The sequence below is a fragment of the Mobula birostris genome, chromosome 7 (genome assembly GCF_030028105.1).
Source record: "Mobula birostris isolate sMobBir1 chromosome 7, sMobBir1.hap1, whole genome shotgun sequence".
Lineage (NCBI taxonomy): Eukaryota > Metazoa > Chordata > Chondrichthyes > Myliobatiformes > Myliobatidae > Mobula > Mobula birostris.
In genome coordinates, this window is record NC_092376.1 from 86,833,304 (window position 1) to 87,121,661 (window position 288,358).

A 288,358-nucleotide genomic window follows, 5' to 3' on the forward strand; every position below is an offset into this window, starting at 1 on the left:
ACCCGATAGCTCATCAGCAATGTGCGTTACAGAGATTGTTACACAGGCTGAAGTGTAAATTAATGTTATAGCACACGCACATGCCATCTAGAACTGTCACAGCTCTCCTATTGCCGTGCCAGAGGATGCAGGCAGCAGCAAAGGCAGTTTATTTTAACATTAACAAATATGAGTAGCAGCAAATCTCCCCCTTGCATGCTGTAAGGTTCTGTAGAGTACCTGGTGAAATGCCTGATATCAGCAGGACTAGAGTAATAAAACAAGTTGCTGAACGTTTCCTTAGGGCAAAGCCGGACCAATGGCTGCTGGGAAATTCAGTTGTGTCTGAGACAAGATCTGTAAGTCTTCCTGAATCAACACAAGGCCACGACCTAGTACAAGTCTAGGAGTAGGTTAGGTACTTTTAGGTAGAGGAAGTATTGGAAGTTGTGGCAGTGAGGGCTGGTTGCTAGCAGTCAGTCAGAGATACTGGAGGTGGAATGGTCGGGGGAAGATGGTACCTGCAATGCCTGCATAGGCCTGGGAAGTGCATATGTAGCTATCCCATTATCCACCTGACCTGACCTGGGAAGTGTATATGTAGCTATCCCAGGTATCCACCTGGCCTGACCTGGGAAGTGTATATGTAGTTATCCCAGGTATCCACCTGGCCTGACCTGGGAAGTGTATATGTAGTTATCCCAGGTATCCACCTGGCCTGACCTGGGAAGTGCATATGTAGTTATCCCAGGTATCCACCTGGCCTGACCTGGGAAGTGTATATGTAGCTATTCCAGGTATCCACCTGCCCTGACCTGGGAAGTGCATATGTAGTTATCCCAGGTATCCACCTGGCCTGACCTGGGAAGTGCATATGTAGCTATCCCAGGTATCCACCTGGCCTGACCTGGGAAGTGCATATGTAGTTATCCCAGGTATCCACCTGGCCTGACCTGGGAAGTGCATATGTAGTTATCCCAGGTACCCACCTGGCCTGACCTGGGAAGTGCATATGTAGTTATCCCAGGTACCCACCTGGCCTGATCTGGGAAGTGCATATGTAGCTATCCCAGGTACCCACCTGGCCTGATCTGGGAAGTGCATATGTAGCTATCCCAGGTACTCACCTGGCCTGATCTGGGAAGTGCATATGTAGCTATCCCAGGTACCCACCTGGCCTGACCTGGGAAGTGCATATGTAGCTATCCCAGGTACCCACCTGGCCTGACCTGGGAAGTGCATATGTAGCTATCCCAGGTATCCACATGACCTAACCTGGTAAGATTCAATCGTTAGTCAGTGTGGTGGGAGAGTAGTCAACTGATGAAGGATTAGGTCAGACGAGGCCAGTACTCTTGGAGAAGGGTGGGCCTCCGAAAGAAATTTGCTAAGAAGATAATATACTATCCCACCTGATTGTAGTAGCAGCTCACAGAGAGCTTTGAAAGCCTCCTTCTATAAGTGGTCTGAAAAAAATATAAACTACTCTTACGTGACAAAAAATCCCATCTGCACCTAGAAATGTTTTGCATGTGTGGGGCAGCACTGTATATTCCCAGAGTTCTTTGTGCTTAAGACCATAGAATATATAGGAGCAGAATTAGGCTATTTGGCCCATTGAGTCTGCTCTGACTTGATGCTTTAAAAGCACAGAAGAACCTGAAGCAAAAATTGGATACTTTGCGCATCCCTAATTTTCATTAATTTTTTATTGTTCTTGGAAATTGCAATGTAATGTGTGAGCTTACACAGTTTAAATTCTAGGCATTTATTTGCTACGATCTATTTAGTTACCAAATAGGCTCTCTGCAGGTATATAGAAACATATAAAACCTACAGCACAATACAGGCCCTTCAGCCCACAAAGTTGTGCCAAACATGTCCCTACCTTAGAGATTACCTAGGGTTACACATAGCCCTCTATTTTTCTGAGATCCATATAGTGTACCTGTCCATGAGTCTCTTAAAAGACCCTATCGTATCAGCCTCCACCACTGTCCCTGGCAGCCTATTCCACGCACTCACCACTCTCTGCATATAAAACTTACCCCTGACATCTCCTCTGTACCTACTTCCAAGCACCTTAAAATTATACCCTCTCATATTAGCCATTTCAGCCCTGGGAAAAAGCCTCTGACTGTCCACATGATGAATGCCTCGATCAATAGGTTGCAAATTTAAACTAAACCCTCAAAATTGAAAAAAGATAGTTTGAAATTTTACAAAAATGTGACTGTTTACCTGTGGACTATGAAGTATTTTAGTTGATTTCTATCACCTTTTGCTGGAAAACAAAAACTATGAAGGAAACTAAGGCATAAACAAGGCCAAGATAGTAAATATTTTGTAGGTGGAAAAAATATCCTTCTGTGAGTATATCTGGAGCATTGACTGAAGTTGTGATACCACCCAAAGCCTAACTATAAGAACTTGCACTCCAGGAAAGCCTGCCATAGTTACTCTGGCCTCTGCTTGAGGCTGAAGTGGGCTGTTCACAGTCTTAGTCAACTATTTGACTCTGTTTCCTTTCCGTTCCCTTTATATGGTCGCTTGCTCTTGCCTGCAGCTCTTCCTCTGGCTTAGCTCACCTTCTGAAACTTCTGTCCACAATTTTTATATCTCTGGATATGTCTATTCTAATACATGCCTGGCTGGAACCCTCACTGCATCCTGAATCCAAGTCCTATTTGTCTGTTACCACTGGGGTTACTGGCTGACATTGGCTTGCAATTCACTTCCTATCTCAGTGTAGAAATTCAAAGGTGACTCCTTTGTTTGCATCTTCAGAAACAGTATTTCTATTTTTACTACCTCTTTTTTCTCCCTTTCAAGGTTCTTTTGAAGACCCTGACCTAGAGTTACATGCTGACCGGTTCTTTGCGGGAATGGGACCCGCTCTCAGGCCCTCACGACCGGCCACTTTTTGATATGCCAAGGACGCGGCCTTCAGGGTGCCAGATTTTCATGGCTCTTGAGGTGGGCTGATTCGAGGCCAGTGCTGCTGCCTGATGTGACGTGGGAGAACACGGAAGATCAAAAGCAGCAAGCTGGCTGTGTGCCCAGAGACCTGAGCTTTTAGGGCACAGAGCTCAGACAAATCAACGCAACAGACTTCAAACACCATAAGCTAGCGAGTTGTTTTGTTAAGACTCCCTTCTCGCTGTGAAACGGGGACACCGCTTTTTCCCTTATTAGGAAGAGAGAGAGCCTGTGGTAATGTTGAACTATTGGGTGAATGAGTAGTCTTTGGGGTACAGCAAGTCTGTGTCGTTCCTTGCTACTGTTTGTTCATGAGGGGGGGAGAGTTGAAGAGGGGACTTTGGGATTCTAACATTTAACTGTCATTCATTCTTTGGGGCAATCCTCTGTTCACAGATGTTTGTGAAGAAAAAGAATTTCAGGATGTATATTGTATACATTTCTCTGACATTAAGTGTACCTATTGAAATCTGTCTGTTGACTTTCTCTTCCCTTTCCTTGTGAGCTCATCTAGCTCTGCAAAGGAGTCTTTTTTAATCCAGTCCCTTGTTTCCTTCACTCCTCTGCAGTGCCTATATATTCAGCTCTCTAGGTCCTAACTTGAGTATAAACTTATGACTGTGTTCTCCTCATAAAGGAAGATCTTTTCATGTCACCTTTTCTAATACTTTGGAGGCTTAGTGCCAAGTTTAAACTAATAACTTTCCAATGAAGCAACCGCCTCATTTTGCCAAGGATAAATAGAAAACAGAACATTGAGCAGTACAGCTCTATGACTTTGATCCATGATGCTGTGCTAACCTTTTGTCCTACTCAAAGATCAAGCTGACCCATCCCATCTACATAGATGGACCTCTATGGCACTGGGCTGTGCTGATGGACTCATTACCTGTTCAATTCCCTACCACCTGGCTGGAGATACAGGGACATCTCTGCATGGACATCCAGACTGAAAAATAGTTTCCCCCCCTCCCGCCAGAGCTGTTGTGCAACTGAACAATGCCCCATTTTAGAGCAGTTTGTTTTTAATTCAATTGTGTCTTCGATGTCTCTCTAAATACTGTAACTCAGGCATCATTTTAATTGTAGTCATTGTGTTTTCAGTAATTGAATCACCAGTCTGCTGTTTTGCGCTAAATGGAGCAGCACTGAATTCTCATTGACAATAAAGCTCTAACTAATGAGCTAGCCCTCCATTCTTCTTTCATCCATGTGCCTATTTAAGAGTCTCTTAAATGTCTCCAATGTATCTGACTTTTCCACCATCTGGCAGTGCATTTCAAGCACTCACGACCTTGTGTAAAACAAAAACCTACCTCTGGCACCCACTATTCTTTCCTGCTATCACCTTAAAATTATGTCCTCTCATATTAACCGTTTCCATCCTGGAAAAAAGGCACTGGCTGTCCACTATATTTATGACCCTAATGTTGTGTACACCTCTATCAAATCACTTCTCATCCTCCAAAGAGAAAAGCCCTCGTTCACTCAGCCGATCCTCATAAGATCTGCTCTCTAATCCAGGCAGCATCCTGGTAAATCCCCTCTACATCCTCTCTAAAGCTTCTGCATCCTTCCAATAATGGAGCACCCAGAACTGAACACAACACCAAGTGTAGTCTAACTGAAGTTTTATAAGGTTGCAATGTTACTTCACAGCTCTTGAACTCGATCTCCTGTCGAATGAGGTCCGAGACAACATGCATCTGCTTAGCCACAAGGAATTCTGCAGATGTTGGAAACCCAAAGCAACACACACAAAACACTGGAGGAACTCAGCAGGTCAGGCAGCATCCATGGAAATGAACAAACAGTTGCTGTTCCGGGCCTAGACCCTTCTTCAGTTTTTCACTACCGTATCAACTTGCACGGCAAATTTGAGAGATCTTTGGATGTGGACCCCAACATCACTTTGCTCTTCCATACCGCTAGGATTCCTGCCATTAACCCTGTACTCTAAAGTGTGTCATTTCACACTTTTCCGGATTGAACTCCATCTGTCACTTCTTAGCACAGTTCTGCATCTGCGCAATGTCCTTCTGAAACCTACGACAACCTCTTAAACTATCCACAACACCACCAACCTTTGTGTCAACAGAAAATTAGTAGCCCACCCTTCCACTTCATTATCCAAGTCATTAATAAAAATCACAAAGAGAAAAGGTCCCAGAACGATCCCTGCAGATCACCAGTGGTCACCAGACTCAAGGTAGAATACGTTCATGAACTACCACTCTCTGCCACCTAAGGGCAAGCCAATTCTGAATCCACGCAGCCAAGCTTCCTTGGATCCCATGCTTCCTGGGTTTCTGTATGAACCTTGTCAAATGATTTACTAAAATCCACATACACCACACCACTGCTCTATCATGAGGAATTCAATCAGGCTCGTGAGGCATGGCCTGCCCCTCACAAAGCCACCTTGACTAACACTAATCAGCCACGGATGCTGCTTGACCTGCTGAGTAGCTCCAGCATTTTATGTGTGTTGTCCTGGATGTTGAGGTCACAGCTACCTCCATCTAAGGAGACCAATAAGACTGAATCTCCTTATGCACATTGTTACTAACTTCACAGGGGCTCTACCATGGCACACTGGCAGATTAAGAAATAGAGCTGGCACATTAGGAAGAGATTGGAAATAGGAAAGTTGCTCAAATGCAGGGTTTAAAATAAATGATATAATAGATAATGTAAGTTGTCACATTATCATTGGAGGAGAGAACTATTTGTGTACTGAAAGATCCATTGTAAATGAGGTTGGAATAAGCAGACTTGATGAAGTTCCAAATGCCAATACCAAACCAAACTAGTGCCAAATCCATTGCATATCAAACTCTTCATTATGTCTTGGGTATGAGGAGAGATGGCCAAAATCTTCTGCATCTCAAAGAATTCAAAGTGATCCCAGCAATAATAAAACATTCAATTACATCTTTCAGATTACGGATCTTTTGGTGAGTAAGCAGCTCAGAGACAGTGACCACAACTCCTTGACCATTACAATATCATTGGACGTGAATAGAAACAGACATTATGGAGAAGTATTTAAATCAGGGAGGCCAATTTATGATGCTCCCAAGTATCTACAAACGTTTGTACCTGTAGCATAAATTTGGAACAGATATACTCGGAAATGTACAAGGGATATGTGGAAGCTGTCTAGGAAGAATTTGCATTGGGTTCTGGATAGGTTTATCCCATTGAGGCAGGAAGGGATTGTAGAATGAAGGAACCATGGTGATAAGAGATGTAGAACATCTAGTCAAGAGGAAGAAAAAAGCATTCTTAAGGCTTAAGAAGCAAGGATCAGTCAGGGGTCTGGAGTGTTTTAAGATAGCCAGGAAGGAGCTTAAGAAGGGACTTAGGAGAGCTAGAAGGGGACATGAGGTGGCCTCAGAATCAGATTTAGATTAGATTATGATGACACGTAGCCCTCTTTTATTGTCATTTAGTAATGCATGCATTAAGAAATGATACAATATTTCCTCTGGTGTGATATCACAAAACACAGGACAGACCAAGACTGAAAAAACTAACAAAGCCACATAATTATAACATATAGTGACAACAATGCAACAATACCATAACTTGATGAAGAAGTCCATGAGCACAGTGAAAGTTCAAAGTCTCTCAAATGTCCCACATGTCACGCAGACGGGAGAACGAAGAAAAACTCTCCCTGCCATGACGATCACAGTCCGATTCTGAGTCATCCGAAAACTTCGAGCTCTGATCAGCTCTCCGACACCGAGTACTGAGCGCCAGCTCTGTCCGAACGATTCGACCTCAACCTCGGTCGCCATCAGCAGGCAAAGCCGGGGATTTTGAGGCCTACCCTCCAAAAGATTCCTGACCATGCAGTAATGACAGCAGCGAACCAGCGTTCCAGATTTATCATCACCGGCATGTCATGAAATTTGTTAAATTAGCAGCAACAGTTCAATAGAAGAAATAAATAAATAAATTGCCGTATATATTGAATAGATTAAAAATTGTGCAAAAAAACAAATGATATATGTTAAAAAAGTGAGATAGTGTTCACTGGTTCAAAGTCCATTTATGAATCAGATGGCAGAGGGGAAGAAGCTGTTCCTGAGTCACTGAGTGTGTGCCTTCAGGCTTCTGTACTTCCTACATCAGTGAGCAGGATTAAGGAAAAGTCCTACATGCATGTGAAGAACAAGAGGATGACCAGAATGTGTGCAGGACTGATCAGCAATAAAAGAGGAAGTCAGAAGAGGTACAAACAACAGGAATTCTGCAGATGCTAGAAATTCAAGCAACAGACATCAAAGCTGCTGGTGAACGCAGCAGGCCAGGCAGCATCTCTAGGAAGAGGTGCTGCCTGGCCTGCTGCGTTCACCAGCAACTTTGATGTGAGTCAGAAGAGGTAGGTGAGGTCCTTGATGAATAGTTTGCTTCAGTATTCACCAGTAAGAGAGACCTGGACAGATATCAGGTCAGCTTAGAACAGGTTAGTTTGTTGGAGCATGTCAACATTGAGAAAGAGGATGTGTTGGTACATTTGAATAACATTAGGATTCATATCAACTTTTCCAACATAGTCAATTCTGAGCTAGAAATGTGTTAATGCAACTTCCCTTTCAAATATTTTGTTAATCCCATGAATATGGTTGGTGTACATATTGAATACAAAACTATTCATTTGCAAGGGTACTGTATATTTAAACAATTGCAACCAGGTTGTCCACCCTTTATTGTACAAGTAACATAAACAATAAAATAACCTCTGCTCAGATGCAGTGAACCGTATAAATGATATCCTTAGCTGGAAAATGGAGTTCTTTCATATTAAGTACTACACAGCAGAAAAGCCATTGTAAAGCTCAGAATTCAACAGCTGTAGGTCATGGGTGGTTTCTGTTGCTTTCAACCTTGTGTGTCAACAGCTGTGAGCACAGTTTGTCCACACCATGCTCTGATCCCAGCAAAACACAGACGAAAAGAAAAACAGTGAAGAAAAAACACATTGCCCCTTCCTTACATGGGCACATTTTCACGAGAATGTGATCCTTAGACATTTTTGTGCAAGAGGCAGGCTGCCATTACATGGTCTGAGTTGATCAAATTAACCAAGGCATAAAAAATATCTCACACAAAAGAAAAGTTTACAAGAACCTTGTAGTTTCTACAGAATTTTCCTGTAAAATGTTTGTATAACCTAGAGCTTCTTTCCCAATATTCACACATTTGTCCAGGCCCCTGACTGCAGGAAGCACTTATTGTTTAAACTGGATATAGTCATGTGATGACAAAGTGACATTTCTCATTTACAGGAATGGAGTATTTCCTGCACAGGGGTTTCACATGTGAGTTTCCTTTTCTTACTGAATAGATCTGAGTAAGAAAGTGTACACCATTATTTAGTAAGTCAAACAATGCTGCCTTCCCCTTCTCCAAACTACATATTGTTTGAACTCAAACAGTAAATTAACTTGACCTGCACTCAGCGTTTGTTCCCCAGTTAACCCTTTCACTGCCAAATGGAACAATTCTGAAAGTGCAACAGTTTCTAGATGTACTTTAATGAAAAGAAATATACAGTCTGAATGCTCTGAAGAGAAAAAGCAAGTTTTGAAATGCTCATCGTGTAACTAAAAGAAGCTTAATGAAAATTAAAAATATATGAAAACTTGAAAGATAATATGCCATCTCTATCCTTTCTGATTAAGACAGCCAATTGCACTACCCAATCGTGGAAGTTACTTTATTTTCCTGTAATGTCTCTAGAGGGCAGTCTATAAATTCTAGTCTTTTTAGGATAATAACTGTCGGCCACCAAATGCTATGTTCCCTGGCCAATTGATGGGACACAGGGGAAGAAGGAATCATAGGGACGCAGGACAGGCACAGAAGGTGGGATGAGGGATTTTGTACACTTTTGTGTGGGGTGGTAAGGTGACACTGTTAAGTGGTGACTTTGCATGCAGTTCTGATGGGAATCATCAAGTATTCCCGTTTAGGACTATATAGCTGAAATCCACAGTCATAACCGTGGGTACTTCAGTAACAGCATTGTTTTAAGATATTTAAAAAGAAATCCATCGATACTTAAAAACAATGAACCTCGGATAGCAGATGTGGGTCACAAGTTCCCCTTTAAGAAAATGGAAGTGAGGACTCTGCACTGGTCTACCAGTACAATTGAAACACAGCAGCCTTAGACTTCCACTCTCAACTGTCCTGCAGTCTCGAAAAATAGAATTGAAGACCTCAGAGGACAATTGTTGTACTAGAGGGACATCAGGGACTACTGCGTATTCTGCTTTACAGAAACATGGCTCACACCTGCCTAGTGGTGAGAACCAAGAAGGTATGGTCAAGGGACGTGGAAGAGCACTTACAGGACTTAATATTCAGGGATTAATCTTCAAGTCTGAATGAATACACCATAGTTGTCACAAAGTTCATGAATATCTGTGTGGATGAGTGTGTGCCTTTGAGAGCATACCAGACATACCCAAATCAAAACCTATGAATGAACCGGGAGATTCATAGTCTGCTGAGGGGTTGATCAGTGGCATTCAAAACTGCTGATCCAAGACTATACAAGAAATCCAGGTACGACCTATCTTAAGAGCGAAGAAACAATTCCAGTTAAGGCTAGACACAGAATCATGAGCATGAAAGCACTGGCAGGGTTTGCAGGCCATCACTTCCTACAAAGAGAAATCCAACATCATGAATGGCTGTGATGCTTCACTCCCAGATTGGCTTAATAATGCTTTTTGTGCACACATTGAAAGGGAAAATAAAACTACACCTATGCAAATCTCTGCAGTAACTGGAGGCTCTGTGTTTTCTGTCTCAGGGGCTAGTGTCAGAACATCTTTCAAGAGGGTGAACTCTCACAAGGCACCAGGCCCTGATGATTACCTGGCAGGGCTCTGAAAACCTGTGCCAATCTGTCGTAGCAACACGGAATGGCCAGGAGAGATGGTAAGGAGATGTATACAAAAATTTAAATTCTATTTTCAGATGATGTTGTTGAACGGCAGAGGACAGATGAGAAACAGGGCAGATATAAAAGATGTTGGCATGGGAAAAACAAGCCATAAAGGATATTCTTGTGACCATAACTGGATAGGTTAGAGTTGAACCAGGTGAACGTGTTCCCATCTAACTTCATCACCATGAAGTAACGTTCAAGGGTGATAGTGTTTCAGCTATGTGAAAGGTGACAGACGTGTCAAGTGGAGATTGACTACGTTCATTATCATTGTAAAGAACACTTCTTTTTGCCTTGCATCAAATCTGTTACTGTATTAGGACAATATAGAACCTCAATAAGAAGGATGGAACTGAAGATTAAAACAAACATGAATTGTGACGTTTACGTGTTCAACAACTTCAGAGAGGAAATGGAGTTCGGAGCTCAGGCAGCAGATTTTAAGGATGGAAGGACAAAGGGTTTTTGGGTAAGGGGTGAGGAGGACACATTTGAAGGAGGTGGCAATACCTGAGGGAGAGACAGCTGTTAATATTGGCCAACATGGGCTCCAGAATCAGAAACAGGATGATCAATATTTACGTGGAAATAGAGATCTAAAAGGAGGAACAGGATTTGGAACTGGGATGAAGGAGTTGGGATGAATATGCAGTTGGGTGGGGAATATTAGAAGTGATAGGAATGGGAATGGGAATGTGGTAGAAGTAACCAGCCAGATGTTCTAGGAATTTTTTAGGTTTGCAATATCACTGATAATACCAAAGCAGCCCAAAAACATCCGGATGCACTCCCTACACCACCAGAAGCCTTTACTTCCTCCATTTTATGCCATCTATATTTCTTACTGAGAACCACTCAACTTGTACCTCTCACATGTGGAATATACAAGGATACAAATTAGGAAGAAGACAAGCCCACTCAGCCGCCCAAACCTGTTTCATGTTTTCTGTTATCTGGCAGTAACTCTCCACTCTGCCTTTACACTTACTCATGGTAGCCTTTTACATTGCTCTGTGAAGTATTACGGCACTTTGAGAGTGTGGTCAACAGCCCACCCCAGCGTTGCTAGCTGCCAGCGCTGCTTACTGTTCTTGTTATAAATGCATTTGTGGAATTATGGTGAGAAGTTCATTTATTGTGACATTTCAGCTTGGGTTACACAGTTGTGAGTTTGTGGGTCACCCTGACTGTAACCAGGGTGTGTAATAATCAGTTCCCCGTCTGTATGTGACTGGGTTGGTTCTTACTGAGCGATGGCACTCTGTCTGTTATTGTGCTTGTCACAATAAAACCGGCAGTTGAGATAAGCGAGCTCTTCTCATCTCTCATCATGCTTAGCTAGCATTAGGTTAAGAAGGGCCTTTAGGGCATTCCCCCCCCCTCATCCCCCCACCCCCAGTTCCATGAGAAGTTTCACTGCCACCTCCGATCCAGCGAGGCTGAAGAAAGGAAGTGACACTCTGAGTGCCCTTTCTCTGACCTCACCAAACAGTGCCCCCCTTGGGGGGGGGCATCTACGGACACGCCTCTGCCACCCAGGCGGCAGCGTCGACCACCAACGGGACTTTTGGACTGTGTTATGGATTCGGGGGTTGGTGGGGATGGCTGACCCCTCAGGTGGGGGCAGTGTGGCACTATGGGGGTGTGGTCAACAGCTCGGCCCAGCATACTTAGTGGCCAGTGCTACTTATTATTCTTGCTTTTAAATGCTTTTTGGGAATTATGGTGATAAGCTCAAGTTCATTTACTGTTACTTTTTAGCTCAGTTGTTCACTTGTCAGTTTGTGGGTCACCCTGACTGTAACCAGGGTGTGTAATGATCACCTTCCCCATCTGTATGTGACTGGGTTGGTTCTCACCGAGCGATGGCACTCTATCTGTTATTGTGCTTGTCACAATAAAACCAGCAGTTGAGATAAACGAGCTCTTTTCGTCTGTCATGGACCAAATGCTCGCTACAATATCTACCTAGTCAGACTATTTTTCAAATATCACTAAAGAAGGAGAACTTAAAATAAAATACTATCTTCTCAGAGAAAATATTTTGCCTCTTCTCTATTTTAAATCGACAATCCATTATTCTTCAAGAGCAGCTCTGTAGTTCTAAGTTCTCCCACAAGAGGAAACATACATTCCACATGCAAGCTGCAAAGACTATTCCGGACCTTGGATTTTACCGGAGATAATGGCCTATTTGAACATATTATATTATTTTGAGATCTATTCGTTGAAGGATGATGATCAATATATTAAATCATAACATACAGTATGCTATGAAGCATATGGTGTGAAGGAATGAAATAAGTGTATTCACACTTACAACATAGGAAATAAATTAATCTTAAATCAGAAGAAGCATCCACAGCTGATGTTGTAAAACCTGTCCCGTTTATAACTTCTTACATTAAGGGAAACATTTGTATCACAAAGCAGACTTGGAGTGCCTTAAACAATGTAACAAGGAAGTAAAGGGAAGTGGTGCAAGGAAACTGCTTTGAGTGCTGAAATAAAAAAGTTCTATGATTTATCAGCAAGACTACAATGGAAGAATACTGAGATTAACTTTAAAAAGGATTAAAACACAATGGCACTGCTTCAAGTGCAGCATGTGTTTTGACCTTGCTACCTCATAATGTAATTATAATGATTTTCAAATTGATTAGTAATGATTTCCTATAAAAGTCAAACTGATAGTGAGGTCAGTAACAAAACTGGCGTACGTGGTCAATCTTCTAGATGGACCTCCACTCAGCCTGTTCAACGCTTTACGGGAGCAAAGATATCCCACAGCCCAGTCATTCCGACATTTCATGGCAGAGTTAAGGAGGGTTTTTGATCTTCCAGTACGGGGTCAGGAGGCTGCTCACCGACTCTTGGACCTGCGCCAAGGCGGAGGAATGGTGAGGGCCTATGCAGTTAAATTCCGTACCCTTGCAGTAGAGATGGAATGGAATGAAAGATCCCTCATCACTGCTTTCCAGCATGGACTGAACGCAAAGGTCTGGCGTGAGATCGCTGTCTGGGAGGAGCAGGATAGTCTGGATGACCTGATTAATCTGGCTATTCGAGTTGACAACCGGGTAACTGAGTGGCGCAGGGAAAGAATGTTTCAAGCTTCCTACGCACTGTCTGATCACCGACTTTCCTCGCCCTCTCCCCCTCCCTCACCACCCAGCACCCAGTACACGGAGGAGCCTATGCAAGTGGGGCGCTTGCACCTGTCTCAGGAGGAATGAGAGCAGCACCAGAGAACAGGTTCCTGCCTCTACTGTGGTGATCCAGGAGACTTCCGGGCAGCATGTCCTAAGCATCGAATAAAAGAGAATACCCATCAGCAGGGAGGGGAATCCTGACAGGTCGGTTCTCTCTTCAGTCAGCTTCCCCTAATTCTGTAATGCTCACAGCTTCCTTGTCATGGAGGTCTCAGACCTGTGAACTTCAGGCGTTTGTTGACTCCAGTGCAACCAGGAACCTCATGGACATCTCTCTCACTCAAAGATGGGGAGTTCCAACTCAGGAAGAAATAGAAAAGATCAACGTCAAGGCGCTAGACGGTCGACCTCTGGGAACCGGCCAGATCCACCTTTCCACTCAACCCCTCCAACTGATGCTCAAAGGCAACCGTCATGAAGAAATATCTTTCTATCAGGTTAATTCATCTGAACTGCCACTGGTACTTGATCTCTCCTGGTTATCCCGACATAACCCAAGGATTGATTGTCTCGGTCCAGCTCAAGCTCCATTCCATGAATCCCCTCCTGTGTTGGCTAAGGATGTGGACCTTTCTTGGATTCTCACTGTGGATCTTACTGAGGTCCCCCGTAAAAGGAAGGCCACCACCTTGCCCCCACACCGGCCACATGGTCCTTACCTGAACAACATCACTATGAAGAACCGCTATCCTCTTCCCTTGCTGGCGTCTGCATTTGAACATCGCCAGGGAGCAACCATATTTTCCAAAATTGATCTGCGCAATGGTTCATTTAACAAAAGGAGATGGGTGGAAAACAGCTTTCAACACCTCTAATGGCCACTATTGAACTAAATTGTATTGAATTGAAATAACCTTATTACTTTTAGCCTTCATATAGTGGAGGAGTTAAAACCTTTACACTACATTTCTGTTTAAATGTGCAATGTGCAATTATAGTAATTTATAATAAATATTATTTACAACAGGATAGTCAATATAACATAGAAATACAGTTGCGTCAGCATGAATTAATCAGTCTGATGGCCTGGTGGAAGAAGCTGTCCAGGAGCCTGTTGGTCCTGGCTTTTATGCTGCGGTACTGTTTCCCAGATGGCAGCAGCTGGAACAGTTTGCGGTTGGGGTGACTCAGGTTCCCAAAGATCCTTTGGGCCCTTTTCACACATTTGTCTTTATAATTATCCTGAATAGTAGGAAGTTCACATCTACAGATGCGCTGGGCTGTCCACACCATTCTCTGCAGAGTCCTGTGATTGAGGGAGGTACAGTTCCCATACCAGGCACTGATGCAGTCAGTCAGAATGCTCCCAATTGTGCCCCTGTAGAAAGTCCTTAGAATTTGGGGGGCCATACCAAACTTCTTCAACTGTTTGAGGTGAAAGAGGCTGTTGTGCCTTTTTCACCACACGGCCGGTGTGTACAGACCACGTGAGATCTTCGGTGATATGTATGCCAAGGAACTTAAAGCTGTTCACCCTCTTAACCCCAGATCCATTGATATCAATAGGGGTTAGCCTGTCTCCATTCCTCCTGTAGTCTACAACCAGCTCCTTTGTTTTTGCAACATTGAGGGAGAGGTTGTTTTCTTGACACCACTGTGTCAGCGTGATGATTTCCCCTCTGTAGGCTGCCTCATTATTATTTGAGATTAGGACAATCAGCGTAGCATCGTCAACAAATTTAATTAGCAGGTTGGAGCTGTGGGCGGCGACAGTCATGGGTATACAGAGAGTAAAGGAGGGTACTTAGTACACAGCCCTGAGGGGCTCCTGTGTTGAGGGTCAGAGGAGCAGAGGTGAGGGAGCCCACTCTTCCACTTGCCGGTGACCTGACAGGAAGTCCAGTATGACTACCTGATGATGCCTTTTGGTCTGGCCAATGCACTTGCTGTATTCCAGGACTTGGTTAACTATGTGTTCAAGTACATGTTGAAGCAGTTTGTGTTTGTGTATTTAGATGACATCGTTATCTATTCCCATTCTCATCAGGAACACGTCCAGCACATCCAGAGAGTACTCAGATGCCTTCTTGAAAATAACCTGTATGTCAAGCCCAAAAAATGTGAATTCCATAAACACTAGCTGTCGTTTTTGGGCTATATACTTACCCCATCCAGTGTTCAAATGGACCCTGGTAAAGTTCAAGCAGTTGCAGAGTGGCCCAAACCGTCTGCAGTCAAACAGGAATGGCGCTTCATGGGGTTTGCGAACTTTTATCGCTGCTTCATCCGGAATTTCAGCTCTATCGCGGTTCCAATTAATGTACTTGCCAAGAAGACCGCAGCAGGATTCCTTTCGACAGACAGTGCCAACCAAGCATTTCAGAGCTAAAGCAACGTTTCACCACGGCCCTGCTGCTGCAACACCCAGACCCATCACAGCCGTTCATTGCCGAGGTGGGTGCATCCGATTTCGACATTGGAGCTGTCCTCTCTCAGCGCTCGTCTGCAGACAGCCGGCTGCACCTTGTGCCTTTCCTTACTGTCACTTGATTCCAGCTGAGAGGAATTACGATGTTGGATACCAGGAACTTCTGGCTGTCAAGGAGACCCTGGAGGAACGGTGACACTGGCCGGAGGGGACGGAGCATCTATTCTTGGTCTGGACAGATCACAAGAACCTCTTCTATATTCAGGATGCAAAGAGACTCAACTCTCGTCAAGCCCAGTGGACTCCCAGCTTCACGCGGTTCAATTTCATCCTCACCTATCATCCTGGCAGCAAGAATACCAAGTCTGACCTCCCTCGCGGCAGTTGGACGGATCTGAGGACAAGCCGATCCAGAGCCCATTCTCCCTCACTTGTGTATTGCTGCTCCGGTGATCTGGGGAATAGAGGCAGAGGTGAGGGTCACCCAACAATCAGATCCAGGCCCGGATGAGGGACCTCCCAACCGGCTGTTTGTTCCTGCTGTGGTGCGTTCCAAAGTGTTGGAATAGGGTCACTCCTCCCCTCTGGCTGGACACTGGGGAATTCAACTGGCCCAGCAGTTTATAAAGAGACAGTTTTGCTGGCTATCTATGTCCCAGGATGTCCATGAATTTGTATCTGCCTGTCCCACCTGCGCTCGGAACGAGACATCATGCCAGCGTCCTGTGGGTCTGTTATGTCCACTACCTGTGCCCCACCACCCCTGGTCCCACCTCTCAGTAGATTTCATCAATGTGCTGCCCCCATCCAATGGAAACACCACCATTTCGGTTGTTGTGGATCGATTTTCCAAGGCTGCCTACTTCATTGCTCTCCCCAAGCTCCCATCCATGCCCAGAGACTGCCACACTCATGGTTCAACACATGGTCAGGTTTCACGGATGTCCTCAAGACAGTATCTGATCATGAACCACAGCTCACTTACCGCTTTTGGAAGGCTTTCAGCTCTCTTGTAGGAGCCTCTCATCTGATTTCCATCCCCAATCCAATGGCCAGACTGAGAGAGTGAACCAGGAGTTGGAGACAACCTGCACTGCCTTGCCTCTTCCAACCCCACGTCCTGGAGCTCCCAATTGGTTTGGGCAGAGATCGCCCACAGTATCCTCCATTCGTCCTCTACCTGTATGTCTCCCTTTGATTGCCAGAAAGGATTCCAGCCCCTGCTCTTCCCTGATCAGGAGATCAATGTAGGAGTTCCTGCTGCTGAACAGCTGATCCAGTGCCAGAAGCGCACCCGGAGACGAGCCAGGGCTCCTCTGCTGCGTGCCCAGAAACAGCATTCCCGGCAGGCTGATCAGCTCCGTCAACAGGTAAGGCCATTCAAGCCAGGAGAGGAGGTCTGGTTGGCATCAACGGATCTTCCCCTGAAAGTCGAGAACTGGAAATTGGCACCGCGCTATGTGGGACCATTTTTAATGAAAAAGGCTGCCAGCAAGGTGCCATATAGATTGCGTCTGCCAGCATCACTGAAGATCCACCCAGTATTCCATGTTTCCCAGCTCAAGCCAGTTACTGCCTCTCCCCTGGCCCCAGTCATCCCACCTCCCCCTCCTCCCCGCCTGGTACAACGGCTGGTGTAATGCCTCCTGGCAACCCACCAGGTACGTGGTAAGGTCCAGTACCTTGTGGACTGGGAAGGGTCTGGTCCAGAAGAACGTTTTTGGATCCCAGTGAAGGACATCTTGGACAAGTCGCTCATCTGGAACCACCAACGGACACAGGTCTGTGGCGCCTCAGGGGCTACGCCTAGAGAGGGGGGCCCTGTCACAACCACAGATTTGGCAGTGCAGCAGATTCAGCAATTGCACTCGTGAATATGCATATGTCAACTAATTATTATTTTATTGTGATGGTATTTAACTCCATTCCTTCTGTTGTAGTGCTTGACGAGACTTGAACCCAGCACAGCAACACTTCGTTGCCTACTTGCATTTGGCCTTGCCTGAGAAATTGGACTGTCGAATCAACTGACTCTGAAGACTAGCGGTATTCATTTTATATTTAGTTATTCCTTTCAGCTGCAGTGTAGGCTTCGTCTTCCATTTGAGAGTTTTAGTTAACGACCCTGTTTGGCCTTGCGTTTATTGTTTTCTTTACCCTTTGACACATTAAAGTCTGTGAACTATCGACCCGCTTCAGTGTCTCTCATTCCGCACTTTGGTCATATCTGAACCCAGTGACAAAAGCAAAACACAATAGCATGAATGGCAGCGATGCTTCACTACCAGATAAACTCAATGCCTCCTATGCCTCCTTTGAAATGGAGAATATAACTACAGCTGTGAAGATCCCTGCTGCACAAGTGACCCTGTGATCTCTGTCTCAGAGGCCAATGTTAGGCTGTCTTTAAATCCTGATTGAGAAGTTGCAGAACCTGGGCCTCTGTACCTCCCTCTGCAACTGGATCCTTGACTTCCTAATCAGAAGACCACAATCTGTGCGGACTGATGATAACATATCCTCCTCGCAGATGATCAATGCTTGTGCACCTCAGGCGTGTGTGCTTAGCCCACTGCTCTACTCTCTATATACACATGACTGTGTGGCTAGGCATAGCTCAAATACCATCTGTAAATTTCCTGAGGCTCGAGCTTGGAGACAGGCTGGGGTCTTGAGGCTCGAGCTTGGAGACAGGCTGGGGTCTTGAGGCTCGAGCTTGGAGACAGGCTAGGGTCTTGAGGCTCGAGCTTGGAGACAGGCTGGGGTCTTGAGGCTCGAGCTTGGAGACAGGCTGGGGTCTTGAGGCTCGAGCTTGGAGACAGGCTGGGGTCTTGAGGCTCGAGCTTGGAGACAGGCTGGGGTCTTGAGGCTCGAGCTTGGAGACAGGCTAGGGTCTTGAGGCTCGAGCTTGGAGACAGGCTAGGGTCTTGAGGCTCGAGCTTGGAGACAGGCTGGGGTCTTGAGGCTCGAGCTTGGAGACAGGCTGAGGTCTTTATTCTCTATTAATTATATAGTTCCAATAATATCTATAAACTGTAAATCATTTAATCGTATCTGGTGTATTGTCTGTTATTTGGGCGGGTTGGGGTACATCACAAACGAATTACCCAGTTTGGCGGGGCTGAGGGCTGTTTCCCTAGACGACAGCGAGCCGAGCGGCCCTGAGGTTGGCCGGGGAGGGGGGCTACACCTCCATTTGTAGACAGTTGGTCTTCCTATGGACTGGTGAACGCTCAGGTCTTTAGAAATGCTTTTGTAGCCTTTTCCAAATTCATGCATCTCTACGATTCTTCTAAAGTCCTCTGAAAGTTGTTTTGATTGAGCCATGATGCACATAAACAGACCTTTGTTGAGAAGAGCAGGCTCTGTCAGTAACCTGACTTTTGTGTCTTTTTTTATAGGGCAGGGCATCTCTACATCCCACACCTCCAAACTCATCTCATTGATTGGAACTCCCGACTCCAAATAGCTTTTGTCGAAGGCATTACCCCAGAGGTTCATATACTTTTTCCAACAAATGCATGTAATATTGGATCATTTTTCTCAGTAAATAAATGAGCAAGTATAATGATTCTGTGCTATTTATTTATTTGGATTCTCTTTATCTAGTTTTAGGACTTGCGTGAAGATCTGATTACATTTTAGGTAATATTATGCAGAAATAGAGAAAATTCTACAGCGTTCACAAACTTTCTCGCACCACGTAGCTGGGAGCTTAATGTCCAAGGATACACATTGTATAGAAAGGAGAGGCAGGAAGACAGAGTGGATGGTTTTGAACTATTGGAAAAAAAAAGAAATCAATCATTAGAAAGAGGTGACATACTCTGCAAGTGTTAAAAAACCCTGATGGAAGTTATATACAGCCCCCCATACAGTAGTAAGGATGTGGTCTACAAGTTGCAAAGGAGATAGAAATGCATGACAAAAGAGCAATGTTACAATAGTCAATATGCAGATAGATTTGGAAAATCTGGTTGGTGCTGGATTCCAAGAGGGGAAGTTTCTAGATTGCCCATGAGATGGCTTTTTTGAGCAGTTCGTGGTTGAGCCAACTCAAGGGATCAACTATTCTGGATTGGGTGTTGAGCAATGAACCAGAATTAATTAGAAAGCTTAAGGTAAAATAACTCTTAGAGGAAAGTGATCAGAATGTGATCAAATTCACCCTGAAATTTGAGAAGGAGAAGCTAAAGTCAAATGTGTCATTATTACAGTGGAGCAAAGGGAATTACAGAGACATGAGAGAGGAGTTGGTCAGAATTGATTGAAAAAGAACCCTGGCAGGGATGATGGCAGAGCAGCAATGGCTGGAATTTCTGGAAGCAACTTGGAAGGCACAGGATATATACATCTCAAAGAGGATGAAGTATTCTAAAGGCAAGATGCCACAACCATGGCTAACAAGAGAAGTCAAAGACAACGTAAAAGCTAAAGAGAGGGCATATAATAGAGCAAAAACTAGTGGGAAGTTAAAGGATTGGGAAACTTTTAAGCACCATCAGAAGGCAACTAAAAAAGTCATTAAGAAGGTAAAGATGGAATACAAAAGTAAGCTAGCCAATAACATTAAAGAGAATACCAAAAGTTTCTTCAGATACATAAAGTGTAAAAAGAGAGACGAGAGTCGATGTTGGACTGCTGGAAAACAATGCTGGAGAGGTAGTAATGGGAGACAATGAAATGGCGGATGAACTGAATAAGTGTTTTGGATCAGTCTGCACTGTTGAAGACACTAGAAGTGTGGTGGAAGTTCCAGGTGTCAGGGGGCATGAAGTGTGTGGAGTTATCATTACTAGGGAAAAGATTTTGGGAAACTGAAAGGTCTGAAGTAGTTCGAGCTCATAGAACTAGATGTTTCAATCCCTTTGATAAGCAGATCCTAACTCAGGTCATAGCATAGACATCTTGAGGTGGGGTTTGGTGGGTGGCAGATGCTTCCAAGGGGTCTTTAGGTCAGCACCCGATTCCTTAGCTGTTTCATCAATTTAAGCCCATTACATCTCCAACTGAGTGCAACCCAACATCCCAGGTGCCCCATTCCACACCTGGCCACCCAAGGATTATTTTGGGGCCCAGCTACTGACACTCCTCTTCATCCATAACCAGTGGCTGCTCCACCCGGCTGCCTTCGAGAGTTCTTTCATAGCTTACCATTGGCCCTGGCCTCGGACTCCCAATTCCTTCAGCAATCTGACCATGAAAGTAGCCACAAACCCTCTGCAGCCAACCTCTACTGGGAAAATCTTCACCTTCCATCCATGTAGCTTAGCAACTGTAGCCAACTCAGCTTATCTTACATGTTTCTGTTCATGCGCCTCACAGACTGCATCTTCTGAGGGCACCGGGAGCTCTGAAATTACTACAATGTGCATTATTTTGGCCAGCATGAAAAATGGATTGATTTTTAGTGAGAAAACGACCTCATCCAGAGGAATCAGTGGTGCCTCAACCCGAGCCTGTCTTAATTGAAAGTGACATGCAGAAAGAAGTAAGCGGGGATGAAGACGACAGCAGTTCATCGAAAGAGTGTGAGGGTGAACAAGAAATGGAGCGGGATTAGGAAGAGAACGTGGATGAAGCTGATCTTAGTGCTAGTGGGAATACTGTTAGTGATGTTAGCCAGCAGCCTGAGGAAGGACCCCGTCGGCCAGCATTGAAAAAGTACCCTTCGCTGCTCACAACAGTTTGACAATCAGCAAAGGAGTTTTATTCATGGCTGGTTTGACTGACTAGAATATTCGATCATGAAAGATACTATGTTCTGCTTTGCATACAGGCATTTCCTGTGTGGAGGACATGGGTTCCATTCTGAGTTTACCTTCACTGTCTCCGGATACTGCAACTGGTGGAAAGCTACAACAGCTTTCAAAACCTACCATGTAAGTGCAGCTCATAAGTTTGCTATGGAGGCATGGGCCGAATTCAGATTGAGAAAGCAAGACGGTTCAAGATTGGGAAATATGCTTGACAAAGGACATGCAAAGATTGTCCAAGAAAATCGTGAGTATATGAGAGCAGTAGTCAAGTCTCTAGCAAGGACAGACAGTGAATGACACAGTGGAATTTCTAGCTCTAATGAGACCCTACCGCGATGCATTTATAGATTTATACAAACTAATCTGCATATCATTGACTCTACCTGTGACATCTGCTTCATGCAAACGGAGTTTCTCTTGCCTCAGACATCTCAAAAACTACCTAAGGAATAACAGCGGCAATGCTCAGAACAGCAACTTGGCCCTGTTAGCTATAAACAGCCAGAGGACCAAAGCACTTGATATCCAGAAAATCATTGATGCTTTCGCCACCGATCACAACAACAGACGGATTGTGCTTCTCCGAAAACATCCATGGTGAGCGCAGTTGATTTTTTAAAAATTTGGGCCAAGACTAATGCTGATTATTATTATTTTGTGGTGGATACCCCATAGTCCTTATGTTTCCTGCAAATCTTAAACTATTACATTTACTGCTATTAAGCCCACTGGTTTTACTTAGACTTCCAAGCGGTGATTCTGTTGATTTTTGTTTTAAATTCAGTAGCCGAATTAATTGAGGTACAGGTGTCCCCTGCTTTTCAAACGTTCGCTTTACGAAACCTCACTGCTACGAAAGACCTACATAAGTTCCCTGTTTTCACTAACAGAAGGTGTTTTCACTGTTACGAAAAAAATCAGCACGCTCTCCGAGCAGCCGCTCTTCCCCGGATTTGGAACTGCATTCTTGTTGGCATTACTTAAACACGTGCCTGTGAGCAGCTGTTAGCAAGATGAGTTCTAAGGTGTCGGAAAAGCCTGAAATAGCTCGTAAGGGTGTTACACGTAGCATAAAACTAGACATAATTAAGCGTTTTGATTGTGGTGAACAAAGTAAGGACAACGTGAGTTTGGCTTGTGGAAGCTGACAAATATGATGTTGAAGAGGTTTTGGCATCCCATGACCAAGAGCTGATGCAATTGGAAGAGGAAAGGATAACAATTGAAACTGAATGCAGTAGTGAACTGAACGTGAAGCAACTGCATGAGATTTTCGCTGCAATGATAAAGTATGACTTTAATTTTGAAAGGGTACGTAGGTTTAGGGGATATTGCAGGATGGTTTGAGTGCTTACAAAGAACTGTATGATAGAAAAATGCGCGAGGCTCAGCAGTCAAGCAAGCCTTCCACAGCAGCCACAGCAGACGACGGACCTCGACCTTCGAGATTGAGGCGGGCAGTCATAGGAGAAGATGAGCTGCCTGCCCTAATGGAAACAGACGACAATGAGATGACACCCCAGTGTCCCACCACCCCAACCCACAGGCCGCGGACAGATACCGATTTGCGGAGAATGCAGCGGTAGCCGGGAGGCACACAGCACATCCTTAAGAAAAAAGCCGAAATAAACATGCTAATTAATTACGTGTTGGGCGGCACCTAATTAATTAGCATGTTTATTTTGGTGTTTTTCTTAAAGATGTGCTGTGTGCCTCCCGGCTACCGTTGTACCCCTGCGTGCTTTACGGATCAGTATCGGTTCGCGGCCAGGAGGGTGGGGGCCACTGCATCACTCAAACTCCGACGACTCAGTCTAACACACCACCACCAGTGTGTTCACTGTCTTCCCGATTCCTGTAAGTGATACTATACTGTACATACACTATTTCTACTTTCTGTAGGCTGTGTATTTTTATGTGTTATTTGGTATGATTTGGCAGCTTCATAGCTTAAAGGTTACTGGACAGTGTGTTTTTGCCAACAGCGCTTGCGTGAGATTTCCTGCCAAGAGCGCTTGCGTGAGATTTTCGCTTTGGAGAACAGTGCAGGCAATGATTGTGGAAAAGTATTTCTACTTTATACAGGCTGTGTATTTATCATATCATTCCTGCTTTTACTATATGTTACTGTTATTTTATCATTCCTGCTTTTACTATATGTTACTGTTATTTTAGGCTTTATGTGTTATTTGGCATGATTTGGTAGATTATTTTTGGGTCTGCGAATGCTCACTAAATTTTCCCATATAAATAAATGGAAATTGCTTCTTCGCTTTATGATATTCCGGCTTACGAACCATTACACAGGAACGCTCTACCTTCGGATGGCGGGGGAAACCTGTATTGCATGGTCGGAGTATGATTTGTCCAACTACTGGTAAAGCCTTGCATCTGTTGTTTGCCTTATTTGACTTTAATAACGGTGTATCTTGCGGCATTTTCCGTCTATGTAATGTGAATAGCAGTGGACATCGTGGGTTAGTGTTGTGTTTTTCAGTTGAAAAGCAGGCATTTGACACTGATTGTGGGATTGGTGCGTGATTCTCGTTGTGCACTGTGGTTCGGACGCTCTGTTGGTTTGTTTGTTTATGCTGTGTGCCCCGAGTTGTCTCCAATGCTGTTGACACTGTCACAGTTCACTTCCATATTATAAGACCATAAAAACCATAAGACCATAAGACAAAGGAGCAGAAGTCGGCCATTCGGCCCGTCGAGTCTGCTCCGCCATTTTATCATGAGCTGATCCATTCTCTCATTTAGTCCCACTCCCCCACCTTCTCTCCATAACCTTTGATGCCCTGGCTACTCAGATACCTATCAATCTCTGCCTTAAATACACCCAATGACTTGGCCTCCATTGCCACCTGTGGCAAAAAATTCCATAGATTCACCACCCTCTGACTAAAAAAATTTCTTGGCATTTATGTTCTGAATGGGCACCCTTCAATCCTTAAGTCATGCCCTCTCGTACTAGACTCCTCCATCATGGGAAACAACTTTGCCACATCCACTCTGTCCATGCCTTTCAACATTTGAAATGTTTCTATGAGGTCTCCCCTCATTCTTCTAAACTCCAAGGAATACAGTCCAAGAGCGGACAAATGTTCCTCATATGTTAACCCTCTCATTCCAGGAATCATTCTAGTGAATCTCCCTGTACCCTCTCCAACGTCAGCACATCCTTTCTTAAATAAGGAGACCAAAACTGCCCACAGTACTCCAAGTGAGGTCTCACCAGCACCTTATAGAGCCTCAACATCACATCCCTGCTCCTATACTCTATTCCTCTAGAAATGAATGCCATTGCATTCGCCTTCTTCACCACCGACTCAGCCTGGAGGTTAACCTTAAGGGTATCCTGTACAAGGACTCCCAAGTCCCGTTGCATATCAGAACTTTGAATTCTTTCCCCATTTATATAATAGTCTGCCCATTTATTTCTTCTGCCAAAGTGCATAACCATACACTTTCCAACATTGTACTTCATTTGCCACTTCTTTGCCCATGCTTCCAATCTATCCAAGTCTCTCTGCAGGCTCTCCATTTCCTCAGCACTACTGGCCCTTCCACCTATCTTCATATCGTCAGCAAACTTAGCCACAAAGCCATCTATTCCATAATCCAAATCGTTGATGTGCAATGTAAAAAGAAGCGGACCCAATACGGACCTCTGTGGAACACCACTGGTAACCGGCAGCCAACCAGAATAGGATCCCTTTGTTCCCAGTCTGTTTCCTGCCAATCAGCCAACACTCTATCCACGTATGTAACTTTCCCATAATTCCATGGGCTCTTATCTTGTTAAGTAGCCTCATGTGTGGCACCTTGTCAAAGGCCTTCTGAAAATCCAAATATACAACATCCACTGCATGTCCCTTGTCTAACCTACTGGTAATTTCCTCAAAAAATTGTAATAGGTTTGTCAGGCAGGATTTTCCTTTAAGGAATCCATACTTAGTTCTGCCTATCTTATCATGTTATGATCACTGCCTCCTAAGGGTTCCTTCACCTCAATCTCTCTAATCACCTCCAGTTCATTACACAATACCCCATCCAGTACAGCCGATCCCCTAGTGTGCTCAACAACAAGCTGTTCTAAAAAGCCATCTCACAGACATTCTACAAATTCTCTCTTGAGATCCAGTGCCGACCTAATTTTCCCAATCCACTCACATGTTAAATTCCCCACAATTATCATAACACTGCCCTTCTGACAAGCCTTTTCTATTTCCTGTTGTAATTTGTAGTCCACATCCCTGCAGCTGTTTGGAGGCCTATAAATAACTGCCATCAGGGTCCTTTTACCCCCGTGATTACTTAGCTCAACCCATAAAGATTCCGCACATTCCGATCGTATATCACCTTTTTCTAATGATTTAATATCATTTCTTACCAATAAAGCCACGCCTCCCCATCTGCCTACCTTCCTATCCTTCCGATACACCGTGTATCCTTGGATGTTCAGCTCCCAGAGACATGCATCCTTTAGCCACGTCTTAGTGATGGCCACAATATCATACCTGCCAATCTGTAGCTGTAAGAAAAGATCATCCACCTTATTCCTTATGCTGCGTGCATTTAAGTACAACACCTTAAGACCAGTATTTGGTACTTTTCGCTTTGATTCCACTGCAATTTTATTGCACTGCAACTCATCCCAATGGCTACAAATTTGCCCCATCACCTGCCTGTCTTTCCTGACATCTTCAATGCTCACTATCTTAGATTTATTTCTGTTTTCCCCTTCCTCTGCTCTATCATTCTGATTCCCATCCCCCTGCCAAATTAGTTTAAACCCTCCCTAACAGCTCTATTAAACTTTCCCGCCAGGATATTGGTCCCCTTCGGGTTCAGGTGTAACCTGTCCTTTTTGAACAGGACATACTTCCCCCAGAAGAGATCCCAATTACCCAAGAATCTGAAGCCCTGCCCCCTGCACCAGTCTCTCAGCCACACATTCATCTGCCTGATCCTACTATTCTTGCCCTCGCTAGCACGTGGCACAGGTAGCAATCCCGAGATTGCCACCCCGGAGGTCTTGCTTCTCAGTTTCCTTCTTAACTCCTGGAAATCTCTCTTCATGACCTCCTGCTTTGTCCTATCTATGTCATTGGTACCAACATGTACCAAGACTACTGGCTGCTCACCCTCCCCCTTCAGAATATTCAGGATCCAATCCGAGACATCTCGTACCCTGGCACCTGGGAGGCAGCACACCATGCGGGTATCTCTATCAGGCTCACAGAATCTCCTGTCCGTTCCCCTGACTATGGAATCCCCTATGACTACCACATTCCTCTTCTCCCTCCTTCTCTCCTGCACAACAGCAGCAGGCTCAGTGCCAGGGACCCAGTCACCGTGGGCGTTCCCTGTCAGGTCATCCCCCTCAACAGCATCCAGAACAAGATATTTGTTGCTGAGGGGGACAGCCACAGGTGTGCTCTCCACTATCCGGGCATTTTCCTTCCCTCTCTTGACAGTGAACCAGTTTTCTGACCCCTGTAGCCTAGAGATGACTACCTCCCTGTAGCTCCTGTCTATCACCTCTTCACTTTCCCTGATGAGCAGTAGGTCATCAAGCTGCAGCTCCAGATCCCGAACACGGTCTCTGAGGAGCTGCATCTCGGTGCACCTGGCGCAGATGTGGCCATCAGGGAGGCTGGAGGTCTCCCAGGATTCCCACATCTGACACCCTGAACAAAGTACTAACCCTGCAGGCATGCTATCTAATTCTACAGGAATGAAACAGGAAAATAAGTCTACTCACCCACTTACCTCGCCAAACAGACAAACTTTTTAAACCATTAGCTCGTACCATTAGCTGTGAGAGCCCTGCTGTTCCTGTCTGTCCGGGCCGATTCGCAAAGTTGGGGGGAGAAAAAAAAAAGAGTTGGTGTTTGCTCTCACCTCTTCCCGTTTACCACCAAAGCCCGTTGAAGCCAAAGCCCTACACTCTGCTACCGCTCAATCTGCTGTCGGGTGGTCTCCTTTATATATTATATTTATCAATTGCTGTTGCTTGTGGCACATAATGCTTGAAACTGACTTTTGAACACCACACGTCTGTCCTCGTGAATACATATTACCATAGGGTCCATCCCTCAGCACCATCACTGAATAATTCAGCCCCACTGTAGCACCAGCAAGAAAAAATTTCTGGCGCCACCACTGTGTATCCAGCCCACCATATCTGCGAACCTGAGTGCTGCTTTTTCCTGTTTTACTGACTCTGCTGGTCACAACTTCCTCCCTGTTAACGTCCTGGATGCAGTATCCTGGTCAACACTGTCACTATATGCCAAGAGAGTCATCGCAAGCCTCACCTTGGCACATTTAAATTCTTCAGTCAGCCCTGTGACAGGCAACTCCAGAGCTCCTTTGCCATTCAGTTAGATGTTACTTAGCGATCTTGGTAGGCCCATCCACTCCTTAATGAAGGAACAAACTGTCCTCTCTAGCATTTCAACATGAGTGATGGGAACTTCATACAGAGTCAGTGGCCACAACACCCAAAGGAGCAATCCAAACTGAAGGCACCAGAGCCTGAGGTTTCCTGGCAGCAAGGTCTTATCCACAGCTTTAAGCACTTTGACAATTTCTTCTCTCAACAGGTTCACTTGATTTGTATTACTAAGGTTTACATCACACTAACGCCCTAAGCTTTTGACTGGTATTTCTGTCTCAGTGGGAATTACTTTCCCATCCACATGGAACTTGTAGTCAACCAGCCTTCCCTTGACTATAGAAGTGCTCCTGCACTTCTTGATTTTAATTGTCATTCGGGCCCATTTGATGTTTGATGTCCATTCAAAAATCAAATCAAATAGACCTTCTCAAACAACCATTTGGTACATGGGATGATAGTTGACAGGATGATTAAATCATCCATAAGTGACCAGATTGGCAGTAGGCGTAGTCCTGACTTCAGTCGCTCTCATCCTACTACCCATTTAGAAGCCTAATGATTACTTGCATTGCCATAGTAAAGGCCAGCAGAGAGATGGTGCACACTGCCCTTATGCCCATCTCCACAAGCTGCCAGGCTGTGTTGTACTCTGCGGCTATCAATGAGAACTGGAAATCTCGAAAGTAGGCTTTGACCAGGGTGTCATAAGGTGGGGTGGCTGGGAATGGACCCAAGTGCAAGACACAGACACTGAAGTACTCGGGACAGGACGAGGATACAGGGCGATGGCAAGGACATGGACAGGAAAACCAGGAACCTGGAACAGGACTGAACATGAGAGCTAGAAGCCCAGGCTCGGACTCCGAGCCAGAGACTGGACAAGGACCCAGTACTTGGGTCTTGCCTCTGGCTCAGACCCCAGAACTAGGCAAGGACGATGCTTGGCAGGCAGGCAGGACGAGGCTGGAGTACTCAGGCTAGAAGCTAGAGGCTAGAGACTTGAGGTGAGGCTACTGGCTGGAGACAGGAGACTTGAGGTGAAGCTTGGCAGGTTCCTCCTGGGCAGGGCGCGGATCACCACCCGACAGAAGCAAGGGATAGGAAGGGACAGAACCAACCCCAGGTAACAGCAAGACGGCCTGCCTTACCTGGGCAGAGGCAAGGGACAGGAAAGAAGCTAGGTACAGGGTGGCTCCAGGACCAGACAGCAAGACAAGGCAAGACTATTGGCAAAGCAAGGCAAGACGAGAACTTCAGGTGAGGCGAGAGTTACTAGCAACACAAGGCAGGGCTTCAGGCAAAGCAAGGCAAGACAGAACTTCAGGCGAGGTGAGAGTTACTGGCAAGACAAGGCAGGGCTTCAGGCGAGGAAACAGAAGGCAGGGGAAGGGATCCAAGGAGTAAGGACAAGAACAATCCAGCAACCATGCCCTGGTCTCTGAAGGTATTTATGCAGCCATTCCCAACTAGCATCAGCTGCCTCAATTAGCTCAACAAAGACAGAAACAGGGTAGATAGGAAAACCTGGAGCAAGGGTCGATGGACCGGACCGTGAACCGGAATATGGACTTCACGGACCGGACTATGGCACAGGGTTGTAACACATTCTGGTACACGGAAGGGTTCAAATGAAGATCACAGGAGGTTCTGTGAGACTGACCCAAAGGCATTCGCTAGGTCTAAGAACTAGACATGGAGCCCTCTTCCTTCCCTTTCAGCAGTTTATATTTGATGCCAAATTATACCTGAGTGTTTCAAGCAGCCAGAGAAACCCGGCCTTCTGCACATGTGTGTCGATAAAGTTGCTTTTCTACAAGAAAGTAGACAACCTATGTGCTATGACGCAGAAAGTTATTTTCCCTTCAACAACTGCAGCAGATGGTGTACACCCCAGGGTTCTGAAGGAGGCGGCTGAAGAGATCGTAATACACATAAAAATTGCTGGTGAACGCAGCAGGCCAGGCAGCATCTATAGGAAGAGGTACAGTCGACGTTTCGGGCTGAGACCATTCGTCAGAACTAACTGAAAGAAGAGATAGTAAGAGATTTGGAAGTGGGAGAGGAGATCCGAAATGATAGGAGAAGATAGGAAGGGGAGGGATGGAGTTAAGAGCTGGAAAGTTGATCGTGTAAGCTTTAGTAATGATCTTTCAAGAATCACTAGATTCTGGAATGGTTCCTGAAGACTGCAAATTTGCAAATGCCACTCCACTCTTCAAGAAGGGAGAGAGGCAGAGGAAAGGAAATTATAGGCCAGTTAGTCTGACCTCAGTGGTTGGGAGATGTTAGAGTCAATTGTTAAGATTGTCGTTTTGGGGTACTTGGAGGCACATGATAAAATAGGCCATAGTCATCACAAATTCCTCAAGGGAAATTCTTGCCTGACAAACATGTTAGAAATCTTTGAAGAAAAAACAAGTAGGATAGACAAAGGAGAATTGGTTGATGTTGTGTACTTGGATTTTCGGAAGGTGCCTCACATGAGGATGCTTAACAAGCTACATATTACAGGAAAAACTCTAGCATGGATAAAGCAGCGGCTGACTGGCAGGAGGCAGAGTGGGAATAAAGGGATCCTTTTCTGGCTGGCTGCTGGTGACTAGTGGTGTTCCATACAGGTCTGTGCTGGGAACGATTCTTTTTATGTTAAATGTCAATGATTTGGATAATGGAATTCATGGCTTTGTTGCAAAGTTTGCAGATAATATGAAGACAAGTGGTGGGGCAGTTGTTTTGAGGAAGTAGAGAGGCTACAGAAGGACTTAGACAGATAAGGAGAATGGGCAAAGAAATGACAAATACAATACAATGTGCGGAAGTGTATGGTCATGCGCCTCGATAGAAGAAATGAAAGGGTTAACTATTTTCTAATTGGAGAGAAAATACACAAAACTGAGATGCAAAGGGATTGGAAGTCCTTATGCATTCCCCGAAGTTAACTTACAGCTTGAATCTGTGGAGAGGAAGGCAAATGTGATGTTAGCATTCGTTTCAAGAGGACTAGAATATAAAAGCAAGGATATAATGTTGAAACTTTATAAAGCACTGGTGAGGCCTCACTTGGAGTATTGTGAGCAGGTTTGGATCCCTAATCTTAGAAAGGATGTGCTGAAACTGGAGAGGGTTTAGAGAAGGTTCACAAAAATGATTCCAGGATTGAACAGCTTGTAATATGAAGAGCGTTTGATGGCTCTGGGCCTCTATTCACTGGAATTCAAAAGAGTGAGAGGTGACCTAATTGAAACCTATCAAACAGTGAAAGGCCTTGACAGAGTGGATGTAGAGAGGATGTTTCCTATGGCGGGAGAGTCTAAGATCAGAGGACACAGCCTCAGAATAGAGGAGTGTCCTTTTAGTTTTGAGATGAGGAAGAATTTCTTTAGCCAGAGAGTGGTGAATCTGTGGAATTCCTTGCCACAGGCAGCTGTGGAGGCCAAGTCATTATGTATATTTAAGACAGAGGTCAATAGATTCTTGATTGATCGGGGTATGAAGGGATACGGGGAGTGGGGGAAGGTAGGAGATTGGGGCTGAGAGGAAAAATGGAGCAGCCATGATGAAATGATGGAGCAGATTCGATAGTCCAAATGGCCTAATTTTGCTCCTATGGCTTATGGTCTTATGGTATAAGGTCATGCAATGCTGCAAGCATGGATAGCCAGCTGTTCCAAAAGGAGTTCAGCATCTATGGAAAACAGTAGAGTCGACGTTTCAGGTTGAGACCCTTCAGGACTGGAGAGAAAAAGATGAGGAGTAGATTTAAAAGTAGGGGGAGGGGGAGAGAGAAACACAAAGTGATAGGTGAAACCTAGAGGGAGAGGGATGAAGTAAAGAGCTGGGAAGTTGATTGGCGAAAGAAATACAGGGCTGGACAAGGGAGAATCTAATAGGCGAGGACAGAAGGCCATGGAAGAAAGAAAAGGGGGAGTAGCACCAGAGGGAGGCAATGGACAGGCAAGGAGATAGGGTGAGAGGGGGAAAGGGGATGGGGAATGGTGAAGGAGGGAGAACATTACTGGAAGTTTGAGAAATCGATGTTCATGCCATCAGGTTGGAGGCTACCCAAATGGAATATAGGGTGTTGTTCCTCCAGTCTGAGAGTCGTCTCATCACCACAGTGGAGGAGGCCATGAATGGACATATTGGTACGGGAATGGGAAGTGGAATTAAAATGGGTGGCCACTGGGTGATCCCACTTGTTCTAGCAAGCGGAACATAGGTACCCAGTGAAACGGTCTCTCAATCTATGTCAGGTCTCACCGACATACGGGGGACCACACCGGGAGAACTGGATACAACATATGACCCCAACAGACTCATAGGTGAAGTGTCACCTCGCCTGGAAGGACTGTTTGGAGCCTTGAATGGTAGTGAGGGAGGAGGTGTAGGGGCAGGTGTAGCACTTGTTCTGCTTGCAAGGGTAAGTGTCAGGAGGGAGATCAGGGGGAAAGGACAAATGGACAAGGGGGTCAAGGAGGGAGTGATCACTGTGGAATACATAAAGTGGGGGGGGTGGGAAAGATGAGCTTGGTGGTGGGATCCTGCTGGAGATGGCGAAAGCTACGGAGGATTATGTGCTGGAGTCAGAGGCTGGTGGGTGGTAGGTGAGGACAAGAGAAACCCTGTCTCTGGTTGGGTGGTGGGAGGATGGCGTGGGGGCAGATGAGGACAAAAGGAAGAGATGATAGCATTGATGGTGGAGGAAGGGAAGCCCCTTTCTTTGAAGAAGGAGGACATCTCCTTTGTTCTGGAAAGCAGATTTGTTCTGAGAGCAGATGCAGCGGAGACAGAGGAATTGAGAGATGAGGATGGCGTTTTTACAAGTAGTAGTGTGGGACGAAGTATAGTCCAGGTAGCTATGAGAGTCAGTGGCTTTGTAATAGACATTGGTGGATAAGCTGACTCCAGTGATAGAGACAGAGAGATTGAGAAAGGGGAGGGAGGTGTCTGAAATAGACCAGGTAAATTTGAGGGAAGGGTGGAAGCTGGAGGTAAAGTTGATGAAGTTGATGAGCTCCACATGGGTGCAGGAGGCAGCAGCAATGCAGTCGTCAATGTAGCGCAGGAGAAGTGGGGGACAGACACCAGTGTAGGCTTGAACGTAAATGGTTCGATGTAGCCGACAAAGAAGCGGGCACAGCTAGGACCCATGCAATTTCCCATGGCAACACCTTTACTGAGAGTGAGCACAAGTTCTGCTAGATGGAGGAGAGTGATGGTGGAGGGGAACTGGTTGGGTCTGGTGTCCAGAAAGAAATGGAGAACTTTGATGCCTTCCTGGTGGGGGGTGGGGGTGTATAGGGACTGGACATCCATAGTTAAAATAAGATGCTCAGGGCCAGGGAACTTGAAAGCATTGAAAAGATCCAGAATGTATGAAGTGTCATGGAGGTAGGTAGGAAGGGGCTGAACCAAGGGGGATAAAACTGAGTCGAGGTATGCAGATGTGAGTTCAGTGGGGCAGGAACAAGCTGAAACAATGGGTCTGGCAGGTTTGTTGGTCTTGGGTAGGAGGCAGAAACGGGAGGTGTGGGGTGAGGGAACTAAGAGGCTGGTGACGGTGGATGGGAGACCCTCAGAGCTAATAAGGTTGGTGATGGTGTGGGAGACAATGGCCTGGTGGTCCTTAGTGGGATCCTGTTTGAGGGGTAAATAAGAGGAGGTATCTGACTTTGCACTTCTCCAGCCCTGTATCTCTTTCACCAATCAACTTCCCAGCTCTTTACTTCACCCTTCCTCCTCCCAGTTTCACATATCACCTTGTGTTTCTTACTCCCTTTTTCCCTCCAGTCCTGATGAAGGGTCTTGGCCTGAAACGTCAACAGTTTATTCTTTTCCATAGATGCTGCCTGGCCTGCTGAGTTTCTCCAGCATTGTGTGTATGTCATTCACCTTTCTTAATGTTTTGCTCTAAAGGGCTCCTGACCTGCCATTATTGCTTCTATACACACCAAAATCTTCAGTCACATCCACCAAGGACAACAAGGCATCAAAAAATGCCGCCTCAGAGCAAGGCAATCTGTGTGGTGACCTGGCCTGAGCACAAAGCTGAGAGATTATGTAAAGCAATGTGAGGCATACAGAAAACTGTACAAAAATCATGCTGAACCTCCCTGTCCCACAGAATTCCCAGACTTGTAGGCACAGATTTTCAAGCTGAAAAGAGACAAATATCTTCTCACCGTGGATTACTACTCACGGAATGTTGAGATGTCCAATCTGCTCTCTACATCCTCAGCAGCAGTCACACAGCACCTGAAAGCTGTATTCACTCTCCATGGAATATCAGAGACACTTGTGTCAGACAACGGTCCACAATTCAGCTGCTCAAAATTCAAAGGCTTTGCTAGCGACTGTGAGTTCAAACACCACACAAGAATTCCACAGTACCCACAGGCAAATGGAGAAGCAGAAAGAGCTGTGCAAACTGTCAAGAGTCTCCTACTGAATACAAAAGACCCTTACAAAGCACTGCTAGTTTATCGCTCCACACCTCTTGCGAATGGTTACAGTCTATCAGAGCTGATCCTGATGACAGCACATCCTGATGACCTCACATCATTTTGGGGGATTTTAACCAGCTTGATAAAGTCACTAAATAATTATTATCAACACATTACCTGCAGTACCAGAGGAAATAACACACTAGACCACTGTTACACTAAGTTCAAGAATGCCTACCATGCTATCCTATGCCCACACTTTGGTAAGTCTGATCACCAGGCTGTACTTCTACTCCCTGAGTATAGGCGGAGACTGAAGATTGCAGCACCAATAGTGAGGACCAAGAAGGTATAGACAAGGGAAGCACAGGAGAACTTACAGGACTGTTTTGAATCGGTGGACTGGACTGTGTTCAGGGATTCATCTTCAAGCCTGGATGAATGTGCCACAGTTGTCACCAACTTCATTAAAACCTGTGAGGATGAGTGTGTACCTACGAAAATTTACTGTACATTCCCAAACCAAAAGCCATGGATAAACCAGGAGGTTCGTAGTCTGCTGAAGGCTAGATCTGTGGCACTTAAGTCTGACAATCCAGGTCTGTACAAATGAACCAGGTGTGACTTGCAGAGGTCTATTTCAAGAGCCAAGGAACAATTCTAGGAGAGGCTGGAGATGACATTGGATGCACGTCAACTCTGGCAGGGTTTGCAGGCCATTATTTCATACAAAGCAAAACATCATGAATGGTGGTGATGCTCCACTACCAGACAAGCACAATGCCTTTTAAGCTGGCTTTGAAAGGGAGAATAAAACACAGCTATGAGGATCCCTGCAGCATCTGATGATCCTGCGACCTCTGTCTCGGAGGCTGACACTAGGCAGTCTTTCAAGGGGGTGAGCCCTGTTACGTACCCCGTAACTGGGTTGCCAAACCAGCAGAAATGGAATGCTCGTTGGAGTCTGGATTACTAGGAACTAATAAAGTTTTATTAAAGACTTAAGTAATACAGTACTCTAATCGTAAGTGTAACAGGTTAGCAATGATAATACACACATATACACAGAACTAAGGTAATAGGAATCAACCAAGCTCTATCGCAGTCTAGGGGTAAAATGATCAGTTTTAAGTGAAGCAGAGTTCAGTTCAGTTTAGTGCAGTTCGCAGTAATCGCTGTTGTTGTACTGTTGGAGAGAGAGAGAGAGAGAGAGAGAGCGAGAGATGCAATTTGGTTCAGGCAGACCTTTGATGTCTTCGCAGTTGGTTTCGGGCAGACCCTTTTATGTCTTCTAATCCCCGCTGTGGTCACCGACTGTGACCCCTCCGTTCTGGATACGATCGTTCTTCCGTGGTGAACCCGGCACCCAGGCAAGGGCGGACACACACCCCAGGTTCCCACTGATCATACCTTTACACACTGTGAGCCTCTGGTTGGTTCCCACGAACTGGACCTCCAAACTCCCACCACTTGTGGGGGTACACTGCTCTTTCCAGGGTCTTGTGGTCTCATGGTGTGTCACGTGCCTTAGCAAACCTGCTCTTTTTATCCCCCTGCTGGGGTATGACCTGTCCATTAAACTTCAAACAGTTCAGTTTCAAAGCAACCGGTCTGCCAATATTCTGAATTGTGTTTCTTTTCCATTAATCCCTCTCTTCTCTCTTATTACCATTTTGAATGTTTTGCCATTGTCTTTCTTATCTCTCTCATTAGCATCAATCGTCCGATTGCTTTGCTTGGCGTCACATCCCTCACAATGTGGCAGGGCCTGATGGATTACCTGGTAAGACTCTGAAAACCTGTGCCAACCAACTGGTGGGAGTATTCACAGACATTTTAAATCTCTCACTGCTACCGTCAGAAGTTCCTACCTGCTTCAAAAGGGCAACAATTATACCAGTGCCCAAGAAGAGCAGCATGAGCTGCCTCAACGACTATAGGACAGAATCACTCAGACATATGGTGATGAAATGCTTTGAGAGGCTGGTATTGCTAGAATCAAAACCTGTCTCAGGAAGGACCTGGACCCACTAAATTTGACTGTCACCACAATAAGTCCACAGCAGACTCGATCTCAATGGCTCTCCACACAGCCTTAGATCACCTGGACAACGCAAATACCTACAATATGTCAGGATGTGGGTTATTGACTATAGCTCAGCATTTAACAGTATCATCCTTACAGTTTTGGTCAAAAAGCTACAGAATCTGGTCCTCTGTACCTCCCTCTGCAACTGGATCCTCAACTTCCTAACTGGAAGCCCAGTCTGTGTGGATTGGGAATAATATTTCCACCTCGCTGGCAACACGGGTGCACCTCAAGGGTGTGTGCTTAGCCCACTGCTCTACTCACTCTATACCCATGAGTGTGTGAATAGGCACAGCTCAAATGCCATCTATAAATTTGCAGATGATACAACCACTGTTGGCAAAATCTAAATGGTGACAAGATGGTGTACAGGAGCGAGATATACCAACTATTTGAGTGGTGTCGCTGCAACAACCTTGCACTCAATGTAAACAAGATCAAAGAGCTGATTGTGGACTTCAGGAAGGGTAAGACGAATACATACCAATCCTCATAGAGAGATCAGATGTGGAGAGAGTGAGCAGTTTCAAGTTCCTAGGTGTCAATATCTAAGGACCTAACCCGGATGCAACTTATTGATGTGGCTATAAAAGAGGCAAGGTAGCAGCTACATTTCAATAGGAGTTTGAGGAGATTTGGTTTGTCAACTAAAACACTCCAAGTCTTCTACAAATGTAGCATGGAGAGACTAAAGTGTATATAATACCTTGGCTTTGTAAGGTATCACACTGACCAGACTTGGAATATGGTGGGTAGATTTGAGCCTCTTATTTAAGAAAGGCAGTGCTGTCATTGGAGATGGTCTGGAGGAGGTTCACAAGAATGAACCTGGAATGAAAGGATTTGAGGCGTGTTTGATGGCTTTGGGTCTGTCATCATTGATGTTTAGAAGAACGTAGGGAGATTGCATTGAAACCTATCAAATACTGAATGGCCTAGAAAGAGTGGACGTGCTTAGAATGTTTCCTATAGTGGGGGAGTCTAGGACCAGACAGCACAGCTTCAGAATAGAAAGACATTCCTTTTGAACAGAGATTAGGAGGAATGTCTTTCTGCAGAGGATGATGAATTTGTGGAATTCATTGCCATGAATGGCTGTGGAGGCCAAGTCATTGGCTATTGTTTAAAGCAGAGGTTGATGGATTGTAGGGTGTCAAAGATTACAGGGAGAAGGCAAGATAATGAGTTGAAAGAGATAATAAATTAGCCATGATGGAATGGCAGAGCAGGCTGAATGGGCTAAATGGCCTAATTCTGCTCCTATATCTTATAGACTAATTTCTAGTCATTTCCTTTTAAATACATAATCCATTGTGTCAGTTGTGGCTTAATTGATAGACCTCTCATCTCTAAGGAACAGGTTTGTATGTTTAAATTTCATTTCAATGAATCAGAATCAGAATCAGGTTTATTATCATTGGCATGTGATGTGAAATTTGTTAACTTAGCAGCAGCAGTTCAATGCAATACATAATATAGAAGAAAAAAATAAATAACATACTGTATGCCCTCTCATCACCACCTGAGATTCGACCAACGATGGTTGTGTCGTCAGCAAATTTACAGATGGTACTTGAGCGATGCCTATCCACACAGTCATGTGTATACTGTATACAGGGTAGAGCAGAGGGCTAAGCACACACCCCTGAGGTACACCAGTGTTGATCGTCAGCAAGTAGGATATGTTATCACCAATCCACAGAGATCGTGGTCTTCCGGTTAGGAAGTCGAGGATCCAGTTGCAGAGGGAGATACAGGGGCCCAAGTTCTTCAACTTCTCAGTCAGGATTGTGTGAATGATGGTGGTAAATGCAGAGCTATAGTCAATGAACAGCATCCTGACATAGGTGTTTGTGGTGTCCAGGTGGTCTATGGCTGTGTGGAGAGCTATTGAGATTGCATCTGCCATTGACCTATTGTGGCAATAGGCAAATTGCAATGAGGCAGAAGTTCAGTCTAGTCATGACCAACCTCTCAAAGCATTTCATCACTGTTGATGCGAGTGCCACCGGGCGATAGTCATTAAGGCAGTCCACATTATTCTTCTTAGGCACTGGTACAATTGTTGGCTTTTTGAAGCAAGTGGGAACTTCTGTCTGTAGCAGTGAGAGGTTGAAAGTGTCCTTGAATACTCTTGCTAGTTGGTTGGCACAGGTTTTCAAAGCCTTACCAGGATCTTTTGCCTTGCGAAGGTTCACTCTCTTGAAAGACAGCCTAACATCAGCCTCTGAGACAGAGATCACAGAGTCATCAGGTGTAGCAGGGATCTTCACAGCTGTAGTTGTGTTCCATATCAATAAGATATGGTCACAACATAAGCTAACACTTCCTATGTGAGTGACAACAAGGGAAAGTGCAATCTCTTGGATGAACTTTAAATTCTACAAATCACCATGAAATCAAGCCAGTGGCCCATTTATAAATTATTTCTCAAAAAAAAATCTAAAACAACCTTATCACCATTGCCTTGTTTTTTATCGGATCTTCGGTGCCCAAATTGTTTTTCCACATTTCCCAGATTATTACATCAGACAGTGCACTTCAAATGCAGCACAACTGCAAGTCAGTTTTTTCTTTAGGTAAGGAAGAAAGAAAGATTAGCATTATTTATCACATCCACACCAAAACATACAGTGAACTGTGACACGAGGAAATGTGCAGATGCTGGAATTTCAAGCAACACACATCAAAGTTGCTGGTGAACGCAGCAGGCCAGGCAGCATCTCTAGGAAGAGGTACAGTCGACATTTCGGGCCGAGACCCTTCGTCAGGACTAACTGAAAGAAGAGCCAGTAAGAGATTTGAAAGTGGGAGGGGGAGGGATGGAGCCAAGAGCTGGACAGTTGATTGGCAAAAGGGATATGAGGGGATCATGAGACAGGAGGCCTAGGGAGAAAGAAAAGGGGGAGGGGGGAAAAACAGAGGATGGGCATGGGGTATAGTGAGGGGGACAGAGGGAAAAAAAGAATGTGTGTATAAATAAATAAATAATGGATTGGGCACGAGGGGGAGGTGGGGCATTAGCGGAAGTTTGATAAGTCAATATTCATGCCATCAGGTTGGAGGCTACCTAGACGGAATATAAGGTGTTGTTCCTCCAACCTGAGTGTGGCTTCATCTTTACAGTAGAGGAGGCCGTGGACAGACATATCAGAATGGGAATGGGATATGGAATTAAAATGTGTGGCCACTGGAAGATCCTGCTTTCTCTGGCCGACAGAGCATAGGTGTTCAGCGAAATGATCTCCCAGTCTGCGTCGGGTCTCGCCAGTATATAGAAGGAAACATCGGGAGCACCTGACGCAGTATGTCATCCCAGCTGACTCACAGGTGAAGTGTCGCCTCACCTGGAAGGACTGTCTGGGGCCTTGAATGGTAGTGAGGGAGGAAGTGTAAGGGCATGTGTAGCACTTGTTCCACTTACGAGGATAAGTGCCAGGAGGGAGATCGGTGGGGAAGGATGGGGGGGACAAATGGACAAGGGAGTCACGTAGGGAGCGATCCCTGCGGAAAGCCGGGGGGGGGGGCGGGAAAGATTTGCTTAGTGGTGGGATCCCGATGGAGTTGGCGGAAGTTACAGAGAGTTATATGTTGGACCTGGAGGCTGGTGGGGTGGTAGGTGAGGACCAGGGGAACCCTATTCCTAGTGGGGTGGCGGGAGGATGGAGTGAGTGCAGATGTATGTGAAATGGGGGAGATGCATTTGAGAGCAGAGTTGATGGTGGAGGAAGGGAAGCCCCTTTCTTTAAAAAAGGAGGACATCTCCTTCGTCCTGGAATGAAAAGCCTCATCCTGAGAGCAGATGCGGCAGAGACGGAGGAATTGTGAGAAGGGGATGGCATTTTTGCGAGAAACCTGTGACGTTTGCATCAAAAACTAACGCAGTCCAAGGATGCAGGTGTCACCATAATTGGAATGCCAACGTAGCATGCCCACAATTTACTAACCCAGATGTCTTTGGAATGTGCGGGGAAACCAGAGCACCTGGAGTAAACCCACAGTCACGGGGAGAATGTACAAACTCCCTATAGACAGCAGCAGGAACTGAAAAACGCAAACACGAGGAAATCTGCTGATACTGGAATTTCAATCAACACACATCAAATTTGCTGGTGAATGCAGCAGGCCAGGCAGCATCTCTAGGAAGAGGTACAGCTGACGTTTCAGGCCGAGACCCTTCGTCAGGATTAACTGAAAGAAGAGCTGGTAAGAGATGTGACTGTACCTCTTCCTAGAGATGCTGCCTGGCCTGCTGCATTCACTAGCAACTTTTATGTGTGTAGCGGGAATTGAACATTGATTGCTGGGCTGCAAAGCATCATGTTAACTACTACCCCACCATGCCGCCTGGTAGGTTGAACATGAGCCAGCAGCCGCACCACTTCATCTGACCAATCAACAAATCTCTAGTTCTCTCTCCCTCATGTTTATCTAATTTATAGTTAAATTAAATTGTGATAAATCAGCCCAGATTGAGGCTATAGAAACAAGGGTGAGGTCATAAAAGGGAAACTTCGATCCCTAACACCAGGAAGTGCTTCACCCATGGAATGGATTACAGTGACGAGGCCAGGGAAATTTCAGTCAGGTGCTGCAATTGAAAAAGGAGTGTATGCTTCCAAAAATGAATTTGCCACTCTCTCTTTTCTAATGCCCTGTCAGTATTTAGGATTTTAGAATGCTTAAACATGCCGTGAGGTGCTACCAACTATTTCATTCAATCCTGGTTAACCTTGCTGCAATTATATAGGGCAACTGAAGTATCATGTACTCTGTTAACCTCTCTCTTATAAAAAGGGATAGTCCAGTTACTTTAGCAAACGATGACCGGACTGGTTCCACAGAAGGTGGGATTGCCAAATGAGGAGAGATTTGGTACTAGGTATATAGTAACCAGAGTACTGAAAAATGAGATTTCATTGTAACTTCAAGTTTCTAACAAAATATGAAAATCATATATAAAATAGACACTGTTGCTGGAACTATGAAATAGATTCAGAAAATTGGTTGTAATTTAATCAGGATTGTTGTAATTTAAGGTATTTTTATGCGTTACACCGTACTGTACAAAACAAATTTCACAACACATCAGTGATAATAAACCTGGTTCTGATTCAATCCTGCACCAGTGTACTATGTTTATTTTGTTACTTGTATTTGTACACATGTAAGTTATGTATTACTGTACTTATGTTAACTTTAGGTTAACTTTATGTTTGTCACGTACTGTGCTGCTGCTGCAAAAAGCCAATTCTCATGGCATTATGTATGTCTACTTTTGACAATAAATGTGAATTTGAATCTGGCACAATCTATGAAATAAATGCAGTGTAAAAGCAATGTATTTGCAAAATGCAAAGCTGTAATCCTTCCTTTTATCTGTAAATTTCTGTCCTCTCTGTAGCATAACTTGTTTCACTCCAGCCTTTGGCATCAAACATTAACGGCTTCATATTCCACATATTCCCTACTGAATATATCCAGTGTCGTTCACTTTGTTTTGCAGGATTCGAAAAGGTGGAAGCAAGGAGGCTATTTCCTCTGGCTGAGGAGTTACTGTCACAGTTATTGGGTAGGCCATTGGGACTGAGATGAGAAGAAACGCCTTCACTCATTTTATGAACATTTGAAAGTTTGCACCCTTCAGGTTTAATCGCTGTCTTCATTCCATATGGGGCTCCCTAACTTTTTCAAAATGCCGGGGATTGCGGGATATTAGTATAGCACAGGGAAATAGACGGTACAAACAGCGCTACGCAGGATCCTCATTGCAATCTTGCTACCCTTCTCTCGCTTGGCTACGCGTTGGCGTCACTCGCCAATCTCCGGAAAATATCGGTAATCTCCGCAAGCAATCGGTAATCTCCGGAAGATATCGGCAATCTCCGGCACCTGCAGTGGGAGGGAGCGCGGTGCATTGTGGCGCAGGAGCCGGTGATTCTCCATATTTACAGCAGCCGCCATTTTGTGTGTGTTTCTGCAGCGTCTCCGGGTCTTCGGGGGAGAGTAAGTGTGAAACTGCCGGAGGAGTTCCAGGAGAGGGCGGGTGGTCGCCTGTCGGTAGACGAGGTGAAGCCGTCCAGTACACGGTTGCTTCCCTTCTCCATAGCGTAGCCCGGGAGTGAGTTCAGGCCGCGGCGGCGGCCATGGGGAGGTCTCGAAGCCGCAGCTCGTCGCGCTCCAAACACGCCAAGAGCAGCAAGCACGGCAAGCGGCGGACGCGCTCGCACTCGCGGGACAAGGAGAGGCCGCGAAAGCGCTCCAAGTCCCGGGAGAAGAAGAGCCGGCGGCACGCGACCAACCGCGAGTCGCGCTCCCGCTCCCGCTGCCGCAACACTCCCGAGCGCATCGACATCTTCGGCCGCAACCTAAGCAAACGCAGCAGCCTGGACGAGAAGCAGAAGCGCGAGGAGGAGGAGAAAAAGGCCGAGCTGGAGAGGCAGCGTAAGATGTGAGTGCACGGGGCGGGAGGGCGTCGAGACACAGACTCCAACTAATCCGCCCCCCTCAACTCCCACGGCCTATCATCCAGGCCTCGGCATTGAGTACTGAATGATGTGGGGCCTGAAGGGAGGGACTTGTGAGGATTCCATTCGGGGGTGGTTCAGAGCAGTGCTGAGATGTCACCGTGCGTGGATAGAGAACGGAACCTTTGGCTCAGGTGGCCCTTGTAAAATGGTAGTTTGAGGGCTGTTCCCCTTAATGAGCGAAAATCAGATTAGAGGCTTCACCAGGTTTTGGCTGAAGGTCATATTTGTGAGTTAATATGACCACGAAAAACAATTGACGGTACTGTGTACAGCTTATTTTTCAAATTTTTATTCTTGCAGAATGGCCGATTAATAGTGCCAACTAAAATATGCATAAAGGAATAGAAACCAGGTTAACGCAATACATTTCGAGCACTCGAAAACCACAAATTCTGTGGCATCCATTGAATCCAACTGTCGTGTTATTGAAATCCTTTCTAATATCTTAGGCAGATCTTTTTTTCAATTGCAGTCTGCTTCTCTGCTGTCCAATCTGTGATCATTACGAAAATAGCTTCTTGGGTATTGCGAGTAGTTAATACCAAAATGAGTGTCAGTATTGGTATTTGATAGAGAAACGATGACTGATTGTCACCCCAGGTAAATGTCAGAATAATTGACTCTGACCCTTGATGAGAAGAAAAATTATCTTTTAATTTGAAGTGTGAATGTAAAAGTTTTCTTTGCCTGAATAACATTAGCATTTAGTATGTTCAAAACAGAGATATAGTTTAAGGGAATCAAATATGAGGAATAATATAGTCTGAAATTGAGGAAGCAGATCATCCCTAATAATAAGTTGGCAGGATATTCACTGTGGACCAAATGGATTACTTTGCAAGAGTATGTGGAGCTGCTGTCAATCTGTCTCCTGTTTAAACTATAAACCATGAAGCATAGCAGAATCAGGCTATTTGGCCCAGTGTATCTGCTCCGCCATTCAATCATGGCTGATCACCAGTCTCTGGCCTTTTCCCATAACCTTTGACGCCCTTACTAATCGAGAGCTTATCAACCTCTACTTTAAATATGTTCCGTGACTTGGCCTCAACATTATCTGTAACAAAGAATTCCACAGATCCACCACCCTCTGGTTAAAGAAGTTCTTCCTCATTTTTTCTGTTGTAAAGTGAAGTCCTTCTATTCTGAAAAAGGGCATTTAAGTATCAACACAAGTTACTCTGCAATCTGCTGTATTCTAATAAAATCAGCTTCAGTTATATTTCAGCCATCTGTTATATTTGAATTATCTCATTTCCTAATGCTGAGTAAATCTGCACTTCACTCTGTCACTGGTAACCTTGCAACCTGAAATTGCATTATATTCCTACTTTTGTACCAAAAGTTTTTATGTATTTATTATATTCAGTGGAATTTGTCATACAATGTAGAGTACTTTTTTGACCCATCAGTCTCCTTTTACAGAATGTTACAGAATCTAAGAGAAGCTGCCACCTTCCCAGTGAATTCTACTGTGTTTCCTTCCTCTTTCAAAATCTTTCAAAAGAAAATGAAAGTCCAGCGAGATGGAAATCTGTGAAAAGAAAAAAAAAACGTTATCTGGGAACTTCATTGCAACCAAGCAAGAGAAGTGTTAGCCTAGATCAGCCTTTCTCAACCCTTTTGCCCCGGAGGAACCCTTGAAATAATTTTCAGATCTCAGGGAACCCCTGCATTAAAAGAATATCTACAGCTCACAGTTCGTTGGCGTGATTAGTAAGTTGTCGATATAATAATCCAAAAATAATTGTCAATGCTCTTTTGAGTAGAGAGTGAATTTTTAGCCAGTCTTTCTTGAAGAAAAAACAGGTAGTTAAGCTTAGCTTGCCTTTCTTGAAATTAATCTTTCTTTCGCTTTCATAAATTTTAAAAACTCATAAGGCAAACATAATAAATTTCTGTTAAATAACTGGCTAAAGTCAAAAAGGGGTTTGTTTTTTCTAAAGATGGGCTAGGTAGATTTAAATAAAGTTTGTAAATTGATTTTAATGCTATTTACAACATGAAAATTTATTGACAGTGCTGAATAATAAAGTTACTAAAAAACATAAGCCAAAGTAATATGAATAAAAATATAGCCTAAGATACAGTTTTATGCAAGAATTTGAAAAAGAACATGATCAGGCTCAAATATAGGTCTAAAATGTGAAACCTTTGCAAATACTGCACGAATACTCAATTCTGGGTCAAACTTAAGATAAGTGCACACGGATTTCACCTTCAACTAAAATGAGACTATTTCTATCCTTGCTCTTGATGCTTGTTAAACAGCAAAAAGCTTGCTCACATGTGTTAGAAGTTGAAAACTGCTGAAGAACGTTCATTGCTTTCCTATGAAAGGCAGGATACTCTTCTTTCACAGAAATCTAGAACTTGTCCGGAGCAGGTCAATAAATCTCATCTTGATTGCACGATCAGGCTGCAGCTCAGGAAGCTTTTCCTCTTCTCTCAAAGTCAGGTTGTCAGGCTGAGCAGAAAATTCAACGAAAGAGTCCCTCACCCAGTCATACATTTGTGTTGAAAGGGAGGAAGATATTGTTCAATTTTGTTCTGCAATTCTTCTAGGTGGTTTTCAATAAGAATCGAGACTGATATCCTTCCTCACTCTCAATCCCAAACAGCTGTGGAAGCACTTCAAGATTTCCTTTTGCAACATGATTTTTTCAAAGATTCAGTTTCCTTTTAATCCAAGAGTCTTATCACTTGAAGTCAAAACATTTTCTTCAGGGCCTTGTTCAACTGATTCATTTGATGAAAAATATCTGCTAAGTAGGCTAGTTTCTGCAGCCATTCTTCATCTTCAAAGCACTCAGCAGAATCTGGCCTACTATTTTCTTGAAAGTACTCCTGCTATTCACCTTTCGGCTCAAACACCCTGTTGAGAACACTACTTCTGCTAAGCCACTGGATTTCTGTATGTAGCAGGAGATTGGTGTGCTCTTTGTCCAGGTTTTCACACAGATTTTTAAACTTTCTCGAGTGAACTGGTCTTTGTTTAATAAAGTTAACCATCTTTGTAGCATCATCCAAACAATTTTCATTTCATCTCCGACAATTTTTGACATCAGCACCTCTCTGAAGAAGGCAGTGTGTAATGACAGCGTCAGGATTTTCTTTTTTTTTAACAAGAAAAACAAAATCTCCCATGGAGCCAACCATTGATAGTGCACCATCAGTACAGATGCCCACACAGACCTTGTGCTTCCAGATATGAAGGCAAAATATTAAATATGTCTTGGTATTTGCTTGTTTCAGGTAGTTCTTTGCAACAAAGAATTTTCTTGAATTTCACCATCATTTACAAATCTTACAAATGCTACAACATGACTTTTATTGGTGAAATCAGTTGACTCATTAACCTGGATAGAGAAACTGTTGTTTTTCAGTTTATCACAAAATCTCTTCAGCATCATATGACATGTCATCAGTGCATCGAATTATCATACTGTTTGAGAGTGAGACCTTCTCATTTTCTCGTACTGCATCTTGTCCCAGCACTTTACCCACTATAATTTTATATGCTGGCATTATTAGGTTCTCACCAACTGTGTGACTTTTCATCTTCTGGGTAATAATTTCTACTAAATAACTTCCTGAATCTTTTTGCTGACTGTGCTTTTAACAAAAGTTTTACTCTGTTTTGAGATTCCATAACCATTTAAAATAATCTGCATTTTTGGCTGCCATATTGCTGTGATTTATAGTTAAATGTCTTTTCAATTTTGCTGGAGCCATTGCTGCATTTATGATTTGTTTACTACAAACTAGGCACAATGGAGTAGGATAACTTGGATCACTAGTCCATGTAAACCCATTGCCAAATATCAGACATGTTTATAAAACACAGCTGTTAATAAAATATAAAAAAGAACGGCATAATAAATAACTAAACGAGAAAAATGCAAAAAATATGAAAACTTCACAATACAATTCACTTCTAACCTACACAATCCACCTTTTGCAACGTTTATAACAGCAACACGACAGGCCAGCAGCTGAGTCGCAGCACGTAAAAATTCTGTCTTTAGAATGAAAATATAGCACTCACCAAATTATCCCGTCTCATGTCAAAAACTGAGAATGGACTTAATCAAATAACCATGGTCCTACTGGGCTGAGAGCCCTCTAATGAGATTGTTAATGGGGCTGCTTGGCCACTGCCCAGCACTGCGAGCACTAGCACCATGTGTTGCGCAAAGTTTAAAAAGTGATTTTTAAATCTCGATCTCTCGTGGAACCCCTAGTGACCTCTCGGTTCCCCGGAACCGCAGTTGAGAAACCCTGGCGTAGTAGGAGAGATAAATGGGAATTTTTCTGACAGGTGATACCAGATAAAGGGCAGTTAAACACCTTTATCTGCAAAATGTGTTGCCAAAGCACCAAACACCAACTCTTAATGTACCCTTAATTTCTGTACCATGATCTGCATCAAACAGAGCAATACGGCTAATGCAGTCACCATACCTCATTTAATCAGATTTTCCCTCCATTGCTTCCAGTTTTTCCTTCCAGCCTCTCTCAAATCAGAATTCACTGTATAGATCAATTGTTTCAGCTAGTTCTTGTCACTTTGGAGTTGGATCTTACTATATTTGTTCTCCCTTGATCTGTTTTCTTCCCACATGCATCTATAATACTTCAGGTGTCCTCTGCTACTTTGGATAACGATTCCATGATGTGCAGTCCCTCTGCACCTCCATCTGATGGTTATGTGCTTCTTTCTGTAAAAGACTTAACCGTTTCCTGCTTTAAACATACTAATTTGCCTGGCTGAACGCATCTTCACATTGAACAACTTTTTCAATATCACTCATGGTCTCCAGATCAAAGGTGTAGATACAGCTAGTTGAATGGGCTCAAGCCGTGCCATTTGGTGAACTTAATGGTCAGTTCTCAGACCACTCCCAACTTTTTCTCCATTACATTGATGCTGCTTCCTGCTTGTGCAGTACTCTAATTTCATCACTTTTGCATCCAATTTCCACCTTTTTCTCACCATCACAGTCAGATATCTGACTCTTTCTGGAGCTCACCATCTTGGGCTAGGCTAGCCACCTATGTCCGCTACTTCCTTCTTTCTTAGTCATATCTCTCCTCTATCTTACCGTAAATGATACTTGACTCTGTGTTCATTGAATGATCCTTTGCCATTTCAGCTAGCTCCCAATGGGAGTTCACTATCACATACATTCCCCGTCCCTTTCAGCATTTTGAAGGGGGTCATTTCCTTTGTGACACAGTAGTCTACATGTATCTAATGTTTTCCGTGTCATGGCACTTACTCTATTCTCCCTCCTTATACCTCTTCATTTCCCACATTAATACGATGGGTTGTTAAGAGATGAAGTATGCATGCTGAAGAACCACTCTGCATGTTCATTTATTTTTTTCCGAAACGGCATTGTTGGTAAGGCCAGCATGTATAGTCCATTGCTGAAAGTCCTTGAGGTCGCCTTGTACCACCTTTTCGAACTGCTGCAGTGCTTCTAAAGAAGGTATTCTCAGATTGCTCTTGGGTAGGTGTTTGCAAGATAGATATCTTGTGAAGGACCAGCAAATGAAATTGGAAACAACTTTGATAAGGACCACTGATGTAAGGGCTTTTGGATTTTCCTATGTAAGATTTCCTCTGATGCCCAAATTCTGTAAACATGCTAAGGTCCTTGGTTGGTGTCGACCATGGATGTTGCATTCTAGCTGTCTGCATCAAAGTCGATACGCAAGACAAGGCAGTACAATATGGAGAGCAAGTTGCTGCCTATGCAGCAGGCTTGCTCCCTCCATGGAGTTGATGAATCTGAAGGAATGGCAGAGACCAATACAATTTGGCACCAACGCCGTCACAGGAGATGCCAGTTAGCTTTGAATTCAATGTAGGGTAAACTAAAACAAAATACATCTTAAAATTTTAAGAGAAAAGCTTTTGCCCAAAGTCGTACCATTGTGAAACTTGTTATCCCATGAAAATGTTAAGGCCTTTAAGGGCAGCTGGATAATTTATAGGAAGGAAGTACTATTCTGTTTTATTTGTAGCGAGAAATGTACTTTTCAAGTGATACCCTTGTGGTGCAGAAAATGAGATATAAAGAATTAGTGTGATGTGCTGATAGAAATGGGTGAAGTAACAAGGAAGTGGCAATTCCTGCGACACTGTTGGTGCCAGGCTGTATCGGTCTCTGCTGTTCCTTTGGGTTCATCAGATGTTCGGAGAGGGGGAGCTTGCTGTCCATATCGTACTGCCGAGGCTTGAGTATATAGACAGCTAGGGTGCAATAACCATGGTCAACACTGATTGATGGAGGCCTCAAATAGAACAAGGAAGGACAATCATGCAGGGAAAAGCAATTCAAAGCAGATCAGCTAAATTGCCTTTTTTTATCCCCAAAAATTGAGGATCATGATTTTGAAGGAGTAGCTTGAAATATTTTGAGAGATACAATTGGTTATCATATACCAAATTTTAGGAGGGCATAATAAGATTGTGGCTATATAGTTAGATCATGGGGAAGAGGTTCACATTGATCAGTTTTTTCCCTCACAAGGTACGTGAGATTGATGCCTTTACATTATTATACTTGGTTCTGAATTGCTTACCAAACCCTAAGTCATAGAGCTTTGAAAATGGCCCTTGAGCCCAGCTCAATTGTGCAACCAATTTTTCTGATGGAGTTAGTCCCACTTGCCTGCATTTGGCCCAAATCCCTTTAAATCTACCTTTGTCTATACTTATTGCTGCCTCAATAAAGTTGCCAACATAATAAAAGATGCTGCCCACCCTAGACATTCCCTTGTACTTTGATGTCCCTAGTGGTACTTCTAGAGTAACTCGGTTGTTCACTTTTTAGATCAGTTACTGTGTACTAGTGATGAAAAAGTAGATAATAAGGCTCCTGGTCAAGTGGGCCATTTCAGCTGGGATTCTGTGTTTAACCATACTTTTGACTTGTGAGTGTTAGAGGTGTTTTTTAGTGAGTCGTGGAGTCTGTCACTCATTGCAATACTTGTTTGTTTGTTCTACTTGCATTTTAGTCAATAGTGAGAAACTTAACCATGGTATTGCTTACTGAATGTTCATGCAAAGCTATTTATTTGTTGAATTTGATCACCATCTAGTCTGGGATGATTAGTGTGATCTGCAACATTTCAAAAAGATGTCAATAGACTGCAGTTGATACTGACTGTAGCATACAGAAGAATAGTGGGCATATCAGTCTTTCTGATGACAGAGTTCATGCACTAGTTTTGGTCGTTTTATGTAATGGAGATTTTCTTAGGTTTTGTTTTGTGTATTTTGTCTATGTGCCTGCTTCCCTGGGAGAATTCTTTCATGATGTTAGAAGAAAGGACTGCTTTTTACTGTTAGGATTGGTTTTAACTAATTGATAGGCCAAATTTTTTTTACGGTACACTAGTACATATTTTCACAAGATACTCCAGGATCCATTTGGAAAAAGTTGCACATACATGATTCGCGAAGTTTTTTTTGAAGTTGGTATGGCAGAATATTTTCACAATTTAAGTTTTTAGTATAGTTTGATACATTAGAACATAGAACACTATAGCAGCGGACAAGCCATTCAGCCCACAGTGTTGTGCCAATTTTTATTCCATTTTATACTAAATGTCCTCCTATGAATCATCCATATCTTCCCAAATTTCCTTCTTGTTCATGTGTAGTGTCTAAAAGCCTCTTAAATTCTAACAGCTGCCTGTTTCCCTGGTAACCTATTCTAGGCAGCCACCACTCTCTGCTTAAAGAAAAACACAAAAGAAAATTTGTCCCTCACATCACCTTTAAACTTCTGCCTTCTAACCATAGAAGTACATTATCTGGTTTTTGACATTTCTGCTCTGGGAAAAGAATCTGGCTGACTACTCTGTCCACAGAATTCTTAAAAAAAAACGCCTCACCCTGTGATGCTCCAGTGAGAACAACGCAGGTTTGTTCAACTTTATAATTCATAGCTTGTAATCCTAGTGTCCTAGTAAATCTGTTCTGCACGTTGTTCCTATCCTTCCTTGGTGTGATCTAACCAATGTTTTACATAGATGGAATATTACTTCTTTACTCTTATACCAAACATCTCTACTAATGAAGGCGAGCATGTCATACATCTTCTTTACCAACTCATCCACTTGCATAGCCACTCCTCGGCACTATTAAGGAGTTCACTGACCATGATTTTTCCATTGCAACACACACAAAATGCCGAAGAAACTCAGCAAGCCAGGCAGCATCTAGAAACATAGAAACCTACAGCGCATTGCAGGCCCTTCGGCCCACAAAGTTGTACCGAACATGTCCCAACCTTAGAAATTACCAGGCTTACCTATAGCCCTCTATTTTACTCCATGTACCTATCCAATCCGCCTCCACCACCGTTGCCAGCAGCCCATTCCACGCACTCACCACTCTCTGAGTAAAAAAACTTACCCCTGACATCTCCTCTGTACCTACTCCCCAGCATATTAAACCTGCATCCTCTTGTGGCAACCATTTCAGCCCTGGGGAAAACGCCTCTGACTATCCACACAATCAATGCCTCTCATCATCTTATACACCTCTATCAGGTCACCTCTTATCCTCCGTCGCTCCAAGGAGAGAAGGCCGAGGTCACCCAACCTTTTTTTTCATAGACCATGCTCCCCAATCCAGGCAACATCCTTGTAATTCTCCTCTGCACCCTTTCTATGGTTTCCATATCCTTCCTGTAGTGAGGCAACCAGAAATGAGCACAGTACTCCCAACTGGGGTCTGACCAGGGTCCTATATAGCTGCAACGTTACCTCTCGGCTCCTAAATTCAATTCCACGATTGATGAAGGCCAATACACCGTATGCTGCCTTAACCACAGAGTCAACCTGTGCAGCTGCTTTGAGCGTCCTATGGACTCGGACCCCAAGATCCCTCTGATCCTCCACACTGCCAAGAGTCTTACCATTAATACTATATTCTGCCATCATATTTGACCTACCAAATGAACCACTTCACACTTATCTGGGTTGAACTCCATCTGCCACTTCCCAGCCCAGTTTTGCATCCTGTTAATGTCCCACTGTAACCTCTGACAGCCCTCCACACTATCCACAACACCTCCAACCTTTGTGTCGTCGGCAAACTTACTGACCCATCCCTCTACTTCCTCATCCAGGTCACTTATAAAAATCTCGAAGAGTAAGGGTCCCAGAACAGATCCCTGACACACTCCACTAGTGACTGACTTCCATGCAGAATATAACCCGTCTATAACCACTCTTTGCCTTCTGTGAGCAAGCCAGTTCTGGATCCACAAAGCAATGCCCCCTTGGATCCCATGCCTCCTTACTTTCTCAATAAGCCTTGCATGGGGTATCATCAAATGCCTTGCTGAAATCCATATACACTACATATTACTCTTCCTTAATCAATGTGTTTAGTCACATCCTCAAAAAATTCAATCAGGCTAGTAAGGCACGACCTGCCCTTGACAAAGCCATACTGACTATTCCTAATCATATTCTACCTCTCCAAATATTCATAAATCCTTCCTCTCAGGATCTTCTCCATCAACTTACCAACCACTGAGGTAAGACTCACTGGTCTATAATTTCCTGGGCTATCTCTACTCCCTTTCTTGAATAAAGGAACAGCATCTGCATCCCTCCAATCCTCCGGACCCTCTCCCGTCCCCATTGCCAAAGGCTCAGCAATCTCCTCCCTCACCTCCCAGGGTAGCCTGGGGTACATCTCATCCGTCCTCGGCAATTTATCCAACTTGATGCTTTCCCAAAGCTCCAGCACATCCTCTTTCTTAATATCTACATGCTGAAGCTTTTCAGTCTGCTGCAGGTCATCACTACCATCACCGAGATCCTTTTCCACAGTGAATACTGAAGTAAAGTATTCATTAAGTACCTCTGCTATTTCCTCCGGTTCCATACACACTTTCCCACTGTCACACTTGATAGGTCATATTCTTTCCTGTTTTATCCTCTTGCTCTTCACATACTTGTAGAATGCCTTGGGGTTTTCTTTAATCCTGCCCGCCAAGGCCTTCTCATGGCCCCTTCTGGCTCTCCAATTTCCTCCTTAAGCTCCTTCCTATTGGCCTTCTCTCTGGGGGGTGGGATGGGGAAGTACAGTTGACGTTTTAGGCCAAAAACCTTCGGCAGGATCTTGGTGATCCACCCATTGCATTTTCATTCAAATTACAAGCAGCAGGTCCTTCCCAAGGATCTTGGCCCGAAACATTGACTGTACTCTTTTCTGTGAATGCTATTTGGCCTGCTGAGTTCCTCTAGCATTTTGTGTGTTGCACCAGTATCCAGCATCTGCAGATTTTCTCTTGTGATGATTTCTCCTTTAATTTGACTTCCCAAAGTGCAGCATTTCACACTTTCTCAGGTTAAACTTCATTTGCCACTTCTTTGCCCTGCTTTGATTTATGTCCTGCTTTTTTATATATAGTCCTTCACACAGTCCACATCTCCACCAATTTTGCTGTCATCTGCAAACTTGGTAATCCACCCATCTGCATTTTCAATTAAATTATAAGCAGCGGAGGTCCCAGCACTGATCCTTGCTGAACAACACTGATCACAGACCTTCAGTCAGAATAACAACCTTCCACCCCTACTCTGTCTTCTATGAGCAAGCCAGTTCCAAATCCAAACTTGCAATTCACTCTGGATCCTGCAAATCTTTATCTTTGAATCAGCCTATGATGAAGGACCTCATCAGATGCTTTACTAAAGTCCATGTAGATAACATTCACTACCTTACCCTTATCAAGGTTCTTTTGGAACTTAAAAAAAAGCTTGATCAAATTTGTTAGGCTTGCCCTGCACGAAGCCATGCTGACTGTCACGAAGCAGGCCATGCCTTTCCAAATACATAAAATCTTACGCTTAGTATCCTCTCCAATAGCTTCCCTACCACTGAAGTGAGGTGTACTGGCCTGCATTATCCCTATTTCCTTTCTCAGGGAGTTATCCATCTTAATGCTTTTCAGAAGACTCAGCAGTACCTCCTCTCAATTTCAGAATTTCCCAGTATATTAGCATGCCCTACACTGCTTTCACTACCTTCCTCAGTAAATACTGACCACTCCCTCTTGAGTCCAAGAACAAATTCCCTTCTTTATCCTTGAGCAGGCTTACCCTCTCCTTAGTTATCCAATAGAAGTAAAGCATTTATTAGGATTCTCTGTATTTTGTTCACCAAGGGCATTTCACGCCCTCTTTTGGCTTTCCTAATCACCTGCTTGATCACTTCGATGCTATCTTTATATTCTACAAGGGCCCAGTCTGATTTTAGCTTCCTAAACTTTAGATATGCTTCCTTTTCCTTCCTGACTAAATTTAGACTTCTCAGGTCATCCAAGGTTCCCTTACCCTTACCATCTTTGTTGGAACATGCCAATTATGAACTCTTAATCAGCTCCCTCTTGTCAGACATGGATTTGTCTGACAGTAGCAGCTGTCAGTCAATACACCCCCTTAGCTCCTGTCTTGTTATATTGTAATTTGCCTTTCCCTAATTTAGTACCTTCTCAAAATCCACAGTTATCAACATAGTGAGTTGTGATCACTAGTCCCACAGTGTTCATCCACTTTCAGGTCTGTCACCTGGTCTGGCTCATTTTTCAAAACCAGGTCCAGTATGCTTTCTCCTGTAATTGGACTCTGCACAAACTGTTCTAAGAAACTCTCTTGGGTACACTGAAGAGATCCTGTCCAATCTAAGCCTCCTGAAATAAGGAAATTCTAATCAATGCTGGGGATGTTAAAAGTCCCCTACTATGACAACCCTGTTGTTTCTGCACCTTTCCATTATCTGCATGTTTTTTCCTCCACCCCTCAGTGGCTATTAACCGGTGTGGGGAGGGGTTACTTATACCATAATATTTGATGTGATTCCCATCAGCTTATATACACTTTTCTTATTTAAGAGCTCCACTCAAATTTCCACTGTGGATGAGTCCTCCTGTGTCCTCAGTACTGCCATTGCACTCTCCCTTTATTGGTAGTGCAACTCCCCCATCTCTGAAATAACCACCTCATTGTCACTTCTAAGAGAATGAAACCCAGCAGCTTTGAGCTGCCTGTCCTGTCCCTCACACTGCCAGATCTCTTTAGTGGGAACAATATCATAATTCCAAGTTCTTCCTCCTCATTCCTAGTGTTGAAATGAATGCCTCACAGGTCCACAGTGTTTGTTAGCCTGTCCCTTGCTGTCCTTCCTTTCAGTTTTGTATACCATTTTTCTTTGCTTCAATCCTACTATCTGTTGCCCTACTGCTGTGGTCTCATCCCTCTGCCACTCTAGTTTAGATCTCCTTAATCTCCCATTGAGGAGATTAGCTCCCTCTAATTCAGATGGAAGCCATCTTGTTTGTATAGGTGCCTGCTGAAATTGGTACCTTAGCCACATATTGAATTGCACTCTGCATCTATTTCTTAAATACTAGCATGTGACATGGGTTGTTACTGCTCCTTTTTGTTCCTTGTGGCTTTGGGCGGCATCTTCTGCAGTTTCCTTAGCATTTGTCTGTTTTTATGAGGCCGGATTGCTAGTCCAACACTCAACCCAGCGTGGGTGGAAAGTGTGTAAGGGGCTGGCCAGATTTGAGACAATTCACCTCGAAGTCTGGTGCTGATACCACTATATCACCAGCTGGCATATGTGACATGGGTAGTAGTCTTGAAATTACAACATTAATCATAGTTTTACTGGAAATACTGCTTTCCATGGAACATTCAATATTTCTTTAATACTATTTTCAGTGAGTTTGAGCTCCAGCATTTATTCCTGAAGACTTAACAGCAGTAATCTGGATCTTGCCAACATTTCTCAAGATTTATGCCTTTGGATCCCGCATTGTGTGCATCCTGAAGCAGAGTCTACCTGTTGTGTGATTTCATTAAGAGCCGTAGACTTAAGTAAAGGATTACTTACTTAAGCCCATCATCTCTACTAAAGGCTGATTTATACTTGTGCATCAAATGGATGCCGTAGGTACAGCGTAGCCGCAAAGCCTATGCGGATCCCTACGCCATAGTCTGACGTGCACCTCTCCCAAAATGTAACTACGTGTCACAGTAACGCAGACCGCAACAACTGTGATTGGTCTGCTTGGTAGCATCACATTTCCTCCTATGCTGCAATAGCTTCCCATTGGGCGACTGAAGGGCAGGGAAGGAACCCTGGCTGCAATGCTTTCCGTACAACTTTACAGACCTCCGAAATTAGGAGGACACATTTCGCTTTTATGAAAAAAGACACTTGCTTTAAATTTGTTTACCCAGAGAAAGACTACCATGACCATGAAGCCTTGCACGGGCAGGTGTGTGCGCATGCGTGACGTGCACATGCGTGTACGTGCCCAAATAGCAGAGCGACGCAGACACACCAACGCACAAGTATAAATGCTCACAGCGGTGTAGCCCACTTGCGTAGGCTATGGCGTTAGCTGGTACACATAGGTATAAATCAGCCTTAAGACATAGGCTGCCAACAACAGCTCACCAGAGTCCTCTGTCCTAAGACAATTTTTCAGGTTGTCCTCAGGTGTTGTTCATCTTCTTAGTGTATCCTTCCTTTCCCAGAGATGATATCTTTGGAGCTTCTGTTGATGTTTCTGTGGTTTTTATGGGCTGGGGTTAACAATCCCATGCCCAACCCTCCTTTCATGGCCGGGCTTGGGATTGCTTAGGATGGAGTTCAGAAAAGGATAAAAAGGATGAAGAGAATTTTCTATTTTTATGCTGTTGCGGTTTTTTGTAGCATTTTTAATATTTTCAGTTACTACTAGAAGAAAGGGTCAAACCACTTCTGTAGGATTTGCTAAAAACTATCAGTCATAGGTAATGATTGCCCATGTCATACGACACGGTGCGTACTGATGATGTTAATATATGTATAGTGTGTTTATGTACGTGTATGTCTGCACACACAATATATACAATTCTGTTTCTAAAAGTGAGTGTTAACATTTCTAAACCTTAAAGCCATGTTTTCTGTCAAATCCTTCGAGGTTGCTCTTTGCCATTATGTAAATTAGGGCTATGCTGCTTAGGGCCTTATCAATAGACTTCAGGTGCTTCAGGTCCACAATATAGTTTGCAGCTGGGTTGGGTAGGTTTGTGGGAACACTGTTTGCAGTTGTGAACAGATCTACTTGCTGAAAGAACTTTTCTGATATGGAAAACTGTTGTGTTTTGTTTAAGTTAGTTACAAACTTCATTTACAATATCATTGTTTAACTTTAAAGATTGCTCAAGTTAGACAGAATCCATGGTGAGGGAAAATTAATGGTTTAGGTCAATGATCTTTCATCATGTGAAATATGATTAGTTTCACACATTAACTGTTTCTCTTTATGCTCTAGTGAGCAGTTACAGCATTTAGTTTATTTCAGATTGCATCATCTATCTCCAGTACTTTACACTGGGTTCACCAACATTAATTTAACACCATCACTTCCATCATCTCCAATGAGATATTACCACCTTTCCCCCACCTCCCCTTCTCTGCTTTCAGTATGGATTGCTCTACATGACTTCCCTGTCCACTTCACTCTCCTCATTGATTTCCCTCCTGGCACGTAGCACTGCAAGCATGACATGCTACACATGCCCCTGCACCTCCTCTGTCACCACCATTCAGGGCCCAAACAGTCCTTCCATGTGTTGGCGATACTTCACCTGTGGGTCTGTTGGGGTCATCTGTTGTATCTGGTGCTTCGAGTGCAGCCCCTTCTGCAGTGGTGAGACCCATTGCAGATTGGGGACTGGTCTGTCAAGCACCTTTGCTCTATCCACCACAATCTCCTGGTGGCTACCAATTTCACTTCAATTTCCCATTTCCATTCTGGCATATCTGACCATGGCCTCATCTACCACCGTGATAAAGCCAAACTCAGGTTGGAGAAGCAACACCTCATATTCCATGTGGGTAGTCTCCAACCTGACAGCATTAACATCGATATCTCTGATTTGCGGTAATTTCTTCTTATTCTTACTATATTTCTCCCTCCCCTCCTTGCTGTTTCCCCTCACCCTACTTTCTTATTTTGGACTTTGCTCCCAGTACTGATGAAGGGTCTCAGCTTGAATCATCATGTTTATTCCCATCCATCAATGCTGCCTGACGAGCTGAGTTCCTCTAGCATTTTGTGTGTTGCTATAGATTTTCTGCAACTGCATACTCTTGTGTTTATGACTGTAACTTCATTGTGTTCCTGCCTATACCCAGTAACCTTTCACTCATCTACTTAACAAGAATCCATCTATTGCCTTAAAATTATTCAAAAGATCTGCTTTCATATAATCTGTGGAAGAGTTCAAAAAAAGGCACATGAACCTTGGAGAAATAATCCATATCCACCCTGAGAAGACTCCCCAGGATCTTGTATATTTCAATTAAGTCACCTTTTACTCTTCTAACCTGGAATAGGTGCAAGCATAGTCCAACCTTTCCTCATAAAAACCAAAATCACTTTAGTAATCCTTTTCTGAAAAGTTTCCAACATGTCAGCACCCTAAATAAAGAAACCTAAACCCAGATGAGGTCTCACCAAAGCCTTACATAACAGGCACATATCTTAATGGAAATTCATTTCCTGACTCTGGGGACTTCCTGGCAGGGGACTCATGGAGTGAGCTGCTTTTGGGCGTTGCTCCGTACTCTTTACTTTTTTACATGTAACCACTCTTACTTACCTATACCTACACTAAACGATCTATATTATTGAACTACGACTTTTACTTATTGAAAATGAATACCAGAGCACGAGAAGCTAAAGAAGGGAAAGGTTCCGCCAGGAATGGAAAAAAAAATGGTGATCCTGGAACTTCGAAGGAAACTCCGATAACTATGGAACTAATGAAGAAACTTTTAGAAGATACGGTTAATCAAAGACTCACCGCAATTGAAAAAGCGTTGAATTTGAGGAAAGAAGAATCAAGAACATTCAGACGCGAAATCGACCAACATCAAGTCAGGATTTCGGAGTTAGATGAAGATGGCCATAAAAGAGAAAAAAGAATTGAAGTGCTTGAAAAAAGTTTAACTTCGGTAACTCAGCAATTGGAACACTATCAAGCCAAGACTATCGATCTTGAAAATCGTTCCAGATGACAGAATTTGCGCTTAATTGGTTTCCCTGAGGATGTGGAGAAGGGAGATCCTACTAAGTATTTTTCTAAATTGCTAATGGATGTGTTTGGCTCTGATATATTGGAAGAACCACCGATATTAGATCGTGCTCATCGCTCATTCCGTTTTAATCTGGAGAAATCGGCTAAACTGAGACCGATCATTGTTCGGTTTCACTATGGCCACGAGAAGGAACGAGTTATCCGAGCGGCTCGGAAGAAAGGTATGATCGAACTTCAAGATTTCAAATTCAGAATTGTTGAAGACTACAGCCAAGACGTACTGAAAAAAACGGATGGCTTTTAAACCTCAGATGGCAGAACTTTATTGTCGGGGCTATAAAATAGCGCTACTGTTTCCAGCCCGTCTGAGAGTGGTTATGCTGGATAACTCGCGCAGTCTGTTTAAAAATCCGATGGAAGTTCCAAGTTTTCTTGATGATCTGCCTCCCTTTACGGAGGATTAATCAATGTATCGTTTGGTTTTTTCTCTCGTCTCTGATTGTTTAGTCCGAGGTTTTTTCTCGATCTGGCAGTGTAGGTTCGTTTTATATAGTTAAAGGATATTAGGCTTTTCTGTTAGTGATCCTGTATATCTTACTCTTAATACCTTTGGGTAGTTATTTAGTTATAAGTTTAATGATTGTTTTTTTTTCTTCTCCCCAGAATCCTTGCTGTTTCTTGCGTCATTTTCAATCATTTATATTTGAAAAATTAGTATAGTAATATGATTTAATGTTTGATGTTCTTTGAAATATGAGTAGCAAGGAACTATTCAATACTTTTAAATGCTTTAGATTCTTTTTTTTTCTTGTTATAGCTAGTTTTTACTTTTTTCCATAAGGGTGGTGTTTTTCTTGATAAACATAGTTCTGTTGGGTCGCCCTCCGGAAAGATGGGGGTAGGTTTAGTCTTAGATTTAGCATTAGCCACTGTCTGGCTTTTTTCTGGGGTTTTGTGGGAGGTGGGTGGTATTTTTCCTTTTATTCCTTTTTCATTTTTCCTTTTTAAACGGGCTGACCAGAAACTACTAAAATGTCTGAAATGTCGTAACTTCCGGTTCCTCTTTGGACCTTTTTTCCTCTTCCGGGGTCATGAGTCTCTACTCTGGTTAACCCTTTACATACTTTATAGTCGAGCTCATTATGATGGATAAGACTATTAATTTAGTTTCTTGGAATACAAATGGTTTAAACCACCCGGTTAAACGGAAGAAAATTTTTAAAGTATTCCACAGGATGAATGCTCATATTATTTTTGTACAAGAAACTCATGTCCGGAAAGAGGATAATCAACGTTTCTTTAGATTCTGTAAGGCCCACAGTATCATGTGAATTCACAAGCTAAAGTTAAAGGCGTTTCTATATTTATAGATTCATCAATTTCATTTACGCACTATGAGAGGATTTCAGATTCTAATGGCAGATTTTTGTTGATTACTGGCTTGCTATTTAACAGAAAAGTTGCCATGCTCAATGTTTATGCCCCAAATGTTGACTGTCCTGATTTTTTTAAGAATCTCCTCATCTCTTCCCAACTTAAATGAATATATGCTGATTATGGGTGGTGATTTTAATTGTTGTTTAAACCCTTTGATAGATAGATCCAAGTTTAATCAAGCACATCCGAATAGATCGGCTACCCTTATTAACTCTTTTATGATCGACTCTGGAATCTCAGAAACTTGGAGATTCTTGCATCCGAATGACAAAGGGTTCTCTGTTTTTTTCACATGTACATCAGCACTATTCAAGAATTGACTACTTTCTTATTGACTCTTGATTAATTCCTTTTGTTACGGGTTGTGAATATGATTCTATTGCTGTTTCTGACCATGCACCGTTGAAATTATTTATTAGTAGAATCTACTAATTCTAGACAATGGAGATTTAATATCTCTTTGCTTCAAGATTCAGATTTCATTAGGTTTATTGATGAACAGATTAAGTTTTTCTTTACAACGAATTCCACGGATGATATTTCCAGTGGGATCCTCTGGGATACTTTTAAAGCATATATTCGTGGACAAATTATTTCATACACTGCTGGACTAAAAAAGCGAACTAATAAGGAAATACTTAAGCTGGTTGACAAGATTAAAGAAGTTGATAAGAAATATTCTATAGCTCCTAATTAAGAACTTTATAAACAGAGAGTTGAATTCAAATGGAATTTTTATTATCATCTTCAATTGAAAGTCAATTAATCAAAACTAAGAGTCAATTTTATATACATGGTGATAAAACTGGGAAACTTTTAGCTAATCAATTGAAATCGGCCTCGGTTAAACAACAGAGTCTTAAAATTCGTAAACAAGATGGCACTTTGACAGTTGACCATGAGATTAATAAATCCTTTGAAGAATTTTATACCTCTCTTTATCAATCAGAATTTCCTGATGACTCCACTATAATGCATGAATTTTTTAAAAAATTGAAAATTCCAAAATTATCATCTAATGAACGTTCAAAACTAGATGTACCTATTACAATAGAGGAGATAAAGAATGCTATTTTTTCAATGAATTCAGGTAAAGCACCTGGTCCAGATGGATTTACAGTAGAATTTCTTAAATTTTTCTCAACTACACTAACTCCTTGGCTATGTAGTGTTTTTAGGGATGCAGTTTCAATAGGTAAATTACCACAATCTTTCTATCGAGCTTCTATTTCCCTAATTCTTAAAAAAGATAAGGATCCTACTGAATGTGCATCTTATAGGCCTATATCGCTGCTGAATGTCGATTCTAAAATTTTTTCTAAAATATTGGCAACGAGATTGGAGAATGTATTACCCCAAATTATTTCTGCTGATCAAACTGGATTTACTAAAAATCGTTACTCTTTTTTTAATATTAGATTATTGAATATCGTTTACATGCCTTCACCCAAAATTCCAGAATGTGTCATTTCATTGGATGCTAAAAAAGCTTTTGATAGAGTTGAATGGGTATATTTATTCAATACCCTTGAGAAATTTAATTTTAGTCCGATATTCATTTCCTGGATTAAACTGATATATTTTACCCCTTTGGCCTCGGTATTTACTAAACAACCAAAGATCCCCTTTTTTTCATTTATTCCGTGGTACTAGGCAGGGTTGCCCTCTTAGTCCACTACTATTTGATGTTGCTTTGGAACCACTAGCTATTGCCATTTGTGACTCCCCTAATATATTTGCTATTACCCGTGGAAATGAGACTCATAAATTATCACTATATGCAGATGATCTACTGTTATATATTTCTAACCCAGGAAAATCTATTCCGGCAGTATTAAATTTGCTTGCTCAGTTTAGTAGCTTCTCTGGTTATAAACTGAACCTAAGTAAGAGTGAACTCTTTCCATTAAATATGCAGGTTCCCATTTATAGAAATTCTCCATTTAGACTGATTACTGATTATTTTACTTATTTGGGAGTTAAAATTACTAAGCGACATAAGGATCTATTCAATTTCAACCTGTTACCATTAATTAATCAGGTTAAACAACTGATTACTAAATGGTCCCCTTTGTCTGTATCATTGGCCGTATTAATGCTTTTAAAATGATTATTTTACCCAAATTTTTATATTTATTTCAAGCGATACCGATTTTTATTCCTAAATCTTTTTTTGACATTATTAACTCTAAAATTTCTTCTTATATATGGCAAAATAGAAATCCCAGATTAAGTAAAAAAGTACTTACAGAAATCTAAGAAAGAGGGTAGTTTGGCATTGCCTGTCCTAAGATTTTACTACTGGGCAATTAATATTGGATACTTAATATTTTGGACAAGATTGGAATATAACTCCAAGCCCACATTGGGTAAACCTTGAAGGCCATTCTGTACAAGGGTTTTCTTTAGCCTCCATTTTAGGAACTTCATTGCCTTTTGCACTATCTAAATTGAATAAACAAACTTTCAACCCTATAGTTAAACATACATTGCGAATATGATTCGTACAATTTCGTAAATTTTTTGGCCTGAATGAATTTATGTTATCAAGTCCTATTATATCTAATTTTTTTTCCTAACCTTCGGTAATGGACCAAGCCTTTTTGATATGGAAAACAAAAGGCATAATATGTTTTCGTGATTTATTTTTGGATAACTGCTTTATGTCTTCTGAGCAGTTATCTGAGAAATTTGATTTGCCTAGATCTCATTTTTTTTAGATACGAGTAAGCAATTTTTTAAATATTACGTTGCCTACCTTTCCGACTTTCAATCCTTCTGGCATTCTTGATAAAATTTTAGGTTTTAATCCTTTGCAGAAGGGATTAATAGCAATAATTTATGATATTATGAAATTACAGCCAGATATATCTGATAAAATTAAAAATGAATGGGAAAGGGAACTTCAACTTTCCCTACCTACAGAGAAATGGGATAAAATTTTTCAATTAGTTAGTACTTCTTCTATATGTGCTAAACATACTTTAATACAATTTAAAGTAGTACACAGAGCTCATATGTCCAAAGGTAAACTAGCTCGTTTTTATTCCCATATAAACCCTACTTGTGATAGATGTCACTCTGAAGTGGCTTCTTTAACTCATATGTTTTGGTCTTGTCCTCTTTTGGAAAAATATTGGAAAGACATTTTTGATATTATTTCAACAGTTCTATGCTTCGATTTAAAACCCCATCCTATCTATTGGATTGCCAATGGTAGAACATAGATCTTTGTCTTCTGTCTGTCGAATGATAGCTTTTGTTACTTTAATGGCGAGAAGATCTATTTTGTTGAACTGGAAGGAAACTAATCCTCCAACTACATTCCAATGGTTTTCTCAAACCATATTAAGTTTAAATTTAGAAAAAATTAGAAGTGATATTTTTGACCCTTCGGTTAAATTTGAAGAAACTTGGAAACTTTTTATGCAGCATTTTCATATGATGTAATCTGACCTTTCCGAATCTTTTTTCTAAACTTAAATTATATGATGAGAGGAGCGAAGTTAACGACATTATTGAACATGTCCTATATAAGCTGTTGGTCTAGCCCTGTTTTGTTTTTTTCTCTTGGGGTTTGTTTTTCTCTTTTTTTTTGGGTTTTTTTTTGTTTATGTATTTTTTTCTTTTTATTTCTTTTTTAATGTTTAATCTCATGAGTTTGGAAGTCTTTTATATCTATGTTACTTAAAATTCATTTTATATATGCTGATGAACATTTTTCTAATCTCTTTGTACCAACTTTGTTATTGAGTTGATAATTTTGAAAAATTAATAAAAAGATTTAAAAAGGAAATTCATTTCCTGACTGATAAATGATAGCATTCTATTGGTTTTCCTAATTATTTGTTGTACTTGCATACCTTCTATTTGTAAATCTTGCACTAAGACACTTTTTCTCGTGAAAGTGAAGATTCTTCTCACATTACTGAATCGAATTAACGTATCTGCAAATGTTGGAAATCCAGGCAACACACACAAAATACTGGAGAAACTCAGCAGCCCAGGCAGCATCTATGGAAAAGAGTACAGTTGATGTTTTGGGCCGAGACCCTTTGGCAGTCTTGTAACTCCTGCACTATGAGCTTTACTTTTCCAATTTTTTTTAAATATCAAGAGTGCTTAGTACCTGGAAGACACTACTAAGGCTGGTGGTAGAGGCTATGCATTAGGGACATATAACACTTTTAGATAGGTACACTGAGGCTCTCCATTGGTTCGTGGTGGACCATGGATGTAAAGAGCAGCCTTCCCCTCTCCATGCAGCTGATGAGTTCAAAGGAAAGGCATAGAGTGGTACAGCATCAGCAGAGTCGCAGGAGTTGCCAGTCAGCATTGAACTCAATGTAGGACTTTTCTTCAGGGTTTGCCTTCAAAGCCTTCCCTGTGAGTGGGTATAGCCATAAAGCAGCAGAGGTTTGAGATTATAGTTTTCCTTCTAGAAGAGCTGTCAGTCACAGCTGATGAGATACATCTGCCCAAAGCAGCTGGTTTTAAGACTCCAGGAACCTGCCTTTGCTCCTTCTCCTGTCAGTAGAAATGATTCCACTGGGGTTAGTAACTGAGCCACATGTGAAGGCCAGGAGCTGGACTTGGTTGTCAGAGGCTATTTGAGACTCATGCTACTGGGAGCATTTAAGTGGTAGTAGGAGCTTATCCCCACAGCCACCCCACTGTAACAACCTTAAGGAACCAGACAGGTACTTGGATGAAGGGAAAATGGAGGGTGATAGGCAGTATAGGAGGGAAGTGTCAATTTGATAGTGAAGTAAAAAGGTTGTCACAACATCATGTGCCTAGGGCAATACTGGCTGTACTGTTCTGTGTTTTATCACTTAATGTAGTGTCTTACCAGATGCCTTCTAGAAACTAAATCTGAAACATCCACCAATTCTTTATTCACAGAACATGTTACTTCAAAGATATCCAATAAACATAACTACAAGTCTGTGTTGAACTTGGCTGATTTCACCTTGAAATCAACAATGCACCCTGCAATAAAGTTTACACTAATAACTTCTTAATTTTCCCAACGTCAGATGTTAAATTTAATGCCCTAATAGTTTTTTTTTGTCTCCATTTTTGAGTAGTCACATTTGCTATTTTCTAAATTAATGGAACCTTTCCCAATTACAGGAAATTAAAACCTAATCTTCTATCTCATGGCTATTTTTAAGGTAGTATTAAGCCCTAATGTAAAATGCATCAGGATCTATGGGCATGTAGCTCTGGCAGTTACCTTGGTACTGCTTCAATGGTGATGATTTCTGAGTTTCTCTTTTCCAATTCTTGATTTGCAACTTTTTCTAGAGTGTTGCTTGTTTTCTTGGTCATAAAGACATAAAGCATCTGTTTACATTATCTCATTATTTTTGATTTTGAATTTTTAAAATTCAGTTTATATAGAATACTTTACCAGGCACCATCTACGTAAAAGGGTACAGTCGATGTTTTGAGCTGAGATGTCGACTGTACTCTTTTCCATAGTTGTTACCTAGCCTGCTGAGTTCCTCCAGCATTTTGTGTGTGTTGTTTGGATTTCCAGCATCTGCAGATTTTCTCTTGTTTGTGATTGGATTACTATACCTGCTTTAATTTTGTTAAAATGTATAGAAACTTAAATTTTTGACTAGATTTATCATATTCTTTTTTTTGGTTCATTATTGTTTGTATTCATTTGCTTTTTCATAAGATTCTCTACCAGCTCTACATTATGCTTTTTCTTTAAATGTAACACTCTTATTACTTTGATCAAACATGAATAGTGGCCAATTACCCCAACTGCAGCATTGGCAGCCAATAGCAGCTCACCATTTCATATTGTCCCTACGTGTAGCCCATCTTCAGTGGTTCTTCCTCTCCTAGAGGTGAGGTCTTTGGAGCTTCTGTTAATGTTTCTGTAGCACTGTTTTTTTTAATGGGATGGGGGTTGCATGTCCTGTGCCCTACTTTCCTTTCACAGCCATGGTGGGGTTATGAATGGCAGGTCCTCAGTTTTTCTTTTGTCAAAGTGTTTGTATTATGTTCTCCAAGGTCTCCTTGAATGACTGTCAATGATGCCTAATTTATTCAATTATCTACTAATTAGCCAACTTTTCTTGGGTTGCTACTGCTCTGAGAATTATTTTTAAAATTAAAAAAATTACTATGAAGTCCATTCTTCTTTAAGGTAAACTTGAAAAAAAGCTAAATATACAATTAAATTTGTTAATTGTTTTGTGTGCATGTAATTTATGCCAAATTATTTCTTTACCATTTTGTAATTTTTGAAAAGTATATTTCAGACTATTTTTCCCATTACATATCTTCACCCTCTTAGTATTTTTCCCACAGTGGAAAGCTAAAACACCAGAGGGTTTTAGGTGTGTGGAATAAGGTTTAAAGAAGATGCAAGTCAGGTTTTTTTTTAACACAGACTCGTAGTTGCCTGGAACATATCTCTAGGGGAGGTGGTAGAAACATTTACAATTGCAACTTTTAAAAGGCATTTAGACAGACAAGGCACGGAATAGAGAGATTGATTGTGTGCAAGTAGATGTGATAAATTTAGGTTGCAGTCATGGTTAGTGTAGACATGGTGGGCTGAAAGATCTGTTCCCCTGCTGAACTGTCCGATGCTCTTAAAAAAGATTCAAAGAATAAAAGTTGTTCTGTGTTTTTCAGTTTTAAATTTTTTCAGTATGTCCTTTAACTGAGTTCCATATCATATCTCCCCATTTAGATGTATTTGTTAATTTTTAGATGTCCAATCTTGCTTTTTGCAAGGAAATATCTGGCCCTCTTGTCTTTTCCACTTAAGGTTTTAAACTATGGCTGTTTGCTTGGGGGTGTGTGTGTTTATAATTAAACGAGCTCTCGAGGTTGTATACAGACCCTAATCTCTGTAATGGTTCACAAAATAACTATTTTGCTGCAATTTTGTCAAGTACAACTGTACCCTGAATGAAGTCATGCCAAGTCTTATCTTGTCAGATAATAACAAATTCAAAATATGAATTCTGGATACTCTAGCAACAGGAACATAGTTAATATAGCTATTTCCTTTGATCTGATTGCTGATTCATGTGAAGTGGGCTTGATACAGTAAATGACCATTTTGCATATGTTAAAACTTTGTGTGGGACTGAATGTTACCATGGAAGCTGTGAAACATAAAAGTTGCTAGTAAACGCAACAGGTCAGGCAGCAACTTTTATGTGTGTTGCTTGAAATCCCAGTATCTGCAGATTTCCTCGAGCTGTGAAACATGTTCCTTGCAGGCATTGTGAAGTAAGGAAGTTTTCTGCAAATGTCGATTTCGTTAACAGAATGCTTATTCTAACAAGCCTTTATACATCATTGAATAAGATAACCTATCATTCCGCTAGTTTTCTGAGCCGGTAGTTGGTGCTTTAAAATGAGTATAATTCTGGGCTCTAATCTGGTGATGAAAAGATTAGAATACAAATGTATGGAGTTGGTGAGAGAAAATGAAGGTGTTGGGCAGTGTTCAGTACTAGCATACAACTAAAACCAGTTCGACAAGATTATAGCAAACCTAAAATGAAGTGAGGAATGAAAAGGTACTGATGTTGAGATAAGAGTAATTCATGATTGAATCATGTGGTTTATTCTTGCTGATTGAAGCAACATATCATCATACATGAGTCTGATAAAGGTGCAGATTTTGCATCTGTAGGCAGGTTCTGTTGGGTTTGATGAGACTTGATGTGGATGTGATTTGCCTGCAGAATAGATAATGTTTTACCTTGTATACTTGAAAGAGGGAGTTCGAAGGATGTGGTTAGGTTGCACTTAATGCAAATGAAAATTATATTTAGAACAATTTGTATCTAGGCTTTTCATGGGTTATTATCATTATCATTAAAATGCATTGTTAGGGCTAATGTCTTGGTTAAAGGAAGCAGAAATGGGAGGGAAGATATGGAAGATATCACATAATACATAAGATATGGGAGGAAATTTCAAAGCTTGGGATCTCCCGATGTAAAGTGGTGGAACAACTGAACTTGGGTTGCTTAGGTTGCTCATCAGTATTGGAGCAAAAATTGTAAGATTGGAGGAAGTTACAAAAGGTACTCTACTGATGAGACTTCACTGACCTTGCAGATACAAGTCCTCTGCTACTTTTGTTGTACACTCATTCCATTTAGGAACTCCGTCTTCAGAGCTTGTTTTTGAGTTTTGTAGGAGTAAACTGAAAGATCCACACTGTGTTGGTGTTTGAAATACTGGTGATTTATTTAAAAACTGTTGTGCACCAGGAGGCCAGTCAAAGCTGATCTACCTAAGCATGAATTTGATAGAGCTTTTACATTTTCATTTGATGAGATTACCAGTAAAACTACATTTTGATAACAGAATAGTGGCTACAGCAAGATTTAATTAGGTAATGGACTAGGTCCTGATTACAGAGTAATATAATTGTCCACAGGTCTAACGGTAAATTCAGTTTTCTATTATAATAGATGGATGCTGTAACATAACTTACAAAACTCGTGAACCTTAACATTCCATGTCTCTACTTCTAGGATATGGCTATGGTTCCCTGTTACCATATTACCACAATCCGCATCACTGTTTATTATTTACTAGCCTTCCCTATTCTTTTCCCTACAACAACAGTTTGGGGATGAAAACATGTTTTTGCTCTGCAAACTTCAGCTCAGTTTTCATTGACACCAATGGGTGCATAGTGAAGTCCATATGTGATTTCCTTATAACATTTGTGCTGAAAAAAGTAACTGGTATAAAAGAATAGTATTGAGAAGTAGCATTAAAACCATAAGACATAGCCATAGACTGATTTATTATTATTATTATTATCATAATGGCTGACTTATTATTACTCTGAACCCCATTCTCCTGCCTTCCCCCATAACCTTTGACACTCCGACTAATCAAGCTCCTGTCACCTGCAGCCTTAAATACACCCAAAGGCCTGGCCTCCACACCTGAACGTAGCAATGAATTGCACGGATTCAGCACCCTCTGACTAAGAAATTTCTCCTCTGTCTAAATGGGTGTCTCTCTATTTTGAGTCTGTGCCCTCTGGTTGTAGACTCATCCACTATGGGAAACATTTTCTCCACATCCACTCTATCAAGGCCTTCTTGTTTTCAATAGGTTTCAATGAGATCTCCCCCCTTATTTTTCTAAACTCTTATGAGTACAGGCCTAGAGACGTCAAATGCTCCTCATACATTAACACTTGCATACACAGAATTATTCTCTTGAACCTCCTCTGGACTTTCTTCAATGCTAGCCTTTTTCTTAGGTAAGGGCTCCAAAATTGCCCACAATACTCCAAATTCAGTCTTATTAAGCCTCAACATTAGATCTTTGCTCTTATATTCTAGTCCTCTCAAAATGAATGCTAAGATTGCATTTGCCTTCCTCACTGCTTTCTCAGTCTGTGAGTTAACCTTTAGGGAATCTTGCACAAGGACTCCCAAACCCCTTTGCACCTCTGAATTTTTAATTTTCTCCCCACTTAGAAAATAGTCCATTCCTTTATTCCTTCTTCCATAGTGCATGACCATACATTTTCCTACACTGTTCCATTGGCCAGTTCTTTGCCCTTTCTCCCAGTCTGTCTGACGTTCTTCTGCAGATTCCTGCTTCTTAATCACTACCTGCTTCTCCAGCTATCTTTGTATTGTCTGCAAAACAGGTACAAAGCCATCAATTCCATTATCCAAGTTGTTGACATTTAATGTCTAAAGAAGTGGTCCCAACCCCGACTCCTGCGAAACACCACTATATTACCAACAACCAACCAGGGTAGGTCCCCTTTATTCTGGCTCTTTGCCTCCTGCCAGTCAGCCAGTCTTCTCATGCTAGTATCTTTCCTGTAGAAACATGGCTCTTAGCCTGTTTAGCAGCCTCATATGCAGCACCTTGTCAAAGTCTTTTGAAAATCTAAATCAGGAGTTCCCAACTTTTTTTTATGCCATTGTCCAATACCATTAAGCAAGGGGTCCATGGACCCCAGGTTGGGAACCCCTGATATAAACAACACCCATTGACTCTCCTTTGACTATCCTGCCTGTTATTTCCTCAAAGAATTCCAACAAATTTGTCAGGTAGCATTTTCTCTGAAAGAACCCCTGCTAACTTGATAAGGTTTTTGGTATCTTCTTTTATATTATTGGCCGACTTTATCATAATCCTCCAAGTACCTCAAAACCTTATCCTTAATAATGGACTCCAAGATCTTCCCGACCACAGAAGTCAAGTTAACTAGCCTATAATTTCCTTTCTTCGGCCTCTCTCCCTTCTTAAAGAGTGGAGTAACATTTGTAATTTTGCATTCCTCCAGAACCATTCCAGAATCTTGTCATTCTTGAAAGTTAATTACTAATGTCTTCACAATCTCTTCTGCTCCCTCTTTCAAAATCCTGTGATGTAGTCCATCTGGTCCAGGTAATTTTCAGACCTTTCAGCTTCCCAAGGATCTTGTCCTTGGTAATAGTAACTATGCTCACTACTGCTCCCTGACGTTCCTGAATTTTGACATACTGCTGGTGTCTTCCACGGTGAATACTGACGCAAAGTACTTACTGGTCTGCCATTTCTATGTCCTTCATTATTACATCTCCATCATCATTTTCCAGTGGTCCAATATACACTTCAGCCTCTTTTTTTTATTCTTTCTATATCTGATAAGATTTTTGGCATCTTTTATATTATTGGCCAGTTTACCTCCATATTTCATCTTTTCTCTCCCTAAGGTTTTTTAAGTTTCTTTCTGTCGGTTTTTAAATGCTTCCCAATCCTCGAACTTTCTACTAATTTTTGCTTTTATGCTGTCTCGACTTCCCTTTTCAGCCTCAGTTGGCCCAATCACCATTTAGGTTGCTTCATCTTTTCTGCTTATCTATTTGGCGCCTTCTAAATTGCCCCAGAACCTCCGGATATTGCTGTTAGAGCATGAGATCATAAGACATAGGAGCAGAATTAGGCCATTTGGCCCATCGAGTCTGCTCTGTCATTCAATCATAGCTTTTCATTTTTTCCTCTCCTACTCAACCCCATTTCAGAATCAGGTTTATTATGACTGGCATGTGTCGCGAAATTTGTTAACTTGACAGCAGCAGTTTAATACAATACATAATATAAAAAAACAAAAAAAAAGTAAATCAATTACAGTATACGTGTATTGAATAAATTAAAAATCAGAAATAATATATATAAGGAGTGAGGTAGTGTCCAAGGGTTCGGTGTCCAATGTCAATGTCTAGTTAGGAATCAGATGGCAGAGGGGGAAAAGCTTTTTCTGAATTGCTGACTATGTGTCTTCAGGCTTCTGTACCTCCTACCTGATGGGAACAGTGAGAAAAGGGCATACCCTGGCTGCTGGAGGTCTTTAACAATGGACGCTGCCTTTCTGAGACACTGCTCCTTGAAGATGTCCTGGGTACTTTGTAGGCTAGTACCCAAGATGGAGCTGACTAATTTTACAACCCACTACAGCTTCTTTCAGTGCTGTGCAGTAGCCCCCACCCCCCAATACCAGACTGATGCAACCTGTCAGAATGCTCTCCACGGTACATCTATAGAAGTCTTTGAGTGTATTTTTTGACATAATCTCTTCAAACTCCTAATGAAGTATAGCTACTGTCTTGCCTTCTTTATAGCTGCATCGCTATGTTGGGACCAGGTCAGATCCTCAGAGATCTTGACACCCAGGAACTTAAAGCTGCTGACTGTCTCCACATTCTGATCACTATGAGGATTGGTGTTTGTTCCTTCGTCTTACTAACGTTGAGTGCAAGTGGTTGCTGTGACACCACTCCACTAGTTGGCATAGCTCTCTCCTGTACGCCCTCTCGTCACCACCTGAGATTCTACTAACAATGGTTATATCAGCAAATTTATAGATGGTATTTGAGCTATGTCTAGCCACACAGTTACGGGTATATATAGAGTAGAACAGTGGGCTAAGCACACGCCCCTGAGGTGCACCAGTGTTGCTCATCAGTGAGGAGGAGATGTTATCATCAATCCGCACAAATTGTGGTCTTCTGGTTAGGAAGTCAACAATCCAATTGCAGAGGGAGGTACAGAGACCCAGATTCTGCAACTTCTCAATCAGGATTGTGCGAATGATGGTATTAAATGCTGAGCTACAGTCTATGAACAGCATCCTGACATAGGTGTTTGTGTTGTCCAGGTGGTCTAAAGCCTTGTGAAGAGCCATTGTAGATTGAATCTGCTATTGACCTTTTGTGGCGATGAGCAAATTGCAATGGGTCCAGGTCCTTGCTGAGGCAGGAGTTCAGCCTAGTCGTGACCAACCTCTCAAAGCATTTCATCACTGTTGATGTGAGTGCTACCGGGCGATAGTCATTAAAGCAGCTCATGTTATTCTTAGGCACATTTCCCGGCCTTCTTCCCGTAACCTTTGATGCCATGTCCAGTCAAGAACCTATCAATCTCTGCCTTAAATACACCCAGCTACCTGGCCTTCACAGCTGCATGTGGCAACAGATTCCACAAATTCGCCACCTTCTAGCTAAAGAAATTTCTCTGTATCTCTGCTTTGAACGTACGCCCTTATCCTGAGGCTGTGCGCTCTTGTTCTAGATGGGGTATCATCCTTACCACATCTACTCTGTGTAGGCCTTTCCATATTCCCCCCCTCATCCTTCTAAATTCATGCAAGTTCAGACCGAGAGCCATCAAACGTTCCTCGTATGATAACCCTTTCATTCCTGGAATCATCCTTGTGAACCTCCTCTGGACCCTCTCCGATGCCAGCACATCTTTTCTAAGATGAAGAGCCCAAAACTGTTCGCAGTACTCCAAGTGAGGCCTCATCAGTGCCTTATAAGGCCTCAGCATCACACCCTGCTCTTGTATTCTAGACCTCTTGAAACGAATGCTAACATTGTATTTGCCTTCCTCACCACCGTCTCAACCTGCAAGTTAACCTTCAGGGTGTTCTGCACAAGGACTCCCAAGACCCTTTGCACTCCAGATTTTTGGATTTTCTCCCTGTTTAGAAAATAATCTGCACATTTATTTCTCTTACCTAAGTGCATGACCATGCATTTTCCAACATTTAGTTCATTTGCAAGTTTCTTGCCCATTCTCCTAATTTGTCTAGGTCCTCCTGCATCCTACCTGTTTCCTCAACACTACCTGCCCCTTCACTAATCTTCATATCATCTGCAAACTTGGCAACAAAGCCATCTATTCCATCTAAATAATTTTTTTTACAGCATAAAAAGAAGTGGTCCAAACACTGACTCCTGTGGAACATCGCTAGTCACTGGCAGCCAACCAGACAAGGATCCTTTTATTCCCACTTACTGACTCCTTCCAGTCAGCCAGTGCTCCAACCATGTTAGTAACTTTCCTATAAAACCACAGGCTCCTAACTTATTCAGCAGCCTTATGTGTGACACCTTGTTAAAGACCTTCTGAAAGTCCAAATACACAACATCCACTGCATCCCCTTTACCTATCCTATTTGTATTCCCCTCAAAGAATTCGAACAGGCTCTTCAGGCAGGATTTTCCCTTAAGGATACCATGCTGACTTTGTCCTATATTGTTCTATGTCACCAAGTACTCCATAACATCATCCTTAACAATTGACTCTGACATCTTCCCAACCACTGAGGTCAGGCTAACTGGTCTGTAATTTCCTTTATGCTGCCTTTCTCCTTTCTTAAAGAGCGGAGTGACATTTTCAATTTTCCAGTCCTCTGGCACCATGCCAGAGTCCAGTGATTTTTAAAAGATCACTGCTAATACCACCACAAGCTCTTAACACTACCTCTATCAGAACCCTAGGGTGCAGTTCATCTGGTCCGGGTTACTTTAGGTCTTTCAGCTTTTTGAGTACCTTCTCCCTTGTAATAGTAATTGTACCCACTTCTCTTCGTTTCCACACTACAACATCTGGAACACTACTAGTGTCTTCCACAATGAAGACTGATGCAAAATGCTCATTTAGTTTATCTGCCATCTCCTTGACCCCCATTATTATTTCTCTTGCCTCATTTTCTAGCAGCCCTATATCCGCTCCCATTTTTATTTTTAACATATTTGAAAAAGCTTTTACTATCCACTTTGATATTATTTGCTCGCTTGCTTTCATATTTCATCTTTTCTGTTCTAATGATTCTTTTAGTTGCTCTCTGTAAGTTTTTCAAAACTTCCCAATCCTCAATCTCCCCCAAAATTTTTGCTTTGTTGTATGCCCTGTCTTTTACATTAGCTTTGACTTTCCTTGTCAGCCATGGTTGTACTATTTTGCCATTTGAGTATTTCTTCATTTTTGGAATACACATGTCCTGCACCTTCCTCATTTTTTCCAGAAACACACGCCATTGCTGCTCTGCTGACATCCCTGCCAGCAGCTCCTTCCAATTTACTTTGGCCAGCTCCTCTCTTCATACCACTGTAATTTCCCTTACTCCACTGAAGTACTGCTATGTCAGGCTTTACTTTCTCCCTGTCAAGTTTCAAAGGTATATTTAATGTCAGAGCCCAAAGAATGAATGATAGTTAAATGTTAGAACCTCAAAGCCCCCTCCCAGCTCCCCCCCCACGCATAAGCAGCAGTAAAGCAATGATTCCCTCTTCCCCACCAGCAAAAAACAGCATTGGCGCCCCCCCCCCCACCAAGCACTCAAGCATGCAGCAAAGTGTCAATAAAGACGCAGACTTGCAGTATCCCAAAAACTACTTGTTCACCTGGTATTCGACATACTACAGGCTCTCTCTCTCCCTAATAAGGGAAAAAGAGGTGTCTCTGTTTCATAGCGAGAGGGGAGACATACAAACAACTGGCTGATTTGCGATGTTAAAAGTCCGTTGCTATGCATTTTCCGAGCTCTGGGCCCAGATTTCAAGTTCAACTCAATCATGTTGTGATCGTTGGTTCCTAAGGGTTCTTATACCTTAAGCGCCCTAATTGCCTCCAGTTCATTACATAACACCCAATTCAGTATAGCTGATCCCCTAGTAGGCTCAATGACAAACTGCTCTAAAAAGTCATCTCTTAGGCATTCACCAAATTCACTGTCTTGAGATCCATTACTAACCTTAATTTCCCAATTGACCTGCAGGTTAAAATCTCCTATGACTATCATAACTTTACCCTTTTGACATGCCTTTTCTATTGTCTGTTGTAATCTGTGGTCCACCTCCCAGCCACTGTTGGGAGGCCTGTATATAACTGCCATTAGGGTCCTTTTACCCTTGCAATTTCTTAACTCAACCTACAAGAATTCAACATCTTCTGATCCTATGTCACATCTTTCAACTGATTTGATGCCTTTGTTTACCAGTAGAGCCTCGCCACCTCCTCTGTCTTCCTTCCTATCCCTCCAATAGAACGTGTAACCTTGGACATTCAGCTCCCAACTACAACCATCCTTTAGCCACGATTCAGTGATGGCCGGAACATCATACCTGAATCTATGCTGCTGTCATCTGTACTAGTGACCATGTCCAATTAACTTGGATATTACACAGTAATATCCAAGAAACAATGGAATCAATGAAAAACAGGATCGACAGACAACCTTTGTGCAAAAAGCAAACTGTTCAAATACAAAAGAGCAAACAGTAAATTACAAGAAATATCGAAATATTGAGATCAGTGCCTCTAAAGGTTGTTCACCTTAAGCTCCCTAATCATATCTCGTTCCTTACACAACACCCAGTCCAGAATTGCCTTTCCCTTAGTGTTTCAAGCACAAGCTACTCTAAAAATCCATCTCATTGTTATTCTACAAATTCCCTTCATCAAATCCAGCACCAACTTGATTTTTCCCAATCTACAGTACTGTACAAAAGTCTTAGGCACCTGTAAAAATCTGTAAAGTGAAGGTGCTTTCAAACATAATGAAATGTTTTCTACAGATATCCATATCCATACAATTGCTATAAAGAGCAGTAAACAGTAAAAAATCAAAATCAAATCAATATTTAGTATGACCTTTAAAACTGCATCAGTTCTTTGTGGTACACTGTCATGCAGTTTTAAAAGAAAATCGCTTGTAGTTTATTCCAAGCATCTTGGAAAACTTGCCACAGTTCTTCTGCAGGCTTTGGGTGACTTGCTTCTGTTTCTCTGGGTAATCCCAAATACCTCTGATGTTGGGATCAGAAATCTCTGGAGGCCTTACTGTCTGTTGCAAAACTTGTTCTTCTTTTCACTGAAGATAGTTCTTTATTACCTTGGCCGTGTGGTTGAGGTCATTCTCAACTTCATTCTGTAGCAAGATATCGATCAGGCACCTCCCTGATGGCATTGCGTGATGAATAAGAATCTGCTTGTACTTAGCATTGACGATTCCATTAATTCGGACCAGATCACCAACTCTATTTTCAGAAATGCAGCCCCAAGCCTGCAGGGAACCTCTGCTGTGCTTTATTGTTGGCTGCAGACACTTGTCCATGTAGCACTCTCCTTCTGTTCTGTGGACAGGCTGCCTCCTGTTTCAGCCAAAACTTTCAAATCTTGACTTATCAGTCCAGAGCATTTGTTGCCATTGTTGCCGTTGTTCAGCACCCAGTACTTATATTTTTGTCTGTAGATGAGTCTCTTGGTTTTGTTTCTACTTTGGAGGATCGGCCTTTTGGCAATAACTCTTCCCTGAAGACCACTTCTGACAAGACTTCTGCAGACTCTAGAGGGATGTACTTGAGTTCTGATGGTTTCTGTGAGTTCGGAGCTGATAGCAGTGTTTGATTTAGAAGGGACCTCAGTTTGATGCATCTCTCGTCTACTACGCACAGTTTCCATGACCAACCGTTGCTTTTCTGGCCCTCAACCTTGCCCGTTTCTTTGTGCTTATTCGGAAGAGGTTGGACAGCACATCTTTAGACTCCTGTCTGCAATGAAATTTCTGCTTGGGAGAGACCTTGTTGATGCAGCATGACAACCTTGTGTCTTGTTGCTATGTTAGAAGTGATTTGAAAGTTAATGTCATATCTGCCACATTCTCACCTTTTAGTTTGGTTGTCCTTCGCCAAGTTTGATTCCTTCTGCACCCATTTCTGTTGCAGTTAATAGCTTAGTTCATTCAACTGTTATAACATTGATCGTTAACATCCTGTTTATCTTTTCCTAATTATGTACTGAGCTTTATACCTACAAAGTAATCAAGTTTTTTTAAATTTGAAAATGGCCTATTATTTAATATGTTACTTTTTTAAGGGAATATAAAGCATTCTTCGTAACATTTAACTTTTTAGAAAATAAATTGTAAAATACTCTTTTCTACTGACACACTAATGCAGGATACAAAAAACCATCTGAAATGATATTTATGTAAAAAGTCCAGGCTATTTAAGATTTCTGCACAGTACTATATTGATACCCCATGACTTGTAATATTGCCCTTATTACATGCCTTTTTGATCTCCTGTTGTAATTTGTATCCTGGATACTGATTGAGATTCTGTATATAACTCACATCAGGGCCTATTGGCCTTACAGATTCTTAACTACTCACAAGGATTCTGCATCTTCCGCTCGTATATCAACTCTAAGGATTTGATTTTTTTTTACCAACAAAGCCACCACCTTTGCCTTCCTGTCTGTCCTTTTGATACAAGGTGAATCCATGGATATTAAGCCCCCAAATATGATCATCTTCCAGCCACCAATGCCCACAGCATCAAATCTGACTAACTGCATTACAAGATAATCTACCTTATTCTGTGTCCTGTCTGGATTCATATGCAACACTTTTGGTCATATATTCATTGCTCTTTTTGATTTTGCCATCATGTTATACTTCAGCTCATTGCACTGACTACAATCTTTCCCAATCATCTGCGTGTCCTTCCTCACAGACTCACTACACAATGCATTGACTTGTATACCAATTGCACCCACCCCCCCCCGACAATTTAGTTTAAACCCACCCCAACAGCTCTAGCAAATCTGTCCGCAATGATATTGATCCTCCCGGGTTCAGGTGTAACTGCCATTTCTGTACAGGCCATACCTTCCCCAGAAGATATCCCAGTGATCCAAAAATCTGAAACTGCCCTCACTGGCACATGGTACTCGAAGTAATCCAGAGATCAGTACCTTGGAGGTCCTGCTTTTCAGCCTCTTCCCTAACTTCCTACACTCACTGTGCAGGACCTGTGGCTGCTCACCCTCCCTCATGAGAATCTTCTAGCTGCTCTGAGACATCCTGGATCCTAACACCTGGGAGGCAACAGGCCATCCTCGCCCTCTTTTTTGCGGCCTTAGAATTTGCTGTCGTTCCCCCTAACTATCAAGTCTCGTATCACTATCACTCTGCCTAACTTTACCCTTCCTTGCTTAGCCTCAGAGTTGACCACAGTGCTACTGGCCTGGCTGCTGCTGTGCCCTGATTGGTCAACACTCCCAGCAGTATCCAAAGGGGTATACTTGTTGCTGAGGGGAAGGGCTACAGGGGAACCCAGTACTGACTTCTTATTCCCCTTACTTCTCCTGGTCACCCATCTATTTAAAGCCTGCACTGTGGGTGTGACCACTCAGTAAAAGTCTTACCTGGAGGTTTTCAGGACCTGAAGGGTGCACTTCCTGCAGATGTAGTCATCAGGGAGACTGGGTATTCTAAAATCCCACATCCCACAGGAGGAACATTCCACTGCCTAAACTACCATCCTGTCTATACTTGTCATACCTCTTGTCTTCTCAAGCTTAAATCCTAGTCTCTGCCTCTCCTTGTCCTAGCCTGTTGAGCCAAAGCCTGACCATTCTAGCACTGGTCCGCTTACACTGTGACTGCTCCAACAATTAAGGAAGTGCTTGTATTTAAAGATCGTTTTGTCTCCGAAGCGCACCAAACCATTCAGAATCAGCAAAATACTTTTGAAGTACACTTTATGGCAACTTTATGAGGTAGGGCTCATTTAGCACATGAAGACCTACAAACTGGATGATTGATTTCCACTAAGGGTATTTCAGCATTGTTAATTAATGAATACTGACCATGAAGAGCTTCCATGCTGTCCCTCAAGTTATTGTACAGAATTTTTTTTCTTCCATATTGGCGTGGGATATGTACAACAATGTTCTGCTGCCTCTGTAACACACTACACTATGAGCTTATTATATAGCCAGACTTTGAAAGGAGTTGAAGCTTGCAGCCTTCTAATTCATGGGAAGCAAGAGAGACTACTATGAGCTAATGGACTGTGATATTTGTTTTGTATAGTGCTGCTGCCTTTTTGTGGAGATTTGTATATTAATTGTTTCCCTTCTTTCCTGAAGCCGACAACAGGAAATAGAAGAAAAGTTGATTGAAGAAGAAACAGCAAGAAGAGTAGAGGAACTTGTAGCTAAACGTGTGGAAGAAGAGTTAGAGAAGCGCAAAGATGAGATTGAGCGTGAGGTACTCCGACGTGTCGAGGAGGCTAAGCGTATTATGGAAAAACAACTGTTGGAGGAGCTTGAGCGACAGCGACATGCTGAGCTTGCTGCACAGAAAGCCAGAGAGGTAACGCTCGGTCGTTGGAAAAGCAAACGACAGTCCATGGCAAAACTTTCAGTCACAGTTAATGGTCACCACTTAGTTATCATCAGTAAATGTAATCAGAATGCATTTACCCCTTTTCCTGCAGTCTTCAGTACCACAACATTGTTTTTTTTTAAGTTGCATTTTTCTTTCATTAGAGCCTAAGATGCTGAATGTAGTATTTAATTAGGCTACACAAGCATTGTGCCATGGCATTTGCTGTTTAAATTAAAGAACTTTAGAAGAAACAATACCAAAGTACCAGTGTACTAGTTGAAAATCTCTTTTCACACTTATTTAATTGAAACTTTTGCCATGGCTGCAGACTTTATTATCTAATTATGCAAAAAGATTTTCTTTTAAAGGCTCTTACAGGACAATGATTTGCCCTTCATTTGTGTAATCACTTTGTGTTCCATTTTGATTTCATGACTTGGTCTTTCCCACTGCTATAATAGGTCAAAGTGGATGAACCTACAATATTCGCGTATGGCAAGTGGTTCATGTTTGCTGCATATCCATCTTATATAAGATGCAACAGAGACACTTCCTCTGTTGGGTTTCTGATATTGGCCTTCATTTTATTCAAATGATTCTAGGAACTAGGCCTTTAACGTTCCTCCTGAGTATAGTTATAAGTACTTTTTTCTCCCAAGTCAGCTGGTGAGTTCCTGCTTTAATGTGAAGCTGGACATTCTGTGTTATGTGGTCACAGTAGCAAAAGCAGAAAAATATCTTCCTGTGAAATAGTGAATTGCTACATATTTATTGAAGTTTGCTGACACTCATTACCTCTGGATTCTGAAATGAAATAGTCTTGTAGTGTAGTGCAGTGCCTAAGTCTCAATTGCAATTTGGTGACTCTTTAAGTTTGAAATAATATAGGTTTCATCATTGTATATAGTTTTCTTCAAGTTTGTAAGTTGCTTAGTATTCTTGAGTGGAATTAGGAAAGACCAAAGTAACACAAAATAGTGCTTTATCCATTATTTGCTTGGAAGAAACTAAAACTAACAAGTGAAGTTTAATATTGCATATAGTTTTGACCACATGACATCACTTTTGAGAACGTAGTAATTCACTTTCATCATTGTGTAGATCAACAACAATGCAAGTCCTGGCGTATTTTCTTACTGTTAAATGACTGGGTGGCTTCAAATATGTTTGCTTTTATTTTTGCTTTCTAGATCAAAATTGCTTCAGAATATTTGGCAAAAAGAATGACTTCATTCATTTCTAATTTTTTTGAAACTTTGAATAATCTCACCATTGCCAAGCTTCTGCTTCCCTACTTCATCCACGTGCCCTTCCCCCCTAAACTGACTGTCCTTTGGTTTTGCATCCCCATTCCCCAAGCTAGGTCAAACCCCAGATTTATGATTAAGCTGAAGTAGCTACTGATTTCTCTTTGGTGAGACTGACACTAATTGTTTTCTTGTATACCCTCTAAAAGATGTAAGCAATTCATATCTCCATTTTGTCACTTTAAATTCAGGGCTGGGTATTATTCTCCAGGTGTTATATGTTGAAAGCTGATAATACTGAGCCTGCCACTTTGGTGCAATACCAGCATATTTTCATATTTTCAATAAAACAGCACACTGGTAAAGTTAAAATGATCCCCAACCCATGTATGGCTATATTTTAAAATTCCATAGTGGCTTCAAGAGGTTAGTTAGTAGTTAGGTTGTCATGTAATGTTAGGTTGCACATAATGATTTAATGAATTGTTTCAGAAATAAATCCTACAATGATTTTTTGCTACAATCACTGGTGGTTTCATGTTTACATATTGTATTTATGAACTTGTCCTGTAGTTTTTAACATGAAGTGAAAGATGTTAGTTTTTTCTGTTACTGCATCAGTTGGTTTTTTGGAGTTGAATTAATATTAATTTCAGAATATCAGCTGCCTTAGAGTAAGAATTAATCTATATCATATTTGTATTTGATACAGGGATGAGGTTTATTGTTTAACTTAATCGCAACTTAATGAAATTATAAAATGCTTTCAGATCAGTATTGTATTATAAGTTGCATGACAGTAGTACCTTATTCAATGTGCTTTTTCTTTTGAAGTACTCAGTGCATTATATCATAAGCTATAGCATTTTGTATTATTTACTCTAACTTTGTATTCAGATTATTTGAATTTCTAGGGTTGATGAGTATCGGCTTGTAGCACATTACTATTCATAGTAAGATCATTTTTCTTTCTCATGTCTCTGATAGTTTTGCTCGGCTTCATGTTTACATTGTCATCCTGCAGACAAAGGGCAAATTTCCTGGGCCATTCACAGTATTGAAAATGTAATTTTTCTGTTCTGGAAAATCCAGTTCTAAGAACTTTATTTGGTAGTGTTTAATTCTGTCTGTAGGGTAATCTAGAATTTTGAAGTCTTCAAAAAGATACTTTATGACAAAGCCAATATTAGTTAACCAGTATTTATTAGATCATTAATGGCCAGCAATGCCTTAATTTTGAAAAGTTAGTGTATCATCAATAGCTTCAAGGTTATTTGTGTGACTTGTTCTCAGAACAGAAAAAAATCATCATTTCTTCCCACTGTGAAAGATGCTCTCAGTTCCACAAAAGGATGGATTAAAGCTTGTATTTTTCACTAACAGTAAATGTATCTTTCTTATTAATTGTTTGCCTTAGGAATGGTGATTTATATTGTTTCTTCTTACCGTAAACATCTGCATTCCTCAGCTCAGCCTGCGTTGTGTTGTGTTTCTTGTTATTGGCTGAGCTGCTGATGCAGGTGTTGCCAAGCTAACAGTACAAATCAGTTTAAAGAGGAAGCTGGCGCATATGGCAGCCGAGGAGCACACTCTGCAGGACACTGGACGAGACAGTAAATATTCAACTTTTAATGCTGATTAATGGAGTTATAGGTAAAGCATACGTAGGTATTTGTAATTGATGAAAAAAAACTTTGTTTTTTTATTTTTTAATGTAATTGGTAAAGTTTCTGTAGAAGTTGTATTATGTGTGGTTTAAAGAAATTAGTAATATCAGCAAGGCTGAAAAAAGGGTGTGGGTCATTGTCATTTGAGGGGTTGGGGTTGGGGGTATGATATAATCCAGGAAAAATTGTAACTAGGGGCAAAATAGTTCACCAGAATGACTGGCAATAAAAGTGGCTGTCTTGGGTGTAGGGAAGAAGGAAAGGATACTAAGGGAAGAAGCAGCTAGTCTAGGTGCAAACTTAAAATGATTTCACTCCATTAACATCTTATTGTCTCATTTAGGAGGAAGAACGAGCTAAACGGGAAGAACTTGAGCGAATATTGGAGGAAAATAATCGAAAAATAGCAGAAGCTCAGGCTAAATTGGTAAGTATGGATCTGTGGTTGCTTTATTTAATACGATCATAAAAACACAACATGGTATTGGGCCTTTTGGCCTACCTCATCCATTCTACCATGATGTCTGTACTAATCATATTTACCCACCTACGTCCACTACTTTCTCAGACATCTCCTTCCAGGCCTTCGTTGCCTTCTGATTTTTTTGGGGGTGGGGGTGGAATGTTAATCATCAGATCTCTTAAATTTCTCTCTCTTTGCTTAAACCTGTGGCTCTGTAGTTCAGATATTCCTGCTTCGGGTAAAAGACAGTGTATGCCTTTTAAATTTGTAATCCTCTGTAAGGTTCCCTCAGCTGCCTACATCTAAACCTAGCCTATCTAATATGTCCTTATAAGTTACTATTCCAGACAAACTCAAGGTGAATTTCTTCTATGCCTTGCTGTTGCTACCATATTCTTCCTGTAATGTGGCAACTAGAACAATACACAACACTCTATGAGGTCTAACCAATGCCTTCTTCATTACGCTATCCAGCCTGTGTCACTTGGAATGAGTTATCAACATGCATCCCAAAGCCTCTTGCATATCATTGCTCCAAAACTTCTAGCCATTTGCTCTATAACTCATAAAAAAATTTGATATCCAAGTGTATATTACCTCACGAGTACTGGATTAAATTGTCAGCACTTTGCCCAACTTTCCAGGTCCTCTATTTCGTAGGAGCAGAAACAGGCCATTCGGCCCATTGAGTCTGCTCTGCCATTCAATCATGGCTGATCATTTCTTTTCCCTCAGCCCCACTCCCCAGTCTTCTCCTCGTAACCTTTGATGCTGTGTCCAATCAAGAACCTATCAAGCTCTGCTTTAAATACACCCAACAACCTGGCCTCCTCAGCTGCCTGTGGTAATAAATTCCACAAATTCACCACCCTCTGACTAAAGGAATTTCTCCACATCTCTGTTTTAAATGCACACCCCTCTATCCTGAGGCTGTGCCCTCTTGTTCTAGACTCCCCCACCATGGGAAACATCCTTTACACATCTACTCTGTCTAGACCTTTCAACGTTCAAAAGGTTTCAATGAGAATTCCCCTCCCCATCCTTCTAAATTCCAGCAGGTACACATCTGGATCTATCAAACGTTCCATGTATGATAACCCTTTCATTCCCAGAATTATCCTTCGGAACCTCATCTGAACCTTCTCCAACGCCAACACATCTTTTTCTTAGATGAGGAGCCCAAAACTGTTCACAGTATTCAAGGTGAAGCCTCACCAGTGCCTTATAAAGCCTCAGCAACACATCGCTGCTCTTGTACTCTGGACCTCTTGAAATGAATGCAAGCATAGTCATAATCATACTTTATTGATCCCGGGGGAAATTGGTTTTCGTTACAGTTACAGCATAAATAATAAATAGTAATAAAACCATAAATAGTTAAATAGTAATATGTAAATTATGCCAGTAAATTATGAAGTAAGTCCAGGACCAGCCTATCGGCTCAGGGTGTCTGACCCTCCAAGGGGGGAGTTGTAAAGTTTGATGGCCACAGGCAGGAATGACTTCCTCTGACGCTCTGTGTTACATCTCGGTGGAATGAGTCTCTGGTTGAATGTACTCCTGTGCCCACCCAGTACATTATGTAGTGGATGGGAGACATTGTCCAAGATGGCATGCAACTTAGACAGCATCCTCTTTTCAGACTTCACCGTGAAAGAGTTCAGTTCCATCCCCACAACATCACTGGCCTTACGAATGAGTTTGTTGATTCTGTTGGTGTCTGCTACCCTCAGCCTGCTGCCCCAGCACACAACAGCAAACATGATAGCACTGGCCATCACAGACTCATAGAACATCCTCAGCATCGTCCGGCAGATGTTAAAGGACCTCAGTCTCCTCAGGAAACAGAAACATTGCATTTGCCTTCCTTACCACTAACTCTAGCTGCAAGTTAACCTATAGTTATATAACTTATAACTCCCAAATCCCTTTGCAACTCAGATTCTTGGACTTTCTTCCCATTTAGAAAATAGTCTGCACATTTATATCTTCTACCAAAGTGCTTGACCATGCATTTTCCAACATTGTATTTCATTTGCCGCTTTCTTGTCCATTCTCCTAATATGTCTTATGTTCTTCTGCAGCCTACTTGTTTCCTCAACACTACCTGCTCCTCTACAAATCTTTGTATCATCTGCAGACTTGGCAGCAAAGCCATCTTCTCCATCATCTAAATCATTGATTTACAGCATAAGAGAAGTGGTCCCAACACCAAACCCTGCAGAACACCACTATCCCCTTGCAGCCAACCAGAAAAGGATCCTTTTATCCCCACTCGCTACCTCCTACCAATCAACCAATGCTCTTATCATGCTGGTCACTTTCCTGTAATACCATTGGCTCTTCACTTGGTAAGCAGTTTCATGTGTGGCGCCTTGTCAAAGGCCTTCTGAAAGTCCAAATGTACAATATCCACTGCATCCCTTTATCCTACGTGTCATCTCAAAGAATTCCAAAAGGTTCGTCAGGCAAGATTTTCGGTTTAGGAAACCATGCTGACTTTGTTCTATCTTGTCCTGTGTCACCAAGTACTCCAATACGTCATCCTTGATAATTGACACTAAGGTCTTCCCAACCACTGAGGTCAGGCTAACTGATTTATAATTCCCTTTCTGCTGCCTTCCACTTTTCTTAAAGAGTGGAGTGACATTTTCAGTTTTCCAGCCCTCTGCAATCTGGCATGGTGCCAGTGATTTTTGAAAGATCATTAATGCTTCCACAATCTCTATTGCTGCCTCTTTCAGAATCGTAGGGGTGCAGTTCATCTGGTCTGGGTATCTTGTGTACCCTTAGGTCTTCCAACTTTTTAAGCATCTTCTCCCTTGTAATAGTAACTGCACTCACTTCTCTTCCCGTGTGCCCTTCAACATCTGGCACATTGCTAGTGTCTTCCACAGTGAAGACTGATGCATATACTCATTTAGTTCAGCTGCCATATCCTCGTCCCCTGCTAATATTTCTCTAGCCTCATTTTCTAGAGGTATATCCACTCTCTTATTTTTTATATACTTGGAAAAAGCTTTTACTATTCATTTTGATATTGTTTGCTAGCTTGTTTTCATATTTTTTCTTGTATCCTTAGACACCTGTTTTTGCTCTGTATCTGTATCAATTTTTATGTCATCTGTAAACTTCCTAATCATACCCACTTCATTCTCATCCAAGTGTCATCCAATTCGTTCATAACAGCAAAAGTTCTTGTGTGTATAACTCCACAGATTTTCAGTCATCACCACCTATCCACCATCAGAATCAGGTTTATTATCATATGATGTGAAATTTGTTTTTGTGGAAGCAGTACAGTGCAGCACAAAAAGTTACTATGTTACAATAAGAAGTAAATAGTGCACAAGAGGAATAGAGAAGAAAAGTTCATGGGTTCATGGACTGTTCAGAAGTCTGATGATGGAGGAGAAGAAACTGTTCTTTTCATGTTGAGTGTGTGTCTCAGATTCCTGTACCTCCTCCCTGATGGTAGTAATGAGGCGGGGGTATGTTCCAGATGGTAAGATCCTTCAATGATGGATGCTGCTTTCTTGAGGCATCGCCTTTTGAAGATGTTTTTGATGGTGGGGAGACTCGTGCCCATGGTGGTGCAATTATTCAGAATGCTCTCCATTATAGAAATTCGCTAGTTTTTGGTGACATACCAAGTTTCCTCGTGAAGCATAGCTGCTGGCGTATCTTCTTTCTGATTACCCTCAGCTTCTTAAAACACAGCTAATTTTGGGTTAATTTTGCCAAAACTCCTCAAGTTCTTTGTGCCTTATCCTTCTTGACTAGCCTACCATTTAGTACCTTGTCAAAACCTGCGTAGCCATGTGTTCAGTTTGTCTTCATCAATTTTCTAATTAGCTCAAATGTCTCAGTCAGATTCGTGAGACATAATCTCTCACGCACAAAACCATGTTGGCTCCTAATAGCCTTTTGAAGTGAACATAATTATGATCTCAGGCTACGTCCTCACTGAAACGGTGTTTTCCTCCCCCGAAAACAGAGATTTTCAGAAACGCTGTCCAGAGTGAATAAATCTGAAAACGCCTAATATCCGGCGTGGTGTGTACGGGGTAACCAGCTATTTTTAAAACCGCTGTCATGACATGCTGGAACAAATGGTGGCGGCAGCGCTGTATTTCATTGTTTTCTTGAACGCAACCTCCAACACCACAACAATATCTGACAATACGCAAACACGAGGAAATCTGTAGATGCTGGAAATCCAAGCAACGCACACAAAAAAATGCTGATGAACACAGCAGGCCAGGCAGCATCTATAGGAAGAGGTAACATCGACTGTTCCTCTTACTATAGATGCTGCCTGGCCTGCTGCGTTCACCAGCATTTTTTGAACGTTTGACAATAGATGTGTAACAGCCTAATGTAACATTGTATAGAAACACAAGATAACACTGATGCAGTCATGTTTTATACATTTAACAATTTAATGTATTGCTTGTACAAACATTACTAGATGCAATTGTCACTTTTGCCCAGTAACTCGTTTTATTGCACATGTTAAATACAGTAAAACCATACACAAAGACATGGCAAAAGTAAAGGCAAACAAATGAGGTAACAGCAAATTTCATTTTTGCCCAGTAACAAGCTTTATTGTATTTACAAACCCCATTTCCAGAAAAATTGGGATATTTTCCAAAATGCAATAAAAACAAAAATCTATGATATGTTAATTCACGTGAACCTTTATTTAAACGACAAAAGGACAAAGAAAAGATTTTCAATAGTTTCACTGACCAACTTAATTGTATTTTGTAAATATACACAAATTTAGAATTTCATGGTTGCAACACACTCAACAAAAGTTGGGACAGAGTTATAATAAGATTGAAAAGTGCACAGAATATTCAAGTAACACCGGTTTGGAAGACTCCACATTAAGCAGGCTAACTGGTAGCAGGTGAGGTATCATGACTGGGTATAAAAGTAGCGTCCATCAAAGGCTCAGTCTTTGCAAGCAAGGATAGGTCATGCCTCACCCCTTACCCCTTTGTGCCAAAATTCGTGAGAGAATTGTTAGTAAGTTCAAAAGGAACATTTCTCAACGCAAGATTGCAGAGAATTTAGGTCTTTCAACATCTACAGTACATAATATTGTGAAAAGATGCAGAGGATTCAGAGACATATCAGTGCGTAAAGGGCAAGTGGGAAACCACTGTTGAATGCGCATGATCTTCGAGCCCTCAGGCGCCACTGCGTAAGAAACCGTCATGCTACTGTGACAATTATAGCCACCTGCGCTCGGGGGTACTTCGGAAAACCATTGTCACTTAACACAGTCCGTCGCTGCATCCAGAAATGCAACTTGAAACTGTATTATGCAAGGAGGAAGTCATACATCAACTCTATACAGAAACTCTGGTGAGTTCTCTGGGCCCAAGCTCATCTCAGATGGACCGAAAGACTGTGGAACCGTGTGCTGTGGTCAGATGAGTCTAGATTTCAGCTAGTTTTCAGAAGAAACAGGCGTCGAATTCTCCGTGCCAAAGATGAAAACAACCATCCAGATTGTTATCAGCGAAAGGTGCAAAACCCAGCATCTGTGATGGTATGGGGGTGCATCAGTGCCCATGGCATGGGTGAGTTGCATGTATGTGAAGGTACCATTGACTCTGAGGCGTATATTAGGATTTTAGAGAGATATATGTTGCCATCAAGGTGACGTCTCTTTCTAGGACGTCCATGCTTATTTCATCAGGACAATGCCAGACCACATTCTGCACGGGCTACAACAGCGTGGCTTTGTAGACACAGAGTGCGTGTACTTGACTGGCCTGCTGCCAGTCCAGATCTATCTCCTATTGAAAATGTTTGGCGCGTCATGAAGAGGAGAATCAGACAACGGAGACCACAGACTGTTGAGCAGCTGAAGCCTTATATCAAGCAAGAATGGACAAAATTTCCAATTGCAAATCTACTAAAATTAGTATCCTCAGTTCCAAAACGATTAAAAGATGTTATTAAAAGGAAAGGTGATGTAACACAATGGTAAACATGCCTCTGTCCCAACTTTTGTTGAGTGTGTTGCAGCCATCAAATTCTAAATTTGTGTATGTTTACAAAATACAATTAAGTTGGTCAGTAAAACTATTGAAAATCTTTTCTTTGTACTTTTGTCAGTTAAATAAAGGTTCACGTGAATTAACATATCACAGATTTTTGTTTTTATTGCATTTTGGAAAATATCCCAACTTTTCTGGAAATGGGGTTTGTAGTTGTAGCTGTCGTCCCTTTCATCGGTGAAGAGACTATGGCTGTAGGAAATGTTTCTGGACAAACGCGCACCAAGTATACCGTTTCCTCTTCGCTTGTTTTTTGTGTGTCCTGTGCATGCCCAGTAGGAGGAGATTTGCCTAAATATCTGTTTTAATGTGGACAGAGGTATTTTTTAAAAACTCCTAGTGTGGACGCATGTCATTTTTACGCGAAACCAGTGTTTTCAAAATTATCCGGTCTGGTATGGGCGTAGCCTCAGAATGTTCAACACCTTCCCAACCAAAGATGTAAGACTTGACGGCCCTTAAGTTTCTGGCCTTTTTGAACAAGGAGACAACATATAGCTATCCTCCAGTCTTTTGGTACTCCAACTATGGCTGACATATACAAAAATCTCTGTCAGAGCTCTAGCAGTGTTTCCTTTGCTCCTGTGAGATCCTAGGGTAGATCCTGAGTGTCCATCTTATTTCTACACTTCCTACCTCCTGATACCAACATACTCCAGAATACAAGAGTACCCTTACTTAACTGTCCAATCTCCATATCCTTTTCACTAGTGAATAGTGATGAGAAGTATTTATTTTTTATTTTAGAAGTTGATTATGTATTTATTTAAGATCTCAGTCATATCTCCTGGTTCTGTACATAAATTATCCCTCCAGTACCTAGGGTACTTATTCCTTCATTCCTTACCCTCTTTCTAATATAAAAGGCGATAGGATTTTCAGTAATCCTTCTTCCAAGGTAATGTCATGGTCCCTTTTGCCCTCCTTATTTTTTAATTTTCTCTTACATTCTCTATAAACCTTGTGATTTGTTTGAAACCAATTTCATATACTTAACATACAGTTCCATTTTTTTCCTTGATCAAGTGTAGGGTAGGTGACAGAAGTGTATGTAGGGGAACACTTTGGATGAAAGGTAGGACTGGTCCTCAGCTTGTGAGATTCTAAATTGATATAAGGCCGGAAGGGACTTAGCCGTTTTGGATTGGGAAAGTTTCTTTTCTGGCAGAGACGCCTGGTAAATCTGAGTGCACGTGGGTGCAGCTCCTTACCGACCTGTTTTAGGGAACTGGAGCTGGATGATTCTTGGATCATTCAAGATAATGAAGAGTTAATAAATAGGATTAGAGGGAGGCAGTAACACCCAAGTTGCAGGAGGTGGATAGCTGAGTGACTGTAAGGAGTGGGAAAGGGAATAGAGAGACTGTGCACAGTACCACTGTGTCCATTCACCCATTCCCCTCAATAACAAGTCTACCATTGGAAAGCCACAGCAATCGGGTCGCAGGTATTAGTCTGATTCAGTAGCTCAGGTTTGGGGGTGGTGGGGGGGAGAATAGGAGAGAGGTGGTGATAGAGATTCGATAGTTAGGGTAACAAACAGGAAATTCTGTGGATATGAAAAGAGACTTCCGGATTGTATGTTGCTTCCCATGTGCCAGGGTCAGTGGATATCCACAGAATTCTTAAGGGGGGGAGGTGGTGAGCAGCCAGAAGTTATGATACACTTTGGTACCAACTACATGGGTAGGAAAAGTGATGAGGTCCTGAAGAGCAAATATAGGGAGCTAGGTCAGAAAAACGGGACTTCACAAGTTGTAATATCTTGATTGCTGCCTGAGCCACGTGCCAGTGAGGGTAAGAATAGGATGATGCAGCAGGTGAATATGTGGCTGAAGAATTAATGCTGGGGCAGAGTTGCAGATTTGTGGATCATTAAGATCTCTACTGGGAAAGTATGAATTGTACAAAAGGGATGGGTTTTACCTGAGCCTTAGGGAGACCAATGTCCTTGCAAGCAGGATTGCTAGAGATGTAAGGGAGGGTTTAAACTAAGTTGGCAGGGGGTGGGAACCAGAGTGATAGGTCAGAGGCTAGAGTGGTTAGTGCAAAGGCAGATGCATTGTGTAGACAAATGTGAGGAAGGGGAGGCAGTGGATAGGGCATAAGTGGATGGGTTGAATTTTTTTCTACTTTCCTGGAAGAAGTATCAGGAGCAAGGGTGATGAACTGAGAGCATGGATTACTACGTGGAACTATGATGTGATAGTTACAGCAATTTTGCTATCACAGGGAAAGGAATAGCTGCTGGATGTTACTGGGTTTACTTGTTTCAAAAGAAACATGGAGATGAGTTGGAATGGCTTTGCTAATTGGGGATAGTATCACTGTTGCAGGAATGCTGTTAGGGGATTGTCCATGGAGTCAGTGTGGATGGAAGTCAAACAGGAAGGGAGCAATCTCTCTTGAGAGTATTCAATAGACCTGCTCCCCAATACCTCCACTGCCCATTTTAAAAAATAGCAACAGACACACAGGACTAGATTGGGAGGCAAGAATTATAGGGTTGTCATGGGTGACATCAATTTCCCAAATATTGATTGCCACCTCCTTAGTGTAAAAAGTTTAGAGGGGCAGAATTTGTTAGGCATCCCCAGAAATGATTCCTGAGACAATATGTGTTCAGGCCTAAAGAGAGGAGGCAGTAATCCAGAGATTACCAAAGGACAGGTCATACTGGATCTAGTACTAGGTAATGAACCAGGTCAGGAGATGAGTCTGTCAAAGAAGTGAATTGACTATTTCTTACATCATTCACATACATGAGGAGTAAAAATCTTTACGTTACGTCTCTGTCTAACTTTGCAATGTGCAATCATAGTCATTTATAATTTATTATAAATAGAACAGTCAGTGTAACATAGAATACAGTCAAATCAGCCTGAGTTAATTAGTCTGATGGCCCGGTGGCAGAAGCTGTCCTGAAGCCTGTTGGTCTTGGCTTTTATGTTGCAGTACCATTTCCCGGATGGTAGCAGCTGGAACAGACCATCGTTGGGGTGACTTGGGTCCTCAATGATCCTTCGGGCCCTTTTTTCACACCTATCTTTGTAAATGTCCTGAGTCATGGGAAGTTCACAGCTACAGATGCACTGGGCTGTCTGCACCACTCTCTGCAGAGTCCTGCAATTAAGGAAGATACAGTTCCCCTGGAGGAAGCTCTTAGGATTTGGGGGCCCATACCAAACTTCCTCAATCATCTGAGGTGAAAAAGGCGCTGTTGTGCCTCTTTCACCACACAGCTGGTGTATACAGACCATGTGAGGTCCTCGATGATGTGGATGCTGAGGAACTTAAAGCTGTTTACCCTCTCAACCCCAGATCCATTGATGTCAGTAGGGGTTAGCCCATCTCCATTCCTCCTGTAATGCACAACCAGCATTTTTGAGACTGACCACAAATACCTTTAGCGTAGCCATGGGCAGGGATATGAGTAGACAGTATGGGAAAGTATTTAATTGGAGGTAGGCAAATTATAATGCTATTAGGCAGAAATTTGGGAGTGTAAATTGGGAACAGATATACACAGCGAAATTATAGCAGAAATGTGGAGGTTGCTCCCTCTCACAATTGAGAGCATTCTGACTGGCTGCATCACTGCCTGGTATGAGAACTGTATCTCCCTTAATTGCAGGACTTTGCAGAGAGTGGTGCAGACAGCCCAGTGCATCTGTAGTTGTGAACTTCCCATGATCTCACAATGTGGCATTGTGGAATCTTGGTGACAAAGGATGTAAAACATCTAGTCAAGAGGAAGAAATAATCATATTTAAGGTTTAGGAAGCCAGGATCCATCAGGGGTCTGAAGAGATATAAGGTAGCCAGGAAGGAGCTGAAGAAGGGACTTAGAACTAAAAGAGGACACAAGAAGGCCTCAGTGAGTAGGATTAAGGAAAATCCCTACACGTATGTGAAAAATGGGAGGATGACTAGAATGAGTATAAGACAGATGATTGTTAATAGAGGAGTCATGTACCTGATATCAGAAGAGGTAGCTTAGGTCCTTAATGAATACTTTGCTCATTGCTCACCAGGCCAGAGGGACCTGGCCAGATATGAGGTCAGTGTAGAACAGTCTAATATGTTGGAACATGTTGACATTAAGAAAGAGGATTTTGAATAGCATTAGGATAGGTAACTCCCTGGGGCCAGACGGCTGTACCACAGGAAGTGAGGGAAAGATTACTGCGCCTTTGCGATGATCTTTGCGTCTTTATTGGCCACAGGAGTAGTAACAGAAGTTTGGAGGGTGGCAAATGGGATCTGGAGAGTTATAAGGTAGTCAGAAAGAAGCTTAAGGGACTTAGAAGAGCTAAAAGGGGGCATGAGAAAGCCTTGGCAAGTAGAATTAAGGAAAACCCCAAGGCATTTTACACGTGTGGAGAACAGGAAGATGACTAAAGTGAGAGTTGGACCAATCAGCAATAAAACAGGAAACGTGCCTGGAGTCAGAGGAGGTCCTTAATGCTTCAGTATTCACCAGTGAGAGGGATTTTGGAGAATGTGAACAGACTTAAATACTGGAACTTGTTGGCATTAAGAAAGAGGATGTGATGGAATTTTTGAGAAACAGTAGGATAGATTAGTTCCCGGAGTCTGGCAGGATATACCCAGATCTCTGTGGGAAGCTAGGGAAGAGATTGCTGAACTTTTGATGATCTTTGTGTTCTCACTGGCCACAGGAATATTACTAGAAATTGAAAGGTAACAAGTGTTATTCTTTTCTTCAGGAAAAGTAATGTGGTTGATCCTAGGAATTATGGACCAATGAATCTTATGTCAGTGGTGAGCAAACTTGGAGAGGATTCTTAGAGACAGGATTCATGAGCATTTAGTGAAGCATAGATGAATTAGTGATAGAAGTGGTTTATACTTAAAGTGCAGGGTTAATGGCAGGAATCTTAGCTGTGGAGGAACAGAGGGATCCTGGGGCCCATATCTATAGACCCCTCAAAGTTGCCATGCAAGTTAATCAAGTGGTTAAAAAGGTGTATGGTGTATTGGCCTTCATTTGTTGGATAGAGTTCAAAAACGGCGAGGCAATGCTACAGCTTTATAAAATTCTGTTTAGACCACACTTGGAGTATTGTATTCCGTTCTGGTTGCCTCATAATAGGAAGGATGTGAAAGCTTGAGAGAGGATGCAGAACTCTACCAGGGTGCTGCCGAGATTAGAGAACACATCTTATGTGGAAAGGTTGAATTAGCGTGAGTGATGGAGGATAAGAGGTGGCTCGATAGAGGTGTTTAAGGTGATAACGAGGCATAGATAGTGGACCGTCAGTGCCTTTTTCCTAGCTGATAGTGGCAGGTACATTAAGAACATTTAAGAGACTCTTAGATAGGCACACAGATGAAAGAAAAATGGAGGCCTATGTGGAAGGAAAGGTTAGATTGATAGGGGAGTAGGTTAAAAAGTCGGTGCAACGTCATGGGTTGGAGGTCTTGTGCTTGGAAGTGGGTTCAGAGGAGATGTCGGGTAAGTTTTTTTACGCAGAGAGGTGAGTGCGTGGAATGGGCTGCCGGCTGCGGTGGGGAAATGATAAGAGTCTTTTAAGAGACTCCTGGATGGCTACATGGAGCTTAGAAAAATAGAGGGCTATGGGTAAAGCCTAGGTAGTTCTAAGGTAGGGACATGTTTGGCACAGCTTTGCGGGCCGAAGGGCCTGTATTGTGCTGTATGTTTTCTATGTTTGTACTGTGCTATTCTGTTGTGTTTAACTGGGAGGCCTTCAGAAGTGAAATATTGAGAGTACAAAATCTGGTTAAGGAATATTGAGACCCTGGCAAAGAAAAAAGAACACCGTGCAAAACAGGTATGGGCAATTAGGAACAAATGGGGTGTATAAACAACGTTAGAGAACAGTTGAGAGTGAAATCGGGAGGGCTCAAAGAAGACAAGAGTTCCTCTGGTAGACAAGGTAAAGGGGAAAGCTTATTGAGAGAAAAAGGGCAGCATTGGACAAGATGGGTCTTCTTGAAGATAAGCATAGTCATCTATACAAAGAGCCAAAAGAGGTGGGGGAGATTTAGAAACAATATTTCTGCATCTGTATTTACTGTGGAGACAGACACCAACTATAAAACTGAAGCAAAGGAGTAGTGCATGTCATGGACTGTATCTGGATTATGGAAAAGGAGATGCTAGCTTTCTTCATGTGAGTTAGGGTAGATAAAACCCCATGGCTTGATATGGTGTCTCTCAGACTTGGTGCAAAACTGGCAGGAGCCCTGGCTGAGCTACTTACAGCATCCTTATAGCTTTGAGGGGGGTGCCTTGCTTAAAGTCCATGTAAACAACATCCACTGCCTTTCCTTCAACTACCTTCATAATCTCTGAAAATTCTAGAAAATAATATATCACTAACCATATTGAAAAACTGAAAGACCTCACCATCTCTGAAGAATTTCAGGCAGCAATTGGGGGGAGTTTTGCACCAATACTACTCCTTGATGAAGACCTGGAGACCACCACAAATAACTTTAACACAGTGATGACAGAAACAGCAAGCAAGATTCTGGGGAAAAGCCACCGTAAGTCTAAACCATGGGTCACTAACAAGATACTGAATATGTGTGACACAAGAAGGATATTAAAGAAAGATAAAAACACAGCAGAGGGAAGAACAGAATACAGGAAAATCAACAAGAAAATTAGGAGGGAAATGAAGGAAGCAAAGCAAAGATGGATAGCCGAACAAATGCGGACATTGAAGACAGCATCTCCAACAGCAACACAAAGAAGGCATTTGGTAAAGAAAGATCTTTACCAAAGAAAAACAAGCCAAAGTCAGCACCATCCAAGACAAAAATGGGAAAAGTCTCACAGAAGAAAAGGAAATAATGGAAAGGTGGACAGAGTACTGTTCAGAACTGTACAACTACCACAGCAAAGGGGATCCAAGTGTGCTGAATATGCAGGAATCTTCAATGAGGAAGATTCATGTGTGAAGAAGTTGAAGCCGCAATACGATCACTGAAGTGTGGGAAGTCAACAGGAGTTGACAACATCCCTGCTGAACTGCTGAAGCATGGAGGAGAGGCAACAATAGACATGCTTACCACCATCTGCAATAAGTTCTGGCAGATAGGTGAATGGCTGACACCTTGGATTCAGTCGCTGATCATTGTGCTTCCCAAGAAAGGCACTCTCCAACTTTGCCAGAATTACCGTACCATCAGTTTGATCAGCCATATAAGCAAGGTAATGCTCAGAATCATCTTGAACAGACTGAGACCTCAGGCAGAAGACATCATTGCCGAGGAAGAAGCAGGCTTCAGTAAGGACAGAAGCACCATTGAGCAGATTTTCAACCCCCGCACCCTCTATGAGAAACACCTTCAGTACCAGAGGGTGTTCTACCACGTCTTCATAGACTCCAAGAAGGCATTTGACAGAGTCTGGTATGATGCCTTATGGGCCACAATGAAGAAATTCAGCATGGGGCAGAAGCTGATTCATACAATTCATCAGATTTACGCCAAGGCAACCAGTGCAGTGCTCGCTCAGGGCACCATAGGAGAGTGGTTCCATACCTCTGTAGGAGTCTGCCAGGACTGCCTCCTCTCCCCCACCCCCTTCAATGTCTTTGTGGAATGAATCATGAGCGTTGCCCTTGAAGATCACGTGGGCACAGTCAGCATCGGAGGGAGGAACGTCACAAACCTAAGATTTGTTGACGACATTGATGGACTTGCAGGAAAAGAGGACGAACTGGCCAACCTGGTCAGCCATCTTGACAGAGCCTCCACAAAATTTGGAATGGAAATAAGTGCAGAGAAAACCAAGCTCATGGCAAATACCAATGGTGCCATCACAACAGACATCTCAGTCCATGGTCAGAAATTTGAGACAGTGCAGCAGTTCAAATACCAGGGGGCAATCATCAGAGATGAAGGATCAAGACCAGAAGTCCTGGCAAGAACTGCACAGACAATGACTACACTATCCAAACTCAAGACAATATGGAGGGACAGCAACATCACCATGGAAGTACAAGATCAGACTCCTGCGTGCATTGGTATTCTCCGTCTTCCTGTACACATGTGAGACATGGACCCTCACAGCAGAGCTACGGAGGAAGATACAGGCATTGGAAATGAGATGCTATTGCAACATCTTGGGCATCGCATACTTGGACCACATCACGAATGAGCAGGTCCACAAGACCATCCAGCACCACATTGGCCCCCATAAAGAGCACCTCACAACGGTGAAGAAAATAAAGCGGAGATGGCACGGCCACGTAACAAGATCCAGTGACCTTGCAAAGACCGTTCTACAAGGAACTGTGGAGGGGAAAAGAAGGAGAGGTAGACAGAGGAAAAGATGGACGGGCAACATTAAAGAATGGACAGGGAAAACATTTGTGGTGACCCAGGCTCTGGCACACAACCACGACAGATGGAATAGACTGGTGCAAAGATTGTCATGACAGCTAACTCCACCAGGAGTTTAGGGCGCAAGGGCAAGTCAAAACTATATTTACTATCCCTAATCTGGTTTTATCTATCCAAATATTTGTACAGTAAGGATATACTGTATAAGTACTTGGATAGACAGGGCCGGATTAGAGACAGTAAACATGGATAATAATCCCATGGATACTTGTATATCCGATCCCTTAGAAAACCTTCCAATGATTTACCCCATGACTGATATCAGACTCACCAGCCTATAATTCCCCTGCTTATTTTTAGAGCCTTTCTTGAACATTGGAATTACCTGTTGAGAGACCCACCTCTGATACAGTTCATTGCCTAGTACTGGATCCAGTATGGCCTCTCCTTTAGTAATCTCTGGATTACTCCCTCCTGTCTTCTCTCCTTTAGGCCTGAACACGCATTGTCTCAGGAATCCTTTCTGGACACACCTAACAAATTCTGTCCCTCCTGAACTATCATTCTCATCAACTCAAAAATGTCACAGCCTATGTGACATTACACCAACATTGAAGCTGTAATATAAAATAAATTTAGGATTGACAGTAAAAGATAACCTGATCAAGAGCTGTTGAGATGAATCTGAATGGAAGCGCTTCACTGAAGTTTTCTGACATCTGAATGTTTGAACCAGCCTGCTGCTCAATTTCTCAATTTTTGCTCAAGGTTTTGTGCATCAATAACGTTTTCCAAGTCAACACATGATATATCTTGAAAGGGTAGCAGAATTTTCATATCATTTGACATTTAGCTCACCTTGTTTTATATAAAATTATGGTATACAAAATGAGGGGTATGGATAGGGTAAATGCAAGCGGGCTTTTTTTCACTGAGGTTGGGTAAGACTAGAACTCGAGGTCCTGGGTGAAAGGTGAAGTGTTTTAGGGGAACATGAGGGGGGAATGTATTCAATTAGGGTGGTGAGAGTGGAACGAGCTGCCAGTGGACTTGGTGAATGCGGATTTGATTTCAACATTTGAGAAGTGCATGAATGGGGTGGTTTATGGCGGGCTTTGGTCTAGATGCAGGTTGATGGGACTATGCAAAATAAAAGTTCTGTATGGACTAGATGAACATGGGGTCTGTTTCAATGCCATAATGCTCTATGACTCTCTAACAAAGGAAACTGTGAATACAGATCCATAATTCCTCGATGGGTTGTACGGAGTATTTCTGGACATTGGTTTTTATAAGTCCATGGCATTGAGTACAGGAGTTGTGATATTATGTTGAAGTTATTCAGAGATTGGTTAGGCTAAATTTGGGGTACTGTGTGCAGTTCTGATGACCTACCTACAGGAAAAAATATCCGTAAGTCTGAAAGAATATAGAAAAACATTACAAGGATTTTGTTAGGCCTTGAGGACCTGAGATAAGTTAGTAGTGTAGGAGAATGACGGAAAGTCATACAGAGATATACAAAATTATGAAGGGTATAGATGGGGTGAATGTATGCAGGCTTTTACCTTTGTGTTGGGTGTATCTAAAACTAGAGATCTTAAGTTAATGGTGAAAGTAAAATATTTAAGGAGAATAGGGAAACTTCTTGACTTACGAGTGGTGCAAGTGTGAAACAAACTGACAATGGACTTAGTAGCTGTGGGTTCAATTATAACATTCAAGAGAAGTTTGATAGGTACATTGATGGGAGGCATTTGGAGAGATATGGTCTGAGTACAGGTCGATGGGACTAGCCAGAAGATTAGGTCAGTATGGACTAGATAAGACAGAGGGTGTGGTTCTGTGTGCTATGGTACTCTATGACTCTAAAGCTTCCACATTTCCCTCAATGTACACAGTTCCTTTATTCAGTAAAAATGGCTGGAGAATGTTTTTCGTATGTTCTGGTCACTGACCAATGGAGCAGATCTCAGTTACACAATTTTAAATGGAACACTTAGCTCTCTTGTTATTTTATTTTAAACCATATCCTTTTCTAGTACTAGTTCTTAAAATTGGTAATCAGTGCATTGATTATGCCTTGCTCACTAAGCTGGTTAAAATTTTATATTTTTTGAAGCATCAAAGAGTTGCTGCAATCAGCAGAATTCTATTACAACCTTTATTTGCAGGGTAAAGTTCAAGGGACAGCCGTAGCTAATTCTATTACGTCAAGTAAAATACTCATTACAGTACTTGAGAATTCAGATCTACATTTAACAGAATTGCCCCAAATTGCAAATATAATTATGAAGGAAATCCAAGTACCTTAATTGATTGTCTTTATTTTATTGCTTGCAGCTGCTACCAATGATGCAGCAAGCCATTTGAAAAGCGTATTGTGTGAAAAATTTGCCAGGGTGTGTGACATCCATAAATTAAATAACTGAAGTCAGTGTTAAAGTGTAACTGTTTTCTGTATATGGCCAAGATAGGCACCCTCCTTTTGGAAAAGTTTATATTGCAGAAAATAAGTGCTTTTTTATATTATTGCATAATAATTTATCCAAAAAAAAATCAGTTGTTTCAGTATAAACAAGGTGTCCCCAATAATAATTATTATAAATTTGTGTGGTGCTTTTGCATAACATACCCCCAAGGTACCTCAAAGAAGTGAAATCAGACAAAAAAGGCGCAAGATTAGAAAAGATGGATCATAAGTTATTGGAGCTAAATTGGGCCATTTGGTCTATTGAACCTGCTTTATCATTCAATTATGACTGATTATTTTTCACCCATTCTCTCACCTTTTCATAACCTCTTAACTCTTACCAAGCAACCACATTTTTGTGAACCTTGAACATAAAAAGGTGGAAAGAGATTTAGGGGGAGAAATCATTCAGCAATTTAGATTTATGGTCACAGCTGTTAATGGTGACAATGCAAGTTGGGGATAGCAAGGTATCAGTAATGTTTATCTGAACTATTGCTAGATGTTAACCTTCAGAATAATTTTATTAAAGAGAATATGAATAGACTAAAACAAATTTACTATTTGATTGATTGTGGAAGCTGAAGTATTTCTAGAGAAAAAGCAATTGTGTTGAGCTAATTGCATAATGCTACCATTTTTTGTATGGGAACAACTGATACAAAATTTTAAAATATTTGTGTGATTTACAGGCTGAGGAGCAATTGAAAATTGTTGAAGAGCAAAGAAAAATCCATGAAGAAAGGATGAAGCTTGAGCAAGAAAGACAGCGTCAACAAAAGGAAGAACAAAAACTGATCCTGGGCAAGGGGAAGTCCAGGCCAAAGCTGTCCTTCTCACTGAAAAGCTCTGTTGGATAACTTTGTGTTTGTGTTCTTTTTTTAAACCTTGTAGCTTCATGTTGAAGTGTTTTTGGGAAAGATAAAGTTCGAATGATCAGATGTGGGCTGTGCTCTACAACATTTCTTAACAGAATGAGAAATGTGATTTTAAAACTGAAATTCATACATCTACAAATGCAATGGAACCCTGTATAGACCATCTCTGATTTGCTGATGCAGAGATCATCCTCATCAGGTTCCACAACAAATTGGCTTCAGCAGATTTGGGACTTCAAAAGATTTAGGGAGTTCAAAAGACTCAGAGATGTTCTAAAAATGGGTTCCGCTGTAGTTAACTTAGCAAACCCAATTTGATGTAAATGTTAAGTAGTATTGGGATGATGTAGTAATATCAATTGTAAATGAAACAAATTGGAAAACATAACATTTTAAAAACATTTTGGATCTGCAATCAGAATTGACTGCCCAACCAACCCTGATGAACTTAGGAGTCTCTGTGGTGTGTTAACAAATATAATGCTGTTGTCAGTGGAATGGCTCCCGTCATTCACAGGTAAGGTAATTAACTGTATCTCTGGGGGTGAAAGGAATTATTGTTCTGGATCCACAGTACATGCACCTCTTAATGTTCTGATTTGCTTTTCATTATTTAGCACGAGTTAGCCTGCTTTTTTTCCCATGTTGTAAATGTACAAACTTCACAAATAAAATAAGGTCTTAAACGCATGATAGAGCTGCTATACATTACTCTAAAGCACTTTGCCAAGCAGTGCAATTGCAAATTGTCATATAACTTTATTTATGAAAATAGCCGAACAAGTTTCGAATGGATGTTTTCCCATAATCAAAATATTTCATAGGCATGTTGCAAGTAGACATTATGACCAGGGGAAAAAAGGCATATGGAAACATCAAATGTCTGCACTCCATATAAGCCATACAGTAAGTGATGGTACAGTGGATTCTGGTTAATTAGGATACATTGGAACCAGTACATTTTGGCCCAATTACATGGCTGCCCCAATTGGCCACTCTCATGGAAGTAGTTAAAAAGTATTTTTTAAAAATACTAATTGCTGTTTAACTGAGTAACAGTTATTGTATTTAAATGAAATACAGAACAAATTAGAACACCAATACCTCTACAGTACGATAAAACTGTGTATTAGTTCCTAAAATTATTGATGGACACACCACTTTTCTCCCCAAGTTTTGTGACCCAAGAGTTAGCAACAATCTCTCACCCACCAATGAGAGAGAAGGCACAACTCACTGGTACACAGCCTTCCGACAGTTGATACTCTGTCCCAATGTTCTGTTCTCTCCGACGCTTCAGTTGGCAGCACTGGCTTAGAATGTACAGGACCGCAAACCACAGAACCCCAAAGGTGTGCCCGTCTTCTAGGCATTGTCCTTGGGATATTGAAAAGCGCCCAGCTGTGAGGGCCTGGGAGCAGGTCCCACAACTGCAAATAACTGAACTCTGCGTGTAACTCCAGGTCAGGGTCTTCAACAGAACCCCATCCATCCTGAAAGGGAAAAGGAGAGACACCAAAGGTAGAAATTAAGCTGTTTTCCTAGATGAGAACGAAGGAGTTGCAACTTAGCACCATCATGACTCTGTCTCCACCTGCATCGGACAATTTTGTTGAATTGTTTTCCACAATTGCATACTCCAAATCTTCATTTTTACTCCTGGCTGTTTCTGGCATCTCCAAACCTGAATGCTTGAAACTGTGGTGAGCAAAATTGATCTGAATAAGAAAGTCTGCAGATGTGGAAAATCCAAGCCACACACACAAAATGTTGGAGGAACTCAGCAGGCCAGGCAGCATCTATGGAAAAGAGTAAACAGTGAACGTTTCAGGCCAAGGCCCTTCATCAGATTTGTCTTATGACTAATTTCTCGCCAACTATCAGTGACAAAAATCACTGCTTTTTGAACACAAACACATGCAACTACCGCTAGACAAACTGTTTGGCAATGGTCTCCTGTCCCAATTAAGTGACATAGTGACCCAAGTAAATGAAGGGAATCCTGCCTATTTTCTTGATCTAGTTTTTGTTCTTTAAGAGTTGGCCCAAATAAATGGCTGCCCCAATTAACCAGAATCCATAATATATTACATTTGATATTTATACTGCTACTGCACATCAGTTTAAATCACAAATTGGTGCCTGATCTGTGCTTATTATGCATTGTTTATGATGAGTTTAAATATCACATTGAGTCCCAAGCTTTAATCTCAAGTTTACACACACTGTTCCTTTTCCTCTTCTACCTCTGACCAAAGCCCTGCTATTAAAACATTGATACTGGTCCCTGTAGAAAACCTACAACTGAATTTATAAACACCATGCTGTTCAGCAACACGTCTTAGGATCTATAGGCATTTAGAGAATCATGGACTGATCAGGGACAGTCAGCATAGCTTTGTGAAGGGCAGATTGTGTCTAACAAGCCTGATAGAGTTCTTTGAGGAGGTGACCAGGCATATAGATGAGGGTAGTGCAGTGGATGTGATCTATATGGATTTTAGACAAGGTTCCACACGGTAGGCTTATTCAGAAAGTTAGAAGGCATGGGATCCAGTGAAGTTTGGCCAGGTGGATTCAGAATTGGCTTGCCTGCAGAAGGCAGAGGGTGGTGGCGGAGGGAGTACATTCAGATTGGAGGATTGTGACTAGTGATGTCCGACAAGGATCTGTTCTGGGACCTCTACTTTTTGTGATTTTTATTAACGACCTGGATGTGGGGGTAGAAGGGTGGGTTGGCAAGTTTGCAGACGACACAAAAGTTGGTGGTGTTGTAGATAGTGTAGAGGATCGTCTAAGATTGTAGAGAGACATTGATAGGATGCAGAAGTGGGCTGAGAAGTGGCAGATGGAGTTCAACCCGGAGAATTGTGAGGTTGTACACTTTGGAAGGACAAACTCCAAGGCAGAGTACAAAGTAAATGGCAGGATACTTGGTAGTGTGGAGGGGCAGAGGGATCTCGGGGTACATGTCCACAGATCCCTGAAAGTTGCCTCACAGGTGGATAGGGTAGTTAAGAAAGCTTATGGGGTGTTAGCTTTCATAAGCCGAGGGATAGAGTTTAAGAGTCGCGATGTAATGATTCAGCTCTATAAAACACTGGTTAGGCCACACTTGGAGTACTGTGTCCAGTTCTGGTCACCTCACTATAGGAAGGATGTGGAAGCATTGGAAAGGGTACAGAGGAGATTTACCAGGATGCTGGCTGGTTTAGAAAGCTTGCATTATGATCAGAGATTAAGGGAGCTAGGGCTTTACTCTTTGGAGAGGAGGAGGAGGAGAGGAGACATGATACAGGTGTACAAGATAATAAGAGGAATGGATAGAGTGGATAGCCAGCGCCTCTTCCTCAGGGCACCACTGCTCAATACAAGAGGACATGGCTTTAAGGTAAGGGGTGGGAAGTTCAGGGGGGGTATTAGAGGAAGGTTTTTTATTCAGAGAGTGGTTGGTGCGTGGAATGCACTGCCTGAGTCAGTGGTGGAGGCAGATACACTAGTGAAGTTTAAGAGACTACTAGACAGGTATATGGAGGAATCTAAGGTGGGGGCTTATATGGGAGGCAGGGTTTGAGGGTCAGCACAACATTGTGGGCTGAAGGGCCTGTACTGTGCTGTACTGTTCTATGTCTTTCTTGTTTTTTTAATCAATTAAATCCGTTGAGAAGTTTTTGCTGTCTCAGCTCATCATTAATTTGAATGTGCCACATCTGTCAATTTGACAAGAACAGCTTCTGTAACACAAATCCTTTGTTCCTGCAAGGAAATCTTTTCTTCATTCCAATTAAAAGGCATTATGCCTTCTCAAAAACAGTTTCTCGAATTGGCATGATATTCCAGCTGCAGTCAAGCCATTGCTTTTTCATTAATTCCTTACTGTTGCCTTTCGTGACTCTGTCCATTATGCATTTTTTGATCCTGTCCTGCTTCCTTCAAAGATTTATTTACAGATGCATTCGCATTTCTCTTCCTGTACTCCCTTTAGATTTGCCTCTTTTCCTATCAAATTGTATTCTGTGCTATAAATTCCATCTGCCATATACTCCTTCATAACCACCAGTCTTAACACTACCATCCTTACTGTTCTCTATATTTCCAAGTCTGTGTGATCTGCACATTTTGAAAATGGCACCAAGAGTACCCAATTCATTAAACACTAATCCTGAGGACCTTCACTATCTGCTTTCCTTCAACCTGAAGAGAAATGGTTTGCCAAGATATTTTTCATCCTTAGACCAAATTTTCATTAATGTTGTCACTGATTTATCCCCCAAAGTTTTCAACCTTCTTGGCAAATGTATTTGTATTTAGTAATTCACTTGGAATTTATGATGTACAATCCAAATAGAAGTTACCTCATACCCACTAGCTACACAACTGGGGCACCACTGTAGTATAGTGGTTAGCATGACACTATGACTACTAGGGATGTTGGAGTTCAGTTTCAATGCTGTCTGTAAGAAGTTCATATGTCCTTCCCGTGAAGCTCATGTTTTTTTTTCCCCGAGTGCTCTGCTTTCCTCCTACATACCAGTTGGTAGGTTCAGTGGCCATTGTGAATATTCTTGTGATTAAGTGGGTGGGTTTCTGGGTGGTGTGGCTTATTGAGCCGGAATCCCCTGTTCCACACTATATCTCTAAAAACTAAATGAAAATTAGGACATTTTCTGTTACTATTTTAGGTCTTTGTTACTGGCATGTTTAATGCCAGCCTGCTAATTGCCCTGCATTTTCATTTAATGGGTACAATTACATGACCCAAGTGTTCCCTTGTGATTTATATGAAATAATTGTTTTCAGTGCTTGTATTTCTTTAATTATTTTGAAGGTACTTTCAGTAAACACATGAAATCAATTGGGATGCTACTTTGCTTCAAGCAGACAGTTACGGTAATAACACTTCACTTTTGCATAACATTATTGTGCTCCATAGGAAGGAATTTAATCGAAAACCTGACTGCTAAGCCAAATTAGATATTTAGTGCACCTGTCATAGTTAGTGAAATTTATTCTGTCACCCCTGCAGATGATGCATATATGCCTGGAAACAATCTATTGCTTGTTACTTATTACATACACCTGTTAGGGTGCATTCTCCAGATACCTAATAAGGTAACCATAGCCTTCAGCCAGGAGCAGATATCATCAGGTGGTTCCCAACCTTAACAGAGTATTTCGACCCTTAACCATGACACTCTCCAGTTGGTGGGCCAGCAGTGGTGGCCAAATCACTGCCCATCTGCTCCTGGCTTCTGGCTTCCAGCTTCCCTCCTCTCGCCTACTCCAAATCCAACAAGAGGCTCGTTCAAATAACATTTAGAAAAATTCTTTAACTTATTCTGTGAAATAAATGTAGATAGTGAAGTCCGAGAGGGTGAGGAAGATTCAGAACATAAGTAGAAGTACGAGTCTGTTATTTGCCCCCCCCCCATCCATCCATCCATATACACACACACACACACACACCCACACCCCTTGTCTCCCTTTCAAATAAGATCCTTACTTGTACTTTACCTTGGTGGCATTTTCCAGCATTCTTGATGAAGGGAATGGATCACAAATCTACCCATTTTATGCATTCAACAACTAAGATCTCTCAGCCTCATGGAGAAAGTTACAAAAATTTGGTATCCTTTTGATGAAGGTATTCTAAATATCTCAGCCTTCTTATTTTGAAATGGCAGTCTCAGTTCAAGGAACCCCAGCTGGAGAAGTCATTATTCCTGCATCTATAGTCAAGCTCCATAAGTATGCATTTGGTTATGTTTTCAATGAGATTGTCATTCTTCAGAACAGAACATTGGTCGTAGTCAGTCTAATCTCTCCTCACGTGAATCAATCTGGTTGAGCATTGTATAATTGTAATAAGATGCCTTTAATCTTGTACTCAAATCCTCTTGTAAAAAGTCCCACATTCTATTTGCCTTCCGAACTACTTGCTGTACCAGCATGGTAACTTCTAGTTATTCAGAATCAGAATCGGGTTTGTTATCACCAGCATGTGATATGAATGGATACTTACCAGCAGCAGTTCAATGCAATACATAATCTAGCAGCGAGAAAAAATAAAACATGATAAATAAACAAGTAAATCAATTATGTATATTAAATAGATTTTTTTAAATGTGCAAATAGAGAAATACTGTATATTTAGAAAATGAGGTAGTGTCCAAAGCTTCAATGTCCATTTAGGAATCGGGTGGCAGAAGGGAAGAAGCTGTTCCTGAATCGCTGAGTATGTGCCTTCAGGCTTCTGTACCTCCTGCTTGATGGTAACAGTGAGAAAAGGGCATGCTCAGCGTGCTGGAGGTTCTTAATAATGGATGCTGCCTTTCTGAGACTGCTCCCTAAAGACGTCCTGGGTACATTGTAGGCTGGTGTCCAAAATGGAGCAGACTAGATTTACAACCTTCTGCAGCTTCTTTTGGTCCTGTGCAGTAGCCCCTCCATACCAGACAGTGATGCAGCCTGGCAGAATGCTCTCCACGGTACATCTATAGAAGTTTTTGAGTGTATTTGTTGACATGCCGAATTTCTTCAAACTCCTAATGAAGTATAGCCACTGTCTTGCCTTCTTTATGACTGCATCAGTATGTTGGGACTAGGTTAGATCCTCAGAGATCGACACTCAGAAACTTGAAGCTGCTCACTCTCTCCACTTTCTGATCACTCTGAGGATTGGTGTATGTTCCTTCATCTTACCTCCTGTGCACCATCTCATCACCACCTGAGATTCTACCAACAATGGTTGTATCGTCAACAAATTTATAGATGGTATTTGAGCTATGCCTAGCCATATGTTTTCACCAATCCACACAGACTGTGGTTTTCAGTTATTCATTTATAAGAACACAGAAATCACAAAACACAATTTCTTTTTTTTTACCTTTTACTGTTTAAGAATTATTTAGTTTTATATTTCTCACATTATGTTCCATTTGTTTCAATCTCTTGAAGTCTCTGCATCCTATTATAAACCTAGAGTGGCAGACATCATCAGCACGTGAATCGATTGCACCTGATACCCGCATCCAAATCATTGATGTTGATAGTAAGCAGTTAGGATACAATCAACAATCTTTACAGTGCTGGACTAATGTGAACTAACCCTCAATCCAGACTGGTATATTACCCCAATCCTATGTCCTCTAATTCTGTCAGTAAACTCTTGAGATGGACCATGTAAAGAGGTCTAGCAGCAAAAGTGATGAAACTTACAAATTCTTGAACAGAGCAGGAAGGAGAAACAAAAATGTGGAAAAACAGGTGAGAGGGGGCCTAAGTAAGACTGAAAGAATATTTCACAGATTCCACAAGGAATTTCTATAGTTCCCAGATTTCTGAGTTTAGAAGAATGAGAGATGGTTACATTACAATGTGTTCCCATTCCTTACAGTCTTATGTTCTTAAGAAGATGGTAAACAGATGAGAGAAATCAGTCATGGGATAATGAATTATATTGGAATAAAAGAATTGGTCTCAGTCCTTTCTGTGGTCCATTCTGATGTTAATGATGAGGTCAGCAGAAGGAAGTGAGAAAAGGCGACTTCGTCACCTTTGTGATTTAGCTGATAGAGCTGGTGAGATAACCTGACATGTAATGTCAAGGTTCAGATCATGAATATGATTCTTCTCCCTACCTCTCCAGATAAGTGTCAAATGCAGGCCTGCATACCTAACATTCATGGTCCTTAATTCTGTATAATAATGGAAAAACTTACCTAGAAAATTGGAGTATATTTTGGAGACAGAATATGTTGCACTATCGCTACAATGTAATGAGACCAGTGGTACTGGATGGAGATAAATTTCTAGGCATCATTGCTTTTCATTTCTCTAAAGAGCCATCATTCCCAGAAGTAAGAAATTTACTATCATTGTTACTAAGATAACACAAATTATGCAAATTACTCCAATTTCATAAAACAGTTACAGTTAATTAAAAATTACTTTCTTTATTAGAAGAGAATAGGGCTCAATTGTCATTTCTGTGGGTAAGGTTCTTTGTGCTGGTTCAAAGATATTAGGGTATGATGAAGTTAATTAGTCTAATTTACATATTCAAATTGTCCCTTTGCTATGCTTTCTATAATTCAAAATCATAAGAAATAGCTTTTTGCTAAAATAAAGCTTGTCAGCTTTTCTGTTAGTTAATGCATTATTGGCTTGTGCTAATTAAAATTAATTTACACATTGTAAGCTTTTGTGTGGTTGATTGTATCATAAGTAATTATACTGCAAATGAATCAATATATTATTTCTGTATTGCAGAAGGCATTCATGTTTAAAAGTAGTCACAAAGTTTTTCTCTCAACATTAGCTATTTATAATGTTCAGTTGCAAACATATTTTGCCATTGGACTATCTCAATCTCAGTACTGATAAAAATCCTTAGACACCAGGATCAAACTGTTGCTGTGGGAATGGAGCTTGTCCAAAGGAAACGGATTGCTGATCAATACATACCTATATAATTAAAAGTTATGGATCTATCATATCCTTCACAATGCACTTTTCATTGGTGTCACACATCAAATGTACTTTCAAGCATTGTCATTTGGACAAAAATAAATGACTGGCTAATGTATCTTGGCATGTCAAATTACTCGGCAAATAACTGACAAAATATGAATAAATTAAAAAGTAGTTATTTAATGTTGAATGAGGATCATAATTAGCAAATTAAAATTAAATTACATTCTGCCTTCTAAAATCTAACATCATTTAGCCAGAAACATCATTCAGGGAAATAAAATCATGTGCACTGAAAACCTGCTTTTAATGGTAAGAATCACTGTTAACTGCACAAATTGACTCGATGTTTAAACAAAGTAACATTTGTGAAGTTTATGGTCTAATCACCATTTTGCAGAGCATAAGCGTATTGGTCCATGGCTTCCTCTACTGCCACGATAAGGCCATTCAGGTTGGAAGAGCAACACCTCATACTCCATCTGGGTAACCTCCAACCTGGCTGCATGAACATAAATTCCTCCAACTTCTAATAATTTATTTCCCTACCCCTTCTCAGTTCCTAATTCTGGCTCTCCTCTTACCACTTGTCCTCCTCACCTCCCTCTGGTGTCCTTCACCTGCCCATCACCTCCCTCTGGTGTCCTTCCTCCTTTCCATTCTCCCATAGTCCACTCCACTCTCCTATCAGATTTCTTCTTAGCCCTTAATCTTTTCTATCACCTCCCAGCTTCTCACCTTATTCCCCCTCCCCTCCCACCTGGCCTCATCTATCACCTGCCAGCTCGCACTCTTCTGGCTTCTGCCTCTTTCCCTTCCAGTCAAGATGAAGGGGCTCATCTGAAACCTGCCTGACCTGCTGATTTTCTCCAGCATTTTGTGTTTGTTGCTGCAGAGAGCAAAATTATCCCACAATGAATGAAGCTATGAGTTCTGCTACATTAAATTTTAATTATGATGGAAATTCAAATAACTATCTGGTGGAGGAACCTCAAAAATATCAATCAATAAACAAGATCAAAATGTTTGCAACCATTTTTACCAATAATTATTGAGAGCACCATCTAGGCCTCTTTAGGATTGCACCACGTGTTTCTTTTTTCGGCAGGCTTCAATCGTCGCAAACAGTTGCTTGATGGCAAGAGTTAAAAAGAGCTCGAGGGCTTTTGGAACGTTTGGCATACCTCAATTATAATAATCTATTACACACTTGGCAAAGGCCAATAAGAAGTTAGGTCTACGCAGAGCAGCCATTGTGGGCGTGACCAGTGTTAGAGTGTGTAATTTTAGCCTTTGGATCAAGAAGTTTCAGAGAGGCAAAGGCTCCAGGTAAGTTTCTGGCAAAGTTCCATCTTTGCTTATTAATGCATAGCTAGTGCAGTGAGAATGGGTCTGGGGTTAGTGCTATGTTCATGTGAGATGTGGTAACTCTAGGAGACCACCAGTCTCACTGATAACTACATCTGTACAAGTTTCATCTAGCTGCAGCTCCTGCAGTGTTAGGGAACAGGATGACCTTCAGCTCATTTGGGAGAATGAGGAGGTAATAGGAGCTGCAGGGAGGTAGTCATCCCTAAGTTGCATGAGGCAGGAGGCTGAGTGTCAAGAGAAGGTAAAGGAATAGGCTGACCGCGCAGACTATCCCTGTGACTATTCCCCTCAATAATAAGCAGATGACTTTTTGATGCTGTTGAGAGGGGAAAGCTGCAGCAACTAGGTGTCTGGAACCTAGTCTGGTTCTGTGGCTCAGAAGGGAAAGAGGGAGTAGAGGAGCGTAGTAGTCATAGGGGATTCCACAGTTAGAGGAGTAGACAGGAGATTCAAAGGATGTGAAAAAGACTCCTGGATGGTTTATTGCCTCCCAGGTGCCAGGGTCAGGGATATCTCAGATCGGGTCCACAGCATTTTAAAGTGGGAGGGTGACCAGTCCCAAGTCATGGTACATATTGGTATTGGTACTGGGGAAAAGGTTTCAGATTTCATTGGGATCTCCTCTGGAGAAGGTATGACCTATACAAAAAGGACAGGTTACACCTGAACTCAAGGGGAACGAATATTCTTGCAGGCAGCATTGCTAGAGCTGTTGGGGATAGTTTAAATTGATTTGACGGGGATGGAGAATGGGAGTGATAGCACAGAAGATGGGGCACATGGTATACAAGTAGATGCAATGTTTACTGAGACTGTGAGGAATGATCTTATTCTTCTTGGGCCCTTAGCTCCCAGTGGAACATAAACCATTGTTATCCTCACATCTCCATCATCCAGAGTTGATTGTATGGTTGGAGGTCATCAATGTTTCTGTAATCCATTGTATCCACTGTACAGGGGATTGGCCTCTACAGCTTCAACAGAGCCCTGTTAGCCGGTCTTACCTGTTTCCATCTCTCAAAATGGGGGCAGAGGTTTGGACCAAGAGAGGTGTGAGGAAGGATGATATGCAACAATTGCAATCAGCAGGTTGGGTTGAAATGTGTTTTTAATCAAAATAGTAAATTCAACAGTTTGGAAAAGTGAAGATAAAGTAAAAGAGAAGGACACTGCAGGAGAGATTGCAAAAGTCTCCAGAGTAAATAAAAAGACAAAACGTTTAAAAGGGATAAGAATTTAACTTCTGGTAATATGGGAGAAAAAACTGAAAAGGTTGATGAATACAGGACTGAAGATGTTATTTTTGAATGCATGCAGTATATGGAAAAAGGTACATGAACTTGAAGCGCAGTTCAAGTTTGTAGGATTGATGCTTGGAGCATCTGAGTGTTGGCTGAAAGAAGATCATATTTGGGAGCTTAACATCCAATGATACACATTATATTCAAAGGACAGGCTGGAAGATAGAGTGGGTGGAAAGACGTAGAATACTTTTAGGTAGAGTTAAGAAACTGCAAGAGTAAAAATGCCCCGATGGGAGTTATACACAGGCCTCCAAACGGTAGCCAGGATGTGGGGTACAAATTACAATGGGAGATAGGAAAGACATGTAAAAAAGGCAATGTCATGGAGAATTTCAATATGCAGGTTATTTGGGATAATCAAGTTGGTGCAGGATCCCAAGAGAAGGAATTTGCAGGATGCCTATGAGATGGCCTTTTTGAGTAGCTTATGGTTGAGCCCACGAGGGATAAGGAAGATCTGGATTGGGTGCTGTATAATGAACTGGATTTGACTAGTGAGCTTAAAGTAAAGAAACCTTTAGGAGACAGTGATTATAATATGATAGAATTCACCCGCCAGTTTGAGAGGGAGAAGATAAATTCAGATGTATCAATATCACAGTGAATATTAAAGGGAATTGCAGAGGCATGAGATAGGAGCTGGCCAAGTTGATTGGAAGGGGACATTGGCAGGGATGGTGGCTGAACAGGAATGGCCAGAATTCTGAGGGCAATTCGGAAGATGAAAGTTACAATGGATACATCCCAAAGATGAAGTATTCTAAAGGGAGGGTGAGACAACCCTAGCTGACAAGGAAACTCAAATACAAATCTAAAAAAGAGAGGACATATAATATAGCAAAAATTAGTTGGAAGTTAGAGGATTTTGAAGCTTTTAAAAATCAACAGAAAACAACTAAAAAAGCCCTAAGAGAAAAGATGAAATATTAAGGTAGGTTAGCCAATAATGTAAAAGAGGAAACCAAACGTTTTTTCAGATCTATAACAGTAAAAGAGAGGTGAAAGTGGATATTGTACTGCCAGAAAATGACACTGGAGAGGTAGTAATGGAGGACAAAGGAATGGCAGTCTTCACTGGAAGGCACCAGCAGTATGCCAGAAATTCAAGAATGTCAGCAGGCAGAAGTGAGTGTAATCATTATTACTAAGGAGAAGGTCCTTGTGAACCTGAAAGGTCTGAAGTTAGATAAGTCACCTGGACCAGACGGACTGCACCCCAGGGCTCTGAAAGATGAAGATGAGGAGATCGTGGCAGCATTAGTAGTGATCTTCCGAGAATGACTAGATTTCATAATGGTTCCAGAGGGCTGAAAAATTGCAGATATCACTCTACTCTTTAAGAAGTAAGGGATAAAAAAGACAGGAAATGAAAGATTAGCCAGACTTCAGTGGTTGGGAAGATATTGGTGTCCATTATTAAGGATGAGATTTTGGAGTACTTGGAGGCACATAATAAAACAGGCTGTAGTCAGCATGGTTTCCTTAAGGGGAAATCGTGCCTGACAAATCTGTTGGAATTCTTTGAGGAAATAAAGGCCACGATAGACAAAAGTGTTAGTGGATGTTGCTTAGTTGGATTTTCAGAAGGCCTTTACCAAGGTGCTGCTTATGAGGCTGCTAAACAAGATAAGGGCCATGGTTCTGCAGGAAAGATACTAGCATGGATAGAAGACTGGCTGACTGGCAGGAGGAGAAGAGTTGGAATAAATGGGGCTACTCTGGTTGGCTGCCAGTGACTATCTGCAGGGGTCATTGCTGGACCCGCTTCTTTTCACCTTATATGTTAATGATTTGGATGATGGAATTGATGGCACTGAGGTCAGGTTTGCAAATGACAGAAAGATAGCTGGATGAGCAGGTAGTGTTGAGAGTCTGCAGAGGGACTTAGACAGATTAGGAGAATGGCAAAGATGTGCCAGATGGAATAGTGTAGTAAAATGTAAGGTCACGCATTTTGGTAGTCGGAATAAAGGCATAGACTATTTTCTAAATGGGGAGCAAATTCAGAAATTAGAGATGCAAAGGGATTTGGGAATCCTTGTGTGCAGTATTCCCTAAAGGTTTACTTGCCGATTGAGTCAGTCATGAGGAAGGCAAATACAATGTTAGCATTCATTTCAAGAGCACTGGGGATATAAAAGCAAAGATGTAATGTTGAGGCTCAATAAGGCATTGGTCAGACCCACATAGAGTATTGTGAGCAGTTTTGGGCCACTTATCTAAGGAAGGATGTGTTGGCATTGGACAGGGTCCAAAGGAGGTTCATGAGAATGATTCCAGGAATGAAATGGTTATCTATAAGGAGAGTTTGATGCTGGGGGGTGGGGGTATAATCTCATTGAAACCTGCTGAATATTGAAGGACCTAGATAGAGTGGATGTCAGAGGATGTTTCCTATTATGGGGTAGTCTAGGACCAGAGGGCACGGCATCAGATAGAGGGATGTCTATTTAGAACGTAGACCATGAGGAATTTCTTTAGCCAGAGGGTAGTGAATCTGAGGAATATGTTGCCACGGGTGACTGTGGAGGCAAAGTCATTGCGTATATTTAAAGCGGAGGCTGATGGGTTCTTGATCAATAAGGGTGTCAAAGGTTACAGGGAGAAGGCAGGAGAATGGGGTTGAGATAATTAATAGATCAGCCATGATGGAATGGTAGGGCAGACCAAATGGGCCATATGGCCCTAATTCTGCTCCTATACCTCCTGGTCTTATCACAAGATCAAGATGTACAGTGGAATACACATTTCTGGACCCAATCGCATCCCTGCTCTGAGATGAACACCTGCACTTCGCAATATTCCTTAGTGCATATCCCAATATTCCAGCAAATCAGTATGCTTATCAACCTGATAATGTGTTACATCGCCAGTCATGTGCTGTCAGAACAATTCCTGCCCACTCAGCCATCACTTGTGCTGTTGTACCAACTCATCAAAGAATCACAGAAGAGTGATCTCTTGGTAAGTTATTGGAGGGAGTATTAAGAGACAGAATCTACAAGCATTTGGATAGACTGGGGCTTATTAGGGAGAGTCAACATGGTTTTGTGCGTGGTAGGTCATGTTTGACCAATCTATTGGAGTTTTTCGAGGAGGTTACCAGGAAAGTGGATGAAGGGAAGGCAGTGGATATTATCTACATGGACTTCAGTAAGGCCTTTGACAAGGTCCCGCATGGGAGGTTAGTTAGGAAAATTCAGTCGCTAGGTATACATGGAGAGGTTGTAAATTGGATTAGACATTGGCTCAATGGAAGAAGCCAAAGAGCGGTAGTAGAGAATTGCTTCTCCGAGTGGAGGCCTGTGACTAGTGGTGTGCCACAGGGATCAGTGCTGGGTTCATTGTTATTTGTCATCTATATCAATGATCTGGATGATAATGTGGTAAATTGGATCATCAAATTTGCTGATGACACAAAGATTGGAGGTGTAGTAGACCAGTGAGGAAGGTTTTCAGAGCCTGCAGAGGGACTTGGACCAGCTGGAAAAATGGGCTGAAAAATGGCAGATGGAGTTTAATACAGACAAGTGTGAGGTATTGCACGTTGGAAGGACAAACCAAGGTAGAACATACAGGGTTAATGGTAAGGCACTGAGGAGTGCAGTGGAACAGAGGGATCTGGGAATAAGATACAAAATTCCCTAAAAGTGGCGTCACAGGTAGATAGGGTCGTAAAGAGAGCTTTTGGTACATTGGCCTTTATTAATCAAAGTATTGAGTATAAGAGCTGGAATGTTATGATGAGGTTGTATAAGGCATTGGTGAGGCTGAATCTGAAGTATTGTGTTCAGTTTTGGTCACCAAATTACAGGAAGGATATAAATAAGGTTGAAAGAGTGCAGAGAAGGTTTACAAGGATGTTGCCGGGACTTGAGAAACTCAGTTACAGAGAAAGGTTGAATAGGTTAGGACTTTATTCCCTGGAGCATAGAAGAATGAGGGAGATTTGATAGAGGTATATAAAATTATGATGGGTATAGATAGAGTGAATGCAAGCAGGCTTTTTCCACTGAGGCAAGGGGAGAAAAAAACCAGAGGCCATGGGTTAAGGGTGAGGGGGGAAAAGTTTAAAGGGAACATTAGGGGGGGCTTCTTCACACAGAGAGTGGTGGGAGTATGGACTGAGCTGCCAGACGAGGTGGTAAATGTGGGTTCTTTTTTAACATTTAAGAATAAATTGGACAGATACATGGATGGGAGGTGTATGGAGGGATATGGTCCGGGTGCATGTCAGTGGGACTAGGCAGAAAATGGTTTGGCACAGCCAAGAAGGGCCAAAAGGCCTGTTTCTGTGCTGTAGTTTTTCTATGGTTTCTATGGTCTCTAGTACAACTCAGAAATGGACCCTTAATGTCCCATCCAAGTATCTGTCCAAATATCTTCTAAACATTGTAATTGTACACATCTTCACCACCAGCATCTAGCAGTTCATCTCAAAAATTCACCACCCTCTGTATGAAAAACTTACCCTTCAGATCACCTTTAATTTCTCTTCTCTGTGCCAACCAGCTCTAGATTCTGCTGGTCTGGGGAAAAAAAAGAGGTCACCTTCATAAAGCAATACCTCAAGTAGGCAGTATCCATTGTTAAGAACCCCCATCACCTAGGTCATGCCCTCTTCTCATTGCTGCCATCAGGATAAAAAGTTCCAGGTTCAAAGAATATTTATTATCAAAATACAAATGCTATCTTCAACCTTGAGATTCGTCTCCTCATTGGTAGCCACGGAACAAAGAAACCCAGTAAAAAAAGACCATCAAGCACCCAATGTGTAGGGGAAAAAAAACAAATCTTGCAAACAATAAAAATAAGCAAATACCATTCTAAACTGTGGTTCACGAAAGTGAGTCTATAGCCAGGAAGCCAGCCACAGTCAATCCAAGAGCCCAATAAGAGGAGATACAGAGGCCTGAAGACACACACTCAACATGTCAGGAACAGCTTCTTCTCTGCCATCAACTTTCTGAATGGACAATAAACCCATGTACACTACATTTTTCTCTATTTTTTGCTCTCATTTTGCACAACGTATTTAACTTAATTAACTTAAGAGAGTTGGAGAAGATGGTGGCGCAACACAGCTTGCAGCAGCCACTCCGGTGAATGGTATCTGTTATCTGTCAAGTAGGGTGCCATGCACAATCCTGATTTGATGGAGACAGACGTGAGAGCACGGAGGAACATCTGGTGAAACTTCTGAAATGCCTGTTTCGCTGCCGCTGCTGCTGTGTGATCCAGGATCTCCGGAGGGGAAGGCCCCGAATCCTTGGCTTTGCTTGTTGCTTGGCAGCCGGGGCAGGGTCGAAGCACTCGGTAGAGGTTGGTGCTCAGTGCTCGGTTCTGGAGGGCTGGTTGGAGGCTCGAAGTTTTCGGACGGACTCAGAGTCGGCTGCAGTCGGGTGCTTCCAATACATCAGCAAGTTTGTGGTGCTTTGGAGGTTCATGGCATGGAGAGTTTCTCCCTTCTACCATCTGCGTGAGATGACAAGTCTATCGGGACTTGAGACTTTTTTTTACTGTGCCCGTGGTCTGCTCTTTATCAAATTATGGTATTGCTTTGCACTGTTGTAACTATATGTTATAATTATGTGGTTTTTGTCAGTTTTAGTCTTGGTTTTGTCCTGTGTTTCTGTGATATCTTTCTGGAGGAACATTGTATCATTTTTTAATGCATGTATTTCTAAATGACAATAAACGAGGACTGAGTATCCTCATAATCTAATCTTATTTAACTTAATTTTTATATATATTTCTTATTGTCATTTATAGTTATTATGTATTGCAATATACTGCTGCCACAAAACAACTAATTTCATGACATATGCCTATGATATTAGCCCCAATTCTGATTCTCATTCCACCAGGACCACTTAGCTCACACCTCAGTTCAGTTGAGACTATAATCAAGGTCGCACACACAAACTGCTGGAGGAGTGCAGCAGGTCAGGCAGCATCTATGGAGAGGAATAGATATTCGATGTTTTGGGCCAAGACCCTTCTTCAGCACGAGGCACCATTTGATCTGACATGACAACACAGAGATCTAGTAAAGCTGCTTGAGGCAGTCAATGGCTAGCACAAAGGAAACTTATTAACCAATCATCCTGCACCCAAGGCATGGCTCTTTATCCGTGAGCTTTCTCCACTGTACAGTCAGATGGTTGCAGAGAATTCAGCTCTACTTACTACTCTTTTGATAATTAGGCAAACTATGTTTGCATTCAGCATGTCCTGGGCAACATCCCAAATTTGGCCAGGTACTAAACAAACAAGACGGTGGGAGCAGCACAGTGGTGTAGCAATTAGTGTCACACCAATACAGCGCCGCGACCTTGGTTAAATTCCTGTCGCTCTCTGTAAGGAGCTTGTACGTTCTCCCCGTGACTGCATGGGTTTCCTCCCAAATTCAAAAGACATACCGTTTAGAAGGTTAATTAGTTACATGGGTGTATTGGCTGATGGGCTTGTTGGGCCAGAAAGATAAAATAAAAATGTTTGTATCAAACAACTATCAAGTACTGACTATCCTAAAACAGGTAAACCAACTTCCTTGATACTTCAAAGTGTCATCAGCAGCAGTTGCCATTGGTCTGAATCTTAAATATACTCACCATAGAAATTGATGTGACCATTATATCAGGTCCATGGTTCAGTATTCGGGGCTCCTACCTCCCTCTCAACCTCCCAGCGGCTTTCCACCACCTAAGGGTATGCGGTATGTCAGAAGTACAATACCTTCTTTGCACTAATGTATGGAGGCAGCCGCAACAATATTCAAGATGATCAACACAACCTAAGACAAAATAATCCTTCAATTTGATTTTTCATTCATCACATGAAACGCTTGTTTCCTCTAGCATCACACCACAGCTGCACCGTCTAACTCTCAGAGTCTTATATGAGGGCACCATTGGCAGTGTCCTCCCAAACCCATTAATATCACTGGCAAGCAGGACATACCTGAACTGAGTTACATATCCTGTTCATTTATCATTAATGGGTTAAAGTCTTTGAACTCCCTGCCTAACATCATTGTGCAATTACCTACAACACGCAACAGCAGTAGTTGAAGCAGTAGACTCACCTCTACTATATCATGGGCAGCTCTGTGGGCCAAAGGAAACATGCGACCTTAATGGCAACGATTTTGCCCTATCAGTGAAATTGATCAATGTATTAAATGAGGTATATTTAAAAAATTATAATGTTAACATAACTGAATTTTCATCGAGAAATCACTTGGCATATGCATCTGAATGTGTCATACTGTGCGGATTACAGTCAGACACAATGTAATTTAGAGCTGCCTGGCCATTAACTTAACATTGTGCATTAAGATCTGGGAAAGAAGTTAGACTTTAAAGTATATACATTAAATTATTTAACAAAATAACTTGAATTCATGATATCTTGCAGTTTAAATGCCATAGGTATACCTGTACTAACCTTCCCATGGGAGGCATGGCAGCTGTAAGATTTCACACTTGGGTTGCAGCACACAACAGGATTGAGCAGTTCTTTATTGGTTGTGACAGCTAAGCATCTGACCATACCTTCACCATGCACTCTCACAACACGACCGAGCTAATGTTGTTCCCTCTATTTTCCTATGGTTTTCATCTCAATGGAAGAGGGAAGATGGGCAAATAAAACTCGGCCAAATGGAATCTTGTCGGTATTAGTCCATCAATATTTTAGCTTATTGATTCCTGTTGAGAGTGTTAGCCAGGTGTGACATACATCTCCTAACCCTTTGGTTGTCAGCATCTGCAGGGAATAAGGCATTCCCTCAGTCTCCCTCAATTATTTGCAATTACTTGAAATCCATATTTTGCAGTTACTAATATCTCTGCTATTGAAAATATCCTGAGTTTTGATCAATATCCTTCATGATTTCAACATCTCAGTTGGTTATTTCTGCAAACTGTCTGCCTTGAGGGGAACAATTCCACATACTGGTGATAATAAACCTGATTCTGATCTGTCATGTAACCAACATCCAACTCTTGGACCATTCCAATAATGTTGTTCCTTATTCCCTCTAGTGTCCTAAAAGGTAACATAGAGAACTTAACACAAACACCCATCGAAGAGTTGGGGGGGGGTGGCAGTGTAAGGGAGGGGAAGGTAAAAAACAATAATAATACATAGAATATGGCACTAGCAATCTTCTCCCTTTTTAGAACATTTCTCCATTCCTCTGTTAGATATCTGAGGATGAAAAGCAGCTGCTAGCTCCACCAGTAGTTCATTCAACAATGTGAGACACAAACTGAGTAAATTCTCTACTTTGAATAGTCAACCTCAGGAACCCCTTCCACTCTATCTCATGCTTTTATTACATTTCTCTTGTCTTTATAGTTACCGTATGTTGATAGTACCACCTGATATAGTGAACATGTATATAACGGACTCATTTAATACCCTGGAGATGTCTCTACCTCCACAGGATTTTTTGTATGCTCCTTAAAGAGGCCCACTTTAGTCTCAAATCTACATTTAAGTATTTATAGATGATGCATTAGAGGTTATGGTGGAATACTGATGCCAATTGTAAGATGACACCCTGCTCATCCTGATGAATGGAAATCCATAACTATTGTCCTTACAATGTTTAAAGAAAACATTTAGCCAGGTAAGTGGATAGGGAAGGTTCAGAGAGATTGACACCAATTGCAATCAAATCCAACTGGCCCAGGTTGGAAACTGGGTCAGCATGAATGAGTATTGCCTATTGGAAGGGCCTATTGCAATGCTCCGTGAATCCATCACTGTGAGCATGCACCAAATGGTCTCCTGGTCCACAGAACCACAACCAACGTTAACATTTTTCTGGATGAAAGTTATTTCAGGATTTTTGTACAGATGTGGCTTATTGCAGCAGTATGAAAGCTGCCATGAGTGATTCAGTATCTTTCCACGGGCTGTGGTGTTGGCCTTCAGTGCCACAGTTAAGATGAAATTATCCAAACTGGCAAGATTTGCAAAGCAATGCAATTAAAAAGAGAATCTTATGCTCAGTTAAATGATGTCTAAATGAGTATTTAAAGATGAAACCATAGTTACAGAAGATTATTTGCTTCCTAAAAACCAGGTTCATGATATTGTAGTTGAATATTTTAAAATATGAAGTGCTTTAATATATTTTATTTTCCCTTAACGATAGTCCAGCTTTTACTTTAATCATATATTTGTTACAATCTTTAGTTATAATGTTTAAAAGGTTAATTAAAGATTGCTTTCCCGATCCCGTGTGAGGACCGTGTAAAGTGACTGGTTCCCTAGACGGGTTGATGACAACACAGCTGCTGGCCACAGGGAATCCCTTCAAGTGATGCCTGACTATGGCAAATGTGGGAAAGTGGGAAGCTTACTACTGAGATGACTGGATGATTCTGTGGAATATTTAGTTGAAGTAAATGGGAAGTGCTATTCCGTCATGACTGACTATAAATTGAGTATCCTTTTATGTTACATGTTAATTTATCCTACTTTCTTTCTTTGTCTCTCGTCTTATTCTATGCTTCTATATACTTTTGGTGTCTTTGTTTATTGACATCCAGTGCAGAATAGGCCTTTTCAGCCCTTCGAGCCGCATCACCCAGCACTCCCCTAATTTAATGCTAACCTAACCACGGGACAATTTACAATGACCAATTAACCTACAATAACGGCACATCTTTGGACTGTGGGAGGAAACTGGAGCACCCGGAGGAAACCCACGCAGTCACGGGGAAAACGTACAAACTCCTCACAGCTAATGGTGGGAATTGAACCTGGTTTGCTGGTATTGTAAAGCATTGTGCTAACCACCCCGCCTTCTACCACCCCAAACATTCAACTTGACTATTTACAGAATCTTGTCTTCTTCGAAATTTTAAACTTCTTATTTTACATCATTCAGGAACCTTAACTTTGGAAATCTTCCTCTTACTTGCGAAGAAAAAGCATTTCAGGATGTATATTGTATACATTTCTCTGACATTAAATGAACCTTTGAACTCTGCAGGGTACCTGTCCAGTTTGTACAATAAATATCTTGGTCTATTTACAGTTATTTTTCACCTCTATTCTGCAACTCACTCTTGAAATCTATCAACGACTGCCCAAGAATTGGCACCAATTCATCCAGTAAAGGGAATGAATCTGTAATGTTTTGACCAGCTTGTCTGTTTGACAGTACGAGTTTGCACTAGGGGGAGACAAAGAAAGGTTAAACATTTGTCCTAGTCACATGATCTAATTCACCGCGCGAAAAGCGTTAATTTAGGTTTTGCTAAATCTGAAGCAACCATAAGGATGGTTTGTTTCGATATGGGGAAGTTGCCACAACAAATAACATTCCATTCGGGGTGGGGGAGATGCAGTAAAATCCTACCAGCCGCAAACTCTTCAGTCTGGCCATCTCCGTGAATTAGGAACTACTTCATTAATGTAACCGTAAAGCTGCTGCCAGTATATTCTAAATTTACTAAATGTTTGCAAGATACAGAATAACGCGAACTCCTATAAATCACACGTACGTCACGTATCAAATGGGATTTTAACGCACTGCTACCAATACAAAACTGATTTAGACACATTTCTTTCTATTAATTAGTGAAAGAGAGATATATGGGTCCTGAAAGGCGTTCCGCTTTTCTGATCACCGTGAACTTCGCGTTTGTATTTCATTGTTTTATGAGACAGTGAATACGTGCTATATGGGGGAGGGGGAGGGGGAATTTGATTCAGCACAGGTAAAAGTATAGTGAATAAAATTGTATTTAAAACATCATCTTATGTAAACACGAATAATGCTGACAATCATTGATTGAACAATAAATTATTATAGAATAAAACCATCCCAGCAATTACGGCAGATAGTTAGATTTCATTTTAGAAAAATAAACAGCTTTCATTTTTTTCCACGGTTTATGATGTCACTGTTGCATTGTTCTGACGGTGGCCTCGGGTCTAATTGTCCATAAAACAGAAGCTAGCAGCGTCTCCCTGCTGTTGGCTCTGGGCCCTTAATCGCAGTTTTCGAAACTACAGCGCACCAGCACTAACATTTCAGGTAGCCGATTCAAACAAGGGACCCCCATGCCTCCGGGATAAAAATAGGATCGGGCTGTACTCATTAAAACAGGAAAAGTACCAACAGAAATATTACAGATAAAAGAATGACAACAGTTAAAATAAATCAAACAGCGTAATAGAATTCGAGTTCAGAAAGTATACAAGTCATTATAACGCTTTGAAATACTGGTCTCTTAAAGTGCAGCCTTGTTGTGGATTATGAGCCCGTCTGCCGTCTGCTCTTCCGTCGGATTACCATTCGCTCGCTTTGATGACTTCCACGAAATTAGATTAACCGCCCTCTTTAAATTATTACAATAAAATCATTCCTGTTATGAAATTGTGTGCGGTTGTGGCACTTTTATGAATTCCCGATCCTGTCGTGAGATAAAACTAAGGCGAAACTCTTTTTTTTAAGACTAAAAACTTTAAGTGTAAAAGCCAGGATTTCCGGGTTAGCTTTTAAAGCAATTTCTGCTGATTGTGGTTTATCTGGGTTCAGTGAACCGGAAATCTACCCATGCAGCTTTCAAAAGCTGGCCTGTAGAGACTTGCCTCACCTGTCCTTGAATGAACACTAGTTTAGTCCTTCTGCGAGGAAGATTTTATCGCCTTCTCTCCCTCCCAAATATGCACATGTGAGAATCGAAAGCAGGAATTAAATCGCGGTTAAAAACAACAATGCCAAATAACAACATTTTCATAAAACAAGTGCAAGATTTGTAAACAAGTTTTAGCAAAAAATTGCTCTTCCAGTTGCATGTTCATCTGAAATGAGAAATAAAGATAAAAGATTTTTTGCAAAAAAACATTCGAGATGTGTCAGTTTGTGTCCTCCCTCGGTGTAGCATAAACTGTGAACTCACCTTGTTACTAAAACAGTTCTAATACTTTTTAAGTTATTCAGCCACCTTACATCTTAAACAAACAGGTACGTGAAATCCCATGATGTGATTTTCTTTACGCTGAATAGTTGAAGTAGACTTGATCGGAAGCTTTTCATTTGATTATCTCCTGCATTGTTTTAGTAATATAAATTGTGGATTAGAAGTCATATGACATTGTAGTTGGAGATGTACAGATTTTTGTATTGCGTCTCTAAGATAACTGCAGCATCTAGTAAGAAGTTTATATTTCATTCTCAAAGTGTTTCACCGCGTGACCTGGATTTTTCAGACATTGAGAAGTGACAGCATATATAAATATCTTACTGCACCCTACCCCTATTAACACATACTCAACATTTACTGAACAGCTATAGATTCTACATTTAAAATTAAAAACTAAGTTTAGAGATACTTATGATCAAAATGTAAAAATACACCAAACATATTATAGATTGTTTTGAATTTTGATCCATTTCAAAGAAATATTGACCTGACAAGAAGTGGAATGAGGGAATCACATCAATAAAATCAAATAAAAATGACAAAACGAAATCACCTGAAACTAATTATTATGACTACTTGCTTAATATGAATTCCGAAAAGATGTTCTATTTTTAAAGAAGTGATATAAATATTTAAAGAAGTGCTCAAACCCGGCAGTGAACTCTGCCACGTTTTTTTATTCGTTTCTATATTTTAGACCTGGAGACCAGTAACACTATCAAACGCTCTTGAAATATCTAGTGCTTTTTCTTACAAGTGATAAATAGTAGTTTATAATGGTCTGCCGCGCATAACGAACGCACTGAGGAACACTGTAGGATAAAGTTGATTTAATGAGCTGGTGAATTTGCTTTGAAATAGCTTTCTAGGTCCAGTACATGTAACCGATACAATTCTGGGTCGTCGTCTAGTTTCATTAGAGATCGCGTACAGTGCTGGTATTTCGTATTTCTTCGGCCTCGCGGTGCTGCCAATTATTCTTGTTGTTTGGATCACAGTGAAACGGGAAAGATCATACGGTTAGTAAATCCGCCAGTACATTTGAGGCTAAAACTAAAACGGATCAAAGAAACTGTTCTGCAGACCCATCTCCATAAACAACGAGGATTTTCGGCTATTTTGGCTACTTGTTAGCAATAACCACTTTTTAAATATAATGTTACAAAGCACTGGCGGGCGCGAATTCGCAACTATTAATCCCCTGCCCCTCACTTGCATTCTGATCTGCTTGTTCAATACGGAAATGCAGTTCTCACAAATGTGAGCCCACGGTCCGTACGTAACGCAAGCCGAATAATAACAGGAAATTTAGTGGAGACAAGGTTTTACAAAGAAAAAACTTTTCGACGGCTGTTGCCAATTAATTCGTCCCAGCCAAGGGAAATGCTGCAAGCTTAAAGGGGTGTTCTAGCTGTGTAGTTCCAAACTAAAAAAGACGGTCTTTAGTTGGATTTACTTTTTGTTGCGGTCACCTCAACATTTCTCAAAGCTTATTTCCTTTCCCGCCTATTAACTACCAACCGTTTCATCCAATTGATGAGCATCGTGTAAATTACCACATAAAACTCTGCAGTAAACGTGTCGACAGCTGTAGTCGTTAGGGGTGATGTTGAAAGGGTTTACGATCGTTCCTAATGTTTTGCTGTTGTTGGGAGACACGCGTGACGATTTCTGTTCAACTCATTTATTCCCAGATTGGTGGGCAAAGGAAGCAAATGCCTTGATTATCACAATAGTAAATCACCAAAAAATGCTGATTCAGTTTTAATTAAATGCGAAATGGGGTGATAATTGATCTTGATAAGAATTTGCGAATTTGGATTTGAGTCCGTCTTTTCACTGTAGAGCCTAGTATCCATCAGCGGTGACAGAAAAGTACTCGTTGTTACTTTTTTGCTTTGTTTCTTTGCTTGAGAAACTGAAGGCAACAAGGGAATGGGACTAAACCGACAGTTGAATTGGAGGACGCACGGAGATGAAACGGAGTCAACACTAAATTCATCTCATGGGGAATTATTTGAATTCAAGACGATCAACATCAGTATGGGACCTTTTAGGATATTCTAACATGTGCTGACCCACAAGTCAAAATCCACCTGAACGGTCCGCCTTCCATTCATTATTTAAAGCTATTTACTATCAACCTAACATCGAGAACTGAAATTAAATTGAAACACGTTTGCAACATTTTCAAATCCCGACTGCTAAAGCCGAAAACAAAACAAAAAAAATCTTTTATCTTTAGAAAACTTGGCATTGCTCAGGATGATTCAATCACCTGTAGCGATTTTGTTTTATTTAAAGACACAATACAGATTTATAATTAAAACCCAATCCAATTTAAAATAAATTGGATTAGGAGCCCAGGATTCCGGCCAGTCGCCTTTCTGAACCCAACTGAAAATTAGATCATGTCTGTCGACTCGAACGTTTGTTTGATTTAAAACTATCACACTCTTCACACCTTCCGAGTCCTTGCTCTAGATTAAACGCAGTCCATACATAAAGAATACGTACAATTTGGGGCCTTTGTCCAATGCAACCCAATTTTGCATTTCCTACTTGAATGTGAAAATATAATCTCTACTAGTTGTACACTATATTTGCCACTGATTGGAAAAGCGTGCTTTTAGTTGATTGTACTTCGCATTTCCAAAAGTATATCGAAGTGATATAGATTTGGAAGATCACAACTGCATTGTAAAGAGTTCTGCCGGGGGGTTTGGAATAGATCGAGTGAATGGAAAATAAATCACTTTGGCTGGAACTCCGGACCATCGTGGTTGCATATTTTAACGATTCATTTTATACAAACAGAAAACAACCAAACATGGTTAGTGTATAAGAAAATATCGTCTTCGGCGACTCCGATGTCTTAAAAGAGTTCAACGTCTTCTTTTAGCTCCCCTCCCCCAAGTTTAAATCCCGTGAACCTCCTGAATCATTCCAATGACTTCGAAAGAAACTAAATGACTAGGTCAGAGGGATCTGAGTGGTATTTTAGTGATGACTATTACATCGAAAACAAAGTTTACCGTGCGGTGGATTGGCTACGAGCGTGCCGTGCCTCCGGACTGATGTCGATGCCAATCTTGCGAAATGTTCAGATTAAAGCTCTAGTGGGCGCTGTGGATTCACGGAAAACGCGAAGGTCGGTCGGATGCTGGCTGGCGCGATGCAATGTCCTACCTTTTACATCACTGCATTTGGTGCCCAGCCTGGGCGTGTCGTTCCTTCAATTCAACAGAACGATATGACATGGCAGCGAAGGATTGAACAGTGCGTATCTGTGCCCTTTCAATTAACTGCGCAGTTATTCACCCTGCGATTTTTATTTTAACGATTTGGATTTCATTCTTCATTTGACTCGCGAAATCTTTCTCCTTCCCGCCCCTCCCCCACTGCAATGTAACATAGTTGCTCTATGAAAGAAAAAATCGCTGGGGATTCCGGGGAACCATATTATAAAGTGTAAACTTGACCAGTTTATTGACGTGATATTGTATACGATGAACGAAGGACATTTCCACCGTTCACCCACTCTCATCTCCCTTTATTCCAATAAAACAGTAATGAGATTTGTGATGAACTGCATTGTTTCCAATTATCAAGTGCAAATGAAATAGTGTGAGGATTTACAGGGAAACGCTTCAGCTATGCGTATTTGCTTAGTTTTTGGTTACCTGTGCTGTTAGGCTGGCTGCAAATAAACTCCAAAAATCAGTCTTGATCCGATGAAATAACAATGGGGAAGCTTATAAGACTGGAATGACACTTCATGCGGCCAATGAGGGAGCGGTATTGGCTGTCAGTCAGGTGGAGCTACAGCTGCAGGTGGCCGAAGGAGCCAATGAACGGGCGGCAAGCGCCGGCGCGCTCTCACGGTGGGTTAGTGGGAGGTATAAAGCTTTCATGCAAAGAGCAAGCTCATCACGTCCTGGATCGTGAAAGTGACCAAGTAGCGAGAAAAGCGGCTTACACAACACACGGCATAACACATACCGCGTTTGTATGTGCGCACATCGTCTCGTACCTCTGTGACAACCTATCGAGCAGATTCGGCCATCGCAAGCAGCAAAGGTTAAAAGAGGGGGGAGAAAAGGGGTTGCATCTGAAATTTTGGCTCGTTCTGCTGTTGCAAGCAAGTGCCTCGCTGTAAAAGAGTTGCAGCAATTTACAGGAACACAAGGGGAATGAGGAGGACAGTCTGCCGGGTGTGAGATCCGGAGCCCCTGCTCAGCAAACAACCCCAGTGGATCAGTAGCGACAGAAACGCCAGGGTTCATTTCAAGTTTCGACAAGGCAGCCTCGGATCAAACGTGTGCTTTTGGTAAAAGGATACCTTTGAGACCTTCGTACAGCATCGCGCCCAGGACAAGGACAGACAAAAATATAAATTTATCCCAGTATAATCGGAGACCAGTGATCAGCGACAATGGCGATAAGAAACTCGCTTTGGAAATACTATTTGGGAATTTTGTGCGTTTTCTGCAGGGTGGCTGTATCAAACTGTGAAATTTTGGCACCTATATATTGGAATTCCTCAAATCCCAAGTAAGTGAAGGGTCCTGATCAGGCTCCACACCTGCTACTTTGGTATTTAAATTCTCATGATTTAAATGCACACACAACTTGGAGCAGGGTGGAAGTGACTAGTGAGGGCAGTCTCCATCCTGAGCTCAGTGCTATTTTAATCAAAACAAAATATGATTTTCCACACATGTGCAATACATCGCATTTAAGGAGAACCTCCAGTAACTGGCGGGGAGGTTTGAGCAGTATTAACACAGGGGTTGCTTGTTTAGTGTGAAGCCGGGGGAGAATTCTAGAAGCGGGGATTTCAGGGACACGGTACAACTGTTCACCATCATTTTTTTTTTGCGGGCGCCGGTTGCTGAAATATTATTGTGGAAAGGGAAGTATTGCCGTGCGTGTGTCGAGAGAGGCCAAATTTACAAACGTGGGAAAGTCGACCAGTGTTTTCAGCAGCGTAGATTCAGTTTATTTGGGGTCACTCGGCTGCGAAAAAAGGAGGGGAGACTGACGAGACAGAATAGGATACATTTGGGGTCAAGATAGCGACTAGACCCGGAGCGAGCCCAGAGGAATGTCTGTTCTGAAGAGCGGCAAATGGTCAAGGAGGCAGGTGGCGTTAGCGCAGTATTCGGGCAGTGTGTAGCGATCTTCCCTGCTTGTGTGTTGGGTGAGACTCTGCAACCAGCAAAGAACCAGCATCCGAGGCTTTGCCGGAATTCTTGCTGCAAGGCGATTATCTCCAGAAAATCTAATCTGTTACACAGACTTCATTCCTGATATATCTCAAAGGCGGGTTCTAGTTGGTGTAGAAGATCAGGCTGAATAGATCTCCCATCGTTCCGACAGGGAGACAGCGCTCGTATTAAATAAAGGGCAGCGAATATATTTAATCTCAAAATAAAGTGATCGCCCCTTTTCACTCTTAGCCTAAACTCTTGTCTCTCTAAAGTATAATTACATTCTCAGTTTGTTCATTTGGTTCTTTCCGTAAAATAAGAGGAGAATACGTGCAAAACAAGGATTTTGACTGTACTCCAAGCCTGTTTTTGTTTGGTAATATTGTTGTCTCATCGGTTCCATCCGGTGAAGAATGATCCTTTTAATTTTTCGAGCACATTTTCTCACTTTACGGTAAGGACAAGCACAAATAGTTAAATCTCAACCTGTGTTAGCCTGGGAACTGCCTTATCAATGAATCACCATTTTATCGGGAGTTTCGTTAAACCTTTGGCTTGAAACTCATTGAGTAAATGTTTATTTAAACTGTTAGATTAAATGAAGTGTCTCAACTGCTAACAACAGGTTAAGAGATAAGAAGCTTGATGATAAATCTAAATATGTTCAGTTTTGGTTCCATGTTAATTATCCACCCTTTCTTGCTCCATCCCTTCAAAGTTTAATCACTTGTTAGCCTCGCCCGGTCACTAATTTAAAGTAACCCATAAAAAATTCCTGGGCATTTATCCACCGGCTCCCAAATGAGTGTAGAATATTCCATATGTACAAAATAAATTTCAAAACACGCGTTTAGTATAATTTAAATCGCAAACTTGTTAAACCGCGGGGCGTTACGCGCTTTTAAAGGCTCCCGTAACATTTCATGGTCCTTGTTTTCAAGATACAGAATAAAAGTAAGACGCGGTTAAAAACAAAATATTCCGTGCCACAGAGAGTGGGGGTACCTACATTATCTCGAGGAGTACATAATGCAACTTGTTTTTTTTTGCTTTGGGGTCTCTTTCTGAAGTACCAACTGCGGAGGCCGCCGTTTCCTTGTTTAAAGAAGCATTCAGGCCGTAACGAGGTGGGAGATAAGTCCTGCGGGTTACGGCCTGTTTGTCGGTTTAGATCAGGCATCGATGTAGTGCCGTCAAGCTCGCCCAAATTTCGATTCGATTTGGGATCAGAACAAACACTGCAATTGATTGAGAAATCACAGTACAGGCCGGCCACAAACAGGTGGCACTTTCGTTCAATAGCAGTTGCGTTTTCCTAGGCACGTTGAGTGAAATAGAAGTGGAACTTGCCATTTATCGCGCCACATACTCCAAATGGAATACTCGTAAAATCCCGAGAAACGGGTATTATTGCTCGATGTGGCATCAGTTTAATTTGGGAGCCGGCCGGCAGGTGAAAATTTTTGCTCAGATTTAACCGGGCGAAATGGTCAATTAAAATGCAGGGGCATATTGCGAGCAGAAGGCGCGAGCTAACTAGCTTTGCTCCAGTATTCGCCAGAGTCTATTTGCCAGTTAAAGGGGAACATTTCTATCTCTAAGTCAATCCAACACCCTCTGCTCAGTGCACATGCACTGAGCCTCGTTCCAATAACCTGCCCACGGATTTTCGGCGGTTACCGTAAATAAAACTGAGAGGGCACTGCAAGTGAATCGTTCTTCAATCTCCTTCAAGGTCACCCCAGCGATCACTGATTTAGACAGTCGGCCAGACCTGTAGTGTATTCCTAACCCTCGGTGGTTAAAGGACACCATTCGTTAAAAAGACAAATACGACCAAGCTGGTGCAGAAACTGCTTGAGTCAGCCAATACTTTGTTTTTCAGTTGCTACGTTTTGGGACAGCCTGTGAGATTTCAGCTAGATTTGGAACAGTTCAGATAATTAAAAAGTCTATAATGAATGTAGCAGACCGTTGTGTGGGCCTAACACAACAAAATGGGATTGTGATAACCAGATAACATTCTCAGTTCCCTTTTTAAAAGAAATAAGCCACAAATCATTGCAAGTAAGGTTTTTTTCTGAAGTGTGCAAGGGACATTCAGCAAGCCTTTTTGTATTGTACTTACAAAATTCAAAATGTAGCTTGTATTAGTATTTGCTGTTAAATATCCATGTTCTAACCTATCTGGATATCCACTTTTAGTTCAGGAAGCTCAAGCGTACACTGTAAGAAGCATAGTGACATTAGGTATAGGTGACGCCGCTCATATCAGTTTGCAAAAATGAAAATTAAACTCGTACTTTGTCAAGTTTTACATTTTCTAATATTTCTATTCAAGAAATACCGAAATTGTGGCACCAGTTACCAAATAAAGAAAAATCTAGAACCCTTTTTGTAAAAAAAATTAAGGAAGATGTATATCAGAAGGCAGATGATTGTTTCTGAAGTTTAGCTTTTAACTTATCACATAATCTCGCCAAGTCCTACAGAGGTCACTCTTTAGATGCTTAAAACAGCCAAACCACAAAGACTTCTCCATGAGTAGCTGATGGGAGCCTTGATTTCTTCATTGTGGTTTATTTTGATATTTTCTAGATTTTCTAAAACTATATTTTCCAAAGTTTGTAGGTGAAGTTGACTGCTGTAATATGTTTTGCCATAGTTGTGACAACAGTTTGGAATAATCCACACTCTGATTGAATAATACAGTCAGAATCTGAATAATGTTGCGCCTGATTGCGCATGGGAAATATTGTTGTGTTCAGTATGGAGACATTGAGCGGTGCATTGTATTGGTCAAAGATAATCATTGTTAACCAGTTAATTTATATAACATTTATAGGAGATAACCCTCCAGCTTTGCCCCAGAATCTCATAGAATTGAGAAGTAATCTGGACACTGTCCTAGCAATTTAGAAGAAATATTTTGGAGCCTTGAAATAATCTCTTTTATTTTAGTAATCTGATTTATTCGTAAAGATGAATGTGGTAGTTTATTAGTCTGGTAGGAGATGGGAAATCAAAGAATGAAACCTCCAAGAAATGTCTAATGAGAGACTGCAAACTAAAGGGCATACAAACTTTCTTTTGGAGTTTATATTTTTTCCTAAGGTACAAGTGTGGCAGTTTACTGGACTTTTTAACCTGCCTGACAAGGATGTGCCATGTCTGTTTTCGGATGTGTCAGAGAGTGTTCTCATGCATTTCAAGGAGCTGATCATTTGCTACACCTCATTGGGTTGATGCATTGAACTCTCATCAGAGAATATTCGTGCAGCATGTTGAGATTAATGAGCATCCTGCTCATAGACACATTGTTTTAGATGGCACATTTGCTCAAGAATTGCTTCATTGCCTGTTCACTCACAGGTGAGGAGAGAGTGGAGCAGTTTTGCTCACTTGCTGAGATATTAATCAAGTGGTTCTAGTGTAGTGAAAGCAAGTATCAATCTAAATAAACTCGCTGATCAATCTTGGTAAATCCACTATTTAAAAAACAGTTTTTAAAATTCATTTTTTGGGACCTGTCAAGACCGGCATTTACTACCCATCCCTAGGGTGTTGTTGAGACTCCCCCTGAACTGCTACAGTGCTGACTGTTTTATTATCCTCAAGGTGCTGCTGAGTAAGAAATTTCAGGATTCAGACTCAGTGGTGCTGATGGAACTATAATAAAGTTATTGTCTGTTAGCTGGTAAAATCTGTAACTTTTGTGGAACTCCAAAGGATAAAAAATACGTTTCTCACTTCCAGCCCACACTGTGATCTGGTGGTTTACTTAATAACATAGTAGAACAGCATGCATAAAGTTAAACAAATCTTCCTTTGCATCAATTTTTTAAAATTTTACACATGAGGGTTTATGACAAACTGTTAATTTCACCCCCACCTATTTTCTCATTTAAGCCATATTCCTTTGTAAATTGAATTGATATATCATAGCGGTAAGGTTATAGATTCACTAATTCATGAGCACCAATATTATTAAGTGCTCAATGTGAGTTGAAAGTAAAGAACAATAACATGTAGGGTGTTTTAGTGAGTGCTGCTCCCAAAGCTGTCCCTAAGCAGAAGTCCTGTGCCATTCAATTACTTATTTTTACAACTGCTGCCTGGTCGAGAAATGGGCAAAGTCTTCACCATTTTCTAGAACATATGGCAATTATTTTTTTCCTGACAGGCATGCACCAAAAAAAAGTTTTCTGATATACAAAAAAAGGCATGAATGTGATGGCAAGTTGTTGTCCATACAAAGCCACAAAGATTTGAATTTTATTTCTGTCCTTTCAGCTATGCTTAAAAATAGTTATTCCATTCACTTGTGTTAATGTTCTGAAATGTACTGACTGTATTGGTAGAATGGATTATAGAACTATATATATAATATGTAATTGTATACAGTAAGTCCCTGGGGTAAGAACGTCCGACTTATGGGCAACTCGTACTTATGAACGGACTGCCAGAAAGTCCATTATATTAAAAATTTGAGAACATTGAGCGGCTTCAGTGGTTTGTCGGCTTGATGAAGGAGAACGCCATCGGCCATTTTAAGTCAGATCACGTTGCCGTTAACACTGTGTTGAGTGTGTAACTTTGTATTTGGCTTAAATTTTTCTCTTATTTACCCTTGTAACCATGCCTCCAAAGCGTAAATCCGATGCAAGTGTTGGTGATGCATCAAAGAAAAGGAAAACGATCATGACTGAAAATAAAGTGGAAGTAATAAAGCGATCGGAAAGAGGTGGAACGCCATCAGTCATTGGAAAAGCGTTAGGCTACAGTTGGTCAACGATCGGAACAATTTTAATGGATAAAGTGAGAATAATGGAGCATGTGAAAGGCCGTGACCTGATGAAAGCTACAATTATTACTAAGCAACACAGTGGTTTAATTATTGAAATGGAAAGGCTATTGATAATTTGGTTAGACTATCAAAATCAGCGTAATATGCCTATTAGCCTTACTTTAATGCAAGAAAAGGCTCTAAGCCTTTTCAGTTATTTAAAAGCTGCAGGTGCAGCAAGTGAAGGTGATTGTGATGAAGAATTTGTTGCAAGAAGGGGTTGGTTCAAAGTGAGGGCAAATTTAAATAATATTAAAGTGCAAGGTGAAGCAGCGAGTGTCGATTTAAGTGCTGCAAGTGATTTTCATGAAATGTTGAAAAAAGTTATTGAACAGGAAGGTTATTTGCCAGACCAAATATTTAATGTAGACAAGACTGGCTTATTTTGGGGAAAAAATACCTGAAAGGACCTACAAACATTTGACTAACTGACACTAAATAAGAACCGGATGTACCTGTTCCGACTTACCTACAAATTCGACTTAAAGACAGAGTTAGGAATGGATCTTGTTGGTAACCCATTTATCCTTATCTAATTTCTGTGCCTGTTCTTCATATCCTTTGATTACTTTCTTTTCTCGTCCTATTCCCTGACAACCGATGTTATGACCTCTGTTTCAATGGTTATCATAAGAAGGCTATCCATGTTCCAATAACTATCTGTTAAAATATTATTTAGGTAAGGTGGCTCCTCCTTGTTATCCATTCACCAGTCAGTTAAAAGATTGTTTCCTCACAAAACCTTTGTAATTCATTGTCTCTGTTAGATTCTCTATTTCATCTTCTCAGTCCCAAGGAGAAAGGCTGCTATTTTTCATACATTAGCTTTCATTTCTGCTGTCATTCTATAAATTCTATTGTGCCTTGAATATCCTCTCCATGATGGGGAATGATAATAAAGAGGCAACGTCTATTATCAAGAAATATTCTTTCATTTTCCCTTTGAAATAAGTTTCCTTTACTGCAAAATGTGTTCCTGTTGCAGATCGCTGTGTCCAGGAAGTAGATGAACAAAGAAAGCTCAGTGACAAAATCATTTAATTATGATCGATCAAAAGGACTGTAGCAGTTATTCACAATTTCTTGAAATGAAAATATGTTAAATCGGAGGTTATTTTAGGAATGGTAGCATGCTTTGAAGGCAAGTATGTTGAAAAATGAGCTGAAAAGATTTATAGAAATTAAGGCATCAAGAGAATATGGAGTTAGTATAGACAAGTGGTGCTGAGGTAATCAGGCTTGGTATTTTCCAACAGCAGTGTAGACATGAAGTGTTAAACTGCCTGTCTTTGTATCAGCTTCTTAGTGAGAGTTTTGAGAGGAGATGTTCTGATAACACTTCTGATCTGACTTAATTCTTTAAGTTATGAAATTTCTTCCTTCAAAATTTCTGTCATGAGAAGTGTGTGAAGAGAATGCTGTAAAAATTGATTTTTTTCTGTTGAATTTTGTTTTACTTTTACCAAGTCTGATGAAAATTCAGAGATAAGATGATTTTCACATGTATCAATGCTGAGTAGATGTTATTTCAGCCTATTTGTTCAAATCAAATAATGAAGTAGAGAGGTAACAGCCCTATCACTCGTGATAAGAGTTAGATTCAGGGCATGGCCCTGTTTATATGATTGTAAACCTAACCGTCAAGAAATAAAAGGCTGGCTTGTATTTTGGACTATCCAGCCTTTTTCTTTTGATGGGTATCAGAGCAATGAGCAAGCAGCAGCAGCTGTTAAGGCAGCTAGAACATGAGAAACAGACACATCTACACTGGTGTTGGGTCAGTGGACTCTGCTCACATAACCCAAATGGTTAGGAAATTTACTGTACTTCATTAAGAAGCACAACACTTTACAAAGGGTATAGTTTTTGGATGACAGGCGATTCGGCTTGCAGTTTGAAGACACATTAGTATCTGTGCTGTTGAGTCCTTTTACGTCGATGGGTATAATTCAGTGGCCCATGGACACTCAGTTAATGGTAGGGTTCACAGCACAAAGGTTGGGAAACCCTGATTCAACTAGAGTGTGTTGTGTTCTGATGTGGTTTCTCAGTGGCAGAATAAAATACTGTTTTGGTTTTGTCAATGAATGTGTTCTCAGTTCACAGTCCGCTACCTCACGCAGACCAGATGATTCATTCCTACCTGTTTTATGTTTAGCTACTCTGCAATAAAATATTTTTGTGCTCTTGGGCTCTGGGGGTTTGGCTAAGTAAGTAAGGACACAACATGGCACAGGTAGAGCAATGAGATGTTGCAGTTTGCTCTGTGCTACAGGGTCGGGAGGGAGAGAACCAGGGTCCCACTGGGCAAAGATTAGATTATCAAGGTCTGCACTTAAAGATAGTTTACTTAAGCATGTGACTAAATTGAAAAGCTACATCCTAATTCTGCAATTTACAGATAATCTCTTTATGAATGGAGATGTAAAATCAGTAAAATAAATCAGCTGGTCTGGGATATATCAATTTTTTTTAAAATTGAAAGTGTTTGACGCACATGTTTCTAGTTACTTGAGAAGGTTCCTTTCTTTGAGGTTTTAATTAAATGAAAGTTCTAGTTCCTGAGTGCTAATGACTTCTGTACCCAATCTCTTTCTCTTCATCAAATGTCGTTACTTTGCTTCATTAAAAAGTTGCTTAAGGTACGAGTGGTTCACTGGGCAAGGTGAATGGGCACGTGACAATGGTCTTCATGGACAGGTATCCTTTTGAACTTGGAGTGAGAGGGACTCCATGGAAACATAAAAGGTGCCAGAGACTCCTGATGCGATAAATGTGGTGAAGATACTTTGTCTGATGAGAGAATGCAGAATTAGCATCATGTTAAAATCAAGGACTCGCACATTTAAAACGGAGTTGAGAAGTTTTTTTTCCCACTTCGGAGGCTGTGAGTGTTTGGAACTTTATTCCTCAAAGAATATTTTTTAAAACAAAAACCCAGAAGTACCCAGTGACTTGATGGAAAAGCAGAGTTAGATTACAATAAGATCAGGTGTGATTTTATTGAATGGTAGTGCATGCTTAAGAGTCTTGGTTAGCCTACTCCTAACTATATATAAAAGAATGGCAGGTTTTCCATTCTGCAGTGATTTACGTTGTATTTTGAAAGTTGTGCTTGTTAAAATCAGGTTGATGTGTTACTGTCAGGAGAAACTTAAATTATTGTACTGCTATGAAGGCAATAATTTGATAAAAATAAATTGCTACAAAGTACTGTACATAGGCATCAGTAAGAAGTGTTATAAGTAGTCATGAATACTAATTAAAAAGGTATGACAAACAGCCCTGTACTTGCTAAACTAAAGCTTCCTTGCAGTGGATTTTGTCCCATGTCCTCTGTCAGACTGCATGGGAATATAGAACATAGTTATCTTAAAGCAAAAAAACAAGAGAAGCCTGTTTCTAGGCATTGTACCCCCACCCTTATGTTTAACCCCTGAGGAATTTTAATGTTGGCAAATATGAAAACACATTTGTCAACCTACCTAACCTGAGATCAGTCATGGAAAGTTAACTGCACCAATCTGCTTACTGCACTAGATGTCATCTGCATGTATATTGAGCTGTCCCCAACAACCTGTTGATTGATGAAGTTTGTCTATTGAGCTGTCTTGGGTTGTTGCACCAGGTAGTTCCTTCTGGCACAAACCCTGACCCTATGAAAGAGTCTGTCATCTGAATGTATGAAATTAATATATAGTAAAGTATCCCATTAAATTAATCAAATTTAAGTTCATGCACAGAGCCCTGTTGAAAAGGAGAACTTGTTAGTCAACTTTTTATTGACGAGGTTTGCCTATAATTTATGCATCAGGGTTGGTTCTGATTGTGTAATACTGAAGGAATGCAGACAGTACTTGTATGGGTGCAGAACATCATATAATTTTGTTTCAGCTGACAAAGGAGAAGAGAACAAAGGAAAGTGCAACTTCAGTAGCTTCATTGTTGAATTTAGATTTGGCTAAAACTGCCTTTTGATGTTGAATCATTTTGTGCATGAGTGATAAACAACAGGAACTCTTTGGGAATGACAGCTGAGTCTTCATAAACTGGCGATTCTTGATTATCCATGTGTGTATTAAACATTTTGTTGAAAGTCTGTATTTCAAACCAAATATTTATCTACAAGCCTTGTACAGTAGAAGAATTGTTGCAGAAGCATATTAAGAATCTGGGAAAAAAATAGTAATAATTCGCCCCGCAGTCCCTGCCGATGTACTTTATTTTCCCTTCTATGACGTATTGAAACAAAACTGAGAAATGTTTGACTAAAATATAACTGCATACATAGAAACATATAAAACCTACCGTACAGCACAATGCTGTGCCAAACATGTACTTACTTTAGAAATTACCTTGGTTTACCTATAGACCTCTATTTTCCTGAGCTCCATTTACCTATCCAGGAGTCTCTGAAAAGACCCTATGGTATCCGCTTCCACCACCGTCGCTGGCAACCCATTCCACGCACTCACCACTCTCTGCGTGTTTAAAAAAAAAACCAACAATTTACCACTGCCATCTCCTCTGCACCTACTTCCAAGCACCTTAAAACTGTGCTCTCTCATGTTAGCCATTTCAGCCCTAGGAAAAACCCTCCACTATCCACACGATCAATGCCTCTCATCATCTTATACATCTCTATCAGGTCACCTCTCATCCTCCGTCACTCCAAGGAGATAAGGCTGAGTTCACTCAACCTATTCTCATAAGGCATGCTCCCCAATCCAGGCAACATCCTTGTATATCTCCTCTGGACCCTCTCTATAGTTTCCACATCCTTCCTGTAGTGAGGCGACCAGAACTCCAAGTCGGGCCTGACCAGTTTCCTATATAGCTGCAATATTACCTCTTGGCTCTTAAACTCAATCCCACGGTTGATGAAGGCCAATGCACCATATGCCTTCTTAACCACGGAGTCAACCCGCACAGCAGCTTTGAGTGTCCTATGGACTCAGACCCCAAGATCCCTCTGATCCTCCACACTGCCAAGAGACTTACCATTAATACTATATTCTGCCATCATATTTGACCTACCAAAATGAAGCACCTCACACTATCTGGGTTGAACTCAATCTGCTACTTCTCAGCCCAGTTTTGCATCCTGTTGATGTCCCACTATAACCTCTGACAGTCCTCCAAACTATCCACAACATCCCCACCCATTGTGTCATCTGCAAATTTACTAACCCATCCCTCCACTTCCTCATCCAGGTCATTTATAAAAATCACAAAGAGTAAGGGTCCTAGAACAGATCCCTGAGGTACACCACTGGTTACCAGCCTCCATGCAGAATATGACTTGTCTACAACCACTTTTTGCCTTCTGTGGGCTAGCCACTTCCGGATCCACAAAATAAAATCCCCTTGGATCCCATGCCTCCTTACTTTCTCAATGAGCCTTGCATGGGGTACCTTATCAAATGCCTTGCTAAAATCCATATACATTATATCTACAGCTCTACCTTCATCAATGTGTTTAGTCACATCCTCAGAAAATTCAATCAGGCTCGTAAGGCATGATCTGCCTTTGACAAATCCATGCTGACTATCCCTAATCATATTATACCTCTCCAAATGTTCATAAATCCTGCCTCTCAGGATCTTCTCCATCAACTTACCAATCACTGATGTAAGACTCACTGGTCTATAATTTCCTGGGCTATCTCTACTCCCTATCTTGAATAAGGGAACAACATCCACAACCCTCCAATCCTCCGGAACCTCTCCCATCCTCATTGATGATGCAAAGATCATTGCCAGAGGCTGAGCAATCTCCTCCTTCACCTCCCACAGTAGTCTGGGGTACATTTCGTCTAGGCCCGGTGACTTGTCCAACTTGATCTTTCCAAAATCTCCTGTACATCCCCTTTCTTGATGTCTACATGCTCAAGCTTTTCAGTCCACTGTAAGTCATCCGTACGATCACCAAGATCCTTGATACAGCTTCCATAATTCAAAGGTCAAATCCTGGAAATAGAGCAGAAAAGAAATTACTGATCAGTCATCATTTCTAAATTTTACATTCATCTTCCCTACGTTGATATAGACGTGAATTGTTTGACACATTGTATGTTTCCTTGTAGATGCATTTGTGTGTTTCTTCAGGAAAACTTAAATGTGGAGTAGAATTAAAGAGAAAGTTGTAATAGAGTCTTGTATTTAATATGACATTGAACCAAGTTATTTGACAATAAAATATTTATGTTGAAACTAAACTAGTGTTGTAAAGCATAGATAGAATATGGAAATTTAGTCCTAGCAGAAATCAGGTCTGCCAGCACATGTTTTTTTTCCAAAAGAAAAGCACCAGCCCATTCCATCCGGATAAACAGTAAGGTGATGCAACCATTTTGTGTACAAAGTATAAGTGGGAACTCGTGTTGCCAAGGCAACATATAGTTCATGTCCAAAATGACACATCTAACACTGTGATTTGAAAGGGAAGGGAGGGAAGTGGTGTTCAGTTGCATTTTGCTCTGTAAGGGGATGTTAGGATTAGGGTATATAAAGGGCTTGTGTTTTCTGGCTTGTGCTGAAGGATGGTAAAGAAAAGCTGCTCAGTCCTTGTTCATTCAATGTGTGTAATATATAAATAAAGGTAGATTTAATTTACTGCTTTATTGAAGTTCCATATGCCTGAACCTCTAGCTTGTAATATGGGTTAGTACAGAGACTTTATTTTCTTCTCCTGGCCCAGCAGTAGCTATTCTGTTGGCTTAAGCTCACTTTGAGATTGTTTCTTTCATCTGTTTATGCCACAGGGAGATGCATGCTGAGTATCAACAGAACATCGGAGAATTGGTGGGACTGAGGTTATCAGAAAGGAAAACACAGTGCTTTTGATGCAGCTATCTTTCAGGCTCAGGGTTTGGTCTGTCCTTCCATGAGAATGGCAAAGATAAACAGCCTGTGCTGCTCTGTTAACTACGCCCTCCAAGTATTGCTCCCCCCCCCTGACTGAACTGCACTGATCTTTGGTATTCAAACCAATAATTTCCCCCTATGATCCTAAAAAGTACATCCAGCTGTCTCAGGAAATGAGGAGAAAGATTAAATGAAGTAGCAGATGTCAGTCATATCATCGTTCATAAAATATATTTAAATTCTGTAGCAAATAGATTTTGAAGTTCAGGAAGTGCATGCAATCTCTGTGGAAGAAAAAATGTCCTTTTGATATTGCTTAAGTTTTGTCCCTTGTTTAATCATAAGAAGCTTTGGAGAAAATAAAGGAAATACAGCTGTGCTTTGGGAAGGAATAGCTACTGTTGTATTGGCTGCTAATGAGTTTATCTGTAAGATGATCCAATCTTGTGTCAGTTGGATAGAGGTTTGCAGAATAAGATTTTTTAAACAATCACAGAATTTATTTACATGAATATTCACGTTTACAAGAAAGTTTTAAATAGTGTCTGTGCATGAAACTTATCGCAGTCCTTTTGACAACTTTGGTTTTCTTGGTCACCATGGAAGTATTAAGAAAAAAATTAAGAAACACAAGTAGTTCTTATTCCCCCAATATTCATTTCTCTTTGCTTATTCCCTTGGTACTTTTAACTCTTCTGAGATTATTTTTCTGTGAGCCTTGAAGGTAAGTTGGGGGGAGAAATCAATCTACCCTGGCCCATTGATCATCAGGCAGTGTGGGCAGTGGCTAATTTTACTCCATCCCAGACTCAGGGACTCTGAAAAATAATTATAAAGGCTTAATCACACTCAGTTAAGAATAACAGACATGCAGAGAAAGGATCAAAGTTGGAAACTATAGTACAGCTCAGCTGTTTATCAAATAATGAAACACTAAGTTAGAATCAGAACACTTCTAAATTTCTTAACAAATCAATCTCGAAGAAATAACTATACCATTTTGTTATATATAAAGAAAGTTGTTCAGACTATTCTGTGAATGTACCTTTTAATTAGAGCAGTTTGAAGCAAAACCCAAAAAGCAATTTCTGTAACCATTGTGCAAACGAGAAGACTTAAGTTCTCCGTTTGATTGTTGTACTAAAGTGTAGAGGTTTGAGGATAATGTTGGAATCTGACAAGAAAGTGCTAACAGGTGGTATTGTCTTTGCTCAGCCTTTCTGATGCTGCTCTTTTTTTTGAAAAATCAACCTAACAGAAAACACTATGCCATTGTGAAAATCACTTGTGAAGTGATTTTATTAGAACAATCAGGAAAGTGTCATTGAAAATTACAGAGTAAGTAGATTTCACCAGAGATTTTCTGACAAATTATTATCACAGATGTAGATGGAGACTTAGCTTTTGATTTAGTTCCGTAACTGCAAATCAGACATTATTTTCCAAAGGAAGTATAAAATTAAGCAGAAGAAAACTTCTAAGCATTTGTTATTAAGACTGTTAGTGAAGTGTTTATGGTTGATTTAATGTTGAAGACAGCTTACTTCTGGAACAGAATTAGTGATACTTTCCTGCTCAATAGCACCCAGACAACAATTATTTGGAACTCTCCTTTAAACATTATAGATATTAACAGTTAAGATTACAGTGTTCCAGAGGAGTACGTATTATGAATTGGATGAATTCCTTCTGCGTTAACTGATCATCCACTGTAGAACCTTTCCCTAAATCCATTTTTAATCTGAAATCATTGGTGTCAAATCTTCCTTTTATTCAGTTTGTTTCCTGAAAGCATTATAACATCTTTCCCTATCTGAGAAAATCTTGTCCAGATTTTATTAACCTTATTGACTGCATTTGGTCAGGGGCAGCTCACATGGTATTAAACTTGCTATAGGGAGCAAACTATAAAGAATAACTAATTTTACTTCTTGAAGTGGACATATTTTAGCAGGGCAGTTTGAAAGTGTCATAATCTTTGAACAGCCCAACTGCAAAGGTTAAAATAGTTATCAATAGACTGCTCCCCAGGCTTTGTTTGATTATCTTCATTAGATATATTATTCTATAGTATCACTCTGTGATCCTGTTGAGGAAACAATGGAGATAACATTATATACATCAGTGCTATCTCGATGGCCCTTTGTAACCAAAGCAGGTGATTTGCAGATGCTATGTGTGTATAATTTGAGTTGATAGCATCAGCATGTTATCAGTAATAAAGCAATTAAACTTGGCATGTACAATGTCCAAAATCTGAAGTAATCTAATTCAATGTAATTTGGCCAGTATGCTATTTGAAAGAAGATCATAGTCATTATTTTTAACTCATTGACACTATAAAGAAAAAATAATGTTGTTTGCACCAAAGGGAAAGTTTACCTGTTTAAAGTCAAAATAGCAATTATGATTCAAACTTTGTTTTATGTGTCATTAGGTTATTCAAATACATTAACATCAAGAACAAATTGTATCAAACACTAACTTTGGAGAGTAGAACCCCCCACCCTTGTGAATTCCAAGCATTTGTTCTTTCTTAACCTGATGAGCACACTAGAATAAACAGCTTAGTTTGGTAGATCAAATTAAGAAAGCATCTGCAGGATTTTAGGCAGAGTAATGCCTCTGCTTATCTCAGTGTGTAATAAATTTGATTTCCTTCACCCCATTTGGGTTTTGATGTGCTGAAGAAATCCTGTTGTAATATTAATTTGTATAAATGATTTGTATAAGTGCATTATTTTGGATTTTGAGGTCTTTTTGTCTCATCACTGGAACTTAATTTGTATTCTAACTGTTGATAGTTGATGCATGAAGTAATTGTATCATAACTCAACAACGTAAACACAGAGCCATTTCAGCAACCACCACTTTACAGTCTAGGGCTTGGGACCTCTGCCAGACTTGTAGGAACAGAGTCCTCAAATCATGTCCCCATCCTTTTCCCATCAGCTCAGTAGGCTGATTGTATGCCTGCAGAATATTTTCACTAAAATCCTAGCTCTAGAATATTGAGTTGCTTTTTTTTAAAAAAAAGGAAATCACATTAAAGCTTATTTGGAATTGTTTGCATGTCCACAAGGATTGTAAGAAAGCATCTTTCTGTTCTACTTGTAAACAGCTACATATTTTTATTTGATTTGATAGCAATTAGCTTGCATGGGTCAGACCTTCACTGTGGAATGTCAGATTTATTTCAGAACAACTGTGTCCTTATCACAACCCCCAAGCAATCTGCTTCAGCTTTCTGGAGCAGTTTTGAGTGGCAGTTGGGTTGATGGGACTCTATTTTAAACCGTTCTATTTTGTTTCACCTTTGTCAGCTCAGTTCTTACAAACTGGAGCAAACAAAAGGAGCGAGAGAACAAAAACTGGGAAGATAGCCAATATAACTTCAGATTCTTGTTTTGTACAAGGTCTGTAAGTCTTTTACATCAAAGCAGTGGCTTTGAAAGCTCCAAATGTACCTGTTGAAGTCTTTTATCGTGGTAAGTGAAAGAATTCGGTTGGGTTCTCTCAAAAAATAGTTTCCAGCGCCTTTTCAATTGGCCTTTGGCCAAAAGGATATCTGAGAACATGACTACCGTGAGATACTAACCACTGCTGAGAAATTTGTATCTGTGGGTTCTATTCTGGTTTTGATAGACATAGCTTATAACAGAAATGACATGTGTTGCACTTTATTGCTTTATCTTATTATTTTCTCAATTTATGCACATTTCAAAACTATTTTCAAAAATTTGCTGTCATGGATATTTCATAGAACAGTTTTACAATTTAGTCAAACAGTGAATATGAGTGGAATGCATTAATATACTGCTAGCATTGGAAAAAAGTTTGGTTCTAACCTTTTTAGAATTGGATCCTATCACTCTTCCAAATGTTTACTGCTGTCAGTGAAGTTCTTTGTGGGTTCTGTTTAATTGCACAGCAATGAAAGTTGGAAATGTAATATGTACATGGCCTGTAAATCTAAATTTAGGAGAAAGAAATGGTAAGTTAGTGTGATATCAGAACCATGAGTCTGCAAAGCAGAAGTGAGGACATTTGGTTTTAAATCGGGAAATAACTGAAATTTACAGTCTGTGAGTTTTCTACATGGACGAGTGAAATGGACCTCAATTCTCTGGACTTGTACGCAGCTTGGAGACAGCTGGACTGATACAAATGGAAATGTATGCCAAAGAAGATGCTGCATTGTTTGCCAATCTGTACTTGAGCTCAAATTGCCTGCACTTTTCACTAAGATATTGCAGATTATTTATCAGCTGTGAAAATGGGCCTGCGGACCTTGGTCTAGAGCAAGGAGAACACAGAAATAACTGTTAAGGTTTTTCATTAGTAAAAGACAATTATGGTTTGAAGTAATCAAACTGCTGTATTTCCATACCGGTCATGTACAAATAAATAATGTCGTCCTTTCTTTAAACACCTTTTCACTGAGTGACAGTGAAGTAGGCACTCACATATTTTAGAAACCTATATAAAATTCTTAAATTTCCTCATTTAAAAAAATAATTGATGATAAACTTTACAACGTTATTTTGCTGCTAGCTCGTAACAAAGCCTGAGCCATTAAGTTTGAGGCTTTATTGCTAATCAGAACCATCTGTGCTCATGTGTAATAATTGCCCATTGCAAGTACAGTTCATAAACCTGCGTTGAACAGCTTTTAGAGCTGCTGATCATCTAGTGTACTGCTTGCTTGTCACTAATACAAACTATGCATACTCTGCCTACTAGGATCAGTGCTGAGGTATCTATTGGCTACATTAAAGAGAATGCATCTGACCTCCTTGAATGTAAATGCATAACAAGTGAAATATCAGGAAGGATATTGTACATTTTCTGGTATCTGTTCAGGGTATTCACAGTTGAGCACAACTCAGTCCTGGTAGTTGTGAATCTGTGTTAATTTCCTGCAAGAACACTAGCTGTTTTATCAACTAATTCTACAACTAAATTCACTTCATCTAAGATTCTAAAGAAAACGGACATAATAATTATGGATTTTCTTTTTGCCATAGACAAATTTGTCAATTTGATTAAATCAACTAAAAGTAATTGCTGTGTTCAACTTGAATATTTCAAAGCATCTTGAAAGCAAACAGGCAGACTAAATTATAATTTTGCTAGGAACGAGAAATAAGATGACCAGAAATGTATTTTTTAAGCTTGTAGCGTGTGAGAATGAGTGTTCTGATTTGTGGCTGGACTGTCACCAGGAAACTCTAAGATGTAATTGGCTTTTACATTTCCGTCTTAAGTAACTATAACAGATTGTGATTGTTCAAGTCAAATCACATGTTGACAGGTTGCTGATCACAAATGGGTGATGTTACTGGGTGAAACAATCTCCCGCGTACGTCAGATTCACTGATCAATCTTCATTTGTTGTGGTCAGAATTAAACGAGGACAATTTTCACTAATAATTGGTTTGTACACAATTTAGGCTGTAAGGTCAACAGTGGTGCCTTCTTTTAAAATGATATTGCAAACTACCAAATGCATCAAATCCTTTAAAACGGTCTTAACAATTAAAGACATCTAGTGGGAGTCAAAGGGACTGTGTTGACTATATATTATTTAAAATAAAGCCTCCAACAGACTAGTAATCAAATACAAGTCTTGCATTAATACAAAGTCAATATAATAATGCTACAAGTTCACTAAATAAGTGATTGCACTTGTTAAGCCCCTAGAAAGTGGTGGTCTGTCAAAAAATTCAACTGAAGCAATTGGAAGCAAGATCAGGGACGTAGAAAGTTATTTGGTTACTGTCCAAGGACCAAACACTTGTACAATTGCACTAATAAGTAGATTTGAAGGGTCTATTAAGCTCAGAAAAAAATCTAAGTTGACAATCAGATATTAACAATCCAAAAAAACATTTCCATTAATGATTTTTTTTGAATTTTCCAGTATAGGATGAGAATGGTATTATTCAGACTTGGCTAATCCCAACTCCCTTACTCAATTCTTATTCTCTTTGTACCCAGAAATTCTCCGTTAAGGAGTAAAATATTCATGCTGTTGTGTGAGTGCAGATCTGAAGGTTAAGTTTTTCACACAGAAGTGTTGCATATATGGAATGAGCTGCCCAAAGAAACACTGGAGACAAATGCTGTTGGAAACCTTTAAAGGTATTTGGACAGGTTCTTGGATAGGAAATGAGAAGATGGATAATAGCAAGTAAGATTAACACACTGTAGACGGGCATTAAGTTTGTCCAGCATACAGTGGACTGTAATGCCCCATTAAACTATATCTCACATGATTTCCAATGAAATTACGATCTGGTCGAAATCTAAATCTTGCAACCAAAGAATCCAGATCATTACCACCCTGTCTTTGAAGGCTGGTTTTGTTTTCTCTTTTAACTCATATTGTCCTTTGCCGTGTGGCTGCTGTCTTGCAGACCAATGAAATCTAATGCTAGAATCCGTTGTTTGGTAAGGTAAACTGTAGGCTAGTTCTCTTTTGGAAGCATGGTTGTCTGTAAATTAGCTTAATTAGTGCCAGTGACCACTTTGCTAGTGTAGTATGAACGTCATATAAGATTCTAACCTTCTACTTATAATGACAGTTTAAATTTTGGCATTAGGATTTTAACTATTAACAAACTTGTCAGTATGTTAATATTTTGGCAATTGTTTTGCATCAGTCACTGTGAGAATTGTAGAACACTTTACCTGGGTTTGTATTCGTCATGTTTGAGTGGATGTAATTCCTGTGCCTCAGTAATGTCTTTAACATATAAAGAGCACTTCCTACTTTATGAGCATGTATTTGACACTTTCCATAGTCGGTTGTGCATTTTGTTTTCTTAAGTTTGCCAGTTGGCAATTTATTGCCAGTGTGTGCCAGCTCTTAGTTCCATGTCCCTGTGACTAGGTTAAGTGTGTCCAAGCTGTATCACATGCCACTTTATTTTCAGTAGAGGCAAGAGACTGCTAGGCAGATCTCTTCAGTTTGGTTTTAATCCCAGAATTCATGTGTAAAATGTCAAACGTTGACAATCCATGGAATCACTTGCTTGCTAGAAAAACTTGTCAGCAAAATAGTAAACCAAGAATGATAAAATATGGATAAATATAAAATAGTGTGCTTCTGGATATGTGTGTGTATCAATGAATGAAGGCAATGTAGAAGTTTGGTAAGTGCAGATGTAATCCTGTTAATGTGCTTTTTGGATATATGTGTGTATCAATGAATGATACAGTAACTGTGATCCAGTTAAAGGAGTTGAGGTGAATTCTTACAGAAATTTGTAAGCTTTATAAGTAAACCCTTAGCACCGTCACTGCAGCCCCATGCTCCCACCTGGAACCAGGAATATAATCAGGGCCAAAGGCAGGTATGGACAGATCAGAACTTCCTCACTCTGATTTTTAGGCTAACACATCCCAGAATTCCTTTTGTATATGAGTTTCTTTGAGCAGTGCAGCTGGCTAGATTTTTGATTTGCCATTATACTATTGACAATCTATGTAATCTAAGTCTTGATGGAGTATTGGAGGGAAAAATGATGTTTACAAATGGGTAAGAAAATCTTTTGCACTGCTACTGATTATAATTTATTTTTACTGTGCTTGTTATTAGAATTAACAGTCTTCAGTGTTATTGAATAAATTGGATTTAAACAGCCCATGACTGTATTCGAAATGTTTACAGGCTGCTTCCTGCTTTTCTCATTTTATTTATTTTACTTAGTGATACAGCATGGAGAGAGCCTCTCTGTCGCCAACAAATCCCCAACAAACCCAGCTAACACTAACCTAATCACTGGAAAAACTACAATGACCAGTTAGCCTACCCTGTATGCCTTTGATCTGTGGGAGGAAACCAGAGCACCCAGAGAAAACCCACACATACCATGGGGAGGTCGTACAGAGACTCCTTACAAGACAGTGCTGGAATTGAACTGTGAACTTCGGAACACCCCGAGCCGCAATAGTGTCACACTAACCACTACACTACCATGTCATAATAGTGTCACACAAACCACTACACTACTATGCTGTAATAGTGTCACACCTCCCACTACACTACCATGCCGTAGTAGTGTCACACTAGCCACTACACTACCATGCTGTAGTAGTGTCACACTAACCACTACACTACCATGCCGTAATAGTGTCACACCACCCGCTACACTACCATGTTGTTTCCATATTTCTGATCAAGGTAGTGCTGATAACTCAATGCGGTATATTCTACGCAGTTAGAATACCACTTTTTTATTTTGCTAACTCAGACGTCAAAAAATACCATTAGCCAAATATAATTGGTCAAATAGATTCATCCATATTGTAAAGTGCTGTCAGTGGTTTGCTTTCTATCAGCATGTGAGTTCTATCATCTTTTCAGAAACTGACCTGGAGAAGAGTAGATTATTTCTTCCACATAAAGTGTCGTATTGTATCAAGCTATAGGAATAATTAGAGGTGTTACAGAGCATAACGTTAATGAATTAGTGAATCTCCCATGTACTTGGCAAAATGAGCCTCCCACGTGATATAGTTACTGTGTTCACTGTATTTATCAATGCACCAGAATATCTTCATTTTGTATTGAGTCAGGCATTCCCCTTTCTCACTGAAACTAGTTTCAAATGTGTGGAAATTCAGTGCAATTTTATCCGACAGAGATTATAACTTTAATTTCTTTGTAAATGATCAACAGCAATGATTTTGGCCAAATATATTTGGTAATAATATCTAAAGCTAATTCCTAAATATCCTAAAGCTAGTTCCAGTTTAGTTCCAAAATGAAAATTAATTCATGAAATGTCATGATTTTAGTGGATGATTTCACAGAAGAAGGACTTAAGTGGATGCAAAAATATAAAAGTAAAAATCATACTTGAACTGAGCAAACAGCATTGTATATTTTCAGTGATCAACAGAAACCTGCACTAAGTAGTTTCTGATGGGTTTAGACAGAGTGATTATATCCAGAAACAATATGCCAGAGACAAGGATTTCACCTGGGCAAGCAGCACGTCTCTGTGGTTGGGGCTTCCCAAAGCATTATAAAACAAAATGAGGAGCTGCTTTTAAACAATGATGTTTTCACCAATTGCAGCTGTCCCAACAAAGCAAGGTGGTGGAAGGTATCATTGGCCAATGCACATTCAGTATTATCCCTAGAAGGTGGCATTTGAGACGTAGTACAATGTTCCAGCTCATGCACGGTCCGAACAAAAATTGCACCTATAGCAGGGGTCCCAACCTGGGGTGCATGGACACCTTGCTTTGTGTTACTGCTCTGTGGCAGTAAAAAGGCTGGGAGCCCCTGCTGGAGAAAAATAAAACATAGAAAGGCACTTTACACTGTGTATAGATTCTGAATTGCAAACAGAAATATTAGGAAATCTTAATCAAAGAAATGAGGATAAGGATGCAGAAGTTGGGAAGGGGCGAAGTTGCAATCTTAAGGTAAGCCATCGGTGATTGGACGGTGGAAATCGGGGAGGCAAAAGTAGGGCACATTTGAAATAAAACTGGGATTTGTAAAATTGGAGAAGGTATCAGAAATAAAAGTACATCCAAATTCAGGCTTTATTTGAAATACGATGTCACAGAGTGAAATTTGAAATTGTGTAAAATTAATGATTCAGAAAACAGCAAACAGTTTGTCATACACTGTTGATGGTGTTCTCTCTAAAGCTGACTGCAGATAGATTAAAGGAGGTGAATCCTTTAAGGTTCCCTTCAGAAAATCCCTTGATTTGCAAATAAATATATAAGAGAGCTTAATTAAAACATGACGAACTAGTACCCATTTTTCTCCCTGGTAAGTTGCTCCTATGTGCTTCAGAGTTCAGTCGTGTGTTGCTTTGTTTAGTTTCTCTGTAACCACTTACCGGCTTCATGGGGCAAAGACCATTTACCAGTTTAATGGGGCAAAGACACTTTGCCCCATGAAGCTGGTAAATGGTTACACAGCAACTAACCAAAGACACTTGGATCTCGGCCTTGGGGTGTTGTAGCTGCAGCTGCAAGTTTAAGGAGCTGATTCTGGGTATCAACCGGAGCAAATACAACCAAGTTCAAGGATTAGTGATGGTGTATACATACAATGCAACAAATGAAATTTATGGGCATACATCCCCAAGACAAATCAACCTGCAAAACTGGATGTACTTCTCTGAATAAAACAATTTGTAGAACACAGGGCCTTTATTGCAATTTATAAAATCCTCTTGGGTTGAATATTTCAATGAAATAATTTAATTATGAACAGCGATCTCGTCTCCTGTTCTAACCAAAGATATCCAGCTAATTATGTATCTTAAGCTTGCCTTCCATTATACAGGGAACCTGTCATGATGTCAAAGGAAAAAATAATAATTTTAATTCTAAATTATAATATTTTCATATTTTAAAACAGCAATATGAAAATTAGAAATGAGCAGTGGGCATTTATTTTTTGAAAGTTATCATCTTAGAACAGGTTCATGAAGTTGATAGTTTATAAGGGAAGTTGTCCAACAGGGAAGGATCAATGAGAAAAGATGTTCCTTTGATATTTTATCAAATGAAATGTTTTTGCAGCCAGTACGTACCAAGTTGCAGCTTCCTGGAAAAAATAGCGTGAATCTGAATATTTGTGTACTTTGGCATGTGATGTCTATTTACTTACGCGTTCCTCACTTGTGTTTTGTTCTCAGATTTCTACCTAGCAAAGGACTGGTGATGTACCCACAGATAGGAGACAAACTAGATATTATCTGCCCTAAGGTGGATTCCAGGATCACTGGACAGTATGAATACTTCAAACTGTACATGGTGTCAAAAGATCAGGCAGACAACTGCAACGCTGTGCCCAGCCCCACACCATTACTCAATTGCAACAAGCCAGATCAAGATGTCAAGTTTACCATAAAGTTTCAGGAGTTCAGCCCTAACCTCTGGGGATTGGAATTCAAGAAGTATGAGGACTACTACATTATTTGTAAGTATTGCCATTTAATGTATTTTTTTCTTTGAGTACAGCAAAAAGAAATGAACTGCAGTCACGGAAGGCAAAAAGAAATGCTTAAAAAGAACTTCAGATCTGTTCAAGTCACTGGGAGATCAGGAAATGCTGAGAGTGAGTGAAGTTCATTTGAAGTGTAGTCATGGCTGTAACACAGTGGAGCAAGTATGTCAGCTAATTTACACACATCAAAGGCTCTGAAATACCAGTAAATCCTCTTTAGTGATGTTTGAGAGATAAATGTTAGCTAGAATGTGAGAAAATTCAACTAATCTTTTTCAACAATTTCAATCTAGACGTTGCTAGATGGAGCCCGTGGCCAGCAAATCTACCTGTTTCCCCAATTCCCTGTACCCAGAAAGCAGATTCTCTTGGTCTGGATGGATTTGGAGTTGAGCAGTGACAGGCATTTAAACAGAACCCCAGGGTGGCGTGGGTGGGCCAGCATAAACATGTTCAAGAAAGGTCCTGAAAAGTCTGACTAATAGCAGGCTCGTGCTCCTAGCTTTGCTGTATGTCAAAGTATCCAAGCTTGTCACTAATGGGTCACCGAAAAATATTTACAAATGAAATAATTAAGGCCATTTAAAAAGTAAATCAACTGAAAACACTTATAATAGTTTTAAACACTTAAACGCTAAAAATAAAGATGTGAGATAACATACCCTAATTCTCAACTTTCTTTCCTACAACTTTCAATTTCCATTCAAATGAAAGGCATGTGCAGGCCTTCTGTTATCTGGGACATTTCTGCAGGCTCTTGTCCTACCATTGGGCTCCATATGGAGTTGAGCAGGGGAATACCTCCAGGACATTGGCAGTGGGTTTAGCCAGTAAGATTGGACTGCTGTGCATGTGTGTGAATCCCAAAACTTGGCGACATTTAAGCTGAAAGCTGCTGGCCAGCAAATGCCAGCAAAATTATCACCTCAGCAAAATAAGGAAACTTTAAGGTTTCTGATATGTTTGTTTTCACTATATTCTTTTTCGTTCCCGAGCACATTCATTTGAACTCTTTTGCCTCTGTCAACCCCTCATACTGTCCTGCTCTAAAACAGGAAGCTGCCTTTCTGTGGAACCAGCTGCAATTTTCCTTCTGCAATTCATGTTGACTTAATAGCTCTCTGGATTTATATAAACTTGAAAGATAAAAGGGGTGATTTCCTTGTACCCAAAGGACTAAAATAGGCAAACAGAACCAAGATGGATGGCAGTGTATAACACACGTTAATCACTTAAAGGTGTAAACGGAAGTCTTGGCAGGGAAATGTTGCACACTGAATTTCATTCCTCCTTAAAATGTGACTAGAATTGCTGTCTGCAATTCAGTCTCTAATTGTAAAGGAAAAGCCTAATTATGGCCTTGGGTCTTGGCAATTTTTTTAAAAAGTCTAACAGATATTGAGTACAAAGGGAATTAACATACTAATACAAGAAATCTGTAAACAAAAGCAATTTACTATAAAGTACAATAAATTGGCATGGCAATATATGAATGAAAAGAATGAAAATCCATATTTGTTTGCATATTTCCTTAATTGTCTGCATAAGATTCTCAGTTGCAAAAATGTTTCATTCAGAAGCTTTGAAGTGGTTGCTAGAGTTAGCTATTTCTCCACAGGCTGTTTTTGTACATCTATTTAGCTGCTTGCTAAAACAGTGTAAAAATTGTAAAGCAATACATGATGTGCATTAGAAAGAAATTGACAATTTGTAAGAGTTTTCCTCAGTTTCCCAATTAATCTGTACTTGGCCATAGAGATTCTTTTAAGAAAATGAATAGTAAGAATTCTGTTAGATAGAATGATACAATGATATCTGAGTTATTTTCATTTCAGGGAGTTGAGTTCAGATTTTCTCCCATTTCTTCTAATCAGCAACTCTAGTCAGGATTCAATATTAAATGAATGACCATACAGCTTTAATTAGAATGAAGCCATGAAGAGTTGGATATGGATGTATTTTGTATCATTCTGCATGTCTATTAATAGCGCAGAAGCATTCTCAGGCTGTAGTGGATATTGTGTGTATGAATTCCCATGCTGGTGAGTTTCATCTGTTTTTCCAATCAATTATAAATTTGTATATAAAACAATTATATAGCAAGTAGGTTTGAAAAGCTTGGTCGGACTTGTTTACGGCTTGCAAAAAAAGGGTAAAACTACGAAAATTTCCTTTGGAGTCGCCCAGTCTTGTCGTTAGTGCACCTACTTAATTTGCAATTCTTTTGTTCTCTGGTAGGACGTGCTTCTGACTTGGGGGCTAGAAATGAGAGAATATGCAAATGTTTTGGGTCAACAAGTAAATCTCATTAGTTCAGTTTACAGTTGGATTATGATTACTCGCTATGACAGCATTCAGTGTTCTGAAGTGTTCTCTGTAAATGTGGTGTCTGATAGTGTCTGACTTCATTAGATATGTCCAAGTGGCTGCAAAAAGCCAAACCTGGGAGTTATGCCCGACTCTAAAATTTGAATCTTGGTGATGGCTTCTGGCAAGAGCAAACCATCCAAAACTTCTCCAAAAATTATGAGAAATAATCCTAAATTTGTCTCAGAAACAGAGGTTTTGGCATTCAACAAGATGAAACTTGAAGCTATTGTCTTACACGTAAGAAGATTTAAAAGCATACCTTTGGGCCGAAATATGATAGCGTTGTCCTTTACATGATGTGCAGACTGCTCATTTGGCCTAATGGGAGGCTTACAACAGGAACTTTTATTAAGAATGGCCAGAAAACTTTAAGTAGAAATTGTTGTGCTAACACAAAGTTCATTAACACTTAATAATAGAAACAATCTAGGTATTAATTAAATTGTTCTTGTAAGTAGATTTTAATGTAATTTACTGCATTTGAAATTCAGTGATATTAATTAGATTGATGTCTGCCAGTGCATCTGAAAACTAAGTGCAAAAATGAGAAAACGCAGAAGGAAAGACATGTTCAGTGTCAGGACATTAACAAAACAACTTATAGCTAGTTGAAGAGTACTTACTGTTGTAATGTTGGCTATTTGCTGCAATTAATTTCGTGCATTCTGGATAATTGGTCCATCGGTTAATCACGACAGCCGCTTATTTGAGACAACAAAAACTCATCGAGAAAGTAGCCAGCAGTCTCATAATTTATTTGGGACTCTATGCCACTTAATTGGGGCAGGAGACTGTTGCTAAATAGTTTCTAACAGTGTCAGACTTGCATGGCCGTTAGACACTACAGCATGCTTAGAATGAGTAGGTTTTAAATAGTGTTTTAAAATAGTTGTGTGAGCTTGTGTTTTTAAAAAAAAAGCAGTGATTTTGGTCGCATAGTTGGAGAGAAATAAGCAGTAAGACAACTGAGAACTGTTTTGCTCACTGCAATGTCAAGCATTCACGTTTGGAAGTGGTAGAAATGGCCAGGAGTGAAAACCATTTCATTATTACAAAGAATTTGAAGGTTTGACAATCACTTTTAATGTCACAATTGAAAATGAAAATTTGGTGGATGTAGTGGTCAAAAATTTATTGAAGGCATCCACTGTCTGCACTGGATGATGCACTGATTTTATTCATTTACAGTCAATCAAAAGAACACAGCAGTGTATTATGACAATTGCATCATCCGTCGATAACTATAGAGAACTAACTCAGTTTTGTAGTACTGTAGTAGTATTGGTAGTGTTCTAACTTGTTCTGTACTTCATTTAAAAACATTTTTTTTACACAGTTAGATGATAGTTTGCCTTTTTAAAGTACCTTTTTAACTATGAAATGAAAATTTGGCTAATTAGGGCAGCCACTAAATTGGGCCAAAATGTACTGGTTCTGATGTGTCCCAATTAATTTACTGTACACAGCAAAACCCCACATCCATAACTAATCAATGGCTATTGGTTCTGGGTGCATTGGCTTGGATATTGGGAAGAATTTGCCTGTTCTTTTTCAATGATTGCCTCTTAAATGAAAGTTCCCAGAAAGAACATTGGTCTGACATCTCACCTGAAAGATAGCTGCTCTGATTTCTGGAGTGAAATTGAACTTGCAGCTTCTGAACTCAGAGCCATGTGAAAGCAATGGCTGACAATACTACAGCATGAAGAAAAACCTGCTGACCCTCATATAGGCTTCCGCTGGTGATCCATAACAGTTGTGTATTGTGCAGATGCATATGGTGATTCTGCTTTGTTGTTGAGGGTGGCTGTTGCTTCGTACACCCACTCATGAAGGCAGTGTAGAAATTTGGTAAATGCAAATGTAATCCTGTTAACTTCAGCATAAAGGCAGCCACATGATATCAATGAAAGATGGTGTTTTGCAAACATTATATTGTTGCCTTTGATCTAAAAATGCATGACAAACACATGTTTTATTAAAGCAGACAAGTGGAAAATTGCTGCAGATTCTTACCAAGTAAAGATTCTTCTTGTAGATCAGTAAGGTTCATCAGTGGGACACAACCTGACTGTGGCCCTTTATTAAGTTTGCTGGAGTGCTGTTTGTAGTCAAACCAAATAGCTTCATGTATATCATAGTTTTAAAACCAGCCATTGTGCTGCAGAGTGGTGTTTTTTCTCATTAGTTACATTGTACTTCAAACTGTCAGTTGGCATTATCTCAGTGAATGTAGACATCGACTAACCAAGCGATGACCTCCTGCTTAAAACAGTACATTCTGCCTGACTGAAGCCTGCAGGGCAGTCATTGGGTCATTAATATCATTGCGTGTGCTTGCGATTGGACCGTTTTCAGCAGTGAAAGCCATTGGATTGAAAAGGGCTCATTTTAATGCTCCTGAATCATTTTCTATTAACCCTTTAATGGCCTTTCCTTTTGCCATTTCAAATCTAGAATCCCATATACTATCGGATCACAATACTTTTTTTAATGCATGGTACGGTACCATTAAATGATAGCTCCTGTACTTTAAAATGGCAGAAATGTTCCAAAGGTACTTGTGCTGTTGGAAATGTTCAACATGCTTATCGAAATGAACTTGACCACTATTTAACCTGTTTGTTTTAAACATGGCAATACCTCCACCTGAAACAGCAGCAATAGGAAAAACGAGTATATTGCGGTGTGACTGCGCTCTTTAGTAGAGAAAGATTTCTTTAAATAGTTAGCTCAAATAATAGTCAAAGATGTAGCGCCATTGACCTTTACATAACAATCATCACTGGAAATCAGCAGTCAGTCGGGATTAATTCAAAATGGAAGGAAATCAGTCTCTAAATTGGCAGGAAGCTCAAAAATATGAATATCTATAAAAGGAAATGCATGGTGTGAATAGTTTTTAAAATCTTAATTCTTTAAGTTCAAACTACGTATTTTTGATTAATCAACTAAATGAAAGTTGAAACTTTTCATGAACAGGTGCAATTTGGAGTTTTAGGTCATAACAATTAGGATTAACTGATGATCTCACACATACTCTGACTGAGTCTTTGACACTTTCAGACACACACTGGCCCTGAGGTATCTGAACGTATTCTTGTTAATTTAAGAACAATTGGTCCATATGAAATGAGGTTGCAAAGGAGCAAAGAAGGCACATAAGCACACTTGCCTTTGTTGCACAGAACATTCAGTACAGGGATGGTGGTGTTGTGTTGCAGCTGTGTATGACATGAGTGAGAGTGCATCCTGAATTTTGTGTGCATTCTGGTTACTGTACAACAGGACGGGTATGATTCCGCTTGAAGGTGCAGGAAAGGTTCACAAAGATGCCGCCAGGGCTGCAGGCATCCTTATGAATTTATGAGGAGAGGCTGGCTAGGCTTGGAGTGAAAGATGCTGAGAACTGACGATATACAACTTTGCAAAGTCATGAGGAGCACAGATAAAGTGGGTGGTCACAGTGTTCTTCCAAAGGCGGAGTTAGAGGGCTTACGTTTACAGTGACAGGGGGAAAAAGAGGGGCATGTTTCTTTCAGACAGAGGGTAAACTGTCATAAGAAGTGGTCTAGGTGAGTATGGTTACATCACTTGAAAGACATTCGGACAGGGACCTGGATACAACAGGTTTCAAGAGATGTGGGACTAGGTCACAAAGGCACCCTGGCTGGCATGGATGAGTTGAGCCCTAAGCCTCAACTGATGACTCAATGATATCAAGTAAGAAATACTGAATTTGATCTGCGCTAACACAGCGTACAAGGCTATGACAGCAACCATTACTGCATCAAGATTGCTCTTGTGTAATGAGCTCATTTTACAGGAAACTGTTAGCCTTTTCAGCCAACAAATGTATTGCTTGCACAATAATTAGAATTCCATACTTGTAATTTGCTATATGTGGACTTAATTGTAATATTTTCCTTGTATCTTGGCTCTTCTCCCTCTTACAGCCTTCCTCCTGCCAGCGTGCAGCAGCTTAGAGTATGGAACCCTGCATTTCCTGAGCTGGTGTGGTCTGTAGCCGGCCTGGAGACAGTGCATGAATGCAGGAAATAGTATTGCCCTCAACCCTCCCTCCCACTGCTCCCATTTCATCTAGCAGAACTCAGAGGGCTCAGGGAATTTAACCCAGACACTGGAGGATAGATTGGAATGAAAGGCTCTCCTGACCAGTTTTGTGGCAGACAATATTTGGCACAGAAAGAACACGTGTCATGGGTAAAATACCATCCAACTGCTGATAGAAAATCTAAAGCTCTGAATTAAACATCAAGTGGAGGGAGCATAGCTGAAGGTTGTCTTCATTTTTTGCTTTATGCAGTGTTTTTCTATTTTTCATTAACTTCTGTCCAGTAGCTACGTGAGGTCACTTCTCAAAACTGTCTGTGGTGTGTAGAGACGTGCTCATCGCTTGGGAACATTCCCAGCACCCTGTGGAATTTTCCATTTGTGATGTCACGTCAATGCCGAAAAGAATTTCAGATTTTGGAGGTTTTTGAATTTTAGAATTTCAGAAAGGGATGCTCAACCTGCATATGTGATGTCACAGACTGTGGAATAATACTCTTAACTTAAAATTCCACTGTTCACATACTACATGTGACCCAGTACCCTTAGTGATGTTGGCTGACTTCCTGTGAAAATGCTGTACAGAATATTCCAGCTTGTGGCTCTTTTTTTTTTTTTTGACACTTAACTTTAGAGTAAATTAAACTGAGACTTGTACCTCTGTTTCAGTGCCAGTTCAAAATTCCTGTACCATACAGGGCTCACAGGGAGAACTGCAAATGGTACAGGTCTCCTTGGGAGCTCCATAGGGCTCTTACGTAGATTACCCATCCCTGCAGTTTTAGCAGAGATCATCATAAAGGCTAATTTCAGTCTTGGATTTTAAAATTATGTTGTAGAGTTTTAAATGACATGTTGGTTGTTATTTGAATTCCTATAGTAATTATGTTTGCATTCACTATTTATGTAAAAGATGATTGGCTTCAGGGACTCCTTGTCCCTCATTTGGGAAGGTGGTGCTGTTTGCAAACTAACAAAACACAAAAAGGAAGAATCCAAACAATGCTTTTGAGCTGTGAAGTACCATTACTTTTTAATTTCAGAAGTCCAAACTCCTTTACCACAGTGAAAATATTGTCAATCTGTAATGGCTGGTCGCATTTGATCCGTCTTGAGAGCAGTGGCAGATACAGGAGAGTCGTTAAAGGCATGGGAAGTGGCTAGTGTCCTTCTCGCACACTTTCTCTTTGCCGCGGGCAACCTTTGAAGCTCACATTTTGGAAGACAATTGTGGCTCCTAGAATCTGTGCTCATTCAATCAAGACACTCGAGTTTAAAGAATTCCTTGTCGTCCTTGAAGGACTTGGGCATAATGTGGGACAATGACAGCAGAGCTTGTTGCTTCCATTTCAGATAAGTGGCCTTATTGATGAAGGGTGTGGGGGAGGTGAATACTATATTCTCATGCTTACCAATAGAAGGTTAATCTTTGTGAGCTGATTAAAAAAAACTTGCCAGTGTTAGGAATATTCATAGGCACCCACCATGCTTTTGTTTCACAGTATACAGAAATCCCCCAGATGGAGAGAGGCGACTGCATAAAACTTGACATGGCAGTGACCTTTCTGTTAGCTAGACAAATCAAATTGCCCATGTCAAGCGACCCACTGTGTTAAAGGCACTGTGGTGTCTCTTCGACACATACAAGCGCTGGAAAATCTTCAGTCCATTTAGTCACCTTATTTTCTTTTATATAACTGCAGGAAGTTTTTCATATCTGATGAAAATTTTTAATGCGATGCTACTTTGAAATACAAAAGCATTCCCAGATATAGTGTAAAAAAAGAACTTTCTTAAAAGGCATAAAATTGGATCAATTCCAATTTATGACAGTTATCAAGTGTCATAACTAAAGAAAGCACATAATAATACTGACATTTGAATGTAGCATAACTAATTTAGGGGGTTAAAACATCGGATTCACTGCTGGTAGATGTTTTATTAGATACATGCTAATTAGTGGAAAGGTTTAAACTAGAAATGGCACTCATTTGTGTTTTCTGCACTTCTGACGGTGGTGAATAGGTCCCTGGTTGTTTTTGCCACCAAGACGGCTTATATTCCTTTTGGTATTCTTCAGCATTCAACAGTTCATCTGTGCTGTGTAATCCAGTTACTCCATGTCTAGTCCCAGTTCCTATAAAATTATTTTTACATCATCGCAGACCAAACAAGAGTGCATTTTGTGGAACATACAGAGTACAAAGAACTGTGTTTTCTTTATTCATCAAGAAAAACTGAATAGGGATTACAAGTGGTGCAGTTCAATGGGCCCTTTTTCCACAGTCTGCTTTACAAAAGAGGGATTTTTGGGGGAGGAGCCCTTGTCATTCCTACTCCTTGTTGCAGCAAGCTTAAATGTTACATTCAATTTATTTCAACCTTCCGTGTGAACATTGCTTTCTGCTTAAAAAGCTGGTGTATTGTCCTTGAGATGTCATGAGCAGCTGATGTTAGATAAATAAATGTGGTTTTACATTTGCTCTATGATCTATAAGTCAATTTGATAAATCAAAAACACATCAACCACTGATCTGTGCCATTAGGTTGACTTATGAGCAGGACTAATGATTAATGAAATACTAACTATTAGGTACAGAATTCTTGGCAAATTGAGATGGACTTTTCTTTTTCTAAGTTTTCCCAGAGAAGTAAATAAAAACAGCAGTTAGAGGATGTTATCACTGAGCTGTTTTCAGACTTAAATAGAAAAATAATCAGTTGGGATTTTGCTCTTCCACAATAGCAATGCAGTATTTTAAATTATATGTTTTTTCATTTCATTCCTGTGAAACAACGCTGATGCTAAGGGCTTAGTTTGTTGCCGATGTGAATGCATGTGTCTTTGTTTGCACACTGGGGAAGTGGGCAATGTAGGCAAATGACAATGCAAACACTAAATCAAAATCCCAATTTATACTTCCACCTGTGTCAAGGACCACGCAAAACTTGAGCATCTACCTTCCTGAGATAACTTGGAAGTTGTGTTTCTTTTAGAGATACAGCATGGTTACAGGCTCTTCTGGCAAAAATGAGTTCTTGCCACCTAGTGACACACACGTGGCCAGTCAACCCACATAATCTTTGGAATGTGGGAGGAAACCGGCACGGCCGTGGGGCGAATGTACAAACTCCTTACAGAGAGCGGTGGGTTGGAACCCAGGATGCTGGTGCTTCAGTATTGTTGGTCTAACTGCAGTGTTTCATCTGGCCTAGTTTTCTAACTCTGAGCTCCTTCACCGGAAGGAACTTGTCCTGAAAAGGACTTTGATAGCCTCGGATAATAAATCCACCCCAACACTTTTAGGTCAAGAAGGCCTGGCATCAGGCTGCCTCACCTCTGGGCTGGGTGGCTGGGAAACGGCAACTGTGGCACAGGCAAGGGTAGCAGTGGCAGGATCTGGAACATAACTACTCAGAGAGGCTGGCAGATCTGTGCTGCCGAAAACCAGTCCTCATTCAAGCCAGTGTGTTGGCAGTCCTTGCGCAGTGTTTTGCTGAAGAATAGCATTCTAGAATGCCGGAGCACACTGAAAAAGCCTCTTTGAACATTGGTATCTAAACCCATAATAGCAGATGCAGATGCTGGGCTTGGAGTTTGAACGGGTATGGCAGACGAATGAATTTCCAGTGTGTTGAGTGGAGGCTAAAGCATTGGCTCTGGGTGCTGTGTGATATTGATAGTCATCAGCAAGTTTTAAGACAGCTGCTCATTAGGCTGAAAACAAATGGGATTTATTTCTGTACAAAGCCTAATGTAAAGTTAGAGCTGGTCTGTCTCTATGACATTGCACATAGTCCTCCCAGAGCCTACCAAGGATTTCATTCTGTATTCCTGTGCTGTTCATATTGATTTGAGAATGAAGGGTAAGTGGATTTGCATTTAAAGAATGCTGTTCCCATCTATTTCAAATGTCCCAACATCTTTTACACTTCATAATTATGTAATTTGCTGTATCATCGCAGAAAAGGCTACCAATCCTAGCTCCTAGCACAGAAAATTCCCATAAACAGGAGATATTCATACTTTAATGGTTCTCAATGTTTTAATCAGCTTCATATCAAAGTGAAGTACAATGTGCAGATTCTGTTAGTTCATGGATGAAATTTAGCCTCTGTTTTGGAAAAGCTGGTGGAGGAATCACCAAGGGTTAATCTTTAAACTATGTAAAGGAGTTGTTTACATCTTGAGAGAAAAGGCAAGACCTTGGTTTAACGCCTCATCTGAAAGGCAGCATTTCAAAGGAGAAATCCTTGCCTAGTACTGAATTCTGAATCAATCTTAATTTTTCCACCTGAGCCTCTCGAATAGAGCTTGAATTTTAAAAAAAGTTTTGACTGAGAGGTGGAAGGTTTACCAACTGAAGGTGATGTGTTTGGTGAATACTGCACGGTGTATCTGGAAGATGTGCCTATTGTGGTTGCATAGCGGGCAGTACATTGAAGCGTTAAACAATGTGAAGCTCCGAAGAGCGGCAAGTGTGTGGAGCTCGGTGGAGAACAATTAATGTGAGTTTGAGTCCCAGTTGATAGCAGTTCTGGTGGGGATGTTGTGATCTTTGCAGCATGCACCTTTAGACCTTCACCCCTGGTATGAGATCTCTTGTACCATTGCATCAGATGTCCATGAGGTTGCATTATTTTAATTAACATTGGAAGGCTTGCTGTCTTTAGGCCCTCTGCAGGACGAGGATTTCTCTTCTCTCCTTTACCACCAGTACAACAATGCATCCACTCTGCCCATGTATTGCTGCAGCTCTTCAGAATGGTATCAACCACTGGTTTCATCTACTGATAGCATTCATCGTCAGAGGCTTCTAACTTTCGAACTGAAGCTGGAATTAATGTGCCAAGGCTACCTGGTCTGCAAAATCATGGCAATGAATGGAGAGCTTGAGCTGAATGTACATAGATTGATCCATAAGTTACCATCCCAGGGTACGTATTCCAACTTGGCCTCAACAGCTTTAACATGCTGGTTGTTTATCTTTCAGTACTGGACGAGCACTTAAAGAAGGAGGTGGCTTTCGCTAGCTTCCTGCATTGTTGCAGATCTCTCTGTTTCCAGGCTGAGGCTTACGAGACGTGACATTTTCACTGCGATGTTCTAGTGGCGTTTGAAAGGTGAACATGTGAGCTGCTATTCTACTGTTCTGAATTCGCCACTGTGTTACTTATCTGAAGAGCTGACAGAAGATAGCGGCTCCTGAGTCTTGTTCAGAGAACAAGGAAGTAACTGGGCATGAATGGGACGGCTATGGTCCCGGTGCAGGTCGATAGGAGTAGGCAGTTTCAATGGTTCAGCACAGATTAGATGGGCTGAAGGGCATGTATCTGTGCTGTACATTTCTATGACTATATACTTGGAATGTTTTGTGAAATAAAGCATAGATGATACAGAAGGAGAATAAAACTGAAGTCTCTGTTTTTGGTAGCAAAGTGAAGAAAACAACACTGCAGGCAGTGCAAGTCTGAAAATTATCGAAACATTTGGTGAATCAGACAGCAGCTGTGGAAAGAGAAACAGTTAATGTGTCTGGTCCAAAAACTTTTGTAGAGTCTCAGACTAATTGTTTCTTTGTCCTGATATACTGAGTGTTTCCAGCATTCTCTGTTATGCTTGGCAATCTTGTGTTTGAAATGTTTTACTTGCAGTGTATAATGTTTATCTAAATCATATTTATATGTTAAAATATTTTTATGTACAACACTTCCCAAGAGTTTAAATTTAAAATAATGGTTCCCTGGTTTAAATTGTCATCTGTTGTGATGTGAGGCAGTACTTTGTAAGATTAAATCCAACTAGATGTGGCACCATCATATTAACACATCCAAAGAACTTTAGTCAGATCAGCAGCATGTGGCTAACAGCTGGATAGGTATTGTCCAGCATTTCAGCAGGCTGTAATTGACTATTGGCAAATGCACATCAGTGCATGTTCCAGTGGAGAAGAGGCGATGTCTTGATCCATAAAGTATCTATAGTGAAGGGAGAATGGATTACAATGTGTGTGGGAAAAATTAGCACTTGTATTTAAAGTTCACATTAATGTACCAATGATGTACTTTTCTTTGAAGTGTAACATATGAGATCTAGAAACCAACGTGCACAAGCTCCCAAAAATAGCTGGAGGATAATGAGAAAGTTGAGGGATTGATGTTGGATAAGCTAATGGGAAAAAATGGCCTGCTTTTCTCAGAGTGACACTTGATCTTTGGTATTTACCTGAGAGAGCAGCCAGTGCCCTGGCTTAATTGCAAGGTGGGGCTTTTATCTGTACTCAGCCAGGACTACAGTAACAGCCTGAGTTTGTTACTCCTGCCTCTGGAGTAGGGATTGATTATAATCCTATTGATTCTCCATTGAGGCAAAGCTAAGGCCTGTGGCAGAGTGCAGCCATCTCGCTGTGTACGTGTTAGGTGTATAAGACAAGAGATACAAATGCTCCAAAAATCTGTGTGGGGAAAATTAATCGAATGTCAGTTTCAGAAGGCAAAAACACAAAAAATTGTCAGCGTGCAATCCATTCACCTTCTGATTAAGTGTCAGTATCCCATAGAGTAGATTCTTTCTGCACTTCAGAAAGTAAAAAGCACAGATTTCCACAGCTGGCTCTGCAGCTGGACTTTCAGAAGTCTTTTTTTTATTAAGAAATTAAGCTTTGGAATGCAGACTATCTCCATTGAATTACTTTACCCTCTCCCTCCCCCTTTTAATTTTCTACTGCGAATTAGCTTGAGCTGCTGATTCATTCTGATAGAAAACAAGTGCTCCCCCGCAATTTTTTTTGAAGGGAGTGTGAGAAGCTCTTCACCATATTTCAGTTTTGAAATCTCTGGATCATGACCTTTAATAATTGGCTGAGCCACGCTGAATTCAAGTAATGCACCTGGCATTGACCAGCAAGCTGCAGGAAAATGGAGGCCTGCTTTACAGCTGAGCCTGCAGTGGTGTAAAAGTTGCAGATGCAACATCCTGACTAATCTGAGTCAAGTAGAAATTATTTTGTGTTGCAGAGATTTTGGAAATGAAGTGGGGATTGGGTCGGCCCAGGTTCCTCAGATTGCTGACAGTGAAAGCAAGGTTTCAGGCACAAATCTAAAACTGTATTCACCCAGTGATTAAAGAGCTCTGCTGACCTGAAAGCCCAGATAGCCAAGTGTACATGTAGTGCAGTTAGTTTATGAAGCAGTCTCCGGAGAAGCAGAATAATAATACAGTAATCAAATGAAGATGTGTTAAAATGTGATATTACTTGCTTTCCATTGGGGTTGGGGAGAATTCAAGAGTGGCATTTGTATAAGCCTGTTCCCTTTCTGTTCATTAATTCATATAATCATCTCATTTTAAAATTGTGTACCATTTTGACAGGAACCTTATAACAGCGGCTGGAGTTGTTGCAGTTTCTGACAGGTGCAACAGCTAGATAAAGAGTAAGAAGCCGGCAGTAATATTGTTCTCATTGGAATTATGATGTAAAACGCATCCTTCCTTCTCTCCATCACAATGAACCTCCCTCCCCCTCCCCCACCGACTCTAGCACTTCTCCTCAATTCATTCAACCCTTGCGTAGACCAGCAGCACCGTTACAGTGCAAAGTGGTGCAATCTGGCCAGAAGCACGTTACTGTTATTGGTTCAGATCAGTTCCGTTGTCTTTGCAGCAGCTCGCTTTCTTAGTTTTAACACTGTCATGGCTCAGTCTGTTGTGGGCCTACTTGATTGTCGGATTACCTTCAGTTAACGTTGCGAGCTGTTATTATACAGTATTTTTCTCCACTCACATAACACCGTTGGGTTTTGATTTATTGATTAAAAACTTAACTCTGTAGAGTAGAATTGTACTGCTACATCTAACATCTTAACATGGTTTTACCAATGAGAAACTTTAGGGATTTAGTTGGATGAGCAGGCCAAGCCCTCAGCCTGCAAATCTTACATTAAGCAGTTTGTGTTGTGAATGCTGTATTGCAGAAATACTGAGATGTTATTTTGGGATTTCAAGTATACTATAGTACTGTCTTTTACAACTGATAGCTTCCCATAATGTTGCTGAAAGAATTACGCAGTTGAAGGATTTATGATGGCAAACTGGTACAAGTTTATTTTGTCTGTCTGAATGTGCAGTGCTGCTGCCAGGTCTCTGAAATATGGAATTGCCTTGAAAAGCCAATTGACTTTTTTATGAATGTGCTATTTTGCTTTGGAAATGCTATGTAAGGATCTACTGGGGATTTAAAATTCAAACCCATAGATAACTTTCTAAAACAGTTAAACTGTTGATGTGGGAGCAGGTTACTGCTGAAAGGCTGAGAAACTGAACTTAAAAGGGAGGGGCACAGATGATGTTTAATTAGCAGTCAGTCTCTTACAAAACAATGGTCTGTTGGGAATACTTTGCACTTGCTCCTGTACACGGGCGCGCACGCACACACGCGGACACTGACACGTGCATGGACGTGCACACACAGGGATGGACACAGACGGACACACATACACACCTTTCAAAATACTGCTGAGATGAACCTGGTATCCTGGATGATTTGTCTGCATTACCAAGCACAGAGCCCAGCTTTGGTCATACCTTGAGCCCATGTTGTCGCATATCTGAGGCAACGGTTAAACAGTCTCCATTAGTTTTATAAATAATTCCCTCAGCACCCCTGTGGACAACATTGCAGTGTGAAGCCAGTGAGGAGAGTCAGATTACTTCCAGAAAACATGTTTTTTTTATTATTTCTCCAATGCAAGGTTTGAATCCACCCCATTTACAAAAACCCTCCCACCCCAGAACTGAGAAAACATCACCATCTCAGTAAACATAGAGAATTAAATAAGATTGTTATTTGTAGATTGCTGATGGCTTTGTTGCTTGGCTTCTGTCACATTGGGCAATTAAATTTTCATGAATTTTGAATGTGGTACATTCAAGTTGTCTTGCTGAGGTGGCTGCTTTGCATGTGGACCTGTTGAGCAGGCCACGTCCTGTGCCTGAGCCTGGTTCAGAGCTAACAAATAGCATGCAGATCAAGGCACTGACTTCCTTCTGATAACCGTCCAGCCTAGGTGGTGTTACTGGAACAGCGAGAGAAAGGGACCAGAATTTCCTAATAGTCATTACTTGGGAAAAGCAGGTAGTGAGAGAGGCATGGGGAGGAAACAAAGAAGAAAACCTGAAGTAAGAAGCTGATTAGCAACTTACAAGAAATTACAGTGAAGTCTGTAATTTGTGTTTGTGATAAGACATTTGGCTCAGCGAAAGTCTGCACTAAAAGAATTTCAGACAGTCTGATTAAGTGTTTACACAGAAGGTTCCCACAATATAACTCGAGAGTCAGCAAATTTTAAATCAGAAAGAAGCTACATGTAATATTCAAAATTGTGAGGCCTCCGTTGATCAGGGATGTTGTGTTCTGGCTGTCTAGATCTGCAAGCCTGGGCAGTACGATATGGACAGCAAGCTGTTGACCATGTAGCAAGCTCCCCCTCTTCACAAATCTGATAAACCCAAAGGAACAATGAAGACCGATGTAGTTTGGCACCAGCAGTGTCGCAAGAGTTGTGAGTCAGTGTTAAACTCAACGTAGGACTACCTTAGGGACTCCAGCTCTGGACTTTTCCTTTGGGGTTTACTCCGGAAACCTTCCCCATGAGTGGATACAGCCACAAGGCAGCGGAGGTTTGAGATCAGAGTTTTCTGTCTTCTAGATGAGCTGCCAACCATGGATGCTGAACCCCATCTGCCTGAAGTGACAGGTTTTAAGAGGCCAGTAACCCACCTTTGCTCCTTCTCCTCTCAGTAGAAACTGTTCCATTGGGCTGAGTAGCTAAGCCTCACGTGAAGGCCAGGAGCTGGACTTGGTTGTCAGAGGCTATTTGAGACGCACACCATTGGGAGCGTTGTGTAGGTAGAGGAACTTATCCCCGCTACCACTCCCAGCCACAACAACCTTGAGAACCAATCTAGATTAAAAATGATAATCGCATATTTTTCAATTCTATATCCTTTATATTAACTATTTTTGAACTGAGCTGTAAGGTCTGTCATGATTCATGTCATTTTCCTTCAAATATTACTGAACTCTTGTTCCCATTTAAGGGTGAATTGTAAGTTTTCAATATTAATTCTTAACTGAGTAGATATAGCCTTGAATGGCTTGGTTAATATAGTTGATCCTTAGTTAAGAATGTCCCTCTTCTCAGTTATCCCAAAATTAATTTAATGCCACATTGGCCCAAAAGGCATTTTTTAAGTTCATCGCTGGTGATTGGTGGGGAGAGTTGAGCTGTCATCAAGTGGGAATGGATGTTACTCTCCCACCAACTTTGTAAAGAGGATTCATTGTAGCTTCATTATTGTATTTCAGTGGCCTCGTCACATGCACACAGTTTGCAATGGTGGGCAGTGTTCACAGAGATGCAGCTGTGAAGAATTGTTCAGCATTTGTTTAGCTTCACTAGTAAATGGGCCAACACTGATAGAAAAGGCAACACAACACTGCACACGTGAGTTTTTTAGGTCATTTGGTTAATGGGAAATTTTGATCTATAGAATAATTTGATCTTTTAGAGCCCATAAATGTTTTATTTGAGTGTTCATTTTTCGTTTAAGCAGTAAACAGTGATATGGTGCCTTGGAGGAGTTCCTGTATTGGTAGAAAAATTAATCCACATAAATAGACATGTTTATTAGCCCCAGGTGGTCTGCAAAGTTGTAATTTCAACTGTATGCATTAATCTAGGAGATTTACACTGTCAGGCCCACGAACACCCTTGCCTGCATTATACACTTAATGGTGTGTTTGGTACTTGTGTTGTCGCTAATACGGTAAGATTCTGTTGTTCTCTCAGGGAAGAGATCCCATGGCATCATTCCAAGATGAGCAGGGCAGCCTTCCCCAGTGCACTGGCCAACATTTAGCTTGTAAACAGAAAACTGAAAGAAAATTATCTAACTGTTTCAGTTCTATGCATTAAGCCGCTTCCTTTTTTTTGCAATATTAGGGCAATGAATGCATTTTAAAAGTATTTGATGTCAGGCACTTTAAGAGATGCTAAAAATTTGAATGGCACAATGTAATGGAAAATTCCTGTTAAACTATCATATGTTGGGAAATTAGACGTGAAAATCTGTTAGCATGTCTAATGCTTAAACACTAGCCCTTTTTAGAAGCAATGCAAATGCTGAGAGAAACCTTATTTCATTATTTCTAATGTGTTCTGCAGTGTTTTATATTAATTATTCAGGTTTTGTAGTATTTGTTCCACCTTCCCCAGCTGCCGTTTTCAAAGGATGTTAAACTAATGGTCTGATCCTGTCTAGATAGATTCCCAGGCCTCGCGTATATTGGTTTATTAGCTTATTTTAGTGGTCAGCCCATTGAGCAGATTACGTTACAATTTTTCAAAAAAAGCTGTCTTGGTACCTGGAAGTTTGTTTTCTGAAACATACCTGAAAGCTCACGGTGTTGGGAAGCAGCTTCACCTCCTGAACTATTGTAAGTGTACACCTGTAACGAAATGACCTGATGGAGTGAGAATGATAACATCTTTATTAGCCATTCCAGTGCTCTTAAGTTTGTTGTTCCATGTTTGGGTACTGTTTCAGCAGAGATGTCCTTGCTGTTGTCATCTAATGGGTCATAAAAACACTTTCAACATTGACAAATCTGATTTGCTCACATGCAATTGATTTTCCCATCTAAAAGTGATATGTCTCCACAATTCTCCTCATCTGTTGATGTGGTGCCATATTACAGACCTACTGTTAAGCGTCTTTTAAAAGATTGGATTTCAATCGCTGATAAATTACCATGTTACTTTAAGCCATTGAGGGAAGGGAAGTGAGCTTATTAGATAAAGTGTTCCAGTGTTCTGATTTGTTGGTGTATCTACGTTGATGCTTAGTGATCTAATTGAAATAATAGGCATTTTTGCCAATGCATTGAATTCTAAGGATTTAACGGTTTGTTTCCTTTTTTCCAGCAACATCAAATGGTACTTTGGAAGGACTGGAAAACCGGGAGGGAGGAGTGTGTCAAACCAAAGCCATGAAGCTTATAATGAAAGTTGGACAAGGTAAGAGTCAGCAGGATTGTTTGGGAGATGTGCGCAATTGTCTTTTTTTCCTCACTTCATTATCAAGTCTTCGTAGTCATAGTGACAATTAAAGATACAGTCTCATCAACGCAGTAAAAATCTGCTGGTTCTCTGCAAGTGTCAGAATTGAAGAGAATATATTTAATTGTTTTCTGTAATGTTTTTGCAGTTCCTGGGTCATCATCTGTTACGTTAAATGATTACAAGTAGTCTAAAAGCTTGTCATAAATTTTAATTGAATAGTTGTGAAATAAATTACATTACAGCAATTTGTTTGTATTTTCCTTAAGGTCGGTCAACCAAGGGATAAGCATGAATACTTTTTAATCTGGGAAAAGAATTTTCCATTTTCTGTTATGATTGAAGAAAATTCAATTAGCATTTCTAAATAATTATACATGCTGAAATGTTTATCTTTGTTTTAGTCAATAATGAGAAATTTATTTTGTATAAAACTGCTCATTTGAATGTAAAGGTTGTCAATGAGAAAGAAAGTTTCGGTAGTTTACCTCGTATCACATGTTGATGATAAATGGATTCTAAATTGGTTTCATTTAACACAATTTTAATTTTGAAATACCGTCTATGTTGTCATGAGTAATCCCCCCCATATCTTTAGAATTTGCAAAACAAAAACTTGCTATATTCATATTTTATGTCGCCTCTCCAAATAGAGTCTACTTAGCATTCTGACAGCATGCTTTAAGCTGGAAAAACTTTGCCTGCTGTTGGTAAACATCCCAATGGCTGTTATAGATCGCTTAGTGGTCAGCCTAGTGTTTGCAGTTTCTTTAAGCTGAGCTAAAGCCCGTGAAAGGGCAGGTTTAGATGGCAATCATTACCATTCTGGTGAGAGTACAGGTATAAACATCAGCTAAACCAAGCGGGCCAGGGCCTCTGTAAAAGTGGAAGTTTTAAATTGCTTGTTTTTCCCGACCAAATGTCTGCATTGAAATGAAATACACTTCACCTCATACTCTGAGAGGACTGAATATATACTGACCAAAACATTATTTGACTGGTTCATTTTGTTAAATCCAAATCCCTAGAATAAAGCGTTTATAGTGACCAATCTTGCTAATTAGTGACATGTACATTTTTAAGCCAATAAAGCCATACAAACAGACTTCATTGTGGTCGTGGTGCTGGTGTCCCCAGTGGCTCAGTGTGTTGCTCTTCAGTGTTGAGGGATCTTCCACTTTGTCTGACTGATGAAGGTATCTCAACGCAACGGCATCTAACTGAAACAAACTTTTTAAAAACTTTTTAGATGCAAATTCTATGGAACGAAATGAAAAAGCAACCAGTGTTCCTGGAAATGGACGAGATGGCACCACAAGCAAGCCCACTCAAAAGACTGAAAATGAAGGTAATAGAAGCTGAGTATAATGAAGATACCTCATCTTTGAGCTGGAGTTGTGGAACTTCATTCATTTGTCTGAAAGGCCCACTTTATGGGCAAGTAAAACACCAAGGTCATTGACACGAGTAAGCAAATGACAATTCTGAGAGGAACTCGACTTCTTTTTGAGACATAAAGTGTCTTTATGTGAGCCACACTCACTTGTTACTTAATTTGGCTCAGCTTTGCATGACAGTGAAGTGCTGATCATGTCGACATCTTAGAGCACAGGAGGAGGCAATTCAGGCCCTCAGTGTTGTGCTGGATCTTTGAATGAACAGCCAGATTATCCCTGCTTTCTATTTCATTTCTATTTAGGCCCACAAAGTTTCTATTTCAAAAGTACAGACAAATCCATTCTGAAAGTCACTGATCATTCTGCTTCCACTGAAATCCATTTCAGATCTTAACAAGTTATATATTTTTTAAAAATCTGCTTCTATCTTATTCTTTTGGCTCTCATTTTAAATCTGTTCTCTGGTCACTAAACCGCATTGCCAGTGGAAATAATTTCTCCATTTGGCTCTGCTAAATCCAGCCATTATTTGATCACCCCATTCAATATCCATTCAGTCTTCTCAGTTCCCAGAGGGGAACACCAGCTTCGTTAGTCTCGTAACATAACTGAAATCCCTCAGGAATAAAACTTTTAAATCTTTTATATCACCTAAACTGTCTTGATATCCTTTTAAATTAAAGCACCAAAATTCAATTCAATGCTCCAGCTGTGAGTTATAAAGGGTTAGCATAACTTCCTTACTTTTATATTCTATGCCTCTGTTGATGAATCTAAGATTCTTGCATGTTTGCTAATCAACTTTTTCAACTTCAGAGATTTATGTGTGAACCTTGGGTCTGTTCTGCACCCTTCCTAAAAGTGTAACGTCTCCTTTATGTTGCTCTTTCTTGGCCTCACTTCAAAAATGCAATCTATAATACTTGCATTAAATAATTTTGCACATTTCATCAGTTTGTTTCAAGTACTAATGAAGTCTGCTAGCTTCTTTAACCATTCACTACGTTTCCAAGTTCTGTGTCTTCTGGAAAACTTTAACATTCATAACTACCTTTTTTTTGACAATTGTTAACTAATTCTTTGGAAAGCGACCGGAATTCTCCACTTCCATAAGATATGCACAGAGTTCCTGTCGTAAACTGCAGCCGGTTGATGCAAGCACAGCAGATAGAACTCGCATTGAGTAGTTGTAGTCTTATTTTGCATTTGGATCAGAGTAAATGCTGTAGATATTTCTCCCTATTACCTAAATCTTGTCAAGCTCTGCTCTAATCCTTTTGGACTTTCTTGCTATCTTTCCACTTGGTGAAAAATGAATTTCAATGTGGAGTTGTGATTTGGCCAGCTGAAAATTAGGGAATCTAATATTCTGAATTGCTTCCAAAGGGAGTCTGAGTGGTGAGCAATTTCAGATGTTTGACAGATAATGAGAGCTTGTATGCACTGTTCTTTCAAGAAAGCAATGCTTTTAATTTCTTCCTGTGCTGCTTCCTCATTGTGTCAGGCTAGCATTTAGCTGCAGTTTACAAGAATTACATTAATGTTAATGTGAGTGATTCCATGATCTTTATATGAGTGTTCTGCTTTGCCTCCTATTCAGAGGATGAGAACTGCTAAGTAAAATTTCTTCACTGAAAGGGAGGGCTGAAATTAGTATGTTTTTCCAGGCAGTGAATCTGCACGTTGATCTGTTTATTATTTCAAAGATTTAAATTTATCTTGTAGAACCACGAGTGAGCTTTACATCTACTCATGAGGAGATAAATGAGGAACAATTTTAAATTAAGTAACACTCTGTTTCTGTGAAGGGTAATGGTCCAAAGAGATCAGTGTACATTTAATATCTACACTATAGATTGATTTTTGTTACAGATATGAAATTGTCAAATACGTGTGAGCTTCCATGTGTAATTTTATCCCTGTAGGGCTGTAGAACTCCATTCCCCATGGGCATCTCAGAAAAGTACATTGCTTTGTGTGGATCGTGCCTTGTTCCAACAAAGCAATAGTCAATCGATGCTGCTCCCTTTGTACTTAGTACCTCTGTGAGGTGACTCCTGATATATCCACAAGAATTGATACAAACAGTAGCTTAATTCATCTATTTTTGATCACAAATCTGATTTTTATTATGCTTACAATACATCATGGTAAATAAACAATGTCCATCTTCTGGATTCCAGTTTTATTATATTTTTTATCTTGCACAATATGTTTCAAGGTATAGTCCACTACCTTTTCTCTCTGTTCCTGTTAAGGCCTTAGTGGTCTTAGCTATGCAGAAACTATGAAAAGCCTGGAGTTAACCCAAACTTCAAACTTTTGGAGAATCAAATTGCAAACTTCTATTTCAATGCTTGTGAAGAAATAATGTCAGCCCTGGTTCTAATTTTGTTTTGCCCTTGGTTCTTCATTCTCTTATGAGAAGAAATGGTTTCTATTTGCTTGCATATTGAATGATTGTAACACCTTGACTGGGACACCATCTGCTTTCTATACCCAAGAAAGTGCTGCCAGACTCCTTCGCTCTCTGTTTTGTTTTTCAAGCTTTAGTTGTTTAAGAACTGATTCATGATTTAAATTGTCTTCTCCTGTTCTCTATTTAGTCAGAAATTCCAACAATGTTAGTTGACACCATCTGTAGAAACGGGTCACGTAGATTCACGTTGCAACTCTCCACAAGGAGCATTTCTCAATATCCACAAAGCCGGTGGGGAAGTTGAAGCAGGTCACTGGCAGGTAGTCATAACCCATTTAATGGTGCATAATGCCAGGATTTCTGAAGGCCCTCAAGTGGAAGTACTTATTTGTAGAACTCTCTGCCAAAACATCAGGAAACATCCAGATTCAGCTACTCATTGTGGCGATAGTTCCAGATTCGTGTTTTTCTGGAGATGAAACATCATTTTTGCTCACAACATTTTGATTTCCAAATGAGAACCTATCATGCACTTTATTGAAATAATGAATCAGGTAGAAGTTGTAAACTAGATAAAATCCAATGTTTTCTGCTTAAGAGAAGTTGGTGGGCACAGGTCCTTTGTGAATAAATTGGCTTTCTAATGGAATGACCAATACCAAGTGCCATCAGCTAGAGGCAGACAGAATGACTGGGGACAATCGTCCTAAGGCTTTTCATTTTCTTATTCTCACCAGTGCTGCCCCAGGCAAGTCTACATCTGTTTCAACTGAAGCTGTCGGTTTCAGTTTTGCTTGTGACTGACAGAGATTTATTGATTTTAAAAAACGGTCTGGGGAAAGCATATGAGCATATATTGTTTAAATGTTCATTGCTGACCCCTGTACTTGCATTTGGATAGTCAATAGATAATCTCGTTTGTCATTTAGAAATGTATCTAGGGTTGAAAGCAATCAAACACGAATTTAATATTTTGTTATTTAAATCTAATGTATTTATTTGCAATCAAATTTCAAATTAAATTTATTATCAAAGTACATATGTCATCATTTACAACCCTGAGATTTGTTTTCTTTTGGACATTCCTTGTAAATCCAAGAAACACAATAGAATCAATGAAAGACCGCCCCCAACAAGACAGTGTGCAAAAGACAACAAACTGTGCAAGCACAAAAGAAAAAATTAAAAAAATCGAACCTGAGATGAAGTGTCCTTGAAAGTGAGTCCATAGGTTGTGGGAACAGTTCAGTGATGGGGTGAGGGAAATTAACCTTTCTGGTCAAAAGCCTGATGGTTGAGAGGTAATCACTGTTCCTGAACTTGGTGGTGCGAGTCTGAGGCTCCTATATCACCTTCCTGATGGTAGCAGAGAAAAGAGAGCATGGCCTGGGTGGTGGGGTTTGTGAGATTTGATGCTGTTTTCCTACTACGTCGTTTTGTGCAGGTGTGGTCACTGGTGGGAAGGGCTTTACCCATGACAGACTGGGTTACTTTTTGTAAAATTACTTTTGTAAGATTTTTCATTCACAGCCATTGGTTTTTTCAATACCAGACCATGATGCAACCAATCAATGCACTCTACACTACCACCTGTAAAATTTTGTCAAAGTTTTAAATGTCATACTGAATCTTTGCAAACTTCTAAGGAAGTAGAGGGACTGCCATGCTTTCTTTGTAGTAGCACTTTTGTGTTGGACTCAGGCAGATCCCTTGAGATGATAACACTGAGGAATATAACATTGCTGTCCCTCTCCACCTCGGATTCCCCGATGAGGACTGGCTCATGGAACCTCCGTTTTCCTCCGGAATCAATAATCAGCTCCTTGATCTTGCTGACATTGAGAGAAAGGTTGTTATGGCACCACTCAGCCAGATCTTCAATCTGTCACTTATCTGCTGGTTCATCACCACCTTTGATTCGGCAAAAGGTAGTGTCATCAACAAACTTAAACATGGCATTGGAGCTGTGCTTAGCCTCACAGTCATAGGTGTTTAACCAGTGGAGCAAGGGGCTAAGTACACAGCCTTGTGCTGAGGGAGATGGACTGGGCTGGGTCCATTTACTTCCACATCAATGTGTTTTTGGCAGTATCACTCAAAGGGTTTCTGCAAGCAAGCAATGGCAGAGTACGGAATGCACTTCACAAACAGCAATTGATGCTCAGTTGGTGGTCAATTTTAAATTTTGAGATTGGTAGAGCTTTTGAATCAAGTTGTAAAGAAATGGGAAAATGGACAAAAGGCATATGGTCAAAGATCCCCAATGATATTAAATGTGGAATAGCTCAGTCGGGCATTCAGGCCTACTTCTGAACCACATCCCTTTTCTGGCAAATCTGCACCAAGTAGAGGATGTAAAATGAATTCTCAACTGCAATCTCATGAAGGCACTAACTAGATTTTCTTTTGATGCAAACAAGGTTTTATTTACAATGTTGGGAATGAAATGATACTGCTCTGTAAAATGGTTTGAAAAAGCTTTGGTCGTGAGCACATTATTCACCCAGTTCTTCTCTTTCCAGGTGGGACACACTCACAGAGTAGTGACAGTAAGTCTTCCACTACACCCAGGGATTCGGGTAAGAGCAAGTTCCTCAACTCCGATGTGGCCTTATTTGCTGGCATTGGATCGGGCTGTGTGATCTTCATCATCATCATCATTATGTTGGTGGTTCTGCTGCTGAAATACAAGAGACGTCACAGAAAGCACTCTCCGCAGCATACTACTACTCTCTCTCTCAGCACGCTGGCCACCCCCAAGCGGGCCGCTAATAATAATGGCTCTGAACCCAGTGACATTATCATTCCATTAAGGACTGCAGACAGTGCATTTTGTCCACATTATGAAAAAGTCAGTGGAGACTATGGACATCCTGTGTATATAGTCCAGGAGATGCCACCACAGAGCCCGGCAAATATATACTACAAAGTCTGAGATCAGAGGACAAAAGGTAGTTTGGGATTCTGAAGAATACTCTTGGCCTGTTGCAACCTGGGTCTTCTGCTGAAATTAGTGGTGACTCTTACTCTTTGCACCAGGATTGACTTTAAATATGTAGGAGAATTAAAAGGGGAAAATGGAAGCTTTGCAGGATATTCAGCTGAAGAGAGAGTTGGTTAGTGTCTATGGTTTGTGTAGGAATCTGCTTAAAGTTAAATACCAGGAGCAGCAAGTTGGAGGAGAGTTGAGTCAGGGACTCAATCGAACTGTTCCACCTTCTACTTTCACCATTAATTTATGGACCACGTGTTACAAACATACCAGGAAGCAAAATGCAAATGGATGTTTGAACTATCTATCACTGTATTTATAACCAATAAGGTTTTACGCTTTGGATATTCAGCAATAGAAAATAGTCAGTCTGTACTTTCCCTAGACTGTTAACTTTTATATTAACCGGATTTCATAAATCCACTTCTGTCCTTGTTCTTGTGTTCTTGAGTTTTACTCCCTCCTATTGTTTCCCTGTTACAGTATTACTTATTAACCTGAAGGCCGTTTTGCCTTCGAACACAATCACTAGAACTTCAGGAGCTTTGTGGAAATTGCCACAACGTTAACCTTTATTAACCATCCCAATCACCAGGTGATAGTAGACGCACGGCAGCTACATTCTAATCAGTTACACATAGATGTGGGGACATATTACAAATAAGCAGGAGACCGCAAGTTTACCTGTGACATTTAACTGCATTTGCAGTTGTATGCTGCTGTCTTTTGAATCTGAGAAGGAAGTGTAGAGATAGAGATTATTAGGGAGCACTTTGGTACTAAAAGTTCCAAGATGTAGACTGGTAGACACGGTGACAAGCACAGTGCTGTAGGGCTGCACTTTAAATGAACTTAAATAATTATTTTGAGCAAAATTGACAGAGAGAGTGAAATGCCTCTTTTTTTCTTAAGGAAAAGGGCCAACATCAACGAATAAAGGCATCGGTGGGGATAGCTCAGGATGCTCTTCAGAACAGTGCAACAATGGTGTGGACACACTAAGGGAATGTACTGCCTTCCAATTTGAATGCTTTATATGAATAGACTGTAGAGCAGTCTCTATTACATGGTACAGCTTCTCGTACTGTAGCTTGGACAACCTTTAGGGGATATCCTTGAAATACTCGTTAGGTGCACACACACACACATATATACACACACACACACACACACACACACACACACACACACACACACACACACAAAAATACTCTACATAAAATGGACAATGGAATAGAAGGGACCAAGTGATAAAATGCCAGACATGGTCATTGGGTTATTATGGGTCAATATTTGTGGTCAGAATTGCTCTGCAAGTATACATTGTGGACAGGAGAGGGCCATTGGAACATTAGACTAACTGGATGATTGGAACGAGCCAAAAAATGTTTGGACATTTGCCTCTGGGAATGAAATCTAGTTTCCATAAATAAATGACTAAAATAAGAGTCCTCATAAGAAAACAAAAGCTAAAAAAAACTGCTTCATGCTAGCAAAAAAAATGGAAGGTTTTTTTTTATCCTTGATCAAGTAATGTACACACAAGCCTAATATTTTAGAAAATACCTTTCAAACAATAGTGCCCTGGCATTGTCAGAGTCTGTTTGAAAATCATCTTCAGCCTTGGGGTGAGTGCAGCATAGTGTGATATTAATCACCACCCTGTGATATCTGGCAGCATAAATTCAAAGATCACACAGTAATAGCTGCACGAAAGGCTGGTCTCAGGAATCCCAAAAGGGAACCTGCAAAATGGTTGCCTAACCTAATCCTTGAACCTAAAAATTATGTTAGCAACAAAAGTGAAGCACTTTTGCATATACTTAGACTGTTGCCATGGTGATGAAGTACATTACATGTGCATCCGTTTCTCTACCATTTCCATGCAAAGTGTTATTTTTGTGGGCCTTTGGGACGAGCAACATTTTAGCAGAGACATTTCTTGGTTGTACACGATTGTGTTTGTTCTTTAAGAATTATTTTATGGATTATCTGCATATGGCTGTGTTGTCATTTTAAAGCAGACTGTGTAAATGGCAGGTGAAGTTCAACATTGAAATTAAAACTGGTATGGCATTGACGGGATTCCTGGTTTACAGAATGTGCAGTGGTTGTGTCCAATGTAGAGTAAGGCACTTTAAACATTGCTTATGGTTTGTCTTACTCATCCCTCCCAAAACTAATGTCACTGTAACTGCCTTGCAGACACAATCACCCTCTTACCTGCTTGAGTTGCACTGCGCAGTTAGCTGATGTAAGTTGTGAAGCTGTAAATGCGTGGGATATTTTCATGTGTCACGATTTGGGCAGGGCAGGGCAGGAGAAGAGAGTTAAAATAGCCTTATTCACCTTTTTAGTAACAGAAGTTCACAATAGAGCATGAATCTGATTTTTTTTTCCCTCAAGTAAAATGTTTTGTGTAAATAGAAGATTTTTTTAAAAACAAATTCTAAGGAGGAAGTTTTGTATAAAATCTGAATTTTTTGCAACGTATTTTTAGCTACAGCTTGTTTTCAAGGCAGGTCATTCCCCTTTGCACTGTTTGAAAATGGAGAAGAAAGGAAATTGGTAAATTTATCAAATTGACCGCAGCATTTTTGTGCCATGAATATTTATTTAAATGTTCCTTTGTCCAGTTTGTACACACAGTATTAAGCTTGCTTTATAAATATTGACTGTTGCCTTTTCATACGTTCCCCACTTTTTGTAATCTCTTCTTTCCATCATCCTTTTTGGAAGTGTTTAATTTTCACCTACACTCCCCTGCTGTCGAAGGAAAAACAAACAAAATTAAAATCACATTCCACTAGTCTGTTACAAACTGAAATTGTTTTTAAATAAAAGATTTTTTTCCTATGGAAAACTGGCTGGGATTCTGTTTTTTTTCTTCCTTTCTTGTGCTTCCTGAAATCTGCCTAAAAACAAAATAACTTGTTTGAATAAAATGTAAAAAAAATCAATAACGTGAAGTTCTTGTTTTCAGTGCCCCTTTGGTTAGGTCATGCAGTGTTCCTACCTCCTGACTACTGGTACTTTAGGAAAGTACTTGTAATAGTCAGGTGAGGAGAAGGTTGGCTTGGCTGCAGTGCTTTATCACCCCAAGTTCGACAGTCCTGCTGGCACCCACTGGTAAAACCTCTGCATCAAGAAATCACACCTAAATAGCATGTAAGTGGGGGTGGAGGGGAAGATACATTTGATGTAGTCAAATCTGAAAACAAAGATAGGGATTGATCCAAATGAGAAGAGATCAAAGCTTTAAGGAGGCGAGCAGAAACATAAAAAGAATGTAGATTCAAAATAAATGCAAAACCGATCAGGAAATTGTGAGAGGGGTAGGTTTCTGAACAGAAGAATGTTGTGGGATAAAGCAGTAACCTGTGAGAGCAAGTTTAGTAATCAGGGTAGCCTGAGGGAAAGGAGTACTCTGTTAAACTGCATTTATTTCCGTGCTCGAGCTTTGGCAGGTAAAGCAGATGAACTCGGAGTGGGGATTGGGTCTGAGGACTGGGATGTTATAGGCATAACAGAGAAACATGGCTGAGAGGAGGCCAGGTCTGGCAGCTCAGTGTTCCAGGATTCAGATACTACAGGCATGATGGGGGTTTAGGTGAATGAGGAAGAGGAGCAGCGTAAAGGAAGGTGTAACAGCAGTGCTGAGTAATGATACTCTTGGGGATTGTCCAGTGAGATCATATGGGTAGGACTTGGAAACAAGAAAGGCCAGGGTCACTCTAGTGGGGCTGTATTATAGTACCCCCATAGTCAGGAGAAACTGGAAGAGCAGATGTGCAGGTTGCTCATAGTTGTATGAATAATAGGTTTTATTAGTGGAGGACTTTAATTTCCCCAGTATTAACTCTGCTGATATTGACTGGATGGGGTGGAATTTGTGAAATGTTTCCTGAGTCCTACTAAAGGAGGGTCCTACTTGGGAGAGTGCAATACTGGACCTCCAAAGTGGGGCTGGTAAATGAAATGGGGGTCAGGGGTCACTTTGGCTCTAATGACCATAATTCTATTATTTTTGAGACAGTGAAGGAAAAGAATAGGATTTGTTCACAGCTATGGTCCTAAACTGGAGCAAGGCTAATTTGGGAGGGGGAGGGGGGTGGTGAGGGGCATTAGACAGGATATATTAGAGGTCAATTGGTTGAGCCTGCTTGAAAGGAAAGGAATGAATGAATGGCATGTAGGAGTGTTTAAGAGTGTGACAGTGAGTGCCCAGAAGCAGCGTGTTCCTGTTAAGGTGAAGAGAAAACCTGGCAGGTTAGTGAATCTTGGCTGGTGAGAGGTAGTGAGGCTCTGGTCAAGGAAAAGAAAGAAGCTTGCATTGGGTTTAGGAGGCTGGGGATGAGTGAATCCCTTAAGACTAAGAACATTAAAATACTCTTAAGAGGGAAAACAGGAGAGCAAAGAAAGGTTATGGGAAAGAACTGGCAGGTAAGGAAAGTCCAAAGAGACTCTATAGCCACATTAAGAGTAAAAGGTTGTCTAAGGGGAGAGTAGGCCCACTGGGAGATCAGCAGGGCTGCTTTTTTCTCGAGCCACAGGAGATGGGTGGGATTTTTAACAAACATTCCTGTTCTGTGTTTACTGAGGAGAAAGTCATGGTTGCTCAAAAGATAAGGGAAACAGGTATTTTGGAGGGTGTTCATTTTACCGGGGAGGAGGTGTATACTGAGCTGGATAACTCCCCAGGACCTGACCGAGTGTATCCACAGACTCTGTGGAGGCTAAGGAAATTGTGGGAAGCCTCACGGAGATACGTGCTCCATTGTTAGCCACTGGTGAAGTTCCCCATGATGCAAGGTGGATAGCGCTCTGTAATTTTAAAAGGGTTGCATAGACAAGCCAGGGAGCTACAGGCTGGTCAACCTAACATTAGTTGTGGGAGGGACAGAATCTATCAGTACTTGGATGATTAGGAGGCATCACCATGGCTTTATGTGTGGGAATTGGTACTTAACAAATGTTTTAGTTTTTGAAGAAGTAATCAAAAAAGTAGATGCTGGTAGGGCAGTGTACGTTGTCTGGACTTGAGCAAGGATCCGCGTGGTATTCCGGTCTAGGAGCTTAGTCCCTTGTTGGTACTAGGGTCTAAGTTGCTTTGGGTGTGAATGCATAAGGCTTCATCAGTCAGTTTGCAGATGACACAAAATTAGGTGCCATTATTGATAGTGAAGAAGGCTATTGTTGATTGCAAGGGGTTCTTGAAAGTGAAGTGAGAAGTGGCAAATCGATTCCAATACAGAGAAGTGTGAGGTGAAGCCTTTTGGAAAGTCAAACCAGCACAGGACTTGTACTGTGAACAATCAGGCAGCTGAAAGTGTAATAGAACAGGGGGACCTCAGAGTACAGGTGCATAGGTCATTGAAAGCCGCATCACAGGTAGACAGGGTGGTGAAAAAGGCATTTAGCATGCTGGCCTTCGTCAGTCAGGATGCTGAGTATAGGAGTAGCAACATTATGTTGTGGTTGTAAAAGTTGTTGGTGAATCTGGATTTGGAGTATTGTGCGCAGATTTAGTCACCTTGTTATGGGAAAGATAGTGTTAAATTGGAAAGAAGACGAACAATTTACTGGGAAGTTGCGTGGAATTGAGAGTGGAGTTATAGGGAGAGGTTGATCAGGCTAGGCCTTTATTCCATGGAATGTAGGAAAATGTTTAAAATTATGAGTGATAGAAGAGGTCTTTTCCTTAGGGTAGGGGAGTCCAAAACTACAGGATGAAGATGAGGAGCTGGGGGGAGGGGAGCAACATTTTCCACGCAGTGGGTGACAGGTTTATGGAATGAGACTGGTTGCGGCAGGTACGACACTTACCAACTGACACAGTAATCTGATCTTAGAAGTACTTGGAAGAGTGGGGCTTGGAGTGAGATGGGCTGATAGAAGAAATTGGAAACTAGCTACATGGGCACCCCGGATGGCATAGACTTGTTGGGCCCGAAGACCAGTATCCATGCTGTATAAAACATCTGAACCCTCTCCAGTGTGAGACTTATTACTGAATGTCTGTGATCCTTTCAAATATATTATTTATTTGCTGCAATCTTATGATGCTTAAAAGCACAACCAAATCCCAGTCATATTTTCCCGGTCATGATATTCCAAAGAGGAACATTAATTTGAAAAATCAGGATACTAAAAGAAAATCATGTTTGTCTGAAGTTTATCTGATTACATCCTTCTCTCTACCTCCTAGATGGGGAATGTGCTTTGGGATTTGTTACATAATCGGCAAATACTCCTTACCTTTGGAGTCGGAGGGTGGAAAAGGTACATTCACATGGAACATATCCCATGTAACTGAGAACTACCTAACCTCAGGCCTACATTAAGTGAGATTGTCATTCCTTACACTGAGATCTTTTGGCATTGTGACTAAAACCATTGATTTATTTTCTCAATGGACAATAATGATCTAGAAATTATAATGGGCAGATGAGGAAGGCCACAGTAGTACTTTGCAGGGCCGTAGAGGGAATGTGCTGTTTTATATATACTATGTGAGAGTAGCTGTAGACGTGTGCACATCACACTGCAGCCGCTCTCTGCCATCATGCATGGTAAATGCACGTGCATCTTGTGAGAAACGCAAACGTACCCATGTGATCTCTGGTGGCAGCTCTTGAGCTGGTGGCAAATTGAGGTAGTTGGCCTGAATCTAAATAGTTAATGATGGAAATGGTGTGCTGGATATCGGAGTGCGCACCTTCCTTCTTCAAAATGTTACCTGACACAGAAGCATCTGTGACAGGCACCCATCCAAAGAGGTTCCATGGTCATCTTCAATAGCCGACTCCCTAAAAGCTTTTAATTTACAATTGAACAAAGCATTGTCGAAACCTGCTTTTTCATTTGAGAACAACGCAGTTAATTCAACTAACATACAAAGGTAATGTTGCTGCAGTGGGGGGATATCACGGTCATCACCATGCCACCAGTGACTTATGACCTTGTGCATAGGCTCGTCAGAGAAGAGCCCTTACAATGTTTCATTGCAGAAGCACTAATAGTTAATGCAGGTGGTTTTCAATGAAACAGTAGAATTCCTAATCCACTGACTCCTACAGTTGCTGTGTACACACCTGTACCTTCCTAAACCAGCCCCACACCCAGATGCTGATTAGTCATTGAATAAACAGTGGCTGGCCTTTGGCTTCTGCAGAGCTTTTCCGTCCGTCCTGATCGTACTCTCGTGAAAGATCCAAATCCCACAGCCATTCAGCAAGTCATAGAAGAACTGCTGTCTGTTGTTATCCATCTAAACCCACGTACACTGAGGCAGGTAGTTTCACCGTCCGTGCTGTCTGACGTGCACATCAGCTAACGGCATATAGACTTTTCATCCTCCTTTAGTCTCAGCTGACCTTCCATAAATGAAATAGTCCAGAAACAGTTCAACAGCATGGACAAAAATAATCAGATCTGGGAATTTTCTTTATTTTTCTGAAACATCTAAAAATAGTCCTGCTGTATGCATGCTTGTCCTCGAGCTGCATTCTTTCATAAGTAATGGTGCCAGACACTTAAATTGCTACCATAGCAATTTTGAAGGAAATTTCCAGGATAATCTTGCAGTGTCATTCTCACTATGACAACTGCTAATATGAATAACCTACATGAATAGGAACACAGTGCTCCTCGCTTGAAGTTGACAGTTCATTAAATGTCGAGTTTGTTCAGGAGCTGGGGCTGGGGGGAGGATGGGAGTGTTTGAGTCATGCTGTGAGGCACTGAGTACGTTTTAACCATTATATCACTTTCAGTTTGAGTCAAGTGTCAATAGAAAGCATGCAGAAATGTTGCTGATCATGAACTGAGGGGTTGCTAAGCTTAAAAAATGTGTTTATTTTCTATGCAATTAAATCATGTTCTCAATTTTATTCAGGGTCAGAAATTGGTTTCCATGTGCTAAGAATATTATGCATAAGGCTTAATAGGGCCAAAACCTGGGCCTCTGTACCTCCCTCTGCAATTGGATCCTTGACTTCCTCATCAGGAGATTACAGTTTGTGCAGATTAGAAATAGCATCTGCTCCTCGCTGACAGCCAACACTAGCACACCTCAAGGATGTGTGCTTAGCTCACTGTTCTATCCTCTCTCTAAACCCAAGGCTATGTGGGTAGGCATAACTCAAACAGCATCTATAATTTTGTAATGACCATAAGAGAATAAGATATAGGAGCAGAATTAGGCCATTTGGCCCATCGAGTCAGCTTCACCATTTCATCATGGCTGATCCATTTTCTTTCTCAGCCCCAATCTCCTGCCTTCCTCCCTTATCCCCTCATGCCCTGGTAAATCAAGAATCTGTCAACCTCTGCCTTAAATATACATAAAGATTTGGCCTCCAAAGCTGTCTGTGGTAATGAATTACACAAATTCACCACTATCTGGCTAAAGAAATTCTTCCTCACCTCCATTCTAAAAGGACACCTTTCTATTCTAAGGTTGTGTCCTCTAGTCTTAGATTCTCCCATCATAGGAAATACCCTCTCCACATCCACTCTTATCAAAGCCTTTCAGCATTCGAAAGGTTTCAATTAGATCACCCCTCATTCTACCAATTTCTAGTCAATACAGGCCCAGAGTCATCAAACACTTTTCAAATGACAAACCATTCAATCCAGGAATCATTTTTGTGAACCTCCTTTGAACCCTCTTCAGTTTCAGCACATTGTTTCTAAGAAAAGGGACCCAAACCTGCTCGCAATACTCCAAGTGAGGCCTCACCAGTGCTTTATAAAGTCTCAGCATTACATCCTTGCATTTATATTCTAGTCCTCTTGAAATGAATACTAACATTGCATTTTCCTTCCTCAACACAGGTTCAACCTGCAAATTAACCTTTAGGGAATCCTGCAAAAGGACTCCCAAGTTCTCAGATTTTTGTATTTTCTCTCCATTTAAAAAATAGTCAACCCTTTCATTTCTTCTATCAAAATGGCCATTCTCCTAATCTAAGTTCTACTGTAGCCTCTTTCCTTCCTGAAAACCACCTGCCCCTCCACCCATCTTTATATCATCTGCACACTTTGCAACAAAGCCATCAATTCCATCATCCAAATCATTGACATATAATGTAAAAAGCTATTGTTGACAACTGTTGACAGAATTTCAGATGGTGATGAGCAAGCGTACAGAAGCAAAATAGGTTAGCTGGTGAAGTAGTGTCACAAAACAGCCTTGCACTCAATGTCAATTAGACCAAGGAATTGATTGTGGACCTCGGGTAGGGGAAGTCGAGGCAACACACGCCAGAACTCATCAAGGGAACAGCGGTGGAAAGGATGAGCAGCTTCAAGTTAGAAACATAGAAAACCTACAGCACAATGCATGCCCTTCGGCGACAATTCTCTGCCAAACGTGACTTTACTTTAGAAATTACCTAGGGTTACCCATAGCCCTCTATTTTTCTAAGCTTCATGTGCCTATCCAGGAGTCTCTTAAAAGACCCTATTGTATTCGCCTCCACCACCATCGCCAGCAGCCCATTCCACGCACTCACCACTCTGCGTAAAAAACTTATCCGTCATCTCCTCTGCACCTACTTCTAAGCACCTTAAAACTGTGCTTTCTCATGTCAGCCATTCCAGCCCTGGGAAAGAGCCTCTGACCATCCACATGATCAATGCCTCTCATCATCTTATGCCAGCTCTTGGATGCCAGTGTTTCTGAGGATCTATCCTGGGCCAAAGGTATTGATGCAATTATAAAGAAGGCACAGCAGCGGCTATATTTCATTGAGAGTTTGGGGAAACTTGATGTATCACCAAAGACTCTCACAAGTTTCTATAGATGAACTATCAAGAGCAACTAACTGGTTGCCTCACCCTCTGGCATAAAGGGGCACAGGATCAGAAAAAGCTGCAGAAAGTTGAAACTTCAACCAGCTCCACTATAGGCATTAGCCATTCCAACATTGAGGACACCTTCAAAAGGCAATGCCTCAAAAAGGCAGCATCCTTCATTAAGAATACTCCTTTGTCCAAGACATGCTCTCTTCTCATTGCTGCCATCAAGAAGAAAGTACAGGAGCCTGAAGACCCACACTCGGTGTTTCAGGACCAGCTTCCTCCCTTCTGCCATCTGATTTCTGAATGGACACTGAACCCATAATTCACTTGTTTCCTCTTTTCTGCACTACTTAAAATAATTCTAATGTATATATACTAACAGTAATTTATAGTTTCTTTATTATTACCATGTATTGCATTGTACTGCTGCCGCAAATCAACAACTTTCATGACAAAAGCCAGTGATATCAAACCTGATTCTGATTCGAATTTCCGAGCTTCTTTAAAAGCCTTCTCATTAACTATACACCCTTCCATTTACAGACTCAGTCAGAACCACCCCAGCCATTGAGAATGATGTGTGAAAGAAAATGGATTTTACTTCTTAAGGAAGATTAGCTTTCAAATGTTCTTTTATGAAAGGAAACATGCAGTGCTATGAAATCACCAAAGCATTTTCATTGTAAGTGCAGTCTTGTGCAGCTTTGTCAGAGTTATCAGGGCAACAGCAGTGGCAGGAGAAACTGCTCCAAATCTCCAGTCTGGAGGAATCCCACTCTGCACATCAGAGTCTGTACGCAACACTACTGTTCTCACCCAGCACAGTAAACATACAAAACTCCCACAGCAAGAAAGGACTGACTGAGACTCTCGGCTCACCCTACCCTGACCCACTCACAATTCTCTCGTCCAAACCCACCCACACACCATACCCCCACCCACTCACATTCACACCTCCAAACACCCCCCGCACACCTTAACCCCACCCACTCACATTCCCTCCTCCAAACCCCCCTGGGCACCTGACCCCCACACAGTCACACTCCATCCTCCAACACCACCCCCGCACAATTACCCCACCCACTCACATTCCATTCCTCCAAAACCCCTGCGCACCTTACCCCCACCCACTCACATTCCCTCCTCCAAACCCTCCGCTCACCCCACCTCCACCCACTCACATTCCATCCTACAAACACCCCCCGCACACCTTACCCCCACCCACTCACATTCCGTCCTCCAAACCCCCCGTACACCTTACCCCCACCCACTCACATTCCCTCCTCAAAACACCCCCCACCTGGGCACCTTACCTCCACCCACTCACATTCCGTCCTCCAAACACCCCCTGCACACCTTACCCCCACCCACTCACATTCCCTCCTCAAAATCCCACTGGGCACCTTACCCCACCCACACAAATTCCCTCCTCCAAACCCTCCGCTCACCCCACCCCCACCCACTCACATTCCATCCTACAAACACCCCCCACACACCTTACCCCCACCCACTCACATTCTGTCCTCCAAACCCCCCGTACACCTTACCCCCACCCACTCACATTCCCTCCACAAAACACCCCGCACCCGGGCACCTTACCTCCACCCACTCACATTCCCTCCTCCAAAACCCCCCCGAAAACCTTACCCCCACCAACTCACAATCCCTCCTCCAAACCCCCTGCACACCTTACCCCCACCCACTCACATTCCGTCCTCCAAACCCCCCATACACCTTACCCCCACCCACTCACATTCCCTCCTCAAAACATCCCCCACCTGGGCACCTTACCTCCACCCACTCACATTCCGTCCTCCAAACACCCCCTGCACACCTTACCCCCACCCACTCACATTCCCTCCTCAAAATCCCCCCGGGCACCTTACCCCACCCACACAAATTCCCTCCTCCAAACCCTCCGCTCACCCCACCCCCACCCACTCACATTCCATCCTACAAACACCCCCCGCACACCTTACCCCCACCCACTCACATTCTGTCCTCCAAACCCCCCGTACACCTTACCCCCACCCACTCACATTCCCTCCACAAAACACCCCGCACCCGGGCACCTTACCTCCACCCACTCACATTCCCTCCTCCAAAACCCCCCCGAAAACCTTACCCCCACCAACTCACAATCCCTCCTCCAAACCCCCTGCACACCTTACCCCCACCCACTCAGATTACCTCCTCCAAACTCCCCCGCAATCCTTACCCCCACCCACTCACAATCCCTACTCCAAACCCCATGACACACCTTACCACCTCCCTCTCAGATTACCTCCTCCAAACACCCCGCACACCTTATCCCCACCCACTCACAGTCCCTCCTACAAAACCCCCGGACACCTTACCCCCACCCACTCACAGTCCCTCCTACAAAACCCCCGGACACCTTACCTCCACCCACTCACATTCCCTCCTCCAAACCCTCTGCTCACCCCACCCCCACCCACTCACATCCCTCCTCCAAACACACCCGCACAGCTTAACCCCACCCTATCACGTTCCCTCCTCCAACCCCCCCACGGACACCTTACCCCCATCCAATCACATTCCCTCCTCTAAATCCCCCCTGCTCACCTTACCCCCACCCACTCACATTCCCTCCTCCAAACTCCACGACACACCTTACCCCCACCCACTCACATTCCTTCCTCCAAATCCCCCCGACACACCTTACCCCCACCCACTCACATTCCCTAATCCAAATCCCCCCCCGGGCACCTTACCCCCACCCACTCACATTCCCTCCTCAAACCCTCCGCTCACCCCACCCGCACCCACTCACATTCCTTCCTCCAAAAACCCCCGCGGGCTCCTTAGCCACATCCACTCACACCCCGCACACCTTGCCCCCACCCACTCACATTCACTCCTCCAAACCCTCCAGCACACCTTACCCCCACCCACCCACATTCCCTCCTCCAAACCCTCTGCTCACCCCAACCCCACCTATTCACATTACCTCCTCCAAACCCCCCCACACACCTTACCCTCACCCACTCACATTCCCTCCTCCAAACCCTCTGCTCACCCCACCCACACCCATTCACATTACTTCCTCCAAGCCCGCTGCACACCTTACTCCCACCCACTCACATTCCCTCCTCCAAACCCCCCACACACCTTACCCCCACCCACTCACATTCCCTCCTCCAAATCCCCCCGCACACTTTACCCCAACCCACTCACATTCCCTCCTCCAAACCCCCCGCACACCTTACCCCCACCCACTCACATTCCCTCCTCCAAACCCCCCCGCACACCTTACCCTCACACACTCACATTCCCTCCTCCAAACCCACCCCATACGCCTTACCCCCACCCACTCACATTCCCTCCTCCAAACCCCCCGTACACCTTACCCCCACCCACTCACATTCCCTCCTCCAAACCCCCGCACACCTTACCCCCACCCACTCACATTCCCTCCTCCAAACCCCCCGCACACCTTACCCCCACCCACTCACATTCCGTCCTCCAAAACCCCCGCACACCTTACCCACCCACTCACATCCCCTTCTCCAAGCCCCCCGCACAACTTACCCCACCCCACTCACATTCCCTCCTCCAAAACCCCCGCACACCTTACCCCCACCCACTCACATTCCCACCTCCAAACCGCCCCGCACACCATACTCCCACCCACTCCCATTCCCTCCTCCAACCCCCCCGCACAACTTACCCCCACCCACTCACATTCCCTCCTCTGAAACCACCTGCACAACTTCTCCCCACCCACTCACATTCCCTCCTCCAACCCACCCGCACACCTTACCCCCACCCACTCTCATTCCCTCTTTCCAAACACCCCCTGCACATCTTACCCCCACCCACTCACCATTCCCTCCTCCAAACCCCACACTCACACCTTACTCCCACCCACTCACATTCCCCTCCTCCAAAACCCCCCCGCACACCTTACCCCCACCCACTCACATTCCGTCGTCCAAACCGCCGCTACACCTTACCCCAACCCACTCACATTCCCTCCTCCAAACCCCCCCCCGCACACGTTACCCCAACCCACTCACATTCCCTCCTCCAAACCCCCCCCCGCACACCTTACCCCAACCCACTCACATTCCGTCCTCCAAACCGCCGTACACCTTACCCCAACCCACTCACATTCCCTCCTCCAAACCCCCCCAGCACACCTTACCCCCACCCAATCACATTCCCTCCTCCAAACCCCCGGCACATCTTACCCCCACCCACTCACATTCCCTCCTCCAAACCCTCTGCTCACCCCAACCTCACCCACTCACATTCCCTCCTCAAAACACCCCCCACCCAGGGACCTTACCTCCACCCACTCACATTCCGTCCTCCAAACCCGCCCACAAACCTTACCCCCACCCACTCATATTCCCTCCTCCAAACCCCCCAGCACACCTTACCCCCAGCCACTCACAATCCTGCCTCCAAACCCGCCCCCACACACCTTTCCCCCACCCACTCACATTCACCCCTCCAAACCCCCATGTACACCTTACCCCCACCCACTAATATTCCCTCCAACAAAACCGCTCACACCTTCGCCCCACCCACTCACATTCCCTCCTCAAACCCTCCGCTCACCCCCCCCCGCACCCACTCACATGCCCTCCTCCAAACACCCCCCCGCACACCTTACGCCCACCCACTCAGATTGCCTCCTCCGAATTCTTCCACCGGGCACCTCACCCCCATCCACTCACATTACTTCCTAAAATACCCCCCCCGGGCAACTTACCCCCACCCACTCACATTACCTCCCCCAAAGCCCCCCACACACCTTACCCCCACCCACTCATATTCCCTCCTCCAAACACCCCCGTACACCTTAACCCCACACACTCACATTCCCTCCTCCAAACCCCCCGCTAAACCTTACCCCCACCCACTCACATTCCGTCCTCCAAACCACCGTACACCTTACCCCCACCCACTCACATTCCCTCCTCCAAACCCCACCGCACACCTTACCCTCACCCACTCACATTCCCTCCACCAAACCCACCCGCGCACCTTACCCCCATCCACTCAAATTCTCTTCTCCAAACCCCCCCACACACCTTACCCCCACCCACTGACATTTCCTCCTCCAAACCCCCCATATGCCTTACCCCCACCCACTCACATTCCCTCCTCCAAAACCCCCCTGGACACCTTAACTCCACCCACTCACATTCCCTCCTCCAAACCCCCCTAGACACCCTAACTCCACCCACTCACATTCCCTCCTCCAAACCCCCCTGGACACCTTAACTCCACCCACTCACATTCCCTCCTCCAAAGCCCCCAGCACACCCTACCCTCACCCACTCACATTCGGTCCTCAAAACCCCGCCGCACACCTTAACCCCACCCACTCACATTCCGTCCTCCAAACCCGCCCACAAACCTTACCCGCACCAACTCAGATCTCCTCCTCCAACCACCCCCCCGCACACCTTACCCCCACCCACTCACATTCCCTCCTACAAACCCCCCCGAACACTTTACCCCCATCCACTCACATTCCCTCCTCCAAACCCACCCCCCCGGCAACTTATCCCCACCCACTCACATTCCCTCCTCCAAACCCCCCGCACAACTTACCCCCACCCACTCACATTCCCTCCTCTAAACCCCCCCGCACACCTTACCCCCACTCACTCACATTCCCTCCTCCAAGCCCTCTGCTCACCCCACCCTCACCCACTCACGTTTCTTCCTCCAAACCCCCGCACACCTTACCCCCACCGACTCACATACCCTTCTCCAAACTCCCACGCACACCTTGCCCCCACCCACACACATCCCCTCTTCCCAACTCCCCACAAACGTTACCCCCTACCCACTCACATTCCCTCCTGCAAATCCTCTGTAAACCTTACACCCACCCACTCACATTTCCTCCTGCAAACACCCCCGCAAACCTTACCCCCACCCAATCAAATTCCACCATCCAAAACCCCGCACACCTTGCCCCCACCCACTCACATTCACTCCTCCAAACCCTCCAGCACACCTTACCCCCACCCACCCACATTCCCTCCTCCAAACCCCCCGCACACCTTACCCCCACCCACTCATTCCGACCTCCAAACACCCCCCGCACACCTTACCCCCAGCTACTCATATTGCCTCCTCCAAACCCCCCCGGGCACCTGACCCCCACCCAGTCACACTCCATCCCACAACCCCCACCCCCGCACAACTTACCCCACCCACTCACATTCCTTCCTCCAATACCTCCGCACACCTTACCCCCACCCACTCACATTCCCTCCTCCAAACCCTCTGCTCACCCCCCCCACACCCATTCACATTACTTCCTCCAAGCCCCCCGCACACCTTACCCCCACCCACTCACATTCCCTCCTCCAAACCCCCCCGCACACCTTACCCTCACACACTCACATTCCCTCCTCCAAACCCACCCCATACGCCTTACCCCCACCCACTCACATTCCCTCCTCCAAACCCCCCGTACACCTTACCCCCACCCACTCACATTCCCTCCTCCAAACTCCCCGCACACCTTACCCCCACCCACTCACATTCCCTCCTCCAAACACCCCCGCACACCTTACCCCCAGCGACTCACATTCCCTCCTCCAAACCCTCTGCTCACCCCACCCCCACCCACTCACATTCCCTCCTCCAAAACCCCCCGCACACCTTAACCCCACACACTCACATTCCCCTGCTCCAAATCCCCCCGCACACCTTACCCCCACCCACTCACATTCCCTCGTCCAAATCCCCCGACACACCTTACCACCACCCACTCACATTCCCTCCTCCAAACCCCACCGCACACCTTACCCCCACCCACTCACATTCCCTCCTCCAAACACCCCCGTACACCTTAACGCCACACACTCACGTTCCCTCCTACAAACCCCCCGCTAAACCTTACCCCACCCACTCACATTCCGTCCTCCAAACCACCGTACACCTTACCCCCACCCACTCACATTCCCTCCTCCAACCCCCCCCCACACACCTTACCCCCACCCACTCACATTCCCTCCACCAAACCCCACCGCACACCTTACCCCCACCCACTCACATTCCCTCCTCCAAACCCCCCGCACACTTTACCCCCACCCACTCACAATCCCTCCTCCAAACCCCCCCCACACACCTTACCCCCACCCACTCACATTCCCTCCTCCAAACTCCACCGCACACCTTACCCCAACCCACTCACATTCCCTCCTCCAAATCCCCCCGCACACCTTACCCCCACCCACTCACATTCCCTCCTCCAAACCCCTTGCACACCTTACCCCCACCCACTCACATTCCCTCCTCCAAACCCCCCACACACCTTACCCCCACCCACTCACATTCCCTCCTACAAACCCCCCGCTAAACCTTACCCCCACCCACTCATATTCCGTCCTCCAAACCCCCCACACACACCTTACCCCCACCCACTCACATTCCCTCCTCCAAACCACCGTACACCTTACCCCCACCCACTCACATTCCCTCCTCCAACCCCCCCCCCACACACCTTACCCCCACCCACTCACATTCCCTCCTCCAAACCCACCCCATACGCCTTACCCCCACCCACTCACATTCCCTCCTCCAAACCCCCCGTACACCTTACCCCCACCCACTCACATTCCCTCCTCCAAACTCCCCGCACACCTTACCCCCACCCACTCACATTCCCTCCTCCAAACACCCCCGCACACCTTACCCCCAGCGACTCACATTCCCTCCTCCAAACCCTCTGCTCACCCCACCCCCACCCACTCACATTCCCTCCTCCAAAACCCCCCGCACACCTTAACCCCACACACTCACATTCCCCTGCTCCAAATCCCCCCGCACACCTTACCCCCACCCACTCACATTCCCTCGTCCAAATCCCCCGACACACCTTACCACCACCCACTCACATTCCCTCCTCCAAACCCCACCGCACACCTTACCCCCACCCACTCACATTCCCTCCTCCAAACACCCCCGTACACCTTAACGCCACACACTCACGTTCCCTCCTACAAACCCCCCGCTAAACCTTACCCCCACCCACTCACATTCCGTCCTCCAAACCACCGTACACCTTACCCCCACCCACTCACATTCCCTCCTCCAACCCCCCCCCACACACCTTACCCCCACCCACTCACATTCCCTCCACCAAACCCCACCGCACACCTTACCCCCACCCACTCACATTCCCTCCTCCAAATCCCCCCGACACACCTTACCCCCACCCACTCACAATCCCTCCTCCAAACCCCCCCCACACACCTTACCCCCACCCACTCACATTCCCTCCTCCAAACTCCACCGCACACCTTACCCCAACCCACTCACATTCCCTCCTCCAAATCCCCCCGCACACCTTACCCCCACCCACTCACATTCCCTCCTCCAAACCCCTTGCACACCTTACCCCCACCCACTCACATTCCCTCCTCCAAACCCCCCACACACCTTACCCCCACCCACTCACATTCCCTCCTACAAACCCCCCGCTAAACCTTACCCCCACCCACTCATATTCCGTCCTCCAAACCACCGTACACCTTACCCCCACCCACTCACATTCCGTCCTCCAAACCACCGTACACCTTACCCCCACCCACTCACATTCCCTCCTTCAACCCCCCCCCACACACCTTACCCCCACCCACTCACATTCCCTCCTCCAAACCCCACCGCACACCTTACCCCAACCCACTCACATTCCCTCCTCCAAATCCCCCCGCACACCTTACCCCCACCCACTCACATTCCCTCCTCCAAACCCCTTGCACACCTTACCCCCACCCACTCACATTCCCTCCTCCAAACCCCACCGCACACCTTACCCCCACCCACTCACATTCCCTCCTCCAAACCCCCCACACACCTTACCCCCACCCACTCACATTCCCTCCTACAAACCCCCCGCTAAACCTTACCCCCACCCACTCATATTCCGTCCTCCAAACCACCGTACACCTTACCCCCACCCACTCACATTCCCTCCTCCAAACCACCCCCCACACACCATACCCCCACCCACTCACATTCCCTCCTCCAAACACCTCCGCACACCTTACCCCCAGCGACTCACATTCCCTCCTCCAAACCCTCTGCTCACCCCACCCCCACCCACTCACATTCCCTCCTCCAAACCCCCCAGCACACCTTAACCCCACACACTCACATTCCCCTCCTCCAAATCCCCCCGCACACCTTACCCCCACCCACTCACATTCCCTCCTCCAAATCCCCCGACACACCTTACCCCCACCCACTCACATTCCCTCCTCCAAACCCCACCGCACACCGTACCCCCACCCACTCACATTCCCTCCTCCAAACACCCCTGTACACCTTAACCCCACACACTCACATTCCCTCCTACAAACCCCCCGCTAAACCTTACCCCCACCCACTCACATTCCGTCCCCCAAACCACCGTACACCTTACCCCCACCCACTCACATTCCCTCCTCCAAACCCCCCCCACACACCTTACCCCCACCCACTCACATTCCCTCCTCCAAACCCCACCGCACACCTTACCCCCACCCACTCACATTCCCTCCTCCAAATCCCCCCGACACACCTTACCCCCACCCACTCACATTCCCTCCTCCAAACCCCACCGCACACCTTACCCCAACCCACTCACATTCCCTCCTCCAAATCCCCCCGACACACCTTACCCCCACCCACTCACATTCCCTCCTCCAAACCCCCCACACACACCTTACCCCCACCCACTCACATTCCCTCCTCCAAACCCCCCACACACACCTTACCCCCACCCACTCACATTCCCTCCTCCAAACCCCACCGCACACCTTACCCCCACCCACTCACATTCCCTCCTCCAAACACCCCCCGCACACCTTACCCCAACCCAATCACATTCCCTCCTCCAAACCCCCCACACACCTTACCCCACCCACTCACATTCCGTCCTCCAAATCCCCCCGCACACTTTACCCCAACCCACTCACATTCCCTCCTCCAAACCCCCCCCACACACCTTACCCCCACCCACTCACATTCCCTCCTCCAAACCCCACCGCACACCTTACCCCCACCCACTCACATTCCCTCCACCAAACCCCCCGCACACCTTACCCCAACCCACTCAGATTCCCCTCCTCCAAACCCCCCGCACACCTTACCCCCACCCACTCACATTCCCTCCTCCAAACACCCCCCGCTCACCTTACCCCAACCCAATCACATTCCCTCCTCCAAACCCCCCACACACCTTACCCCCACCCACTCACATTCCCTCCTCAAAATCCCCCCGCACACTTTACCCCCACCCACTCACATTCCCTCCTCCAAACCCCCCCCCACACACCTTACCCCCACCCACTCACATTCCCTCCTACAAACCCCCCGCTAAACCTTACCCCCACCCACTCACATTCCCTCCTCCAAACCACCCCCCACACACCATACCCCCACCCACTCACATTCCCTCCTCCAAACACCCCCGCACACCTTAACCCCACACACTCACATTCCCTCCTCCAAACCCCACCGCACACCTTACCCCCACCCACTCACATTCCCTCCTCCAAACACCCCCCGCACACCTTACCCCAACCCAATCACATTCCCTCCTCCAAACCCCCCACACACCTTACCCCCACCCACTCATATTCCGTCCTCCAAACCACCGTACACCTTACCCCCACCCACTCACATTCCCTCCTCCAAATCCCCCCGCACACTTTACCCCAACCCACTCACATTCCCTCCTCCAAACCCCCCCCCACACACCTTACCCCCACCCACTCACATTCCCTCCTCCAAACCCCACCGCACACCTTACCCCCACCCACTCACATTCCCTCCTCCAAACCCCCCGCACACCTTACCCCCACCCACTCACATTCCCTCCTCCAAACACCCCCCGCTCACCTTACCCCAACCCAATCACATTCCCTCCTCCAAACCCCCCACACACCTTACCCCCACCCACTCACATTCCCTCCTCCAAATCCCCCCGCACACTTTACCCCCACCCACTCACATTCCCTCCTCCAAACCCCCCCCGCACACCGTACCCCCACCCACTCACATTCCCTCCTCCAAACCCCCCCCACACACCTTACCCCCACCCACTCACATTCCCTCCTCCAAACCCCACCGCACACCTTACCCCCACCCACTCACATTCCCTCCTCCAAACCCCCCGCACACCTTACCCCCACCCACTCACATTCCCTCCTCCAAACACCCCCCGCTCACCTTACCCCAACCCAATCACATTCCCTCCTCCAAACCCCCCACACACCTTACCCCCACCCACTCACATTCCCTCCTCCAAATCCCCCCGCACACTTTACCCCCACCCACTCACATTCCCTCCTCCAAACCCCCCCCCGCACACCGTACCCCCACCCACTCACATTCCCTCCTCCAAACCCCCCACACACCTTACCCCCACGCACTCACATTCCCTCCTCCAAATCCCCCGACACACCTTACCCCCACCCACTCACATTCCCTCCTCCAAACTCCCCCGCACACCTTACCCCCACCCACTCACATTCCCTCCTCCAAATCCCCCCGCACACCTTACCCCCACCCAATCACATTCCCTCCTCCAAACCCCCCGCACACCTTACCCCAACCCACTCAGATTCCCCTCCTCCAAACCCCCCGCACACCTTACCCCCACCCACTCAGATTCCCTCCTCCAAACCCCCCGCACACTTTACCCCCACCCACTCACATTCCCTCCTCCAAACCCCCCCCCCGCACACCGTACCCCCACCCACTCACATTCCCTCCTCCAAACCCCCCACACACCTTACCCCCACCCACTCACATTCCCTCCTCCAAATCCCCCGACACAGCTTACCCCCACCCACTCACATTCCCTCCTCCAAACTCCCCCGCACACCTTACCCCCACCCACTCACATTCCCTCCTCCAAATCCCCCCGCACACCTTACCCCAACCCAATCACATTCCCTCCTCCAAACCCCCCGCACACCTTACCCCCACCCACTCACATTCCCTCCTCCAAATCCCCCCGCACACCTTACCCCCACCCACTCACATTCCCTCCTCCAAACCCCCCGCACACCTTACCCCCACCCACTCACATTCCCTCCTCCAAACCCCACGCACACCTTACCCCAACCCACTCAGATTCCCCCCCTCCAAACCCCTCCCGCACACCTTAACCCCACACACTCACATTCCCTCCTACAAACCCCCCGCTAAACCTTACCCCCACCCACTCACATTCCGTCCTCCAAACCACCGTACACCTTACCCCCACCCACTCACATTCCCTCCTCCAAATCCCCCGACACACCTTACCCCCACCCACTCACATTCCCTCCTCCAAACACCCCCCGCTCACCTTACCCCAACCCACTCACATTCCCTCCTCCAAACCCCCCGCACACCTTACCCCGACCCACTCACATTCCCTCCTCCAAACCCCCCGCACACCTTACCCCCACCCACTCACATTCCCTCCTCCAAACCCCACCGCACACCTTACCCTCACCCACTCACATTCCCTCCTCCAAACACCCCCCGCACATCTTACCCCAACCCAATCACATTCCCTCCTCCAAACCCCCCACACACCTTACCCCCACCCACTCACATTCCCTCCTCCAAATCCCCCCGCACACTTTACCCCAACCCACTCACATTCCCTCCTCCAAACCCCCCCCCACACACCTTACCCCCACCCACTCACATTCCCTCCTCCAAACCCCACCGCACACATTACCCCAACCCACTCACATTCCCTCCTCCAAATCCCCCCGCACACCTTACCCGCACCCACTCACATTCCCTCCTCCAAACCCCCCGCACACCTTACCCCCACCCACTCACATTCCCTCCTCCAAACCCCACCGCACACCTTACCCCCACCCACTCACATTCCCTCCTCCAAACACCCCCCGCACACCTTACCCCAACCCAATCACATTCCCTCCTCCAAACCCCCCACACACCTTACCCCACCCACTCACATTCCGTCCTCCAAATCCCCCCGCACACTTTACCCCACCCACTCACATTCCCTCCTCCAAACCCCCCCCACACACCTTACCCCCACCCACTCACATTCCCTCCTCCAAACCCCACCGCACACCTTACCCCCACCCACTCACATTCCCTCCTCCAAACCCCCCGCACACCTTACCCCCACCCACTCACATTCCCTCCTCCAAACACCCCCCGCTCACCTTACCCCCACCCACTCACATTCCCTCCTCCAAACCCCCCACACACCTTACCCCCACCCACTCACATTCCCTCCTCCAAATCCCCCCGCACACTTTACCCCCACCCACTCACATTCCCTCCTCCAAACCCCCCCCACACACCTTACCCCCACCCACTCACATTCCCTCCTACAAACCCCCCGCTAAACCTTACCCCCACCCACTCACATTCCGTCCTCCAAACCACCGTACACCTTACCCCCACCCACTCACATTCCCTCCTCCAAACCCCACCGCACACCTTACCCCCACCCACTCACATTCCCTCCTCCAAATCCCCCCGCACACCTTACCCCGACCCACTCACATTCCCTCCTCCAAACCCCCCGCACACCTTACCCCCACCCACTCACATTCCCTCCTCCAAACCCCACCGCACACCTTACCCCCACCCACTCACATTCCCTCCTCCAAACACCCCCCGCACACCTTACCCCAACCCAATCACATTCCCTCCTCCAAACCCCCCACACACCTTACCCCCACCCACTCACATTCCCTCCTCCAAATCCCCCCGCACACTTTACCCCAACCCACTCACATTCCCTCCTCCAAACCCCCCCCCACACACCTTACCCCCACCCACTCACATTCCCTCCTCCAAACCCCACCGCACACCTTACCCCCACCCACTCACATTCCCTCCTCCAAACCCCCCGCACACCTTACCCCCACCCACTCACATTCCCTCCTCCAAACACCCCCCGCTCACCTTACCCCAACCCAATCACATTCCCTCCTCCAAACCCCCCACACACCTTACCCCCACCCACTCACATTCCCTCCTCCAAATCCCCCCGCACACTTTACCCCCACCCACTCACATTCGCTCCTCCAAACCCCCCCCCCCGCACACCGTACCCCCACCCACTCACATTCCCTCCTCCAAACCCCCCACACACCTTACCCCCACCCACTCACATTCCCACCTCCAAAGCCCCCGACACACCTTACCCCCACCCACTCACATTCCCTCCTCCAAACACCCCCTCCCGGGCACCTTACACCCACCCACTCACATTCCTTCCTCCAAACCCCCCGACACACCTTACCCCCACCCACTCACATTCCCTCCTCCAAATCCCCCGACACACCTTACCCCCACCCACTCACATTCCCTCCTCCAAACCCCTGACACACCTTACCCCCACCCACTCACATTCCCTCCTCCAAACCCCCCACACACCTTAACCCCACCCACTCACATTCCCTCCTACAAACCCCCCGCTAAACCTTACCCCCACCCACTCATATTCCGTCCTCCAAACCACCGTACACCTTACCCCCACCCACTCACATTCCCTCCTCCAAACCACCCCCCACACACCTTACCCCCACCCACTCACATTCCCTCCTCCAAACACCCCCGCAGACCGTACCCCCAGCGACTCACATTCCCTCCTCCAAACCCTCTGCTCACCCCACCCCCACCCAATCACATTCCCTCCTCCAAACCCCCCCGCACACCTTACCCCCACCCACTCACATTCCCTCCTCCAAATCCCCCGACACACCTTACCCCCACCCACTCACATTCCCTCCTCCAAACCCCTGACACACCTTACCCCCACCCACTCACATTCCCTCCTCCAAACCCCCCACACACCTTACCCCCACCCACTCACATTCCCTCCTACAAACCCCCCGCTAAACCTTACCCCCACCCACTCATATTCCGTCCTCCAAACCACCGTACACCTTACCCCCACCCACTCACATTCCCTCCTCCAAACCACCCCCCACACACCTTACCCCCACCCACTCACATTCCCTCCTCCAAACACCCCCGCAGACCGTACCCCCAGCGACTCACATTCCCTCCTCCAAACCCTCTGCTCACCCCACCCCCACCCAATCACATTCCCTCCTCCAAACCCCCCCGCACACCTTAACCCCACACACTCACATTCCCCTTCTCCAAATCCCCCCGCACACCTTACCCCCACCCACTGACATTCCCTCCTCCAAATCCCTCCGGTACACCTTACCCCCACCCACACACATTCCATCCTCCAAACCCCCAGTACACCTTACCCCCACCCACTCACATTCCCTCCTCCAAACCCCACCGCACACCTTACCCCAACCCACTCACATTCCCTCCTCCAAACCCCCCGTACACCTTACCCCCACCCACTCACATTCCCTCCTCCAAACCCCCCGTACACCTTACCCCCACTCACTCACATTCCCTCCTCCAAAGCCCCCGACACACCTTACCCCCACCCACTCACATTCCCTCCTCCAAACCCCCGACACACCTTACCCCCACCCACTCACATTCCCTCCTCCAAACCCCCCGCACACCTTACCCCCACCCACTCACATTCCCTCCTCCAAAGCCCCCGACACACCTTACCCCCACCCACTCACATTCCCTCCTCCAAACCCACCGACACACCTTACCCCAACCCACTCACATTCCCTCCTCCAAACCCCTCCGGTACACCTTACCCCCACCCACTCACATTCCCTCCTCCAAAGCCCCCGACACACCTTACCCCCACCCACTCACATTCCTTCCTCCAAACCCCCCGACACACCTTACCCCCACCCACTCACATTCCCTCCTCCAAAGCCCCCGACACACCTTACCCCCACCCACTCACATTCCCTCCCCCAAACACCCCCCGACACACCTTACCCCCACCCACTCACATTCCCTCCTCCAAACACCCCCCCCGGGCACCTTACACCCACCCACTTACATTCCTTCCTCCAAACCCCCCGACACACCTTACCCCCACCCACTCACATTCCCTCCTCCAAAGCCCCCGACACACCTTACCCCCACCCACTCACATTCCCTCCTCCAAACCCCCGACACACCTTACCCCCACCCACTCACGTTCCCTCCTCCAAACCCCTCCGAATACCTTACCCCCACCCACTCACATTCCCTCCTCCAAACCCCCCGTACACCTTACCCCCACCCACTCACATTCCCTCCTCCAACCCCCCCGCACACCTTAACCACACACACTCACATTCTGTGCTACAAACCCGCCCGCAAACCTTACCCCCACCAACTCACAATCCCTCCTCCAAACCCCCCCGAACACTTTACCGCCATCCACTCACATTCTCTCCTCAAACCCCCCCCCATACTCCTTACCCCCACCCACTAATATTCCCTCCTCCAAACCCCCGGCACACCATACCCCCACCCAGTCACATTCCCCACCCAAATCCCCCCGCACACCTGACCCCCACCCACTCACATTCCCTCCTGCAAACCCCCCACACACCTTAGCCCAACCCACACACATTCCCTCCTCCAAACCCCCCCCGCACACCTTAACACCACCCACTCACATTCCCTCCTCCAAACTCCCCCCGCACACCTTACCCCAACCCACTCACATTCCCTCCTCCAAACCCCCGACACATCTTACCCCCACCCACTCACATTCCCTCCTCCAAACCCTCTGCTCACCCCACCCTCACCCACTCACATTCCCTCCTCCAAACCCTGCCGCACACCTTAACCTCACCCACTCACATTCCGTCCTCCAAACCCGCCAGCAAACCTTACCCCCACCCACTCATATTCCATCCTCCAAACCCCCCAGCACAACTTACCCCCACCCACTCACATTCACCCCTCCAAACCCCCATGTACACCTTACCCCCACCCTCTCATATTCCCTCCTCCAAAACCGCGCACACCTTCTCCCCACCCACTCACATTCCCTCCTCAAATCCTCCGCTCACCCCACCCGCACCCACGCACATGCCCTCCTCCAAACCCCCCCCCGCACACCTTACACCCACCCACTCAGATTGCCTCCTCCGAATTTCCCCCCCCCCCCGGGCACCTGATCCCCACCCAGTCACACTCCATCCTCCAACTCCCCCGCACAACTTACCCCACCAACTCACATTCCCTCCTCCAAACCCCCCTACACACCTTACCTCCACACACTCACATTCCCTCCTCCAAATCCTCCGTAAATCTAACCCCCACCGACTCAAATTCCCTCGTCCAAAACCGCCCACCCCGGGCACCTTACCCCCACAAACTCACATTCCCTCCTCCAAATCCCCCCAGGCACCCTACCTCACCCACACATATTCCCTCCTCTAAACCCTCCGCTCACCCCACCCCCACCCACTCACAATCCCCCCCTCCAACACCGCCCGCACACCTTACCCCCACCCACTCACATTCTGTCCTCCAAACCCTCCATACGCCTTACCTCCACCCACTCATATTCACTCCTCCAAACCCCCCCAAAAACCTTAACCCCACCAACTCACAATCCCTCCTCCAAAACCCCCGCACACCTTACCCCCACCCACTCACATTCCCTCCTCCAAACCACCCCCCCCCGGCACCTTACCCCCACCCACTCACATTCCCTCCTCCTAACCCCCCCGCACCCCTTAACCCCACCCACTCACATTCCCTCCTCCTAACCCCCTGCACCCCTTAACCCCACCCACTCACATTCCCTCCTCCTAACCCCCCGCACACCTTAACCCTACCCAGTCGCATTCCCTCCTCCTAACCCCCTGCACCCCTTAACCCCACCCACTCATATTCCCTCCTCCTAACCCCCCGCACACCTTAACCCTACCCAGTCGCATTCCCTCCTCCAAACCACACCCCCGGCACCTTACCCCCACCCACTCACATTCCCTCCTCCAAACCCCCCCATACTTCTTACCCGCATCGACTCACATTCCCTCCTGCAAACTCCCCCCCCCCCCGGACACCTTATCCCCACCCACTCACATTTCCTCCTCCAAACCCCCCGCACAATTTACCCCAACCCACACACATTCCCTCCTGCAAACCCCCCGTATACCTTACCCCCACCCACTCACATTCCCTCCTCCAAACCCCCCCGCACAGCTTACCCACTCCCACTCACCTTCCCTCTCCAAACCCCCCCCCCACCACCGGGCACTTTACGCCCACCCACTCACATTCCCTCCCCCAAACCCCCCCGGGCACATTACCCCCACCCACTCACATTCCCTCCTCCAAACCCCACGCACTCACATTCCTTCCTCCAAACCTCCCCACACACCTTACCCCCACCTACTCACATTCACCCCTCCAAACCCCCATGTACACCTTACCTCCACCCACTTACATTCCCTCCTCCAAACCCCCCCGTACACCTTACCCCCTCCCACTCACATTCCCTTCTCCAAACCTTCTGCTCACCTTACACCCAACCACACACATTCCCTCCTCCAAACTCCCCCGCACACCTTACCCCCACCCACTCACATTCCCTCCTCCAAATCCCCCCGCACACCTTACCCCCACCCAATCACATTCCCTCCTCCAAACCCCCCGCACACCTTACCCCAACCCACTCAGATTCCCCTCCTCCAAACCCCCCGCACACCTTACCCCCACCCACTCAGATTCCCTCCTCCAAACCCCCCGCACACCTTACCCCAACCCACTCACATTCCCTCCTCCAAACACCCCCGCACACCTTACCCCCAGCGACTCACATTCCCTCCTCCAAACCCCCCCGCACACCTTACCCCCACCCACTCACATTCCCTCCTCCAAACCCCCAGCACACCTTACCCCCACCCACTCACATTCCCTCCTCCAAACCCCACGCACACCTTACCCCAACCCACTCAGATTCCCCTCCTCCAAACCCCCTGCTAAACCTTACCCCCACCCACTCACATTCCGTCCTCCAAACCACCGTACACCTTACCCCCACCCACTCACATTCCCTCCTCCAAATCCCCCCGCACACCTTAACCCCACACACTCACATTCCCTCCTACAAACCCCCTGCTAAACCTTACCCCCACCCACTCACATTACCTCCTCCAAATCCCCCACACACCTTACCCCCACCCACTCACATTCCCTCCTCCAAACCCCACCGCACACCGTACCCCCACCCACTCACATTCCCTCCTCCAAACACCCCTGTACACCTTAACCCCACACACTCACATTCCCTCCTACAAACCCCCTGCTAAACCTTACCCCCACCCACTCACATTCCCTCCTCCAAATCCCCCACACACCTTACCCCCACCCACTCACATTCCCTCCTCCAAACCCCACCGCACACCGTACCCCCACCCACTCACATTCCCTCCTCCAAACCCCCCACACACCTTACCCCCACCCACTCACATTCCCTCCTCCAAACACCCCTGTACACCTTAACCCCACACACTCACATTCCCTCCTACAAACCCCCCGCTAAACCTTACCCCCACCCACTCACATTCCGTCCCCCAAACCACCGTACACCTTACCCCCACCCACTCACATTCCCTCCTCCAAACCCCCCGCACACCTTACCCCAACCCACTCAGATTCCCCTCCTCCAAACCCCCCCGCACACCTTAACCCCACACACTCACATTCCCTCCTACAAACCCCCCGCTAAACCTTACCCCCACCCACTCACATTCCGTCCTCCAAACCACCGTACACCTTACCCCCACCCACTCACATTCCCTCCTCCAAACCCCACCGCACACCTTACCCTCACCCACTCACATTCCCTCCTCCAAATCCCCCGACACATCTTACCCCCACCCACTCACATTCCCTCCTCCAAATCCCCCGACACACCTTACCCCCACCCACTCACTTTCCCTCCTCCAAATCCCCCGACACACCTTACCCCCACCCACACACATTCCATCCTCCAAACCCCCCGTACACCTTACCCCCACCCACTGACATTCCTTCCTCCAAACCCCCCGACACACCTTACCCCCACCCACTCACATTCCCTCCTCCAAACACCCCCCCCCGGGCACCTTACACCCACCCACTCACATTCCTTCCTCCAAAGCCCCCGACACACCTTACCCCCACCCACTCACATTCCCTCCTCCAAACCCCCGACACACCTTACCCCCACCCACTCACATTCCCTCCTCCAAACACCCCCCCCGGGCACCTTACACCCACCCACTCACATTCCGTCCTCCAAACCCCCCGACACACCTTACCCCCACCCACTCACATTCCCTCCTCCAAACACCCCCCCATTCTCCTTACCCCCACCCACTAACATTCCCTCCTCCAAACACCCCCCCCCCCGGGCACCTTACACCCACCCACTCACATTCCTTCCTCCAAACCCCCCGACACACCTTACCCCCACCCACTCACATTCCCTCCTCCAAAGCCCCCGACACACCTTACCCCCACCCACTCACATTCCCTCCTCCAAACACCCCCCCCGGGCACCTTACACCCACCCACTCACATTCCTTCCTCCAAACCCCCGACACACCTTAACCACACACACACATTCCCTCCTCCAAACCCCCCGCACACCTTAACCACACACACTCACATTCTGTGCTACAAACCCGCCCGCAAACCTTACCCCCACCAACTCACAATCCCTCCTCCAAACCCCCCCGAACACTTTACCGCCATCCACTCACATTCTCTCCTCAAACCCCCCCCCCCCATACTCCTTACCCCCACCCACTAATATTCCCTCCTCCAAACCCCCGGCACACCATACCCCCACCCAGTCACATTCCCCACCCAAATCCCCCCGCACACCTGACCCCCACCCACTCACATTCCCTCCTGCAAACCCCCCACACACCTTAGCCCAACCCACACACATTCCCTCCTCCAAACCCCCCCGCACACCTTAACACCACCCACTCACATTCCCTCCTCCAAACTCCCCCCGCACACCTTACCCCAACCCACTCACATTCCCTCCTCCAAACCCCCGACACATCTTACCCCCACCCACTCACATTCCCTCCTCCAAACCCTCTGCTCACCCCACCCTCACCCACTCACATTCCCTCCTCCAAACCCTGCCGCACACCTTAACCTCACCCACTCACATTCCGTCCTCCAAACCCGCCAGCAAACCTTACCCCCACCCACTCATATTCCATCCTCCAAACCCCCCAGCACAACTTACCCCCACCCACTCACATTCACCCCTCCAAACCCCCATGTACACCTTACCCCCACCCTCTCATATTCCCTCCTCCAAAACCGCGCACACCTTCTCCCCACCCACTCACATTCCCTCCTCAAATCCTCCGCTCACCCCACCCGCACCCACGCACATGCCCTCCTCCAAACCCCCCCCGCACACCTTACACCCACCCACTCAGATTGCCTCCTCCGAATTTCCCCCCCCCCCCCGGGCACCTGATCCCCACCCAGTCACACTCCATCCTCCAACTCCCCCGCACAACTTACCCCACCAACTCACATTCCCTCCTCCAAACCCCCCTACACACCTTACCTCCACACACTCACATTCCCTCCTCCAAATCCTCCGTAAATCTAACCCCCACCCACTCAAATTCCCTCGTCCAAAACCGCCCACCCCGGGCACCTTACCCCCACAAACTCACATTCCCTCCTCCAAATCCCCCCAGGCACCCTACCTCACCCACACATATTCCCTCCTCTAAACCCTCCGCTCACCCCACCCCCACCCACTCACAATCCCCCCCTCCAACACCCCCCGCACACCTTACCCCCACCCACTCACATTCTGTCCTCCAAACCCTCCATACGCCTTACCTCCACCCACTCATATTCACTCCTCCAAACCCCCCCAAAAACCTTAACCCCACCAACTCACAATCCCTCCTCCAAACCCCCCGCACACCTTACCCCCACCCACTCACATTCCCTCCTCCAAACCCCCCGCACACCTTACCCCCACCCACTCACATTCCCTCCTCCAAAGCCCCCGACACACCTTACCCCCACCCACTCACATTCCCTCCTCCAAACCCCCGACACACCTTACCCCCACCCACTCACATTCCCTCCTCCAAACACCCCCCCCGGGCACCTTACACCCACCCACTCACATTCCGTCCTCCAAACCCCCCGACACACCTTACCCCCACCCACTCACATTCCCTCCTCCAAACACCCCCCCATTCTCCTTACGCCCACCCACTAACATTCCCTCCTCCAAACACCCCCCCCCCGGGCACCTTACACCCACCCACTCACATTCCTTCCTCCAAACCCCCCGACACACCTTACCCCCACCCACTCACATTCCCTCCTCCAAAGCCCCCGACACACCTTACCCCCACCCACTCACATTCCCTCCTCCAAACACCCCCCCCCGGGCACCTTACACCCACCCACTCACATTCCTTCCTCCAAACCCCCGACACACCTTAACCACACACACACATTCCCTCCTCCAAACCCCCGACACACCTTAACCACACACACACATTCCCTCCTCCAAACCCCCCGCACACCTTAACCACACACACTCACATTCTGTGCTACAAACCGGCCCGCAAACCTTACCCCCACCAACTCACAATCCCTCCTCCAAACCCCCCCGAACACTTTACCGCCATCCACTCACATTCTCTCCTCAAACCCCCCCCCCATACTCCTTACCCCCACCCACTAATATTCCCTCCTCCAAACCCCCGGCACACCATACCCCCACCCAGTCACATTCCCCACCCAAATCCCCCCGCACACCTGACCCCCACCCACTCACATTCCCTCCTGCAAACCCCCCACACACCTTAGCCCAACCCACACACATTCCCTCCTCCAAACCCCCCCGCACACCTGACCACCACCCACTCACATTCCCTCCTCCAAACTCCCCCCGCACACCTTACCCCAACCCACTCACATTCCCTCCTCCAAACCCCCCCGCACACCTGACCACCACCCACTCACATTCCCTCCTCCAAACTCCCCCCGCACACCTTACCCCAACCCACTCACATTCCCTCCTCCAAACCCCCCCGCACACCTGACCACCACCCACTCACATTCCCTCCTCCAAACTCCCCCCGCACACCTTACCCCAACCCACTCACATTCCCTCCTCCAAACCACCGTACACCTTACCCCCACCCACTCACATTCCCTCCTCCAAATCCCCCGACACACCTTACCCCCACCCACTCACATTCCCTCCTCCAAATCCCCCGACACACCTTACCCCCACCCACTCACATTCCATCCTCCAAACCACCGTACACCTTACCCCCACCCACTCACATTCCCTCCTCCAAACCCCCCCCGCACACCTTACCCCCACCCACTCACATTCCCTCCTCCAAATCCCCCGACACACCTTACCCCCACCCACACACATTCCCTCCTCCAAACCCCCCCCGCACACCTTACCCCCACCCACTCACATTCCCTCCTCCAAACCCCCGACACACCTTACCCCCACCCACTCACATTCCCTCCTCCAAACCCCCCACACACCTTACCCCCACCCACTCACATTCCCTCCTCCAAACCCCCCCACACACCTTACCCCCACCCACTCACATTCCCTCCTCCAAACCCCCCGTACACCTTACCCCCACTCACTCACATTCCCTCCTCAAAACAACTCCCACCGGGGCACCTTACCCCCACCAACTCACAATCCCTCCTCCAAACCCCCGACACACCTTACCCCCACCCACTCACATTCCCTCCTCCAAACCCCCGACACACCTTACCCCCACCCACTCACATTCCCTCCTCCAAACCCCCGACACACCTTACCCCCACCCACTCACATTCCCTCCTCCAAAGCCCCCGACACACCTTACCCCAACCCAATCACATTCCCTCCTCCAAACCCCCCACACACCTTACCCCACCCACTCACATTCCCTCCTCCAAACCCCCGACACACCTTACCCCCACCCACTCACATTCCCTCCTCCAAACACCCCCCCCGGGCACCTTACACCCACCCACTCACATTCCGTCCTCCAAACCCCCCGACACACCTCACCCCCACCCACTCACATTCCCTCCTCCAAACACCCCCCCATTCTCCTTACCCCCACCCACTAACATTCCCTCCTCCAAACACCCCCCCCCGGGCACCTTACACCCACCCACTGACATTCCTTCCTCCAAACCCCCCGACACACCTTACCCCCACCCACTCACATTCCCTCCTCCAAAGCCCCCGACACACCTTACCCCCACCCACTCACATTCCCTCCTCCAAACACCCCCCCCGGGCACCTTACACCCACCCACTCACATTCCTTCCTCCAAACCCCCGACACACCTTAACCACACACACACATTCCCTCCTCCAAACCCCCCGCACACCTTAACCACACACACTCACATTCTGTGCTACAAACCCGCCCGCAAACCTTACCCCCACCAACTCACAATCCCTCCTCCAAACCCCCCCGAACACTTTACCGCCATCCACTCACATTCTCTCCTCAAACCCCCCCCCCATACTCCTTACCCCCACCCACTAATATTCCCTCCTCCAAACCCCCGGCACACCATACCCCCACCCAGTCACATTCCCCACCCAAATCCCCCCGCACACCTGACCCCCACCCACTCACATTCCCTCCTGCAAACCCCCCACACACCTTAGCCCAACCCACACACATTCCCTCCTCCAAACCCCCCCGCACACCTTAACACCACCCACTCACATTCCCTCCTCCAAACTCCCCCCGCACACCTTACCCCAACCCACTCACATTCCCTCCTCCAAACCCCCGACACATCTTACCCCCACCCACTCACATTCCCTCCTCCAAACCCTCTGCTCACCCCACCCTCACCCACTCACATTCCCTCCTCCAAACCCTGCCGCACACCTTAACCTCACCCACTCACATTCCGTCCTCCAAACCCGCCAGCAAACCTTACCCCCACCCACTCATATTCCATCCTCCAAACCCCCCAGCACAACTTACCCCCACCCACTCACATTCACCCCTCCAAACCCCCATGTACACCTTACCCCCACCCTCTCATATTCCCTCCTCCAAAACCGCGCACACCTTCTCCCCACCCACTCACATTCCCTCCTCAAATCCTCCGCTCACCCCACCCGCACCCACGCACATGCCCTCCTCCAAACCCCCCCCGCACACCTTACACCCACCCACTCAGATTGCCTCCTCCGAATTTCCCCCCCCCCCCCCCCGGGCACCTGATACCCACCCAGTCACACTCCATCCTCCAACTCCCCCGCACAACTTACCCCACCAACTCACATTCCCTCCTCCAAACCCCCCTACACACCTTACCTCCACACACTCACATTCCCTCCTCCAAATCCTCCGTAAATCTAACCCCCACCCACTCAAATTCCCTCGTCCAAAACCGCCCACCCCGGGCACCTTACCCCCACAAACTCACATTCCCTCCTCCAAATCCCCCCAGGCACCCTACCTCACCCACACATATTCCCTCCTCTAAACCCTCCGCTCACCCCACCCCCACCCACTCACAATCCCCCCCTCCAACACCCCCCGCACACCTTACCCCCACCCACTCACATTCTGTCCTCCAAACCCTCCATACGCCTTACCTCCACCCACTCATATTCACTCCTCCAAACCCCCCCAAAAACCTTAACCCCACCAACTCACAATCCCTCCTCCAAACCCCCCGCACACCTTACCCCCACCCACTCACATTCCCTCCTCCAAACCACCCCCCCCCGGCACCTTACCCCCACCCACTCACATTCCCTCCTCCTAGCCCCCCGCACCCCTTAACCCCACCCACTCACATTCCCTCCTCCTAACCCCCTGCACCCCTTAACCCCACCCACTCACATTCCCTCCTCCTAACCCCCCGCACACCTTAACCCTACCCAGTCGCATTCCCTCCTCCTAACCCCCTGCACCCCTTAACCCCACCCACTCATATTCCCTCCTCCTAACCCCCCGCACACCTTAACCCTACCCAGTCGCATTCCCTCCTCCAAACCACACCCCCGGCACCTTACCCCCACCCACTCACATTCCCTCCTCCAAACCCCCCCATACTTCTTACCCGCATCGACTCACATTCCCTCCTGCAAACTCCCCCCCCCCCCGGACACCTTATCCCCACCCACTCACATTTCCTCCTCCAAACCCCCCGCACAATTTACCCCAACCCACACACATTCCCTCCTGCAAACCCCCCGTATACCTTACCCCCACCCACTCACATTCCCTCCTCCAAACCCCCCCGCACAGCTTACCCACTCCCACTCACCTTCCCTCTCCAAACCCCCCCCCACCACCGGGCACTTTACGCCCACCCACTCACATTCCCTCCCCCAAACCCCCCCGGGCACATTACCCCCACCCACTCACATTCCCTCCTCCAAACCCCACGCACTCACATTCCTTCCTCCAAACCTCCCCACACACCTTACCCCCACCTACTCACATTCACCCCTCCAAACCCCCATGTACACCTTACCTCCACCCACTTACATTCCCTCCTCCAAACCCCACGCACTCACATTCCTTCCTCCAAACCTCCCCACACACCTTACCCCCATCTACTCACATTCACCCCTCCAAACCCCCATGTACACCTTACCTCCACCCACTTACATTCCCTCCTCCAAACCCCCCCGTACACCTTACCCCCTCCCACGCACATTCCCTTCTCCAAACCTTCTGCTCACCTTACACCCAACCACACACATTCCCTCCTCAAACCTCCCCCCTCCCCGCACACCCTACCTCCAGCCACTCACATTCCCTCCTCCAAACCCCCCCCACTCCCGGGCAACTTACCCGCACCCAGTCACATTCACTCCTCCAAACCCCCTCACACATTTACCCCCACCCACTCACATTCCCTCCTCCAAACCCTCTGCTCACCCAACCCCCACCCACTCACATTCCCTCCTTCAAACCCCCCAGCACACCCTACCCTCACCCACTCACATTCCCTCCTCCAAACCGTCTGCTCACCCCACCTCCACCCACTCACATTCCCTCCTCCAAACCCCCCCGCACACCTTGCCTCCACACACTCACATTCCCTCCTCCGAACCCTCTGCTCACCCCACCTCCACCCACTCACAATTCCTCCTCCAACCCCTCCGTGCACCTTACCGGCACCCACTCACATTTCCTCCTCCAAACTCCATGACACACCTTACTTACCCCCACCCAATCACATTCCCTCCTCCAAACCCCCTGCACACTTACCCCCACCCACTCACATTCCTTTCTCAAAACCCCCCTCACTCCTTACCCCCACCCACTCACATTCCCTCCTACAAACCCCCGTACACCTTACCCCCATCCACTCACATTCACTCCTCAAAACACCCCCCACCTGGGCACCTTACCTCCACCCACTCACATTACCTCTTCCAAAACCCCCCACACACCTTACCCCCACCCACGCACATTCCCTCCTCCAAACCCACCCGCACACCTTACCCCCACCCACGCACATTCCCTCCCCCAAACCCCCAGCACACCTTACCCCCACCCACTCACATTCCCTCCTCCAAACCCTCTGCTCACCCCACCCACACCCATTCACATTACTTCCTCCAAGCCCCCCGCACACCTTACTCCCACCCACTCACATTCCCTCCTCCAAACCCCCCCACACACCTTACCCCCACCCACTCACATTCCCTCCTACAAACCCCCCGCTAAACCTTACCCCCACCCACTCATATTCCGTCCTCCAAACCACCGTACACCTTACCCCCACCCACTCACATTCCCTCCTCCAAACCCCCCCCACACACCTTACCCCCACCCACTCACATTCCCTCCTCCAAACACCCCCGCACACCTTACCCCCAGCGACTCACATTCCCTCCTCCAAACCCTCTGCTCACCCCACCCCCACCCACTCACATTCCCTCCTCCAAACCCCCCGCACACCTTAACCCCACACACTCACATTCCCCTCCTCCAAATCCCCCCGCACACCTTACCCCCACCCACTCACATTCCCTCCTCCAAATCCCCCGACACACCTTACCCCCACCCACTCACATTCCCTCCTCCAAACCCCACCGCACACCTTACCCCCACCCACTCACATTCCCTCCTCCAAACACCCCTGTACACCTTAACCCCACACACTCACATTCCCTCCTACAAACCCCCCGCTAAACCTTATCCCCACCCACTCACATTCCCTCCTCCAAACCCCCCCCCACACACCTTACCCCCACCCACTCACATTCCCTCCTCCAAACCCCACCGCACACCTTACCCCCACCCACTCACATTCCCTCCTCCAAATCCCCCCAACACACCTTACCCCCACCCACTCACATTCCCTCCTCCAAACCCCCCACACACACCTTACCCCACCCACTCACATTCTCTCCTCCAAACCCCACCGCACACCTTACCCCAACCCACTCACATTCCCTCCTCCAAATCCCCCCGACACACCTTACCCCCACCCACTCACATTCCCTCCTCCAAACCCCCCACACACACCTTACCCCCACCCACTCACATTCCCTCCTCCAAACCCCACCGCACACCTTACCCCAACCCACTCACATTCCCTCCTCCAAATCCCCCCGCACACCTTACCCCCACCCACTCACATTCCCTCCTCCAAACCCCCCGCACACCTTACCCCCCACCCACTCACATTCCCTCCTCCAAACCCCACCGCACACCTTACCCCCACCCCACTCACATTCCCTCCTCCAAACCCTCTGCTCACCCCACCCCCACCCACTCACATTCCGTCCTCCAAACCCCCCGCACACCTTAACCCCACACACTCACATTCCCTCCTCCAAAGCCCCCGACACACCTTACCCCCACCCACTCACATTCCCTCCTCCAAACCCCCGACACACCTTACCCCCACCCACTCACATTCCCTCCTCCAACCCCCCCGCACACCTTAACCACACACACACATTCCCTCCTCCAAACCCCCCGCACACCTTAACCACACACACTCACATTCCTCCTCCAAACCCCCGACACACCTTACCCCCACCCACTCACATTCCCTCCTCCAAACCCCTCCGAATACCTTACCCCCACCCACTCACATTCCCTCCTCCAACCCCCCCGCACACCTTAACCACACACACTCACATTCTGTGCTACAACCCGCCCGCAAACCTTACCCCCACCAACTCACAATCCCTCCTCCAAACCCCCCCCGAACACTTTACCGCCATCCACTCACATTCTCTCCTCAAACCCCCCCCCCCCATACTCCTTACCCCCACCCACTAATATTCCCTCCTCCAAACCCCCGGCACACCATACCCCCACCCAGTCACATTCCCCACCCAAATCCCCCCGCACACCTGACCCCCACCCACTCACATTCCCTCCTGCAAACCCCCCACACACCTTAGCCCAACCCACACACATTCCCTCCTCCAAACCCCCCCGCACACCTTACCACCACCCACTCACATTCCCTCCTCCAAACTCCCCCCGCACACCTTACCCCAACCCACTCACATTCCCTCCTCCAAACCCCCGACACATCTTACCCCCACCCACTCACATTCCCTCCTCCAAACCCTCTGCTCACCCCCACCCTCACCCACTCACATTCCGTCCTCCAAACCCTGCCGCACACCTTAACCTCACCCACTCACATTCCGTCCTCCAAACCCGCCAACAAACCTTACCCCCAACCACTCATATTCCATCCTCCAAACCCCCCAGCACAACTTACCCCCACCCACTCACATTCACCCCTCCAAACCCCCATGTACACCTTACCCCCACCCTCTCATATTCCCTCCTCCAAAACCGCGCACACCTTCTCCCCACCCACTCACATTCCCTCCTCAAATCCTCCGCTCACCCCACCCGCACCCACGCACGTGCCCTCCTCCAAACCCCCCCCGCACACCTTACACCCACCCACTCAGATTGCCTCCTCTGAATTCCCCCCCCCCCGGGCACCTGATCCCCACCCAGTCACACTCCATCCTCCAACTCCCCCGCACAACTTACCCCACCCACTCACATTCCCTCCTCCGAATTCCCCCCCCCGGGCACCTCACCCCCACCCACTCACATTACCTCCTCCAAATCCCCCACCCACTCACATTACCTCCCCCAAAGCCCCCCGTACACCTTATCCCCACCCACTCACATTCCCAGCTCCAAATCCTCCGTAAATCTAACCCCCACCCACAAACATTCCCTCGTCCAAACACCCCCCCCCCGGGCACCTTACCCCCACAAACTCACATTCCCTCCTCCAAACCCCCACACACCTTACCCCACCCACTCACATTCCCTCCTCCAAAACCCCCACACACCTTACCCACCCACTCACATTCCCTCCTCCAAAACCCCCACACACCTTACCCCACCCACTCACATTCCCTCCTCCAAAACCCCCACACACCTTACCCCCACCCACTCCCATTCCCTCCTCCAAACACCCCCTGCACACCTTACCCCCACCCACTCACATTCCCTCCTCCAAACCCCCCTACACACCTTACCCCACCCACCCACATTCCCTCCTCCAAATCACCCCGGGGCAACTTACCCCCACCCACTCTCATTGCCTCCTCCAAACCCCCCCATACGCCTTACGCCTTACTCACATTCCCTCCCCCAAACTACCCCGGGCACCTGAACCCCACCCAGTCACACTCCATCCTCCAACTCCCCCCGCACAACTTACCCCACCAACTCACATTCCCTCCTCCAAACCCCCCTACACACCTTACCTCCACACACTCACATTCCCTCCTCCAAATCCTCCGTAAATCTAACCCCCACCCACTCAAATTCCTCGTCCAAAACCGCCCACCCCGGGCACCTTACCCCCACAAACTCACATTCCCTCCTCCAAATCCCCCCAGGCACCTTACCTCACCCACACATATTCCCTCCTCTAAACCCTCCGCTCACCCCACCCCCACCCACTCACAATCCCCCCCTCCAACACCCCCCGCACACCTTACCCCCACCCACTCACATTCCCTCCTCCAAACCCCCCCACACACCTTAACCCCACACACTCACATTCCCTCCTCCAAAATCCCCCGCACACCTTACCCCCACCCACTCACATTCCCTCCCCCAAACACCCCCGAACACTTTACCGCCATCCACTCACATTCTCTCCTCAAACCCCCCCCCCATACTCCTTACCCCCACCCACTAATATTCCCTCCTCCAAACCCCCGGCACACCATACCCCCACCCAGTCACATTCCCCACCCAAATCCCCCCGCACACCTGACCCCCACCCACTCACATTCCCTCCTGCAAACCCCCCACACACCTTAGCCCAACCCACACACATTCCCTCCTCCAAACCCCCCCCGCACACCTTACCACCACCCACTCACATTCCCTCCTCCAAACTCCCCCCGCACACCTTACCCCAACCCACTCACATTCCCTCCTCCAAACCCCCGACACATCTTACCCCCACCCACTCACATTCCCCTCCTCCAACCCTCTGCTCACCCCACCCTCACCCACTCACATTCCCTCCTCCAAACCCTGCCGCACACCTTAACCTCACCCACTCACATTCCGTCCTCCAAACCCGCCAGCAAACCTTACCCCCACCCACTCATAGTCCATCCTCCAAACCCCCCAGCACAACTTACCCCCACCCACTCACATTCACCCCTCCAAACCCCCATGTACACCTTACCCCCACCCTCTCATATTCCCTCCTCCAAAACCGCGCACACCTTCTCCCCACCCACTCACATTCCCTCCTCAAATCCTCCGCTCACCCCACCCGCACCCACGCACATGCCCTCCTCCAAACCCCCCCGCACACCTTACACCCACCCACTCAGATTGCCTCCTCCGAATTCCCCCCCCCCCCGGGCACCTGATCCCCACCCAGTCACACTCCATCCTCCAACTCCCCAGCACAACTTACCCCTCCCACTCACATTCCCTCCTCCGAATTCCCCCCCCGGGCACCTCACCCCCACCCACTCACATTACCTCCTCCAAATCCCCCCCCGGGCAACTTACCCCCACCCACTCACATTACCTCCCCAAAGCCCCCCGTACACCTTATCCCCACCCACTCACATTCCCAGCTCCAAATCCTCCGTAAATCTAACCCCCACCCACAAACATTCCTCGTCCAAACACCCCCCCCCCCGGGCACCTTACCCCCACAAACTCACATTCCCTCCTCCAAACCCCCCGCACAACTTACCCCCACCCACTCACATTCCCTCCTCCAAAACCCCCACACACCTTACCCCACCCACTCCCATTCCCTCCTCCAAACACCCCCTGCACACCTTACCCCCACCCACTCACATTCCCTCCTCCAAACCCCCCTACACACCTTACCCCCACCCACCCACATTCCCTCCTCCAATCACCCCGGGGCAACTTACCCCCACCCACTCTCATTGCCTCCTCCAAACCCCCCCATACGCCTTATGCCTTACTCACATTCCCTCCCCCAAACTACCCCGGGCACCTGAACCCCACCCAGTCACACTCCATCCTCCAACTCCCCCGCACAACTTACCCCACCAACTCACATTCCCTCCTCCAAACCCCCCTACACACCTTACCTCCACACACTCACATTCCCTCCTCCAAATCCTCCGTAAATCTAACCCCCACCCACTCAAATTCCCTCGTCCAAAACCGCCCACCCCCGGGCACCTTACCCCCACAAACTCACATTCCCTCCTCCAAATCCCCCCAGGCACCCTACCTCACCCACACATATTCCCTCCTCTAAACCCTCCGCTCACCCCACCCCCACCCACTCACAATCCCCTCCTCCAAAATCCCCCGCACACCTTACCCCCACCCACTCACATTCCCTCCCCCAAACACCCCGCACAACTTACCCCAACCCACTCACATTTCCTCCTGCAAACCCCCCTGCACACCTTACCTCCACCCACTCACATTCCCTCCTCCAAACCCCCCCACACACCTTACCCCCACCCACTCACATTCCCTCCTCAAACCCCCCGCACACCTTACCCCCACCCACTCACATTCCCTCCTCCTAAACCCCCGCACACCTTACCCCCACCCACTCACATTCCCTCCTCCAAACCCCCCGCACACCTTACCCCCATCCACTCACATTCCCTCCTCCAAACCCCCCCCGCACACCGTACCCCCACCCACTCACTTTCCCTCCTCCAAACCCACCCCCCCGGGCACCTTACCCCCACCCACTCACATTCCCTCCTCCAAACCCGGTGCTCACCTTCCCTCCACCCATTCACATTCCCTCCTCCAAACAGACCCGCCCTCCGGGCCACGTATCACCACCCCGTCACATTTTCTCCTCCAAACCCCCCCCCTGGGCACCTTACCCCCACCAAATCACATTCCCTCCTCCAAACACCCCCCTGCACACCTTACCCCCAACCACACACATTCCTGCCTCCAAAACCCGCCATCACACCGTACCCCCCACACACTCATATTCCCTCCTCCAAAACCCCCCCCCGCACAACTTAACCCCACCCAGTCGCATTCCCTCCTCCAAACCACCCCCCCCGGCACCTTACCCCCACCCACTCACATTCCCTCCTCCTAACCCCCCGCACCCCTTAACCCCACCCACTCACATTCCCTCCTCCTAACCCCCTGCACCCCTTAACCCCACCCACTCACATTCCCTCCTCCTAACCCCCCGCACACCTTAACCCTACCCAGTCGCATTCCCTCCTCCAAACCACACCCCCGGCACCTTACCCCCACCCACTCACATTCCCTCCTCCAAACCCCCCGCACCCCTTAACCCCACCCACTCACATTCCCTCCTCCTAACCCCCTGCACCCCTTAACCCCACCCACTCACATTCCCTCCTCCTAACCCCCCGCACACCTTAACCCTACCCAGTCGCATTCCCTCCTCCAAACCACCCCCCCGGCACCTTACCCCCACCCACTCACATTCCCTCCTCCAAACCCCCCCATACTTCTTACCCGCATCGACTCACATTCCCCTCCTGCAAACTCCCCCCCCCCCGGACACCTTATCCCCACCCACTCACATTTCCTCCTCCAAACCCCCCGCACAATTTACCCCAACCCACACACATTCCCTCCTGCAAACCCCCCGTATACCTTACCCCCACCCACTCACATTCCCTCCTCCAAACCCCCCCGCACAGCTTACCCACTCCCACTCACCTTCCCTCTCCAAACCCCCCCCCCCCACCGGGCACTTTACGCCCACCCACTCACATTCCCTCCCCCAAACCCCCCCGAGCACATTACCCCCACCCACTCACATTCCCTCCTCCAAACCCCACGCACTCACATTCCTTCCTCCAAACCCCCCCACACACCTTACCCCCACCTACTCACATACACCCCTCCAAACCCCCATGTACACCTTACCTCCACCCACTTACATTCCCTCCTCCAAACCCCCCCGTACTCCTTACCCCCTCCCACTCACATTCCCTTCTCCAAACCTTCTGCTCACCTTACACCCAACCACACACATTCCCTCCTCAAACCTCCCCCCTCCCCGCACACCCTACCTCCAGCCACTCACATTCCCTCCTCCAAACCGTCTGCTCACCCCACCTCCACCCACTCGCATTCCCTCCTCCAAACCCCCCCGCACACCTTGCCTCCACCCACTCACATTCCCTCCTCCGAACCCTCTGCTCACCCCACCCCCACCCACTCACAATTCCTCCTGCAAACCCCCCGTATACCTTACCCCCACCCACTCACATTCCCTCCTCCAAACCCCCCCGCACAGCTTACCCACTCCCACTCACCTTCCCTCTCCAAACCCCCCCCCCCCCACCGGGCACTTTACGCCCACCCACTCACATTCCCTCCCCCAAACCCCCCCGAGCACATTACCCCCACCCACTCACATTCCCTCCTCCAAACCCCACGCACTCACATTCCTTCCTCCAAACCCCCCCACACACCTTACCCCCACCTACTCACATACACCCCTCCAAACCCCCATGTACACCTTACCTCCACCCACTTACATTCCCTCCTCCAAACCCCCCCGTACTCCTTACCCCCTCCCACTCACATTCCCTTCTCCAAACCTTCTGCTCACCTTACACCCAACCACACACATTCCCTCCTCAAACCTCCCCCCTCCCCGCACACCCTACCTCCAGCCACTCACATTCCCTCCTCCAAACCCTCTGCTCACCCAACCCCCACCACTCACATTCCCTCCTTCAAACCCCCCAGCACACCCTACCCTCACCCACTCACATTCCCTCCTCCAAACCGTCTGCTCACCCCACCTCCACCCACTCGCATTCCCTCCTCCAAACCCCCCCCGCACACCTTGCCTCCACCCACTCACATTCCCTCCTCCGAACCCTCTGCTCACCCCACCCCCACCCACTCACAATTCCTCCTCCAACCCCTCCGCGCACCTTACCCCCCACCTACTCACATTCCCTCCTCCAACCCCCGCACACCTTAACCCCACCCACTCACATTCACTCCTCCAAACCCTCTGCTCACCTTACTCCCAACCACTCACATTCCCACCTCCAAACCCGCCCCCCCCGGGCACCTTACCCCCACCCAGTCGTATTCCCTCCTCCAAACCCCCTTGTACACCTTACCCCCACCCACTCACATTCACTCCTCCAAACCCCCTCACACATTTATCCCCACCCACTCACATTCCCACCCTCAAAACCCTCTGCTGACCTTACCTACACTCACTCACATTCCCTCCTCCAAACCCCCCGCACACCTTACACCCACCCAGTCGCATTCCCTCCTCCAAACACCCCACCCCCCGCACAGCCTACCTCCAGCCACTCACATTCCCTCCTCCAAACCTCCCCCCACATCCGGGCACCTTACCCGCACCCAGTCACATTCACTCCTCCAAACCCCCCTCACACATTTACCCCCACACACTCACATTCCCTCCTCCAAACCCTCTGCTCACCCATCCCCCACCCACTCGCATTCCCTCCTTCAGACCCCCCAGCACACCCTACCCTCACCCACTCACATTCCCTCCTTCAGACCCCCCAGCACACCTTAACCCCACCCACTTACATTCCCTCCTCCAAACCCTCTGCTCACCCCACTCCCACCCACTCATATCCCTCCTCCAAACCTCCCCGCACACCTTGCCCCCACCCTATCACATTCCCTCCTCCATATCCCCCCCGGGCACCTTAACCCCACCCACTCACATTCCCCCCTGCAAACCCCCCCCGGACACCTTACCCCCACCCACACACATTCCCTCCTCCAAACCCCCCGCACAATTTACCCCCACTCACTCACATTCCCTCCTGCAAACCCCTGCACAACTTAACCCCACCCACTCACATTCCCTCCTCCAAACCCCCCATACTCCTTACCCACATCCACTCACATTCCCTCCTCCAAACCCCCCCCGGGCACCTTACCCCCACGCACTCACATTCCTTCCTCCAAATCCCCCTGCACACCTTACCCCCACCCACTCACATTCCCTCCTCCAAACCCTCTGCTCACCCAACTCCTACCCACACACATCCCTCCTCCAAACCGCCCCCCCTCCGGGCATCATACCCCTGCCGAGTCACATTCCCTCCTCAAAACCCCCCCCCCCGGGCTTCTTACCCCCACCCAATCACATTCCCTCCTCCAAACCCACCCCCCCGGGCACCTTACCCCCATCCAATCACATTCTCTCCTCCAAACCCCCCCTGCTCACCTTACCCCCACCCAGACACATTCCCTCCTCCAAACCTCCCCGCACACTTACCCCCACCCACTCACATTCCCCTCCTCCAAACCCCCCGGACACCTTACCCCCACCCACTCACATTCCCTCCTCCAAACCCCCCCGCACACTTTACCCCCACCCACTCACATTCCCTCCTCCAAACCCACCCGCACACCTTACCCCCACCCACTCACATTCCCTCTCCAAACCCTCTGCACACCCCACCCCCACCCACTCACATTCCCTCCTCCAGATCCCCCCCGGGCACATTAACCCCAACCATTCACATTCCCTCCTCCAAACACCCCCCGTACACCTTACCCCCCATCCCCTCACATTCCCTCCTCCAAACCCTCTGCTCACCCCACCCCCACCCACTCACATTCCCTCCTCCAAACACCCCCCGCACACCTTAACCCCACCCACTCACATTCCCTCCTCCAAATTCCCCATACTTCTTACCCGCATCCACTCACATTCCCTCCTGCAAACTCCCACCCCGGACACCTTACCCCCACCCACTCACGTTCCCTCCTCCAAACCCCCCGCACAATTTACCCCAACCCACACACATTCCCTCCTGCAAACCCCCCGTATACCTTACCCCCACCCACACACATTCCCTCCTCCAACCCCCCCGCTCAACTTACCCGCACCCAATCCCATTCCCTCCTCCAAACCTCCCCGCACACCTTACCCCCACCCACTCACATTCCCTGCTCCAAACCCCCCCCCGCACACCTTACCCCCACCCACTCACATTCCCTCCTCCAACCCCCCGCACACCTTAACCCCACCCACTCACATTCACTCCTCCAAACCCGCCTCCCCCGGGCACCTTACCCCCACCCAGTCGTATTCCCTCCTCCAAACCCCCTTGTACACCTTACCCCCACCCACTCACATTCACTCCTCCAAACCCCCTCACACATTTATCCCCACCCACTCACATTCCCACCCTCAAACCCTCTGCTGACCTTACCTACACCCACTCACATTCCTTCCTCCAAACCCCCCGCACACCTTACACCCACCCAGTCGCATTCCCTCCTCCAAACACCCCACCCCCCGCACAGCCTACCTCCAGCCACTCACATTCCCTCCTCCAAACCTCCCCCCACATCCGGGCACCTTACCCGCACCCAGTCACATTCCCCCCCGTCCAAACCCTCTGCTCACCTTACCCCCACCAACTCACATTCACTCCTCCAAACCCCCTCACACATTTACCCCACACACTCACATTCCCTCCTCCAAACCCTCTGCTCACCCAACCCCCACCCACTCACATTCCCTCCTTCAGACCCCCAGCACACCCTACCCTCACCCACTCACATTCCCTCCTTCAGACCCCCAGCACACCTTAACCCCACCCACTTACATTCCCTCCTCCAAACCCTCTGCTCACCCCCACTCCCACCCACTCATATCCCTCCTCCAAACCTCCCCGCACACCTTGCCCCCACCCTATCACATTCCCTCCTCCATATCCCCCCCGGGCACCTTAACCCCACCCACTCACATTCCCCCCTGCAAACCCCCCCCGGACACCTTACCCCCACCCACTCACATTCACTCCTCCAAACCCCCTCACACATTTATCCCCACCCACTCACATTCCCACCCTCAAACCCTCTGCTGACCTTACCTACACCCACTCACATTCTCTCCTCAACCCCCCCCCCCCATACTCCTTACCCCCACCCACTAATATTCCCTCCTCCAAACCCCCGGCACACCATACCCCCACCCAGTCACATTCCCCACCCAAATCCCCCCGCACACCTGACCCCCACCCACTCACATTCCCTCCTGCAAACCCCCCACACACCTTAGCCCAACCCACACACATTCCCTCCTCCAAACCCCCCCCGCACACCTTACCACCACCCACTCACATTCCCTCCTCCAAACTCCCCCCGCACACCTTACCCCAACCCACTCACATTCCCTCCTCCAAACCCCCGACACATCTTACCCCCACCCACTCACATTCCCTCCTCCAAACCCTCTGCTCACCCCACCCTCACCCACTCACATTCCCTCCTCCAAACCCTGCCGCACACCTTAACCTCACCCACTCACATTCCGTCCTCCAAACCCGCCAGCAAACCTTACCCCCACCCACTCATATTCCATCCTCCAAACCCCCCAGCACAACTTACCCCCACCCACTCACATTCACCCCTCCAAACCCCCATGTACACCTTACCCCCACCCTCTCATATTCCCTCCTCCAAAACCGCGCACACCTACTCCCCACCCACTCACATTCCCTCCTCAAATCCTCCGCTCACCCCACCCGCACCCACGCACATGCCCTCCTCCAAACCCCCCCCCCGCACACCTTACACCCACCCACTCAGATTGCCTCCTCCGAATTCCCCCCCCCCGGGCACCTGATCCCCACCCAGTCACACTCCATCCTCCAACTCCCCAGCACAACTTACCCCACCCACTCACATTCCCTCCTCCGAATTCCCCCCCGGGCACCTCACCCCCACCCACTCACATTACCTCCTCCAAATCCCCCCCCGGGCAACTTACCCCCACCCACTCACATTACCTCCCCCAAAGCCCCCCGTACACCTTATCCCCACCCACTCACATTCCCAGCTCCAAATCCTCCGTAAATCTAACCCCCACCCACAAACATTCCCTTGTCCAAACACCCCCCCCCCGGGCACCTTACCCCACAAACTCACATTCCTCCTCCAAACCCCCCGCACAACTTACCCACCCACTCACATTCCCTCCTCCAAAACCCCCACACACCTTACCCCCACCCACTCCCATTCCCTCCTCCAAACACCCCCTGCACACCTTACCCCCACCCACTCACATTCCCTCCTCCAAACCCCCCTACACACCTTACCCCCCACCCACCCACATTCCCTCCTCCAAATCACCCCGGGGCAACTTACCCCCACCCACTCTCATTGCCTCCTCCAAACCCCCCCATACGCCTTATGCCTTACTCACATTCCCTCCCCCAAACTACCCCGGGCACCTGAACCCCACCCAGTCACACTCCATCCTCCAACTCCCCCGCACAACTTACCCCACCAACTCACATTCCCTCCTCCAAACCCCCCTACACACCTTACCTCCACACACTCACATTCCCTCCTCCAAATCCTCCGTAAATCTAACCCCCACCCACTCAAATTCCCTCGTCCAAAACCGCCCACCCCGGGCACCTTACCCCCACAAACTCACATTCCCTCCTCCAAATCCCCTCAGGCACCCTACCTCACCCACACATATTCCCTCCTCTAAACCCTCCGCTCACCCCACCCCCACCCACTCACAATCCCCTCCTCCAAAATCCCCCGCACACCTTACCCCCACCCACTCACATTCCCTCCCCCAAACACCCCGCACAACTTACCCCAACCCACTCACATTTCCTCCTGCAAACCCCCCTGCACACCTTACCTCCACCCACTCACATTCCCTCCTCCAAACCCCCCCACACACCTTACCCCCACCCACTCACATTCCCTCCTCCAAACCCCCCGCACACCTTACCCCCACCCACTCACATTCCCTCCTCCTAAACCCCCGCACACCTTACCCCCACCCACTCACATTCCCTCCTCCAAACCCCCGCACACCTTACCCCCATCCACTCACATTCCCTCCTCCAAACCCCCCCCGCACACCGTACCCCCACCCACTCACTTTCCCTCCTCCAAACCCACCCCCCCGGGCACCTTACCCCACCCACTCACATTCCCTCCTCAAACCCGGTGCTCACCTTCCCTCCACCCATTCACATTCCCTCCTCCAAACAGACCCGCCCTCCGGGCCACATATCACCACCCCGTCACATTTTCTCCTCCAAACCCCCCCCCCCCGGGCACCTTACCCCCACCAAATCACATTCCCTCCTCCAAACACCCCCTGCACACCTTACCCCCAACCACACACATTCCTGCCTCCAAAACCCGCCATCACACCGTACCCCCACACACTCATATTCCCTCCTCCAAAACCCCCCCCCGCACAACTTAACCCCACCCAGTCGCATTCCCTCCTCCAAACCACCCCCCCCCGGCACCTTACCCCCACCCACTCACATTCCCTCCTCCTAACCCCCCGCACCCCTTAACCCCACCCACTCACATTCCCTCCTCCTAACCCCCTGCACCCCTTAACCCCACCCACTCACATTCCCTCCTCCTAACCCCCCGCACACCTTAACCCTACCCAGTCGCATTCCCTCCTCCAAACCACCCTCCCGGCACCTTACCCCCACCCACTCACATTCCCTCCTCCAAACCCCCCGCACCCCTTAACCCCACCCACTCACATTCCCTCCTCCTAACCCCCTGCACCCCTTAACCCCACCCACTCACATTCCCTCCTCCTAACCCCCCGCACACCTTAACCCTACCCAGTCGCATTCCCTCCTCCAAACCACCCCCCCGGCACCTTACCCCCACCCACTCACATTCCCTCCTCCAAACCCCCCCATACTTCTTACCCGCATCGACTCACATTCCCTCCTGCAAACTCCCCCCCCCCCGGACACCTTATCCCCACCCACTCACATTCCCTCCTCCTAACCCCCTGCACCCCTTAACCCCACCCACTCACATTTCCTCCTCCAAACCCCCCGCACAATTTACCCCAACCCACACACATTCCCTCCTGCAAACCCCCCGTATACCTTACCCCCACCCAGTCACATTCACTCCTCCAAACCCCCTCACACATTTACCCCCACCCACTCACATTCCCTCCTCCAAACCCTCTGCTCACCCAACCCCCACCCACTCACATTCCCTCCTTCAAACCCCCCAGCACACCCTACCCTCACCCACTCACATTCCCTCCTCCAAACCGTCTGCTCACCCCACCTCCACCCACTCGCATTCCCTCCTCCAAACCCCCCCGCACACCTTGCCTCCACCCACTCACATTCCCTCCTCCGAACCCTCTGCTCACCCCACCCCCACCCACTCACAATTCCTCCTCCAACCCCTCCGTGCACCTTACCCCCACCCACTCACATTCCCTCCTCCAACCCCCCGCACACCTTAACCCCACCCACTCACATTCACTCCTCCAAACCCTCTGCTCACCTTACTCCCAACCACTCACATTCCCACCTCCAAACCCGCCCCCCCCGGGCACCTTACCCCCACCCAGTCGTATTCCCTCCTCCAAACCCCCTTGTACACCTTACCCCCACCCACTCACATTCACTCCTCCAAACCCCCTCACACATTTATCCCCACCCACTCACATTCCCACCCTCAAACCCTCTGCTGACCTTACCTACACCCACTCACATTCCCTCCTCCAAACCCCCCGCACACCTTACACCCACCCAGTCGCATTCCCTCCTCCAAACACCCCACCCCCCGCACAGCCTACCTCCAGCCACTCACATTCCCTCCTCCAAACCTCCCCCCACATCCGGGCACCTTACCCGCACCCAGTCACATTCACTCCTCCAAACCCCCTCACACATTTACCCCCACACACTCACATTCCCTCCTCCAAACCCTCTGCTCACCCATCCCCCACCCACTCGCATTCCCTCCTTCAGACCCCCCAGCACACCCTACCCTCACCCACTCACATTCCCTCCTTCAGACCCCCCAGCACACCTTAACCCCACCCACTTACATTCCCTCCTCCAAACCCTCTGCTCACCCCACTCCCACCCACTCATATCCCTCCTCCAAACCTCCCCGCACACCTTGCCCCCACCCTATCACATTCCCTCCTCCATATCCCCCCCGGGCACCTTAACCCCACCCACTCACATTCCCCCCTGCAAACCCCCCCCGGACACCTTACCCCCACCCACACACATTCCCTCCTCCAAACCCCCCGCACAATTTACCCCCACCCACTCACATTCCCTCCTGCAAACCCCTGCACAACTTAACCCCACCCACTCACATTCCCTCCTCCAAACCCCCCATACTCCTTACCCACATCCACTCACATTCCCTCCTCCAAACCCCCCCCGGGCACCTTACCCCCACGCACTCACATTCCTTCCTCCAAATCCCCCTGCACACCTTACCCCCACCCACTCACATTCCCTCCTCCAAACCCTCTGCTCACCCAACTCCTACCCACACACATCCCTCCTTCAAACCGCCCCCCCTCCGGGCATCATACCCCTGCCGAGTCACATTCCCTCCCCCAAACCCCCAGCACACCTTACCCCCACCCACTCACATTCCCTCCTCCAAACCCTCTGCACACCCCACCCCCACCCACTCACATTCCCTCCTCCAGATCCCCCCCGGGCACATTAACCCCAACCATTCACATTCCCTCCTCCAAACACCCCCCGTACACCTTACCCCCATCCCCTCACATTCCCTCCTCCAAACCCTCTGCTCACCCCACCCCCACCCACTCACATTCCCTCCTCCAAACACCCCCCGCACACCTTAACCCCACCCACTCACATTCCCTCCTCCAAATTCCCCATACTTCTTACCCGCATCCACTCACATTCCCTCCTGCAAACTCCCACCCCCGGACACCTTACCCCCACCCACTCACGTTCCCTCCTCCAAACCCCCCGCACAATTTACCCCAACCCACACACATTCCCTCCTGCAAACCCCCCGTATACCTTACCCCCACCCACACACATTCCCTCCTCCAACCCCCCCGCTCAACTTACCCGCACCCAATCCCATTCCCTCCTCCAAACCTCCCCGCACACCTTACCCCACCCACTCACATTCCCTGCTCCAAACCCCCCCCCGCACACCTTACCCCCACCCACTCACATTCCCTCCTCCAACCCCCCGCACACTTTAACCCCACCCACTCACATTCACTCCTCCAAACCCGCCTCCCCCGGGCACCTTACCCCCACCCAGTCGTATTCCCTCCTCCAAACCCCCTTGTACACCTTACCCCCACCCACTCACATTCACTCCTCCAAACCCCCTCACACATTTATCCCCACCCACTCACATTCCCACCCTCAAACCCTCTGCTGACCTTACCTACACCCACTCACATTCCCTCCTCCAAACCCCCCGCACACCTTACACCCACCCAGTCGCATTCCCTCCTCCAAACACCCCACCCCCCGCACAGCCTACCTCCAGCCACTCACATTCCCTCCTCCAAACCTCCCCCCACATCCGGGCACCTTACCCGCACCCAGTCACATTCACTCCTCCAATCCTCCTCACACATTTACCCCCAACCACTCACATTCCCTCCTCCAAACCCTCTGCTCACCCAACCCCCACCCACTCACATTCCCCCCCGTCCAAACCCTCTGCTCACCTTACCCCCACCAACTCACATTCACTCCTCCAAACCCCCTCACACATTTACCCCCACACACTCACATTCCCTCCTCCAAACCCTCTGCTCACCCAACCCCCACCCACTCACATTCCCTCCTTCAGACCCCCCAGCACACCCTACCCTCACCCACTCACATTCCCTCCTTCAGACCCCCCAGCACACCTTAACCCCACCCACTTACATTCCCTCCTCCAAACCCTCTGCTCACCCCACTCCCACCCACTCATATCCCTCCTCCAAACCTCCCCGCACACCTTGCCCCCACCCTATCACATTCCCTCCTCCATATCCCCCCCGGGCACCTTAACCCCACCCACTCACATTCCCCCCTGCAAACCCCCCCCGGACACCTTACCCCCACCCACACACATTCCCTCCTCCAAACCCCCCGCACAATTTACCCCCACCCACTCACATTCCCTCCTGCAAACCCCTGCACAACTTAACCCCACCCACTCACATTCCCTCCTCCAAACCCCCCATACTCCTTACCCACATCCACTCACATTCCCTCCTCCAAACCCCCCCCGGGCACCTTACCCCCACGCACTCACATTCCTTCCTCCAAATCCCCCTGCACACCTTACCCCCACCCACTCACATTCCCTCCTCCAAACCCTCTGCTCACCCAACTCCTACCCACACACATCCCTCCTCCAAACCGCCCCCCCTCCGGGCATCATACCCCTGCCGAGTCACATTCCCTCCTCAAAACCCCCCCCCCCCGGGCTTCTTACCCCCACCCAATCACATTCCCTCCTCCAAACCCACCCCCCCGGGCACCTTACCCCCATCCAATCACATTCTCTCCTCCAAACCCCCCCTGCTCACCTTACCCCCACCCAGACACATTCCCTCCTCCAAACCTCCCCGCACACTTACCCCCACCCACTCACATTCCCTCCTCCAAACCCCCCCGGACACCTTACCCCCACCCACTCACATTCCCTCCTCCAAACCCCCCCGCACACCTTACCCCCACCCACTCACATTCTCTCCTCCAAACTCCACTTACTCCTTACACCCACCCACTCACATTCCGCCCTCCAAACCCCCAGCACAGCTTAACCCCACCCACTCACATTCCCTCTTCCAAATCCCCCCGCACACCTTACCCCCACCCACTCACATTCCCTCCTCCAAACCCCCCGCACACCTTACCCCCACCCACTCACATTCCCTCCTCCAAACCCCTCCGAAAACCTTACCCCCACCGACTCACATTCCCTCCTCCAAACCCCCCTTACTCCTTACCCCCACCCACTCACATTCCCTCCTCCAAACCCCCCCGGACACCTTACCCCCACCCACTCACATTCCCTCCTCCAAACCCCCCCGCACACCTTACCCCCACCCACTCACATTCTCTCCTCCAAACTCCACTTACTCCTTACACCCACCCACTCACATTCCGCCCTCCAAACCCCCAGCACAGCTTAACCCCACCCACTCACATTCCCTCTTCCAAATCCCCCCACACACCTTACCCCCACCCACTCACATTCCCTCCTCCAAACCCCCCGCACACCTTACCCCCACCCACTCACATTCCCTCCTCCAAACCCCTCCGAAAACCTTACCCCCACCGACTCACATTCCCTCCTCCAAACCCCCCTTACTCCTTACACCCACCCACTCACATTCCCTCCTCCAACCTCCCCGCACAACTTACCCCCACCCACTCATATTCCATCCTCCAAAACCCCCCCGCACACCTTACCCCCACCCACTCACATTCTCTCCTCCAAACCCCGCTTACTCCTTACACCCACCCACTCACATTCCCTCCTCCAAACCCCCCGCACACCTTACCCCCACCCACTCACATTCCCTCCTCCAAATCCCCCCGCACACCTTACCCCAACCCACTCACATTCCCCTCCTCAAATCCCCCCGCACACCTTACCCCCACCCACTCACATTCTTTCCTCCAAACCCCCCACACACCTTACTCCCACCCACTCACATTCCGTCCTCCAAACCCCCAGCACACCTTAACCCCACCCACTCACATTCCCTCCTCCAAATCCCCCCGCACACCTTACCCCCACCCACTCACATTCCCCTCCTCAAATCTCCCCGCACACCTTACCCCCACCCACTCACATTCCCTCCTCCAAACCCCCTCACACATTTACCCCCACCCACTCACATTCCCTCCTCCAAACCCTCTGCTCACCCAACCCCCACCCACTCACATTCCCTCCTTCAAAACCCCCAGCACACCCTACCCTCACCCACTCACATTCCCCTCCACCAAACCGTCTGCTCACCCCACCTCCACCCACTCGCATTCCCTCCTCCAATCCCCCCCGCACACCTTACCCCAACCCACTCAGATTCCCCTCCTCCAAACCCCCCGCACACCTTACCCCCACCCACTCACATTCCCTCCTCCAAACCCCTCCGAAAACCTTACCCCCACCCACTCACATTCCCTCCTCCAAACCCCCCGCACACCTTACCCCCACCTACTCACATTCCCTCCTCCAAACCCCCCACAAACCTTACCCCCACCCACTCACATTCCCTCCTCCAAACCCCTCCGAAAACCTTACCCCCACCGACTCACATTCCCTCCTCCAAACCCCCCTTACTCCTTACACTCACCCACTCACATTCCCTCCTCCAACCTCCCCGCACAACTTACCCCCACCCACTCATATTCCCTCCTCCAAAACCCCCCCGCACACCTTACCCCCACCCACTCACATTCTCTCCTCCAAACCCCACTTACTCCTTACACCCACCCACTCACATTCCCTCCTCCAAACCCCCCGCACACCTTACCCCCACCCACTCACATTCCCTCCTCCAAATCCCCCCGCACACCTTACCCCAACCCAATCACATTCCCTCCTCCAAACCCCCCGCACACCTTACCCCAACCCACTCACATTCCCTCCTCCAACCCCCCCCGCACACTTTAACCCCACCCACTCACATTCCCTCCTCCAAACCCCCCGCACACCTTACCCCCACCCACTCACATTCCCTCCTCCAAATCCCCCGACACACCTTACCCCCACCCACTCATATTCCCTCCTCCAAACCCCTCCTGCACACCTTACCCCCACCCACTCACATTCCCTCCTCCAAATCCCCCCACACACCTTAACCCCACGCACTCACATGCCCTCCTCCAAACCCCCCGCACAACTTACCCCCACCCACTCATATTCCCTCCTCCAAACCCCTCCTGCACACCTTACCGCCACCCACTCACATTCTCTCCTCCAAACCCCACTTACTCCTTACACCCACCCACTCACATTCCCTCCTCCAAATCCCCCCGCACACGTTACCCCACCCACTCACATTCCCTAATCCAAATCCCCCCCGGGCACCTTACCCCCACCCACTCACATTCCCTCCTCAAACCCTCCGCTCACCTCACCCGCACCCACTCACATGCCCTCCTCCAAACCCCACCGCACACTTTACCCCCACCCACTCACATTCCTTCCTCCAAAAACCCCCGCGGGCTCCTTAGCCCCACATACTCACATTCCCTCCTCCAAACCCCCCGCACAACTTACCCCCACCCACTCATATTCTCTCCTCTAAACCCCTCCCGCACACCTTACCACCACCCACTCACATTCACTCCTCCAAACCCCACTTACTCCTTACACCCACCCACTCATATTCCCTCCTCCAAACCCCCCCGCACACCTTACACCCACCCAATCACATTCCCTCCTCCAAACCCCCCCGACACACCTTACCCCCACCCACTCACATTCCCTCCTCCAAACCCCTCTGCTCACTCAACCCCCACCCACTCACATTCCCCCCCTCCAAATGCTCTGCTTACTGCATTCCAAAGAGGGAAAAACGCACTTAGGGACAATAAGGCAAGATTCCAAGAGCTTCATTTATGATCTATCTGTAAAGAAAGAAAATCATTCCCACTTCTTCCTCCATTTAACACCAGCTTCCATCAGTATATATCGTCGAGCAATTCAGGGAGTTGTCGAGTTCTCTTGTGCATTTTATGCCAAGTTGCCAGATGTTTGTCTCCCAGATGATGTTATAATGGAAAATGTCTTCTATTGAAAAGAAAAAGGATAGTTAAAAGCATCCTTAGTCCTCAGAGTGTTATTAAAATGCGTGAGTGTATAAAAATCATGGAAAGAATCAATAACAGAATGGAAACGCATGAACATTACCTGCCGATTGAATGACAGGACATCCTTTCAAGGTATTAAATATCTTCTCAGTACTCTATTTAAGGTGCTTAATTTGACTTTGGAAAACACCAGTTGGAACAGAATTACATAATTTAGATTCTGTAGTGGATGTAAGTCAGCAGAATGTGTTTGATTTCATGAGTTGCAGCATTAGTAAACTCATCTGTTTGGCTATATTGCTTTTGAAGTGTAGTTATTTGTTGGTAATTAGTGAAGTTGAGGATTAGATATTAAACCCATTCTGTTTATTTGTGCAGCCGAGAAAGACCATATAATCTAATCAAAGAAAAGCTTCGCACAGATCTTGGTCTATGCATCAGGACTCCCAGCTCTTGTATTCTGGATTATAAATCGTTCATCTAACTCTGCAGGCTATCTGCCAATTTATCTCATTGGTGCTACACAAACTTTCTGTGTATAAATTACTTGATCCATTGGACAAATTACACTGTGGCTACATTTCAAAATTACATTGGATGTAAAGCACTGAGGGATGCCTTGAGTTCATAAAAGACACCAAGTGTAAGTTTCTTCTTTTTCCGTTAAATTAATAGGTTTGTTGGTGGTACACTGGTCAAATTACCAGATAAGTAACCAGAGACCAGACTAATTATATAGACAGGATTTTGAGTCCATTAATGTATGTTATAGAATTTAACTTCACTTTAATAGACAGGAAAAGATTTAGAGGGGTATGGACCAAATGCAAGCAAATGCGACTAACTCAGAAAGACAAAAGACACGTCATTTAGACTATTGTTTGCTGAGAACAGCTCCATCTTCAATACTAATCCCAACCAAACCTAGACCTGGGACTCAACATCTACCACCCCATCAGCCGCCACGTCCAGCACATAATTCTCCACCATCTCCACCATCTCCACCCTCCACTTTTCGTTTTCTGCAGGGATTGTACCCTTGTCCACTCGTCTGTCCTGGTACTTATCCTTGCCAGTGAAACAAGTGCTACATCTGCCCATGCACCTCCTCCCTCACTACCATTTAGGGCCCCAAACAGTCCTTCCAGGTGAGGCGACACTTCACCTGTGGGTCTGTTAGGGTTATCTACTGTATCCAGTGCTCCTGGTGTGGCCTCCTATATATCAGTGAGACCCGGCGTAGATTGGGAGACCACTTCACTGAGCACCTACACTCTGTCACCAGAAAAAGTGGGGTCTCCTGATAACACCCATTTCAATTCTACTTCCCTTTCCCTTCAATTCTGACATATCAGTTCATGGCCTCCTCTATTGTCGCGATGAGGCCACACTCAGGTTGGAGGAACAAAACCTTATATTCTGTCTGGGGAGCCTCCAACCAAATGGTATAAACATTGATTTCTCAAACTTCTGGTAATTGCCCCCCTTCCCTCACCATTCCCCATTCCCATTTCCCTCTCTCACCTTATCTGCCAACCTGCACATCACCTCCTTCTGGTGCTTTTCCTCCTTCCCTTTCTTCCATGGCCTTCTGTCCTCTCCAGTCAGACTCCCCCTCCTCCAGCCCTTCATCTTTTTCACCAATCAACTTCCCAACTCTTTACTTCACCCCTCCCCTTCTCCCAGTTTCACCTGTCACCTACCACCTCGTACTTCTTCCACCCACCCTCCACCTTCTTACTCTGATTACTCATCTTTCTTTCCAGCCTTGGTGAAGGGTCTGAGCTCGAAATGTTATCTGTGTACTCTTTTCCATAGATGCTGACTGGCTTGCTGAGTTTCTCCAGCATTTTGTGTATGTTTGCTAAACACCCTCAACACACCAGTCCAAGTGCAGAGGCACTCAATGCTTCCTCAGCACCAGCGCCTCCCCACCTCCCTCCTCCCTCTTTCCCCCGTCCAATTCAACTTGTGGATGAACAACTCGGGAGTTGAGTGGAGTCCTCCAGTGCATCTTCAATCTGAGTCTCAGCCTGGAAAGGGTCCGGACTGTGTGGAAAACATCGTGAGTGCTCCCAGTTCCCAAGGAGGCCCAACAGAAAGTCTTGAATGACTACCTATCACCTATCTTGAATGACCACCGTCCAATGGCCCTGACCTCACACATCATGAGGACCCTAGAGAGGTTGGTCCTGGCTCACCTCCAACCCCTGGTCAGATTGGCCCTCGATCCCCTGTAGTTGGCCTACAGGAGCACATTGGAGACAACGATGCTGTCATCTACCTGCTGGACAGAGCCTACTCCCATTTGGATAAGCAGGGCAGTACTGTGACGATCATGCTTTTTGGATTTCTCAAGTGCCTTCAATACCACACAGCCCTCATTATTGTGGAATGAGCTCTGTTCAATGCAGACTGGCACTTCCATTGTATCCTGGATGATGGACTGCCTGACTGGCAGACCACAGTTTGTGGTGCTTCAGAGCTGTGTGTCAGACATGGCTATAAGCAGCACTGGGGCTCCATGAAGGACTGTATTGGCACCCTTCCTGTTTACCCTGTATACCTCAGACATTAGATGCAACGCTGACGTCACCTGCAGAAATTCTCTGATGACTCCACAATAGTTAGGTGTTTCACGGGAGGACTGGAAGATGAATACAGGGTCCTGGTGGAGGACTTTGTCAAAGGTGCAAGCTGAATCATCTGCAGCTCAATGTCAGTAAGACAAAGGAGATGGTGATGGACTTTAAGAAGACCAAGCCTGCACTGTTCCCTGTTACTATTGATGGTGAGGACGTGGATGTGGTGAGGACCTACAAGTACCTGGGGGTGCACCTGGATGATAGTCTTGAGTGGAGCACCAACACAGAGGCTGTGTACAAGAAGGGGCAGAGTTTCTCCTCCTTCCTGAGGAGACTGAGGTCCTTTGGAGTATGCAGGCCTCTCCTTCACGTTCTACCAGTCTGTTGTCTTTTATGTGGTGGTGTGCTGGGGCAATGGTATCAACAAGGGTGATGCCAACAGGCTCAATAAACTGATTAGAAAGGCCAGCTCTGTTCTAGGAGTCAAACTGAACACACTGGAGGTTGTGGTAGAACAAAGAGCCCCATCGAAAATCCTGGCAATTCTGGACAATGTTCCTCACCCTCTGCTTGCCACCTTGGTTGGACAGAGGAGGGCTTTTAGTAATAGACTAAGACAACTGTGCTGCTCCAAAGAGCGCTATATGAGATCTTTCTAACCCTCAGCCATTAGGCTTTATAATGGGTCAACCTGTAGCTGGGGAAGTGATGACCCCTCCTGTTAGACTGTTTGAGGTAACTTATTTTTTACTGTTTCTTACTTCTCTTCTAATATTTATATCTGCGCACTTGTAATGCTACTGTGACACTGTAATTTCCTTTGGGATCAATAAAGTATCTTCTATCTCAAAGAGTGCAGTAGCACTTCTCCTGTCTCAGAAGGGAAAGAAATTTGGCATCTCCTCTTTAACTCTCAAAGATTTTTATGGGTGTACTATAGAATGCTTTCCATCCAGAAGCTTCACGGCTTGGTATAGCAACAGTTTGGCAAGTCTGCAAGAAACTGTAGAGAGTGGTGGACACAGCTCAGCACATCACGGATACCAGGCTCAGTTCCACAGATAATGTCTATACATCACTGCCTTGGTAATGTAGCCAACGTAAGCAAAGGCCAACGCACCCCTGATATTCTCTGTCCTGCCCCTGTCTTTGGACTGAAAGCACATACCGCCAGGCTTGTAACATTGGTCTGTTTTAGGATAAGATGGACTCCTGCTCTTACAATCTACTTTGTCATGGCCTTGCACCTTATTGTCTGACTGTACTGCACTTCCTCTATAGCTGTAACACCATACTCTTCACTCCTTCATTGCTTTTCTTGTAATAACTCAATGTAATGATGGGATGAAAAGGTTTCAAAGGTATGTTTAATGTCAGAGAAATGTATACAATATACATCCTGAAATGCCTTTTCTTCGCAACCATCCACAAAAACAGAGGAGTGCCCCAAAGAATGAACAACAGATAAACGTAAGAGCCCGAAAGTCCCACTCAGCTCCCCTCCCTCCTGTGTGTAAGTGGTAGCAAGCAACAATCGCTCCTCCCCTCACCAGCAAAATAAAAGCATTGGCACCCACCACCGAGCACTCAGGCATGAGCAAGGCAACAGCAAAGTCACAGACTTGCAGTTACCCCAAAGACTTCACATTTCACGTGGTATTTGACAAACACAGGCTCTCTCTCTCCCGAATAAGGGAGAAAGAGATGTCTCCATTTCACAGCGAGCAGGGAGACATAACAAACAGCTCACTGGTTTGCGATGTTAAAAGTCCATTACGTTGCTTTTTTGTTCAAACTCTGTGCCCAAATATCTGGGCACACAGCCGTAGATATTCTGACTCCTCTGACGACACACGAGTCTCCTGCTATGAAACTGACCTTCGATCTGTCAGTCTGCAGAGCCCCGAAATCCTAGGCCTCCAAAGCCAAGCCAGACTCTTAGGCTGAGCTCTTGGTCTGCCAAATAACAATGGCCGGTTATGAAAGCCCGAGAGTGGGTCCCATTCCCGCAAAGAACCGAAGTCAGCGTGTAAATCCAGGTCAGGGTCTTCAAAAGGACCCTGAAAGGGAAAAATAGAGATATTAAAGATGGAAGTAGAGCTGTTTCCCAAGATGCAAGCAAAGGATTCGCCGTTTAGCACCATCATCACCTCCAAAAGTGGTCTGCATGCATGGCTTACAAAACAAAGTCTTTCATTGTACCTTGGTACATGTGGAAATCATGAATCAATTCACCAATTTCATCTCAGTTGACATGGACATATTGGACCAAAAGGCCTGTTTCTGGACTCTGTAACTCCATGTCTCCACGAGTTAATAATCTGAAATTTATACAAAGTTATTTATAATAGTTATGAGCGTGATACTACAAAATCATTGTTAAAAACTATTCCATTCACCAACATCCTTCAGTGGGAGAAATCTGTTCACTCTTGCCGTGGGCGGATGGTGTGACTCCAGGCTACAGAAATGTGGTTGACTCTTAACTGCCCCGAGGAAAGTCCTGGCAAGTTACATCACCCATCTGTGTTAAAACAGGAAAACAGATGAAATCTGTTAACTTTGGCACAATGAAGTTACTCCAAATCAGTCAAATCTTGCACAGTTCCGATAAACACTGAGAACTGTTAACTACTGTAAATTATAAGGGTTGTTTCACAGACTAGTCAAGCCAGACCTAATCAGATTCATGGGATCCTGCCTACAATGTGTCAATTTCTCACAATTGAACAGACAGCCACAAAGAGATGGTAGGCAATGGTATACAGATGAGAGGGTGCAATCCCCCTCCTGGCATCAGATGAATCATGAATATAGAATTCCTCCTCGGTAACATTTACTGACCTTCCACCATGTTGAAGGAATTAGGAAGGAAATACTTGGGGTGAGTGACTCCAATATCCATCACTGAGTGTGGCTTGGCAGTATCTGTACAGGGGTAAAGCTACTTCACATTATCCTCGCTTGTCCATGATAGCATTGGTAGATAAATGTCATAAAGTCTTCATGGAGATATAGTCCTACCTTCTCACTGAGAGCACAGTCTATTCTATTGTGTGGTATATACTTAATGGAATAGTGTCCGAACAGATCTGACAATTCCAAACTGAGTATCAATCAGGTCCTATGGACCAGCAGCAGAATTATTCATGACCACAACTGGTAACCTCATAGTCCAATATATCCCTCACCTTACCATTTCTATTAAGCCTGGGGAAACAATGGGGGTGTTGTCAGGAGCAGCACCAGCTTATCTAAAAATGAAATGCCAACCTGGTGAATCCATGCTAAACATCAGAAGCAATATGCCATGGAGCTAAGCTCAGTCTGGCCACATCTAGTCATGAAAGGCAGTAGACAATTGGACAGCCAATAAGAGATGGAGGCTGCAAAAACATCCTTATTTGATGATGGGCCCGGTGTGTGAGTCCCAAAGGCAAGGCTCAATCATTTGCAACCCTGTTTGGCCAGAAGTGCCAAGTATACAATCCATTTTGGATTCCTCCTGAGATCCCAGTTCACAGTTCCTAGTTTTTAGTCAACTGGAATTATTTCACATCAGAGAATTTGGCTGAGTGTACTGGATATGAAAAAGGCAATGAGATCAGACAACATCCTGGCAATGATACTGAGAAGTGCACTCCAGACCCACTCATCTAGCCAGGCCACTCCAGTACAGTTATAACATTGGTCCCTACATGACAAAGTGAAGTATTGCCAAGCAAAAACAAGACAAATCCAACCTTGCTGCCTGTGTTCAAATGACCTACTCTCATTCTCAACAAAGTGGTGAATGGCATCATCAACCACGCAATCTACTCGACCATAACCTGCTCACCAATGCCCGTTATGGTTTACAACAAGATATCCTCATTGTATTTGTTCAAACATGGACAACATCACTAAATTATCAAACTGGGATGAGGGTGACTGTCTTTGATATGAAAATGGCATTCGACTTGAACGTGTTGTCAAGGATCTCAGTGAAACTGGCTCAATACACATCAAACAGGAAATGACTGGGCAAATATAGTCATGAGTTATAGTCCATAAAGCCACACAGCATGGAGCTAGGTCCTTCAGACCACACCCTGCATGCTGACCCTTAAGCACACACCTATAGTACTGTCGTTCTCGGACTTTTCATGGAGAGATACTGTTCATAGATTATTCTTCCTCTTTAATTACCAGTTCAACGCCAAAAAAATTAGGTTGGTAGCAAATGGTCATCGGAAATTGAAAAGCAAAACTGCGGATGGCACGGTGGCATAGGCATAGCAGGTCATTCTGTTGTCTCCCAGCTCCAGAAACCAGGCTTGGTCCTAAAGTCTGTGTTATCCATGTGCAGTTTGTATTTTCTGTTGTCTCTGAGCTCCAGAAACCAGGCTTGGTCCTAAAGTCTGTGTTATCCATGTGCAGTTTGTATTTTCTGTTGTCTCTGAGCTCCAGAAACGAGGCTCGATCCTAACGGCTATGTTATTCATGTGCAGTTTGTATTTTCTCTGTGACTGTGTCATTTTTCCGAGGCGCTCCAGCCTCCTCCCACATTGCAAAGGCATGACATTAAATTAATTGGCCAACGTAAATTGTTCTGGTGTAGGTGGGAGGTATGAGAAAGAGAATAGATTACAGGGAAGCAAGTCAGGGAAATGGATCATAAGACGATAACACTATTTGATATAGGAGCAGAATTAGGCCATTTGGCCCTTCGAGTCTCGTCCACCATTTCATCATGGCTGATTCACTTCCCTCTTGGCCCCAGTCTCCCGTCTTCTCCCTACATCCCTTCATGCCTTGACTAATCGAGACTAATCAACCTAAATATACCCAATGACTTGGCCTCCACAGCTGCCTGTGGCAATGAATTTCATAGATCCACCACTCTCTGGCTAAAGAACTTCCTCCTCATCAATGTTCTAAATAGATGTCCCTCTATTATGAGGCTGAGCGCTCTGGTCTCAGACTCTCCCATCATAGGAATCATACACGCCAAATCTACTCTATCAAGGCCTTTCAACATTTGCAATGTGATTCCCATCTCATTATTCTGAATTCCAGTGAGTACAGGACCAGAGCCATCAAACAAACAGATGAGAATGTTGTCATCATTGCCATAGCCTCAACAGCACAAAGATATAATGAAAGGGGAATGATAAATCAGTTGTATTCATCCCACTTCCCAAGGTCAGAACTGGGAATTAAGGAATATCGTCCGCAAAGAAAGGTGTTGGAAGTCACACAACCCAAAGAGCAGAGAAGGAACAGTAGAAAGGTAATGGGGGGGGGCATGTAAGAGGCCATAGAAAGAGTGGCAGAGAGGGCAACATGGGAAAAGAGGAAAATGGGAGGGAATAAACGCAGTCAGGGGCAATGAGAACAGAGAAGGGAGATTGGGTTGGATGAGTGGTAGTGATTGTGGAGGAGGGAGGTTCTGTTGGATGACTAACAGTGAGTGTGCAAGAGCGAGATTGGTTTCGATGAGTGACAGTGAGTGTGGAGGAAGGAGATTGGGTTGGATGAATGACAGTGAGTGTGGAGGAGGGAGATTGTGTTGGATGAGTGACAGTGAGTGTGGAGGAGGGAGATTGGGTTGGATGAGAGAGAGTGAGCGTGGACGAGGGAGATTGGGTTGGATGAGTGACAGTGAGTGTGGAAGAGAGATATCGGGTTGGATGAGCGACAGTGAGTGTGGAAGAGGGAGATTGGGTTGGATGAGTGACAGTGAGTGTGGACGAGGGAGATTGTGTTAGATGACTGACAGTGAGTGAGGAGGAGGGAGATTGTGTTGGACGAGTGACAGTGAGTGTGGAGGAGGGAGATTGGGTTGGATGAGTGACAGTGAGTGTGGAGGAGGGAGATTGGGTTGGATGAGCGACAGTGAGTGTGGAGGAGGGAGATTGGTTTGGAATGGAGAGCAGTATGTGAAGAGGAGGGAGATTGGGTTTGATAAGTGACAGTGAGTGTGGACGACAGAGATTGGGTTGGATGAGTGACAGTGAGTGTGGAGGAGGGAGATTGTGTTGGATGAGTGACAATGAGTGTGGAGGAGGGAGATTAAGTTGGATTAGAGTGAGTGAGCGTGGACGAGGGAGATTGGGTTGGATGAGTGACAGCGAGTGTGGAAGAGTGATATCGGGTTGGATTAGTGACAGTGAGTGTGGAGGAGGGAGATTGGTTTGGAGGAGTGACAGTGAGTGTGGAGGAGGGAGATTGTGTTGGATGAGTGACAGTGAGTGTGGTGGAGGGAGACTGGGTTGGATGAGTGACAGTGAGTGTGGAGGAGGGTGATTGTGTTGGATGAGTGACAGTGAGTGTGGAGGAGGGAGATTGGGTTGGATGAGTGACAGTGAGTGTGGAGGAGGGAGATTGGGTTGGATGAGTGACAGTGCTTGTGGAGGAAGGAGATTGGGTTGGAATGGAGGGCAGGGAGTGTGGAGGAGGGAGATTGGTTTGGAATGGAGGGCAGTATGTGAAGAGGAGGGAGATTGGGTTTGATGAGTGACAGTGAGTGTGGAGGACGGAGATTGTGTTGGACGACTGACAGTGTGTGTGGAGGAGGGAGATTGGGTTGGATGACTGACAGTGAGTGTGGAGGAAGGAGATTGGTTTGGATGAGTGACAGTGAGTGTGCAAGAGGGAGATTTGTTTCGATGAGTGACAATGTGTGTGGAGGAGGGAGATTGGGTTGGATGAGTGACAATGAGTGTGGAGGAGGGAGATTGGGTTGGATTAGAGTGAGTGAGCGTGGACGAGGGAGATTGGGTTTGATGAGTGACAGTGAGTGTGGAGGACGGAGATTGTGTTGGACGACTGACAGTGTGTGTGGAGGAGGGAGATTGGGTTGGATGACTGACAGTGTGTGTGGAGGAAGGAGATTGGTTTGGATGAGTGACAGTGAGTGTGCAAGAGGGAGATTTGTTTCGATGAGTGACAATGTGTGTGGAGGAGGGAGATTGGGTTGGATGAGTGACAATGAGTGTGGAGGAGGGAGATTGGGTTGGATGAGTGACAGTGAGTGTGGAGGAGGGAGATTGGTTTGGAGGAGTGACAGTGAGTGTGGAGGAGGGAGATTGTGTTGGATGAGTGACAGTGAATGTGGAGGAGGGAGACTGGGTTGGATGAGTGACAGTGAGTGTGGAGGAGGGTGATTGTGTTGGATGAGTGACAGTGAGTGTGGAGGAGGGAGATTGGGTTGGATGAGTGACAGTGAGTGTGGAGGAGGGAGATTGGGTTGGATGAGTGACAGTGAGTGTGGAGGAGGGAGATTGGGTTGGATGAGTGACAGTGCTTGTGGAGGAAGGAGATTGGGTTGGAATGGAGGGCAGGGAGTGTGGAGGAGGGAGATTGGTTTGGAATGGAGGGCAGTATGTGAAGAGGAGGGAGATTGGGTTTGATGAGTGACAGTGAGTGTGGAGGACGGAGATTCTGTTGGACGACTGACAGTGTGTGTGGAGGAGGGAGATTGGGTTGGATGAATGACAGTGAGTGTGGAGGAGGGAGATTGGTTTGGATGAGTGACAGTGAGTGTGGAGGAGGGAGATTGGGTTGGATGACAGACAGTGAGTGTGGAGGAAGGAGATTGGTTTGGATGAGTGACAGTGAGTGTGCAAGAGGGAGATTTGTTTCGATGAGTGACAATGTGTGTGGAAGAGGGAGATTGGGTTGGATGAGTGACAGTGAGTGTGGAGGAGGGAGATTGGGTTGGATGAGTGACACTGAGATTGGAGGAGGGAGATTGGTTTTGATGAGTGACAGTGAGTGTGGAGGAGGGAGATTGGGTTGGATGAGTGACACTGAGTGTGGAGGAGGGAGTTTGGGTTGGATGAGTGACAGTAGGTGTGGAGGAGGGAGATTGGGTTGGATGAGTGACAGTGAGTGTGGAGGAGGGAGATTGTGTTGGATGAGTGACAGTGAGTGTGGAGGAGGGAAATTGATTTGGATGAGTGACAGTGAGTGTGGAGGAGGGTGATTGGGTTGGGTGAGTGGCACTGAGAGTGGAGGAGGGAGATTGGTTTTGATGAGTGACAGTGAGTGTGGAGGACGGAGATTGGGTTGGATGAGTGACAGTGAGTGTGGAGCAGGGAGATTGGGTTGGATGAGCGACAGTGAGTGTGGAAGAGGGAGATTGGGTTGGAATGGAGGGCAGGGAGTGTGGAGGAGGGAGATTGGTTTGGAATGGAGCGCAGTATGTGAAGAGGAGGGAGATTGGGTTGGAGGAGTGACAGTGAGTGTGGAGGAGGGAGATTGCGTTGGATGAGTGACAATGAGTGTGGAGGAGGGAGATTGGGTTGGATTAGAGTGAGTGAGCGTGGACGAGGGAGATTGGGTTGGATGAGTGACAGTGAGTGTGGAAGAGGGATATCGGGTTGGATTAGTGACAGTGAGTGTGGAGGAGGGAGATTGGGTTGGAGGAGTGACAGTGAGTGTGGAGGAGGGAGATTGTGTTGGATGAGTGACAGTGAGTGTGGAGGAGGGAGATTGGGTTGGATGAGTGACAGTGTGTGTGGAGGAGGGAGATTGTGTTGGATGAGTGACAGTGAGTGTGGAGGAGGGAGATTGGGTTGGATGAGTGACAGTGAGTGTGGAGGAGGGAGATTGGGTTGGATGAGTGACAGTGCTTGTGGAGGAAGAAGATTGGGTTGGAATGGAGGGCAGGGAGTGTGGAGGAGGGAGATTGGGTTGGATGAATGACAGTGAGTGTGGAGGAGGGAGATTGGGTTGGAATGGAGGGCAGGGAGTGTGGAGGAGGGAGATTGGTTTGGAATGGAGCGCAGTATGTGAAGAGGAGGGAGATTGGGTTTGATAAGTGACAGTGAGTGTGGACGACAGAGATTGGGTTGGATGAGTGACAGTGAGTGTGGAGGAGGGAGATTGTGTTGGATGAGTGACAATGAGTGTGGAGGAGGGAGATTGGGTTGGATTAGAGTGAGTGAGCGTGGACGAGGGAGATTGGGTTGGATGAGTGACAGTGAGTGTGGAAGAGGGATATCGGGTTGGATTAGTGACAGTGAGTGTGGAGGAGGGAGATTGGGTTGGAGGAGTGACAGTGAGTGTGGAGGAGGGAGATTGTGTTGGATGAGTGACAGTGAGTGTGGAGGAGGGAGATTGGGTTGGATGAGTGACAGTGTGTGTGGAGGAGGGAGATTGTGTTGGATGAGTGACAGTGAGTGTGGAGGAGGGAGATTGGGTTGGATGAGTGACAGTGAGTGTGGAGGAGGGAGATTGGGTTGGATGAGTGACAGTGCTTGTGGAGGAAGAAGATTGGGTTGGAATGGAGGGCAGGGAGTGTGGAGGAGGGAGATTGGGTTGGATGAATGACAGTGAGTGTGGAGGAGGGAGATTGGGTTGGATGAGTGACAGTGAGTGTGGAGGAGGGAGACTGGGTTGGATGAGTGACAGTGAGTGTGGAGGAGGGAGATTGGGTTGGATGAGTGACAGTGAGTGTGAAGGAGGGAGATTGGGTTGGATGAGTGACAGTGATTGCGGAGGCGGGAGATTGGGTTGGATGAGTGACAGTGCGTGTGGAGGAAGGAGATTGGGTTGGAATGGAGGGCAGGGATTGTGGAGGAGGGAGATTGGTTTGGAATGGAGGGCAGTATGTGAAGAGGAGGGAGATTGGGTTTGATGAGTGACAGTGAGTGTGGAGGAGGGAGATTGTGTTGGATAACCGACAGTGAGTGTGGAGGACGGAGATTGGGTTTGATGAGTGACAGTGAGTGTGGAGGAGGGAGATTGGGTTGGATGACTGACAGTGAGTGTGGAGGAAGGAGATTGGTTTGGATGAGTGACAGTGAGTGTGCAAGAGGGAGATTTGTTTCGATGAGTGACAATGTGTGTGGAGGAGGGAGACTGGGTTGGATGAGTGACAGTGAGTGTGGAGGAGGGAGATTGGGTTGGATGAGTGACACTGAGAGTGGAGGAGGGAGATTGGTTGTGATGAGTGACAGTGAGTGTGGAGGAGGTAGATTGGGTTGGATGAGTGACACTGAGTGTGGAGGAGGGAGATTGAGTTGGATGAGTGACAGTGAGTGTGGAGGACGGAGATTGGGTTGGATGAGTGACAGTGAGTGTGGAGGAGGGTGATTGTGTTAAATGAGTGACAGTGAGTGTGGAGGAGGGAGATTGGGTAGGATTAGTGACAGAGAGTGTGGAGGAGGGAGATTGGGTTGGATGAGTGACAGTGAGTGTGCAAGAGGAAGATTGGTTTCGATGAGTGACAGTGAGTGCGGAGGAGGGAGATTGTGTGGGATGAGTAACAGTGAGTGTGGAGGAGGGAGATTGTGTTGGATGAGTGACAGTGAGTGTGGAGGAGGGAGATTGGGTTCGATGAGTGACAATGAGTGTGCAAGAGGGAGATTGGTTTCGATGAGTGACAGTGAGTGTGCAAGAGGGAGATTGGTTTCGATGAGTGACAATGTGTCTGGAGCAGGGAGATTGGGTTGGATGAGTGACAGTGAGTGTGGAGGAGGGAGATTGGGTTGGATGAGTGACACTGAGTGTGGAGGAGGGAGATTGAGTTGGATGAGTGACAGTGATTGTGGAGGAGGGAGATTGGGTTGGATTAGAGTGAGTGAGCGTGGACGAGGGAGATTGGGTTGGATGAGTGACAGTGAGTGTGGAAGAGGGATATCGGGTTGGATTAGTGACAGTGAGTGTGGAGGAGGGAGATTGGGTTGGAGGAGTGACAGTGAGTGTGGAGGAGGGAGATTGTGTTGGATGAGTGACAGTGAGTGTGGAGGAGGGAGATTGGGTTGGATGAGTGACAGTGTGTGTGGAGGAGGGAGATTGTGTTGGATGAGTGACAGTGAGTGTGGAGGAGGGAGATTGTGTTGGATGAGTGACAGTGAGTGTGGAGGAGGGAGATTGGGTTGGATGAGTGACAGTGAGTGTGGAGGAGGGAGATTGGGTTGGATGAGTGACAGTGCTTGTGGAGGAAGAAGATTGGGTTGGAATGGAGGGCAGGGAGTGTGGAGGAGGGAGATTGGTTTGGAATGGAAGGCAATATGTGAAGAGGAGGGAGATTGGGTTTGATGAGTGACAGTGAGTGTGGAGGACGGAGATTGTGTTGGACGACTGACAGTGAGTATGGAGGAGGGAGATTGGGTTGGATGAATGACAGTGAGTGTGGAGGAGGGAGATTGGGTTGGATGAGTGACAGTGAGTGTGGAGGAGGGAGACTGGGTTGGATGAGTGACAGTGAGTGTGGAGGAGGGAGATTGGGTTGGATGCGTGACAGTGAGTGTGAAGGAGGGAGATTGGGTTGGATGAGTGACAGTGATTGCGGAGGCGGGAGATTGGGTTGGATGAGTGACAGTGCGTGTGGAGGAAGGAGATTGGGTTGGAATGGAGGGCAGGGATTGTGAAGGAGGGAGATTGGTTTGGAATGGAGGGCAGTATGTGAAGAGGAGGGAGATTGGGTTTGATGAGTGACAGTGAGTGTGGAGGAGGGAGATTGTGTTGGATAACTGACAGTGAGTGTGGAGGACGGAGATTGGGTTTGATGAGTGACAGTGAGTGTGGAGGAGGGAGATTGGGTTGGATGACTGACAGTGAGTGTGGAGGAAGGAGATTGGTTTGGATGAGTGACAGTGAGTGTGCAAGAGGGAGATTTGTTTCGATGAGTGACAATGTGTGTGGAGCAGGGAGATTGGGTTGGATGAGTGACAGTGAGTGTGGAGGAGGGAGATTGGGTTGGATGAGTGACACTGAGTGTGGAGGAGGGAGATTGAGTTGGATGAGTGACAGTGATTGTGGAGGAGGGAGATTGGGTTGGATGAGTGACAGTGAGTGTGGAGGAGGGAGATTGTGTTGGATGAGTGACAGTGAGTGTGGAGGAGGGAGATTGTGTTGGATAACTGACAGTGAGTGTGGAGGACGGAGATTGGGTTTGATGAGTGACAGTGAGTGTGGAGGAGGGAGATTGGGTTGGATGACTGACAGTGAGTGTGGAGGAAGGAGATTGGTTTGGATGAGTGACAGTGAGTGTGCAAGAGGGAGATTTGTTTCGATGAGTGACAATGTGTGTGGAGCAGGGAGATTGGGTTGGATGAGTGACAGTGAGTGTGGAGGAGGGAGATTGGGTTGGATGAGTGACACTGAGTGTGGAGGAGGGAGATTGAGTTGGATGAGTGACAGTGATTGTGGAGGAGGGAGATTGGGTTGGATGAGTGACAGTGAGTGTGGAGGAGGGAGATTGTGTTGGATGAGTGACAGTGAGTGTGGAGGAGGGAGATTGGGTAGGATGAGTGACTGTGAGTGTGGAGGAGGGAGATTGGGTTGGAGGAGTGACTGTGAGTGTGGAGGAGGGAGACTGGGTTGGATGAGTGACTGAGTGTGCAAGAGGGAGATTGGTTTCGATGAGTGACAGTGAGTGTGGAGGACGGAGATTGTGTTGGACGACTGACAGTGAGTATGGAGGAGGGAGATTGGGTTGGATGAATGACAGTGAGTGTGGAGGAGGGAGATTGGGTTGGATGAGTGACAGTGAGTGTGGAGGAGGGAGACTGGGTTGGATGAGTGACAGTGAGTGTGGAGGAGGGAGATTGGGTTGGATGCGTGACAGTGAGTGTGAAGGAGGGAGATTGGGTTGGATGAGTGACAGTGATTGCGGAGGCGGGAGATTGGGTTGGATGAGTGACAGTGCGTGTGGAGGAAGGAGATTGGGTTGGAATGGAGGGCAGTATGTGAAGAGGAGGGAGATTGGGTTTGATGAGTGACAGTGAGTGTGGAGGAGGGAGATTGTGTTGGATAACTGACAGTGAGTGTGGAGGACGGAGATTGGGTTTGATGAGTGACAGTGAGTGTGGAGGAGGGAGATTGGGTTGGATGACTGACAGTGAGTGTGGAGGAAGGAGATTGGTTTGGATGAGTGACAGTGAGTGTGCAAGAGGGAGATTTGTTTCGATGAGTGACAATGTGTGTGGAGCAGGGAGATTGGGTTGGATGAGTGACAGTGAGTGTGGAGGAGGGAGATTGGGTTGGATGAGTGACACTGAGTGTGGAGGAGGGAGATTGAGTTGGATGAGTGACAGTGATTGTGGAGGAGGGAGATTGGGTTGGATGAGTGACAGTGAGTGTGGAGGAGGGAGATTGTGTTGGATGAGTGACAGTGAGTGTGGAGGAGGGAGATTGTGTTGGATAACTGACAGTGAGTGTGGAGGACGGAGATTGGGTTTGATGAGTGACAGTGAGTGTGGAGGAGGGAGATTGGGTTGGATGACTGACAGTGAGTGTGGAGGAAGGAGATTGGTTTGGATGAGTGACAGTGAGTGTGCAAGAGGGAGATTTGTTTCGATGAGTGACAATGTGTGTGGAGCAGGGAGATTGGGTTGGATGAGTGACAGTGAGTGTGGAGGAGGGAGATTGGGTTGGATGAGTGACACTGAGTGTGGAGGAGGGAGATTGAGTTGGATGAGTGACAGTGATTGTGGAGGAGGGAGATTGGGTTGGATGAGTGACAGTGAGTGTGGAGGAGGGAGATTGTGTTGGATGAGTGACAGTGAGTGTGGAGGAGGGAGATTGGGTAGGATGAGTGACTGTGAGTGTGGAGGAGGGAGATTGGGTTGGAGGAGTGACTGTGAGTGTGGAGGAGGGAGACTGGGTTGGATGAGTGACTGAGTGTGCAAGAGGGAGATTGGTTTCGATGAGTGACAGTGAGTGCGGAGGAGGGAGATTGGGTGGGATGAGTGACAGTGAGTGTGGAGGAGGGAAATTGTGTTGGATGAGTGACAGTGAGTGTGGAGTAGGGAGATTTTGTTGGATGAGTGGCAGTGCTTGTGGAGGAGGGAGATTCTGTTGGATGAGAGAAAGTGAGCGTGGAGGAGGGAGATTGGTTTGGATGAGTGACAGTGAGTGTGGAGGAGGGAGATTGTGTTGGATGAGTGACAGTCAGTGTGGAGGAGGGAGATTGGGTTGGATGAGTGACAGTGAGTGTGGAAGAGGGAGATTTGTTTCGATGAGTGACAATGTGTGTGGAGGAGGGAGATTGGGTTGGATGAGTGACAGTGAGTGTGGAGGAGGGTGATTGTGTTGGATGAGTGACAGTGAGTGTGGAGGAGGGAGATTGGGTTGGATGAGTGACAGCGAGTGTGGAGGAGGGAGATTGGGTTGGATGAGTGACAGTGAGTGTGGAGGAGGGAGATTGGGTTGGATGAGTGACAGTGCTCGTGGAGGAAGGAGATTGGGTTGGAATGGAGGGCAGGGAGTGTGGAGGAGGGAGATAGGTTTGGAATGGAGGGCAGTATGTGAAGAGGAGGGAGATTGGGTTTGATGAGTGACAGTGAGTGTGGAGGACGGAGATTCTGTTGGACGACTGACAGTGTGTGTGGAGGAGGGAGATTGGGTTGGATGAATGACAGTGAGTGTGGAGGAGGGAGATTGGTTTGGATGAGTGACAGTGAGTGTGGAGGAGGGAGATTGGGTTGGATGACTGACAGTGAGTGTGGAGGAAGGAGATTGGTTTGGATGAGTGACAGTGAGTGTGCAAGAGGGAGATTTGTTTCGATGAGTGACAATGTGTGTGGAGGAGGGAGATTGGGTTGGATGAGTGACAGTGAGTGTGGAGGAGGGAGATTGGGTTGGATGAGTGACACTGAGATTGGAGGAGGGAGATTGGTTTTGATGAGTGACAGTGAGTGTGGAGGAGGGAGATTGGGTTGGATGAGTGACACTGAGTGTGGAGGAGGGAGTTTGGGTTGGATGAGTGACAGTAGGTGTGGAGGAGGGAGATTGGGTTGGATGAGTGACAGTGAGTGTGGAGGAGGGAGATTGTGTTGGATGAGTGACAGTGAGTGTGGAGGAGGGAAATTGATTTGGATGAGTGACAGTGAGTGTGGAGGAGGGAGATTGGGTTGGGTGAGTGACACTGAGAGTGGAGGAGGGAGATTGGTTTTGATGAGTGACAGTGAGTGTGGAGGAGGGAGATTGGGTTGGATGAGTGACAGTGAGTGTGGAGGAGGGAGATTGGGTTGGATGAGTGACAGTGAGTGTGGAGGAGGGAGATTGTGTTGGATGAGTGACAGTGAGTGTGGAGGAGGGAGATTGTGTTGGATAACTGACAGTGAGTGTGGAGGACGGAGATTGGGTTTGATGAGTGACAGTGAGTGTGGAGGAGGGAGATTGGGTTGGATGACTGACAGTGAGTGTGGAGGAAGGAGATTGGTTTGGATGAGTGACAGTGAGTGTGCAAGAGGGAGATTTGTTTCGATGAGTGACAATGTGTGTGGAGCAGGGAGATTGGGTTGGATGAGTGACAGTGAGTGTGGAGGAGGGAGATTGGGTTGGATGAGTGACACTGAGTGTGGAGGAGGGAGATTGAGTTGGATGAGTGACAGTGATTGTGGAGGAGGGAGATTGGGTTGGATGAGTGACAGTGAGTGTGGAGGAGGGAGATTGTGTTGGATGAGTGACAGTGAGTGTGGAGGAGGGAGATTGGGTAGGATGAGTGACTGTGAGTGTGGAGGAGGGAGATTGGGTTGGAGGAGTGACTGTGAGTGTGGAGGAGGGAGACTGGGTTGGATGAGTGACTGAGTGTGCAAGAGGGAGATTGGTTTCGATGAGTGACAGTGAGTGCGGAGGAGGGAGATTGGGTGGGATGAGTGACAGTGAGTGTGGAGGAGGGAAATTGTGTTGGATGAGTGACAGTGAGTGTGGAGTAGGGAGATTTTGTTGGATGAGTGGCAGTGCTTGTGGAGGAGGGAGATTCTGTTGGATGAGAGAAAGTGAGCGTGGAGGAGGGAGATTGGTTTGGATGAGTGACAGTGAGTGTGGAGGAGGGAGATTGTGTTGGATGAGTGACAGTCAGTGTGGAGGAGGGAGATTGGGTTGGATGAGTGACAGTGAGTGTCCAAGAGGGAGATTTGTTTCGATGAGTGACAATGTGTGTGGAGGAGGGAGATTGGGTTGGATGAGTGACAGTGAGTGTGGAGGAGGGTGATTGTGTTGGATGAGTGACAGTGAGTGTGGAGGAGGGAGATTGGGTTGGATGAGTGACAGCGAGTGTGGAGGAGGGAGATTGGGTTGGATGAGTGACAGTGAGTGTGGAGGAGGGAGATTGGGTTGGATGAGTGACAGTGCTCGTGGAGGAAGGAGATTGGGTTGGAATGGAGGGCAGGGAGTGTGGAGGAGGGAGATAGGTTTGGAATGGAGGGCAGTATGTGAAGAGGAGGGAGATTGGGTTTGATGAGTGACAGTGAGTGTGGAGGACGGAGATTCTGTTGGACGACTGACAGTGTGTGTGGAGGAGGGAGATTGGGTTGGATGAATGACAGTGAGTGTGGAGGAGGGAGATTGGTTTGGATGAGTGACAGTGAGTGTGGAGGAGGGAGATTGGGTTGGATGACTGACAGTGAGTGTGGAGGAAGGAGATTGGTTTGGATGAGTGACAATGAGTGTGCAAGAGGGAGATTTGTTTCGATGAGTGACAATGTGTGTGGAGGAGGGAGATTGGGTTGGATGAGTGACAGTGAGTGTGGAGGAGGGAGATTGGGTTGGATGAGTGACACTGAGATTGGAGGAGGGAGATTGGTTTTGATGAGTGACAGTGAGTGTGGAGGAGGGAGATTGGGTTGGATGAGTGACACTGAGTGTGGAGGAGGGAGTTTGGGTTGGATGAGTGACAGTAGGTGTGGAGGAGGGAGATTGGGTTGGATGAGTGACAGTGAGTGTGGAGGAGGGAGATTGTGTTGGATGAGTGACAGTGAGTGTGGAGGAGGGAAATTGATTTGGATGAGTGACAGTGAGTGTGGAGGAGGGAGATTGGGTTGGGTGAGTGACACTGAGAGTGGAGGAGGGAGATTGGTTTTGATGAGTGACAGTGAGTGTGGAGGAGGGAGATTGGGTTGGATGAGTGACAGTGAGTGTGGAGCAGGGAGATTGGGTTGGATGAGCGACAGTGAGTGTGGAAGAGGGAGATTGGGTTGGAGTGGAGGGCAGGGAGTGTGGAGGAGGGAGATTGGTTTGGAATGGAGCGCAGTATGTGAAGAGGAGGGAGATTGGGTTTGATAAGTGACAGTGAGTGTGGACGACAGAGATTGGGTTGGATGAGTGACAGTGAGTGTGGAGGAGGGAGATTGTGTTGGATGAGTGACAATGAGTGTGGAGGAGGGAGATTGGGTTGGATTAGAGTGAGTGAGCGTGGACGAGGGAGATTGGGTTGGATGAGTGACAGTGAGTGTGGAAGTTGGCTATCGGGTTGGATTAGTGACAGTGAGTGTGGAGGAGGGAGATTGGGTTGGAGGAGTGACAGTGAGTGTGGAGGAGGGAGATTGTGTTGGATGAGTGACAGTGAGTGTGGAGGAGGGAGATTGGGTTGGATGAGTGACAGTGTGTGTGGAGGAGGGAGATTGTGTTGGATGAGTGACAGTGAGTGTGGAGCAGGGAGATTGGTTGGGATGAGTGACAGTGAGTGTGGAGGAGGGAGATTGTGTTGGATGAGTGACAGTGAGTGTGGAGGAGGGAGATTGGGTTGGATGAGTGACAGTGCTTGTGGAGGAAGAAGATTGGGTTGGAATGGAGGGCAGGGAGTGTGGAGGAGGGAGATTGGTTTGGAATGGAGGGCAGTATGTGAAGAGGAGGGAAATTGGGTTTGATGAGTGACAGTGAGTGTGGAGGACGGAGATTGTGTTGGACGACTGACAGTGAGTATGGAGGAGGGAGATTGGGTTGGATGAATGACAGTGAGTGTGGAGGAGGGAGATTGGTTTGGATGAGTGACAGTGAGTGTGGAGGAGGGAGATTGGGTTGGATGACAGACAGTGAGTGTGGAGGAAGGAGATTGGGTTGGATGACTGACAGTGAGTGTGGAGGAAGGAGATTGGTTTGGATGAGTGACAGTGAGTGTGCAAGAGGGAGATTTGTTTCGATGAGTGACAATGTGTGTGGAGGAGGGAGACTGGGTTGGATGAGTGACAGTGAGTGTGGAGGAGGGAGATTGGGTTGGATGAGTGACACTGAGAGTGGAGGAGGGAGATTGGTTGTGATGAGTGACAGTGAGTGTGGAGGAGGTAGATTGAGTTGGATGAGTGACAGTGAGTGTGGAGGACGGAGATTGGGTTGGATGAGTGACAGTGAGTGTGGAGGAGGGTGATTGTGTTAAATGAGTGACAGTGAGTGTGGAGGCGGGAGATTGGGTAGGATTAGTGACAGAGAGTGTGGAGGAGGGAGATTGGGTTGGATGAGTGACAGTGAGTGTGCAAGAGGAAGATTGGTTTCGATGAGTGACAGTGAGTGCGGAGGAGGGAGATTGTGTGGGATGAGTAACAGTGAGTGTGGAGGAGGGAGATTGTGTTGGATGAGTGACAGTGAGTGTGGAGGAGGGAGATTGGGTTCGATGAGTGACAATGAGTGTGCAAGAGGGAGATTGGTTTCGATGAGTGACAGTGAGTGTGCAAGAGGGAGATTGGTTTCGATGAGTGACAATGTGTGTGGAGCAGGGAGATTGGGTTGGATGAGTGACAGTGAGTGTGGAGGAGGGAGATTGGGTTGGATGAGTGACACTGAGTGTGGAGGAGGGAGATTGAGTTGGATGAGTGACAGTGATTGTGGAGGAGGGAGATTGGGTTGGATGAGTGACAGTGAGTGTGGAGGAGGGAGATTGTGTTGGATGAGTGACAGTGAGTGTGGAGGAGGGAGATTGGGTAGGATGAGTGACTGTGAGTGTGGAGGAGGGAGATTGGGTTGGAGGAGTGACTGTGAGTGTGGAGGAGGGAGACTGGGTTGGATGAGTGACTGAGTGTGGAAGAGGGAGATTGGTTTCGATGAGTGACAGTGAGTGCGGAGGAGGGAGATTGGGTGGGATGAGTGACAGTGAGTGTGGAGGAGGGAAATTGTGTTGGATGAGTGACAGTGAGTGTGGAGGAGGGAGATTTTGTTGGATGAGTGGCAGTGGTTGTGGAGGAGGGAGATTCTGTTGGATGAGAGAAAGTGAGCGTGGAGGAGGGAGATTGGGTTGGATGAGTGACAGTGAGTGTGGAGGAGGGAGATTGGGTTGGATGAGTGACAGTGCTCGTGGAGGAAGGAGATTGGGTTGGAATGGAGGGCAGGGAGTGTGGAGGAGGGAGATAGGTTTGGAATGGAGGGCAGTATGTGAAGAGGAGGGAGATTGGGTTTGATGAGTGACAGTGAGTGTGGAGGACGGAGATTCTGTTGGACGACTGACAGTGTGTGTGGAGGAGGGAGATTGGGTTGGATGAATGACAGTGAGTGTGGAGGAGGGAGATTGGTTTGGATGAGTGACAGTGAGTGTGGAGGAGGGAGATTGGGTTGGATGACTGACAGTGAGTGTGGAGGAAGGAGATTGGTTTGGATGAGTGACAGTGAGTGTGCAAGAGGGAGATTTGTTTCGATGAGTGACAATGTGTGTGGAGGAGGGAGATTGGGTTGGATGAGTGACAGTGAGTGTGGAGGAGGGAGATTGGGTTGGATGAGTGACACTGAGATTGGAGGAGGGAGATTGGTTTTGATGAGTGACAGTGAGTGTGGAGGAGGGAGATTGGGTTGGATGAGTGACACTGAGTGTGGAGGAGGGAGTTTGGGTTGGATGAGTGACAGTAGGTGTGGAGGAGGGAGATTGGGTTGGATGAGTGACAGTGAGTGTGGAGGAGGGAGATTGTGTTGGATGAGTGACAGTGAGTGTGGAGGAGGGAAATTGATTTGGATGAGTGACAGTGAGTGTGGAGGAGGGAGATTGGGTTGGGTGAGTGACACTGAGAGTGGAGGAGGGAGATTGGTTTTGATGAGTGACAGTGAGTGTGGAGGAGGGAGATTGGGTTGGATGAGTGACAGTGAGTGTGGAGCAGGGAGATTGGGTTGGATGAGCGACAGTGAGTGTGGAAGAGGGAGATTGGGTTGGAATGGAGGGCAGGGAGTGTGGAGGAGGGAGATTGGTTTGGAATGGAGCGCAGTATGTGAAGAGGAGGGAGATTGGGTTTGATAAGTGACAGTGAGTGTGGACGACAGAGATTGGGTTGGATGAGTGACAGTGAGTGTGGAGGAGGGAGATTGTGTTGGATGAGTGACAATGAGTGTGGAGGAGGGAGATTGGGTTGGATTAGAGTGAGTGAGCGTGGACGAGGGAGATTGGGTTGGATGAGTGACAGTGAGTATGGAAGTTGGCTATCGGGTTGGATTAGTGACAGTGAGTGTGGAGGAGGGAGATTGGGTTGGAGGAGTGACAGTGAGTGTGGAGGAGGGAGATTGTGTTGGATGAGTGACAGTGAGTGTGGAGGAGGGAGATTGGGTTGGATGAGTGACAGTGTGTGTGGAGGAGGGAGATTGTGTTGGATGAGTGACAGTGAGTGTGGAGCAGGGAGATTGGGTTGGATGAGTGACAGTGAGTGTGGAGGAGGGAGATTGGGTTGGATGAGTGACAGTGAGTGTGGAGGAGGGAGATTGGGTTGGATGAGTGACAGTGCTTGTGGAGGAAGAAGATTGGGTTGGAATGGAGGGCAGGGAGTGTGGAGGAGGGAGATTGGTTTGGAATGGAGGGCAGTATGTGAAGAGGAGGGAGATTGGGTTTGATGAGTGACAGTGAGTGTGGAGGACGGAGATTGTGTTGGACGACTGACAGTGAGTATGGAGGAGGGAGATTGGGTTGGATGAATGACAGTGAGTGTGGAGGAGGGAGATTGGGTTGGAGGAGTGACAGTGAGTGTGGAGGAGGGAGATTGTGTTGGATGAGTGACAGTGAGTGTGGAGGAGGGAGATTGGGTTGGATGAGTGACAGTGTGTGTGGAGGAGGGAGATTGTGTTGGATGAGTGACAGTGAGTGTGGAGCAGGGAGATTGGGTTGGATGAGTGACAGTGAGTGTGGAGGAGGGAGATTGGGTTGGATGAGTGACAGTGAGTGTGCAGGAGGGAGATTGGGTTGGATGAGTGACAGTGCTTGTGGAGGAAGAAGATTGGGTTGGAATGGAGGGCAGGGAGTGTGGAGGAGGGAGATTGGTTTGGAATGCAGGGCAGTATGTGAAGAGGAGGGAGATTGGGTTTGATGAGTGACAGTGAGTGTGGAGGACGGAGATTGTGTTGGACGACTGACAGTGAGTATGGAGGAGGAAGATTGGGTTGGATGAATGACAGTGAGTGTGGAGGAGGGAGACTGGGTTGGATGAGTGACAGTGAGTGTGAAGGAGGGAGATTGGGTTGGATGAGTGACAGTGATTGCGGAGGCGGGAGATTGGGTTGGATGAGTGACAGTGCGTGTGGAGCAAGGAGATTGGGTTGGAATGGAGGGTAGGGATTGTGGAGGAGGGAGATTGGTTTGGATTGGAGGGCAGTATGTGAAGAGGAGGGAGATTGGGTTGGATGAGTGACAGTGAGTGTGGAGGAGGGAGATTGGGTTGGATGAGTGACACTGAGAGCGGAGGAGGGAGATTGGTTTTGATGAGTGACAGTGAGTGTGGAGGAGGTAGATTGGGTTGGATGAGTGACACTGAGTGTGGAGGAGGGAGATTGAGTTGGATGAGTGACAGTGAGTGTGGAGGAGGGAGATTGGGTTGGATGAGTGACAGTGAGTGTGGAGGAGGGTGATTGTGTTAAATGAGTGACAGTGTGTGTGGAGGAGGGAGATTGGGTAGGATTAGTGACAGAGAGTGTGGAGGAGGGAGATTGGGTTGAATGAGTGACAGCGAATGTGGAGGACGGAGACTGGGTTGGATGAGTGACAGTGAGTGTGCAAGAGGAAGATTGGTTTCGATGAGTGACAGTGAGTGCGGAGGAGGGAGATTGTGTGGGATGAGTGACAGTGAGTGTGGAGGAGGGAGATTGTGTTGGATGAGTGACAGTGAGTGTGGAGGAGGGAGATTGGGTTCGATGAGTGACAATGAGTGTGCAAGAGGGAGATTGGTTTCGATGAGTGACAGTGAGTGTGCAAAAGGGAGATTGGTTTCGATGAGTGACAATGTGTGTGGAGCAGGGAGATTGGGTTGGATGAGTGACAGTGAGTGTGGAGGAGGGAGATTGGGTTGGATGAGTGACACTGAGTGTGGAGGAAGGAGATTGAGTTGGATGAGTGACAGTGATTGTGGAGGAGGGAGATTGGGTTGGATGAGTGACAGTGAGTGTGGAGGAGGGAGATTGTGTTGGATGAGTGACAGTGAGTGTGGAGGAGGGAGATTGGGTAGGATGAGTGACTGTGAGTGTGGAGGAGGGAGATTGGGTTGGAGGAGTGACTGTGAGTGTGGAGGAGGGAGACTGGGTTGGATGAGTGACTGAGTGTGCAAGAGGGTGATTGGTTTCGATGAGTGACAGTGAGTGCGGAGGAGGGAAATTGGGTGGGATGAGTGACAGTGAGTGTGGAGGAGGGAAATTGTGTTGGATGAGTGACAGTGAGTGTGGAGGAGGGAGATTTTGTTGGATGAGTGGCAGTGCTTGTGGAGGAGGGAGATTCTGTTGGATGAGAGAAAGTGAGCGTGGAGGAGGTAGATTGGTTTGGATGAGTGACAGTGAGTGTGGAGGAGGGAGATTGTGTTGGATGAGTGACAGTCAGTGTGGAGGAGGGAGATTGGGTTGGATGAGTGACAGTGAGTGTGCAAGAGGGAGATTTGTTTCGATGAGTGGCAATGTGTGTGGAGGAGGGAGATTGGGTTGGATGAGTGACAATGAGAGTGGAGGAGGGAGATTGGTTTTGATGAGTGACAGTGAGTGTGGAGGAGGTAGATTGTGTTGGATGAGTGACACTGAGTGTGGAGGAGGGAGATTGCGTTGGATGAGTGACAGTGAGTGTGGAGGGAGATTGGGTTGGATGAGTGACAGTGAGTGTGGAGGAGGGAGATTGTGTTAAATGAGTGACAGTGAGTGTGGAGGAGGGAGATTGGGTAGGATTAGTGACAGAGAGTGTGGAGGAGGGAGATTGGGTTGGATGAGTGACAGTGAATGTGGAGGAGGGAGACTGGGTTGGATGAGTGACAGTGAGTGTGCAAGAGGAAGATTGGTTTAGATGAGTGACAGTGAGTGCGGAGGAGGGAGATTGTATGGGATGAGTGACAGTGAGTGTGGAGGAGGGAGATTGTGTTGGATGTGTGACAGTGAGTGTGGAGGAGGGAGATTGGGTTGGATGAGTGACAGTGAATGTGGAGGAGGGAGATTGGGTTGGATGAGTGGCAGTGATTGTGGATAAGGGAGATTCTGTTGGTTGAGAGGCAGGGTGTGTGGACAAGGGAGATTGGGTTGAATGAGTGACAGTGAGTGTGGAGGAGGGAGACGGGGTTGGATGAGTGATAGTGAGTGTGGAGGACGGATATTGGGTTGGGTGAGTACAGTGAGTGTGGAGGAGGGAGATTGTGTTGGATGTGTGACAGTGAGTGTGGAGGAGGGAGATTGTGTTGGATGAGTGATAGTGTGTGTGGAGGAGGGAGATAGGGTTGGATGAGAGAGAGTGAGCGTGGACGAGGGAGATTGGGTTGGATGCTTGACAGCGAGTGTGGAGGAGGGAGATTGTGTCGGACGTGTGACGGTGAGTGTGGAGGAGGGAGATTGGGTTGGATGAGTGACAGTGAGTGTGGAGGAGGGAGAATGTGTTGGATGAGTGACAGTGAGTGTGGAGGAGGGATGTTGGGTTGGATGAGTGACAGTAAGTGAAGAGGCGGGAGATTGGATTGGATGAGTGACAGTGAGTGTGGAGGAGGGAGATTGTGTTGGAGGGGTGACAGTGAGTGTGGATGAGGGAGATTGGGTTGGATGAGTGACAGTGTGTGTGGAGGAGGGGCATTGGGTTGAATGAGTGACAGTAAGTGAAGAAGAGGGAGATTGGGTTGGATGAGTGACCGTGAGTGTGGAGGAGGGAGATTGTGTTGGATGAGTGACAGTGAAGTGTAGAGGAGGGAGATTGGGTTGGATGAGTGACAGTGAGTGTGGAGGAGGGAGATTGTTTTGGATGAGTGACAGTGAGTGTGGAAGAGGGAGATTGGGTTGGAATGGAGGGCAGGGAGTGTGGAGGAGGGAGATTGGGTTTGATGAGTGACAGTGAGTGTGGAGGAGGGAGATTGGGTTGGATGAGTGACAGTGAGTGTGGAGGAGGGACATTGGGTTGAATGAGTGACAGTAAGTGAAGAAGAGGGAGATTGGGTTGTATGAGTGACCGTCAATGTGGAGGAGAGAGATTGTGTTGCATGAGTGACAGTGAGTGTGGAGGAAGGAGATTGGGTTGGATGAGTGACAGTGAGTGTGGAGGAGGCAGATTGGGTTGGATGAGTAATAGTGAGTGTGGAGGAGGGAGATTGGTTTGGATGAGTGACAGTGAGTGTGGAGGAGGGCGATTGGGTAGGATGAGTGACAGTAAGTGAAGAGGTGGGCGATTGGGTTGGATGAGTGACAGTGAGTGTGGAGGAGGGAGACTGGGTTGGATGAGTGACAGTAAGTGAAGAGGCGGGAGATTGGGTTGGATGAGTGACAGTGAGTGTGGAGGAGGGAGATTGGTTTGGCTGAGTGACAGTGGGTGTGGAGGAGTGAGAATGTGTTGGATGAGTGACAGTGAGTGTGGAGGAGGGAGATTGTGTTGGATGAGAGAGAGTGAGCGTGGACAAGGGAGATTGGGTTGGATGAGCGACAGTGAGTGTGGAGAAGGGAGACTGTGTTGGACGAGTGACGTTGAGTGTGGAGGAGGGAGATTGGAATGCATGAGTGACAGTGAGTGTGGAGGAGGGAGATTGTGTTAGATGAGTGACAGTGAGTCTGGAGGAGGGACGTTGGGTTGGATGAGTGACAGTAAGTGAAGAAGCGGGAGATTGGGTTGGATGAGTGACAGTAAGTGTGGAGGAGGGAGATTGGGTTGGAGGGGTGATAGTGAGTGTGGGGAAGGGAGATTGTGTTGGATGAGTGACAGTGAGTGCAGTGGAGGGAGATTGGTTTGGATGAATGACAGTGAGTGTGGAGGATGGAGATTGGGTTGGTGGGGTGACAGTGAGTGTGGAGGAGGGAGATTGTGTTGGATGAGTGACAGTGAGTGTGGAGGAGGGAGATTGGGTTGGATGGGTGACAGTGTGTGTGGAGGAGGGGCATTGGGTTGAATGAGTGACAGTAAGTGAAGAAGAGGGAGATTGGGTTGGAATGGAGGGCAGGGAGTGTAGAGGAGGTAGATTGGGTTGGATGAGTGACAGTGAGTGTGGAGGACGGAGATTGGGTTGGATGAGTGACAGTGAGAGTGGAGGAGGGAGATTGTGTTGGATGAGTGACAGTGAGTGTGGAGGAGGGAGATTGGATTGGATGAGTGACAGTGTGTGTGGAGGAGGGGCATTGGGTTGAATGAGTGACAGTAAGTGAAGAAGAGGGAGATTGGGTTGGATGAGTGACCGTGAGTGTGGAGGAGGGAGATTGTGTTGGATGAGTGACAGTGAAGTGTAGAGGAGGGAGATTGGGTTGGATGAGTGACAGTGAGTGCGGAGGAGGGAGATGGTGTTGGATGAGTGACAGTGAGTGTGGAGGAGGGAGATTGTTTTGGATGAGTGACAGTGAGTGTGGAAGAGGGAGATTGGGTTGGAATGGAGGGCAGGGAGTGTGGAGGAGGGAGATTGGGTTTGATGAGTGACAGTGAGTGTGGAGGAGGGAGATTGGGTTGGATGAGTGACAGTGAGTGTGGAGGAGGGACATTGGGTTGAATGAGTGACAGTAGGTGAAGAAGAGGGAGATTGGGTTGAATGAGTGACCGTCAATGTGGAGGAGAGAGATTGTGTTGCATGAGTGACAGTGAGTGTGGAGGAAGGAGATTGGGTTGGATGAGTGACAGTGAGTGTGGAGGAGGCAGATTGGGTTGGATGAGTAATAGTGAGTGTGGAGGAGGGAGATTGGTTTGGATGAGTGACAGTGAGTGTGGAGGAGGGCGATTGGGTAGGATGAGTGACAGTAAGTGAAGAGGTGGGCGATTGGGTTGGATGAGTGACAGTGAGTGTGGAGGAGGGAGACTGGGTTGGATGAGTGACAGTAAGTGAAGAGGCGGGAGATTGGGTTGGATGAGTGACAGTGAGTGTGGAGGAGGGAGATTGGTTTGGCTGAGTGACAGTGGGTGTGGAGGAGTGAGAATGTGTTGGATGAGTGACAGTGAGTGTGGAGGAGGGAGATTGTGTTGGATGAGAGAGAGTGAGCGTGGACAAGGGAGATTGGGTTGGATGAGAGACAGTGAGTGTGGAGAAGGGAGACTGTGTTGGACGAGTGACGTTGAGTGTGGAGGAGGGAGATTGGAATGCATGAGTGACAGTGAGTGTGGAGGAGGGAGATTGTGTTAGATGAGTGACAGTGAGTCTGGAGGAGGGACGTTGGGTTGGATGAGTGACAGTAAGTGAAGAAGCGGGAGATTGGGTTGGATGAGTGACAGTAAGTGTGGAGGAGGGAGATTGGGTTGGAGGGGTGATAGTGAGTGTGGGGAAGGGAGATTGTGTTGGATGAGTGACAGTGAGTGCAGTGGAGGGAGATTGGTTTGGATGAATGACAGTGAGTGTGGAGGATGGAGATTGGGTTGGTGGGGTGACAGTGAGTGTGGAGGAGGGAGATTGTGTTGGATGAGTGACAGTGAGTGTGGAGGAGGGAGATTGGGTTGGATGGGTGACAGTGTGTGTGGAGGAGGGGCATTGGGTTGAATGAGTGACAGTAAGTGAAGAAGAGGGAGATTGGGTTGGAATGGAGGGCAGGGAGTGTAGAGGAGGTAGATTGGGTTGGATGAGTGACAGTGAGTGTGGAGGACGGAGATTGGGTTGGATGAGTGACAGTGAGAGTGGAGGAGGGAGATTGGGTTGGTTGAGTGACACTGAGAGTGGAGGAGGGAGATTGGGTTGGATGAGTGACAGTGAGTGTGGAAGAGGGAGATTGGGTTGGAATGGAGGGCAGGGAGTGTGGAGGAGGGAGATTGGGTTGGATGAGTGACAGTAAGTGTGGAGGAGGGAGATTGGGTTGTATGAGTGACAGTGAGTATGGAGGAGGGAGATTGGGTTGGATGAGTGACAGTGAGTGTGGAGGAGGGACATTGGGTTGAATGAGTGACAGTAAGTGAAGAAGAGGGAGATTGGGTTGAATGAGTGACCGTGAGTGTGGAGGAGGGAGACTGTGTTGGATGAGAGACAGTAAGTGAAGAGGCGGGAGATTGGGTTGGATGAGTGACAGTGTGTGTGGAGGAGGGAGATTGGTTTGGCTGAGTGACAGTGGGTGTGGAGGAGTGAGAATGTGTTGGATGAGTGACAGTGAGTGTGGAGGAGGGAGATTGTGTTGGATGAGAGAGAGTGAGCGTGGATGAGGGAGATTGGGTTGGATGAGAGACAGTGAGTGTGGAGGAGTGAGATTGTGTTGGACGAGTGACGGTGAGTGTGGAGGAGGGAGATTGGGTTGGATGAGTGACAGTGAGTGTGGAGGAGGGAGATTGTGTTAGATGAGTGACACTGAGTGTGGAGGAGGGAGGTTGGGTTGGATGAGTGACAGTAAGTGAAGAGGCGGGAGATTGGGTTGGATGAGTGACAGTGAGTGTGGAGGAGGGAGATTGGGTTGGAGGGGTGACACTGAGTGTGGAGGAGGGAGATTGTGTTGGATGAGTGACAGTGAGTGTAGTGGAGGGAGATTGGTTTGGATGAGTGACAGTGAGTGTGGAGGAGGGAGACTAGGTTGGATGAGTGACAGTGAGTGTGGAGGAGGGAGATTGGGTTGGTGGGGTGACAGTGAGTGTGGAGGAGGGAGATTGGGTTGGATGAGTGACAGTGAGTGTGGAGGAGGGAGATTCGGTTGGATAAGTGACAGTGAGTGCGGAGGAGGGAGATTGTGTTGGATGAGTGACAGTGAGTGTGGAGGAGGGAGATTGTGTTGGATGACTGACAGTGAGTGTGGAAGAGGGAGATCGGGTTGGAATGGAGGGCAGGGAGTGTAGAGGAGGGAGATTGGGTTGGATGAGTGATAGTGAGTGTGGAGGAAGGCGATTGGGTTGGATGAGTGACAGTGGGTGTGGAGGAGAGAGATTGTGTTGGATGAGTGACAGTGAGTGTGGAGGAGTGAGATTGTGTTGGATGAGAGAGAGTGAGCGTGGACGAGAGAGATTGGGTTGGATGAGAGACAGTGAGTGTGGAGGAGGGAGATTGTGTTGGACGAGTGACGGTGAGTGTGGAGGAGGGAGATTGGGTTGGATGAGTGACAATGAGTGTGGAGGAGGGAGATTGTGTTGGATGAGTGACAGGGAGTGTGGAGGAGGCAGATTGGGTTTGATCAGTGACAGTGTGCGTGGAGGAGGGAGATGGGTTTGGATGAGTGACAGTGAGTGTGGAGGAGGGAGACTGGTTTTGGATGAGTGACAGTGAATGTGGAGGAGAGAGATTGGTTTGGCTGAGTGACAGTGGGTGTGGAGGAGTGAGATTGTGTTGGATGAGTGACAGTGAGTGTGGAGGAGGGAGATTGGGTTGGATGAGTGACAGTGAGTGTGGAGGAGGGAGATTGTGTTGGATGAGTGACAGTGAGTGTGGAGGAGGGAGATTGGATTGGATGAGAGAGAGTGAGCGTGGACGAGAGAGATTGGGTTGGATGAGTGACAGTGAGTGTGGAGGAGGGAAATTGGGTTGGATGAGTGACTGTGAGTGTGGAGGAGGGAGATTGGTTTGGATGAGTGACAGTGAGTGTGTAGGAGGGAGATAGGGTAGGATGAGTGACAGCAAGTGAAGAGGTGGGCGATTGGGTTGGATGACTGACAGTGAGTGTGGAGGAGGGAGACTGGGTTGGTTGAGTGACAGTAAGTGAAGAAGCGGGAGATTGGGTTGGATGAGTGACAGTGAGTTTGGAGGAGGGAGATTGGTTTGGCTGAGTGACAGTGGGTGTGGAGGAGTGAGATTGTGTTGGATGAGTGACACTGTGTGGGAGGAGGGAGATTGGGTTGGATGAGAGAGAGTGAGCGTGGACGAGGAAGATTGTGTTGGATGCTTGACAGTGAGTGTGGAGGAGGGAGATTGTGTTGGACGAGTGACGTTGAGTGTGGAGGAGGTTGATTGGGTTGGATGAGTGACAGTGAGTGTGGAGGAGGGAAATTGTGTTGGATGTGTGACAGTGAGTGTGGAGGAGGGATGTTGTGTTGGATGAGTGACAGTAAGTGAAGAGGCGGGAGATTGGGTTGGACGAGTGTCAGTGAGTGTGGAGTAGGGAGATTGCGTTGGAGGGGTGACAGTGATTGTGGAGGAGGGAGATTGGGTTGGATGAGTGACAGTGTGTGTGGAGGAGGGACATTGGGTTGAATGAGTGACAGTAAGTGAAGAAGAGGGAGATTGGGTTGGATGAGTGACCGTGAGTGTGGAGGAGGGAGATTGTGTTGGATGAGTGACAGTGAAGTGCGGAGGAGGGAGATTGTGTTGGATGAGTGACAGTGAGTGTGGAGGAGGGAGATTGTTTTGGATGAGTGACTGTGAGTGTGGAGGAGGGAGATTGTGTTGGATGAATGACAGTGAGTGTGGAAGAGGGAGATTGGGTTGGAATGGAGGGCAGGGAGTGTGGAGGAGGGAGATTGGGTTGGATGAGTGACAGTGAGTGTAGGGGAGGGAGATTGGGTTGGATGAGTGAGAGTGAGTGTGGAGGAATGATATTGGGTTGGATGAGTGACAGTGTGTGTGGAGGAGGTTGATTGGGTTGGATGAGTGACAGTGAGTGTGGAGGAGGGAGACTGGGTTGGATGAGTGACAGTGAGTGTGGAGGAGGGACATTGGGTTGGATGAGTGACAGTAAGTGAAGAAGAGGGAGATTGGGTTGAATGAGTGACCGTGAGTGTGGAGAAGAGAGATTGTGTTGGATGAGTGACAGTGAGTTTGGAGGAAGGAGATTGGGTTGGATGAGTGACAGTGAGTGTGGAGGAGGGAGATTGGGTTGGAGGAGTGACTGTGAGTGTGGAGGAGGGAGATTTGTTTGGATGAGTGACAGTGAGTGTGTAGGAGGGAGATTGGGTAGGATGAGTGACAGTAAGTGAAGAGGTGGGCGATTGTGTTGGATGAGAGACAGTGAGTGTGGAGGAGGGAGATTGTGTTGGATGAGTGACAGTGAGTGTGGAGGTGGGAGATTGGGTTGGATGAGTGACAGTGAGTGTGGAGGAGGGAAATTGGGTTGGATGAGTGACAGTGAGTGTGGAAGAGGGAGATTGTGTTGGATGAGTGACAGTGCGTGTGGAGGAGGGAGATTGGGTTGGATGTTTGACGGTGAGTGTGGAGGAGGGAGATTGGGTTGGAATGGAGGGCAGGGAGTGTGGAGGAGGGAGATTGGGTTGGAATGGAGGGCAGTAAGTGAAGAGGAGGGAGATTGTGTTGGATGAGTGACAGTGAGTGTGGAGGAGGGAGATTGGGTTGGATGAATGACAGTGAGTGTGGAGGAGCGAGATTGTGTTGGATGAGTGACAGTTAGTGTGGAGGTGGGAGATTGGGTTGGATGAGTGACAGTGAGTGTGGAGGAGGGAGATTGGGTTGGATGAGTGACAGTGAGTGTGGAGGAGGGGCATTGGGTTGAATGAGTGACAGTAAGTGAAGAAGAGGGAGATTGGGTTGCATGAGTGACAGTGAGTGTGGTGGAGGGAGATTGTGTTGGATGAGTGACAGTGCGTGTGGAGGAGGGAGATTGGGTTGGATGTGTGACGGTGAGTGTGGAGGAGGGAGATTGGGTTGGATGTGTGACGGTGAGTGTGGAGGAGGGAGATTGGGTTGGAATGGAGGGCAGGGAGTGTGGAGGAGGGAGATTGGGTTGGAATGGAGGGCAGTAAGTGAAGAGGAGGGAGATTGTGTTGGATGAGTGACAGTGAGTGTGGAGGAGGGAGATTGGGTTGGATGAGTGAAAGTGAGTTCGGAGGAGGGAGATTGGGTTGGATGAGTGACAGTGAGTGTGGAGGAGGGAGATTGGTTTGGAGGAGTGACAGTGAGTGTGCAGGAGGGATGTTGGGTTTGATGAGTGACTGTGATTGTGGAGGAGGGAGATTAGGTTGGAATGGAGGGCGGTAAGTGAAGAGGAGGGAGATTGTGTTGGATGAGTGACAGTTTGTGTGGAGGTGGGAGATTGGGTTGGATGAGTGACAGTGAGTGTGGAGGAGGGAGATTGGGTTGGATGAGTGACAGTGAGTGTGGAGGAGGGGCATTGGGTTGAATGAGTGACAGTAAGTGAAGAAGAGGGAGATTGGGTTGGATGAGTGACAGTGAGTGTGGTGGAGGGAGATTGTGTTGGATGAGTGACAGTGAGTGTGGAGGAGGGAGATTGGGTTGGATGAGTGACAGTGAGTGTGGTGGAGGGAGATTGTGTTGGATGAGTGACAGTGAGTGTGGAGGAGGGAGATTGGGTTGGATGAGTGACAGTGAAGTGTGGAGGAGTTAGATTGGGTTGGATGAGTGACAGTGAGTGTGGAGGAGGGAGACTGGGTTGGATGAGTGACATTGAGTGTGGAGGACGGAGGTTTGTTTGGATGAGTGACAGTGAGTGTGGAGGAGGGGGATTGGGTTGACTGAGTGACAGTGAGTGTGGAGGAGGGAGATTGGGTGGGATGAGTGACAGTGCGTGTGGAGGAGGGAGATTGTGTTGGATGATTGACAGTGAGTGTGGAGGAGAGAGATTGTGTTGGATGAGAGACAGTGAGTGTGGAGGAGGGAGATTGTGTTGGATGAGTGACAGTGAGTGTGGAGGTGGGAGATTGGGTTGGATGAGTGACAGTGAGTGTGGAAGAGGGAGATTGAGTTGGATGAATGACAGTGCGTGTGGAGGAGGGAGATTGGGTTGGATGTGTGACGGTAAGTGTGGAGGACGTTGATTGGGTTGGAATGGAGGGCAGGGAGTGTGGAGGAGGGAGATTGGCTTGGAATGGAGTGCAGTATGTGGTGGAGGGAGATTGGGTTGGATGAGTGAAAGTGAGTTCGGAGGAGGGAGATTGGGTTGGATGGGTGACAGTGAGTGTGGAGGAGGGAGATTGGTTTGGAGGAGTGACAGTGAGTGTGCAGGAGGGATGTTGGGTTTGATGAGTGACTGTGATTGTGGAGGAGGGATTTTGGGTTTGATGAGTGACTGTGATTGTGGAGGAGGTAGATTGGGTTGGAATGGAGGGCAGTAAGTGAAGAGGAGGGAGATTGTGTTGGATGAGTGACAGTGAGTGTGGAGGAGCGAGATTGTGTTGGATGAGTGACAGTTTGTGTGGAGGTGGGAGATTGGGTTGGATGAGTGACAGTGAGTGTGGAAGAGGGAGATTGTGTTGGATGAGTGACAGTGCGTGTGGAGGAGAGAGATTGGGTTCGATGAGTGACAGTGAGTTCGGAGGAGGGAGATTGGGTTGGATGGGTGACAGTGAGTGTGCAGGAGGGATGTTGGGTTTGATGAGTGACTGCGATTGTGGAGGAGGGAGATTGGGTTGGACTGGAGGGCAGTAAGTGAAGAGGAGGGAGATTGTGTTGGATGAGTGACTGAGTGTGGAGGAGCGTGATTGTGTTGACTGAGTGACAGTGAGTGTGGAGGAGGAGGATTGGGTTGACTGTGTGACAGTGAGTGTGGAGGTGGGAGATTGGGTTGGATGAGTGACAGTGAGTGTGGAGGAGGGAAATTGGGTTGGATGAGTGACAGTGTGTGTGGAAGAGGGCGATTGTGTTGGATGAGTGACAGTGCGTGTGCAGGAGGGAGATTGGGTTGGATGTGTGACAGTGAGTGTGGAGGAGGGAGATTGGGTTGGAATGGAGGGCAGGGAGTGTGGAGGAGGGAGATTGGTTTGGAATGGAGTGCAGTAAGTGGTGGAGGGAGATTGGGTTGGATGAGTGAAAGTGAGTGTGCAGGAGGGATGTTAGGTTTGATGAGTGACTGTGATTGTGGAGGAGGGAGATTGGGTTGGAATGGAGGGCAGTAAGTGAAGAGGAGGGAGATTGTGTTGGATGAGTGACAGTGAGTGTGGAGGAGCGAGATTGTGTTGGATGAGTGACAGTTAGTGTGGAGCTGGGAGATTGGGTTGGATGAGTGACAGTGAGTGTGGAGGAGGGAGATTGGGTTGGATGAGTGACAGTGAGTGTGGAGGAGGGGCATTGGGTTGAATGAGTGACAGTAAGTGAAGAAGAGGGAGATTGGGTTGGATGAGTGACAGTGAGTGTGGTGGAGGGAGATTGTGTTGGATGAGTGACAGTGCGTGTGGAGGAGGGAGATTGGGTTGGATGTGTGACGGTGAGTGTGGAGGAGAGAGATTGGGTTGGAATGGAGGGCAGGGAGTGTGGAGGAGGGAGATTGGTTTGGAGGAGTGACAGTGAGTGTGCAGGAGGGATGTTGGGTTTGATGAGTGACTGTGATTGTGGAGGAGGGAGATTGGGTTGGAATGGAGGGCTGTAAGTGAAGAGGAGGGAGATTGTGTTGGATGAGTGACAGTGAGTGTGGAGGTGGGAGATTGGGTTGGATGAGTGACAGTGAGTGTGGAGGAGGGAGATTGGGTTGGATGAGTGACAGTGAGTGTGGAGGAGGGGCATTGGGTTGAATGAGTGACAGTAAGTGAAGAAGAGGGAGATTGGGTTGGATGAGTGACAGTGAGTGTGGTGGAGGGAGATTGGGTTGGATGAGTGACAGTGAGTGTGGAGGAGGGGCATTGGGTTGAATGAGTGACAGTAAGTGAAGAAGAGGGAGACTGGGTTGGATGAGTGACATTGAGTGTGGAGGACGGAGGTTGGTTTGGATGAGTGACAGTGAGTGTGGAGGAGGGGGATTGGGTTGACTGAGTGACAGTGAGTGTGGAGGAGGGAGACTGGGTGGGATGAGTGACAGTGCGTGTGGAGGAGGGAGATTGTGTTGGATGAGTGACAGTGAGTGTGGAGGAGAGAGATTGTGTTGGATGAGAGACAGTGAGTGTGGAGGAGGGAGATTGTTGTGGATGAGTGACAGTGAGTGTGGAGGTGGGAGATTGGGTTGGATGAGTGACAGTGAGTGTGGAGGAGGGAAATTGGGTTGGATGAGTGACAGTGAGTGTGGAAGAGGGAGATTGTGTTGGATGAGTGACAGTGCGTGTGGAGGAGGGAGATTGGGTTGGATGTGTGACGATGAGTGTGGAGGAGGGAGATTGGGTTGGACGAGTGACAGTGAGTGTGGAGGAGGGAAATTGGGTTGGATGAGTGACAGTGAGTGTGGAAGAGGGAGATTGTGTTGGATGAGTGACAGTGCGTGTGGAGGAGGGAGATTGGGTTGGATGTGTGACGATGAGTGTGGAGGAGGGAGATTGGGTTGGAATGGAGGGCAGGGAGTGTGGAGGAGGGAGATTGGTTTGGAATGGACAGCAGTAAGTGGTGGAGGGAGATTGGGTTGGATGAGTGAAAGTGAGTTCGGAGGAGGGAGATTGGGTTGGATGGGTGACAGTGAGTGTGGAGGAGGGAGATTGGTTTGGAGGAGTGACAGTGAGTGTGCAGGAGGGATGTTGGGTTTGATGAGTGACTGTGATTGTGGAGGAGGGAGATTGGGTTGGAATGGAGGGCAGTAAGTGAAGAGGAGGGAGATTGTGTTGGATGAGTGACAGTGAGTGTGGAGGAGCGAGATTGTGTTGGATGAGTGACAGTTAGTGTGGAGGTGGGAGATTGGGTTGGATGAGTGACAGTGAGTGTGGAAGAGGGAGATTGGGTTGGATGAGTGACAGTGAGTGTGGAAGAGGGAGATTGTGTTGGATGAGTGACAGTGCGTGTGGAGGACAGAGATTGGGTTGGATGAGTGACAGTGAGTTCGGAGGAGGGAGATTTGGTTGGATGGGTGACAGTGAGTGGGCAGGAGGGATGTTGGGTTTGATGAGTGACTGTGATTGTGGAGGAGGGAGCTTGGGTTGGAATGGAGGGCAGTAAGTGAAGAGGAGGGAGATTGTGTTGGATGAGTGACAGTGAGTGTGGAGAAGCGAGATTGTGTTGGATGAGTGACAGTGAATGCGGAGGAGGGAGATTGGGTTTGATGTGTGACTGTGATTGTGGAGGAGGGAGATTGGGTTGCAATGGAGGACAGTGAGTTGGGGGTGTGGGAGATGGTGAGGGAGCACCCTGTGTCTTTAACTGTGACTATTAATGTGAGTATGTGGTTTTGGAAAGGCGCCATACTTGTGTCCAACAGTACCATATATCAGCAGATTTGTATTAACCAATATTCCCTCATTCTATAGTAACCGGTTACAGCACAACAGTCCTGAACAGCTGGATCTTTTCAAACCTAAGGATGGGATTAGGTAACTTGAGTCTTTGGTCTGCTCCTGTGAATTTGTCTCTGGTCCCTCACCTCAGGCCCAATCGGGTTCTTGGTATGACTCCTGGTGTAACGTTCTCTCTGATGTCTGGCATTGGTAGGACCTCAAGGTCTGGTTCTGGGAGGGCCGAAAGCCCAATGCCAGGAAGTTCTGACACATGGCATTGAGAGTAACCCAAGGTTTGGCAGTGGGACCTGCTATTAAAATGGTTTTTATGCTTGAGGCCTAGTATTGGTAGGTCCTGAGGCATTAGGGCATGCCATGGAGAGGGCCCCAAGGTTTGGCAGTGGGTCCTGGTATTAGAATGGTTTTCAGGCTTGACGCCTAGTATTGGTAGGTCCTGAGGCATTGGGGCATGCCATGGTGAGTGCCCCAAGATTTTGCAGTGGGAAGGCCTGTTCTTTGTTTCTATTGGCTATAAAGGCATGGCCTAAGAGTCTATCTGCATGCCCTGGTGTGTCAGTCTGCTCCTGTTGATGAGTTGGGACTGTGCTGGGGCAGTTAGAGACAGCAATCAGAAGTGGCTCAGGGAGGACTGGTAGGATGGCAAGTAGAGACCAGACGGACCTAATTGACAGTAATGCACTCACAGATAATGCTGAAACATTCTTAGGTCACTAATTTCACACATCAGCATGTTATATTCCCACTGACTCATTTTTGTCCAATCATTGCCCGCATACCTTTACACCCCACTGACAGGTAAGTAGCTGTGTATCCTGTCTAAATCTGGATCAATTACTATGACTCCTCCCTGTTGATATGGATGAGTAGCAAAGGCTTCAGCTTTGGTCCCTGTTGTGGCTCACTAGTAATGGGTTATATTCCCAAAAGGAATGCATTTGTCCCTCCTTTCAGTTTCCTTACTGTCAATCATTCATGAATGCATGCTAATTTATGATCTATGTACATTAATTCTGAACAATAATCTCCTTTGCTGCAATTTATCAACATTTTTTGTTCCGAGTAAAATATACAGTGTCCATAAGGTCACCTTTATTGACAGCGTCTTCACAGCACTTCTCGTTCCTTGCAGTGATAATCATAGTCTAAAAATCAGCATGCTGAGGTTTGTTACAAAAAGACATTGTTTTGTTTAAGGTATACTGCTGAAGTCAGAAAGGCAAACAGCTTACAGATAGTTTTGTTTGTGGCTTTTACAGAGGCACATTCCAGAGTTCTCCAACATGTCTAAATGACTATCCTAGTCATGGTATCTTGCTGAGCACAGCATCTGTATTTACCCGAGGTCATTTCATTCCTTGTCTTTTAGTCCTAAAAACCTAAAAAAGTTTAGTTTATTAGAAACACCCACAATCACAATCACAGCATTCACTATAAAAGCACAAAGTTCTTCAATTGCCACAGCATCCAGATCTACTATTAGTCACGAACATTTGACTGGAGGGATCCACAATTGTTTCTTTAATTTATTGCGTCATGGAACATTCTTCAACTAATGATTTTTCCATTGCATCAACAATTGAACTGAATTGAATTGACTTTATTTCTTACATCCTTCACATACATGAGGAGTAAAAATCTTTACGCTACGTCTCCATCTAAATGTGCAATGTGCAAATTATATTAATTTATAATAAATAGTATGTATAGCAGGACAGTCAATATAACATAGAAATACAGTTGTGTCAGCATGAATGAATCAGTCTGATGGCCTGGTGGAAGAAGCTGCCCTGGAGCCTGTTGGTCCTGGCTTTAATGCTGTGGTACCGTTTCCTGCATGGTAGCAGCTGCAACAGTGTGTGGTTGGGGTGACTCAGGTCCCCAATGATCCTTCAGGCCCTTTTTACACACCTGTCTCTGTAAATCTCCTGAATAATGGGAAGTTCACATCTACAGATGCGCTGGGCTGTCCGCACCACTCATAGATTTTTTTCAATGTTATTAGTTTCCAACCCTAACAATATAACATCTCAGACTCACCATACTCCTAAAAGCCATTCTTTCTACAAGCCATTAGACTTTTAAATTTACGTCTGTACATTACAGCGGAGTCATAACATAAGATTTTTATTCCCTCACCTTGTGGGATGGATGTAAGATTTAAATAAATTCTAAATTCTAAACAAGTTCCTGATCTTCAAGCACTGCAGGCAGGGAATTGTATCATTTTGATTCTATCAGGCTGATTTCCTGAAGTTATTATTGTACTACTCTGATGAGGCTTCATGTTCATCAGCATATGAACATCAACTTCAGTAAAATACTGTGGTTGCAGTAGACTATTTGCAGCAGGACTTGACTCTTGATCTATTAGACCCTGTGTATGAATCTCTTTCCTTTTCCTTCATTCGGTACATTGTGCCAATCTATCAAAGGTAAAAATTCAGATTTACTGGACCGCTTTCATTCTGAGAAGAAATCTCCTGACAGTTTTGACAGCATTCTTAGCTCTCTACAGATGTAGAGGAGGTAATGTCAGATATCTAAAGCTTCATGCCTAGGCAAACCTTGCAGATTTTTTTGAAAGTAAATGTGGCTTATTATCTGTTACTAGGATATCTATTATTCTACATCAAATATTATTTGAGTTCTGTAAGTAGTAGTTTAAGTGCAGCCACTTCAATAAAGTTGCAGTGATAATCACACCCATTGTGTAGAATATAGCCACGAATACCACAAATAACAAAAATTTAACTGGGTGGATGGCATAAAAACGGTTGGTATTGGTCACGGTGGGATAGTTACACTTAGAGTACAAAACAATACTTATTAGCTGGACAGATCTAAGGCAAATTAAATGTAATACTGTCAATAGTGAGGTGATGACAGTGATCTAGGTAGACCATGACATATGCCATGAATTCCAGGGCACAATGAAGTGCAAAGAAGCAGAGAGACATTGATATACAGGTCCATAAATCCTTCAAGGTGGGCAAGGTGGTGAAGAAAGTGAATTGGATGCTGTTCTTATTAGTCAGGGCATGGAAGGCACATTGGCACTGGGGAGGTTGTAAATGAAATATACTGGAACGTTTCAGTTAAAACAGTAGCAGACCGAATTGGTTGGATCCATTTTCCTGGGATCTACAGATACCAAGGGCAGCGGGGATGGGGTAATCTGACAGAGGTACAGTATACAAAATTATGAGAAAGCACAGATAGAGCAAAAAGGAAGAACGTTTCCCATCATAGAAACACGTAAAACTGGACTGTACAGATTCAAGACAGGACTGGGAGGCTCCTGGAGTATTTATTGTCACACATAAGAGGTTGTAGCCCAGAACGCACTGCCTGAGAAGGTGGTAGATACAGGTACCCTCACTTCATTTTAATATTTGCATCAATACTTGGATTTACAGGACGTAGAAGGATATAGACCAAGTGCTAGTAAATAAGATTACCATAGATGAGGACACGATAAGCTGACACACTCTATAACTAGCCCTGATCCCTGCCATAGAGTGTAATCGCTATCAAAAATGGAACGCAGCTGTTACCAAACACATTCCTAAAATGTCTGATAGTGATATCCAAATGACAACATCATGCAGTATGAGATATGATCTAAATATCACACTTTGTAATGTAATGCTTAAACTCAGATGTCATCTATGCCAACAGAGTTCATCTCAGTTCTGCCAGTGGAACTTTCGATGAGCTTAATAAACAATTAATATTAGCTTTTTACACAATGCCACCACAAAATCTTCTCCTTTGAGAATTAACTTTCATTCTTCATTTAATTCCTCCAAAGAATCAAAGTATGGATTGAGATTTTCAGGTAGCTGTGACTTGACCCATGCACCTTCATGCTTCTGAACTGGGCCATTTGTATCCATTTTATTAAACTGTTCCCAGTGTGGAAGTGTGGTTCGCATTGATCGACCTCTTAAGCTGGCTCAAGTACTAACCTCTGGCAGGTATGCTCTGCTGAAGGTGCCTGCCAGTGCCGGCTTTTCCTTCTTTTCCACATCAATTTCAATGAGATTTCTATAATCCCAGCAGCATGCTTCAAAGGCAGACAATGTGGTGCTCACAGTGGAACTGTTCGCACCACTGATGTTCTGCTTCAATATTCACTGTGTTATCCATGGATGTAAGTTTCTGTTTGTCACAGGTGAACAAAATTGCTCAGAGCTTCATCTCAATTCGTACAAATCTCACCAGCACAGTAATGTAGCAGTTAGAGCAACGCTTTACAGTGCCAGTAATTGCTGACCTGTGTTCAATTTCCACTGCGGGCCGTAGGGAGTTTGCAGTCTCCCTGTGACCAAGTGTGTTTCCTCCCATGTTCCAAAAGTTTACAGATTAGGGTTAGCTGGGCATCTTATGTTGGCGCTAGAAGCATGATTACACTTGCAGGCTGCCCTCAGCACATTCTCAGACTGTGTTGATCGTTAACACAAAACGATGCATTTCACTCTAAGTTTTGACATTTCAATGTACATGTGACAAGTAAAGCTAATCTTTATCTTTTGTCCTGTTAATGTCCCTGATACATAGGCAATTGGTTCTGCATTCCAAGTTCAAGTTCAAATTTAATTGTCATTGAAGCATACATGAATACCCAAAAAAAGCAGTGTTACTCTGGGGCTAAGTTGCAAAGCACAGAACCAACAGCCATACACAACACAAGGTACATATAGCGCATATAAGATAACTTTAAACATACAGACACACAAAGAAAGTTCAAGCCCCTGAGTCCATGAATGCTGCAGCAGTCCACAGTCAAACACAATAACCAAGCCAACACTAACTCCAGCCCGGGCACCACAACATGCCACCTCTGGCACTGAGGCTGGAAACAGGTGACACCGCGGCTTGAGGCCTGGTCCTTGTTATGACTGAGGGCACACAGCTCCCCCGCCGTCTGCCTTGCCAATAAACCAGTCACCTGTAGCATTTCACGTTACCATCAATTCACATTGTACCACATTGTAAAGTTACTCCTTTTTTAAGAACATATGCTGGTGGCCATCACCTTTATTTTCTCCAGTGCCATCCTCCATATTGTTAAATCGGTGAGACATTTCCATGTCTAATAGATGTGCGAGTAGCTTACTGGGATATTGAGCAAGCCTCAACAGATGTTAGATCCAGCCAGGTCTTTAGGTGTTGCCATTTTTGAGATTGATCTATGAGGGGTGATTGATAAGTTCTTGGCCTAAGGTAGACGGAGTCAACTTTAGAAAACCTAGCACGTTTATTTTTATGAGTTATACAGCTCTCATTACATGCACATGCAGGTCAACTCTTTGAGTGATTACTCGGAAAGTTTGAAGTTAATAACTCATCTCCTTCTACCTTAGGCCACGAACTTATCAATCACCCCTGCTGTGGACACTTCCTGGAGGTCCAAGATCCGTATGCTCCACGACCGCTGGACTAAGTGTGTAAATGTAGGAGGGGACTATGTTGAGAAGTAAATGTGCTAAGTTTTCTAAAATTGACTCCTTCTACCTTAGGCCACAAACTGATCAATCACCCCTTGTATTTAACACTTCACTTTCTTTACTTTGGTCTATTCCCCCCTCACTGCATCTTCAAAGAAATGTCTCCAGATATTTATCATGCTTTTGATTTGCTTCTTCTAATGTTCTTCTGCAAAATTTACAGCCACCAAATCATCAGCAATGATGTTCCATTCCCTTAATCTTTCACCATATCATGTTGCAGAGTTGATTCCAAATAGCATATTCTTCCATTAGTGTTTCCCAAGTAGTTGCTTATGATGGGTATTCATCTCAGCCCATGTCCTAAAATTTATTTCAATATCTACAACCCAACCGTGAAAACTTTTGCAACTGAAATGGTTATAGGGAAAACATGCAAAATCCACGCCATGACTGTACGCGCTGCATGCAGATTGGAGCATTAGATGTAAAAGTTCTTTATTCAACGTGACAATTAAGTATTCTGGAAGGAGCATTCTCTCGGACATTCAAGAAGAAATCCCTGAAATCTAAATAAATCGAGCTTTTATACTCTAATGAACAAAGCTACCAGCTTGTGATTGAATATAATTTCAAAGTTCATATCAACATTTTGAAAACAGATGAAGAGTGTCATTGAATTGCATAAGTACAACTGACAAGGCATCTTAAAACTCCTTTGCTGGGACAGATTACTTTACAAGAGAGGAGATATACAATGGAGGAGGCTGCATTTGTGGAAAGAGAAACTGCTAATGTTTCAGCCTGAAGACTGAAGTTTAGAAGATGCTCCCTATTAACTGCACCAGTGTCATTCTAATTGATAATGTCTTGGACAAAACATGCAGTTTTTTTGCCAAGAAGTGGTCTTATATCCTGATAACTACAAATTTAAAATTTAACCTACCTTTATAATTGTCATGCTGAACCAACAGTCAACCCTAATCTCTGAAAAGAAGATAAGCTTACCCGGGCTAAATTTAATCAGAGGTTTAAGTGATTCTGCCTTTGCGTTATTCTATAAATGAAATAGGATTACATTACATTGGGCTCCTGTATCGATCTGAGATTCCAGATAGTTGCTTGATTGTAAATTTAAATATAACACACTCCTTATCATTCAAAACGGAGACGATGACCTCATTAACAACAAATACTGCTATTCTTAGCTTATCATCATTGTTTTGATAGTCTGTTTGTGTTCAGCTGATTCTTCTCCAGAGTTGGCCTTTGCAAAATAATTCCTGCATTTGTTAAAAAAGAATCCTAAAACCAGTTTGCAGTTCTCCTTTTTTAAAGCTTAGATCTGTTCCCATAATTCCAACACTTCTATATCCTGGGGATGCTCTACCCTGGCTTGTAGTTTTTTCATGTCACCCCCCACCCCCCCAGGGACTTCCTTGGCCCTAGTTACTGCACTGACATTATGTTCTGTTGACTTGCTAATTACTTTAAGTTGAACCTCTATGGTTTTCGCTACGTGACAAATCTCATCTGTTTTCTCTGAGGTCAAGTTTGTTTTCCGAAGCAATCTTTCTTGCACCCTTGAGTCTGTACTTCCAAATGCAAGTCTATCTCTGACTATTTCTTCGAACACAAGTACCTGCAGTGAGCATGTGCGGAACTGTTCACCAACAATTTACCTTCGTAACCTGAAGCAACAGCAACATCTTCTCTGAAGTAAGTTGTGGTTAACAAACAATGAAGAAGTAAGTTGTGGTGAAGCTGATTGGGAGGATCAGGTGTGCTGCTGCATCACAAAGCAGAGGTGCGTCATATTCAAGACGAGGTCGTAGACGAAGTTGGTGTCGCTGTCACTGTTGAAGTGAACAATTTGGAGAGAATTAGATGCTGGAGAGTTTTGTTGCCCGTCCACTTAGTCTGGGTGAGAGGTTGGATTGCTGCAAGCGCTGAGCCGATTTGGTGAGATCAAGAATGGCTTTGGGCTGTGCGGCCCAAGCATGTCGTTTCGGCAGGATCCAGGTCCTAGAGCTAGGCACTACCCGGTGGCTGGACAATTTAAACACCGTTCCAGAGAGACTGGAAAGCCCGAGTGTCAGGACCAGAAGTGAGTGTCAGGCTGATCTTGCTCGCTCTCCCATGATGTCCGTTCCTCTCTCTGCAATGTCGAGTCTGTGAACTGCTCCGGGGCTGTCGTCTCTGTGATATTAGTGACATTTTTGCTCTGCTAATAAACTGAGATCATGGTGCAGGCCTACTCGGCTGCTCCGGAGAACAAACTAGTTTGGAAAGCTGTCGATTGCTCCTATTGTTTGTATGATGCATGTGCATGTTTTTTTTACCTCTTTCTCTACGCAGGGGCTTTGGTAAAGTGCAAGTTACTTTCTAGACAGTCACATTCAGCATTCCTGCCACCATACCCCATTCCCTCTTTAACAAGAAATGTTTTCCCCGGGATCAATAAAGTATGACTATGATATGACTATGAATATGACTAATGAGAGATTACGTACAGTGGCATGCAAAAGTTTGGGCACCCCGGTCAAAATTTCTTTACTGTGAATAGTTAAGTGAGTAGAAGATGAACTGATCTCCAAAAGTCATAAAGTTAAAGATGAAACATTCTCTTCAACATTTTAAGCAAGATTAGTGTATTATTTTTGTTTTGTACAATTTTAGAGTGAGAAAAAGGAAAGGAGCAGCATTGCAAAAGTTTGGGCACCCCAAGAGATTTGAGCTCTCAGATAACTTTTACCAAGGTCTCAGAGCATAATTAGCTTGTTAGGGCTATGGCTTGTTCACAGTCATCGTTAGGAAAGACCAGGTGATGCAAATTTCAAAGCTTTATAAATACCCTGACTCCTCAAACCTTGTCCCAACAATCAGCAGGCATGGGCTCCTCTAAGCAGCTGCCAGGCACTCTGTAAATTAGAATAAATGATGCCTACAAAGCAGGAGAAGGCTATAAGAAGATAGTAAAGTGTTTTCAGGTAGCCATTTCCTCAGTTAGTAATGTAATTAAGAAATGGCAGTTAACAGGAATGGTGGAGGTCAAGTTGAGGTCTGGAAGACCAAGAGAACTGCTCGTAGGATTGCTAGAAAGGCAAATCAAAACCCCCGTTTGACTGCAAAAGACCTTCAGGAAGATTTAGCAGACTCTGGAGTGGTGGTGCACTGTTCTACTGTGCAGCGACACCTGCACAAATATGACCTTCATGGAAGAGTCATCAGAAGAAAACCTTTCCTGCGTCCTCACCACAAAATTCAGCGTCAGAAGTTTGCAAACAAGTTCTAAGCAAGCCTGATGCATTTCGGAAACAAGTCCTGTGGACTGATAAAGTTGAAATAGAACTTTTTGGCCGTAATGAGCAAAGGTACGTTTGGAGAAAAAAGGGTGCAGAATTTCATGAAAAGAACACCTCTCCAACTGTTAAGCACGGGGGTGGATCGAACATACTTTGGGCTTGTGTTACAGCCAGTGGCACAGGGAACATTTCACTGGTAGAGGGAAGAATGAATTCAATTAAATACCAGCAAATTCTGGAAACAAACATCATGCTGTCTGTAAAAAAGCTGAAGATGAAAAGAGGATGGCTTCTACAACAGGATAATGAACCTAAACACACCTCAAGATCCACAATGGACTACCTCTAGAGGTGCAAGCTGAAGGTTTTGCCATGGCCCTCACAGTCCCCCCGACCTAAACATCATCGAAAATCTGTGGACAGACCTCAAAAGAGCAGTGCATGCAAGATGGCCTAAGAATCTCACACTACTAGAAGCCTTTTGCAAGGAAGAATGGGCGAAAATCCCCAAAACAAGAATTGTGGCTACAGAAAGCGTTTACAAGCTGTGATACTTGTCAGTGGGGGTGTTACTAAGTACTGACCATGCAGGGTGCCTAAACTTTTGCTTGGGCCCTTTTCCTTTTTTGTTATTTTGAAACTGTAAAAGATGGAAGTAAAAAAAGTAATCTTGCTTAAAATATTAAAGAAATGTGTCATCTTTAACTTTATGCCTTTTGGAAATCAGGTCATCTTTTACTCGGTTAGTTATTCACAGTAATAGAAATTTTGACAAGGGTGCCCAAGCTTTTGCATGTCACTGTAGAACATAGAACGTTGTGCCAACCTTTAAACCTGCATCAAGGTCAATCTAACTCTTTCCTCCCACATTGCCCTCCATTTTTCATTCATCCATTTGCGCTGACTGTTACGTTTTGTAACTCCAAAACATAAAAACTAATTGAAAGAAAATGTGGGAGCCTGAAGGTAACATGTTTAGTTTCTTTCTTTATTTTAGTGAGACGTGCACTTATGAAGTGGTGGTGTAATAACACATGCTTTTTCTATACTTTTATACACAGTATAACCCACAATGCATCATGTAAACAACAAAGGATGCTTAATCAAACAATATATTTACATTATTACACAAATATTACTGGAATATTAAAACACAACAATGGCCCTTCCTGTAAAGTAATATAGAGTAACTGCATAAACTCAGAGAGACTACTAATTTACAGAGAGCTTTGTTTGGTGCTTCCATAAAGACGCGCCTAAGAATTTCCCCAAATGTAATTAAACAAACCTAATCACTCAGCGATTCCTGTAGGGACTAGGAACCAGAATCCAATCCAAAAGTCCGCCAACCAAGAATTCCAGCAACTGAGCAGAACATGGCAGAACTTATGTGGCAGGAGGTCCAGGATATCATAAAGAGAGCAATTTCATCTGCCATCGTAAGACAAGGTATATAGGAAATGCCCAGAACTCCTCCGGAAGTTGTGGAAGATTTGGACCAAAGGCTCTATCCCACTCAGCTGGAAAAGGGCTGAAAGGTGCTTTGTTCCCAAGGAGGAAGATTCCTCTACAATCACTCAGTTTAGGACAATCTTTCTCCTTAGAGTAGACTGCAACATATTCTTCTGGGTGCTTATGAGAAGGCTGACCTTTTACTTAATGGAGAACCACTATATCAACACATCCATCCAGAAAGGTGGAATCCCGGGTTTTTCTGGGTGCCTTGAACACACATCAATAATCAGCCAAGTGATCTGTGAGGCCAGGCAGAAGAAAGGCGAACTGACAGTCGTCTGGTTAGACCGAGCCAACGCTTACAGATCAATTCCACCCGTACTGGTCCAGGCTGTCTTGGACCACTACCATATCCCACCAGAAACATGAGACATGATCACCAGCTACCTAGAAGGAATCAAGATATGCTTCACCTCAGCCCACTTTACAACCAGGTGGCAAATCCTCCAAAAAGGGATTCCACCCAGCTGTACCATCTCCCCCATCTTGTTTGTCTTGGGCATGCACCTCCTCATATCAGCAGCAGCAGATATAACCTGAGGACCAGTGTCAGAGCCCAACATCACAGCAACCACTGTAACCCATGTCCAAGCAAGATGGGTATTGGAAACCCTGATCAACGTAGCTACCTGGGCTAGGATGACATTCAAGGCCAGGAAGTCCAGATGCATGGTGATTACAAAGGGCAAGGTCAGTCTTCAAGTACAGAGAGAAGTCATTCCATCCATAGAGGACAACACAGTAAAGTGTCTTAGGAAGTGGTTTAATGCAGCACTGATGGACAGTGCCAAATTCACCGACACTGTAAAGCAGACTGAAGAGTGGCTGAAGAATATTGACAAAACCGTACTCCCTGGTAAATTTAAGACTGTTCCAACATGGTGTTCTACCAAGACTGCTCTGGCTTTTCACAGTGTATGAGTTCCCTATGACAACTGTAGAGAACATCGAGAGGAAAGTCAACTAGCACCTGTGAAGGTGGTTAGGGATCCCCCCAGTTTTCCTTCAGTAGGGGCCTACATAAGAACAGGCCAGCTACAGCTCCCATTCTCATCGGTAGTGGAGGAGTTCAAGGTGGCAAAGTGTAGAGTTGTATTAACACTGAGGGGCTACAATGACAAGCTAATAAACCAAGCAGGGGTCACAACAAGATTGGGCTGCAAATGAGCTGCCAACTGAGCCATAAACCAGGCAGTGAGCTCCCTGTAATTGACAGAGATCATTGGTAACCCACGCCTGGGATGGCAAGGCCTCAGCTCTGCACACCCTCAATGATCGGGGAGTGCAAGTGCAAGGGATAGGGATGATATGGTCCAGGCAGAGGTATGGAACCATGAGGATGAAAGGTGGGTATTGAAGGTAGTGGAGTTGGGGGTCACAGGGTGCCTGGATGAAATGGAATTTTGTTAAGCGCAACATCACTTGAGCAGAGCTTTGGGGACTGGAGCCCTTCCACATTTCTTTCCTCCTGTGTATGACACTCTCCCTACACCATCACAATGCACTCATGGGAGCTGAGAGAGGACCCTAACTGGAAGTTTTGTGGTCAGCAGGGTTCACTGGCACATGTACTGTCAGGATGTAAAACAGCCATAACACAACAATGTCCTGCTGTCCCTTACTAACACACTGGAGCAGGAGAGGTGTAAATAGAGACCAGCTGGCAGAGAGGCAAACAGGGCAGTCATATCAAAGAGGCTTAAATACAATCTGCTGCAAACCGCCAAATCATGGGGGATGAAAGTCGATGTGGGGAGGAGGTTGCAGTTCCTGGAGGTGGAGCAAACCACACTTCGACCAGACACCAGACTGTGATCCACCGAAGACAAGAAAATCATCCTGGTGGAGCTCACAGTACCATGGGGGGAAAGATGTGAGGAGGCTCACAAGAGGAAGGCCCTGAAGTCCTTAGTCCAGGAGTTCAGAGACAAAGGACAGCGGACGTGGTTATTCCCTGTGGAGATCAACCGTAGAGGGTTCTCGGCAAGGTCAGCATGGAGGTTGCCATCTGTACGAGGCCTTGATGAAAAGAGCAAGATCCAAGCAGATCGCAACTTCGGTACTGAACTCCGTACTGCCGGCTTTTATAGGTTTTTGTATCAAAACACAGGTGCCCATTTACTGACAGCCTCATCAATGTTTGTATGGTCCCCACTGCGATAAAAGCAGAGAAAGATGGAAACACCTAGCAGGGCAGACAGCACTTGTGTGAAGAGAAACTTGTGGGGCGGCACGGCAGTGTGGTGGTTAGCACAATGGTTTACAGTACCAGTGATTCGGGTTCAATTCCCGCCACTGCCTGTAAGGAGTGTGTACATTTTCCCCGTGACCGCGTGGGTTTCCTCCGGATGCTGTGGTTTCCCCCCACAGTCCAAAGACGTGCTGGTTGGTAGGTTAATTGTTCATTGTAAACTCTCTTGTGGTTAGACTAGGATTAAATGGAAGGATTGCCAGGTGCATCTCAATAAATAAATAAAACAGCTCTCACACTTCAGGATGAAACCCCTTTGTCAGAACATTTTGTACAGATTTCCAGCATCTGGCTGCGTGTTCAATGTCACTGTGGTGACCCTCTCTCCACAGCGGTCAGTGTTCCAGTACAGCAGTGGTCCCCAACCACTGGGCCGCGGACTGTTACTGGGCCGCAAAGCATGTTCTACCGGCCTGCGAGGAAACAATATGAATCAGCTGCACCTTTCCTCATTCCCTGTCACGCACTGTTGAACTTGAACATAGGATTGCCAGCTGTCCCGTATTTGCCGAGACATCCCGTATATTGGGCTAAATTGGTGTGTCCCATACAGGACCGTCGTTGTCCCGTATTTCCCCTGCTAAGGTAGAGCGTTCCTATGAAACCTTTCATGCCGAAATGGCGTGAAGCGAAGAAGCAATTACCATTAATTTATATGGGAAAATTTTTTGGGCGTTCCCAGACCCAAAAAATAACCTAACAAATCGTACCAAATAACACATAAAACCGAAAATAATTAAATAAATATAGTAAAGGCAGGAATGATATGATAAATACACAGCCTATATAAAGTAGAAATAATGTATGTACAGTATAGTCAGGAAGATGAAGGCAAAATCGATTTGTGGGGGAAAAATCGGTACTACGCACATGCGCACATCATGTGCGCACGTCACGCATGCACACAGAGGTGCCCGCACAAGGCTTCATGGTCATGGTAGTCTTTCCTGGGGTAAAGTGTCCCATACTTGACTGCTACTTTTGTCCCTTATTTGGGAGTGAGAAAGTTGGCAATCCTAACTGTAAAAGACATGTTGAGGTGAGTTTAACCCTACTTGAATGCTCCCCCACCACCACTCCCCCCCGCCCCTGGTCGACTGGTCCGCAAGAATATTGTCAATATTAAACTGGTCCACGGTGCAAAAAAGGTTGGGGACCCCTGCAGTACAGTTTCCCAGCTCTTGTGTTGGTGGACAGCTTCCACTACCAATGAATTATAGTCATGGAGAGATAAAGCAGAGAAATGAGTCCTTCAGCCACAAAGTCCGCACCAGTCATCACAATGACCCCTTTACACTAATCCTACCCTAACCTCTTTTATTTTACCCAATTGCATAGAAGCTCTTGACAGCTCGAGAGAAGGAAGTTGCCCTGGGGAGGGCTACAGGTTTCCTGTCACCTGCCTCTGCATTAGCAACTCAGCCTGAGGCTTATAAACAAAGTTAAAACTGACAGCATTGTTTTGAAGTTTATCTAAGTTTGACCTTCAAGTGGAGTTGCCAAAATTGTATTCCAATAATATGAAACTGGTTCTGAATGGGACCATAAAAAGCCTCATTATACAAAATTCTTCAGACAGCACTATCTCAATGTGTCAAATTGTTTCATGAAGCCTTGAATATTGTACAATATTACACTAAGTTAACAAAAAAAGAGAAAGAAAACATAATAGCATCTGTCAATTTGCTTCCTGAAATCTGACCATTAAAATCAGGCCAGTCAGAAAATATGTAGGAACACCAAGAGTAGTTTTAGTGCTATGTGTTTTTAGTAGGCACTGTCCTTGCAATGTGAATTTTAGTTAGGAATTATTTCACATGTATGTATTTGCCTCCACCATAAATGAAATCTGGGAAGGAAGCTGGGATAGTGTTTGCAATTTGCATCATGCTTGTAACAACTCTTTGAAATAGCTCTTCAGAATTGCAGGGAGTGCCAGTGAGAGGTGCACCTAGCCCCCGGGCTGGCTCCTGAGATCTTGGCTTGGTATCAGCTGGACAACAGCAATTGGTCAAGTAAAAATGCATCAAGTTCTCAGCCTGAGTCTTCAACTGCAGTCTCCAGTTCCTTAGGATAAATTGAGTAATGATGTCATTTGTTATAGATTTACAGAGTTGTGGTTGTCTTAGCGATTCTAGGATCTACCCTCAAAGTTGGTTGTGTTTTTCACAGAGAAAATTGAGACCCAGTTCCGGTGTCATACAGAGCAGTCAGCTCTCGTTATAGATATGTTGACAACCCTACCAATAAGTTACCAATAAAGAAACTTAATAATGGTTATTGTTTTGATATTTATGGAAACCGAACAAATAATCCAGAATTGCTTAATCCAGTGACAGAACCTCATTAAATCTAGCAAGCCTGAGAGAGATCTTGCTGCTGTCACCCTGCCTATCTGCTGGGGAGTGGCAACAGCACATTGGAAAACAGTAACGTTTGGCAACTTGCTGGTCATTGGAAAACCTGCTCTCTTAAAACTACCTGAATGAAAAAATCGCCATGGCACTATTTGATAACACAAAGTTTCTTGTACTGAAAGTCAAGAGAGTCAAACAGAACTACCCATGATCATTTGGCTGCATTTTTTTCCTTGTTCTAAGACAAATGTTTGCCCTGTTTCTTACAATGCAGCAATTCGGAAGAATTTATCTGCCTCAGAGCTGCTTTGGAATGTCTAATTGAACTGAGATGTGCTAAGTAAGTTCAAATTTTTTCCAAGTTGGCGCAGTGACTGGTTAATGATGGATCCTTGCAATTGATCTATGTCCACGTCGATCTGGGTTTTACTATTGCTCCAGGTACACAGTCACTGATCTATGTCCATGTGGGTCTGCCTGTTACTATTACCCCAGCTACACAGTCACTGATCTATGTCCATGTGGGTCTGCATGTTACTATTCCCCAGGTACACAGTCACTGAGCGATGTCTATGTGGGTCTGCCTGTTACTATTACCCCAGGTACACAGTCACTGATCTATGTCTATGTGGGTCCGCCTGTTACTATTACCCCAGGTACACAGTCACTGATCTATGTCTATGTGGGTCCGCGTGTTACTATTACCCCAGGTACACAGTCACTGAT

General features: G+C 45.4%; 2 protein-coding genes and 1 long non-coding RNA gene across 4 annotated transcripts; all 3 read left to right on the plus strand.

Moving 5' to 3' along the window:
- The first annotated feature begins 8,257 nt into the window (after positions 1–8,257).
- Positions 8,258–19,046, plus strand: LOC140200772 (uncharacterized). The gene is made up of 3 exons (XR_011886726.1): positions 8,258–8,291; positions 9,794–9,921; positions 18,913–19,046. It is a non-coding gene; the product is annotated as an uncharacterized lncRNA (long non-coding RNA).
- Positions 19,047–42,116: 23,070 nt separating this feature from the next.
- On the plus strand, positions 42,117–101,636 carry arglu1b (arginine and glutamate rich 1b). Its single transcript, XM_072263511.1, has 4 exons — positions 42,117–42,659; positions 79,558–79,783; positions 83,056–83,139; positions 100,761–101,636. The coding sequence occupies exons 1-4, from the start codon at positions 42,355–42,357 to the stop codon at positions 100,926–100,928; spliced, it is 783 nt and encodes a 260-aa protein (XP_072119612.1). The 5' UTR covers positions 42,117–42,354; the 3' UTR covers positions 100,929–101,636.
- A 26,357-nt stretch (positions 101,637–127,993) lies between these two features.
- LOC140200331 (ephrin-B2-like) lies at positions 127,994–178,543 on the plus strand. 2 transcript variants are annotated; one of them, XM_072263513.1, is made up of 5 exons: positions 127,994–128,601; positions 151,650–151,933; positions 170,390–170,482; positions 171,774–171,872; positions 176,863–178,543. In XM_072263513.1, exons 1-5 carry the CDS (start codon positions 128,483–128,485, stop codon positions 177,273–177,275), a joined length of 1,008 nt encoding a protein of 335 aa, XP_072119614.1. In that variant the 5' UTR covers positions 127,994–128,482; the 3' UTR covers positions 177,276–178,543. The 2 variants fall into 2 exon arrangements, with proteins under 2 accessions (XP_072119614.1, XP_072119615.1); XM_072263514.1 differs by lacking the exon at positions 171,774–171,872.
- Positions 178,544–288,358: the final 109,815 nt, after the last annotated feature.

Bases quoted from the DNA above. Each gene is read 5' to 3' on its own strand.
- arglu1b (XM_072263511.1), top strand. From the start codon at position 42,355: ATGGGGAGGTCTCGAAGCCGCAGCTCGTCGCGCTCCAAACACGCCAAG. The intron at 79,784-83,055 runs GTAACGCTCGGT...TGTCTCATTTAG, and splicing joins CTGCACAGAAAGCCAGAGAG to GAGGAAGAACGAGCTAAACG. The intron at 83,140-100,760 runs GTAAGTATGGAT...TGTGATTTACAG, and splicing joins CAGAAGCTCAGGCTAAATTG to GCTGAGGAGCAATTGAAAAT.
- LOC140200331 (XM_072263513.1), top strand. From the start codon at position 128,483: ATGGCGATAAGAAACTCGCTTTGGAAATACTATTTGGGAATTTTGTGC. The intron at 128,602-151,649 runs GTAAGTGAAGGG...TTTTGTTCTCAG, and splicing joins TGGAATTCCTCAAATCCCAA to ATTTCTACCTAGCAAAGGAC. The intron at 171,873-176,862 runs GTAATAGAAGCT...TTCTCTTTCCAG, and splicing joins TCAAAAGACTGAAAATGAAG to GTGGGACACACTCACAGAGT.